The sequence below is a fragment of the Indicator indicator genome, chromosome 11, assembly GCF_027791375.1.
Source record: "Indicator indicator isolate 239-I01 chromosome 11, UM_Iind_1.1, whole genome shotgun sequence".
NCBI classification, from domain to species: Eukaryota; Metazoa; Chordata; class Aves; order Piciformes; family Indicatoridae; genus Indicator; species Indicator indicator.
Genome location: NC_072020.1, coordinates 10,544,587 through 10,832,944, shown reverse-complemented (window position 1 = coordinate 10,832,944; position 288,358 = coordinate 10,544,587). Strand labels below are relative to the sequence as shown.

At 43.4% G+C, this 288,358-nt stretch overlaps 3 protein-coding genes across 4 annotated transcripts; 1 reads left to right on the top strand and 2 right to left on the bottom strand.

Annotated features, from left to right (window-relative positions):
• Nucleotides 1-32,333: 32,333 nt before the first annotated feature.
• LOC128970037 (cytochrome c oxidase assembly factor 1 homolog) lies at nucleotides 32,334-40,818 on the top strand. The gene is made up of 4 exons (XM_054385056.1): nucleotides 32,334-32,427; nucleotides 35,604-35,755; nucleotides 38,252-38,328; nucleotides 40,608-40,818. The coding sequence occupies exons 1-4, from the start codon at nucleotides 32,334-32,336 to the stop codon at nucleotides 40,702-40,704; spliced, it is 420 nt and encodes a 139-aa protein (XP_054241031.1). The 3' UTR covers nucleotides 40,705-40,818.
• An 11,339-nt stretch (nucleotides 40,819-52,157) lies between these two features.
• Nucleotides 52,158-76,614, bottom strand: STK17A (serine/threonine kinase 17a). The gene is made up of 7 exons (XM_054385230.1): nucleotides 76,430-76,614; nucleotides 68,307-68,519; nucleotides 61,768-61,912; nucleotides 54,306-54,432; nucleotides 53,490-53,538; nucleotides 53,195-53,374; nucleotides 52,158-52,611 (listed from the first exon to the last, which is right to left on the bottom strand). The coding sequence occupies exons 1-7, from the start codon at nucleotides 76,612-76,614 to the stop codon at nucleotides 52,278-52,280; spliced, it is 1,233 nt and encodes a 410-aa protein (XP_054241205.1). The 3' UTR covers nucleotides 52,158-52,277.
• Nucleotides 76,615-89,098: 12,484 nt separating this feature from the next.
• Nucleotides 89,099-272,393, bottom strand: HECW1 (HECT, C2 and WW domain containing E3 ubiquitin protein ligase 1). 2 transcript variants are annotated; one of them, XM_054384743.1, is made up of 27 exons: nucleotides 272,072-272,393; nucleotides 250,232-250,339; nucleotides 214,906-215,000; nucleotides 190,431-190,506; nucleotides 181,263-181,432; nucleotides 168,755-168,897; nucleotides 166,661-166,761; nucleotides 164,098-165,453; nucleotides 160,595-160,696; nucleotides 154,806-154,956; nucleotides 149,144-149,274; nucleotides 146,408-146,529; nucleotides 142,895-143,080; nucleotides 142,185-142,319; nucleotides 135,454-135,559; nucleotides 135,140-135,236; nucleotides 132,555-132,638; nucleotides 131,411-131,520; nucleotides 129,136-129,256; nucleotides 127,329-127,442; nucleotides 124,342-124,494; nucleotides 106,410-106,508; nucleotides 104,850-104,979; nucleotides 100,251-100,397; nucleotides 98,784-98,898; nucleotides 97,365-97,563; nucleotides 89,099-89,210 (listed from the first exon to the last, which is right to left on the bottom strand). In XM_054384743.1, the coding sequence occupies exons 1-27, from the start codon at nucleotides 272,358-272,360 to the stop codon at nucleotides 89,099-89,101; spliced, it is 4,752 nt and encodes a 1,583-aa protein (XP_054240718.1). In that variant the 5' UTR covers nucleotides 272,361-272,393. The 2 variants fall into 2 exon arrangements, with proteins under 2 accessions (XP_054240718.1, XP_054240719.1); XM_054384744.1 differs by lacking the exon at nucleotides 160,595-160,696 and having other exon boundaries at nucleotides 272,072-272,390.
• Nucleotides 272,394-288,358: the final 15,965 nt, after the last annotated feature.

The following is a 288,358-nucleotide window of genomic DNA, read 5'->3' as shown; positions in this document are numbered from 1 at the left end:
TACGTAGCACAGGTGAGCAGATGTATTTTGGTAAGGTTTAAGAGAGACATAAAAGAACTGATTTTCCAGATATATCAAACTAGGAAGCATTGCTTAGTTGTTCACAATGCACTGTTTTTTCTTAATGCCATCCAGATACACAGATTTGGGTATGTACTTCTAGTATATGTTGAGCTTTAGAACCCACCTTCACCAATTTAATTCCCATATCAGAACACGTCAAAAATGTTTTCTTCTCTTATCTATGTGTGTTTGTATCCATCCCTGGGTATCCCATTATTAACAGTTAACATTAACTGTAGGCATCAGGGATGAAAAATGGAGTGCAAAATTTCTGTGCCACCCACCCAACCAGCAGACTGGCTTCAAAAAGCATACTCAGATGTTTATGGAAGCTGGACTGGATGATGAGGATGATGCAGTGCCTGAGTAAGGGTGGAAAAGAAATAATTTCTCAATGGCAAACTTCTTGGAAAATCGGAAATTTCTGCTATCTGATATAAAATGCAGGGTTCCAGTTTTCTGCTTCACAAGAACTGTGTTAGAACAGCACATAGACTGAGCAAAACAAAGTTAATAGCATCACAAAAGGTTTTGGTAAGTTGTCCTAACTCAGGAGAGGATTTCTTACCCCTCCATGGAAGCCAGCCCAGTTGCAGCAGCAGCAGCTGTGTCACTGGTTTTGCTCTTCCACAGGGTGACAGCAGCACCAGGATCAGTGTTAGGATGACAAGTCTGTAGATGAAAGAATACAAATTTGATTACAGGATTGGTTATGCTGTTAGTCAAGTTCAGCCAATTGCTTTTATGCTGAACAACACTCAGAGCCTGCTGGAGCCAGTGGGAGTTTTGCCCTCAGCTTCCCTGGGAGGGCAGGATTTTGCTCATTGGCTACATTAGCCCTGTCTTTATGGAAGCATGTGGGAGCAAATGCAAAAGTTTTATGCTGAAGGAGCCAGTAAGCAGCTTTACACATTTACTTTGTTACACAGGTAAAAACTGAGACAGCAAAACCCATCTGCTGGACCTTCAACCCATCTCTGAATACCCCATGTTAGAGCATTCTTTTCTATTTATGGCCCTGGCTGCCTGAATGAGTGCATCTGGAGCTCAGATGCCTTCTGCCCTTTTTGTAAGTTAGTTAAAAAACTGCACATGCTGTCAGATCTTTGCTGTGGAACTGCCAGGCTCTGTAGCAGAGGTGCATTTGAGTCTGTGTATGGTTTTTTACATGAAAAGGCTGTAAAATTTTATGCATAAACATTCTTCTCTGCCTCTTTTTTTTTTTTCCCCTCCTCTCCCTCTTTTGTTACATACTGTGGACTAGCATTGAATATTCAGGGGAAGCTCCCCAGAGAGATTAGGGACATGGACGGATTTTAAACAGGCCCTTAATGCATGGACATGAAAGGACAAACGTTCCAGTGGGAATACTAATGCAAATGCCCTGCTTTTGGGTCAAAATGCATTAAACAGCTGCTTGCATGTTGAAGATGCTTTTTAAATCAATACAGACTGGAAATCATAACAGTTATAAATAGAGAGCTTGCTATTTCCTCAGTGTAGTAGCCAAATAGAATAAAAGTACTTCTCTGACACCCTTTGTTATAAAGCATACAACATCAAGTACTAGTGCTGGAGAGAAGCACATCTACAAAGCCCTTTTTGCAGGGCTCTGAGTCCCCAATCCTGCTGAAACTTCAGACAGGAGTCGTCTGTGCCCTTCCCAGAAAACTATGGGAACTGAGACTTCACAGCAGTAGAAATTAGGTGCTCTGACATAAAGTGCTGTTACCAGTTACTCTGATTACACCATCATGGAAGGTAGCCTCTTATTTTGCCTGTTTATAGCATACTTATTTTTCAATAAATCTACATTGAAACAAATACAGTGAAGCCTTTGCATAAACAAAAAGTACCAGCACATACATTTGGACCAGCTACACAGTAATTGAATTTCAGTGGAATGCAAACTGACAACCTAGATGGGTCAGCATCTGAAACTGGGGTGTGTAACAGTAACATAACAATATCAAAGCTTTACAACACCACATGCTCGGTATTTATTATTAAGATATATGCATGTTAAAGGAGGGCTTGGCAGATTTAAAGTAAATATAATGAAAAGCTGTTTCAAGTACCTTATGTTTCTGAAATAAATATATTACCCTGCCGTTGCTCTGAAAGCATTTATTGCCTCCAACTCTGGAGCCTTCAGAACAGCACCTGCTGCAGTGGGTCCTGTGGAACGGGTCCATGCAAAAATGATGTGAGGGCTGGAGCACCTCTCCTGTAAGGACAGGCTGAGAGAGTTGGGGCTGTTCAACCTGGAGAAGAGAAGGCTCTGGGGGGACCTTGTGGCCATTGAGTACTGAAAGAGGCTGATAAAAAAGATGAGGACAATCTTTTTAGCAGGGCCTGTTGTGACAGGACAAGGGGTGATAATTTTAGAGACAGAGATTTAGACTAGATACAAGGAACAATTTTTTTACAACGTAGGTGGTGAAACACTGGCCCAAGCTGTCCCGAAAGGTGGTAAATGCCTCATCCTTGGAAACATTCCAGCTCAGATTGCATGGGGCTTTGAGGAAATGTCCCTGGTGAGTGCAGGGGTTTGGACTAGATGACTTTTAAAGGTCCTTTCCAGCCTACGATTCTATTATTTTGTTGCTGAAAGTTTGCCCTGTGGTTCCTTCAGCCTGACTATCTCACTGCTGTGCCCCAGTTCATGAACTAGAACCAAGTATCATCTGCAGTACAGAAGTGCAGCAGCTTCCATATAATGCCTAGACTATTTAAGTTTCCATCATGGACCACATTTCATGATCATTGCCTGCATTGTCACCACAGCTCTTCCTTTTGGCTTCTCTTTTCTTTCTACCAATTCAGACATTTCTTTCCAACCACACAGCTTTTCCTAGTCTGTTGCTCCTTGTTGTGCTCTTTAAACCATTCTGTGGAGACATATTCTCTGCACTACATGTTGTTCCCAAATCGATTCTGTGAGCTTGTTTTGGGGCTGCAAGGTGCATGCATCCTGTTAGCTGCTTGGAAGTCAGTGGTGGGGTCCCACTCTGCAGCTGTAAGTAGAATGGCAGCTGCTGTCCAGGGGAGATGTAATTTGGGATTCTTTCAGGGTGAGGTGGCCTCTCTAACTTTAGCCTTGCTCTCAGTAATACTTGTGGTGTAACCACGCTCAACAGTTTGTGGTTTGGATGTTAAAGAGAACAATTCTCTTTGAGAAGGCGACTACCCTCAAAATAAATGGCAAGACTTCAAGATGTCTGCATTCACACATGGCTGTGAAAGCTGATCAGACAGCAAGACCAGACAGACCCCTCTCCATGGGCTGGCCCTTGCTGAAAGGAGTACTCCATGAGCCCCCGAGAAGGTGCCACTAGTGTTAACCAGGTTGCCCTTGCATGCCACTGCTCTTCCTCTCTGACCTAAAACACATGGATGTCTGTTAAAACAAGTGCCACAGCCTTGTCTCTACTTCTTCCACGCTTGGCTGTTTCTCAGAGGTGCATGGAGAAGAGGAAATGCCAGAAGGAGGGAGCATTTTTCCAGGCTTGCAGTACATACTTCTCTCTACAGATGTATTGTGCAGTGTCTTGGGTCATGCTGCTGCCATGCTGCGGCTTCTCCCTGCTGAGTTGTGCTCCGTCGTTGTGGACGCAACAGACAGGGGTGAAGGAAACAAAAAGCAAGGTTAGGGAGTGAAATGAAGACACTTACCAGTGCTGCTTTCATCCCAAGGAAAAAGTGAATAACACTTGCCCATGTGTCCAGAAGATGGCACCGGCAGCCCGAGCCTGCCGGCAGCTCGCCCTGCCCAGCCCTGGCTGGAAACAGCCTCCCTGCTCTAGGGTCTGAGCCTCCTCAGAGGCTCTCAGCAGCTCAGCTTGTGCTTTCCTTCCCTGGCTCCAGGCTGGGCCCAGGGGTGACTGGCACAAGGATGACCAGTAGTCATAGGTGAGACTAGAGTCTTGAATCAGCAGCTGAGCCTCTGGAGGAGGAAAAGCATTAAGCAGCAGGATCTTTACCTCCTAGTTACAAAATCAGTTGTGCTGTTGAGGTGGGGAAGAGGCTGTCCAAAGACACCATTCAGGGTTTAAAGGGTGTGTTGCAGCAGCTGCTGGTGTGGGCACTCTCAGTCTGTCAAGCAGTTGTGTGTGAATTGGTGTGAGCAGGTGAGTTCCCACGTGTGCTGGCCAACGCTTCTGAGTGACACAATTCTAAACACAAAAAGAGGAAACCATGCTTTAGATGCTCCGTTTTAGGGGAATCTCTGTGTCTGTGAAAGGTATAGAATCATAGAATTATTCCAACTGCAAAAGACCTCCAAGATCATTGAGTCCAAGCATCAACCCAACACCGCTATATCCACTAAACCATGCCCCAGAGTGCCATGTCTACACATTTTTTGAACACCTATAGGGACAGTGACTCCACCCTGGGCAGCCTTTGCCAGTGCCAACTACCCTTTGAGTAAAGAAGTTTTTCTTAACAGACGGACCTGGAGCAGGGTTTTGGCTCTGTGGTAGAGGGCTTGATGCTGGAGAGCCCTCAGCTCAGCAACCTTGGGCAGTGAAGCTGTTTTGCTGCACAGGGCAGTGGATAATGTTGTCAAGCACACTTGAGGAGCCAAACAAGTTAGGCTTTTCTGCAAGACTGATTCTGGCTTTTATGTTTCTTGAGATGAGAAGATAGCTTTCTTAGTTTGGGCAATGGTTTCCAGCCTCAGAAGCCACAGGGATCCGTGCTGGGTTTGGGGGATATCCTGCTTTCCACGTTGGCCAGTGGCTCCATTTTCCTTTACTAGCATTTATTGCCTTTGGTTACCAAAAAAATGCCTTTCTTTGCCCCTTTTCCTTACCCCAAAAACTGGCTCCTGTGCCTGCTGCTGTGGTGGGAAAGGGAAGACAGGCACCAGGCCAGCTACTGGCTGCTTCCAGTCCTCATCCTTCAGCCGCTGTGCTCCTTCTGTGGCAGCCGTTGGGTGGTGAACGCTGGCAGGCAGGACGGGATGCTTGGGGGAGAGCAGGGTGCTGTCTGCTGCTCATGTTGATTGCTTTTTGCCAAAACCCAGCCCAACAAAACAGCATCCAAAATAACTCCCAAACCCTGACAGCTCTGTTGTGGGCTGGTTCTTAGGCACTGCTATTTTGCATCTAGTGGCATGAAATTGGAAAGCAGGCTGGAATGAACTCCTGATATCTGGGCACAGTGTGTTTGCTGTGTGCCTTTAGTTTAACATTGTCCTGAAATGACCCTTGTGCTTCATGCACTGAGTGGCTAAATGTAACTGGGTTTAAAATACAGGTAATGGAGTCCATTTAAAACTTTCTAAAAGATTTACCACAAAGGAGGAAATGTGCAGGTTGAAAATAAGGAGTAGAGGGAAAGTTATTCCAAGCTGTGTGGTTGACTTTGAGCTGGAACAGGCTGCTTTTTCCCAGGTGCTTATCTGCTGTTGATGACTCTCTGTTCTATGCATATGCAGGAAGGCAGAACATGCAGCCAGACAAGAGGGCTGCATAGGGAGAGAAAATATCTAACCTTGCAGCAGCTTGAGTTGTTGCTGTTTCTTCTTATTTCTGCCTCAGTCCTTTGTTTCTTTTACAGTTACCTTGCTAGATAATGTTAGGGGCTGGAGCTCTTGGTTTTTCTCTCTTTTTTTTTTTAATAATGTTGTTGGTTTACACCATTTCTGATATATTCTTCATCACCTGCTCCCTGCAATGCAAACTACCATGCTGTTTCCCTTCTGTAGCAGCTGTGCTGGAGAACTGCTGATGAGGAACAAAATGGGAGCTACTGAGCAATCACTTGGAGACTGGCTATTAAGGAAAAAAAAACCAGCTAATTAGAGCTTAGAGGGAGAGGCAATACTTTGTGCAAAAACAACAGAAGGTAGGCCCTCCAAATCCCATACACTCCCTGTAAATAGCTATAATTAACCCCACAGTATTCAATTTATTAATTAAAATTTAATTAATATTTTCTGTCCCTGACAATCATCATAGAAGTGGTCAGGAAAACACAGTGGCAGCTGGTTTTCCATAGAGCAGCAATGACATTCAATGGGACAGAGATACAGGAGGCTTCTCTTGCTCTCCTAGTTGTCCCTGTGATAAAAAAAAAAAAAAAAAAAAAAAAAAAGAAAGAACTGTATCTCTCTGTGAACACCCTGTGCTCAGCACTGGTGAGGGCACACCTTGAGTACTGGGACCCTCACTACAAGAAAGACATTGAGATGCTGGAGCAGGTCCAGAAAAAGGCAACAAAGCTGGGGAGGGGTCTGGAGAACAAGTCTGGTGAGGAGCAGCTGAGGGAATGGTGGTTGTTCAATCTGGAGAAGAAGAGGCTGATGGGAGACCTTCTGGAAAGGAGGTTGGAGTGAGGTGGAGGTTGGTCTCTTCTCCCTAGCAATGAGTGATAGGATGAGAGGAAATGGCTTCAAATTGCACCAGGCCAGGTTTAGGTTGGATATTAGAAGAAACATCTTCACTGAAAGGGTTCTCAAAGACTGGAACAGGCTCCCCAGGGAGGTGGTTGAATTCCCATCCCTGGAGGTGTTGAAGAGGCAGAGATGCAGTGCTGAAGGACATGGTTTAGCACCAGGCTCAGTAGAATTAGAGAATGGTTGGACTCCATGATCATGAAGGTCTTTTCCAAGCAAAATGGTTCTATGATTCTGTGAAACTGACAAAGAAGGGGAGGATATGAAACAGGACAAGCCCCACTCTTCTGCACACTTCCACCTTACAAGTGCAGCCTTCACCTGGGTTATTGGAAAGTGTGCAAGGAGCAATGGTAATAAAATGAATGTCATCATTACTTACTAGACCACACCAACTGAGGGCTGCTGTACAGCACCGTGTTTCACTTGGTTTAGTGTTCTGCTTTGATGCTTGGTCTGAATAGAGTGACCTCAGCAGAGATACCTCTCCTGAACTTCATGAGCCCCATCAAAGTAGAATAGATACTACTTTAGAAAGATGATGTAATCCTAGTAGCTCAGTGCAGTCCTGTTTTGCTCCAGAGATGGGTTTCCTGGTCATTCATGCTACCCATGGTCAGTATGTCAGACCCCTGTCATTGTTTGAGCTCTTTTCTGGAATGAATTCATTGGTCTCCCTCAGGGGAAACGTGAGTATTTTCAACTCTGTAGGATTTGCTCCAGACAGACAGGATAGATGCAGAGGACACCAGCTCTGTTTCCGTCCAGAAGGACACTCTCCAGAAGGACAGTGCTTCAGGACTGTGCCAGGTTAGGTAATAGAATAATTTGTGTTCTTACCCATCCTCTTCCTAGAGCACACAACATTTTTTTCTGGCATTGTAACCTTTTTTTCTGCTGTGCTGGCCTGCAACAGACACCAGTTAGTATTTTACCTACTTCCTACTGAAAAACCAAAACCAAAACAAACCACCAAGCCCATGCATAGAAAATAATGACTGTTAGCTACTTCTAACAGCGTGGTTATGGAGCCATCCTGCAAAAACTGGCCTGTGGGCAAAGGTTGGCAGTACAGACCTGCTGAGAATGGCCGTGAGGGAAAGGTCTTTTATTCCCCATTTAGCAGAAGAGTGCAGGCTGAATTAGTAAAAGAACATACTCAGAGCATCTCCCAGGCCACAGGGAAAAAGCTGTCAGTACAGAACGTTAGCTAGAAGTTCCTCCTCTTTGGGGAGAGGAGATGGGACGCAAGCACCATTATTTTCTCTTCTTTCTGTTCCTTAGGATGAAACGTGATGGGTTAGGCAAGTTTTGGATACACCTGGTGGATCAAGCCCTTCTGGTAGTGAAGTGGCATACCATTTCTCAATCCTAGGGAGGTAGGCACCAGTCTGTTAAAGCTATGAGGTCAGAAGTGTTTCTGAGCACACCCAGCAGCAGAACTGGAGGTTCCTGGAGAATGTCAGCATTAGAAGAGTGTCACAATTTACAGCCTCTTTGGCTTCTGGTTTTTGGTACAGAACACCAAAGGTAAGACCATCACAGACTCTGCCCTAATGGTCTCTCCTGCGGTCACACAAGAAACAAGCCTCAGGCCCACCAGGTTGAGAGTTACATCTCTCTTCAGCTGTGTGCTTCAAGGCATGGCCAATGCTAAGGGGGGGATGGGAGGCAAGAATGAGCAAGTTCTCTGCCCCGGGTGGGAAAAGCAGTGCCTCTGATGCCCTGCAAAGGGCTGTCCCCGTTCTGCCAGCAGCAGGGCCAGAAGGGTGGAGATGAAGATGCTGTTGCAGTTGCAGTGGTTGCACTGGCTTCAGGCTGGGACGCCCAATACAGCAATGTTGAGTCACAGCAGCTTTTAATCTTCTGTTGCCACACGTGATGGAACAGCTCCAAGCCATTGTTACACTGTTGGTAATTCCAGGTAGATGCCAGCAGAACTGAGGGAGATTGAAAAAGATGTTGATAATCACTGCAGTCTTCATCCCCAAATGAGCACAGTAATTGTCCACCAGCTGTTGCGACTAGTGCTTGACTGCTCCCTCAAAGGAGGTTGGAGGAAGGTAGGGGGTCAGTCTCTTTTGATGTACAACAAGTGACAGGACAAAAGGAAAAGGCCTCAAGTTGTGCCAGGGGAGGTTCAGTTTGGCTATTAGGAAAAACAGAAAGGTTTATCAAGCATTGGCACAGGCTGCCCAGGGAGGTGGTAGAGTCACCAACCCTGAAGGTATTTAAAAAACACATGGATGTGGTGCTGAGGGATGTGGTTTAGTGGTAGTGGCAGGATTGTGAGCTCTAGTTGAGTGGTTGGACTTGATGATGTCAAAGGTGTCTTCCAGCCTCAACAATTTTATGATTCTATGACCTTGCATGTATTATTTAGCCTTTTCTTTCTTTCTTCCAACCTAGTAAATGATTTTAACTGAAGTTTTAGAAAGGTACTTCCTGCATCCCTCCAAAATTCACCAGCTTCACTGACTTTCGTAAAAAGAAGAGCAATGGGGGAGGAAAACAAACCCTGTGCAAGTCACTGCTAAATTTTGAATTCAACATTCAGAGCGATTAATACATCCAAATGATTTTTTTGCTTTACTGTTAGTCATTTGTACTAACCTGCAATTAAAAGGCTCAGCATTTGTTCTCATCTCTTTCTGAAACTACATTTTCCACTTCCTAGGCCCTGGCCTCGGGCAGTGGATTTTTGAAGCAATCATGCCTTGGTAATTAATGTTTAAAGATTGAATGTTGCAACTTTTAACACAGTTCGTCACTGAGTAAACATCCAGCAATGCCTCATCCAAAAAAAAAAAGGCACAAAAATACAGGGCTCTTACTGGAAGCTGCAGGTCTTGTGAACATTATCCTCAGAGCTCCCAGCTGCAGTATGTTTGATTGCCCCTTCCTCTGTGGTTGGGGAAGGGGGAGAATGCCATGCTTAAAAAAAAAAAAGGCAGAAAATAAATACCACATCTCATCTGTCAGTTCTTTGTGACTCACCACCCCAGAAAGCTTGCTGGGAACCATTAGCTCATACAGAAAGGGAGGAGACAAATCTCTGACAAATGATCTGTGGTCACAACATGAGCAGTGCCATTTTTGGAGTTTTGCAGAAGAGCAGAAGGACAAGGGATGGAGAGGGAGGAGAGGAAGGGGTGAAAATGGAAGATGAGGGCAAAAAGTATGGTCAGAAGTTTGTGTTCTATTTCATGTCCCTTCATTTGTCCTGAGTTTGCATTTTCTCTGTAGAAGCCACAGTTTCCAGTTGGTTTTAGGAGTGGTAGCAGCCCATCCTACATGAGGTTTATGTGACACCAAGTGCTCCTCAGTAGTGTTATCTGAATTTCTCACTGCAGTGAGTTTTAGTGCTTTAAAAATTAAATTACCATATCATCCCTTTTTAACAGTAATCCCTAGCAGCTGGAAAGACAAGTGGGAAAATCAGCAACTTTGGCATTTCAGGAAGGGGAGTGGGTGGACTGAAACTCCTCCTTACTTTAGGCATCTGACTTGGGCATTGCAATCATGATTCAGACCTTTTTGGAGACACACCTCATGCCTAACATTTCCCAATTGGTTGGCACGAGGCAGCTGCCTCTTCATCTGAGACTCCTAAGACAGCAAAAGTGCCTTGTGAGTGGTTTCTGTCAAAAGGGCTGTGGGGGTCATCACACTGTGCCTTGGGAAGGGTCTGGCCATGCCAGGGACTCCATCCTGCAGCCACTAGTTTGGTATGTCCCTTCCAGAAGCTTTGATCTCAGTTCTGCTCTGAAAGACTGAAGCCTTTCCTGGTCTGGCAGAGGCCAGTGAGAAAATCCTAAACAGACCAACTGGAACAAGAACAGAATACTACTTTGGGCTAGTTTTCCTTTTTTTACTCCACTTGTTTTCTACCTTCCAGAAAAAGAGAAGGAAATACCCAATCCAACACACTATTGGCAGGTGGGCAAACCAAGTTCAGAGCAGGTGCTTTGGGCTTTGTTGCTCTTTGATGTTCTCTCTGCTCAGAAGAAACCGAAACTGAGAGAACTTCTGGAAGAGCTCCATATGTCTGATTCTGCAGTTAAGTGTGGAAACAGAACCTCCCAAATAATCTTGCCTTTCTGGGAGTGAGGTTCAGGCTCTAAGAAAGATTAGTAAGAGAAAGGTGAGTCATACTCATTTAGGCAACAGGCAAGTTTGTGCCTGTGCTCACTTCTAGTATCCATTATGAATGGGTATTAGTGACTTCCTAAGCAGTAATCCCAGCAGAATAGTAAATGAAGTATTGCCTTCTTCTTCCAGAATTTCCTTTTCTTTTAGCATTGTTTATCTACCATCAACAGCACGCAGATACATTAACTGGTGCTTGGTTATTTTATTATCCACTGGCTTCACTTATCTGCCCAGATGATTGAGCCTGAAAAGATTAAGCTGTCTTATTAATGATTTTGCTGTTGAAGCACAGTTGGCTTTAATTCCTTTTGTTGTTGTTGTTGTTTTGGCTTCTTTAAAAGTTTTCCAGCAAAGATCAGGACCTATTTGTACTAAATTTAAGCCAGCTCAAAATAGCTTGCTTGCATTTTTTTTCCTGTTTGATTTTTCACAGAGTGCTTACAAAAAGAGAAGTCCAGAGAGCACTGCTGCAGGGTGCTTCAGTTACATTTCATCTTAAACATGACACAGATCCTTCAGTGTTTCGCTAAACTGAAGCATTACCAAGTCCCATGGAACGGAAAAAGCTTTGGGAGTAAAAGCAATGTGTTTTTCAAGAAATGCTTAATCCTAAACAGATCATTCAATTGGAGTGTAATAAAGACTCTACTGCAGCTAATGAAAAGATTTTGTTCAACTTCACTGGGTTCTCAAACAGGCAGAGATAATATGCTTGCCCTTGCTAACAGCATTCATTTAGCTGTGTTTCCTTTCCTAGACTGGGAATTAGATTTCCTTTCCATTATTTGTGTAGAAAGACTCAAACTGCTCAAGGTCGTGTGGGAGCCACTGTGTTTAGAAGAAGGAGCTGCATGTGAACAGAAGATACCTCCCAACTTCACGTTCAGCCATTTAGCTTCAGTCCAAATAAGCATCCTTGCCCCGCATTTGTGCCGATGCCCTCCAACTGACAGTGCTGGCTTGCTGCACAGGCTGCCGTGCTGCAGTGAGGGAAAGAGCTGGGATGAACACAGAGCAAGCAGCTGTCTCACGTGCCAGCTCTCACACCTGTGTGCATACATGCACACTGTTCAGCATGTGCGTGAGGCCATGCCAGTTTGTGCACCTAAATTTGGAAACCCTAGGCTCCATTCCCAGCTTACTCCCGATCCTGTCCCCAGACTCAACATGTTTTGTTCTTACATTGCCTGAACATTGGCAGGCTCCCAGCACCTCCTTTGTCTCCGGACCAGGTTTCAATTGTTACATTTTATCTAGAGGACATTTTGAAAGACTTATGGCTGTTGACTTCCAAGGCCATTTTATAAGCACTCGTAAAGAAACAAGCAGAGGCACAGAGCAATTTGATCAGGGATACAGTCACCTAAGTACCAGGGATGAGGGTAAAATTTAGGGATTTGGCTTTCCAGTTGCGCCAGAGAATAATTTGCTGACTTTGTTTTGTTTTCTCTTTTGATCTTTCTCCTCCTTACTTCTTCACTGCTAGAATTAAAAAGACCATGGGAATTCATGCTGCTTGTCCTGTTTTGAAACCAGCAATGAATGCTGCAGGTTTTTCTGAAGAAAAACCTTCCTTCAAAGGTGCCACATGCTAAAGTTTTCTCTCTAGGAGCATGGGATAGGGGGAAAGAAGTAAAGCTCTGTTAGTGACCCTTTTGCTATGTAACCTTTCCTTAAAATGCCAGCAACTGAGCTACCACAGAGAGACCAGCAAATATTGAAAGAGGGATGTGAAGGACATTATGAAAGAAGAAAGCAAGAAAAGAGATCTGCTGAGACGAGTTTCTCAGGAGAGGTGATGTAATGTGTACTGTAGAAAATCCTACTGCTTGACATAACTTACTCTCGAAGTAGTTGTGGCTGCCAGCAGGCAGGGAAAAACAAAACTGACAGCTGGGAATACAGCTGAGCAGGCTGTTTCATCCAGAAGAAATATGGTAGGTGTAAAAGTTGTTTTCAAAAGATGTCATTGAAGTTTAATTGAAAAGTGTCTTAATTAATTAAGGCTGAGTGACCAGTGGATGGAAGCCCCATTTCTGTTGGGTCTGTTCATGGTGACACTGCAACGTTTCACTCCTGCAGGCTGGGAGTACTCAAGAGGCTGCTGTTGGGGTGCCATGGGCTGCAGCTCTGTTAGAAGCACACAGTCCTGTTCCTAGGGTTTAGCAGGCTTTTAACAAGCTTTTTAACAGCTGTTTTGAAAATTGCCTGGCTATGTATTGTCTGACTTGCAGATATTTCAGCCTAGTTTCCTACGGAAATGACTGTTCTCAGCATGTGTGTTGTGTGTGTCCCCACATCCGTGTATAGACAGTGTGGGAACCTGTTGTAACAGACCTGACAGGCAGAAGGTACTGAAGATACTACAATTGTGTGGAAGCAGGTGACTGGATGCTGAAGAGTGTCGGGATCTTCTCTGCAGGGAATTGTTAGCCTTGGGGACTCCAAGAGGACCAAATCTGAAGGATCCTAGCTGTTCTTATTCCACTTCTCACAGAGCTCACTAATTTAAAGATCTTGGCTGCAGCCTAAAATGTTTCATCTTTAAAACCCCTGGCTCCTCTACTTTTTTTCCCCCATCCCGGTACCTTTACAGAGAAATATGCTGTGTGTTCAGACACTGTTAAAGTGCTGTTAGAAATGAATGTACCCACACTTAGGTAGGCTAATTCATAAAAACTGGTTAAAGGGGTAAACAAAAAGTCCCAGCACATGAACTATGATGGATTCATTACTACCAAGAGAGGAAGTGCAGGAGAAATCTCTAATATGAAAATTATATTTAGTTGTGCAACTGAAACACATGCTCTGTTACTACCTTTTTACAAATGCTGCTAGCACTGTCCAGGCACCCAGGAGGCATGATTTCAGGCAAGAGAACCTGTGGTTATTTTTGTAAGGTTTTTGTGAATCAGGCTGGACAAAGCAGCAGGAGATCCCTGGTGTTTTTGGTGGGGCTACTGTCATGCCAAAAGTCATGTGCCAGCTTCTTGCTGGTTACAAAGAAAACACAAGCAGCAGGACTACAATACTAGAGGTTGTCTTGGAGTGGGAGGTCGAGGAACCCTGTTGAATTCTTAGGAATGCCTGAACGTTCTGCCTCTGCTACGTACTCCTTTGCATTTTCCCTTTTGTTCTAGGTGGAGCTTGCGTAAGAGCTGTCAGCAGAGCATTTTGACTGGATTGAGGCTACTAAGTGATAGCCATCTTGAACCACTGATTCAGAGGAGTGGCACCAAAAAGCCTGTTGTTATGCTGAGTGCTTTAATAGGACAAATAACTCTCCCTGCTTCCTCAGCTGCGTGAAAGTCAAGCCACAGATTTTTGACTTCAGCTGGAATAGGGTAAGGCACACCGAAGAAGCCTGCATCCATTGCACGACTTAGTTGAAAGTAATTATAGTTATCAGACTATCATGCAACTGTTTTTAGTCAAGCCAGGGGAAAAAAAATCACTAGAGCTGTGTAGCTGACACTGTATTGCCTGATCTCTGTTGTACTAAACCTACAGTAAATGGGGCCTTGTCAGTACATCCTCACGCTGTGCTGATGGGTTCCACAACTTTCTCAGTTACAGCTGTTCTGAGGCTGGAAAACTGCAGTGGATCTCTAGAAAAGCCCCTGTCCACTGCCAAAACTGCAGTGGATCTCTAGAAAAGCCCCTGTCCACTGCCAAAACTGCAGTGGATCTCTAGAAAAGCCCCTGTCCACTGCCAAAACTGCAGTGGATCTCTAGAAAAGCCCCTGTCCACTGCCAAAATCAGACTTGTTACTTGCCATGAGAAAAGCTCAAGTTTTATTTGTGCAGCTTCAGCTTACTTCCTGAACTGGAAAGTGTAGAAAACATCTCCTAAGCTGGCCAGTTACTTCAGCAAATAAAATGACAGGCTTTTTTTTTTTTTTTTTTATTCCACTGGAGTTGAAAACCAAGGATCCAAAAGCATTGTTACCAGTCAAAGTGACAATTCTCTATCCCTCAAGATACAGTATGCCTAGAGGCTACTGTGTCCTTAAAGAGATGGCAATTTGCTGGTGTCTGTTTGAGAGAAAGTTAACCCCAACTAAAACCCTGGAGGCTAGAGAGATGGGGAAGGGCAGTGTAACTGGCTACTCTCCTTTTGAAAGGGATGAAAACCAGCTAAGATGGCCTTGAGAACAATATTTGATAAAACTTCTTTTGTCTGCTATTCCCACTAAGTCCTTTCTGGTTTCAGACTCACTGCATACCATTCCCGTTCCCACATAACCCCTGTGCTTACTCTTGCTTCTTTATAAAGGTGCATTTGTGGCTTGAAAAACTTGTAGCAGAAACAAAGCTAGTTAAAGCTCACCTGATTGCTTATGTTTATTCTTTTGGTGTCTGGGCACAGTAGCTAAAAGTCTGAGAGTGGTTGTTGCCCTCCTTTTTCAATTTCTTCCCATCCCCAACCCTAAAGCAGGTGACATTTTTAGCTTTAAATTGTATGTCAGAGAGCATGTTAAACATGAGGTGTGAGAGAAATGGGAAAGGACACAGTGGGGCTGCAAACAGCTCAGCTCTCCATATTTTTGGGTTTTAAGTGAGGACAATCCATCAAAAAGCTACACAGACTCCATTTTCTGGGTGTTGGAATGTACGCCTGCCTAGGTTGCTTCCTATTAGGTTATTAACACTTATTGCATCTGTAACTGCTGGTTATTGAAGGAAGGACTTAACTTTCCACCAGAACCCTGGGACTAATTAAAACATTGGCATTAACATTTAATGAGAAAATTGTTGCTTTCACCAGTAAATGGGCTTAGACTCTTAGTCCCATAAAGCACAAATGGCACATACTGAATGATACTTAATAAGCCAATTTGGGGAAAAACAGAGTCAGAGGAGTGCCACTTGTTACACAAATCAAAATGATTACTGACTTTCTTCTTCTCACTTTCCCTACCAATACTGGATGTTGTATATGCTAACCAGCATTCATTTCTCAGCAAGGCACCCACACCTTGTAGGGCTAGTTGGTTCTTCCAGTAAGACCTTTGCATCATAAAACTGCCCAAACATCCCCAGAGGAAAATCCCATACTTATAGGAACTTCCAAGCCAGGGTATAGCAACATGTGCTTGCCCTAGATGCTTGGCTTGGGTGGAGGAGAATAGCCTGTAAGAAAGGAACGGCCAGCACAAATGGAGAAGACCAAATAGGTGTGCCTGATGGCTCCAAGTATCACAGGCAGGAAAGGAGGAAGTTTGCTCCTCTTATGTGCCCAGTCTTGGGCAGAGGAACAGATGTGGTAAATGTTACCTCTGTATGTCTGTCAGCCAGTTCTGCTATCCTACTGTCTGTACATACACATAGTAAAGCAGACAATTCTGTCTTCTCTGGTACCAAGTTAAAACTTCATTTAAAGTGGGTAGGTTTATGCTGAGAGTAATGTTTGGAGACTCTGGGTCCCCATTACTGATGTTATAAGGGTTTAAAAAACCGTCGAAGCACAATCCATTTCATAACATACTTCCAGGGAGAATGGTAAGAACAGTGAACAGTGCATTTTGTTCCAGATGTTTCATTTAACAAGCATTAAGTACACATCCCAACACTGCCACTTTGAGGTGCCTTCTTAGTCTGGCTTTAGTCTTCCCCATAGCAGTATAAATCAAGAATTACTCTCCTGATTCAGCAAAGCCATTACCCTGTATTAAACTCAAAAGAGTGAGTCTTGCTTTTTACCTCTACAGCAAATCCCTTTCAATTCAGTGTGAATGCAGCAGGACATTTAAGCCCAGTGCAAGAACAGAGCCAACTGGTAAATCTGTGCCCTAAATTTAGTACAGAGATCTTGAGCTGAATTTCCATTTGAGTCCTTTTGAACACCACAGCACTAAATCTCCTTTTCCTGCAGAGTAATTTGCTTCTTTCCCTAGAAAGAATTACATTTTTCTTTTTGTAAACAGAGGTCACGTGAAATTCATGGCTGCCTTCTGAGCAAAAATCTTAAAGACCATAGCTTATATATATATATGTTAAAAACCCAACAATCCACAAACTGCTGTTTTGAAGCTAAATGCTACTTTTGAGTCCATCAACATTTTGAATTCCATACCAGTTTTCTACATAGTGGAAAATACACACCCTTAGGAGGGTAACAACTATTATAAGTCATTAAAAACCAAATTATCCAGCAAAGTAATTTTTTCCATTATGAAAGTTGCTTGTCACATATTAGTGAAATGAATTAGTCACCTAGCACACCTTTCACAACCTCAAAAGAATTAGATTATGGCCCATACCTTCCCATGTCTAACAGAAGCAGATCTCTTCTTTGTACATACACCACTATCACTCCACAGTTTCTGATTATGTTTTCTTCACATGTAATCATAAATCACTCACAAATCAGTCCAAAGCCTAAAACTAACCAAACCAGTTCATATTTCTGGAGTGAGCTATTCTATTTGCACGTCCTTCCAGATTAAAGCATTTTTTTTTTTGTTGTGATTTGGAAGGATTCCAGGTTATGTGGTCTTCAGCAGCAGAAGGCAGCAACATGACATTTAGGAGATATTTGCATGAGGAAGGGAGGAAAATCAACAGGGAAAGAAAGACATTTACTTCTCATCCACTCAGTAGAAGAAAGTCAACTGAGCAATATCTGCCCAATTCATCCTTTGATTTAGCACTCTGCTTTCTGGGTCTGTTCAGAGTAGAGAAGGTACAAGAAGGATCTCAATGTGTGCAAATACCTGAAGGAAGAGTGTGAACAAGAGGAAGCCAGGCTCTTCCCAGCAGTTCCCAAGTGATGGGACCAGAGGCAGTGAGCACGAACTGAAACACAGGAGGTGCCATCTGAACACAGTGAAACACTTTTTCACAGTGAGGGTGACTAAGTGTTGGCACAGGTTGCTCAGGGAGTCTCCATCCTTGGAGATATTCAAAAGCCATTTGTACATTGTCTTGTCCTGGGCAACTGCCTGTAGGCAACCTTGTTTGAGCAGGGAGAGAACTGAACAACGTGACCTTCAAAGGTCCCTTCTGACCTCAGCCCTTCTGTGATGGTGCTTTGGTCTCCCGTGAGAAAGAGATACCTCATTGTTTTGGTGGTTCCCTTCAATCAGGAACAGCAAATTTTAGAAATGCAAAGGGTACTCCAGCAGCCAAAAGCTCTGAAGGAACCCTAACAAGCATGTAGTTTGCAGTGGGAAGGAATGAAATGCTTGTGGGGTCACAGGATAGGAACCTTACATCTGGCAAAGTAATAGAAACAAAAGCAGGAGTGCAAGAATTACATATTAGTTCTGCTTCAGTCACTCTGAGTAATTTTCCTATCCTATTTGTTTCAGGGAAGGAGAGTTGTGACATAACTAATAAATATACTTCAAAGATCACCTGATGACTACAGCTTTGTGCCAGTGGCATTGGCAGCACAGGAGGGATGCTGAGAACTACTGTGAAAGGACTTGTCATGTGCAAAAGCAAAGCAGAGAAATCTGGCTGCCTGAATTTTATGACACTTAATGTCAGTGCAGACTACTGAGGCCTTGGTATTTTCTGGGGTTGTAAATCCTGCTTTTCAGACTGCTTTACCATGTCATTCTCCTGCACAGGGTGAAGATAAGGACACCAAGGGGTGCTTGGGTCTAGGAGCTTTACAGTGCCAGTTGCTGATACTGCAAAATGCAGCACTTAGCTCTGACCACAAACAAGAATCCCAGACTCTGGGGCTGCACTGGGATCACCCTGCAGGGGAACATAGGAAAAAGGGTCACACACCTTCCCTGTCTCCTGTGACTAGGCTTGTCTTACTGAATGCCAGCTCTTCTACATTGCTCATAGCTGAGCTGGACTTCATGCAGCAGTGAGCAGCACAAAAAGTCAGAAGGCAAGTTCAGTGGCAGGTTCAACACTGCCTTATCTCAGAATGTCCCCTTCCTGGGACAGCTTTCCATCAGCGAGGCAAAACAAGGTGGTAATTTCTTTTTCTTCTTCAAGTGCATTTAGCAAAAGGGCAGGATGGAGAAGACCAATACTTTCACAAACTCTGCAATGCTGAGCTGAGTTTAAGCACAGATGCAGCACTTTCAAACCACATGTGGCACAATAGGGCAACTCTGACAAGCAAGATACAAAGGTGCAAGTGCAGCTTTAATGCAGAAGTAGCAAGTTTCTGTCTGTCATACTGAAAATATACCATCTTGCCAGGTTGCAAAGAAGAATTTTTTTTTTTCCATACACAAGCCTGCTATCAAATAGTAATGCCTTCATCTTTTGATGGTGCCCCAGAAGAAGAGATGGAGCTCTTTCCACATCTTGCTCTGTTCTGCCTCCCCTTCTCATAAAGACAAATGCCTGCAGCTGAAAAGCTAAAATGCTGGTTTCTCTAAGGGAGACTTCAGAGAAGCATTGCTGGGGTTAACATATTGTTTTGCCCAGGCATATACAAGTGTATTGCAGAAGGCACTATGCAAATAGTGTTCACAGAGTTTATAATTTCCTGTTGGAACAGCAAAGAAAAGAAGGTCATTGATTTAAACCAGAGAATACAAATGATTTCCTGCCTACAAAGCTGCCAAATGCTTGGAGTTACTGATTTTTTTTCCTCCCTGCTGCTAACCAAACAATTCTGGTCCTGTCATGGGCATCATCAACTTATTGACTGAGTAAACATAGCCCATCAAGCTGAACATTTAAAAAATAATAGAAATTATAGGGACTATAATGAAAATGGAAAAAAAAAAAAAAAAACCAACCAGAGAGAAAAAAAGGTTCCTGAAGTTAATTAACTTTTATCTAGACTGAAATTTGTGGACTTTAAGTTTGAATTAAAAAAAAAAAAACACACAATAAATTGAAAGAAGACTAAAGAAAGAAAACACAACAACCACCACCAACAAAACAACAAACAAGAGTCTTTCCTAAAGAAGCCAAAAGGGGGAAGGGTAGAGAGAAGCAGGTACTTCACATTTTAAGACCCCAAGGAAAAGATAAAATCATTGCAAAACTGGCATTGAAAGAGTAAAAAGGGGTGGCAGCAGCATGGTAAAGGCATGCTTTTATTTATTTATTTTACTTACTAGCAGGAGGAGGTGTGTGCTCTTGTCTGAATTTTTTTTTTTTTTTTGAAGCCAGAGCTGAGCACAGCTGATGCCTGGCCTTGGAACATGTCAGTTTGAAGCTAGCACGTACAGTATTAATAAATGTAGAACAATACTCCCTGTCAAGTTGGTTACAAGGCAGTAGTTCACTGAAGGGGGCCTGACAATGTCAAAAAGCATTAGACCAGAGCCAGCAAATGCTTTATGCACCACAGCTGAACCCAAAGGATGAATTCATGCCCTGGATCTGACTTTAAGGCATCTGTCTGCTCTGGAGAGCTTGTGTTTGTCAAGGAGCAGGAAAATGAGTTGCCTTTCTCTCCTCCTCCAGCCATCTGCCTGCACAGGGAAGGCAAGGAGCAAGTTGTGAGAGAACAAATCCTAGTGTGCTGTAAACAGACAGGGATGCCTAGCAGACAAAGTAACCTGAATGTCTGCTTCTACTTTTGAAGGAGAGGTGTTTAGAGGCAGCTCTGAACAGCAGGGAGACAGCTCCCAGGCCAGGATACTGCCAAGAAGTCTGCCTTTCCCCTGGGATGGGCTGGGGCAGGTGCAGCTGCTGGCTTCCCTGGCCAGAAGCCGTGTGGCCCTTCGGTGTGAGAGCTGGCGAGTGAGAGAAGAGCCGGTCGGAAGAGACTCCCGCAGGGAAGTAAACAAGGAGATTACAAAGTGGTGAAAAATGAGGGTCTCATCCTTCTAGAGTGATTTAGAAGAAGGTGTGACCATTTCCACCACCCCCTCACCCTCATGCCTGTCGACTGAAGAATACTATTAAGGCAGGTAGTCACATAGTATTAATGACCTGTTAACAGCTTCTTTAATAACTGCCAACTGTGGCTGCTGTAATTGTTCTGCTGGTCCTACAACATGCCCTGTTGTAGGCTGCAAAATACTTTTTTTTTTTTTCCTGGAACACATGTCCCTGCCTCTTAACACACATGTGCTACACATAGGCAATTTCATACCTCAGTTAAATCTGAGGCTGGTCAGAGCATTTTACAGCCATTAAAGGTCACCATCTTCCAGCAAAGTAGGAACTAGGAAGTGTTTTGTAAGTTATTTTTACAGGTGTGAATCGAGCCACCTGAAGTTTATGGTTTTAGCCACAGTGATACAGTGAGTCAGCCCTCAAGCTGCTTGTGGAACCTGGGAGCACTGTCTTTCTGCTTTGCCTGCTCTGCTGAGGTAGGAACTGCAAAAGCCACAGATAAATTGGAAGGAACACTGACTAGGAGATTTTTCTATCTAAGCTGAGGTCCCTGGGAGGGAGGTTCTATAAAAGTGATGGTATTTCCTTATCGCTCTTCCTAATTCCCACAAAAAAAGAGCTGAGAGGCGTGCAATGAGAAAACAAAAACAAACAGGGGAAAAAAAAAATTAAAGTGTGTGTTGTGGTCAAAGGCAAAGTCTTCCCTCTGTGGGCATGCATCCCTGCCCGTGCCATTAACAGCAGCGATTCCTCGCTGGCTGGTCCTGTTTCCTTTTCTAATGGATCACAGCACACCTCTGTGTTTCCTGTATGCCACATTTGTCACATCTCCTTGTGTTTAGCCCTTGGTAATCTAGCATTTGATCAACAAACCCCACAAACAAGCATCTGAAGATGAAAGCAGCATCACGTTTTTAAGGCAATAAGGTATGTGCCCCACGGGGGCAGACCACAAGAGCTGGGGTTGTTCATCCTGGAGGAATGCAAGCTCTGGGGAGACCTTATAGCAGCCTTGCAGTACCTGAAGGTGGCTACAAGAAAGCTAGGGAGGGACTTTTTACAAGGGCTTGTTGTGATAGGATGAGAGGGAATGGCTTGAAGCTTGAGGAGGGGAGATTTAGATTGGATATTAGAAAGAAAGTCTTTACAGTGAGGGTGGTGAAACACTGGAATAGGTTGACCAGGGAGGTTAGGGCTGCCCCCCTTCCTGGAGATGTTCAAGGACAGGTAGGATGAGACCTTGAGCAACCTGGTCTAGTGGAAGGTGTCCCTGCACATGGCAGGGGGATTGGACTAGATGATCTTGAAGGTCTCTTCCAACTCAAACCATTCTATGAATCTATGTTGTTAGCAGCCCTGTTTGGAAGGATCTAGTGAGGGTATGCCTTGAAAATGCCAGAAAGCAGCCTCCTTTGCAAAGCTCCCAGCACTTTTAGGACACAGTGATCCTGTAAAGCTTATCCCCTCTTGAATGCACACAAAGCACACAATGTTTTGAAACATCTCACCTATCAACGGTATGCAAAAGTGTGGTTTGTGCTTTTGTCCCACTCCTGGACCCTCACACGTCCTCACTGGGCACAGCAGTAGCTCCAGAGGATGTAACTATATCCCTAAAGGTAGGTTTCCTGTGGGAAACAGCCCTGAAGTTGTGCTACACCTGCCTAGGCTGGTGTGCTTTAGCCTAAGAAAGGGGATGGTGCATGAGCAGCAACACAGCCCAGGTCTCTGAAGGCCAAATGCCCAACCTGGTACAGGCTTCCTGTGAAGTCAAGTCATTCCATGTTTTTCTGCCACAGCTCTGCAAAATGAGAAAAAAAAAAAAAATCCCTGCCTTCCCTATCAGGAGCTATAGAAGGACCTAACATTTGGTGAATAAAGAGAAACAGCACTTAAAGCATTAAACATAGATACTTTTTCCCCCCCACACGTGTTCTGAGGAGGAAAATATGGATTGTGGTCAGCTATTCTCTCAAATTCCTCTTGCCCTGACTCATTTTTGGAAGAGAAGCTGATTCATGTCCAGCTGTCTTGTGAGCATCCAGCATATCTTTTCCTTTTTTCCAAGGATCAGTAGCTACTCTTCAGTTGAAGTTAAAGGCTTGACTCCAGAAGCTGCATGTGCAAATGGTGTGTCAAGTTCCACCACTGCCTTCACCCTTTTATTCCCTCTATCTCCATCTTGCAGAGCTCTCTGCAAAAGTTAGCAAGCTGGATCTATCTGAACAGAAAGCCTCATGGAATATGGGAATTTATTTTCTTTTTCTTTTTTTTTTTTTATGGTTCTCATTATAACTTTTTTTTCCTCCTTTCATCTGAGAATAGAATGTTTCTAGGTCAGAATCCCTGTTGGTCTTGTGCTGGTTTTGGTGTTCAGTGCTTATTAAAAAGTCACGAGTTTGAGGTTGTGTTCCCCCCCCGATCTTAATTTGTGTTAAGAGATTTAACTGATACTGAACCAGTTCTGCTCATATGGGCAAGGACCAACTTCTGGAAACAATCCAGGTGTCCAAGATGTTCAAAAGTAATTAGTTTTCCTCAAAGCCTTAGGCTTTAAGTGCTGAATTATTTCAAAGGGACTTGACTTTTAGAAGAAAGGGAAGGTCAGCATTTTCTGAAGGAGTGGCCTTTCTTGGGGGGTGGTGGGCACTTGAAATAAACTTACCACATCTGAGAATCTGGGGAGATTTAGGGCAGCATTGTATTTATTTTGGCTTTTCAGTAGGAAGTATGAATAGGAACAAGGTGTTTGTAACATGCCAGAAGTATGTACTGCAACAATATAATAAAAGACATTATATCAGAAAGATGTTTGACTTCAGGGCTGCAAACCTTCCCAGCTCTGCTAATATTTTTAAAGGCTTTGTAAATTGGTCTCCTTGCTGATTACAGCAGAGTAGATCCCATCTTCTACCCCCTCATTTCCATAAGCAGAAGCATTACAAGGGAACAGCATCATGTTCATGCCTTCAATATTTTTTACCCTGTGACAGCCTGCCCTGGCATTCAGGTCACTGTCTAGTGCATGCCTATTTAATGCATGCATGTGGCTACTACTGTAGAAGTTAGTAAGACTACAGACAAGCCTCTAAGCTTTATCAGGATTGGAGTTAGAGACTCTAAACTTCCAGACAGCTTTTCATGTAGCCATGTACAGCTCCTAGCCCAGTAACATCTGCAGTACCTCTGTGAACTTCTGACCACTTTCTTTTCTTGGTAAAATGGGACCTATTTGCCATGAAGGCTATTACAGACTCATTGTGTTTCTCAATCCTTTTTCCCCACCTCAGAATTTAGTAAGTTGGCTTAAAGCTTGATAGGTCATTGGTTTTAGCTTTGAGAACCTGTCAGTGTCTTTAGCATAATTAATGTATTGGACATAGAGGAATAAATAGCCACAGACTGGCATGGAAAGGGAAGTAGTTACCACTGCATAGGAGGCATTGCAAGCTCTCCAATCTTTCCATGAGAAGTGGTTTGGTGCTTCTCACTGGTCACTTACTTTGCAGGTTCAGTGAACCTATTCTAGGAAGCTACCTACAGAACATACACATCAGGCTGTGAAAACCTCCCTGGCTTGACAGTCCACTTCTGCTACGCTCCTGCTAAGCCCTGAGTGCTGTTCCCTCTCATCCTGCCAGCACCAGACAAAGGACTGCATTTGCTATTTCTCTGTGTGATTCTTTTGTTCTAACGTGCCCATGTGGAAGCTGGGCTGTGATGCAGGCTGTGGGGAGACACAGGTACAGCGTGGAGTGATTCTTTTGAACCTTGAATTGCAGCTCTCGTGATCTCATGCACTCCCAGTGGCAGGGAAGCCCAGAAGCTGTCCTGTAGCTTCTTTAGGTAAGCCACTCGTTGCTCAAACCATACATTCTAGGGATCTTTTCTTCATAGATACAACTTTTCCCTTTACCCTACTTAGGAATTCTTATTCTTAAATCCTTTGCACTTCACCTCTAAACCACAAAAGGGTGAATATTCACAGCGCCCTCCCCCCTAACCCCCCAACCCCAGTGTCCAATTACAGAAACATACAATTAGGGATGTTAATGACAGATTATTAACATTAACTTATAACACTGTGCTCTAATAACAACAAAAATGGGTCACACTGTAGGTATAATTACTGTGCTTCTCCAATAACATGCCCTAGTTATGCCTCTTTTTTTTTATGGTACCCCTCATATTTCAGTAGAGAGCATGGGCAGCTCTGGTTGTCCTGGAGGGTGACCTGGAGTGGGTTGTTGGGGGAGCTAGAATGGCACATGAGCCTAGCCTTCAAAAGGACTGAACAAACTAGGATGTAGCATCTATGCAGCTTGGGAGGAAAGCAAAAGAAGGATTTAGGTACCTGCCTTTGTTACCCACAGTTAGAAAACCAGACTCTGTTATGCAGAGGGATGAACCAAGGGATGGCAGGAGAAGGCTCCTGGAATAACAGGAATGGTGGCCCCACTCTTTGTATCTGCCTGGCCCTGGGGTGGTGCAGTGGTCTGCAGGGAAAAGGGACACACAGAGGGGTGAAGGTAGGCAGGCAAGAGGAAAAGAAATACAAAAGCCTGCCTGATGAAAGTGTAGCTTCAGAGCACACAGGGAAGTAGCCTGTGAGAGGGGGGAGTACAGAAGAGGTGTGAGGACAGATACATATACAGAAGTGTGCAAGTGAGAGCAGGCACAAGAAGAGAAAAAGGAAATTGAAATCTCTGTAGGCAGCAGGTCAGGCTTTGTGCAAACTGAGCAAGCCACCTGTGTCATAGCATGTGTCCCAGCTGATGGGATACAACTACAAGAATAAGGTGGCTGTTTAGAGCTCTTAATCACTCTGTTGGCTGCTTTTACTTTCCTTGCTAATTAGCCAGCAGCAAAGGCAGAGAGTAAACTTATCACAGCTTCCTAGCTTGCCAATAATCTTCTTACACACAGAGCTGTGGTTTCAAAGCACTTTAACCAGAGCTGAGTTACACCTTTCTAGAACCTGTCCACAGGGAGACCCTTGCAGTGACTGTTTCAGAGCTGGCTGAATAGGTGCTCTGCCTCCCTACATGCTGAATTATGCCCTGCCAGGGCATCTAGGGAAGAACCACTGAGGAAAAACAGAGCATTACCTCTACTTTTAATCTGTGAACTGAGGAAAGTTCTACAAGTTGATGAAATGTTGGTGAGGGCAAAATAGGCATACAAAGGCCTGGTATTTGGGAATCATAAAAGGGTAGGGGTTGGAAGGGATCTCTGAAGATTATCGAGTCCAAACCGCTGCCAAAGCAGGGTCACCTAGGCCAGGTTACATAGGAACACTTCCAGATGAGTCTTGAAAGTCTTTAGAGAAGGAGACTCCACAACCTCTCTGGGAAGCCTGCTCCAGGGCTCCAGTGCCCTCACAGGAAACAAGTTTTTCCTCATGTTAAGGTGGAACTTTCTGTGTTCCAGCTTGTACCTGTTGTTCCTTCTCCTATCACAGGGCACCACCAAAAAGAGACTGGCACCTCTTCTTGACACCCACCCTTCAGATATTTGTAAACATTCCTTAAATCCCTCTCAGTCTTCTCTTTTTCAGGCTAAACCATCCCAGGTCTCTCAGCCTTTCCTCATCAAACAGGTGTTCCAGCCCATCATCCTCCTAGCCCCCACTGAACACTCCGTAGTATATCCCTGTCCCTCATGACCTGGAGAGCCCAAAGCAGGACACAATACCCTAGATGTGGTCTCACCAGGGCAAAGGGAACATAGATTCATAGAATGGTTTGGGTGGGAAGGAACCTTGAAGATCATCTAGTTACAACACCCCTGCTATGGGCAGGGACATTTTCCACTAGACAGGTCTCTCAAGGCCTCATCCAACCTGGGCTTGAACACATCCAGGGAGAGGGCATCCACAACCTCCTTGAGAACCTGTTCCAGTGTCTCACCACCCTCACTGTAAAGAACATTGTTGTGTTGTCAGAGGGCACAGTTTGTGCTGTTATGTCTCAAAACCATGAGGGGGAATAGTATATAGAGATTGTTTCTGTGAAAAGGGGACTGCCATCTGCTGAAATGATGATCCTTTGGAACACTTCTGCTGTACTGTGCTCTCTTTGGTGACAGTACTGATGGTAAAGGTATTTTATAGACAGCAAGTGTCAAGAAGTTGTCTCCAACATGTTTTCCTGGCATGCTGTTAGTACAGAAGCTGGCTCACATCCAGATGCTTTGTAGATCTTACAAGATCAATGGGTGGGCAAGAGAGCAAGAATGTAAAATACAAGTGTGTTCTTGTGCATTGCATTACCCTCATCTCCAGTGACTTTTGACTACCTGAGGGACTTTGCAGAAAAGCTGGACCTGGAGTCATCTCAAATTCCACCAGCCCAAGGAAGAGTTTCAATGCAGAAGGGTTAGAAAGCAGTTCCAGCCTTGAAGGAGGGCTGAGAGGAAATGCCCTCAAGTTGCACCAGGGATGGTTTAAGTTAGACAGTAGAAGAAACTTCTTCACAAGAAAGAGAGAAAGGGCTCTCAATCATTGCAACAGGCTCTCCAGGGAGGTGGTAGAATCCTCACTCATGGAGGTCTTTCAAAGAGGCAGAGATGTGGTGCTGAGGGACATGGTTTAGCACCAGACTTAGTAGAGTTACAGAATGGTTGGACTCAATGGTCATGGAATCACAATTCACCAGGTTGGAAGGGACCCTCAAAGGCCATCTTGTCCAACCCTCTCTAGTGAGCAGGGACATCTCCAACTAGACCAGGTTGCTCAGAGTCCCATCAAGTTTGACCTTGAATGTCTCCAGGGATGGGGTATCCACTACACCCCTGGCTAACCTGTTCCAGTGTTCCCACCACCCTCATTGTAAAGAGCTGCCTCCTAATGCCCAACCTACATCTACCCTTGCTCCAGCTTCAAACCATTGCCCCTTGTCCTATCACTACAGGCCCTTCTAAGCAGCCCTCTTAAAGCTCTTTTTCAGCCAAGACTGAATTACTATCATTCTGTGAAGTTAGACACTCAGCCATCTTCAGGCTCTGTTGATACAGTTTTAATTTACTAGAAGGCTTTTGCCACAGATATTTGGTGTTTCATGCCAACACCTCAGGACTACAGTGGTTCAAAGTGGTTTAAAGGCTCCTAGCTGCTTGTAGAGGTGGCCTGAGAGTGTTTTGTCTTGGCCAGGTGGGTAAGCAGTGGCCCAGATGAAAATAGCCAGCAGCAATCATACCAAGTTTACATGGATCAAGTTGCTTCTCTCTGATTTTGGAGCTAAGTCATTGTTTACTGTTTGATTTGAGATAGCCCTCAGAAGCTGGAGGTCCTGGTACAGTTTGGAAGTGCCAGGAGGAAGAGAAGGAAAAAAAAGAGGAAATGCCTTCCCTGAAGAACCTGCAGCCCCATCTCCCTTGCTCAGGTCTGAGGCAAATAAAAGGAATGTTTGTGGCTTGATGAAAATGCCCTTCCTTCACCACTACCTGCCATGTGTGGAGGTACCTGAAACAAACCTCTGCCACATGAATGTCAGACACCAAGCCAGAAAAGTCTGAATTTGCTGAAATAAGGGAGAATCTCTTAAGCCCAGCCTATTTTTAGAAGATCCTCTGTGGAGAAAACAAAGTCTAATTAAAACCAGACTTCATTGTTGCAGTACCCCACCATTTCACATGTGACCCTGGGAGTCTTCCATGTCTCTGGGTTGGTTAAATCTTGTTGTTAACTGCCCAAATCCTGTTTAGTTTCAAAGTCATGCCTCAATCCTACCTTCTCTACCACATCTTACTATTTTTCAAGGCAAAAACTGGACATTGCCCTTTTGAGGAAGCTCTGCTTTATAATATTTAATTTTGGAGAACACTACTTATTATAAGATTTAATGTCTTTCTTCTGGTAACTGTAGGCTTGGTGGATTTGTGTGTGCTAATCTCCACTTCATCTTTCTTATTGCTGCAAATAGCACAGGGGAAGGAAGAAAAAAAAAAAAGATGTTTTTGCAGAACAGCATAGCTTGGAAACTGTGCTTTTTTAATTACTGGCTGTGAGGAAATCTGTTTTTCTACCAGTTGACTTGCATACTTTTTAGTGGTTGAACAGGTTCTATGGGCAGATCTCTGTCTCAGATAGCAGCCTGAACTTCCCTCCTTATGCATCTATAATAAGATTCTCCTAAAAGCTTTGTCTTACACTTACTTTGTGGCAAATGAAGTTAAAGGGGTTTGGTTCTTCCCTTTAATAGCCTCTCTACTCTGCAGGCTGTAAGTAATTTTCAGAAAGGCTCAAAACAGGAGGCATGCCTCTGGATATGTCTCTGCTTCCCTTCCCTTCCATAGAACTTTGGCAGAGCAGCAGCTGGGAGAAGCAAACACAGTTGGCCAGAGGGCAGAAATCCTAGCAATGAGTCCTTGAAGACAACAGCTCCTTACTACATTTCAGTCTTCTGCAAATTGAGACTGTTAGTATCTCCAATGTCATCATTCAGAAGTCATCAGCAGCTGTGTGCCAAGGGACACTGAAGAATTTGGATGCAATATCTAGATAGAGGTTCTCAAAGTCTGGAACAGGCTCCCCCAGGGAGGTGGTTGAATCCCAGTCCCTGGAGGTGTTTCAAAGAGGCAGAGATGTGGTGCTGAAGGACATGGTTTAGCACCAGACTTGGCAGAGCTAAAGAGTGGTTGGACTTGATCATCATAAAGGTCATTTCCAATAGAAATTATCCTATGATTCTATAACAACCATGGCACAAGGGACCATGATGGCATGGGAGGGGAGCAGCAGCTTCCCTGTGAAGCATGCACTGGGCTCCAAGGACACCTCTGTCCTTGCCTGTGGAAGCTAACCAGGACTTGTGGGATCAAAGAGAAGGTTTGCAAGGTCTTGAGAGGCTTGCTAAAGCGTGTTGCTCTGAACCTCTTCCCACAATGTGCTTTCATAGGACTGGCTTGGAAAGACGGCTGAGAAACAAGCGGGACGAGAGCACTGAGGACTAGCCTGGGGATGGGGTGGTCCAGCCTGCAGGCTTGCCACTGTGCTGCTGGTTTAGCACCAGACTTGGTAGAGTTAGAGAATAGTTAAATTAAATGATCTTAAAGGTCTTTTCCAACTGAAACAATTGTATGATTCTATGTGACTGAAAGCAAGCAATGGAGATGTTCTCCCTGTTACAGCAACAAACCCATTGCAGACTGATGTGGGCTGTGCAACCCAGGTGTGCCCCAGTCACCATGTCCCTACCTCACCGGGGGCAGCAATGGGCCATGGCTGCAGGCAAGGGCAGCATGTCAAGAGCAGCTGGGAGTGCTACATGGGGCAGCAGCACTTACTGGGCTCACCCTTTCTCAGCTGCCAAGTTCCCTTGCTGGGTGGCACTGTCCTGGCATGGAACCAGCAGGGTGCTCACAGCCACCAACCTGCTCACATGTGACTGATCAGCACAAACCTCCTCATACTTTCCACCCCCTTTGGGTGCAAGCAGACCGTGAGAGCTACCAAACCTCAAACTCACTGACAGCAAGTTGCAGAGCCTCTCATTTCCGCCCTTTGCTAGGCAGGTCCCCTGAGCCTTGGTTAAAACCTCCTTGCTGGTGCAAAAGCTCCACATCCTTCCACTTTTACTCAGTAAACTGCCAGCAGCAGCCCCTACCCCCAGACATTTGTGTTTGATTACCTAAAATTTCAGCACAGAAAGCAAACTTTGGCCACAGTTTTGGAAGGGGCAAAGCCAAAGGCCGCAGGTTACAGCCTGTTCAATCCACAATCCAGCCTTGCCACCTGCACTCCTTTTCTTCACCTGTCAGGTGGTGTTGGTGTCAGATCCTCCTTCTGTGTGTCTGGATCTTGCAGGAGACTCAGGGGTTAACCAGATGATGTGGTTTGAGGAGGGGACAATGTTGTGATGTAAGGAAAGCTGCAGACACAGGTCCTGCCACTGCTTCTGTCAAAACACACTCACGCTTCCTCTGCTTCAGCTTCTCACGCTGCTTGAGTTCCCCAGGGCAAGCAAAGGAGAAAGCTCATCAGAGAAGCAGATCAGGAGGGAGAGGGATGGTGACTGACTACAATTTAGGGGCTTTCGGGACCCAGCATCATAATCACTTTGTTTGGAAAAGACCTCTAAGATCATCCAGTCCAACCATCGACCCAGCACCACCATAGCCTTTAAACCACGTGCCAAAGTCCACATGTTTATTGAACACCTCCATGGATGGTGACTCCACCACCTCCCTGGGCAGCCTGTCGCAATGCCTGATCACTCCTCCAGTAAAGAGATTTTGTTCATAATATCCAACCTAAACCTTCGCTGGTGCAACCTAAGGCTATTTCCTCTCATTCTATCGCTTGATGGTAGGAAGAAGAGACCAAAACCCCACAGCACTCCAGGCTCCTTTCAGGTAGTTATACAGGCTGAGGTGGTCTCCCCTTGATCTCCTTTTCTCCAGACTGAGCAACCCCAGTTCCTTCAGCCACATGTCAGAAGATCTGTTCTGCACACTTAATACCCATGTAGCTTCTCTGGGAAGGCCTTCAACTAAGGGACATTGTTACAACTGAACACTAGTGCTGACAGGGTGGCAGATGAAAGTTGTACCTGGGTTGCATTCATGGTTTCTCCCAGGCTAGAGGATGCAGGAGATGACATACAGGCATGTCAGCACAGCAGGGAGCAAAAGAAAGCTGCCTGTGTCACCCTGACCTGGCCACCATGGGAAACAGTCCTGATGTTTGCCTCTCCACCCTCTCTAAACTGTGGTTGTTGGCTGAGCAGTCCCTGACTAACACATACCTGAGGGATGCTGGAGGTGGCTTTCACAACAGGACTCAGCAGCCTTGCCCAGGTCACAGTTCTCTAACTGGTTTGGGCCCGAGTTTATGAACCATCTCCCGCTGAGCACAACACTTCAGTCACCCCAGGATGGCACAAGGAGCAAGGCAGGAAGCCTTTGGGATTACACAAATCCCATACAGCTTCCCCAGTATTCAGATGCCTGTGTGCTTACATCCAAAGGAGAATTCCTTTTCTTTTTTAATTTGGTGGGGGTTTTTTTTATTTTTTTATTTTTTATTTTTAATTGCTGTCAATGCCATTCCTCCCCACCATCCCAGGTGCAAGAGACACCAGAGCAGAAGCTGGCGCTCAGCTGCTCAGTCAAGTCCTATCCTGCCACAGCCTGAAGCAACTTGCTGCTCACCCACTGACGACTCAGCTCAACTCTGCTAAGCTGTTGTGGGCAAGAGCATTACCTCAGGCTCTTCAGGCCACACGGCTCCCTTCTTACCCAAACGATCCATTGACTTTCTCAGGGGTGCTCCTTATTCTGCTGGGTCATTCATTCAAATGCCAAAACTGTGACTCACTAAAAGGGCAAGCTGGGGCTGAGGGGGTGCAGGAAGGAAGAAAAATAGCTTGCAAGAGCCTTCCTGTTTATCCACAGCTTGGGAAAAAAACCAACACAAGAGAATATGCACGCCCTGGCTCCATTATCTTTGCTGGCACCGCGCTGCCTTGGCTCTGTCGCTTCCCACCCCGGGCCAAATCCAGTGCTGCCGCCAGCGTGTTTACTTTGGAGGAGGTTACTCGAGAAAGAAATCCAGCCCCTGGAGCCTGAATGCTGGCAGCGTGCGAGCGAGCGGGCACCGGGAGCCCCCTGCCACAATGCGCCGTGGCGCTGGCCCCCGGCCACACTGGGGAGGTCATTTTCTTCTCGGCAATTAGCGAAGTGGTGGCATCGCTAAAAGAACTTGAATAAACACATTCAAGCCAGCTGGGTCCCCGGTTTGCTCTGTTCTCACCACCTTTCCTTCTGGGCGCACGGTGGGGCCCCAGCGAGCAGGAGCCTGGTGCCTGTGCACTGCGCTTTCATTCGGGCTTGCTTTGGAAAGGGCTTTGAGGAAAGGCGGGGAGGGGGGCAGGGGGAAACAACCCTTTAGGTTTCTTCTTTTACAGCAAATGTCTTCCCTTTTTCTTTTCAGAGAGGAAAAATGCCAGCTTCTCTAAGGAAACTGCAGCAAATGGCTGTGTTCATGGGGCTGTTCAGCGGCGGGGGATGCATCGTGATGTACAACCTTATGCAAAGTAAGATTTGGTGCTGTCAGCGGCCTCCTTTCTCCTCTGCCCCAGAGCAGCAGGGAAAATAGCAGCCTGCAAGATGTGGAGAGCAGATGAAGTTAAAGGGAAGTATGGCTGAGCCTCTCAGTTATGCCTCCTTGGGCAGAGCTGCTTGACCCCAGGGCTGCTGCTCTCCTAAGCATTGCTGCATGCCTTCCCAGGGGTGGGTGCTGCAGAGGGCGCAGGCTGCTGTGGGCAGGAGAAAGTCTGGTTTTTGGAGGGTTTCCTGAGGGTGAGGGTGAAGTGAAAGCTTGGGCAGTCATGGAGGTTTCATTTCTTACTGAGACTTCAGCACTTGGCAGGAAAAGAGGGCCAGCTGTGAGAAGGTATTAATGTCTAGCAGTTTGAGCTGCAAATCTCTGGTGCTGGCCCTGTCTGTGAAGTGCTAAGACATCATTAGTTTCTCCTGAATGAAGGGCAGATAAGAGTATTCAGCACTGAGAGGACCAGGACAAAGAGAGCGAAAGCTAGACAGGTGCCATTACTACCTGCCTTTTGCCAAGAATCCAAATTATGAGTCCAAATACATATTCCCACTAGATAGATGTTTCTTGTTCCTCAAGATGTTTCTAGATAGTGTAGCATCAGACCAGAATCAAGTTTTGCCTCTCTCTCTGGGGGTGTTACCTGCCTCTTCACAGAATGATAGGGGCTGGAAGGAACCTCTGGAAATAATCTAGTCCAACCCTGCTGCCAGAGCAGGGTCACCTAGAGCAGGTTGCCCAGGATCACAGACAAGTGATGTCCAGGTGAGTTTTGAATGACTTTAGAGAAGAAGACTCCACCACCTCTCTCTGGGCAATTTTCCAGTGCTCCACTACCCTCAAAGTAAAAAAGTTCCTCCTCATGTTTAGATGGAACTTGCTATGTTCAAGCTTGTGCCTGTTCCCTCTTGTCCTGTCAACTGGGCAGCACTGCAAAACAGACTGGCCCCATCCTCCTGACACCCACCCTTTGAGACACACACCTCTTGGCCTCATGCTGGTGCTATCACATGATACTGCTTTTCACCTATCCTTATATCAGAGGATGTTGCCAGAAAAGTGCAGCCAAGCCTGTTCCTCAAGCCCTCAGATGAGCTTGGAACCCTCCCTTTCATTTTCCACATATTAATAGCAAATCAGACAAGGCTGGAAAGCAGCTTTCATTGTAGGCAGCTCATACCCTCAAGCTCCACAGTACGTGACACAATTAATCCTCTTATGCTTTAAAATATGGAATCTGCTTTAACAGAGACATTAACATGTTTTAATTTTCAGCTCCAGCATTGTTACCTAGAAATATCAGGGGGTGGGGAGGAGGGAAAGTCGACCCTATGGTGTACAGAAAGTCAAAAGGCTCATTCCCCACTGAGCTGTGCAATCAAGTGACACAACACAATGGCTGCTTCTTGCTCTGTTGCAACATTGGTGGCCACCAAGCAGCTGTATGATAATGGTGACAAGCCAAGTAGGCTGCTGAAAGGACACTATTTGCTGCAGGGTGTGTTCTTCTCTAGCCTCTAATAGGGGAGCCACACTGGGACTCTTTCTCCTTTGACCCATGCCCAGAGCTATTCCAGTTCCTTCTGCTGTCCTGATGGACAGAACTGTCTTACACTGGGATCTGTGAGCAGCTTCCATAGTAATGGGAGCAGGGTGAGAGGGGTGCTTCCCTTCCTTCAGGCTGAAGGCAAGTTTGCATGCACATGGTGCCTGTGCAAGCTTGTATAAACTCCCAGGGAATCCTATTTCTGCTCACTCTCCTTCATGCTCTCCTCATAAGAGCAGTCTCCCCAGCCAACCCTACCATCCTTTCAGCTCTTCTACTGAAAATACATGGAGAAATGGATTAGTTGGGCACCTTATGTCCAGTACATGAGATGCTAGCAAGGAAGAGCTGAGAAGGACACCAGAAAACTCAAACTTGGTTTCCCCTCCAACGTGCAGGATGAGCATAATGTACTTTTAACATGGTATGGGTGGCTATTTAGCATGATCTGCCATGCTGCAGCCCCTTTTACTAGAGCTCCTTAGGATGGCCCAGGGGGCTGGGGAGGACCAGCACAGGCTGCAGCCTAGAAAAGCTGTTTCTATGCCAACTGGATGCTGCCTGCTCACAGGCATGCCTCTAATTAGGGAGAGGGAGCAACATCCTTCTGCCTCACACTCCAGGAATAAAACTGACAGGAAAGAGGCCAGGAGACAAACATTACACCTTGTTTCAAACTCTTTGGAAGATGAAAGCAAAATTCCCAATTTTTCACATGTGCACACTCTTAGCTTAACTCTGCCCTTCTTGATGTCAAGAGAATGAAGCCAGGCTGGTGTGAGGCACATGCAGAAATCTCAGCAAGCATGCCTCAGCCTCCATAAGGAGGGTTGGCACAGTTCCAGCCTCTGCATTGTGTGGTGGTCACCAGTGGACAGCATTTCTCAGCTATGTATAGTAACCAGACATTGATAAATAGCCACTTCCCACAATTGTCCTCCATATGCCAACACCACAGCATCCAGTGTTGTTGCTGCTGGACCATTAACTCTAATGGTGCTTTGTGCCTCCCTTTTGAAGCATCCATCAGTGGAGCTTCAGCTTTGTGGCTGCCTCTTGAAAAGCTATATCAAGACCACAGCAAGAGTTTTTCACAGCAGAAAGTTCCTGTCTCACAGCAAAGTCTACAAAATGGTTTCCATTCTTAGAGTATTTTCTGTTCCTCCTTTAAAAAGAAAAGGAATTTAAAAATCAATTGAATTACATCCAGAACATTTTTGGAAATGCACCTTTTATTCCCCCTTCCCTCCCTCTTTTGTGTTTTGGTCCCTTTTAGGTTAGGTACAAACAGCTGAAGAGCAGGACACAGCAACATAAGATGAACTGCTTCAGTGTGGAACAGGCTATATTCTGAGCCCTCTTCCCTTAGCTGAGCTGAATAACATTACAATTCAGCACTGCTTCTCTGATGCAGTATTTCCTCCTAGTCACAGATTGGTAGGATTAGAAGGGACCTCTGAAGACCATCTTAGTCCAACCCCCCTGCCATATTTCTCCTAATTAATAGTTTTAGACTGTTTTTTAGGAAGGTAGTCTGGAGGAAACATCCTTTTTTTTTTTTTACTTATATTTGAAGTGGACAGTCTCCTCACTAGTGTGTTCCTCTCACCTAGAAAGTTTTGCCAGGACCCAGTATTACCAGCAGGCTCTGGAGCAACTGCAGAGCAGCCCTGATGCCCTGGAAGCCTTGGGTGCCCCCCCACTCAAGGTTCACAACATCCATCTGACGGATGGGAGCAATCGCGTGGACACAGAGAGAGCACAGGTAATGCTGAGGGTATCACAAGGTGGCTGCCTGAGGCATCCCAAAGGGACAAGAGATCAGCCAGGGGGGGTTCAGCAGGTCATAAGTCACCAGGGAGCACTGGAAGGCAGTAGGATGGGTTGGCAGTTGATTTGAAAGAGGAGCAGACTTCCAGAGCATAATCTACACTCTAAAGTGAGGGACTAGGAAGAGCAAGAGCAGTGTCTGCACGTTGTGCTGTATGAACACATCACAGAATGGCTCCCAAGCTAGTCAGTCCCCCTCCTGCTACTGTAAGCTACAAAATAATTGTCATAGAATCACAGAATCTTGTTTTTCTTTAAAAAAAAAAACAAACCAAACCAAACAAAAAACAACACACACACCGCCCAACCTTTAGGATCGTCCATTATGAGTCCAACTGTTATCTAACTTTACCAAGTCTGGTGCTAAGCTGTGTCCTTGGGCAGCACATCTCTGCCTCTTCTCAACACTACAGAGATGGGGAATCAACAGCCTCCCTGGGGAGCCTATACCAGTCTTTGAGAATCCTTTCAGGGAAGAAGCTTCCTCCAATGTCCAACCTAAACCTCCCCTGGTGCGACTCGAGGCCGTTTCCTCTTGTCCTTTATCGCTTGTTACTAGGGAGAAGAGACCAACCCCACACCTCTTTCCAGATATTTGCAGCAAGATCCAGCTTTTAAACAGCAGCTGCCTTCCCTTTCCCCATGGATACATCCCACAGTAGTTTTGGGCAGAGATGTACAGCCAGGTGCGAGCTGTGCTGTGCCACAGCACAAATGGTGCTGCTCTGAAATGCATCTGGAAGCCTGGGCCATGGAGGGCAGCTGCCTGGCACAGGCCTGGGCACTGGGGTTACACAGTGGCTGGAGAACACCATGCTGTGTGCTGAAGCATTGCTCAAGGCTGCCTTGTGTCAGCCCAGGGCTCACAAACACAAGTCCACTTCCACTCTCAGTTCTCTGACAAGGACCTTGCATCAGCGTCTTCACCCCTTAATCCAGGACTGGCTGCCCTTCCTCTGTTTTGCTGGTGACACAAAATGTTGCTAAGTGACCTCGTCAGGTCCCTCAGTGAGGGATCTTGTCACATATGAATCATTTTGTGCCTCCTAGTGAGTAGTTCTGAGTCCAAGGTCCCAAGCAAGGGCATTAAAGAATGGGACAGATGGCTCACTGAAGGAGAAGGGCTGCCAGGGCAAGCAAAATCAGCCTTTAAGCAACTCACATACAATTCCACTTTCCATCTTGCTCCAGCCAAGCTTCACACACGTGGTATTGCGTGGGCCAAAACATTCCCCAGGTTCCCAGCTTTTAGAGGTTCTACCAGGAAGCATATCTGAGGCCAAAAACGTACAAACCCCTCTCACAATCTCTTTTGCTAATTGAAGAGGAGAGAACCTGTCCCACTGATGTTTGCCTTTGTCACTAGTGAAGAATGATGGTCACTTGGGAGTCGCAGGGTGAAGTCAAACCCTGCCTTCTCCTCACCTCACCCAAGACACAAACCACCAACTTTCTTCTCTGCTTTTTCACACTGAAAGATTGAAGTTCTCATGAACTACACTAGTTAGTTAATCATCATTAGTGATCATATCATACCTGATTTACTGACTCGGCAGCATTCCCAGCTCCTGGGCCTGATGGAGAACCCCTGGCATTTTCTCTTGGCACTTGCATTCCCACCAGCAGATACTTCTATTCAAACAATTAGCTGTGGTCACTGCTGCCACTCCTAGCATTTTTTGTTCAACAACTGAGTGGTAGAATTTGTGACCTCCCCCCCAAAAAAATAATCAGAGTCATGTAGGTTAGGAAAGACCTCTGAGACCATCAAACTGGACACTAGGAATTTTTTTTCAAGGAAAGAGTGGTCAGGCATTGGAACGGGCTGCATGGGGAGATAGTTGAGTCACCAACCCTGGATGTGTTTAAAGGTCATTTGGATGTGGTGCTTGGGGACATGGTTTAGGGGTGAACCTTGTGGAGTAGGGTTATCAGTTGGACTTAGTGATCCTGAGGGTCTTTTCCAACCTGAATGATTCTGTGATCAGTTCCAACCATCAATCCAACACCACCATGCACACTAAACCATTGAATATCTCCACTGCCTTGCTGCATTGAGGGACTGATCTTCAGAGGATCTCAATCTACAGGCTTGCTATGGTTATGAGAAGCTTTAACAGTGCAGGTCACTCCTGCATCACCATGCATTTTGGTAAGGAAAGGTGTTTGCTCATAAATATTTCAGGAAGTGAGGGGTTTTCCCTGGAGGTTGCAGCTGCAGCACAGCACATTCTTTCAGCAGAGAGAGATTAATGTGTGGCAGAGCAGGCACACTCGTATAGCCATGCACACAATAGCTGCTAGAAAAACTTAGGGAAACTCTGAAATACAGTAAAAAACTTAAAACAGAGTTCATAGTCTTTGCAGAAGGAGTAAGTGCCCATTTCACAACATGCTTCATTGAATCCTTAACATACTTGGATGTTTGCAGATAAAACTGCCAGTGTCTGGAGCAAAATCAGCAGGATATCTCTACATTAACTCTGAGATGGATCATTCCCATCAACGGTGAGTACTAGGGGAGGTACCAGGAGAAATGTATACACACAGGGAGAGAAGAGGTAGGAGAAAAAGCTGGAGCAGGATATTTGCTCTAGGCATCTGTGCTGCTGAGCTCACACACACAGAAGCAGCAGAAACAGTTGCTGAAGGTCTTGTGAAAGGCTATTGCCATGATCACAAGAGGAATTAGCTCAGGAATACGTTGAGTTCATCTCTGTGCACACAGACAGAAGAGCCACACAGACCCTTCCTTCGTGTGTAATGTGTCCTGCAAAGTATAGCACAGGATACAACAAATCCCCTGAGCCAAAGTCCTCTCCCAGCCCTCCTCCCTGGGGGGGTGCAGAGTGTGTTGCACAGCAGCCCTAGCTCCAGTCCAGTGTTACCTACTGCAGCAGGGGAATGACATAGCCTGTCAACAGGAGCTAAAAAAAAAAAAAAAAAAAGTCTGAATGTTTTTTTTTCCCAAGCTATTCATTAAATAGAGCCCTCAGTGTACAAAAGTATTAGAACAGAGAGGTTATAGCAAAAGGATGCCCTGATTCCACACCCTCTGGTAGCAACCTTACATTTTTGTCATGAGGAAGCCTGACCCTTGTCAAAAGTAAACGGATTTCTAGACCTGAGCAAAGGATTACTGCATGAATTCAAAGTCCACTTCCCACTGCAAAAGTGGAAAACCTGGGACACAAAGCTCTTCAATATCCTTGTTGCTGGAGTTGTTAAGCACTTCTGTTATCTCTATTTAGAAAACCCAAGCTACAACACTTTTGCTTGGCTGTTGATGGCCATATGGTGATATTTTCTTGTCATAAATAGATGAGCATAGTTTACTGAATTTCTCTTCCAAATAGCTGCAAGAAGTAAGGTGTGAAATGATGGAAGGCACTAGGCTGGGTCTTGAGAGACTCAGCCAGGTCTGGCCTCCTCCCTAGTGAGCAGAAACATGCCAGAGGTCTCCAGCCACCATTTTTGCACACTACACTTCTCTGGGGCCTGTGCTCTCATCTCCTTGCTCCTTCTTATTCCTTCCTCACAGATGGAGGGAAATAACTGTTCCCAGCCATCTGACAGCTACTGTGAGGATAACTGAAGCTTGCAAGATGTTAGGCTATGGCAGTAATTGAAGTGGGTGCATATCTCTCAGTTTTGGTCTAAAATGAGCATTTCATGCATTTCTGAAAGCTTAAGAGGGGGGAGGGAAAAAAAACCCAACCAAAAACATTTTCTGTAAAAGGGTTTGTGGCAGACAAATCTGTCAGACTCCAACACCTCCATCTATGTGCACAGCTCCACTTGGGGCTAGGCAGGACTTGGTGTCACAGAATCATAGAATTATTTTGTTTGGAAAAGACCTCTAAGATTGAGTCCAACTGTCACCTCAACACCACCATGCCCACTAAACCATGTTCCAAAGTGCCATCTCAACACTATTTTTTTTAATACCTCCAGGAATGGTGATTCCCCCACCTCCCTGGGCAGCTTGTTCCAATGCCTGACCACTCTTGCAGGAAAGAATTTTTTCATAATATCCAGCCCCCTGGTGCAAACTTGAGGCCATTTTCTCTTGTTCTATCACTTGATGCTAGGGAGAAGAGACCACCCTCACTTCACCCTAACTCCTTTCAGGGAGTTGTAGAGAGCAATGAGGTCTCCCCTCAGCCTCCTGTTCTGCGGACTGAACAATACCAGTTCCCTCAAGGTCTTTTCCAACCAAAACAATTCTATGATTCCCAGCTGGAAATCAGTGTGAGCAGTCTCACAGAAGTGGGTTTGGAGCAGAAGGAAGGAAAAGGCTCCTCCTTAGTCTTTAACAAATGCAGTTTTCCCTTCTCTGAGTAACCACTGTGGTACCCTGTCAGGGTTTCAGCAGCCACATTGAGCGATCACACAGTGTTCTAAGTCCTCCGAGCCAGGATAATTCCTTAGCAACACGGTCTGGCTCCAAGGCTGGAGAGGAGTGGAGCAAGGAATGCACCCGCAGGATGGAGAGAAAGAAAGGCAGCGGGTCGGGGGAGGAACGTCCTATCTAAAAATAGCTGGCAGGGGTTGATTTGAGATGTAACAAACAGGAACACACAATCCAGAGCTTTAAATCTGGGCTGTGCTGTTAAGGAAAACAGCTTTCAGGAGCTGGCATTCACAAACCAGATTTTAAACCACACAAGAGAATTTAAGAGCAGTGACTGCAGGGAATGGTTTGTTTCTTCCTGCCAGCAGTTTGTGCGCTGGCTTCACTACTCTGTTAAAACCGATTGTTAAAAATCTCTTTTGGTTTGTGCCAGCTGGTGCCTTCAGGATGTCACCTTGAAGTTGCAGGATGGTCAGAGTATTCCCGTTTACCACTGCCCAGCGGAAAGCACTGGTGTGCAAGAAGGCTAAAAACCAAAGGCAGCTGCGCCTCCACCTCCCGCTGAGCCGAGGGAGCCATTAATCGATCGCATCCTGCTGTGTCCCCGAATCCACAAGGCTCTCACAAGTGGCGGTTTCGCTGCAGCGGTGCTCTGGGGACAACGTCCTCGCCGAGACTGCCCTCCCCATTGTCATTTCTTTCTTTTGCTGCTTTAGTCCTGTGCCCGAAATAAACACCTTGCAAAAGACTTGCTGTTTCGGAGAAGTCATGGGGGGCGGTGGGGTGGGGTGGTGTGTATGCGCTGGTACCACGAGTTTGAAATAAACAAACAAACTGCCAGGAAAAACGGAGCTGGTTTACAATTGCAGAGCAAAGGCAGGGCAGTTGGGCTGCTCTGTCGTTACTACACTACTATGTCAGCTTCTCAAAGCTGCTTCAATTCCCCTATTTCTCAACAAGGTGCAACTTACTGCAACTGAAGTGAAGTTCAGCAGCAGCCCCTTCCACTCCTAAGGAATGTCGTGTACCAGGTGGATTTGCACCCTCACAGTTATCATTAAGCAGCTCATGAGATGGCTGAGGCCACTCATCATAACTTAAGAATTCCAGGAAGAGACGACTTGCTACACGTGCTGCAGGTTACCCAGAAGAAGCCACTGCTTCACACCAGCATCACCCAACACGAGATCAGGAGGTCATGTTTACTCAGGGGGGGAAGCACTCAGGAGGTGCAGAACAGGTGAAACACTGCCATGGTTCACTCTGACTGCAGAGGAGATTTTGATTGTGCATTGCTTCTGTCAATCAGGTAGATAATTGCAACAACACCAAAACCAAATTGACAAAAATCAAACCCAATTCCTGCCCCAAACCAAGCATTGCAAAGCCTAAGGCACAGGCTGAGGCACTGAACAGACATGAGTAACTGTCCTGCCTTCATACCTTGGAGCGTTAGTAAGAACGCAAGTCAGTAACTTGTGAAGTAAGAAAGTCCACCACACAATGATTGTGGATTTAACCAGAGCAGTTGAACCAAGCTGCAGCTAGGCAAAGCCCAGAGCTTAGACCACTCCCTTCCCTCCCCACTTTCCTCCCAAGGCATCTTTGACAAACTATTTCAGAAGAAAACAATACACCTCGACTTTAGTTTGGGATTCGTGAAGATGCCAAGATGAACAGCACTTGTAAGGCCTACTCCAACCCATATGAATGCCCAGCATGCCAGGGGAAGGTTTGGGATGAGTCAAGGGGAGACAGCTACCAGTTTCACCAAACAAAACACAGGCCATTAGCCCTGCACTACTGCAGCCCACCTAACAAGAATACCTAACAAGAATACCAGCTGGGAGGTGTGGAGGTCTCCCAGCCACCCAGTGTCTCAGAGATTGGTCAGCTCTGGTCTTTGGTCACTGAAGAAGTTAGGTGGGGAAATAAACAGTTGACAAGGAAAAGTCACATCAACCACTTCACATCCATCAGTTACCACTTCCTGAGCTGCAGTTTTGACTCTTTACTGATCTTCAAAGAAATTGTGGCTGTGGAAAGCAACCCCAGCCTATGCTGCCCCTCTGCGCTAGGAGCCTCTGGCACCTGCTGCCATTCACCTGCCCTTAGTCACAGCTGTCAGCTTAGGAAGCCTGGGACCTGCAGTAGGTGCAAGGTGTACAAGTGCCCAGGAAACTTGGCCACAACTACCCCAACCAACAACAAAACGTTTGCTCACCACCATCCCATCTCTTGAGCAGCACACACAATGTCCTTAGTCTAGCTTCACATCGCAATGCTACCAGCCAGCTCTGCCCCTGCTTATCCCAGGCCTGAGGGAGATATCCCCACACAGACCTCACCAGCAACACTAGAAACTTTGTGTTGCTCAGGGGAAGCAGGGCTTGCAAAGAAATTCTCTTTCTCACTTCCCCCTAAAGATCTAGCAGAGCACCTCTTTAACTCTGAGCACTCCTGGTCATCCTAACCAACCCACAGGCTGAACAAAGCCATGAGAATAGGCTGTATCATCAGATTGTACCAATATTTCTCTAAATCAAATCTTTAAACCTGGAGAAGGAAGAAAGCCATGGGTGAAGGTGGGAGCCAGCAAATCAGTGGACTGGGGCAAGAGTAAAGTCACATTCCAATCCCTGCTTTTGTTTTACTACCTAATAGTCAGCAAACAGAGAGTGCCTTACCTCTTGACCTTGAAGAGCCTCAGAAGCCACTTCCTCTCCATGTTGGAGCTCTTTTAAGATGCACATGTTCAAAAGGAAAAAAATAAAACCAGCAAGCTGGTGTGTTCAGTGCCAAGCTGCTTTGGCCATGTGGCTCCCATTAAATACACCACAGCCCACAGGGCTGATTTCAGAGGGGACACAGGTGCAGCAGAAGCAGCCAAGAGAGCTGCAGCATGTCCGGAAAAGAGGGAGAGCAAAGGTCTCAGAACCGCCAGCAGCTGCTGAAAGCCCAAATAACTACCAGAGGACACCTGGGCACCACTCTTCCCCTTGCAGGGTGTTTTTTTTTCCCCTAAGGAACACTGGAGCAGATCAGGTTGTGTTTAACCTCATCAGGTCATTGAAGCACCAATTCATTATGATTGTGTACCTAAAGAGCAGTCTGGACAATGATTTCATTTTTATTGAGAAAATATTCATCTTTTGCTAAAAGACCCCAGTTAAACTCCTTTAGAAAGCCATTCTTTAGTTCTAATCCCAGAGCAGTTAAGGTCAGGAGGAGCCTCTGGAGATCATCTAGTCCAAGTGCCTCATTCACAGCAGGATCATTCGGAGCAGATTGCCTGGGACTGTGTCTAGTGAGGTTTGGAAGATCACCAAAGATGGGGACTCCACAACCTCTGGACAAGCTGTGTTGGTGTTCAACCATTCTCACAGCAAAAGAAGTGTTTTCTTATGTGTAAAGAACACAAGAATTTCCTGTGTTTCAGTGTGTGCCCATTGCCTCTTGTCCCTCCACTGGGCACCACTCACTGAGAAGAACCTGAATCTGTTGTCTTTACCCTTCTTCCCCAAGTATTTGATCACAATGATAAGATCCTCTCTTCTCCAGGATGACAGTTCCAGGGCTCTCAGCCTTCTGACAAGTGCTGCAATCCTTTAATCATCTTAATAATTTCCAACATGTTAAAGAAGTTCTTTTAAATTGGCTTGAAAATCTGCATAGTTCCAGTTGCTGGCACGGTTGAAGCCACCATAGTCTTTGTGACCTTTGCTGGACTGCATGTTTGTTTCTTACTCTCTAGTTTGATGTTAATAGCTTCTGCCAGGCCAACATCACCCTCAAGGAAACTATCAAGGCAGAAGGCTGTTCAGGGCAAGAACTTAATCTGCAAAACTGAGGAACAACAAATACTGCTTAGCAAACTGCTACAATGCTTGCACCTGCCTGATTTGAACTCAACCAGCAGGCAGAGGCTGTATACAACCAGATGTTTGTAAAGCAATAGCTTCAGAAATGCTAAGTGGGCTGATGAGTTTCCTTCTGAGTTTGTTTCTCCAGGTTGTAACATGGTTTTGTCCAAGTTATGGGCCTGTCAGTTCACTTGCTGGCTTGGGCAGATGTTGTACATTGCACAGGGACCATCAATCGTTTGGATTCACCACCCATGTAGAAATGAGAGTGCACCCAGTTCTTCCCTGCCATTTGCCTGCATCTTGTCTGCACAGTTTCCTCTGTGTGTTGAGCAAAACTTGCTCCAAAGTTCCCTTCAGCAGGACCCATAGCAGTCCTGTAACACCAGTAGCGATGAAGACCTGCCAAATTCTTGATGCTGCTTTGGAAGGCCCATCACAGCTGGCCAAACAGCTTTGGTGGCTTTGTGTAGGACCAAGCATATAAAAGTACTGGAATCCCAATGGTTCTTGACCAGTTTAGTGCAGCTTCTGTGAACTGACTTTCTTAGAAGCTTTAGAATCAGGCACCTTTACTGAGTAACTACTGAGAGACAGCCTTTGCCTCTCCTTGCCTGGGGAGACCCATGACAAGAGCTTCCATCCAGCAACCAGGCCAGCTGGATCTCACAGGATATCACAGGAAAGTGCTACCCCAGCAGCTGTGAGGGTTAGCTAAAAGGTACCTGTGGAACTCTGTCTGCTGGGACTGCATGTCACTTGAAGAGCTGGAGCATGCCGATTTCAACACCTCATCAGCTTTGCTGTGTCTCTGGTAGCACAGCAAGCAAAGACTCAATGCAGTTTAGTTCTCTGTGTTTACAGGAATAAGATAACCCCTTCAAGTAGTTAAGTTCCCCTTCCTCTCCTAATTCTGCAGCAACTGTTGTGAACCCAGCTCTCTGCTTCTGCTTTTCTTAATTGAGAGATTTTTATCCCACCCATATGGACCTGAAGGTTTTTTCTTCCTGTTTTATAAAGCTTCCAGGTTGTATTTTTATGGATTTTACTATTTTTATGTATTTTACTATTACAAAGCTAGACAATTGCCAGCTGTCTTGTGACAGGAGCAATTGGTGCAGTGAAGTGGTGTCAGAGGAGGAAATGCCTTTGCACAGAAGAGGAAATGGTTTTCTCACCCAGCACCTAGCTGGCTTCCCCACAGGAAGTTACATCAGGCAGACAGCACAGTTCTGGACACCTTGGAGTGCACCTTTGTGGGGATCTGTGTGAAAGCTCCACTGTTTAACATCTTTATCAAGTTTGCAGATGACACTAAGTTGGGTGGGAGTGTTGAGCTGGCTGAAGATAGGAAGGCTCTGCAGCGGGATCTGGACAGGTTAGATCAATGGGATGAGGTTTAACAAGACCAAGTGCTGGGTCCTGCACTTGGGTCACAACAACCCCAAGCAATGCTCCAGGCTTGGGGCAGAGTGGTTGGAAAGCAGCCTGGTGGAAAAGGATCTGGTGGTGCCTGCCGAAGATGAGCCAGCATATGCTCAGGTGGCAAAGGCGGCCAAGAGCAGGCTGGCCTGGAATAGCAATAGTGTGGACAACAGGAGTAGGGAAGTGACTGGTGCCACTGTACTCTGCCCTGGTGAGGTCACAGCTTGAGTACTGTGTTCAGTCTGGGTGCCACAGTGTAAGAAAGACATCGAAGTCCTGGAGGGTGTCCAGAGAAGAGCCAGGAGGCTGGTGAGGGGTTTGGAGGACATGTTGTACAAGGAGCAACTGAGGGAGCTGGGGCTGTTTAGTCAGGAGATGGCTAGGGGGAGATCTTACTGCTCTCTACAACTACCGAAAGGAGGCTGGAGCAAGGCTGATGTTGGTCTTTTCTCCCAAGTATCTAACAATAGGACAAGAGGAAATGGCCTCAAGTTGTGCCAGGGGAGTTTTGGGTTGGATATTAGGAAAGGAGGTCAGTCATTGGAACAGGCTGCCTGGGGAGGTGGTGGAGTCACCATCTCTGGGGGTGTTCCAGAAGCGTATAGATTGTGGCACTTCACAATATAGTTTAGAGGTCCTGGTAGCTGAGTTACAGTTGGACTCACCTGTGAAGGCATTAATTTCCCAACATTAATGCTTCTGTGATTTCAGTCTGATGTGTTTCACAGTCTCACAGTGTCACAGTATATCAGAGGTTGGAAGGGACCTCAAGAGATCATCCAACGCCCCTGCCAAAGCAGGATAACCTTAGGACAGTCCGCACAGGAACGCATCCAGGTGGGGTTGGAAAGCCTCCGGAGAAGGAGACTCCACAACCCCCCTGGGCAGCCTGTTCCAGTGCTCTGTCACCCTCACTGTGAAGAAGTTTCTCCTCATGTTGAGGTGAAATCTTCTATGTTCTAGTTTGAACCCATTGTTCCTTGTCTTATCAGTGTGAACCACTGAAAAGAGCCTGGCCCCCTCCACTTGACACCCACCCCTCAGATATTGATAGACATTGATCAGATCCCCTCTCAGTCTTCTCTTCTCCAGACTAAACAGCCCCAGGGCTCCCAGTCTCTCTTCACAGGGGAGATGTTCAGGTCCCCTAATCATCCTCTTGGCTCTCCATTGGATTCTCTCCAGCAGGTCTCTGTCTCTCTTGAACTGGGGAGCCCAAAACTGGACACAGGATTCCAGGTGTGGTCTCAGCAGGGCAGAGTAGCGAGGTAGAAGAACTTCCCTAGCCCTGCTGGACACACCTTTCTTGATACATTCCAGGATCCCATTGGCTCTCTTGGCCACCAGAGCACATTGTTGTTCCATGGAAAACTTGCTGTCCACCAGCACTCCAAGGTCTTTCTCTGTGGAGCTGCTTTCCAGCAGGGCAGCCCCCAGATGTTAAACCTGGACTCATGTTTATATGCATCTGCTCCATCCTGTCCCCTACTTGCAATCCTATTGCACAAATCCTATTCTCCCAACCCCACACCTCCAGGCAAGTCATTTCCCACCTACCAGCCATTTAAACTCACAGTCCTAAGTTTGATGTCAGTATGTTTCTGGGCTTGGTATACACCAAGGGAAAAAAACAAACAATATACCCAACCAAGCCAGGAGGATTTACATAGATGTGACTGTATTAGGTGTGGGTCTGAGGGACATGGCTTAGCAGAGTTAGAGAATGGTTGGATTTGATGAACTTAAGGGTCTTTTCCAATCAAAATGATTCTGCTGGAAAGCAGCCCTGAGGAGAGGGACTTGGGGGTGCTGGTGGACAAGAAGCTCAACATGAGCTGTCAGTGTGCACTTGCAGCCCAGAAAGCCAAACAGAGCCTGGGCTGCATCAGGAGAAGTGTGGCCAGCAGGTCAAGGGAGGTGATTCTCCCCCTCTACTCAGCTCTGCTGAGACCCCACCTGGAGTACTGCATCCAGTTCTGGAGCCTCTATTACAAGAGGGATATGGACATGCTGGAAGGTGTCCAGAGAAGGGCCACCAGGATGATCAGAGGGCTGGAGCCCCTCTCCTATGAGGACAGACTGAAAGAGTTGGGGCTGTTCAGTCTGGAGAAAAGAGGGCTCCGAGGTGACCTTCTTGTGGCCTTCCAGTATCTGAAGGGGGCTACAAGAAAGCTGGGAAGGGACTTTTTAGGATGCCAGGGAGTGACAAGACTAGGGGGAATGGAATAAAGCTGGAAGTGGGAAGATTCAGACTGGACATGAGGAAGAAGTTCTTCCCCATGAGAGTGGTGAGAGCCTGGAATGGGTTGTGCAGGGAGGTGGTTGAGGCCCCACCCCTGGAGGTGTTTAAGGCCAGGCTGGATGAGGCTCTGGCCAGCCTGATGTAGTGTGAGGTGTCCCTGCCCATGGCAGGGGGGTTGGAACTGGATGATCCTTGTGGTCCCTTCCAACCCTGACTGATTCTGTGATTCTATGATTCCATAGTTCTGTTCATCAGTCCAAATGACAGCTTACTGCAACATCTGTAAAGGCTGTGTCATGAAGTACAGTGCAAGAAGACAACTTTGGAGGGGAACAGATTATTGGTGCATTTTGTATTTGCTGCACAAGCTGTGATTCAGAAGGCCAGAACAGCAGTAATCCTGCTAGAGGAGTGTTGAGAAACATAACTTTACAGTTGTGTTTCTTCTGAAGTCTTCTTAGAGACTTCATCTAACATGTTACCACCCAGCTTTGACAGCGTATTTTTAGCCAGTATTCCAAAGCCCAGTGTGAGGGTGTGCAGGCTCCAACCACAGTTTCAGGTGCAGCGGTTTGCAGTGCAGCACTGTGCTTTAGCTTTAGCATTGATCCCAGTCATCACACAGCCATCCTGCACCAGACAAAACAGTGTCACTTTTGGAACTTGGTTTCAAATCAGTAATGCTGCCTTGAAGGAGGCAGCCTATGCTTTCTTTTTGTTAAGCGTTTCCTAATGCACAAAGGACAAAAGACTCAGCAGCAGTTCAGAAAACAAAATGTCTTTTATTGTAAAATTCCTGAAACAGCAAACACCTTGTCAGAAGTACAATGAACTGGCACTATTTCTTTAAAATGTTGAACTGTCTTCCAGGAACGGCAACATCAAATATCTGAGAGAGCTCTTAAACCGTGGAAATCACTTGGTGCAAGGCTCAGCTTCGTCCCTGGCCCCTGCCAGCACCACCAGTGGAGAACAGGGCAGTTAATTTGCATTTCCTACCTAAGAGCTCTCTGGCTTCACCTGGGAGATTGCAAGCTGGAATTCATTCTTTTGTATTTAGGGGCCCTTAGGTAAAAGGTGTAAGAAGTGGAACAAATCAAAATTCAAATTTAGCTTTGGACAAGAAAACCCCAACAAAACAAACAGATTATTTTCTAGAACTTTAATGACTATGAAATTTACAGCCTCCTGCTTAGAGCTGAACATAGCAAGAGGAGGTAAGGCTTTGTTTTCAGCCAGATGTTTGCTGTTTATTCCAACAACTGCAAGAGAGACACAGGCCTGGACCTACCCTGCCTAGCCAGAGCTCATGTCTTGCATCAGAACCATAGCAACAGCAGTTCTGTAGCAAGCTCCAAGCACATCTGCACTCCCATTCTCTTCAGCTTCCTGCACTTGAGCAAACAGCAGTCATGCTCCCAGCCTTTTGAAGGCAGCCAGCAGGAACCCATTCTGGAGCATGGGGACAGAGAGCATTGACCAAAGGTCTGAGGAGTTGACTCAGTCTCTGTAACCACCCCTACCCCAGAAACACTTGAAGGCACAAGCAGCTTTTTTCAGGTAACTGCATGTGTTCCTGCAGCCCCCCATACTCCTGCAGCTGCAGGAACTCAGCTCTTCTTGACAAGGCAAGTGATTTGTTCCCAGTCTTCATGTCCTGCTTCATTAGTAACTGAGCCTCTCAAACCCTCCCCAGCCCCTCTCTGCAGCACAGGGTAAGAATGCCTCATTTACAGCTTCAGCCTCCCTCACAGTGCAAGAGAAACAGCTTCACCTCTGGGGGATTGGCTGACAGTCCTGCAGCCAGGAGTGCCCCTTGTAGGACTAGTCTCAGCTGCTTTGTTTATAATTTATACTTTTAAACTTTCATGACTTTATACAAATTCTTAACAACGTTAAAAAAACAACTGTACAAAACCACCTTAAGGCACAAGAAGTTAAACCCAGAAATGCAGCCCACTGGATATCTCAAAGCAGCCATTCCAAGGGAAGCTGGCCTTGTAGTTAAGTCTGTAATTTCATTTATGCAGGTTAAGCTTCACTGTCATACATTAAAAGCCAGTAACTATAGGACCAGATGCATGCTGCTCAGCATCTGCTCTTTCTCATCAGTACCAAGTCTCCATCTGAGACCTGATCTGTGGTTACAAACAGGAATTCAGTTAGGTCTGTGCCCCTCAAATGATTTGCTGTGAGGACCCATGAGGTATTACACATTTAGGCACATAGATATGGCTGCCTTGTTCTGTAAGGGTGGGATATGAGCTTCGACCTCAGTGCTTTGCTCAAGTTTGTAAAAGCAAGGAAGTGTGGAAGTCAAAAAAAAAAGATCTCAAAATGACAGTGATAGAAGGTGGCAGAAATTGTAATCTTGCACGATGTTTCATAATTTAATGTCCCCTCAGCCAAGCAAATTGTCTTGGGCAAATAACTGAGCAGTAAAAGAAAGATGCCCCTGGAGAGTACTGTCATACCTACAAAGTGCCTGAAGCAGGTAACACAGCTGCTCTGCTGCCTCAGAGATTCTTGTTTAACTTCTGATGGCCAGCCAGAGCTATCCAAGAAAATCCTGCATGGCATCCCTGCATTACAACATAAACCACATCCAAGCTCTGTTGTGAGTACTGGTGGATGTTTTCTTGTATAAAGGTCTTCAGTGGGCAAAATCTGTCCTACCTACATGAGTATCCAAGAAGGAAGAAGCCTAACAGAACAGTTTAATTTAGCTGCAATTCTTCTGATGTGGCTTCAAGCAAAGGCAACCAGACCACTGGCAATGAAGCCTTAGGGAAATGGTCACTGCTCCACTCGGTGTCACACTGCTTTTGGTTCAGTTTTTTTCTCTTCTGGTGCTTTCTCTCCCACCCTTACAGCAGTGCTAATGAGATCACCCCAGCACTGCTTGTGTTACTGACATTTTCCTTGTGTAATACTAGCACAGAGCACTGAACTCCTACTCACTAACAAGAGTAAGAACATCCTTGGTACAGTTGATATTAGAAAGCCTGGAGCAACATGGAAAACCAGAAAAACTAGCTTAAGGAGTTTCTACTCATTGCTTTACAGCAAGAAGAGGTTGTCAGGGTTTATTATAAAGGAACAGCACAAGGAAACCAAATAAATAGTTGAATAGTTAACAGTAGGCAATATAATAGTACTAAACTTCACTTACATAAACTTTGGAACAGCATCAATATGAAAGAGTTCTTAGAAAACCAGGACTGAGTCTGAGATCCTCAGACCTGTACATTGTAAAACCAGTCGATTTTGATGCCCAGTTAGTCCCAGCTTTGTCCTCTGAGGGACTGTGTCCATTCAGAGCTATGACCCACCCACAGAGCTCCCCAGTCCCACTCTGCCCCATCACACACATGCTGTTTTTCCCAAGTGTCTACGGGAGAGTGATTAGGAAGCACGAGGTATGGGTTGTGCTTCATCGTTTCAGAGGAAGCAGTTATCTTCTTCCTCATCTCATAGCTGTATTGAACAAGGTTATGCAATTTAGCCTAAGGTTGCTTCTTTCTTCCTTAAAGCAGCGGTTAGAGGAACAGAAGAGGAAGGCAGAAATGACCTCATGCTCCCAGAAAAACCCCAGCTGGGATCTGGGGGAGGTGGAATCCAGGGCTGATTTATCATTAGTTAGACAAACTGAATAAACATGGTGAAAAGTCAGTGGAGAGAACTTCAATAACTTCAGTAGAGCTACATCAGACCCTGTGTCATTCTTTTTTCCACTCATCAACACTGCACAGTCACACTGAGCTGGATTCTCTTAGCACATCTCACCCAGCATGGGGAGGACAGGAGCAATCTCCTCTGGCTCTCAGGACTGACTCGCTTAAGCAAATTCATCTACCCTCTGGAGAAGGGCTGTGCTCCCCCAGCAGGGCTGAGCTGTGCCCCCACATGAAGAAGCACCACTCCTGTGATCATTCCCCACTACAGATTTTTCTTTACCTGTGGGATGTGTGCATCTTTGGCTAGAGAAGCACAGCTCACTGTTTGGCTGTACACCAGAGGAGCCTGGGTCTTTGACAAGGAAACACAGACACAGTACAACTCTGAAGACTCTATGTCCAACCAGCTGATCAATTTCTCCTCTTGCACACATTTTAGATCAGTAGATAGTTCCACTGAAGTCAGGAGTGCTAAAAGGTGTTCAAGAAGAACCCAGCACTATACATTTGCATTAAATGCCACAAGGTACCCTAAAATTACCCACTTGACACCCATCACTGAAACACTTCCAATGTCAACTTCTCCAAAACACTGGAACCATTAAAGAAAACCAACTCTGCCATCGAGCAACAGCAACAACAAAATAATCCAGAAATAAAAATTACAAACAAAAATAAGCTTTTAAAATCTTTGCTAAAAGTCCTGTCAGCCACTTGAAATATTGCTTATCTGTTCCATGAAATTAAAAACTTGGCACATTTTCCTTGGATGCCATTTCTCAACATTTTCTTTTCTCTAGAAACACTTATTGCAGATCAGAAATTCAGTTGGCTAGGATATTTTTGTTTAGTAGAAAATGCTGCCTTCCAGTACCAGCTATGAAGCTCCACACAGTTCAGTAAATGAATTCTCCTGGTATTTCTTGCAGTAATGGCTCCTCAAATTTAAAGCGCTTGGAAATGGCTTTCTGCTCCGTTACTTTCTCTTTTTCTGACTGCCTACATTGTCCCAGGGTATATGAAGCCACTACAATTAGTTCTTCTGTCACTATTGATTCTTCCTCTTCAGTCTTCTCAGCATCTACTGATTTTTCAGAGGCAGAATCTGCATCCTTCTGAGTGATGTCACTGGTCTCCCCTCCTGGGCTCTTACTGCAGGCCCTGCAAGCAGGATTATCACTTTGTTCTAACCATGGGTGTTGAAGACATTCTTCAGCAGTTGCCCTGTCCCTGGAGAGGAAGGAAAGAGTTAAAAGAACTATCTACAGGCATTTAAAATCTGGTAGCTCGCAGAAGAGAGCCACACAAGGTGTTCTAAGGATATGACTATATTGAAGACAAGCTGATAGACCAGCAGCACAAGGAGATGAACTGTTAACGCTGGAAATAAAGGAGTTCATAGATCCTTAGTTTAGGCTCCCATGCTGCCAACCAACTTCCCAAGTTGAGAGAGAGGAAATTGCTAACACTTGTAGACCATCAGAATCTATAAGTCTGGAGGGAAGTAGAGGAATTATCTTCTCATATACATGAAAAGTCACAGCACAATAAATATGAACAATCAAACACTGGAACAGGCTGCCCAGAGAGGTTATGGAGTCTCTTGCTCTGGAGACATTCAGAACCTGCCTGGACGTGTTCCTGTGTGACCTGCTCTAGGTGGTCCTGCTCTGCCTGGAGAGTGAACTAGATGATCTTTCAAGGTCCCTTCCAAACCCTCACGTTCTGTGAAAGTTCTCCTGTTCTTAACAAATGAAAATGCCAGTACTTGCTGCATGACACATCAGCACACACCACTGGATGCTTGACTTACTCAGGTTTCTTAACCAGCAGAGTTTTGATGAAATCCACAGCAGACTCTGATATGAGGTCAAAGTCTTCTCCAGAGTAACTTATGTTCATTTGAGATATGTTTAAGAATGTTTCTTGTTTGTCATCCCCTAAGAAAGGTGATATCCCTGTTAGCATAACATATGCCAGGACTCCAATGCTCCTGCATTAGAAGACAAAAAAAACCCAAAAGCCAGTTTTTAGGACTTGTTTCTGTCATTAAACTCCCAACTTCTCAGTGAAGTAAGTTACGATGACCACTGATTTGTTCAACTCACCACATGTCGGTTGCTGTACTGATTGGGTCATAACTCAGAATTTCAGGAGCTATTCAGGAAAAAAAATAAACAAACAAACAACAATCAAGATCTATTTTTGTCCCTTACAGACATTATACTTTAGTTATATAGGCATGTGGTAAAAGACAAGCCTATTGACAGTCTATTGAAATCAAGAAACTTCCCTTCAAGTTACTTAAGTGATTGCTATCATTCATTGGCTTTAAGTGAAGAAAATATAATTTCCTTTTTCCTTTTATTGTCATCTTCAGAAGCCAGGCCAGTATCCATCCCAATTAAGGAATCTGTATACATTTCTTATGAAAAAACCCAGAAATATCTGAACATTCCATACTGCAGCACTGAAGCCTATACCCAGGAAGCTATACTATACAGCTTCAAGATGTTTTCAAGGCCTGGAATTATTTTTTTTTCTGGTTTTAAAAATAAGATAGATACATAGCACCACAGGCTAAAAGATGATATTCAGAGACTGAATATTTAACTCAAAACTTCTAATCCGAGCGATCTAGCTGAGGATGTCCCTGCTAACTGCAGAGGAGGTTGGAATAGATGACCTTTGGAGGTCCCTTCCAACTCAGACCATTCTATGATTCAGTTATCACTGCTGATAAGAGTCATCTAGAGCATGCACTCACCTTCAAGATGAGCACACCATGATCACTCACAGTTCAATATTCCACAGCAGTACCACATCCAAGTAATTCAGTGATCTTTGGACACAGTGCAGCCAGACTGGCATTTACCAACCCCCAAAAGCCTGGACTAGGCTTCACTCCTACAGTACCAACTTACCTACATATTCTGGAGTTCCCATAATTTCCCTTAGTTCCTCACTGCTCTTCATTATTCTGGAAAGGCCAAAATCTACTATCTTAATGTCGCCCAGAGGAGACTTACTGGTTAGTAGAATATTTTGGGGCTGAAAAACAAAAGGAGGAGACTTTCAGGATCACCCAAATCTGATGTCTATGATACCATATTACATAATTCTGTGATAATTATTTTAGATGCAGAACAGGAACAATGCCCTGGATCATTTCTTTCTTTCCCCCAAGGTGAACTTGAAGAGACATGTAGGCTAAAAGGAGGGGCAGAATTTTCTGCTTAAAGCTGAGAATTAAACACCTACCTTGATTAGCTTAAATGCACATAAAACACACACCAATAGCCATCATTTAACAACAGCATATAAATACCTCCCATGTGTACCTTTAGTCCTTCACACCACCTTTTTAACTGCCCTTCCTTCCTTGCTTCCTTCCATCAGACAGTGTAAAACAACTCCTGTTGAAGGGTTCCAAAACCACCCAACCATATTAAAAAGCCTGAGCACACAAAACTGTTTGGACTACACCTGTTTAAAGAAAGTCTGTTGCAACCGACCTCAATCTTGTTCAAAGTACAAACAATTGTATTACAGAGCACTAACTGAAGACAGTTTTAAAAAATACAGCAGCCTGCAAAACAGGTTTTTAAGAGCATCACCTTTGGATAAACTTGTTTGTGCTGACGTCACTAGATCTTGGCTTGTCATCCTTCAAAGCAACACTGTGGTCATTAAGAAGTTCCTCACTGTACTTTAAATGGTAGTTCAGTTAAAAAATAATCTGAAAATTAACCTTGGAAAACAGGTCTCAGGATTTTTTTTTTTTTTTTTCAGCTGAAGGATATCCTTGCCAAAAAACCCTAAACAAGGTATGACTCTCCCTGCTCCCAGGCCAATGTCATATTGGGTTCAGTCATTAAACTCTCTGAATGGTACCACTGATAGCTGACATGGGGCTCATGTCTCTGGTGAGCATAAGTTCCATAAAAGTGTATCAGCTTTTATTTATTGGGAATCTGGAGCATCTTGCATCAGTGGTGGCTGAGGCTTGGAGGTATTCAAGCTCAGGCTCAACGGGGCTCTGGGCAACCTGATCTAATAGGCAATATCCCTGCTCACTGCAGGGGGGTCGGATTGGGTGACCTTTGGAGGTCCCTTCCAACCCAAACCACTCTACGATTCTATGATTGATAACCCAACTGGAGTAAGACCAGCATTCATACTTCTTTTCCTAATCCCTGAGCTATTCTCTCCTCATCCCCATGAAGGCATGCTCCCACAGGAACAGTTGCCTTTTGAACATGGAAACAAAACTCTGCAAGAACATTTTAAAAACCTTGGGCCAGTTCTCCTTGCTCCAAGATCTAAATGTAGTCAATTTTTTTCATGCCTGCAAAATTAAACTATGGTATTTCAAACTGACTCCATGATGTTGTCCCAATGCACTTTGTTTGTAAATCTGTGTATTAAGAACAGCTTTTTTTTTGTTGTTGTATTTGCTTACCAACTGGGATCTGGTGGCTGTACAAAGGCTTTTGGAGCTGTACATTACCATCTGCTTTATAGCTCACATTTGTTATTTTGTATTTGTATTAGAAAAGCAAACATCCAAAAAAAGCTGACTATGCCTCCCTCATTAGCCTCTTAGATGTTCTTCCCAGTGGGAAATTCAACTACTTTCTGAAAAGGCAAACAAAAGCCATGAGAACAGCATTTGTTCTCTACATTTAAATGAGGAAAGCTTTATAATGGAAATGTTTTACAAAACCCTGTTTTACAATATTTTAGTAGATAATGTAGTTGTTAGAAGTCTTTCTTCTTTTTAAAAAGCCATCTTATTACTAAAAACACAGCTATTCAGAAACCCCCCCTATCTACAGCAGGAACTGAGCCATGACCCTAAAGCAATGTATCATGCAATACCAGTTGTTTTAATTCTCTTAAGGCATCATGGGGGTCGTTCACCTCACTTGTGAAGTGACAGTCTGAACACCTTTAAGAAGCCACAGCTTTGAACTTAGAGTTTCAGCTCAACACAACTACTCTAAGGAAAGGAAAAATCATTTCCCCACATCTCTAATGCTGTTTCTCTTTTGGTTTTCCTCTGCTATAATACATCCAGAGGTTTGTCTAATGCTGATTAGTCCACAAATGCAAGGGCAACAGAGGCCAGAGGCTCTCCTGGTAGCCATTCTAAAAAGGGCCTTTCACTATTAGCATCAAACAGTAATGAAACGGCTGAAGGAAACAGTCGGATGGCAACATTGAGAAACCTCCCCCTCTACTGCAGGAAGGCTCAAAGGTTCCAGTTTAGAACCCTTTACCTTTTGCATTGAACAAAATCTTCCAAAGGAGAGCTCCTTGGCATAAATGGGTGGGCAGCCTGAATGGCTGTGCCACAAGACTGGCATGTGCACACAAGCCACCTGACATGGCCACAGGTGTCCAGCCCAGTCTCAGAGCTAGCACAGCCAGAGACAGGTACCTTGGGAAAGACTGTAGAATCAGGAAGTTGGAAAACACCTCTAAAACCATCAGGTCCAACTGTTAACACTGACAAGTCCACCACTAAGCCAGGTCCTGAAGCGCTACATCCACACATTTTGTGAACATTTACAGTGCTGTCAATTCCACCACCTCCCTGGGCAGCCTGCTCCAATGCCTGACCACTCTTTCAGTGAAGAAATTTTTCCTAATATCTAACCTAAACCTCCCCTGGAGCAACCTGAGGCCATTTCCTCTTGCCCTGTTACCTGTTACTAGGAAGAAGAGATCAACCCCTACCTCATTACAATCTCTGTTCAGGGAGCTGTAGAGAGCAAGAGGATCTCCCCTCAGCTTCCTCTTCTCCAGACTGAACAAACGCCGTATCCTCAAACAAGACTAAAGACTGTATTTTTCCAGGCATACTCTGAACAACCAGAAACCCAGGATTTAAGTTTTTAACTTAAATTGGGCTAAATTACTGTCCCATGAAGAACATGGCTTTCTGGACACTGTGGATATCAAGGCAAAGGCCAAAGTAAGGCAATGTAGACCAAGATCCAGTCTCATCTGGAAACCTAACTCTGAGTCATACAAATTGTCTGTAGTAAGTGTGCTTAGCAAAAGAGGATACACTTAAGCCCAGCCTTGTCAGCAGAATTTAGAACCATGTAAAGAGACTGTAGAATGGCAAAATCCACACATTGTAAATTTGCCATTATTCCAGAAGTTTCCATGAGCCTCTGGCCTTAATACTTCTTGTTTCTTTAGTCATACTCCTCTTGAAAGCAACTAAGGACACATAATAAAAGTCGTGTTTTAAAACTAAGCAATCTCTCACCTTGACCTGCAACATTATTCAAGTTAGGTATCTGATTTGATAATACTGTAAAAATAAATAAATAATCAGACCATGAGAAGAAAAGGCAGAATTGATCAAAGCAGGGTCTGTAGAACCTGGATACTCTCTACCTGCCTATCAACAAACAGCTTTGCTCTAACTGCTGTAAACTCCAGACTGAACTGTTCTTTTGCCTTGAAAATCTGCTATTTTAATTTTTATCTCTTCTTAGTTTCTTTGGTGTTCCTCTGGACAAGGAATACTACACTTTCACTAATACTACACTTCTATGCAATAAACATTCCAACCTAAATCCACCTGGAAGCTCAGTTAAGAAAATTCATCTGTGACTTTTATCAGGCCACTTCTTTGGCAACTGCATGAGTTTGCTTTTTGACTGCTGGTGTAAAATGACACACAAACCACTTTCAAATGACAGCTTTCCTAGTTGTCCTCACTGAGCACATTGTCTTTAAAACACTATAGAAGAAGGAAGCAAAAAGTTGAGTGCTAGATAACCAGAAAGCTGTAATATACACTACAGAAGGCTGTGGCTCGCAGCCCTGGGGCTTTGTAAGGCTCTTTAGCCATCTCCACTGTAGACAAGAAGCAGCTAGTCCTTCCTCAACCCCCAGTCTCCCATTCCCAGCTACTTTAAGCTTCTACCAAACAGCAATTCAAGTCCAACAGCAAATGAAAACAGAGAGAAAGGAGTCTTCCCTTACTCTGCAGCTTTTATGCACCATTAAGAGGAGATGAAAGACTCCTGACTATGATCTATGCACACCCTGCAAATTAAATAGCATCAAGACAATGCTGTCAAGTGGTATTTCATTTGCACTCAAATAACATTATATTTGCTCTTTCTTCAAGTCAAAACTGGATGGCATGCTTGTATTTAGCTGTTAAAAGCAAGCCATATTTCAAACATTTTTCAGGAGAGAACCATGCTTTTGGAAAGAAGAAATGATCAGGTGACAATCTTGCTAAGCCACATCAAAATATCCCATTTTTTTTAGTCTCAGAGGACAAATCCTGCACCTATTAAGGGGTCAAGCAGAACCTAAAGGAAGCTAGCTGTCACTCTCATAGATCTGGGTGATTAGACTTATAAAACAAAACTACAACCACAAGCTGACAGACAGTGACAACCACTTTGACTTAAATTGTTCTGGGCGTAGAGTCTGAATTTTTGAAGGTGTAACGTGTGATGGAAGATTGGATGGACCTTTCCAAAGGTATTTGTACCAGACAAATGAAAGGGAAACCTTCAGAGACCCAAAGGTGAAACTAACAGCATAAGACAGATGTTTTAGCAAGGATTTGGAAACTTTGCTATTGGCAAGCAACTTGCTGAACAGCAGCTCACTTGGCACGAGTCTTCCAAACATCAGCCCACTGCACAAAACAGAAGATGGGTTTGAAGCCAGTGGGTTAGTGAATATGCAGCCACAATCAGCACCCAACTTAATTCTTGAGTTCCTTGGAAAATGGGCCTTTTAAAAAAAAAAAAAAAAAAAAAAGCCTTGCTAGGCACATGGGTCAGTGAGCCTTCAGAAATTATGGGTTTTAATCCTGCAGTTTCAATACTCTTTATTTGTCATTGTTCTGAAGGCTTCCCTAAACCTTGCTTTGCTAAAGTCCAATAGCCTTATATCTTGTGACAGTAATCACACTGTAATTAGGATTCCTATTAAAAGCCACTTTTTAAAAGTCATCACACTCTGCAATAACATTGGAAACTACTAGCCCCAAACACTAGTCCATTTGCTCTGCTACTTAACTTTTATAAGCCAGCAAGGCAATGCTGAGTCTTTTGGCAAGAACTGGGTCTGTTCAGTTTTGTACCCAAAGTTTCCTGATCAGTTGGAAAGCTTGAGTAAGCTCCTTCTGAGCTTTGAGGAAGGTGCTTGTCTGCAAGCTGCAATCAACAACACTCCAGTCTAAGTACTGTAGCCAAAGTACAATGTATTTCTGATTACAGATACCCAGCTGATAGTGCTCAGGAACATTCCAGCTTGAACTATGAATATATATGAATAGCTATTGCTCACAAAAGGTGTATTTCAATCTTACACGCTTTGCTTCAAGCAAATTCAATAGCCACCCACAGTACTGACATTCAGTATCTTGTATAAGCACACTAGAACTTGAAGGAATTCTAACTGCTCATTTGTAGTCCTTCTGAACATTTCTTCTCACATCCCTCGCTAAAAATTTTCTAGTAATTATTTCAGTTGAATTATTTGTATTTTATGTATATGACAAAAATCAGTGGGCTACAGCAAGCTTTAAAGGATTCCAGAGGTAATTGGAAGAAATGGTTGGAAAACCAGACAGGTGACATATTTGTGTGCAAATATTACTCATCATCTGCTTTAGCTGATGAATGCTTAATGATGTGCTAGGTTATGTATTAAGTATGTGCAGACTGATACTGGAATCTACTGGTAGCTTTGTAATGCTGCCAAAATGCAATTAAGTAAGGATTTCAGCAACAGAACAAACATGGCATCCTACTATATATTTAGCAAATACGGGAATTGGAAATGTGAAAAGAATTTGGAAATCATAATGGAAGGTACTTTTTATACTGCCTCGCTTAGTAACAAAGTAGCTCAACCTCAAAACGAGACAAAATTGCATCTTCCATACAAGTGTAGGGATAGGGTCACAAAAATGATCCAGGCACTGGAGCACCTCTCCTACAAGGACAGGTTGAGAGAACTGGGGTTGTTAGCCTGGAGAACAGAAGGTTCTGAGGAGCCTTCATTGTGGCCTTGCAGTGCATAAAGGAGACCTATAAGAAAGCTGGGGATAGACTTTTTGGCAGGGCCTATTGTGACAGGACAAGGGGTGATAGTTTTAAACTAAAAGTAGGTATATTCAGACTAGACAGAAGGAAGAATTTTTTTACACTGGGGGTAGTGAAACACTGGACAAGGTTTCCCAGAGAGGTGGTAGATGTCCCATCCCTGGCAACATTCCAGGACAGGTTGGACTGGGCTCTGAGCAGCCTGCTCTAGTTGAAGACATCCTAACTGCAGGGGGTTTGGACTAACGACCTTTAAAGGTTCCTTCCAACCCAAACCATCAGATGATTCTATGATAGAAGCTACAGAAAAAAAAACTGCATCTTGCTGCAGGATGGTTTTCTGGATCCCAGGTACAACTTTCTTAAGCATAAGCAATACCCTGGATTTGGTATGATGGTAGCTGTACCTTTTCTCTTGATTTGAGGAGAGTGAAATACACCCCAGGAAAGACAAGTGATACACAAGACTATTCACCACCTGCTGACTGATGCTCAGCCAGTTCCCAAGCAGTGACTGGGTGGCTGGCCAGCTCCACCCAGTTTATACACTGGGCATGACATTATGTAGGATGGAACATCCCTTTGACTAGTTGGAGTCAGCTGCCCTGGCCCTGTCCCCTCCCAGTTTTTTGTGCCTCTCCAAGCCTTCTTGCTGGAGAAGCTGAAAAATCCTTGACACTACTTATCAGCAACTGAAAGATCAGTGTGTTGTCAGCATTACCCTCACTCCAAATCCAAAGCACAGCGCTGTACCACCTCTTAGGAAGAAAATAAACTCTGTCCCAACCAACACCAGGACAGTGTTCTACATGTGTTCAAGACAGTAGTGTACTGTCTGCCAGTCCTGTAGGAACACTTCATTCTGAAACATGACACAATGCTATAGTGTCTCTGCCATCCTTCTGCTTCGTTAAAACTCAAGTCAGTACCAAAAACCCCCAAGCCTGTTTTTCACTGGCCATACAACACCTAGACATTTTTATTGCACTTTAAAAAGTGAGTCAGGTCTTACCCAAGACACTCATTTGCCATTTCAGGTGCAGCACAAATCTACTGTTGAATTCACTGTATTTCACTTGATCCAATTAAGTTTATATTTAACAAAATCACACCAAGCCCACAAAACACTTGCAACCCTGGGGCCTACTGCATCCCAAAGGTTGAATTTTATTGTTTGAGGAATAACTAGATAAAAATTGTATTCGTTACAAGTTAGTGTTACTATGACATATGACTAACAGGAAAGTCAGTGGGTAAGAAAAGGGGAAATATATAGCAACAATCCTACCTTTAAGTCAAGATGAACCACATTGTTTCTGTGCAAGAATGAAACTCCTTCTAAGATCTGCTTCATGAGTCGTTTCACATCTCTTTCTTTGAAGGCCTCCTCCCTTTCAGCCACACACTGGTCAAAGATTTCACCTCCAGCAGCACTACAGAACAATATGAATTTTATTATTTCAAAGACAAAGTCTTAGCACCCATTTTGTTCCACTTGAACTATTTGGTTTGAACCTGGGGCAGGGTAGATTTAAGTTGGTAGATTAGGAAGAAGCTCTTTACAACAAGAGGGGTGAAATACTGGAACAGGTTGCCCAGGGATGTGGTTGAAGCCTCATCCCTCATTCATTCAAGATCAGACTTGATGTGTCCCTGGGCAGCCTGATCTAGTTGGAGGTATTCCTGCTGACTGCAGTGGGGTTGGACAAGATAACCTTTGAGGGTCCCTTCCAACCCAATGTAATCTGTGAATCTGTAAGCAAGATCAGCAGACAGTAGCATCCAGTAGTGATATTTTCAGTTATGAAACATTTCCCAAGCTTTTACAGCCTAGGGAGACTTCTCTACAGTATGGCAGCTTTGGAGAGAAGCAAATACCTTAGTAAATTTAGTTAGAGAACATGAATACTACAGAAACTGTGGGGACTGCTATGGAAACACTACTAACTGTGCAGAAAGAAGAATGCTGCATTTAAGGGCATAAAAGATGTGCCTTTTGCCATTCCTGTGAAGCTACATGGAAATTTGGCCCAAGTAAGCATTTGTAAACAGAAAGCAAAAAGAGCCCCAGTCCCAAATCCTCCTCAAAACACTCAGAGGATTAAATGTAAAGTCCAGAATTGAATTGTTTCTGAAGTCTCTGGCATACTGGGATGCATTAAGTTTCTAAATGGCTTTCATCTAAAAATAGTTTTGAAGGTTTTAGCTCTCAGCTTGCTTCCTTATCTGTTGTTTAGCTGTGTTTAAATAAGAAAGTAACAACAAACATGCAAATAACTAGAGATGAAGGAATGTTTTTAAAGTCCTCTGAAGTCACATGCAGTACCATCTCTGTGTAGCAAGGACTCTAGAGAACTAAAATTGGTTTAGAACACAAGCATGTAGCACCAACAGTCAAATAAGCAGAGCAGAGTCTCCATCTTGAAACAAGAACAAGCATAAGGGCATCAGAATGGGACCATTTTGCATATGGGTCATTGAGCTACTACTATGTCATCAACACATCCATGTTTGTTCTGCATGAAATTCACAGAAAATCATCTCCTGGTGAAAGATGATGCAAGCCCTGAGGACAGCATCTTCTCCAGTTACCCCAAACTGCAACGTGCCAAATGTCAACTCTGCACAGCCATCTATTCCCCTCTGCTTGGGCTGGCCTGATGAATGATATTTCCTAGACAGCCCAGAAGACTGAAGCATATGCAGCAGCAATTCAACAGCAACTGAGAGCTCTAAAAAAAAAAAAAAAAATGGTGCTTTTGGATTATGTGCCCTCATAAATATGCTTCAATATGCTCAAATTTTCATTTTGTCTATACTAACTTTGCCCCTTCAGTCCTGGTGCCTTCAAAAGCCTCATGGCTTGTAATAAGCTTTTTGCCTTCCCAGACATTCTCATTATTGCTATTTAGAATTTCCCCTGCATATTTTCTTAACCAGAAAAAGAAAAAAAGAATTTAGAAGAGGGTTGCATCTTAACTTTCACTAAAGAGTTTTATGTTTCTGTTCTATGCAGGCTAAATGGTACAGCAGTAGAATTTGATTTATGAAACTAAGATTTTCTTAAAAAAAAAACAACTAACCCCAAAGTCCACTTAATAATTATTTTTCTTCACCCTGTATCAAAGATGATAGAGCTGAAGATTCAAATGAAGTATTCAATAGAATATTAATATTTCAGTTCTCTAGAAAAATTGCATATGCCTAACACTATCACATCTTTCTTCAGCACATTATTTACTTCAGGGGAAAAGTTAGTAATATTTCACCTTTGGACAGGATTCAGATCTCAGAGATATTTTTTAAATGGACATGAGCTAATATATTCTATTATCCCAAGATAAATTTCTCTAAAAAAAAAAAGCCTCAACTGGATCTTCAAGATAGGGATAGAAAAAAAATCTCCTGTAATCAATAAATAGGACTTCATACTTTAAGAATGCCATAATATGTTACTTGGAAGTATGATTTCATTCCTTGTAGCAGTGAATAACAACACACAGAGTGATAAGATCTACTACCAGAATTAATAACACAATGAGATTTACAGCAGCAACCCTGGGGTTTTGCTGGTATGGCTCTGCCACTGAAAATAAGCAAAACAATGTCTCTGCTGCTTAATCCTGTGAAACAGAATTTATATCCCCAAACTGCTGTTGGCAGCCAGGAATCACTTCATTTTCAATAGATCCACCTTAAAAATCAGCAATGGGCAGGCCTTATGAAGCCCTGTTTGCTATACATCTATTTTGTAGACATTAAAAGTTCTTACAGATTCACAGAATCATAGGGGTTGGAAGGGACCTCTGGGGATTATGTAGCTCAATGCCCCTGCTAGAGCAGGTTCACCTAGAACAGGTTGCCCAGAATCACAACCAGGTAGGCCTTGAAAGCCTCTAGAAGAGATTCCACAACCTCTCTGGGCAGCCTGCCCCAGCACTCTGGCACCCTCCAAGTTAAGAAGGCTCTCCTTAAGTTCAAGGGAGACCTCCTGTGTTCTAGTTGTGCCCACTGCTCCTTGCCCTATCACTGGGTACCACTGAAAGGAGTCCATCCCCATTCTCTTGCCCCTTGCTTATTAGGTACTGATAAGCAATGACAAGATCCCCTCTCGGGTTGCTCTTCTCCAGACTAAACAGCCTCAGGTCTCTCAGCCTCTCCCTGAGAGATGCTCCAGTCCCCTCAGCACCTTCATGACTCTCCACTGGACTCTCTCCAGTAGTTCCCCATCTCTCTTGAACTGGGGAGCCCAGCATTGGAGACAATACTCCAGATGTGGTCTCACTAGGGTAGAGTAGAGGAGGAACCTCCCTTGATGTGCTGGCCACGCTTCTTAATACCATTGGTGTTCTTGTCCAGAACAGCACATTGTTAGCTCAGAATGAACTTCTTGTCCATGAGGACTCCAGGCTGATAAACAAATTAACATTGAAGGAGCCACCAAGCTAAAACATAAGCTACCTAGATTTTTAAAACCACACTGAAAGAACTTTGAACTATTGCCTTGACTTTTAACACATTTAAAAGTTGAAGCAGACAATGCCCCAACAGTGACATCAAGAGACAGCACCATCACATGAGAGTAGAAACCCCTTGATCCAGAAAGCTCTTAAGAAAAGGTCTTTAAGTAGCTACAAAATCTAGACATTCCCAGTAACCAGGGACAAACATACTTAGCTTTACAAAAGAAGTTTCAGAAGGAAAGGTGGCTTCACATGCAAGGCTTCATTTTCTGATCAGCTTTGCTATTTAGGGTGCAGATAGAATAACTTCCTCCAGATAAATCATTCTACACAAAAATTACCAAAGAAGTACTTACCCACCCTTTACAAGAACACAGGGAAATCCGTTACTGCCACACTGTTCTGGGTATTGTTGCTGGCTGGGCAGTGAACCTAGCCCATTCCCTTGAGCAAAACAGTCAGCTAGCTGTGAGCCAAGCCAGGCACAGCAATGGTTTCAAATCATATCCAAATGAACTCTCTCCCACAGAACTATTGCCAAATTTTGCCAAGCTCAGGGATTCATAGATTGCATCAGGTTGGAAGGGACCCTCAAAGGTCATCTTGTCCAACCCCCCTGCAGTGAGCAGCTTCTTAACAAGGCTTTCAACTCAGTTATTTTGTATTTCATAGCTACAGTTCAAGGGAAAAAAAATAAAACAAACAATGAGGTTATGGACCCCTCCTCTGTGGAGGTGTTCAAGGCAAGGTTGGATGAGGTCTTGGGTAACCAAGTCTAGTTGAGAGGTATCCCTGCCCATGGAAGGGAGGTTGGAATAGATGATCTCTAAGATCCCTTCCAACCTAAGTGGGGTCTCAGCAGAGTGGAGCAGAGGGGCAGAATCTCCCTGTTTGACCTGCTGCCCACACTTCTGGGGATGCAGCCCAGGATTTGGTCGGCTTTCTGGGCTGCCAGTGTGCCTTGCTGAGTCGTGTTGAGCTTCCCATCAATCAGCACCCCCAAGTCATTCTCCTCAGGACTGCTCTGTAGCGATCTTTGCCCAGCCTGTATGCGTGCTTGGGGTGCAGGCCCTTGCACTTGGCTTTGTTGATCTTTATAAGGTTGACACTGTCCTACCTCTCAAGCCTGTCCAGGTCCCCCAGGCTGACATCCCTTCCTGCCAGTGTGTTGACTGCACCACAGAACTTGGTGTTGTCCGAGTACAGACTGGTATCCTCAGACTTACCCATTCCAAGTCCTACTTACATCCTGTTTGAGGTCTTGTGACAACAAACAAAATTCAGAGACTATTGTCAGGATGGATGCAGACAGCCACCAATTTGAGATGCTGCAGCTGAAGCCAACACTGTAATGTCTCATTGCTTCCCTTTGCTCAGCACTTAATATTAACAGTTGGTGGCCAGTTTGGTTTTCTATCAAAGACTGATACTGCCAGAAAGACCACCTTCCATGTAACACTAATATTCCTCTTCATGAAAGCAAAGCACTAGGTGTCCTCCTCAATCTTGAGGACAGATTCAACATGAAGACAAGAAACTTTAGAACCTCAGCAGATAAAGTTAGTAGCCAGCAATTAAGTATTTGTTTTCCTCCTTCCCCAGATAGAAATCTGCTCCACAGACCATCAAGCTTAATAGAAACTGCAATGCCCTAGGGAAGCTTACAGTCTAGGTATGTTCTTTAATCCTCTGCACACAGAATGTCAGAAATTCACTAACATTCATACCTGTGTTGTTGCAACATGTCTCTGGAACATGCTGACTTTAAAGAAGCATCCAGACATATTTGCTGAAGTCAGGGAAAGACTGTTTTGGTAATTTACAACTTTAACACACAGAGATTTACCTGACACAAGGGACGACTGTTTAATGGATATAAACCAAATAATGTTGATGATTACTGAACAATTTAGTGAGTATTGAATGATCTAATTAATACCTTGGATTAAAAGTGTTATGCAATCATAAGAGAACTCAGTTCCAAGAGAAAACTAGTAATTGTGCATTAAAATTATCATAAACCCCATTGCTCTTATCAAACTTTGGACTCTATTGCTCATGTCATGCCTCTACAGGATCCAAAAATTAAACTGTATTCTAGTTAGATGTGTGCTGCTAAGGTTCAAAGCATGTATTTATGAGTCTCCAGTAACAGCAGTTAAAACTCCAGAAGCTCAGTCACACCTCTGCATTAGAACAGAGGCTTGAGTATTTCGTAAATCATTAATTCCATAAGGGCACAATGAAGTTGCAAAAATGTATTCTAGAAAGAAGTTTGCCATAGCAGGCATGGTCTCAGTCATTTCACTGAACTCTAAAGACACCATTTCTTTTGACTTCTAAACAAGATCACATTGGGCCATAGGATTTCTCACTATTTCTTTTAATTGCCAAGCAAGAAGAGAGCTGTACAAACTAGATTTATCTTAGCAGACAGGTTAAATCACTTCTGAACTACCAAGCCTCACTGTTCCTCTTCTAGTTATTTAAAAACCATAGAGCTTGAACAACATCTTCTCAGAGTACAACAGCAACAAGCATTTGGCTGCCTCTTGGAATTCAAATGTCAAATATCTAAGCCACTGGCACGTTAGATGAACAGCTGCAGAAACACCCATCTGGACAAACTCAAGGGGAAGAAAAGAAACCACACAGACAAATGTCACTGAACCATAGAATCATTCTGGTTGGAAAAGACCTTGACACTCATGGAGTCCAACCATTCCCTAACTCTAAACCACATCCATGTTAGCATGGCATCTCTGCCTCTTGGAAGCACCTCTAGGAATGGGGATTCAACCACATCCCTGGGGAACCTGTTCCAGTGTGGGAGAACTCTTTCAGTCAAGGATTTTCTTCTAATATCCAACTCAAAACTCCCCATTTCTTGTCTTCTCCAAATGACAATGATTTATAGAGCTTTTCATTGCAGATCACAGTGAACTTGGAGAGTTTTTAACAATGATGTTGCTTTCAGTATGTTTTTCATATCTAGTGAGAAAAAAAACAAGCAACAACCCACAAAACCCAGATTTCACATCATCTTTGTTGATGAAATAAACTTAAATTCTTGAACAGGTACTCAGTGCCTCTTTCCTCTTTTACAAGTAGGGAGTGTACACATTTCATATTTCACTAAGGATTTTTTAAACTACATAAATTACAGTTCAGCTCTGAAACAGAGTTACAAGACTGCACATAACTCCTTGTAATACTGATATTTCTTCACTTTGAACTCAAGCAAGAGTAACAGGCAAGCAATAAAACCTTTTCGCTTGATTCATATTGCTAGACAATATTTTTACCTTCTTAGTTTTAAGCAAATACTGCAGAAGTTTAGTCAGGAATCATTATCAGTACTTACTATTCCAGGACTAAAATCATCTCTGTTGCAGTCTCATAAACTTCATGCAGGTTAATGACCCAAAGGTTGCATTGTGCGAGCTCAAGGACTGCGATTTCATGGATTATTTCCATCCGACAGTCTTGGCCCTTTCTTCTTTTTCTCATGAATTTTGCTGCAAACTCTCTTTCTGTGTCTTTCTGGATACACTTCTTCACCACTGCAAACTTCCCCCTGAAAGGAAAGAACTTCAAGTTAAAATTAAGTCCCTTATTGACAACTTCTGTATTACACCCTTATAAAGTTCAGGAAACTACATCACTATTAATGGACACATTTAAAATACGTTCTAGATTTAGAAAGGTGCCATGCTGAGTGATAATGCCCACACTTTAAAGTTAGCAACACCACAACCCAGCTTTCTGTGGCTATATCACAATAACCCAGTTATTGTTCTGTAAAGTACCCCACTTGATAATAGTAATAATTTATGATAAGAATACTTTCTGAAGCATTCAAGGTGACAGCAACCAGCACTGTTACTGAAAGACAGCTGGAAATCCTGCTCCACTTCCCAAGCAATACCCAGAACCTGCTTTGCATTTTTAAAGATGGCACTTTGTGTTTTCACCATGATATGTCCCAAATGAGACCCAGAATTCTTTCACTGTTTAGTGCTTCTCAAAATCCCTTGTTCTTAGTCCTGCTGAATAAGTAAGGAACAGGGATGATTTAAAATAAATTAAGCAGCTTCGCCAACATAAAGCTTTCTAACAAAATTTTGGTGGCAATGATAATGTGAATATGAACTCAAATTGAGCAGAACTGATCACAGAGCTTAACCCACATCATTTCTGACAATACACACAGCCAAGGAAAGGAAACAAGCTAAAAACATCCTGTTTGGGTTGGAAGAGACCTTAAAGATCATGTAGTTCCAACCCTTCTGCCATGGGCAAGGACATCTTCCACTAGACCAGGCTACTCAAGGCCCCATCCAACCTGGTCTTGAACACCTCCAGGGAGGGAGCATCCACAACTTCCCTGGGCATCCTGTTCCAGTGTCTCACCACCCTCACTGTAAAGAATGTCTTCCTAATCTTCCTGCCCTCCTATAGCTTCAATCTATTCGCCCTCATCCTATCACTCCAAGTTCTTGTAAAAAGTCCCTGCCCAGCTTTCCTGTAGCTCCCTTCAGGTATAAGGTCTCCCTAGAGCCTTCCCTTCTCCAGGCTGAATAGCCCCAGCTCTTACCACCTGTCCCCATGGGGTAGGTGCTCCAGCCCTCTTGACATTTGGACTAAAAAGGTCAGTTAATTAATACTTGTTATCTAATGCAGTGATGAGTTCTCATACACAGCAATCTTTTGGTAGTTCCTACCCTCCAGATAAAATGATCACCCTAACTTTTTTCATTTATACACAAAAGCTTTCTTAAAAAACTGCAGGAATAGCTCAGAGATCCTTATTTTGGTTCTTTCCTTATCGTAGGGTTGCAGAAACCAGAACAAGACCTCATCTGGTTTTGAATACCTGGGGTTTGCCTCTCCTAGATCCAAGCTGAAGTTCACAAAATTAATTAATTCAGCTCACATCAAAGCTTTCGCTCTCATTGCTCCCACCTATTGGCAGACTGCTATCCATGAAATGTAACTGCTGAAAGAAGTTGTGGTCAGCTTGCTTTTCACAGGCATTTGCTTCCCAATTACCCAGTCTACATGAATCAAGTCAAATCAGCACCCACAAAGCAGGTATTTGCTAGGCAATCTTGCTAGAATAATCGGACTTGCAACCGCTGATACAGCCACAGTTATTCCTCTAGGAATAATATTTAGCATAAGCACACATTAATCTACAGCACAATTTGTATGAAGATTAGATCAGAGCACAGCCCAGATGCCTGTGAAGGCAGACACGCAGCAGGGACAGCTTTTCAGTGTCTTGAATCCAATTTTGGGGGAGAAAGTTCTCAATTACTCACATATATATATATATACACACAGAGGGAATATTATAGCTTTGCAAATGCGTGAAGATAATAGTACAGAATTTTGTAGCTCTATGGAAATGTGGTCAAAGGATGGCTATAAAATGCATTAATGGATGTAGGAATAGACACCTAAAGGTTAACAGCCTGCTAAGTGCCCGGCATACAACTAACAAAAACATGTAGGAAGAACTAACAGATGGGTATACTAGAGGTTGCCCAGAGGGGTTGTGGATGCCCCCTCCCTAGAGGTGTTTAAGGCCAGACTGGATGAGGCTTTGGGCAACCAAGTCTAGTTGAAAGGCATCCCTTCCCATGGCGGGGAGGGGTGGGGAGTAGATGATCCCTGAGGTCCCTTCCAATTTAAGCCATTCTATGAATGAAGTTTCCCTCCAGCTGAATGTTCACCCTAGTGTGGCGTGAAACATTTTTAACTGTAGCACCAGCGAAGGGCCTAGAGAAAGGAGTTTTGGAAAGCCTGAAGTCTCTAGAACTCAGTTTTCAAGAAGCACTGTGGTGTTTTGAACTACAGACAAAAACTGTCTGGGAGCGAGGCAATTAGCCTAATGAGTATCAATGGTGGCGATTCATAGTGCGTTAGTCACTATGGAAATAAAACAGTGCTCAGGGGGCAGCAAGAGACAGCAAGAGCTGCCACCACCACGTGTGGCCATGCATGTCCTGTTCAGCTGAGCTGGCCAGAAGCCTGACAGGTGATATAATTGAAAGGACAGGTTACACAGGAGTTCAGCTGCCTGACAAATACTAACACTTAAGATGTTTTCCAGAATCCTGCCCAGATTCTTTATGGTTATCCCTATGATTAGAGCTAGTGTAACTACTGCCTGTAGAACTCATCTGTTCTCTACACAATTCCCAAAAAGATCAAACTTGACAAACCTGATGTTTATAGCTAATGGAACTAAAGACTGTGCAGCAATCTAGATTCCCACCTCAGATAATTCCAGAGCTAAAAGCCAAAGATACCATCCACTGCATTGCTAAGACAAAAGATAAACTTGTAAATACTTCATTTTACATAGAAATAGAATAGTAGGTAAGACAGCTATGAACTTGCTTTCTCAAAAAGTACATACTGCATATGCCTCATCTTTGCTTGTCTTAAAATCCTGATTTTCAGAATGCCTTATCAAACAATGAAAATGGTATTAGATCAGAGAGTTGCTAGTTTGGCTGTATTAGGAAGAGGTAAGATGAGAGGAAATGGCCTCAAGTTGCACCAGCAGAGGCTTAGGTTGGATATTAGAAGAACTTCTTCCCTGAAAGGGTTCTCAAAGACTGGAACAGGCTCCCCAGGGAGATGGTTGAATTCCCATCCCCAGAGGCATTGCAAAGAGGCAGAGATGTAGTGCTGAGGGACATGGGTTAGCACCAGCCATGGCAGAGTTAGACAATGGTTGGACTTGATGATCTTAAAAGATCTTTTCCAACCAAAACAATTCCATGATTCTAGCAGTGAGGACATTGCATTGAAGAAAGAACAAATTTGGGAGGAAAACCTTGGTGCGGGTTTCCAGAGATGAAAATGGATGACCAGTTGTATCACCACAAACAAAAATGCTTTGAAGAGACATGACTAGAAAGCCAGGAGGAGTCCTCAGTCCTCACAAGAGTCTCATATCTGATTACAAAGAAGCTCAATGTCATATTTGCAGACTGGCACCAGAATTAGCTTTGTTGCATTTGGCATACATTATATGGCTTAAAAGAAAAGCCTCAAATCACAAATCAAAACAGAGAAATAGGAACATTATGCCACACCAGTTCATTTTGGTTGATGTAGGCTCAGGAGAACAGAGAACTAATCTTACTTTAATGATAGCTTTTGAAGTGACTTATAAAACACTGTCACTATAACAAATGCAGGAATAACAGCAATTTCTGTGAAAATATTTACTTTTTATAAAGGTCAGGAAACTCTTCCAAGATCAATAGGAGATGACTCCTATCAAACAGTTTTTTCTCAAGTGTGAGCTTTTTCCCTACAAGTTTTCCTTTCCAAAAAGCAAGGTGGCTCTGATTTCCAAAGCAAGGTGTGGGGATTCCATTTCTGATGTTCATGAATAACTTGCTCACATTAATTTATCCTCAAATGATGGAACTACCTACTTCCAACTCTTCATTTTCACCTCTTTGCCACTCCCCTCAGTTCCACAACTGAGAGCAGCTGAGGACAGAAACGTGATAGCATCTGTGCTCTTACTGACATGCAAAATCTTACAAGAATCATGTCCCCCTAAAGACACTCTGAAAGCTACCTGAGAAACAAGCAGGTTCATGCCAGACTTCATAGAAAAAACAGGAATTCAAGACATGAGTTATCTGCACATGAAACTATAGCCAGGTCACCAGTTAGAAACAAGTATTTCCTTATTCTGTTGGCTCTCCTCAGGCAATTAAAACACTTGTTATTCTTAGATCTGGGTGGGGAATGAGCTTGCCTGCTTTACTTGGAAAAAATCTGGGAACTAGAATAATCAACTGAATTGCACTCAACATACATTTATGTGTATGTGCTGCCTACATTTTGCTAGCAGAAGACTACTTATTTTAGAGCAGTCATTTGAGGTGACTGGTACCTTCCAGTGAGAAGGTTGTTTTGTGTCATTTCTGGCTTCCTCCAACCCAGCTCTAGCATCAGGAGTGCTATTTGCTGTAGACACAGTATCATTTCAGGTAGCTTGTTTTGCATTAAAAAAAAAAGAAACAAATTCAATACTCCACCAACAAGCTGAAGAATAAAAGAATAGCTTAGCAATATTTTATCTGCAATTGGGAGGAGGAAAAAGAGCAGAGCAACTAAATACAGACACACTAGGCCCTTTAAAGAAGCTCTAGGTAATACAAAATACATTCTTTCTCATTTTGCAGTACAGTTATGGCTTAAGCACAGATGTAAAGCGGAAGAAGCATTAAGCAATTGGTGTTTTGTTCTCTGGAAAGGTTACACAATTTGAACCTAACTCACGCTAGCACCGTCAAAACATCTGAGTGAGATGGTGAGACATGGCACCCTTAAAACATCCATCACAGGTAAGTTTCATTCTAAACATCAGGCAGATGAAAATTTGTGTGTGAACATTCTGATTTAGGGACACTAAAATTAATAAGGTTGTGAAGACTAGCCCAAACATTTCATATAATAAAACATTTAATTACAAAACCTTGCCATTTCCACATCAACCTAAACAACTTTATGTAATTTCCTTTCCAAAGTAGCCATTATAACCAAGTATTTGGTATTTCTCCTAACTTAACCTGGCTCTCCTAGCTGCTGTATTTCAATAGACTGCAAATGCCTGTTCAGCTATCAAAGGAGGCAGCACATAAGCTTTTCACTCCCAAAGCAGTCTTTCCCCCCATGAGCAGAACTAATGAACCCTAATTTCCTATGGCTTTGCACCCAACCCCCTCTGGTGACATTGTGACCGGGTTCTTCCCAGGCTCTGTGACTTCCAGCAATACTTCCCCCACGACTTTCACCACCTAACATGCCATCAGGGACCAGCAGTCCCAGTACCTCCCTTCCCTGCTTTGCTAGAACTGTAACTTCACATTTTCCTGTGCTGCCTGCCCCTTCCCACCTCTGGTGAAGGCAGGTGAGCAAGGGAACAAAGGGCAGAGGCCCCAAGTGCTATGGTGAGTTCACCATACATGCATGGACTGACTGGATCTGAGGCCAAAGAGCACACCAACCTGCAGAGCTCATGCAGCAGCCCCGCTCTCAGCAGAGGTGTTGAATCTACTTTCTGTTCTCCCTGCTGTTAGTTTTAAAACACAATTCATATGACTATTGTCAGTCTCAAAACCTCCAAACTTCAGCTTTTCAATTGTTTCCCTCATTCTGAGAAATGGGATAGATGAATCCAGAGTGCAAACATTTTTAGTTAGTAAATTCACTTCCCCAATTAGACTTAAAATAGATGATATTGTGTGCTGAAGGACTGCTTTTCAAATGAGGCAAAAACCTGTTACACCTGGGTGCTAATCTGTCCAAGTCTTTTTGTAAAGGACTTCTGTGATGAATTTTCTACCCGTAAGCAGAGACTTACCTTATGAACAGGCAGAAGTGAAACTATTTCTGCTAAGTATACATTTTCAAAAAGATGACAGTAACAATTACAAGTAGAAGAGGCTTTCCATTTACTACTGTATTTAATAGGAGTATTGAGCCGAAGTATTCACTTTTTAAAGCCAAAATGTAGTAAAAAAAGCATTCAAAATTGTTGAATAAAACCCCAAGCACATGCATACCAATATCTGGATTTCTGTATTCTAAGAGAGAAGGCAGTGAAAAAATTTGTGAAGTCGGGGAGAGAAAAAAGTAGTTTGAACCAAAACGTGCACTTAGTGCACAAAATGCGAGACAAACACTTAGAAACAGTCACCTAACTCATTATAACATAACAACAGGTGTAAAGATCACCTTTAAATGCAGTTCTGGTCAGAAATTACTCCACATCAAAAGCCATGCTGCGATTTACTTGTAATACTTAATTTATGTTTATCACGTGAAGAACAACGTTTCAGTTGGACTTCTGTGTGTCAGAAGGCAGTATCATCCAGTTTATTTTCTGATAAGGCAAATGACTATCACCCAGCTCTAAGAGCAGCTCTCACTCCATGGCACAACTGCAAAAATGTTTTCTGAAAAAAACCATCTGACCTTCAAATAAAAAAAAAAACCAAACCCTTGAGCAGCAGTAGCAGCAGGACATCCTGTGCTACATTGCTTCTATGCCTTCTTGACTGTTGCTAAGAATTAGGCTGTTTTTCAGCCTGCATTTAATTAGCTTCCATTTCAAGGCCCTGAATATTGTGGTCACATCACGCTAAAAAAAGTTTCTTCACTTTATGGGACGTGTCTCCCACCCCTTTCCCATGTGAATGCTCTATGCCACTATGTTTAAAGAGGTATTATTGTATTAGTATAGCAGAGTTACTAAGTGAGCACTAAGCAGACACCTAGGCAACCTAAAAAATTTTCTGGAGGTACTGACAGCAGCTACATTTGGGTTGAAATTCCTCTTTAGCTCCAAAAGTGTTGGTTTTGCTGCTGTATAAACCAAGCTTCACAGACAGCATAACTTGCAAAAGGACATATATTAAGGAGTGTATCTTGCCATAGCTCAGGGTATTTAATCTATTTTTTTTCAGTTTGAACACTCTTTAGATAAAGGAGATGTAATTGTAAGAATGCTGTCATTCTTCTCATAAGTGACAATGTCAGACAAAACCATTGTTTAGTGGTGCTGATGTTATATATGTGTATATCTCCTGAGATGCAGAAACCTTTTAATGACACTTTCTGCCTCAAGCCTTGCTTGCCAGCAGTCAGGTGTTGAAATTCTCCATCAACTAAACCTTCCATGCAGAGCCACTTTAAAGCCCAAGTCTTTTAACCAGCTGTTTAATTCTTTGCAGAGTTCCACCATTAGATTAGCACAGGTTACCACCAACTAGTCTCCTTCTCGACTTGCTTTTATCCCACGTCACAGCTTACGAAGTTCAAGAAAAAACAAACAAACAAACAAACAAAAAAAACCCAAGCAAACAACGGGCAATTTCCCATCTCCACCAGGTATCTCAAGCAACACTCGACTCCACACAGGCTCCCAGGGCAGGGCGCAGTGTCCTCCGAGCCAGCTCCTCAAAGGCTGAGGATGCCTCGGATCATTCCAAGCGCGGACAACCAGCTGCGGCCAGCAGCTGGGCTGACAGCCGCCTCCCAGCCAAACCGAACACCAGCACCACGGGCACGTCCTCGGAGGTGACCCGCAGCGGGGGCAGCCGGCAAAGAAGCCACTACAGGCGGCTGCAGCACCCGTCGGAGCGGTGATCCCCCACCTCCCTCCGCCTCCTGCTGTCACCTTAACTTCGCTCCAACAGGGCAGCGGAGCAAAGGGCAGCAGGTGAAGCGCCCGCTGCCCGTCGGCAGCAGTGAGAGAGGGAATACGGAAGCAAAGGGAAGGCGAGGACTTGTCCCCTCCTAGGCAGCCGAGTAGCAGGCTCGGCCGAGGGCACACACCTCGCTCTCCGCGCTTCGGGCCAGCGGAACACGGCATACGCACAAACGGGCCACCCCCGCGCTCCTGCCACCTCCGCGGCGCCTCCCGCCCCAACGCAAAGCGCTCACCTGCCGAGCTCCCTGCCGGGGCTGAGGCTGTACCGCTCCTGGAAGGGCTCGGTGCGGATCGGCGTGCGGATCTCTGTCAGGAAACCGCCTCGCCGCCGGCCTCGGCCAGGAGCGGGCTCAGGTGGCGGCGGTGGCCGTCGGTCATTGCGGGAGTGGCTGGGTGGCGGCTTCTCCTCGGGGCTCATGGCGAGGGAGCTTCTCCTTCCCCTCTCGGTCGGTCGATTTGTTCGCCCGCCGAGACGAGGCTCCCTCCGGCTGCGCTGAGCAGCCGCGGACAGCGGGAGGCGGAGGGCGGGGGACAGCACGCGCCGGGCGGAGGGGCGGGGAGCGGCGCGAGGCCCCGCCCGTGGCCACCTCACCTTGGCGGGGGGCGGGCGGGCACGTACTGCCACCTGCCGGCTGACTTGGGGAACGGGTAAGGGGCGTCAGGCGGGTGCCGGTAGCAGCTCCTCTCGCAAAGTGACCCGATTTAAAACACTAATAAAAAGACTAACAATGCTGAGGAGAGTGTCAGAGCGAGGTGTAGGTGGCTGACCAGGCGCTTCCGTTCGTTCGGGCTTGTCTTCGTGCCTGCGCGGCTCTGAAACTCGCTCTGTGGGCGCTCAGGTGTGCCCTGAGGGAGTGGTACATCATGAGGGCAAAGCCTGAGGTAAAACTGCAAAATGCAAACCTGTAGGTCGTGCCCCGGGGGACCACCGTCCAGGCCTGCCTTGGAACTGGCGTTGCTCAGTCGGGAGAAGAGGAGGCTGAGGGGAGACCTCACTGACTCAACTACCTGAAAGGAGGTTGTAGTGAGGAGGCTCTTGGTCTCTTCTCCCTAGTACCAAGTGATAGAACAAGAGGAAAGTTGTACTGGGGAGATTTAGGTTGGATATTAGAAGAAAATTCTTGACTGAAAGGGTTCTCAAAGACTCAAACAGGCACTCCAGGGAGGTGGTTGAATCCCCATCCCTGGAGGTGTTTTAAAGAGGCAGAGGTGTGCTGAGGGACATGATTTAGGACCAGACTTGGTTGAGGTAGATAATGGTGACGATGATCTTACAAGTCTTTTCCAACCAAAATAGTTCTATGATTCCTTGATTCTAATGTGAGGACAAAAGGAGAAGTGGCAGCTCCAAAAGGGACAAATACACCCCAGTACACCTAATGGAACCTTGGTCTCTGTGGTGTCTAAGGCACAAACTCCAATTAAGCCTTTCCCACAGCTGGGGCATGCTCACCTCTCCACCATGCATGCCTGAGCTCTGAATGTTGTCATGAGGTGTGCAGGAACTGCCTCCAGTCATCCGTTTGTGCAGGCTGGTGGGAATCATCCTGTGGATTTTGCATGAGTGTAAGCACAAGAAGCTCGAGAAATGGATGTTGCTCTGCTCACTCTGTAAGCCCTTCACCATCCAGCTTACTTAATGTACACGTTTAAGAGACCCTTTCTGTGTGGCAGTCATTATCGAGGCAGTGCTGCACCATTCGTCTCTGTTAAGTGGACAGAATCTCTCTGCCATGCGTGCCAATATCCAGAGCATAGCGGATAAGAGACAAATGAAGAAAGAGACCAACACGCAGGAAAGGATTTGGCACAAACCCTGGTCATTGACGGGAGTACAATTGATGGGCGTATTTTTTTTCTGGAATTCCCTCGTTCACTTAATGCCATATCCAATGCGCAGAAATGAATAGTTTAGGAATAAATTCCACAACCAACATATAAAGACTTCTTGTATTGCTGTGCCTTCTACTCAGAACATTGTTTAAGTTGTAGCAACACCAGACTGTTACTGCTGAACAATAAAATTTGGATTACATAAGGGTTAAGAAATTGTAACTGAAAGCACATATCAAAGGCATTGACTACAAAGAAAAGGTTGTTGCCTGAAAAAAATAGATTGTATCTTAAAAGTATGTTAATTCTGAATGAAGGTTGGAGATACTGAATTCTTATGATATTTTCAGCTTCTTTACTTATTTCCACAATCACATTTTCTTGGGGGTGGGGGGAAACCTGCCAAAAAATTATGGAAATGAGTGGATTTTGGAATATGAGCAGACCTTTCTCAAAATCCTTTGGGATATTTAAGGTTGTCTGGACGTATTTTAAATTCAGTTATAAGTTTTAGACTTTAAATGTCTTTATAAATTAGCAGTAGTTCTGTATGCAACAAAACACAGGCTTATATATATATATTTTTTTTTTTTTTTCCATTTAAGATATATTTGTATCTAACTTATGCAGAGTTTGGAGTATATAGTTTCTTACTATCTGGAAGGACTTTTATTCCATAGAGTATGCAACGTTACCTATTTTTTCTTCCATGGTGTAGAAAAAGGCATCAAAGACATCAGAAATTCAGTGTCTTAATACAATATGAAGATGGATTCTCCAAAAGAATTATCCCCAGAATACAGAGACAATGACAAGGAAGGGGGGGAAGTGCTTTTCTGTCTTTAAAACCAAGGGAATTAGAATGTGTTCCTACTTTCTTATGCACTACCCACAGCACACAATATGATTTTCTTTGTCCAATCAGAATATTACTGAGCTGATATATGCTGTACTAATTTAAATTTCCCTTATAGAAAGAATAAACACAAGCTTTAGGACTCACCTGTGTATTAAACCAGCAGTGATCTTAGTCTTTCATACCACCATACAAGCTTATATGTGCAATCCATGCAGGGAGAAATATAAGTGCTTGATTTATTCAGAGATAACAGACACATCTAGGCTGGTTACTCTCATACATTACCTACTAATAAAATACCTTTTTTTTTTTTTTTATATTTGGCTTCAATCACTGAAATATTATTAGCTGTTGTATGCCCAGCAGCACTCAGATGGTAAAACAAACATTGATTTCTGCTTGTACAGATAACATTCACTGATTTATATTTCAATATGTTTTTTGCTTCTCTGCCAGCTGCATCAAAGGAATTAATTCTCATGAGCTGTGTTTGGCCTGCAAGCTAAGAAGCAGAAGGTGAGGTGGAAGACATCACCAAAGGTACCCTGTTTAAAAGAATGTCCTTTTCTAATTTATGCCTGCATGCACTTGAGTGAAGGACTGATTTCTATTCTGCCCTGAAGGGGTGGATGAAACATGTTGCACAGGGACATGGGCTCTGCTCCAGCTGTATCAGTCTGCCTCCAGCTTCATCTTCACAAGACATTCCTCTTCCCTATATGAATGGATTTGGCAACTTGTACCTGATGGAAAAGTTACTCTAAATCATCATCATGGTTCATTTATAACAGAAACATGACCATCCATAGCACAGGACACATAAGATGTTTTTCAGGTGCTAAAATCATCCTTCAAGCTTCCATGATGATAGGAAGACATGATCTTCCATGGCTGGAATTTCTGGGGGCTGCTTAGATTCCATATGAATCTAGCTTTGTTTCATTGATAAGCCATTTATTTCTGCATGTGATTGTTTTATATGTTGGACAGCACCACTGAAAAAACAGTCCCATTCTACATGTTTGTAAAAACTGAGGTTTCCTGCTTGCAATAACAACAACAAAATCCTCACTTTTCCGACTGAAGGAAGGAAAGTACAGCTCCACTAAGTGGCAGCACTAGGCATCATTAGTGCCAGCTCTGCTGAATTACCTTTATATTTGTGAGAGATTTAATACAAACTGCTGCTCATGTGGCTATAATATGTACACCTCTTTCTTGCTCATAAGGTTTGAATGTAATTTATCATTTCCAGGACAGACAAATAACTTCGTGCTTGGAGAATCCAAAAGTAAGCTTTCCAAATTCTTTTCACAGGTTCATATTTTGCAGAAATTTCCATTTCAACATGAGTTTTACATATATTACAATAACAGAATCACAGAATCACATCCAGGTTGGAAAAGACCCTTGGGATCACCAAGTCCTACCAATAACCCTACTCTACAAGTTTCACTCCTAAACCATATCCCCAAACACCACATCCAAAAGACCTTTAAACACATAACATTAGCCTAAAAGTTGGAAAAGACATCACATGGGTGCCCATGCATTCTTCTGGGTGCTCCTCAGATCACTTTCACAGCAGTGCCAAGGCAGTCCCCGAGATGGATTCATCTTTCACAAATTAGGTAGGCTACATTTTGCAAAATCTAGGGGTGCATATTTCATGTCTGTGTTCAGAGCACAAAGATAAGCTGTTTTGGTGTGTACATCAGCAGGACTGCAATGTGTGGCCAAAGCACAATGATGACCAAAACCTGTGTTGTGTGCTTTGCATACCATAGTAGCAGGGGTTAAACTCCAAAGATCCCAATTCTATTAATCAATGCAGGAATCACTAAAGCTGTTAACTTGCTTGCCAAAAGCAGGGAAGTTTATATTCAGAGGTGCCAGAGCTGTCAGTAAATGTATCCTCACACATTGTAAGTATAATTTTATATAGTAATCTGTATTACTAATTCACTCACTCCTAAAAAGTCATTGGTGGGATTTAACACTAAGACATACCTCAGAGGTACTGAAGTCAAATCGCAGCTTGTAACCAAGTTCCTAAGCAGATTCCAGTGCTGTCCAGCTGCATTCCTCAAAAGCTGTTATCTAAACACTCCATGTGGCATGCTGATTAGGCACCTACACAGCTTTGTCTACAGACTGAAGCGTATTAAATGCTGAAAACAGAAAAAATAGGAGCTTGAGCAATTTATTTGTGTATGTTGTTTTCATTCTGGATAACCAGCTTAGGACATCACACCCAGCAATAGTTCTTCAACTGATGTCTGTGGTCCATTCGAAAACAGAACAGATTTTCAGTGTTACACCACAGACACAGGTATTTGCATCACCTTTTTTTCTTATAATTGATAAATTTTATAACTGGGAAAGAAAATAACCCAACCCAGCCTTTTATTTTCATACTGAAAAATTGAAAAGGGGAAGGCATGTCCCTAGTGTATATCCCTCTTTGCAGAAGGTAAGTGACCTTAGTTTTGTTCCTGTTTGCCACAGACACAGAAAACTTTCTCACGCAGCTTCACTGTCTTCTTACACCACAGGAATTAACTATATGGAACCCCACATGCCCGCAATTCAGGAAAAAAACATCATTAGCTGCAGTCTTCAGCAGCAACTTCTGTTCTATGCAGTTCCAAGGAGCCCCAAGGTAGCACAGCTGGAATAAGCTTCATTTACACTAGAGTTAAAACAATACAAATAAATGTTCTTTACACCAAAGCCTAGTGTAAATAAGAATCAGGGCTTGTGTTTCAGACAGAATAATGTATTTTTATTTTTTCCTTCAAAACTGAATTCCAAGAGGGTAGGAACTAAACAAACAAAGCCACACACTCTACAATTTGATATATTCATGATGGGTATTTTCAGGCAAAATTGATTCTGAAGATTACCAGAGTTAAATTAAAATATACTAAAAGAGTGTGGCTTTGCAGCTCAAGGAGGATTTATGATCAGAGGAGACACAGCAGATCCTTTGTAGCTTTGTTCTCCATAAGTGACAGCTATTGTCCAATCTGGCCTCTTAGACAATGAACATCAGCCCACAGATGGATTTATTGTCCATTGTAGCAAAAACCATGACTTTGCTACCAGAGGGTGGTGAGGGATTATGATTGATCTGTGATGTTTTATAGGATGATGGAGTTGTATTGGCATGCCAAGAAAGACATCTGATTTATGGAGGCTTCAGGCAGCCCGCTGCTATTTTTAGCAGATGGGATCAGAAATCACGTATCATAGAGCAGGCTCTGGTAAAAGATGGCCATCAATTCCCACCACAGAAGGGGATCGCCTCTGCAGAAACTGACACATCTGGTGCACCCTAATGATCAGCAGCTCATCTCACTGCTTTCCAGTAAATACTCATTCTTCCTTCCCTCATATTTCTCTGACAAATTCAGAGCTTAGTGTCACAAATGCCCCCTCTTCCACCTCACGCACATACACGAGCACGTGAGTTTTGAATAACGGCTGCACAGTGAGACCCAGATTTCTTGAGCATGCCCATGGGTAGGTGATGCTGTTGCCACTACCAACCTCTCTGCCACAGGACAGCCAGCGCTGACCTCAGGCTTACAAACCTGTACTGCTGTACACGATGAAATGCAGTGTTGACTGCAGAAGGTCTCTTAGGAGTTGTCACAGTCACACGTGTTTACATTTGCTACTGGTTTGTCTTGCGCCCGCTGTGCTTACCATTCCTCTTGGAGTGTCTTCCATGGGTTTATAGCTTTTCTTATAAAAACTGCTCCTCATATTTAAGCTTTCCTATCCTTCATATCCTACTGTGATCCCTCATGAGCTGCCGTTTATGTAAGACAACAGGTATGGTCAGCAAGGTGTCTGATGACTCTGTATCCGAGGTGTGTTAATCTATCCTGGAATGTGCTAATGAAACATGCCTGAGATGTTACAGTGACGAGCAGCAGAGGAATGGGTGTGACATGCTGAGAATGCCAGAGCATCTTGCTACTTATTTGCTGTCAACACTTAATGCAGACCCAGCATATGCTATTAAGAAATCATCTTTGCACTTGCGTTTCATACCTGTAATGCAGTAATTACACCTGGAAGGGTGGTAGGTATGCATAAGTAGCACATACATCTCTTTTGACTCTTGGTTTGTCCCCACATTTTTTATGGTGAGGAATAAGCTCACCTGCTTTCAAGGCAGGGCTGGTCTTAGGGCAGTCTAGGAAAGCATGGGGGCATTGGTTATAGTACCTTACGTGGAAAACCTCAACTTTTAAACATATACCCTGAGATATTGAACAAAAGCAGTGGAAGGGCCTGAATGCCATGGCCCGAAAGGATAAGAACGGGAAGAGCAATTCTTTACATCAGTGGACTTTCACTACTGCCAGTCTCTACCCACTCTGGTAAAACACATCCTGTACAAAAGAAGTTGTTTGCAATTGACAGTCCACACAATGCCATAACAAAGTGATTTTATTGACATTCCTCTGTAGTGATATGGTCAAATAGAAAGCACAGCCTGAGTATCATGTGACATTTTTCTGTCAATATAAGCAAAACCAGTCCAAGAAGGAGGACCTTTCCTGCCATTGACTTCACATAGTCTTTACCAAAAACCAGAACAGACATTTCTGTTGGATAAATCGGAAGCTGCAGGGAATTTGGCTAACGGTACAATATTTACTATACCTAGTATCTACTAGCTACAGGCATCTGTTTTGCTACTAGAACGAAAGAACTACATGACTCACTAGAGAGAAAGTAACAATCCAATCTGTTGGACTTTGTGATAGCTGGAAAAATCAATTCCAGATTTAGTATATTGCAGTCATTTTTTCTTTTTTTCCTTTTTTTCCCTTTTAATAACAAACGCTGAGGTACAGCAAGAATAATAATAAAAAAGCACCGCATTTGTTGTAGAAAGATCTGTTTGTCTGCTTTTGACTGAAAGTGTTTAATCTTGACTGGGAAGCCCTATTAATATTACTGTGGAGACAGGGCAAATAATCATTATTTCAACAGAAGTTAAACAAATCTCCAGTTGAATTTGTCCTTCTGGAATTCCATAGGCTGTCACAGGATTAATAGTGAAGGACGAGTTGAACTTGTCCTCTGTGTATGTGTATTTTAGTTTATTTCCAATTTGACTTTCATGTCTAATTTCAGTTTCAACTAGAGGTATATCAACTCTTTGTTACAATGAAACTAGAACAAGACAAACTCAACAAACAACCCCTCCCTACAGGCTGTCTCTCAGACCAGACTACAAACTCAAACCTCAGCTAAAGTCCATTTAAAAGTTCGCTGCAAAGTTCACTGGCGCTTGAGCAAACTGGGTGAAAAAAGTCCTGTGTGTCAGACCTGCACAAAACTCATGACTCCTCCATTAGATGTACTTTGGACTGCTCGGTTCCTGCCTTGTGATAATCACACATCTGCCTAGAACATAATAGCCAAGTTCTGAACATGCACAGCCCCATGACTGAAACGGGACACTCATGGAACCTGCTGCAGACTGGAGTGGCAGCAGGTGTGAGGTATAGGCCTGACACAGTTAACAGTAAGGTACAGTTGTTTGTACTGGATCAAATCCTGCATAGCTTATGTGGTTCAACAGTCAGTGAGGCTACTCCAAGATGGAAGAACTACTGATGATTCAAAATACCTATTTTCATTCTCCTGTCTTCAGCTTAATGCTAGCATGGCAACAGAAATGTCCCTTTCCCTCCCTCTACCATTAAAACCATCACAGCAGTCATGTTGAGAAGGACAGGAGCCCTCTGAAGCCAAATGTACTGATTCCCGGTATTCATTGCTGTCGTTGAAAACTGCAGTTCAGAAGAGCTGCCAGGTTGCATTCTTCATTTTTTCACTTGAATCTTAAAATCTAGTAATGCTAATGTCATATCCCAATCTAGCCACCACATTTAGAAGGAACTGAGGCAAAATAGCTGAACAGATTACTGCACTGTAAATCTGCCTTATGGAATATCTTCTGGCCTTTCCTGTGGGAAAACAGTGAAACCAGAAATCCTGTAATTAGCAGTCAGCATTTTGCAGATGAATATGCAGGCCTGAGGAGAGCACAGATGATTACGAGAGTAACAGCATTTGAGTTGAAAGGTATACAAGGAAGGGTATGTGCCTTGTATGCGCACAACAGCAACAGTCAATTAATTGCATAATGGGCAGGTTAAATAACAGGGCAAGGGAGAGGGGTTCCTCCCTCTCTCCTGTTAGCACCATTCACTGCCTTGCTCACTCTAACTACAGTTCCACTTGGATGCATAGCTCCCCTTTGCTCTGGATTGGGGCTGGATTCTGCCCAGGGGATGATGCAATGAATGGAGAAATGCACTGCAAAGCGTCGATCCGGATCAGCCTACTGGGGTAGGGCATTTGGAAGAGAGATGGATACGTCTGGAATGGTAGAATGCAAGAAAAGCAGAGTATGGCATCTTATTTCTGTTTGTTTTATGAATTTAGTCATCTTCCTCTATTAGTGGCTTTAGATTAAAAAAAAAAAAAAAAAAAAAAGGTGAGGGAATCTGCCCAACTTTGTTGTTTTGATGTCACCACAGTCACCTGTGAAAACAATCTTTTAAAAGTGCTAGGCTGTGTGCTTGGACCAAGGACTTTGACAGTGTCCCGGTGTGAGTCAGACCAGCACTAATTCCGCTCAGTGCTGTGCCTTCCCAGCAGCCCAGTCTCTGCTCGGGGCCAGCATTTTCTGCAGCTCAGGGCAGGTTTGCACAGACAGTGGCTGCTGACAGAAGTGACAACACTGATGGGGAGAGTTAGCACCAAGGGTTGGGCTGCAGACCGAGGGCACTGCTACATCTTGTGTGCCACCTTGGGCTGCAGGAAGGAAAAGGCTGCAGCTGCTGGAAGGAGGGGACAAGACAGGTGACCCTGAAGTGACCAACAAGGGATCCATCCCATGAATGGCATATTCTGTGTAAAGCTGAGGGGTCAGCAGGATCAAGCTTCTTCTTCAATGGCTGGTGTCCCAGGAAGACTCTGTCCATTCTGCCTTGATCCTGATCCATGAGTTCCTGAATCCAGTGCCAGAATGCAGCTCCTGAATCTGGTTCCTGTCTGCCATTGAATCCATTCTGGGTCTTCTGCCACAGCATCAGTGCTGACAGTGACTAGTTGCCATCAGGGGGTTGGGTTCCATTCCCATTCTGTGTCTATTTGAATATATTTTATTTTATTATTATTATTATTTTCATTAAAGCTGGTTTAGTTTTCTTTCCCAACTCATTGGTTTCTCTCCCTTATTCCCTTCGGGAACCCCTCTGGGAAGGCAACAGGGTTCATAGAAAGCCTCTGTCACTCCTTTAGTGGCTGGTCCAGCCCTAACCCTTGACAGACAGGAAGCAGCTGGCTCTGCTGTGTGTTTCCCAAAGCAGGAACACACAAGGTGCTTGAGATGGCATCTACCAAACATGGAGATGTGTAAGAACTGATGTAGTGGGTAGTGAGTGCCAGAAGGTGTTGTGAAGAAGAATTTCAGGAGAAGGCCTTGTTGTTTCTATTAGTGGGGTTCGATGCTGTCTCTGAAACACAAACATCTTTTATGCTACCAAAAAAAAAAAAAAAGTTACACCATTTTCTTATTAAAATACAGTTTTTAAATGCTTAAAAAAAAATCACCTATAAACTACTGTAAAGATTGGATTATTAAATTTTTTGGTACTTTTTTTACTACATTAATGAGGCAGCTCTTGACGTACAATTTTCCTTGGCCAAACGTGGACCCACCAATTGGGATTCTTCTCTTTCTTTTCGTCTATTATTGGAAGACATCCAACATTTGACACAGCACAGTAACTTCATAACATCACCAAGAATGAAACCAGAACCATAGAGGAATCAGTGGATTTTGGGGCCCAGTGGTGAAGAGGCAGAAATTCCATGGATTGGAAGATTTGGTGGTTGAGTCTCTCCTGCTGTGACTTGCTCTGATGTAATTCATTTGCACGTGACTGGCGCTCTCAAAACAAAGTTAAGATTTCCACTGTGCTGTGCAGTGGGGCTGGTGATGTGGAAGAGATGCCCAAGAGCTCATTTGTGGAAATAATAAGCATCATTTTCAGCATCTGGTACAACAAAGCTGGCTTGTAGCTGCTGCCTCCACACACAGAGTTGCAATCTGAGTACTCTGAGAATAATAACATCCTGTAAAACAGATTCTCAGTAAATTAGTATCAAAGTGGTGAAATGTCACAGAAATTGAAGGAATGGAGCAATTAAATATCCCAAACTTTTAAGCTGTCATTAACAAAAGCTACTATTTCTGCTCAGAAACATGGGTTTGGGTCTATCATCTTTCAAATACCTCTTGACCTAAGAATCAAAGCAGGAGAATGATCCAAATCTCTCAGAGCTGCCATTTTTCAAGTGCAGTGAGTTTCTGTATAGTCACCATAAAAGTATGTGGGAAATCAAGGCCCAATTCTTTTCTCTGGAAAGAAAACTTCTGGGAATTAGATGTGTCAGACGTTGACCTGAACTCCTGATTTTACAGTTTTCTGAAGCACTGCTAACACAAAGCCACCAGTAACAAGTCCCCATGGGGGTGTGCTATTTTATGTGAGCTGCTCGACACTATGATGTTACCTTCTCACTTTCACTCACCCTTCACAAGTCTCACACCTCATATTTCATGCATCCTTTAACATATTTAGTGTCAGAATATATTTTGTATTTCCTTTTCCCAGTTAAGACAAACACTTTCAATCTGAGATGAATCTTGGAAAACAAGGGCAGCAAAGATTAATAAATAGAACACAATCAGAGCAGTGAGGGTGACTGTAATGGCCTCAGCAAAATCCATCCTAAGCCAAGCCAACTGCTGTTTTCCTTTTGTTCCCTGGCTTCAGAGCTTGAATGCAAAGCACACTGAACTGAAGAGGGTTATGTCTGCAGCAGCAACAGCTAGATCTTTAGTTTAGCGGTACCTAACATGACTAGAGGTCCTTTGGGCTTACTCCAAGAGGAAATGCAACACAATCTTAACCCAAAGAGAGTAAGTCCCCTTCATCCCTGACAAGCACCCTCATTCACTGCAGCTTCTCATTTCATAGACTGTACTAAAACCTTTTGTCTACAGCCACTCTTGAGGTTATGGAGATTTCCACTGGACAAGTAAAGAAAAATGACAGAACCAAAAACCGCCCCCAGCAACCATAGATTAGCTCAGCCTGACATAAAATAAATGGCTTCTGACACAGGGGATGGGATTGTCTAGACCTCTCATTTGGAAAGGAGCATTTTAAACATCAGAAAACAAAGACCTGGTAAACAGAACCCAAGGGTATTCGTAAGAGTAGAACATTCTTCTTATTCCCCTTTCCCTTGTCATATACAACACTAAGGTAAGGGAGCCTTGTCCTTTATGCTACATAATAAAACATCCTTCTTGAGTGTGCACAACCTTGTGCTTCTTGTGTGGTAAACATTACAATGGAGATGCCCCTCCCAATATCTCTGAAGTGCAAGTTCTCTCCAGTACCGGCAAGCAGCAACCATAACAATCGCTGTTATGCTTTGCATTGCGTTACAGGTTGGTTTTTTAGTTTTTGAAGGTCTTATCTGCACCATGTATCTGGGACAGTTCCAGCTGATGCAACTGATGTGGATCTCGAGTTCGTGTATAAAAATTTCAGTTTTGCTCATAGATGTCTCTTGGATGGACAATATGTACAGGGAAAACCAGGATGGATGAAGATCTATTTGACCAGCTCCTAGTACTGGGATTCAATGGTTAAGAAGTAGGATGGGCTGATTTAGAAGGTGTGGGCATATAAAAGCTTGGAATGCTTGATGAGTTTTTTTTTTTATTTTTTAATCAACGTAGGTGGAAGTAAACATTTATTAACATTTGGTCAAGTGTAGTGTAACTTGCATTTGTATTTTCATCATTATTAATGGAGGTATGTAGAGATATACAGAAACCTTGAGACAGTTGTTTTTCTATTGCATACAGACTAGCAGTCCATTGGAAACAGGATGAAAGCATGAAGGTTAGATCTTAGAAGAGGGTGGCAGTTCTTCATGCACAGCTTTTGTTAATCTTGATTATTTTTTTTGTTTGCTTTGTCTTGTTTGTTTTGTTTTCAAAAATAAAAACATGGGAAACCAAGATCAAATGACGGTGGACAGGAAAGGTGACATCATCAGCCAGAAAAACAGCAGAAGTGCCTGAACCCCCTCATTCAAGTCCAAAGGTGCTAGTTTCTTCAACAGCTGTCAGCAGCTTTTCATACAGCATAGAATAGGAGGGGTAAGGTGGAAGATCCAAACGGTTGAAACATGTGTGTGCCCTGCAAAAGGAAAACACACTACAGGTTAATCTCAGTAACCTGAGAAAATAAGAATTGAGAAAACAAGTTCCTACTAATACTCAAGACATTCAAGTTCACTCAAGCAAAACAAAAAGAAATTTCAAGTATCGAACTCTTAAATTCCACTGAAGCCGAGGTACTGGAATGGATGTGCACGCACAGATGAGTATTTCAAAGAGAAGACGCAAGCTCAGTATCAACATAACACCTCATCTTGCAGGGATCTTCAGGGAGAAGAACACTGAGGAGCTGGGGCCTAGGCCCTGATGGAGACAAAACTCCACTACTGTAATTTTGGTTGCTTTGAGTTTTCCCAAAAAACTCCAACTCAACTGTACATCCAATGTGAGTGAGTTTTGCACCAGCAGACAAGCATAATGTGATGAACTCTGCCGACAGAACGGGCTCAGCGTGTGTTTGCAGCGAGGCAGGGCTGCCTGGCAAAAGAGCAGTCAGGGATCTGATAGCTGAAGAATGAAGGTTACTGAAAATGTTCCTGTAAGTCAGCTGTTGGCCATCTGCTGCAAGTCTGGCCTTTAAACGTTATTTGTTCGAGCAGCCAAGGCGAAAGAAAAATATTTTGTGTAGAGCAGGCTGCCAACTTGATGACCCTCCAGTTGTATCACTGTATTCACCCCCAGCTGCCAGCACAGGTTCCATGCATACCTCCAACTTGTTGCAGCTTTTCTGTTAGCAGCAATTAGACCCAGACGCAGCCTGCACTTCACTATGAGAGGTGTTATACAAATGCTGAGCAAAGAAACAGTCCCTGCCCCAACAGCTCATCCATTTTGACTAATTGAAAATCTGTAGAGCTCATTCAACAAATCAGGGGGGATGACACATGGTCATTTTCCCCACTCAGGTTGGAGCTTTACATGATGCTAGAAATATTTGTTTCCTCTTGCTCCCTCTGAGAAATGTGAACTGGCAAAACCTTGCGGAGGGAAGCGTAGCCTCAATGACTAACAATGTCCAAGCTTCTGGCCTCCAGAATTTTTGGAACTGTGAAGTTGTATTTTCCACTCTTAGCTTTTCTATCTCATGCTTTAATTCAATGCTATTGTTTCAAAACTGAGGCAGAAGAACTATCTTGGAGAAACTAAAAGTGGTGCTAGTCATCTCTCAGGCCACCTACAAAGTGAGAAAAATGTGATCCTGGTTAGATGGGCTGGCCTGAGACTTGCAGCTTCAAGGGAGAGTTTTATCAAGCACCAACGGAGAATCATTAAAAGCAATCAGGCAACTGAAATAGCCAGAGGCACATAATCTTCATTGCATCACAGAATCTCAATTAGGAAAGCTTCTACCATCCTTTTTGACCCCTTCTGAATGAAGATTTGTTATCTGGTCACTCTCAGAGAGAGCGCACAGTGCACGCATAATCCGTGGAAATGAACTGGGAACATGGGAGTTAGTGAAAAAGGAGCATTAATGAAGCCATTATTTGAGATATCTCTTGGAATGAAATGTGGCAGCTCATGTATATTATCCATGAGCAGCCCTGTACTGTTTATTGCTTATCTCAGCAATCTTTGGCAGCCCAAGTTGTTTCTACAATCCATTGCCAATCCATATCAACAACTGGGAGTTAACTAACTGAAGGATTCTTCCAGTCTATTCAGAATGTGTTTATCATAGGTAGAACAGCACCATTCAGGCAGAGACAACAGGGCTTGAGGACCTCAGCTGTCTGGCTTTGGAACTGGATGCAGCACAGTCATGGTAGCTCAGGTGTGGATTCTGCTAATAGAACTTTGCTGAACCTAAAGTAATATCTCTGTAGAGTACTTGGCATGGCACTTATGAGACCACAGCATCTCAAACATGCTGTCAGGCATCCTATTGTGTGGTGCAGATGTACCCACAGCCACTGATCCTGGTGTTTACCTTCTTGCAGACATTCATCTTGCCTGATCATTATCCATCTCATTCATGCTGCTTATGAAACAGCCTTACGGTGCTGTTGAGTTTTAGTCATCCTAGACCTAGTCAAACTCAGAAAAAAAGTTCAATTCCTCTTGCTATTATGAGGTTCACAGAAATGGGCTCTTCTATAGAAGAGTATGTATACTCATCCAGTGTCCCCTGTCTCCTCAGTATTGCAGCTCATAGTGTTTTTGCCTCTTGTGAGTGAACGCTGAAAGCTTTAATTTCCAAATCAGACTAAAGACAAATTGCTCAGCCTCCACTCTGTCCCCCTGTACTCTGCACTGGTGATGCCACACCTTGAGTACTGGCTTCAGTTTTCAGCCCCTCACTACAAGAGGGACATTTTGGTGCTGAAGCAGGCCCAGAGAAAGGCAAAAAGATGTTGAAGGGTCTGGAGAGCAGGTCTGGTGAGCAGCAGCTGAGGGAACTGGGGGTTGTTCAGCCTGGAAAAGAGGAGGCTGAGAGGAGACCTTATTGCTCTCTACAACACCCTGAGAGGAGGTGGGGATTGGTCTCTTCTCCCAGTAATAAGTGATGTGATTGGAGGAAATAACCTCAAGCTGCACCAAAGGAGGTTTAAGTTCAATATTAGAAGAAATTTCTTCACTGAAAGTGTTCTCAAAAACTGCCACAGATTCTGCAGGGAGGTGGTTGAATTCCCATCCCTGGAGGCGTTTCAAAGAGATGTGGTGCTGAGGGACATGGTTTAGCATCAGCCTTAGAGTTAGATATGGATTGGACTTGATGATCTTAAAGGTCTTTTCCAACTGATATGATTTAATGGTTCTATGATCATATGCTGTGTGACACTGCCTATGCACAAAAGGCAATGAAGAGCCAAGGGTATTTTCTATAACATCCACTGTTGCCTAACTTTGTGCCTTGTTCTCTGAAGGGGTAAATTCCTCCTCAACAGTGTTGATCTCCTACTACTGATCCCAGTGAGAGTGACTACTAGAATCATAATCCAGGGGATGCTTGCTGCACATATTGGGGTGAAAACATTACATCAGCAGCACAAGAAACAGTCATAATAATGAGAAAAGTCTTTCTTCCCTTGATTAAGCCTCCTACCACATAAGCCTGCTGACATCTGAGAGGGTGTTCACGGAGTGAGAGGTCTGGAATAAGAATTAGATTGGTAAGAGTGTTTATGGAAAGGATTCTGGTTCCTCTGGAAGAAAATGCAAGATAAAGTCATGTAAACCAACTCTGACCTTCATGTGCCCTCATCCTCCAGTAAGTAAAGCAGTAAATGGACCACTTAAAATTTCATTCTCCCTGGCAGACTGTTTTTATTACTCCAAGTAGTTTTGCCGGGTCTGAACCTTTAATCTTGCTCACTGTTCACAGTGTTGTGCTATTTTATTTAAAGAATTATCTCAAAAAATTATGACTTTAAGATTTTTGCATTCTTCTTTTCTTTGTCACTTCCTTTAATTCCCATAATGAGGGGAATCCAAAGGCAGTAAATGAGCGCAGAGCTGTCTCCTACCTTATTTACAGCTCGAACCCATCAACTAAAATAAGACTTGCCTTCTAACCTAATCATGCCTGTCAGGCAGAAACTAGGCATTTCTCCTTTTCACCTTGCTTTCTTTAGATGAATCTATAAAAACTCTTCTTTGATCAACCTCAGAACCCACAGGTATCAACTTCTATTCCTTTTGTTTGTAAGAAGGAACACTTGTGTGATGTCTGGGAACCACAGCTTAAGAAGAATGCAGATTTGAAGATGGCATTTTTGTTGTATGTGAGAAAAGAGAAGAGGGATGGGAGATAAAAGACAGTACACACTCAGATCACTGGGAAAGAAGGAAATAAGAACAAAGTTCTTTGTAATCACACAGAATTATTATTTTTTTAATTACTGAATGGGATTCTGGGGTGGTTAAATACTTGGTTATCTAATAGGGACAGAATTCTCTTAACAACGATGAGATATTTACTAGCCCTGGCAATCTTTATCATACATAACCCATAGACAGTATGGTGGCAGTTGCTAATAGTACCCTGCTGAATGGAAATCTCGTTTGATGAAAGGGTAGTTGCAGCCCAGCACTGCTGGGGAAAGTGACCTTATTGTGTCAAATGTGATTATTTGAATCACTGGGATACAATCTGCGGCTCTTACTTAATTGATATGCCAACAGAAACAACCTTGGAGTTTTGCCCAGGTGAGGAGCACAACTAGAAGGTGGGGCAGTGGCATTTTTAGGCACTGAACAATTTGCCAGCTGAAGATTTAAGAAAAGGGAACTGTTGCCTTCTATAGCTATAGCAGTAAACACTGCTAGTTCTTTGCACAGGCTTGTTTGGGGCCAGGAGTTCTGCTCCCAGGATAACAGAGGAAGCTATGCTATTCCAGCTAGAAAGCCAGTGCCTGTTCAGTAATGTTTGAATAAGTTCTGGTGGAACTACTGCTAAACTGGTTGTGTATTGAATATCTGCACGACCTTGGAAAGGTGAAGAGAGACTTCCTGCTTCTGAAGAGGCTATAGCCATTTATTCCCTACTCAGGCAGCCAGTTTCAGGAAGTAAAATATGCAACTCTTATTCTGGGAGAAAGCTTTGCATATTAGAGTAAAACTCAATTCAACCTCAATGAACAAGTGGTTGAACCTGTTATTTCATATGACAAGTTGCATCAGTTTGGAAGAAACCATGCTGCAGATTTATAGTGAGAGATGGGTAAATCTGGCAGCCTCTTTGGGACCTGCTTTATGGTCATCATCTAGAGATGGGGGAATCAGAGCAACGTCTCTGAGCTCTACAGTACTTTGACTTTCTAAAGCACGTGGTCTCAAAGTAAATGTAGATAGCACACTCCAGAAACAAAGCACTGCTGTAATCTGACTCTTCTTTGTCTTAGGTAAACACACTACCCACCATTACCCAGTTCATAAAGCGAACCGGATGAACGAGCTCACCAGTTCAGAATGAAGTTACTGGATTCTCAGCCTTCCTGAAAAGGCCTTGCTTGTCCTCACTGCTCTCAAGAAGTGTTTTAGGCATTACCTCTTGGTGGTTATTCTCTGAAAATGGTTGCATTTTTGATACTATGCCTTATTGCAGAGCAGAGTGCCATGCTGCTGTGACAGGTACAAAAGCACAGCTGGTTCAGGTACCATCACAGCTTTGCTCACTGTAAGCAAACGGCTGTTGGATGCTCCATCACCAGACTGTAAGGACAAGGTGTGAGGGAGAGTCACCTAACTACTTCAGCCATCTGGGGCAGGAGTGAGAGAATATGGAAGGAGTCCTGGACTCTCTTGACAGAGCTAAAAGTTATCCTGAGACTTTGTAAAGCAACTGAAACCCCAAAGGCCAGGCTAACCCATCCCCAGTGACCAGTGACCCACCATCTACCTGGATGTCAGGAAAGCCATCTGCAAGCTTCCCTAACACCTCTTACAGCATTGCCACTTACTGGGTCAGTAATTAAGAGGGCCAGTAATCAAGAGGTGCAATCTAAGCACATCAATGACTAAATCTGGTGTTTGATAAGACACAAGAAAGCTCTTTTTTTCTTTTTTTTTTCTTACCTAGGACTTTGAAAACACAGAGCAAGGCTAACTCTCACTGTGAAACTGCAGGCATTGTTAGAGGGAGGAGGGAGTTTGTTGTGGCTTATTTTAAACAGCTAAAGTTAGCTACACTTGTATTACATCAGGAGGGCCAAAAGGGCTACAGGATATGACATAGGACTTTTTCTAAGCCTCTAAATCTAAGTAAATATGTGAGTAAATCTAAATAAACATGAGCAAACCACAATCAAACATTAAAAAAATAAAAAGTTTAAAGTAACATTTATTTAGTTGCTTAACTGAAGATTTAGGGAGCCTGCAGGTTGAGTCTGTGTCTTTTATGTATTTCTTGACACTGTGTATACTTGGCAGCACCCCATAATTTTATAAAAATGCAGGTAATAATTCACTGGGATCAAGCTGTGTTTATTCCCCACAAGCAAGTGTTGTTTCTCTTTCCCCTGGCCAAAATGAATGCAGAGCTCTAAGACTTTTAAAAAGTGCTAACAACTTTCACCTGGAAAAAGAGGCCTCTTGCATGGGGAGCCACAAGTTCCCTGATCAACAGGCAAACATCAAGCTGTTAATGTGAATATCTCGGGGCTAACTGAATCTAGGTCAGAAGTGATGCCTGGTTCACAAAGAAAGTTAAGCAGAGCAGAAAGAGGCCAATTACCTTTTCAGAACTTGATGGGTCAGTCCAGGGCATTTTCAGTGCATGCACCGAGGTCCACCCTCCCCTCTTGCCCCTTTCCATCCAGAAAGGAGCGCAATGAGAGCTCTGCAGAAATGCAGCCCAAGACTGTGACTTCCAGTTGCTGCCTGTCTACAGCCCCTTGGTCAGCTCTGAAACCAGACTGTATGTACGCTGCACGAGGAGGATCTGGCCCACACATAGCAAACTGTAGCTTTCTTAGAATCACAGAATCATTTCAGTTGGAAAAGACCTTTGAGATCATCAAGTCCAACTATTCTCTAGTTCTGCCAAGACTGGTGCTAAACCATGTCCCCCAGCACCACATCTCTGCCTCTATGAAACACCTCCATGGATGGGGATTCAACTATCTCCCTGGGGAGCCTGTTCCAGTCTTTGAGAACTCTTTCAGTGAAGAAGTTTCTTCTAACATCCAATATAACCCTTTCAGGTGCAACTTGAGGCCGTTTTCTCTTGTCACTTATTACTAGAGATGTTCTTTCTACATTACTGGCTGAAGCTCAGAGGGGAAAAGGCAACTTATTGACCTAACATGCATTCATCTTTTTGTAGATCTGAGCGCCTACACTTAGCTTTCACACAGACTCTAGCTCTCTATGTAGTCCCTGTAGAGTCTTTATGTCAATAGACATCAATCAGAATGTAAATCAGGTGTGATTTATCTGTGCTGTTTTAAAAGTCTGTGTTCAGGTGAGACGCATTGTACCTTAAAACGTTTACTCCCCTTTTGCTGACATTAGAGGGCACCCATATAAGATGTCATCTCTGATACACTGCCCTGATCCAGCCTGCATCTTCCCACTGCATAAACAAGGGCTTGAACAGGTTTGGACTAAGAAGGTGACCATATCTGATCTCTCTCTTTCCAGAGGTCTCTGGAGGTCTACTCAAGACCTTGTTTTATAGTATGCTTTAGGGTAAACAAAATGGATGACAATTAAGTAGAACACTGGACCAGACCCAATTGTTAATTGATTGTCTGAATATATAGTGCAAGGTCTGCAAAAAGAGATTTTTGCTCTCTGCCATGAAAGTACCTTCCTTTGGACTGCAGCTGAAGACAAATGATAAGAGCAGGAAGAAAATAACCTTTGAAGGGCAGGTGTTATGCAACAAGGTCACGTAGCAAAAACATCTCAGAAGTGCTTAGATGTGGCCCTGTGAAAAGTGCTCTGTAATCACAATGTGGGCAGAGACTCGGACAGCTGTAAGGACATTCAAGAAAAGGTGACACACTTCAGTGAAGAAGGATGAGTGCTGGTCATGGATCAAGTGCTGGAGCACAACTCCAAGCTGAATGTATCACTGGCAGTGCCATGGCTCTCTTGGGTGGCCTTAGGCACGTCAGGCCATCTCTCTGTGCCCCAGGCTCTTTGCTCTGAAAAGGAAGATAACTCCTCCTTTGGGAAGCACTGTGAAGTCTGTTGACTCTGTATGACACTATGGCTCATTTGCTCCTAGCTGGCTGACTGAACTCAACTGGGTATTATTAAACTGGATATTATCACCAGATGGTTTGAAGTCCCTTTACCAAGCTTCTTCGTGATGAGAAAGCAGAACCAGCAGAGCAAATGAAGGGCTTACACTCAGGTCCCTGGACAAAACTCTGAGGCGGATTCTGGCTTTCATGGCTCTGTAAACTCAGAAGGATTTTTACTAGTATTTTGGAAGCAGAGGAAACAAAATCAGCTGACAGGCTCCTGCTGGTCTGGATCTATTCCAGAATCAAAATAAGAGAAGTAGGTTTGGTCCTATGGAAATCTTTATCTTAGCCATTTCCCAGGATTCAAGATAGTTTAAACTGAGCATGCAAATGAAAGAGGCAGCAAAAGAAAACACTTTCCTTTGAATGTAATTACAGAACAAACTGATCACTGTTTCCTTGCTGTCCTGAGATGCTCTTACTGTGTTCATTGCTTTACACTGGCAGAGAGATGCAGAAAGCAGCAGTGGCCATACCTTGGGAGGGAGGTGATTTTCCCCCACTTCTCTATACAGAAGCGCCGCAGCCCGTTGCTCCCCCGGAGGGCAGCGAAGCCCTCGTAGGGCACACTTGATGTGCCAGTGACGAACTGCAGCAGCCGCAGCCGCTGCTCGTTGTTAAACCTCTCCACTGCTGCCCAGAACCACCGGATGACTATGTGTCCATCATGGTAACCTGCAGCAACAAGAGAGAGGAGAAATTAGAATCACCCCTTCTAACACTCAAATACGTTCCCACTAGCATGGGGCAGCAGATCACCTGCTGAAAAGATCCTGACCCAACAATATATCTTGTTGTCAATGAGCAGTAGGTCCCATCCCCATCTTGTCCTGGCTCTGGACACTGTAGTATTGCTAATAATTTGAAACCCTGAAACTCAAATATGTATTTGGGGCACACTGGCCTCTCACAAATCCCTTGGCAAGAACTGGGGTTACCTGCATGAGATACACAAGACTAATTGTGCTGTGCCACACAGCATGAGACAAGGACTCAACAATTTCTAGATCCCAAAGAAATTCTCTTTTGGATTGCAGTAGTGTTTGACATACGGAGAGGAGTTGCTCTGCAAGCTCTTCCCTGGCAAGCTTCCCACCTGAGGGGCTCTGTGCCTTGGTTTGTGCTAGTGAGAGCTAGCATAAACCCAGGCTGAGGCTGTTTCAATAGCTACACAGAAAAAAAGGAGGACAACAACTTTGGGGAGCAGTTGTGCTTGGGGTAAGCCACATTCCAGGGTAACACAAAGGCTGGGCAGTGAGCAGCAAAGGCTTAAACCTTGTATTTCAGGGGAGGGTATGTGAACCTCAGGGACTTTCCTTCTGTAGTGCAGGACTGGTAGATTTCACATTTTTCCAAGACAGCGTGGATAAATCATACTCAGTGTTTAACCCAAAAGCAGGCCAAGCAGTAGAGAAGAAGAGGAAAAAATCCAGCTTGACACAGTTTAGGCTGAGAGTATGGGGAAGCAAGATCTGTGTGTTGTTCAAGTGTAATTGGGAACCCTGAAATTCAGCTCTTGAATTCAGCTCCATGCTGAATCCAAGAGGATCTGTGGTACTACTTTCAGTGAGATCAGGAGTTCATTCACAGTCAGCTAAGTAACTTTTAGGTCTAATACTGCAAACCCTTCTCAGTTCTTTGTAGTCAAAAATTTTGCTAAAGGCAGTAGGAACTGAGTGGGTAAAACCTGGACAGAAGGAGCAGAAGCAATTTCAGTATTATTGCATCTGTTGACCCCAACCCAAGATCTTGCTTAGTTTAGTCCATGAGTTATTCGTCACACAAACTTGCTGAACAAAACAGGACATTTCCCTCAGGAAAGACAGAAGGAAAAAGTACACCAAGTCCTTCATATTTTGGACTGAAAACACTCAAGATATCAGTGCGCAGTTTACCTCCACGATATTCTGTGTTGTTACGCCAGTCATTGAGATCTATTTCTGCAGTACCAGCTATAACCAGCTCCAGTTCTCTGGCATCAAAAACAGAGACAAGTCTGGAGTCTACCACCTAGAACACAAAACACTGGTAAGCATGGTTTTAGAGTAGAAATACAGCAGATGCAACATCTCCTAAACCTACGGCTCTGCTGGCCAGCTCTTTTTTCTAGCAAAGCTTGCATGCTGATAGCTAACTTCCACTCCTCTGCTGATGAGTCTGTGCTCTTCTTTAGGGAGTTTGCTGATGTTCTGAGCTGCAGACAAGAACGACACATGAGATTTGACCAGAATGAAACAATACAAGTGACAGGACATAGTCTGTGCAGATCATTCTTCATTGTGACAACGTCATTTTGACAAGGGACTTTGATAGTCAGACTGGATTTTTAATATGGACAACTTATTTATTATTAGTTCTGCACTGGAATTTGATTACAACTGTGTAGGAGTGCCTCCAGGTCTTTATCCACTGAAGATGCAGCTGAGTTTCATGTTGCCCATTACGTTAACCCAAAAGCTTCAACATCCTGCAGTATCCACAAGGAGGAAAAGCTAGAGAATGCACATGCACACTTCAGTAAACTGTATGGAGCCCCCTCAGCCAACCCCTTTCACCAGCCAAGGGCTGCCCAAGTCCTTTCAGCTACAAAGCCAGCCTTGCTGGCTTCCACCCCAGTAACTGTCAGTGCACAAATGCTTGAAGCTATCTGTTATCAGTATTATTCTGCATGCCCATTATCTGCTGTTTCATTTCCCAGGGTTACCATTTTTCCCATTTATTTCCCTCTGCATGACAGCCCTTGAATTCTACAGCTGCCAGGGCAAGAGCCATGATTGAACGTGATTAGTAAGGGGTGGGAATAGGTGACCACAGGACTTGGTCAGCAATGCCAGAGGTTTTCATCCTGTCTTTGGCAGTCCTTGTAGCAGCTCTGCCAGAAGGAGGTTTTCAGATCCAGGTCTTCAGCAAAGAGAAATTAGCAAAATCCTGGGACAACAATGGAGCAGCAGCCATGAATACCAGCAAGATAATAGCTGACTGTATCCTAGGACCAAGATCATTGCAATGAGCCCTAAAGATAACAGAGTGTTACACCAGCTCCTCACTCAAGTGTACAATTATTGGCAATCTTTTCTGTCCTAGCAGGGTAAAACAACATTTGCAAATGCCTCCTACTATGTGAATGGAGAGCAGCATCCTTCATCCTCATGTTTTATCATATGCATTTCTTCCCTTTCTCCCTTCATGCTAAACCAGCCATACCCACGGTTCCTGTCTCTACAGATCCAGGCTCTCCAGTAGCTTGTCATCTGTGGCTGTCCAGCTAAGTCCTAGGGTACTGATGAAGCATAGTTTAACCACAGGGCCCTCTCATTCAGGTAGGGAACGGAAGGCTGTGGGAGCACAGTTTCCTTACTCACTTCGTAGAAGCCACGGACCAGGGCCTCTGTTTGCTGAACCACTCCTCGTTCCACTCGCCACTTAACCATTCTCTCGATGTACTCCTTTTTGTTCTTTTCTGTCACCGCTGTATTTGCCCCTCCAGATTTCAGCTCTCTCTCTGTCACCTGTGGAACAGAAATAAATAATGGTGTAGGGATGCAGGGATCACACTGTGTTTCAGATATCAGTGGTACTTTGAAAATCTAATTCAATACCAGACATGTTTCTAGTTCTGGCCTCCTGGCCTCTTATCCATTTCCAGAGAAACAAAAAGGATAAAGAGGGACACCCCCTCAGCCCTAGCCTTGGCCTTATCCCTAGCTGAAGCTGGACTGACCTTTAGGTTACACCAAATTGTACCAGTAAGGATTGATTTGGAAAGCATCATCTGTAAGCCATGTACAATGTGCCACTCTGGCCCATCTTTTCATCCTTCTCCTCTCCTTTCCCCTCCTAGGAGCTGCTGAGGGCCTGGCAATCACACCAGCTTGCTACTGGCTGTAGATTACCCAAGCAGCAGTTTATGAAACAACAGGATGGAGAGGCAGTGGCAGTACTGGGGCAGGCAGACTGTTCTTAGGCAAAGTGTTACTCTTCCCCAAGTGGTAATAAAAGTCTTTACTCAGAAATGGCAATAGCCAAAGAAATTAGCCCAAAATGGATACTCCCAATACCCTTCCTAAACAAGACCTGTACAGCACCCTGCACAGATGCCAAACAGAGACACTGTTGGATTCTGCTTTGTATGAGCCATTCAAACCCAAGAAGTGTTTGTACTGTAAATAACTTCTATTTTTTAAGCCAAGATCTACAACATTTCATTGCATTATAATGGCTAATTCAGCTGGCTTGGGCTACTAAGGCTTAAGACTGAGAAGATATTTAAGGAATAAATCCAGATTCTTCCCAGCAAGCACATACTCCTTCTCACATCTGAGAGAAAATAATATTTGCCTTGCAATTATTTTCACATCCAATCTAGTGGATTTAAAAGGAAGAATGTTTTGCTCTCTTCAGTTATCTGCTGCTGTAAAAACGATGCCTAGCACAGATAGTGAACAAGCTGCATGTGTACATGTTAATTATTTGCATTATTTACATATTATTTATATTATTATCTATTTATTAGCCCAACAGACAGCATACAGCATACACAGTATTTAGGTCACTTTGCTTGAGGGACAAGCTGTTGTAACATTATGGATTATTGGAGCAGTGAATGAGTCACCTAATCTTTTGCTTTGTTGAGAAACAGCAAGAACCTGTAAGGTTGGGTGTGACGAGTTAGGAATTCTTAGCTGGTTCAGGATACATTTCCAAGTGTAAATCACTGAACTGCCATTACAACAGCAATACTGGCATCAACCAGAGGGCCAGACTCAGGCCCAGCTGCCATCCTGAGTTCTTCAAGACAGTGCAGCATTAAGATACTCAAAACCAAGGAGTAAACGCTACCTAGCTTTAAGCACGACTGTAAGTCCAGGTGTTCTATATCTCCTGCAAGACTTCCTGCCAACACCTAGAGGTCCTGGTGATTTTTTCAACTCCTCATTATCCATGTAACTATTAGTTATTAGTTGTGATAGAGAGGATCCAGAGGAGGCCACAAAAATGATCAGAGGGCTGGAGCAGCTCTCCCATGAAGACAGGCTAAGAGAGCTGGGGTTGTTCAGCCTGGAGAACAGAAGGCTCCGAGGAGACCTTATAGTGGCCCTCCAGTACCTGAAGGAGTCCTACAAGTCAGCTGAGGGGGGGCTTTTTACAAGGACTTTTAGTGACAGGATGAGGGGGGATGGTTTTAAACTAGAGAGGGGTAGATTTAGGTTGGACATGAGGAAGATGTTCTTTACAGTGAGGGTGGTGGAACCCTGGAACAGGTTGACCAGGGAGGTGGTAGATGCCACATCCCAGGAGACATCCAAGGTCAGGCTTGATGGGGCTCTGAGCAACCTGATCTAATTGGGGATGTCCCTGCTGACTGCAGGGTGTTGGACTGGATGAGCTTTAAAGGTCCCTTCCACAACCCAGTGCATTCTGTGATTCTATCTAGAACTGGGGGCAGGCAATCAATAACAATCCATCCCTGTTTTTAATTTCTTGCCCATAGAGGCACTCACCACAGCTGTCAGCTAGAATTCAGAATATGGTTTTGGAGAAGCAAGGAGACATTGCAATCCACAAAGCCCATTCTCTTTATCTACTGGAGCACTTGCCAGGGCTCAGAGATGGGCTATATCCACATATAGAGCTTGGAGACAGTCCAGGAAGAACACTTTCTACTGGATACAACCATGAGAAAGTATTTAGGGTCACAAGCAACTGACACCTCAGTCTCAGAAGTGAAATTCTCAAATTGGCATCCAGTCCCCACCAGTAAAAATGTGTAATGCTTGGTTCAACATCATTTCTTTGCAACTACAGCAGTGCCCTAGGCTCCAGTGAGCAAGGAGGGTAGAACTCCTCAGTACTGAATTCTTACAAAAAAAGGTACCAGAATGAGGATTTGGCCCAAAAAACTTTGAATCTAAATACATGTCAGAGATCAAACAAGGAAGGAAAAATGAAAGAAGTAGTGACTGGCCCAGAGTAAAGTCCTTGTGGGAGCAGGACAAAGGGGTTGTAACACAGCTTCTCAAAGAGCAACTGTATCTTGTTTCCCTTACCCAACCCCAGAAATCCAGCTTCCCAAATATTAGCAGAGCTCCCACTGTGATTTACACTTGCACATTATCCAGCAAAGCAATGATCAGATGGCATTTAAGTGGTCAGATACTCTTGGCATGCAAGAATTTCCAACTGGGATCCATCTGTGAGCATAAAATGTGAGTGTGATTTCTTCGTTATTTTGTTGTCAGCATGCAGCACATTTCAGAAGGGGGAAAATCTCACTTTCGCTTGGGACTCTGGGATTCTGGCAGCCAGAATTCACAGCAAGAAACACTTTTCCCCCTATCACTAGATCTAGCAAGGCTAGTGTCTAGCATGTATGAAATAAAGTACTAGACAACATGTGAACCAGCATCAAATTCTGGCTTTTATATCACAGCATCTACAACAGATTGTGATTCCTCTTCTCTTCTCTTCGGAGCCATCTCATGTCTTCCACAACAAACTCCTATGTAATTGTCTAGCTCTTCTTTTGGGAGAGTGTAAGGGGTAATTAGCATGTCAGATGTTACTTTCAGAACCACCAGGGCAATTCAGGCTGAGATACTTATTCAACTTTGTGGTTGTCCAACATAAATACAAACTTGGCTCATCTGTCTTTGTGAATATGTCTGTGTGTTTCTGTCTGTCTTTGTGTATTAGGCTTCTACAGTCGTACCTTCCAGGGAAATCACTGCACTGTCAATTGGATGTCATCCAAGCACTCAGCTCCAAGCCCATGAAAACACCCTGCATTTAAGTCTGTGGAATAACAGTGTTACCATTCCGTCTTACTTCAATTCTTCTGCCTCATCCTTTTCATTTCATCCACCCTTGAGTCTGATCATCTTTCATGACCTTGTACTATAGGCAGAGTAAATTCACTTTTGAAAATATCCCCTGAAGTCTTGCTTGCATTCTGTTACTTTCAAACTATAGCTGAGCGGCCCTTTTACTCCCAAGGTCAGAATTTCTCCCCTCAGAAACTAGTTAAATTCTCCCTGAGCTCACAGAGCTACTGTTGCTTTGTGCAAACTTCTGTCAGCTTCATTTACAAGGGCTAAGAGCCACTCTCTGTATATTGCACATTATCTCTTTGCTCCCTTTGACACAAGTTCCTTACACAAGTTAGCTTCCATCCCCTGAGCTTCTGCAGTGTTTGGTGAGCTTGGTTCTTCAAGCCTTTCTAGTTTTCTCAGTATCTCCTTGGAGGTCCTTAATCTTGGTCTGAATATTGCTTTGGATCCCTTCAAGGCTTTTCAGTGACAGTTATAATCTATCATGGGTTACATCAGCAAAGAGCACGAGGTCTTCAGCACAAGCCAAAGAATCCCACAGGAGGCACTTGCTCCAGTTGCCAGTCTGCACTGAAGCCAGGGTTGGGCCCTACATAAGGCTATAATTATCCAGATCGGGTAGGTTAAAGAGAATTGTCTAAGGCAGAGTTGAGTGGTGGAAAGCATAATAAATGCATGTTCAGATTGAGTCGTTAAGTAGGTGCAAGGTAAGAAAGACACAGATCTAACAAGGTGATACCAGACGAAATAATGGTGAGAGCTGCCATATCTTACACCACCTGCCAAATGTTTATCTTCCCTCCTAACCCACCCCAACCTTTCAGTCACATCAGCTTAAAGTTACATTGCTTGCATTCACCAAATGCCACATCTGTGTGAACTACACCCTGGAGAGAAGAGCTGCTCCAGAGAATTCCTCCTGCTCATCAGTGTGTGGCTCAATAGGCCTGTAGGGGAGCTGGTATTTTATATTATACACCTGCATTGAAACAGGTGGCTTGAAAGAAACAGAAAGTAGGAGAAGAAAATGTTATTGAAAGGCTAAAGGATCTGTTCTGACAGAAAGATGTTCATCATGCTCAGCTTTGTCAGCTTCAAATTTGCTTTTCAGATGTTTTGCATAGCTGTGCTCACCTGTCCAAACACCTCCTCGTTCACTGTGAAGGTTAGATCCAGGATATCTGTGATGTTATTATCCTTCATCCACTGCAAGCTCTGATGGAACTCTTCATCCAGGTACTCTAAGTCACTTAAGTCACATGGACTGATGGCAAGGCAAGAAAAGAAATGCAGCTAAATATATGACCCCATGACTATTGGCAGGATAACTTACTACTAAGAACAAGAACAGATTTATGCCAAAGGTCCAACACAAAGTTTGGTTTTGTTAACATCAAAGCCTGTTACACAGACCCTCTTAAAGCAGTTTTGCAACAGTCTGCTTTGCATGGCCAGACTCAAGGCCAAACCTGTTGGCTGCCCACTCTACCGGTTGTCAGAAGGCACTCCTGGGGATTGATTTTATGTGAATCTTCAGGATGCTCTGCATGTCAGAGGACGTGCTTACCTCCAGAAGGGAGAGGCCCCACTATGTTGTGCCTGGCTGCTTCCATGGATCTGTCATCCTGGAGGTGAGCACACAAGACTGACACAAGACAGATCAGGCAGCCTAAATTTCTGCTAATCAGGAGCTGGCCTTGTTTGCTGAAAGGGCAGGTGGGTGTTAGGAACAGTCTGGTTTCAATCCCCTAAGGGGACACTAAGGATGCAGGGAGCACTCTAGGCTACTTGCAGACTAGCTCAGATGCAACCTAGATATGAGCATTTGCATCCCAGCAATACTCATTGTTTGAAAAAATAATTAAATATATGTTATGTTAAAGAACTTGAAGGACTGTTAAGACAAATGTCTTTGCTGATTTAGAATCATCTTAACTGATAAGCTACTCCAGCTAAGCTTTATGCTGCTCTTCTGTCATTTAATTTAAGTCCTGATTTACTAATGGCTTTTTTTTTTTTTTATTGCTGCAAATTTTATGTACCTTGTCTTACTGGTGTTTGTTAATTAAAGAGGGACAGACTGTCAATTAAAGTTAACCTTATAAATTTGAGATTGAAAGTCATATATTACTGGTAGCTTCTGCTTGTTAATAGAAAGCATAGTAGAAAAGAATATGAATTGTTTATTTAGTGGCCAGTCTGGCCCTAACCCTTGGCAAGGACCAGGAAGGAATAGTCACTGCTTATATGTACATTAGCATTCCTCATTAACCTGAGCTGTGTTTTAGAAAGAAAACCTACTCCACCAGTGAAGCATGATAAATGTGTATTATTCTCAACATGGCCTCCCTTCTTCTTTTTGTTAGGGTTTTCTTTGTTCCATCAAAGATGCTTTTCTATCTTCCACACAGCTGAAGTTTGATAACTCTTCATCAGTAGCAAATTCTGGAGTTGTAGGTCTGTACTTTCAAATGTATGCTCCTAAACATCATACTTACTGTGCATTTTTATCATGAAAGACAAGTTGTTGGAGAAAGTAAAGGAAAACTACAATGTGTTTGTTTTCTATCACACACCAACCAACCAATAGCAGAAATAATTTCAAGGTCAGAGAGTAATTAAAGCAACTCCTTGAGTTGGGTCTGGGTCTCTGTAGGGATTGCTGTTTCTGCAGGGTTGCACACTGATACTTACAGCCTTAGTAGTGCTTTGTAGAAGGGCCTTGTGAAGAAAGCATCAAGAAGGTACTGATGAATGAGAGCAAGGCCAAGAATACGACCGCTGAACCTGAACCTGGGATACAAAAACACAGAGCAAATGAAGTGTAAATCAAGACATTCAGCATAGAAACTTACACAGGTAGCAACTAGGGTTTTTTTGTTTGGTTTGGGTTTTGTTTTTTGTTTCTGACTTAGTTTCTTATGCTTATTAATCTACTTCTGTTTTTCCAACCCTTGCAACTCTGGTCAATAATGGATGTCTTCTTGATCCACCTACAGGACTCATACAGGCAGCTGGCATGTTAAGTGCTCCCCCGTGTCAAGGCCAGGTCAGATGAGACCTGGAGCATCTGAGTCTAGTGGAGAGGTGTCCCTGCCCATAGCAGAGAGGTTGGAGTAGATGATCCCTAAGGTCCCTTCTAACCTAAGCCATTCTATGATTCTGTGACTCACCTCTGACCTTTAGTTGAATTCTCTGATAGAGACTGACCATGTCAGACATGTATTTAGCCTGTGAAAATCCCATGAGGCGCTACCTCAGCAGGGAACATACTATCAAAACAGCTGCAAAGGATTAGCTGGTGAATCAGTATTCCCACTTTCATACTGGTCACAACACTTTCCAAGGTGGGGCTTTAAGGTACTCTTCTAAAAGAGTAACAAGCTGACTTTACAAGGGGAAACAGAAGTTCAAGTAAATTAACTGCTGTGATCAAGGACACATTTTATTCCATATCTAAAGCTCAGGTAAACTATTCCCAGACCATTTCCTTAATGCTCAGCAGTCCTTCAGTATTTACTTGTGATTGTTTCAGTTTTGTAAGAATAACAACTCCTAGTATTGCTCCAAGTACAGTCTAATAATGCCCTGCCCACTACAATATGTGGCTTGTGGTGTTCAGCTGTTAAAATTTTCATTCTGTGATTTCCTCTATGACTTATTAGATGTTCTTTCATCAAATCTGGTTTTAAATCAGCAATCTCAGACAGAAAAATACAGACCTGTAAGTCCCAGCTGAGTTTGTCTTTTGTAAAAACAACCCCCAACCCCCATCCAAAACTTATTTGTAAAAAAAGAAAAACAAAAAAAAAATCCAACATCCCAAACGTGAGCACTCCAAGCCTGAGCTGACTGATATCATAGTGAAGTTTTATTGCACAAAAGATGAGAAAGATCAAAAAAGCCAAGAAACTATTCCTCCCACTACAGGGACCAGTGCAAAGACCCTTCCTGCATGAGTGGAACACAAGTCTCATTGTAACAGAGTGGAACAGAATATCTGTTGAGTCAACTTCATCCTCATGGGACAGAACAACAAGTGCTTAGTATGTCAAATGGGGCACAAAATAGCACACTGTGGGCCCAATTAGCATTTACATCACCACAGGAGCTGCCTCTGGGTCCCCTGCACCCCAAAAAGGTGCTTATGCTATGCAGCTGACTGGCAACAGAAGAGTGATTATGTTACCCCCTTACAGCTGTTTCCACTGCAGCAACAAAAGGCAGCTGTTGGGTCTAGTTAGGGCCTGCTTCGCTTCACCTGTGCTCCGGTGCAATGTTTCCAGTGAGAAGCAATGAGAAGAGGGGGAGCTGACACAATGCAAGCACAGTGGAAGCCAGACTGCTCCAGTCCCAGGAATGCTGTGCCTGCGTTTCATCAGTTTTACAGCACCTTCAGGATCAAGTCTGTTTGTCCTAAATAACGCATGCTGGCTTTTCTGGGCTTGTTCTTCACCAACCTCATCCATCCCTATGCATCTTGAAAGTGGACACTGAACAAACATACCACGACCACTGAGTGCTCCTCACCACACTGCTCACCCCGTGGCTATTCAGCTGTGCAGGGCTGGGCAGCAGGAAGCATTTGCAATAAAGCTGAAAGTGAATTGCTAAGAAGAGTCTCATGGATTTGGGAACACTGTTTCTACTAAGAAGTTGCTTAAATGTGTGAACAGTGTTGGTTTTCTTCTTGCTGCTTGTATCACTCCTCTACCTCTACATGGTTTTGAGTGCAGTCATGCAAAGCTGACATGAAAGGGTAGCACCTGGATCATGAGCTCATGTTAGCATAGCTGTTAATGATGAGCTTAATTTGAATCAAAGCCATATGGCAGAAGTGTATCAAATCATCACAAGGCCACAGGCAGCATTTCCATGTGAAAAGACCAAGTCCAGTGGGCCAGCCCAAGCAAGCATGGGCAAAGCACCTCTATGTTCTGTGGTCCATCCATCTGGCCTTGCACTTGCAGCCCTCTAGGACACACCAGGGCTTGCACAAGCTGGGAGCCTGACTGGCTTCACAGTCCCAGCCCTTGCAACAGTACTGTGTAAGAAAACAAGTCCGTTGGATTGGACTAAGGAAATTAAATCATTAACAAGACATTGCCAATCCTGGTGCCTGTCAATACAATGGATAAAAGCTGTGTTGCAGGCTCCATTTCTTGGAAGCTTTGTGTCACCTCAGCAGAAACAGTGCTTTGTGGCCACAGCATTTGAGTTTCCCAGCCTACAAATTCTTCCTCCCCTCCAAGCTGCTTTGCTGTCTCTGCAGAGACTGCCTATACCTGACTCTCTGAACAGTAGTGTAAGAGAAGGTCCTCTGGCCCCTTGTCCATTCTGGACAGGGCCTGGGACTGTAGGCAACATTTCTGTGGTCCAGCAATTCACTGAGAAACATGGATCATGGTAAGTCAATGGATATCTGTCTAAAGGGAAGCATTTGCTACTGCCCTCAGAGGACAACTATATTGTCTATGTCTGTGTCCACACAGTCCATCAAGCTGCCATCATGATCAGCCAAGCATAGCAGTCTCACTTAAAATACATCAAAACTTACCATAAAGCAACAAGAAACAAAATGCCCTCCTTACAAAAGCCAGTTAAAACAAAACCAGACTTCTGTGTTTATTTCTCCCTGAAGCATTTAGAGCAATGGTGAGATTCAGAGGTGGGTGAAACAGTCCCTTCAGAAAAAAAAAAAAATTCTTGACACAATAAGCAGCACAAAGGTGAACCCTGGCTGGAGGGCACATACCTTCCTTAAAACTGAGCTAAGTTTTATCGTTCCAAGGAAGTGTAAAATGCTTGTTTGATTTCTTACTAGAAGGAAAGACAGCTTGGGAGAGTGGGGAATGTGAGATCTTACTCTGTTCCTTTCTTTCAACACCCTTCTCTTTCAGAGACAATGATTGAGTCTAAGTAATGTGCTCTGGCAGAGGGGGGAGCATGGGAGGGAGTTAATGAACAGGAAATAGTGGAAGGAGAGACAGAATTAATGAGCAGGACTGCTGCTCTGTTTTGCCTGCCTATTGACACCACCCATCCACTCAAAAAGGACATTGTGTGCACCTGCTTTCTGGCTTTTAACAACACTCCTCTCTGAAACATTTGCAGGACTTTCCACACTACACAGCTAACTCCCTTTCCTTCTGGAGGCTCCAGGTGCCCCTGAAACAGCCTGTTGCAAAATAACAGGCTCATTCTCCTCAGTGGGACTCTGCACACTTACTGCATGTCTGTGTACATAGGGAGAGACAAATCCATACACGAGAGCAGTGACTAAGCAATCAATTTTCCTCCAATTGCAGGTGAGTCACAGGGGATTTAATTTACTCTGGTCCTTATCACATAACAGCAGTGTTTAGGCAAGACCCATAATGACCCTTTTTTACAAGGCTCTCTCTTAACTAGTTGAACAAACACAACTCTACTTTATCATAGATTCATTGAATGGTTTGATTTGGAAGGGACCTTAAAGATCATCTAGTTCCAACCCTCCCGCTATGGGCAAAGACACCTCCCAGGTTGCTTAAGGCCAAACCCAACCTGGTCTTGAACACCTCTAGGGAGGGGGCATCCACAGCCTCCTGGGGCAACCTGCTCCAGTGTCTCAGCACCCTCACTGTAAAATATTTCTTTCTAATATCCAGTCTAAATCTACTCTCCTCAAGCATACATGCCAGTCTTTTCCTAGAGTCAGATGAAGAATGATGCACCTCAACAAAATTGTAATCAATGTATGCAGGGGGAAAATGGCTTTTATCATTCTACAGGGGATGCTTTGGCAACTGTGCCTTGTGGGCTAAATTGGCTATGGTATGAGGAACTTTAAATCCTAAACAGAGGAAGTACCTGATGGAACTAAAAAAGATTGAAAATCTTGCAAATCTTATCTCTCTCCACCACATCAGCTGGCTTTAAATGTGCCCTTCCTGATGCACTATCTTGTGAAAAAAAAAAATATTCAAAGGAAGGCTTGAGAGATGAAAGGCTTGAGAGATGAATATAAATATGGTTCAGATCACTTTTGAAAGTGTCATTTTCCTTTCATGAAAATACCAAAAACTTGTTTTCATCTGTTAAGACAAATTTACACATAGTGACAGGAATGGTTTTAAACTTGGGGAGGACAGATTTAGATTGAATATTAGGAAGAAATTCTTAACAGTGAGGGTGGTGAGACACTGGAACAGGTTGCCCAGGGAGGTTGTGGATGCCCCCTCCCTGGAGGTGTTCAAGCCCAGGTTGGTTTGGGCCTTAAGCTACATGGTCTAGTGGAAGGTGTCCCTCCATGGCAGGAGGGTTGGAACTAGAGGATCTTGAAGGTCCCTTCCAATGCAAACCCTTCTATGAATCTATGAATTTTGTTGCACCAGTTTTAAAGCTTTTGGCTGTTTAATTATGCAAATGAACTTTTGGCCACCTGAAAGACAAACTGAGCAAATGAGGCTGCATTGGGGTATGGGATTTCTGCCCTTGGCAGCTCTTCTAAGGGAGACCTGAGATTTGGCAGGTGGACACAGCTGGGGAGCCCATTAGACCTTCCACACTGGAAGAGATTGGACATAATCTCAAAAATTGTTAGATACTAGAGAATGTAAAAGCGGAAAGCATTTATAAGGGCCCATGAATGGGAAAGGTTTTACTCCGAACGTGCATCTTATTAGACAAGAAAGAATTCAGACATGAACCCCAGATTTGTAGGAAGCCAGGACAGTTAAAGCCTCTGTTGTTATAAAGACACTCGTGAGCATTCTAAAGGCCAAACCCTACAGATAAAGGAAATAAATCCATTCTTATAGCCTAAAGATTTGCAGTCTTGTGATTTGGGGGCAGGAAACAAGATATAGAGGAAAATGTACTGAGTGATGATTTCTGCACTTTGTTGAAATCACCAGAACTTTTTAAACAAGTTTTGTTTGTTTGTTTGTTTTTTAATGTAAAATAAGATCTAAGATTGTGTATTTTGTGCAAATGCTGACCAGATGGCTACAGCAAGTCTGCCTGGCCTCATACACTGTGAATTTGAAGCAAAACCAGCAGTGTGTCAGGTATAGAGAGTCCTGCACATGGAGAGGAACGACAACCATGCACCAGTACAGATCAGGGGTTGACCTTCTGGAAAGCAGCTCCACAGAGGAGGACCTTGAGTCCTGGTGTACAGTAATTTATCCATGGGACTGCGAGGTGCCTTCATGGCCAAGAAGGCCAATGGCATCCTGGGGTGCATTAAGAAGAGTGTGGCCAGCAGGTCAAGGGAAGTTCTCTTCCTGCTCTGCTTGCAGTGGTGAGACCACTTCTGGAGTATTGTGTCTTGTTCTGGACTCCGCAGTTCAAGGGGGACAGGGATATCCTAGAAGGTGTCCAACAGAGGCTGTGAGGGTGATGAAGGAATGGGAACATCTGTCTGATGAGGAAAGGCTGAGACACCTGGGGCTGTTTAGCCTGGAGCAGAGAAGACTGAGAGGGGATCTTACGAATGTTTATCACTGTCTGAAGGGAGGATGTCAAGAAGGTGCCAGACTCTTTTCAATGGTGTCCTGTGATAGGACAAGGGACAAATGGATACAAACTGGAACACAGGAGGTTCCACCTCAACATGAAGAAAAACTTCCAGCTGGAGCACTGGAACAGGCTACTCTGAGAGGCTGTGAATTCTCCTTCCCTAGTGACTTTGAAGACCTGCCTGGATGCATTCCTCTGTGACCTGCCCTAGGTGATCCTGCTTTGTCAGAGAGGTTGGACATCAATGATCTTCAGAGGCCCCTTCCAACCACTACCATTCTATGATTCTACATGCACCAGAGGTGTGTGTTCATACACTAGCAGCACATACACTGGTGCTGGCTCACTGCAGGGCATGGCCAACATGTCCTACAACGAGCTACATCTACAGAGCTATAATCTAGCAGCATATCCAATCTTTGTCACAAAACCTTGGCAGAGGATCAAATTCACACCTCTCTTAGCCTTCTTTAACAAATGCCTTTCTTTAGTTTGATGTGCAAGCCTTGCTCACAGAAATGACAGAACACATGAATGGACCAATGTGATGACATGAAGTCATCTACTGCCACTAAGGTTAGCTGTGCAAGCTAGGACAGCCAATGCTGTCCTGGTTATCTGCCTTCCATCTGCAAACTCTGCAGGCTGCTTCTTTGTCACTGTGTCATTTGGTGTTGTGGTAAACGTGCTCTGCATATCTGCAGGCCCAGAGGTGGACACTGTGGCATTCCAGCACGATGCCTCTTCACTTCAGGAATCTGATGAGCTCAGGTGTCATTAATGTGAAAGGAATGGCTCTTACAAAGGCCAGAAGACAAAAGTCCACATTGTCTCAGCACATTAAAGAGACAGGCAAAAATAATTCCTAAACTATCCTGGAGGAGAATTCCAATATTCCAAGGAGTAGTAAGATTATTGTTGGACTGTTATCTTTTCTTATAACCATCTCTAATAGGAAGAATTCTCAGAAAGACAGAGTGCTGGGTCAGCTATATATGGTAGCTTCCAACATCATGCTGAGGACTTATCTCCTCTGCTATGTAACCATGCTGCCATTCCACCTGAGAACTTATTCTGGAAGGAACGATAATGATCCATCTGACTAAGTTTTGTTATTGTTTTCTTTTTAACTTCCTTTGAGCTATGTTCTAAATACTGAAACCAATCATCTCACAGATGGCCAGCATTCATTCCAGGTTTTCAGACTATTACTAAGCTTTTTCAAGGGAAATCTCCATACTTCCTTACTATGAAAACACAGATTATTCTGGCAGGTAAGCTTCACCTGCAGTCCATTTTCCAAACTAAAACTGAAAGGAAACATTTAGGGGTGCTGACAGAGAGCAACTGTTTGTGCACATTTCCAGCCTGGAAACTGATGGATGGCAAATAGTTATAGTTCACAGGGTTCATCCCTGCAGCCCTTCCAGATGTTATTTGGGCTCAATAGAGGATGCATTCTGCTCATTCCAAGACATTTTGTTCAGGCATCAAAAGATGAAGGAGCATATTCCATAAGTCTCTCTTTGCTAATACTTTGTCTGCTTACTATTCATGGGTTAGGGAGCACCTGGATAAACTGAAAACACAAATCCATGCACCCCAATGGGGTGCATCCACAAGTGCTAAGGGAGCTGGCTGATGTTGCTGAGCCACTCCATCATTTTTGAAAGATCATGGAGAACAGGAGAGGTGCCTGAGGACTGGAGTAGAGCCAAAGTCACTCCAGCCTTTAAAAAGGGCAAGAAGGAAAACCCAGGCAACTACTAGCAGACAGCAAGTTATCCATGGGACAGAAAAGTGCCCTTGTGGCCAAGAGGGCCAATGGCTTCCTGGGGTATGTCAAGAAAAGTGTGTCCAGTGGGTCCAGGGAGGTTCTGCTCTCCCTCTACCCTGGTGAGACCACACCTGGAATACTGTATCCAGTTTTGGGCTCCCCAGTTCAAGAGAGACAGAGATCTGCTGCAGAGAGTCTAATGGAGAGCTACAAGGATTATTGGGAAACTTGAACATTCTCCTGTGAAGAAAGACTGAGACAACTGGGGCTGTTTAGTCTTGAGAAGAGAAGGCTGAGAAGGGATCCTTATTTAGTGTACAAGTATCTGAGGGGTGGGTGTCAAGATGAAGGGGCCAGTCTATTTTGAGTAGTGTTCTGTGATAGGACAAGTAACAACAGGTTTAAGCTGGAACACAGGAGGTTCCACCTCAATGACGAGAAAATTCTTTAAGGTGAGGGTGATGGAGCCCTGGAGTAGGATGCCTAAAAAGGTTATGTAGTCTGCCTATGGTGGTCTGCCATGACAAGAGATCAGTGCTATGTGTCATTTTACCCATAACATGGAAGTTCCACGAACGTAGTGTTCTGGAGGAGAGGTGGAATGTGGCTGAGTGTTGCAGTGGTTGTCTTTGCTTGCAGAGCTATCAACCTCATGGACCATTAATCACAGAATCAATAAGGTTGGAAAAGACCTCAAGGATCATCAAAGTCCAACCTGTCACTCAAGACCTCATGACTACTAAACCGCTGCACCAAGTGCCACGTCTCCAATCCTCGCTTGAACACCTCCAGGGATGGTGACTCCACCACCTCCCTGGGCAGCACATTAACATACAAGGTTTCTCCTCCTCTGGGAGAACACCTGGGAAAATATGGCAGTACAAAGGCAACACCATCAGAAACCAATCTCCTTGCAAGGTTTACCTTCTCTTGCTGCTACGATGTATAAAACACACTAGGGTCTGCAAAGCTGTTGGCAAACTCTCCTCCAATTCTGCCCAGTGACTACAGAGGAGATGCAGAATGAGGTATGAACTACTGGCTCTCCACATTTGGTGATTCCCAGATCCCAGACTGGCAGACCTCAAAGCAGCTTACAGGGGAAAGCAGTGCCAGTATTTCATTTGACAAATGAGAAAACTCAAGTGCAGAAGTAAAACGACTTAGCTAATGTTATCCAGAAAACAAGTGGTAGAAACAGCAGCAGAATCACAGCCCTCTCAGCCCCAGCTCCATTTCAGTTGTTTAGTCTATTTGACTTTTTTTTCTGTCTTACCTTCTATAAAATGATACAGATTTTTGTGAATCAGCTGTACTTTATGATTTATGGATTAACACAGTGTGAGGCACATGGGTTGTTTTTTTAAGCAGCAAGAGGATTTTTTTTCCCAAGAGATTTTGATTTCTGAGTCAAACCTTTTTGAAAAGCTGGGGTGGAGGAGAGGGGACAGGACTTGGTAAAGCTATGAAATGGTGAAGTTTTATACATTGTATGATTTATGTTTGCTTTCCATAGCTTTGCCATGTGTTGAAACGAGCTAGTCAACAGAGGGAAAATCCACAGATGTAGTCATCAGGCAGACAAGAGGGCCATGAAAGCACCAGCCAAATGACTGCACATTTTCCTTCAATGGCTAACTGCAAACACTGAAACCACAATAACTGACTTATTCTCAGTCAAAGGAGGCACATCCTTTCCAGCCTGTCTGGGGGATTTAAGCACGAGACAGGCTGCTCATCATAAACTCACTGGTAAGCACCCAGGAATGTTTACACCATGTGATGAAGCATGATACAGATATCCTTGAACTGACTGCAACCAGGTCAGCTGCAGTGTAGAGCCACGTGGATTTACTGCTCCAGGTCCAGAAGCTGTACATTTGGGGTTTGCCCTGTGCTGCAATCCAGCTCATGATCCCTGCCTCCCAGGATGAGGTTCCTCAGCTGTGTGCGACAATTCCAACATGCTGCTCATTGTCTGACAGTCTATTTTAGGTCATTATGCAAATCATTGAACACCTTTCAACTTTTCTTAACACAGTTTCTATCCTCTCCTGAGAGCATGCAGAATGAAGCAGATCTGGACCCTTGCGTTGCCGTTCTGAAGTCCAAGAAAATGTTTGACTTTTCCTTTAGGAATCATTCCAATACAATAAAATAATTCCACTTTTTAGTATGTCTTTTCCAAAATACAAGTCCTAAGTCACAACAGAAAAGCTTCCTTCAATCAGACACAAGATACTGACTTTCTGGTTCTGTATTCTTGTTGCTAACTACATTTTTTTCCCCCGTAGAAGCTGGATAGCTCAGACTTTTTCTCATCCTCCATCATTTTACTGAGATTTTGAAATATATTCCTGTCCCAAGTCAGGGCAAACCCATACACTTGACATTGTCCTTCTCCCTTTGAGTACATTCAGATCAGACTTAAATCTGTAATCTTCCCTTTTTCTGCATTTTAATGTAACACTAAGTTAATATACTGAAATGAAGAACTAGTTTTCATGGACAGATGAAACTTGTAACTTTCAAAGTAACCCAAGGAGAGACCTACACAGACAGAAATGCATTTGGACTCAAAAACCCCTAACCAAGTTTGGGTGATTTACTGGAAACAATTCCACTCTGCAAGCAGGCTTTCTTTTGATGTATGAATTGTGTTTACTACTTAAAAAAAAAGTTAGCTTGGGAATTTCTGCACCTGTTCTAACTGACTTTTCTTTACCTTATAACAAAATACAGTGAGAAATAAGGAGTGCAAAGACGACTGAGCAATACTTCATAGTGACAGCTCAGCCTTGCCATTCCAGCGTGGCTGGGACAGGAGATATGAGGACATTCATCACTCCCTGGGAGTTCTTTGCCACTGAAACTAAACACAATCACTGCCCACCCTGATGCTTCCCTGCAGGCCTATGCACTCAGAGACTGTGTAGGCTTTATCTATTTCTCCTCTACCACATGGCAGGTGGAGACGCTATAAAGATTTTCATGTGATGCTTCCCATCTCTGGGCAAATTTAACTCACAGTGCTGCAAAAGACTAAACAGCCTTAAGCAAGGGAAAAACCCCATAAATATGACTTGTGTGAAAACACAACAAAACAGAATGCTTGCCTTTCTCTCAAACAAAACTCTAATGATGGGAGCAGTGCTGGACACTAGGAGATTCAGAGAAGGGAAAAGAGTCTGAGAGAGACATCTTTTCTTTCAACCCAGGTGACATTGTCCCTCAGATCCTCAAAAAAACTTGAAAAAAATCCTCCAGTAAGAGATAGAAAGTCAAGAATAAGGCAAATATAAAGCAAAATATCTTTTTATAAAACGATTGCTGTAGAAGCTCAGTCAGTGGAAATGTTTTTGTTTTGTTTTTTTCTCCTTCACTTTGGTTTAACTCCAGTCTTCCAATTCCTCCTGATCCTTAATAAATAATTAACCAGGTGTTGAGGTAAGCTCTATGTGATACGGTCATACATCAAACTTAACAGGAAAATCAAAGTTTACTTAAGTACAGAGGCATTGAGAGAGATCACAGTACAGCAGCAAGAAGACCTTTCAGTAACATCTATGTTTCACACAGTGAAAAGGTCTCACAAAATTATTTCAGCTGCATATTCCTCATTCTTGTCCAGAAGATTTATAATACTGCTTGAAAATTTCTCATACAAACATAAATTATTTAAAATAAGATACTGCTAGTAATTACAACCTGTAGTGTAATGTAACATAAAATGCTTTGGTTTTCTATGGTGCCTTTCATCTAAGAATTTCAAAGCAGTTCAGAGCATCAAATGGATTTCAAGTTGATTATAATAAATTGGTTTGGGTTGGAAGGGACCTTAAAGGTCATCTAGGATGGAAACTGAAGCAAAGAAGTAATAATCTAATTTAAAAAACAACTGGATTCTGCTGGATGTCCCACTCTGGAGTGCTCTAGATGACCTGATTTTTAAAGAAGATGATTTTTCAGCATTTGCATAGACAAGGCCCTGCAAGATGGCTGCAAAATTAGTCTTCTAAATTAATTCCTCCTCCAAAACACCGACTCATGCAAATGGCCCATCTGAGCCCCAAAACCAAACTCAGTATTTCTGATTCCCTTAATTAAACAGGTATTGGGCCATATATAGGTTGCCTCCCCCAACAGTTGAAGATTAAAGAGATACATGAGTAATTCAGGCCACATATTCCCCAGAGCTACTTTCAGCCAGTGGACAGGAGCAATGGCTGTTTACAGACCTCCTGCTTAGATGCTGTGACTACATTTCTCCACTGCTTCTATAAAGAGCCACAGAACATGCTAAATCCATCCTAAGAGCTGGTCTGTATCTAAATACAACCCATTAGGTCATGAGGTAATTTGTCACTTTCTTTCAAAACCCCTTTAATTGAAATAAGTCATTCTCCATGCAGCAGGATTAATGGAGCTCAGTTTCCTACAGAGCTGTCTCTGATGGCCCTACATTAGCACACTGCAATAGCTCCAGTCCCCCCTACACATCTCTACTAGCACTTCCCACACTTTGGAGCATCTCCAGTTTTTCCCTTCTGCCTCCTCTGAGTTTTCACAGCTCTCCCACACATCCTCAAGCTACTGAGTAAGATGCTATAGCTGGTTTACAGCCTGTGCCTGTGATGGACCTGTCAGCTTGTTCCTGCTGCAAGCCAGACAGAACAGGTAACTGTTGGGCTCACCAGCCCACCCTCGCTGAGGCACTCTTCTGCAGAGCTGTCCTTTAGCCAGCCACAAGTTTCACAAAGCTTTTGGGAAACTCATATCTTTGAGATGTTTACCTTCCTGTCAGAGGTCTCAAGCTGATTAGGAAACTGTCTGGCAGAGAGGCAGGGCAATTGCACAAGGCACAGCTCCTAAGGAAACCACATTAACAAAACCAACCAAGCTCTCTAAGGACAAAGGAGGGCTGAGGTTGCAACATTCTTGGTTCTTCCTGGGTTTGTAAGAACAAAAAATGGGAAAAACAACACCCTGCATTCTTTGGAATGCTCAAGAGATAGTGATGGCCATGTGGTTTCTCATTTATATGAAATAAAGAAAAGGGAAGGTCAGAGCCTAGCTGGGTTATACCCACGCAGCACTGCACAGTGGAAAAGGGATCTTGCTCTACCCATGTGCCAAGCTTGCCAAGGCACATAAAGACAACTGAAGCAGTGCCAAGTGTGAAGTAATCAGCCCTGATGGGAGGCAGCATATATTTTCTCAGCTCAGTGTTGCAGTAACCATGTCAGTTGGCTTGGAGCACAGGGAAAGCAAGATGATGTCCGCAAGGAGAGTGGGTGCAACAGGCTTGCATCTGCCTGCAGAATACCATGTAGGAATACAGGCAAGTTTTCTGTTTGACTCTGTTCAGCAGCACAGACAAGGGGTGCTGGAGGGCAAAAAGAGAGGTTTACTGTGGGAACTGAATGAAGAAACTCTTGCCCCAAAGCAGTTCTCAATGAGCATAAAGTTAAGGGACGTCATTTGGACATTGCAGCCAGGAATCAACCTACAGCTTCTGGGGCCACCAAGTCTTTGTGGTCTTCAGCAGGCTTCTGCACAAAATCATTTTATTCACTAACAAGGTTCTGCTATGTACATGTATTAAATTTCATTTAAAGAAAAACAAACAAACAAACCACAACAGGACTTGACTGATGCTGAGGATGCTAAGTCTGATTAGCAAGCTGGGATAACTGTGACACTAGAGTACTGTTCTCTGCATAAATGTCACAGCAAGGTCTGCAAATGCCTAATTGTTAAAAAGAACATGCTGTCATTAATTTGCTATGAAAACACAGAAAAAGATGTTTCAAGTTAGCATCTCTCAGATCTCCAAATGAATGTCTGTGAAGGATTTTATCTGTCGAGGCCATCTGGTCTTCTATGCAGAGAGTGGGCTTCTTTTCACATTTCTGGCTGTGGTTCTACATTTACAAACATGCAACAAACTGAAAATTCACAAGTAGATGATGAGACAGAGATCAGACAAAAGACCAGGCAAGGGATCTGAGGACAAAAGGTCTGGTGCAGATGACTGTGCTGTGAGTACAGTGCTGTTTCTCGAAGAAGGGTGCATCATGTTACCTTACTGGGTTACTCCTGGGGGCAGAACTGATGTGAAGGAAAACTCTGCCCCACTCAGATGATGCGAAAAAAAGAGACTGGATATCCATCTGACAGCAGATTGCAAACACAACGTTTTGTGAACTGAAAAGACAATGCTCTTTTGTTGTCACTGTTAGATTCAGCCCTCACCGCAGTGGGGGAAGCTGATGAGCAAACACTGAGAATTGCTTTGTTCTAAGAAGGAGAACCTCCATTCGTGATCTGATGATGACAGCCAAATCATAACATCTGAGGTGAGCAGCCATATGAACAATGAAATGCCACAGAGATAATCCACTCTGCACTGGATAGAAAACTGGCTGGATGGTAGGGCCCAAAGAGTGGTGGTGAATGGAGTTAAATCAAGCTGGTACCCAGTCAGTAGTGGTGTCCCCCAGGGTTCAGTGCTGGGGTCTGTCCTCTTTAATATTTTTATCAATGATCTAGATAAGGAGATTGAGTGCACCCTCAGTAAGCTTGGAGATGAGTGGCTGTGTCGATCTGCTGGAGGCTAGGGAAGCTTTACAACGGGATCTGGACAGGTTAGAGCAATGGGCCAAGGCTAAGTGTATGAAGTTCAACAAGGTCAAGTGCCAGGTCCTGCGTTTGGGTCACAACAGCCCCATGGTAAGCTACAGACTTGGGGATGTGTGGTTGGAAAGTTGCAACTTGGGGGTATTGGCTGATAGTTGACTGAACATGAGTCAGCAGTGTGCCCAGGTGGCCAAGAAAGACAATAGCATCCTGGCTTGTATTAGAGACTCTGTGGCCAGCAGGAGCTGGGACACCATCAAGAAGCTGTCTTTGTATGCCCTGTAATATTGAGAATCCAGGACTACAGCCCATCAGGGAACTGAAAGGCCTTAAGCAACCTGTCTGGTGAAAAGTGTGCCTGTCCATGGCAGCAGGGTTGGAGTTTAAAGTCCCTTCCAGCCCAAACCATTCTTTGATTCTGTAACAGTCTAAAACCTTTCACAGCACTGTTAAGCAGGGAGGAAAGTGAGAAGCTGATGTAGCAAGATATGGGGAGCTGTTTATTAGTATTTGAGAACTCAGTATTACAGAATATGCAATCTTGCACGAGGTTGTAATGATCCCCATCGCTCTGGCTCCCAGCATATTGAGCAAAACTTGAAAGGGATCTTTCAGTGGCTCACGCTAATCCAGTTGCCTGACCAAGAGTAAAGACAAGGATATTATTTCTTGGCTAAACTATATTCTTTTCACTGAAATAATATAGAGTAGCTGCCACCACATTTTGCCCACTTATTTGGAGAAGGGCAAACTACCTTAAGTGGGGGTGTAAGCCATATTTTACAAATGATGCTTTCCATTATCCAGGTGAAAAAGCAAGGCACAGTCCCCAGATCAGAGAGAACAGCTCATTACTGGCACGGATTAAAAGCAGCTCTTCTGGCTATGAGCTTCAGGTACATCCTGTAGCATGCAGACAAAAATGTGTATCACCAAACTTCTTAGATCGAGAGAGACATAACTGTGTCCTTTCAGCAACAGGGGGATAAGGCTGAGAACGTGTGCTATCTTATATTCTGTGTGCTCAGCAGGCACATATGTTAACTGAAGGAAAAAGTCTTATTCAATGGAGGCTTGCAGGAAAGGTGTTAAATCTCAGTTTCTCCATAAATGAGAAATATTTTCCAGTCATTATGTCTCTTTCTTAACTTGGCACATGAACAACTTCTCTGTGCTTTGATGTGCTCGTTTTGGACTCAGAATGCTGTTTGTACAAAGAACAAGGCATGAAATAAGCCATTAACAGGGGCAGAACTGTAACTTTTGGGCCAGGGGAAAAAGAGCAGTGTGCTTCTCAATTCTGCCAATATGAACAAAACTTCACCTCTTTGCATTCTGTTGTATTTATCTCAAGCTCACCACTGTTTGCTTAAGAGAAAATGTAAAATAATTTTGAGGCTTTTTTTTTTTTTTTTTGCTAGCCCTGTTTCTTAATATAGCTGTGTCTGTAAAGGTCTTGCAGAATTAACTCTACAGAAAAACATGCCAAGGGTAGATTCCATATAAATGATAAACCCCACAGCACCGAACAGCATGCAGGTAAAGAAATCTGCAAATCTAGACCAGATTTGTGGTTGTGTGGTTTTCATGACTGGTATCAAACTTCAAGCTTTAAAAAGACTATGAATACTAATCATCTGTGACCTTGGGACTCTCAAAATGGGTTCATCCATCTCTGTTAATGGATGTCTCACAATGGCTTTGGGAAAAAAATATTTCTTGCTTGTAGAGGGAAGAGATCTGTTGGAATCACATCAAGTAAATCTGAGACACAGAAGGTTTAAAGCTGACTTTGATCAGCACAAATTTGGAGAAAGGCTGAGAAACTCTCATTCCTCAAGAACAAATAATAACAAACAAGTTAGTTCCCTCAGAGAAGGCAGCCTCTAAAACCCTTATGGGAGAATCATCCTCCTTGAATTTTCAAACACTTGGTCCAAATCTTGTTTTAGCTGGCTGCACAGATTTCTGAGTACAGTACTCTGGGGTTACACAGGAATAACTGAGATCAAACTAGCATAAAAATATTTAGAATGTCTAGATATTTAACAAGCTAATCATGAAACCTATCAGACCAGTTATAAGCTGCTGGTCTTAGCCAGTCAGTTCCATAACAGGTTCAAGAAGTATTACCAAGGACTTACTGAACTGCTTATCTTTCCCTCTTTCCCTTGGGTTCTGCGGTCTTGCCCTATTTGCACTACTTTATGTACAAATCTCTTCCTTGATAACATTCATTTCTTTCTGCAGATCAAGGAGGTTTGTTTCCCTTCCCTCAAAAAAGAGAACCAAAGCAAGCAAGGAGCTGTTTACCAGAACAGAAGGACATGTTGAGGGAGTGGATTCTGTACCTCTGCTCTGGTGAGACCCCATCTGCAGTGTTGTTTCCAGCTCTGGGGTCCTCAGCACATGAAAAACATAGACCTTTTGAAGCAGGTCTAGAGAAGGGTCACAAAAATTATCAGAGGGCTGGAGCACCTCTCCTATGAAGAAAAGCTGAGAGAGTTGGGTTTGTTCAGCTTAGAGAAGGCTCTGGTGAGATGCTGTTGTGGCCTTTCAGTACTTAAAGAGGCTGATAAGAAAGACCAGGACAGACTTTTTAGCAGGTCTGTTGTGACAGGGGTGATAGCTTGAAACTGACAGTGATTTAGGCTAGAATTGAGGGAGAAATTTTTTTGCAATAAAGATAGGCCCAGGTTATCCAGAGAGGTGGTAGATGCCCCATCCCTGGAAGCATTTAAGGTCAGGCTTGAAGGGGCTCTGAGCAGCCTGATCTAGTTGGAATGTCCCTGCTGACTGCAGGAGGGTTGGACTAGATGACCTTTAAAGGTCCCTTCCAACCTAAAGCATACTATGAGTCTGTGATTCTATGTGCTATTTACAATTAAAAGGGGCCTAAACATCCTTCCCTTTTAAGAGAGGATCTTTGAGAGGAGCTAGTGAGGTTGGTTAGACAAAGAAAAACATCACAGGAACAAACGCATGTGGCATTGTTTCTTTGACACAATGAAATCCCACAAGGGATCAAAGGTGCCCAGGGCTGTCAGTCCATGCTTCACTGAACCACATCTGAAACTACCAAAAGGAAAACAACTCCCAAAGACACAGAGATCTGGAGGCAGATAGAAAAATGAGGAGATCCCAATATGCATTCAGAATTTCTGATAAAGAAACAAGATCAGGAATTTGTCTGTAAGGTGAAATGCCTGCTCTCTCTGCTGGCCTTGCCAGCACAAGCAGTCAGGGGAGAAAAGGGAAACTGCTTTCACTGGGTCTTTTTTAAGGTACAGAGCAGCAAAGTGGCTCTTAGAGGACACTGTGTAGCTTCCAAGCACAATGCTGCTTCATATACAGAAAAACCACACTTGCTATTCTTAGAAATGGACCAAGAAGAGGAGGACTGGATTAAGCAGAGCTCTTCTCCCTATCCTTTTCATGTCCACACAGTACACAAACACCAAGTCCCAAGTAATGCATGCAGACATTTTGATAGTAGCACCTCATCACAACTCCATTTTCAGAGCCTGCTGTTTTGCTTATTCTTTACTCCCTCTCTTCCTTCTCCCAACTTACTTTCCAGTTCTTCCCAGCAGAAGCACTGATATTTGTATATAGTCTAGTCTGAACTGGCAGCTTGTGTGGTTTGCATTTCCATTTCTGTATTGCTCTAAAACGATTTTTCCGTTCTGCACAAAATGTTCTTACCATTCCAGGTGATTTTCAACAAAGGCAGACATGGGGCTGATCTGTACAGTGTAAGTGTCATTGGCTGAGTACTCAAACAGCCCATAGTAGGGGTTGAAGAGCTCCTGAGACAGAAGGAAGAAGAATTCCCGGGAAGGGCCACTGTAATCCAACCTGGAAAAGGTGAAAAACAAAGGATAAAATGAGGCTCATTCCCATTTGAGGAGATTTCCTGGGTTTTGCCTACGTTAGCTGCTGTCTAACACCCACCCCTGTGCAGTCAAGTGTTTCTAACATGGTGTACCTCTCCTCTCAAAACTTGATTCTGAGCCCCTGAAGAAGTAACAAGGCTGAAACTTTACCAGCGTCCAAGTTGAGGAGGGGAGGAATCCTAACTCGGATGCATCCCTCGAGTAGTTTCTTTTCCTTGGTTCCAAAGGCTTAGTAAATTGGAGGTACACAGCTCAGCCCTGCCTTAGCTGGCTGGCTAGCAGAGGGATAGATTTTTAGTGAGTGGGTTTGAACTGCCTGTGAACACCTGGGTTCACAGACCAGATACCCAGACCAAAGGAGAAATTGCTTTTACTGTGCTACACTGAGATGTAACCAAAGATACAATCTAGCCTCAAGGATGCTTTCTTAGCTACAAGAATAACCTAAAGGTCAATGCTGAGCAAGTCCTAACAGAACTATATCTCTTAAGACAGAATGGTGATTCTTCAGTTGTCCCATCCAAACTCCTATTTTCCTGATACTTTCATACATGTGGCACACCTTCAGCTGTATTTTGCTGTCACCTGATTTTGCTCCGTAGAGAGTAATTTTTTCCTTGATTTTGTTTTAAAGCCTCAACTCTTACATCAAGTAATTTCAAATTATCTCAACTTGAACAAAAAAACACAAAACAAACAAACAAAAAGCTTCCTGAATACATTAATCCCAGCTGTGATTGATTTATTAAAAACAAGACTATCCTCTCAGAATGGTAGGTAGGTTTTTCAATCTATAAGAAATCTACGTGTAGGAACATGAACAAGTGATTTGTAGCCAGGTATCACATGTGGCAAAAGGTTTTTTTAAGGTGGGCATGGCTCCTGATACTTACCAAATGTAAAGTAATTAGAAAATTCTGCAGCTGGTTGCAGAATGCTCTGTATTCTGTTTGAAGTTATGGAAGCATAACCACAAGAGGCTGAATATTGATTTGTCCAACTAGAAAGATGCTAAAAGGGCAGGCTGGTTCCTTCTCCTCCATCTCATCTCTGGATATTTGGTACTTGTCTCTTTGAGCAGCTTTAGCTCTAGGATCATGAGGTGAGACTAAAACCACACCAGCAAAAGGGGATAGTCATAAGCCCACATGAACACTAGTGCTAACCATCTAACAGATCTGGTTCAATGGACATTAAAATACTGACCTAAGCCTGATGATGGCTGCAGTAAAGAACCACAAGCAACAACCCTCTGTATCCAAAAACCTCCAAGGAGAAACTAGGCATTACAACACATTAACTGATCATAAAGCCTTCATAGTTCATTTTCAATGTAATTTTGGCTTTGTAACACATGGGAAGCTGTGCCCATAGAGTATCACATGCCCATACAGCATCAACTCTTCTTTTCAGTAGGGAATTGTTATCTTTGGAGTCCCTCCAGCAGAACCTACAATGGCATTAACCAGCAGAATCCCTGAGGGAATGTATCTTCAGATGTAAAAATGAAGCAGTGAAGAATAAATGAATTTGCAAATCAAATTGGTTTGTAATTTCTCCTGAGGATACCATGCCACACACAGCAGAAGTTATTAGAGATGTGAGGAAAACAACATGACTCTGGCCAGTGTTAGGATACTAGAACACTATTTCAAAAACACAGCCTGGGGTATGCTGCACATTTATGCTTTACCTGCAAGCCAGAGGCAAACTGAGCAGTGAGACCACCTCTGTAAATAATATTGAGTCCATGGAGCATAAAAAAATAAGAGGTAAGAGAACTCCAGTCACTGAGGTCACTGAGCTCTCTGAGATTGGTGACTTCTGTTTTCCACTGGACCTAACACCTCCCCAGTCGTAGAAGCTCTTCACTTGGCATGCCACCTTAGAGCTGATATTGTCAGTAGTTGCTGGACATGCCAAAAGCTGCCCCAGAGCCTTACTGTGCTGGTACCTTTGGAACTGAAATCCTATCTGTGTGAGTTTGTTTTTTTTCTAATAATGTATCTGGCATGCAAAGCTACTGAAATACAACTTCAAGCCTTTGTTATGTGGAACACTGGAAACACGGACAATGGGTTTTCCATTATAAAAACATGTGGACTAAGCCTCGATTATAACACAGCTCTTGAGGTGAGCCAGAGTGGCTTTGAAAGGTTCTGTTTAGATGGGGAAACAAAAGCTCAGGGCCTGTCTTTAATCATACAAGAACGGCACATGGATTTGGGAGGCTGGGAGAATGTCTCCTGAGAAAAGGCCTTCTCAAGAGACTTCTAAGACTTTCAACTTCTAACTGGGTGAATCGCGCTGTAAGAACTGAACAGCACTCGTGTTTCTCACTTCAGCCAGAAGCAAGAAGTCCACATATGGATAACAAATGATCATTAGAGCAAAAAATGTTGAAGCAAAACCAGATCCATTTTGAAGAGCTAAAGTTAACAAAAGGGATAAAGATCTGGTCTCTAATTACAGCCCTGAGACTGTATTCAGTGGGTAAACATGAGCCTGTAGTTTAGTTTTGCCTTCCAGCGAGTCCAAATACCCATGGCAAGAGGATGACACTAGATTTAACCACTTAAATTGTCACTTTGAGACACATAGACGGAAGGTGCTACAGGAAAATGAAGCATTGTTATTGTTATTCGTAACAAATACCTGAGCTGATTGAGACGAATCACTTTAGAGGTAAAACAAAACCAAAGAAAATGTGACAGAACGAGAGAGACTCAGCCTTAATCTGTGTTTTGCAACGTAACAGCTACTTCCAACCCAAGAGCATTTAGTGGTGTTCCCTACCCTTCCTCGCCAACAAACGTGACGTAGAGCTTGTTCCGCTGGAGCTCCTTGCGTGAATATGCCATCACCTGGTTGAAGGTGCCTTCCAGCAAGTGCTCCCGGCGTATGATTAACCTGCAAGGGGAGGCAGAAATACAGACCTAATGACTGAGTCCTGTGTGAGCCTGAAGGCAAACAAGAACTGGTAACAGACATCCACTCTCAGGGCACTTAATCACAGAATCATTTCGGTTGGAAAAGACCTTTAAGATCATCAAGTGTAACCATTCTCTAACTCTACCAAGGCTGGTGATAAACCATCTCCCTCAGCACCACATCTTTGCCTCTTTGAAACACCACCAGGGCTGAGGATTCAACCACCTCCCTTTGAGAACCCTTTCAGTGAAGAAGTTTCTTCTACTATCCAACCTAAACCTGGTGCAACTTGAGGTGGTTTCCTCTTGTCCTATCACTAGTTACTTGTAGAAGAGATTGGCCTCCACCTCACTCCAACCTCAGGGAATTGTAGAGAGCAAGAAGGTCTCCCCTCAGCCTCCTTTTCTCCAGAATATAATAAAGTTGCATCCACTGGTTCACATGCACTGCTTCACCAGGGTTTTCCACATGCATCAAAGGTGAATTTCTTCACAGTGCTGCTCTACTGCTAGAGACTCTCTGTAACACCCTCTATGGACACATTTGTTTAGTAGAGGAGGCTGTGAGTTTCCTACGTATATGAGATCACAGCTCTCTGAGATTGGCCCCAAACTCTTCCTGGATTTAATCCAGTGGATGTCCATGGAATTACTGCTTCTGTAGCAGGATAAGCAAAGGGAGTATCAGCCTCTGTTTATACAACACACCTCTCACTCCCCTGCCAACCTCCAAAACAACTTAATGAATAGTATATTTAAACACCATCTGTGCAAGGAATCCTTCTTGTTCATATGTTCATGGACATGTTAAGACAAACCTTCCAAAACGTATTTCACATCTGCTTTTGACTCACTTAGCAGGACACCAAAAGGGATTAACCAACGGCCAGGACTCCCCAGCTCTGTAAGAATATTTGATGATGACATTTGCCTGGAATAAATTAACTTTTTTTTTTTTTTTCTTCGCACAACAGATGTGATTTGGTAGGACGCCAATCTGATGCATAAATTCAACCAGATTCCCAAGAAATCCCTGAAAAACATATAGTCCATTTGGCCAAGTTGGATAACTAGATAGAGCACAAGTAGGCACAGAATCAAAAGCCAGCTAACAAGATGTCTGGAAAGAAAACTCCACAAGCAACACAGAATCCCTAAAATACAGGAAGAGAGGCAGAAATCTCTTTAGCTCAAATCCATGAGAGCTACCAAGACAAAGAACTACTGAAAGTTAAATCTGCACGTATAGGCTAACTTCTGTAGGCTCAGTCTCTGGTCCTGAGTTGTACTGATCCGTGGATCCAGAGGCTTTGGAGTCACTTCATCATTACAATGACGCAGCTGTTAATAATCTCTGATGGACATTTGCCTGAACAGATTGTTTTCCTACTAGCAAATTACAGGTAGGAATACCAACATCCCTGTTAGACATGTATGGAATGGGAGACTGAAAGAATATGAATCTATAAGAAATAAATCTTCCACACAAAACCCTCTTGAAGGTCACTCTTTTGCAGGATATACCAAGAACTTATCTTTCCCTGATGGTTCATGTACAAAATGGAATCTCTGATGTGTTTCCCACTCCCTATCAGTGTCTTCATTCATGGATAATGATAAAAGACAAAGCTACACCACGTTAGACCATTTGAGTGACTTGTCATAATACTCACTTAATTTTACCTGGACCTTGCCCATATCCTTTGGCTTCAAGTTTTCGATAGAAGTTGCGCAGCTTGGCTTCGAAGTCCCTCCTGTACGGAGAAGGTGCTCTTGCACTTGCTCGCTGCAGGCCTGGTGGGAAATGAACAGCATCCTGAAGTGTAAGGGGCTTTACTCTCTTCTGATGTTTCCAGTCAGAACTGGCTAACAAATGCACAAGGAACTTTTTACAGATCTACAGTGCACTCAGGATTCATTTTGTTCCACCTGGCATTAATGGACTCGTCAGCTCCTGTAGTCTGTTCAGTGCAGTGACTCTCAGGGACTATGTCTTCTTCACTAAAAGAACCATTAAGGTCACTTTGTGTGTGCCTTTGTGGTGCCTGAGCCTTTAACTGTGGTCTGAATGGAACTTCAAGGATCAGAAAGGCAGGATAAAGACTGGCATGTGTAACTCCCACCCACAGTCACTGGCATTTTGGTTTCCTTTCCCTTTTGCACTTTCAAGAGATCTGTCTCCTCTGCACAGGATAGGAGATCTCCTTGGCAGGATGAAACCTCTGGAGCTCAAAGCAAGGCTTCTCACTGAAGCCTAGCACCCAGCCAAGCCGGGATCAGGTTTCCCTGTGTTAACCTGACTGTATATTAAACACTTCCAGCTATCAACAGAAAACCCCTTTGTGGCATCCAGAAGGATTTCTATCAGGAAGAAATGCTAGATTTTCCTATTATAATTCACACATACAGCAGATTTTTAGCAATTTGGGACCCGCTTTGTTTTGAAGCCTGCATTCTTAAAGCAGCTGATTAGTCCTTTGGTATGAATAAATGCCATGCCATAAGGGGTCAAAGAATGGATCCATGAAATCCCATTTCCTAATCTCATTACAGGAGACAGTAAAAACAAACCCTTATATGAGAAATCTGGCAAAAAAAAAAAAATCCTCCACTGGATACCCAAAAGAAATAACAATAATAGAAATATAATCACATTTAATGGAAACACCAAGTAGCATGTTGCCAGGAGGGAAGGACATTAGTAACTCTCTGCTGGCAAATGGCAAAGGCATATTATATGTACTGCAAAGAGAATTCCTTGAGACACTTTTCTTCTGCTAGACTTCCCCCTCCACCCCAGGACATGAGAGAATGGGCATTCTCATGGGCTAGTCAGTGGCAGAAAGAAGCCAGCAAGCAGTATGTTGCTGGAAATGAGTATTTGCCCTGCTTGTGTTTTCACAAGAACAGGTAGAGAACAGTGGAGTTCTTTTAACATCCCCATCAAGTCATCTTCTTGACAAATTTAAGGATTCTAATCTCACAGGAGATTAGTTTGTAACCTGCCCTGAGGCAGAGGAGGAGAAATGGACTAACAACGGTGTTAAAGCTCATTACTGAAAGCAGGACGTTCTGACAACACACTGCCCTTCTATGGACAGGAATCCAGCATGAAACTTCTTCTCACCAAAAAACTTCCCAATTTTCCAGAGCCACCTCCAAGAGATGAACGTAGTGTCCATTACTTTGTTAGAAACTAGATAATTTAAATGAGTGTTAAAAAAGCTCAGACAAAAATGGATTTCTTCAGCTCACATTTCTGTCGATTCTCTCAAAAAAGCCACTGGACACAGCTGTGCAGTGAGACTGTGGTGGGGGGCTGTGTATCTTGGCAAAAGGGAGACATTAGCTCCTCAGATTTCTATAGCATAAACAATAACTCCAGAGACATACCACAGCTGGAAATAACCTTCTCAGACAGCATGTCTTTCTGGAAAATATGCCTCCTGTCAAACCAAAGTTAATGGGCTCAACACGGGAGGTCAAACTAGATGATCAAGATGATCCCCTCAGGTCTCAAAAACAGATGAGTCCTGGGAAGAAGAGAAGTCTCTGGAACACTGAGTGGAGGAGACTGAACTTTACAGGAGTACTGGAGGTATTGCAATACACCTTTAATTTGGAAGCTGCTCTTTGCTCCTGTCACATGTGCTTCCATGTCAGGAGTTATGTTTGGAGTGCTTCATTCTCTTACTCTAATCCTTTCCAACTATATGAAAAGCAGGAAGATACCTTTTGCAAGTGGACAATTCCTGATCTCTATATTTCAGCTACTGTTAACATTTCAACAGTATGTAGCAGCAATGGCAACTGATCCAGTGAAAAAAGGCAGCTGGGATCAGATATGGGGTGGGCATTGGAATCAGCAGGCTGACAGCTCAGCCTGGCTCTGAGTCTGTCCCTTTGTATTTATTAGGAGAAATACTACAAATGCAAACCTCCCCTTACCTGGAGAATTTTGGGGTGATGAACAGGGTGAGCAGCGAGGAGAGAAACTGTAACCAGGATGGAAGGCAGCCTGCAGTGGTATGTAGGACATAATATCCTCTTCAAAGAGGCTGCATGGAAGAAGTGAGAGGTTTAGTTCACACTCAGCACATAAAGGAATGTAAATATGCAGTATGGTGCAAGTCTGCTGCAGTCCTAACTTTGGGTACATCTCTGAACTCATTGATTCACAAAATCCACAGGCTCCCCAATTCAGGCAAGGTCAGCAGTAACAAAGAAGAACAAAATTAACTTTATTATACCTGTCATGCTAACCCAGGGGCTCAGTCTGCTGATAGAGAGTAAAGTTCTGAGGCTGTGTACTAAAGAGGGATAACTTCAACGCTTTAACAGTGAGAAGCTAAGATACACACATCTGCCTCCCAGGTTGTTTTCCATGGCTCACACTGTCATATAGCTGAGCTCTTCAATCACTGGGATTAAGCTGATAGGAGTAAGTTGTAACATTCTTGTGTTAGGCAGTGCTCTATAGCACACCAAAACCACCTGCTCTGGTAAGACCCAGACAATAAAACAAGCCTTTACCTGTGCTGACTAAAAGTAGGTAGGACCTAAGGAGCAATCCTAAGGTGCTCATAAAACGTGAAGCCTCAGCTATGCTACCCAAATGTGCTCATGGCCCTGCACATTGAGTCATGCCATCTGTGTGACATGGTCCTCTCTGTATGGGCAGCACTGCTACAGGAAAACCAGCAATTTCATGAGCAGCTACATTACCTACTTGTACTGAGAAAGACACATTTGTTCTTCTTTTTTTTTTTTTTAACAACATTTTTTCCATTAAAAGGAAACATTTTGATCTCATTCTGTTTAGTCTGCTCCTTGATGGTAACAGCTGTATTGATTGAGGTGGCTGGAGATGGAGTTTACTGCACTGATGGATGCTGCCTTCCAGGAATTGAAGGTTGGCAGGCATACTCTTGTTGAATTATTTTGGGTCACTATCAGTAACAGTGAGTCCTACTCTAGTTATAAATGACCTGGAAGATTTAACAAAATCTTTTCAATTATGCTGAACAAAAGCCCAGCTGGCTTCTCTGGTACCATAAAGTAATGACATTATCCTTTTGATCAAATTGATTACCTCAGCAGAATGACTAAATCTGCATCACAGGACAACTTTTCAAGCCCATGTGTACCCTCTGTCCGAATGTAATGGATCTTCTCCCTGAAACAGAAATTATATTATTGAGAAGAAGGAAAAAAAACCCAAACAGCCCAAAAAAAAAAAAAAAAAGGAGGACCCTGCCCCCCCCCCAAATAAAAACAACAACAAAACTCAACACCCAAATAACCAAAAAAAAAAAAAAAAGAAAGAAAGAGGAGAAGGTGCCATTATCAAGACATGAACTATGTATAGTGTTGTTATTCCTTGGTGTTTTGCCAGTTTGTGTTTGTTTCCTCATAAAAATGCCAAACACCTTAACTGCCTGATTAATGTTCTAATCTCACCCACAAAATTGTAAAAAAAGAATCTATTTATATCACTCACTTTTCTGATCTAAAAGCAAGAGATTGTATATCACATTTTAGAAAGCAAAAAGATTCTTAGTCCTCCAAGGCCATGGGTACCAACATAGCTAAGGTCACAGACAGTTTTCTGCTTAAGGCTACAACTAACACAGGGCTTTTTCTTACCAGAATGTCACACAATCCCACTTCCTTTACCTCTGCCAGTTCTATCTGACAAATAACACTCCAATATATTCCTGATATTAACTGGTCACACAGAGGTTATACAGTATGTGTACAAAATGCTACATTTTGTTGTTTAAATGAATGCTAATAAGAAGTGTGAAACATAGGGTAGGATCCTACCAGCAGATTAGGACCATGGAAGATAGAGATCTACACCATGATCTGTGAATGTGTTTCTAAAGCATTGCAGAGTCCAAGACTATCTACTCTAGTACCAAGCCAAAGGATTCTACCTCAAGTCAAGGAAGTGCTTTAGTACCCTGTTGGGTGGGGCTGCAACATATTGTACAACCAAGCTCTGTAAAAGATGGATGTTTGTCTCCCAGGAGTTTGCTTAATATCTGCTGTAGGAGTACTACATGGTAGCTTGGGATCACTCTTGACCTAAGGTATAATCAAAGCGATGACCTGGAGGCCAATGGCTCAATATCCTGTTACAAATCTCATTACACACTAGCTAAGCTGTCTAGTCCCTATCACTAGTCAATTTTGTTCCCTGCTCAAAAGGAGATAAAAGCATCATCTGTTCCCTGAGAAATGAGAAATCAAATTACAGCTGAGAAAAGGAAAAATACTCTGGAATAACTTGATGGTGAAGATAACAAATTCTCAGTTACAGAAATGTGCATCTTGAATACTGAGAGCATTTTTCACTCTGCCTCCCTTGTTTTATTTGAACGTATTCATTCCTCCAGGAAGGAAGTCTAATCCTTACATCCAGAGAACTCTTTGTCTGGTCCCCAGAGGTAAACAAATCAGTAAAGCTATCAGCATAAAACTGGAGGTCCTTCCCTTGCTCTTTCTTCCCTCCTTCACCAGTCCTGCAGCAGCGTTTCTTACTGCACAGTGCAAACCAAATTCATGGTCAGACTCCTATCTGGTGAACACTGGCATTGCTGAGACTGACTAATGCCAGATTAGTTTTTTGGCCAAATCAATTAATTTAACCTTTGGAATTAGTTTAAATTGTTTAAATTGTACTGGCTTTGGCATCTGTTGTTGGGTTTTTTTGTTTGTTTGTTTGGATGGTTGTTTGGTTTTGTTGTTGTTGTTCTGTTTTAAACCTAATAGGAAAGGAATAAGCATAAGAAAAAGAAAGATACAATTTAATTATTTTGAAAATAACTACCATTAAGACTTAATAATGACCTTTCAGTACATGAAGGGGGCCTGCAAGAAGGATGGAGAGAGACTGTTTACAAAGGCTGCAGTGACAGGATGTGGGGCAATGGCTTCAAACTAGAGAAGAGCAGATTTAGACTGGATGTTAGGAACAAGTTCTTTTACATGAGGGTGGTGGAATACTGCAAGAGGTTGTCCAGGGAGGTGGTTGGGGCCCCATCCCTGGAGATATTCAAGGTGAGGTTCAACAGGGCTCTGGACAATCTGATCTAGTTGAGGGTGCCCCTGCCTACTGCAGAGGGGTTTGGACAAGATGACTTTTGGAGGTCCCTTCCAACCCAGAACATTCTATTATTCTATAGGTGAGAAAGATTAAGGACAGGACAACAATCTACATCATAATGCTCCTATTTGTTTATCAAATCTAGGCTAACTATTTCCATGACATGGGAGTTAATCCAAACACGCAGTAAAATCCTGGTTCTCCTAAAGTTATTGAGGCTTTTGAAGCTGACTTCCATCCAAACACAATTTTAACCCTACTTTGTGCAAAGGAAAGTGATAACTGTAGATGAAGGCAGAGTTTCTGCTGCTGAGTACTACTGAGAATGGAAACGAGATATGTCATTATTTACCCACAGTTATTTTGGTTTTCCTCACTGCTTGAGTGTGGAAAATAACTAGAGTTAACTACACAGATTCTGGTGGTCCACACCTGCTCTTTAATGATGACAGCTCCATATGGGGTCCAAGTTAATAATTTGTGCTGCAGTTACTAGATCTTAGTTTTCTCCACTACCCAAAATCCTTCCTGGAACTTGGTTTCAGCAATCTGGGAAAAAGCAGTACCTGAGTGCATGGTTTCTGGCCAAGCTGGGCTGACGTTCCTGCAGCATCTCAAAAATGTTGGGTTGGCGTAGAAATGCAACAATCTTGTCATTGTAAGCTGGAAAAGAAAAGCAAACCCAACAAAAACAATTAGGAGGCTGTTTTGACCACTGAGGGGGCCTTGTCATGCCACCACGACTGTGCAGGGACACACTGACTGCACTGCTAGTGAGGTACCAGGCAACAAGAAGCAGTGCATGTGGCTGATGAGAAGTTCTGAAAAGCATCTTAGTGAGCACTGCTTTGAAAAGAAAGAAACAAGAAACTCTGCTTACCCAGAGGTAATGTCTCATGATGGTGCTGGTTTCGGATAGCTGTTACAAGACTATTGCCAGGACGAGCCAACAGAGTAACTCCTCTGTTTCGAGACACTTCGGAGGCCTACGACATCAGAGGAAGGGGAAAGAAGGATCAAGACTGAGCATCGTAGGCACACCAGTCAGTAAAAGAGGTTTCTCATCTTTACTTCTGCGATCTTTAGAGCAATCCACGATGCTGAGTGAAGGACAGAAAGCCTGTGTGAAAATGACAGCTTTACAATTGAGCCAACTTAACAAAGTCAGGCACTCCTGTGTTTCCAAACAGAGGGACACCATTATCCACAGCTATCACACCTCTTGTCTCAGTGAGTCACTGCAACGGTGGGTAACCTCTCCCTGGAAGTGTTCAAGGCTAGGCAGCATAAGGCTTTGAGCAACCTGGTCTAGTGGAAGGTATCGAGTTGGAACTAGATGACCTTTAAGGTCTCTTCCAACCCAAACCATTCCATGAATCTATGATTCTAAGACTCCTTGATGCTGCAGGGAAGGCAGCAGAATCCAGAAGTAAATGCAAATTAAAGGTATTGCAGTGATGGAGTTGTGTGGTTCAATGAAAATAAAATCTCAGTAACATCATACAGTCTCTTGTTCTAGCATAACTGCATTTATTTCAAGATCTTCAATATTAATTTGAAAAAAAGAAAAAAATAAAAGCCCACAACACTGCAAGATGTTCACTCAGCATTGTTGCAGGGAGATCAAGTACTGGAAATAGCATGAAGAAGGCCTATCTATGTAGAGCACAGGACAGAAAAGGGCTACATTGTCACAAATGGGGGTTGCCTAACTTGCCTAACCAGAAAAAGGAGTTGAATTTTATACAATAAGAAAAGAACATAATCTGAAGAGCTGATAAAAGGAGTAGTAAGAAGGAAATTTATCATGACTACTTAACTCAGGCACATAAAGAATGCCACTCTACTACACACAGTATCTAGTGAAGGGAATCACACCAGGAAGGCAAATACATCAAAAGGGGGGAAAAACACTTAGGTATGAGGATACTAAAAGCCACACAAGGAAATCAGTCTTCAGTAACTCTTTCAGGACTTGTGCAAGCCAAGGGGGACCCATGTCTCCTTCACATTGCTCCAAAACATTACCACAGTGAAGCAGTGAAGCCACCAGAGGAGCACTGCTACAAAATCCGTGAGGACACCCTGTACCAGCACAAGATGTGTCAGGAATTCCAACTGCCATTCTGCTGGGCTAATGGCAGCTGCTCCTTTCTCACTGCACAAACTGCAGCACTTGGCAACCACTTCAGGAAGAAATTGCCCTTACTCCAATATTTTAAATCTTTAGCTCTGCATCCAAGTAAATGGTGCCAACCCATTTTCAGTGGTACGGCCAAATGCCAGGTCTTCCAACTGGATATAAATGAAAACTGAGAAGCTAAATGTGACTGGCAAGTTGCCTTTGGAGCACATAAACCATAAAATGTTCATATGGAACAAGATATCAATCAATGCACTTCATGTGTCAATACACTTCACATGTGTCAATGCACAGGTTAAACAACGAAAAATCTTAATGGCTCTAATTAAACATACTGCAGCTTTAAACAAAAATCTGCTGTGAAAGTGCATGGTGAATGTTTTGCTCCATCGTTCAGTTATGATCTCACTTTTACACCACTATGAAATCACAGAATCACAGAGTTAACCAGGTTGGAAAAGACCTTTGAGATCATCAAGTCCAACCTATCACCCATGGGTGTATCTGCTGACAAGGGACTTATCCCAGAGCTCAGGTTCTCCATGTCCAGGCAGATCTAGAGATTGAGTGAGGATGTCTCTTTTCCAGCTCCCTGCTGAAGAGCCTTGCACAGGATTGCAGCTGGTGGGTGAGCTTGTTCTTAAGGGTGGTCTCTGCCTCATCCTTGGCAAAGACAAATCCCATGCTCTTGTTGCTATACACAGATTTACTGAGTAGGAAGGGAGAAAGGGAGGAGGAGGAGTAACAGAGGAGTTAAACACACATCTCTGAGAAATATTAGCACCAGTTGGTATTTGCTCATCACTTGGGAACTGCATGGTACTTCTGTCCAGCCTGGGGCTGGATTCTCCCCTTGCTCATGTCACTTCATTTTATTTATTTTTTTATTTTATTTTGGATAGCTTTCTAGTGCTGCTGAGTTGTGTGCCTGAACGTATTTATCCTAAAGCAAGAATTCTGAACCAAAATGTGTCCAGACACCATGAAAAGAAACCTTTACTCCTCTCTTTTCTGCTTGCAGATTCTGGTTTAACAGCTTTTAACCTTAACATAATAAACTGCTCACTCTATGGTGCTCTACTTCATCACTATCATCAGGCATTGCTAATGCCATGTTTGGATCATGGTCTTTACACATACACCTCTAAACAATTGTTCTCTGGCAACACAACAAGCAAATTTCCAGCCATTTAATTAACTTCCACTTTGCTAATATTCCTCTTTCCAGTCTTTTAGCCAATACAGTACAATTGATTGCTCCAATTCAATGTTTAATCACAATTGCCTCGTCTAGTTTGACTTTCTAATTGAATCATTTAATCTAGATTAGAACACTATTCCCTAATTAAAAGAGTGACCCCTCTAATGATTTAGTGACCTAGTTCATCTAGTGCGGGATAATCTGACAGATTTTATGGCAGGATTTAGCGGCTTTGCAATTGATGCTGCGATGTTGCAACCAGAGTGGGGAGTCCAAACCATCACAGGAGCCTTTCAATGATACAATATCCTTTCCTGGGTTTTATGCCACTGCTGGACTTGGGAGGCTCCTGCCTAGTTGAATCCTGAGACTTGCTTGATGTGATTTGAGTCAGTGAGGAGATTCATACACTGTTAAGTTCCAGTACCTTCTCTGCCTTCTTGCTAACCAGAAACTCTTCCCTTTCCATTTCGGGTGCTGCCTCATTTCTTCTTTTTGTCTTTAAAGTCTGTACCTTGTAATCATACACTGTGATTTCCACTGCAGATGCAAAGTCTCATAGATTGACCTGCTCTGTTCATAGCAGGCGGAAGGACTTGGTGACCTATGTTCTTTTAGTTACTGGTAGCCAGTACAGCTGCCTGAACTTTACTTTCAAAAGTCAAGAGTAGCATCAACCACCTTCTGCAAGTAAAAAAACCCCAAGACACTTAAAGAAGTGCTCACTAAAGAATCTGTAGCATTTCTGTTGAGTTTATCTATAGTACCATTTAATATCAACAACCTACCCAAGGGGATATCAAAAGTTTTTACAGAAGTCCTTTATTTAGAAGAATACTTCAACCAGCAGGACTAGGGATGTGACTGACCCCCTGGATTCAGCACCTTGAGTACTGGGTTCAGTTTTGGAGCCTTCATTACAAGAAACACATTGAAGTGCTGGAGTGGGTCCAGAGAAGGGAAACAAAACTGGTGAAGGGTCTGGTGAGGAGCAGCTGAGGGAATTAGAGTTTTTTAGTTCTGAGAAGAGAAGGCTGAGGGGAAGCCTTCTCAATCTCTACAAATTACTGAAAGGACATTGGAGTGAGGTAGGTGTTGGTTTCTTCTCCCTAGTAACAAGTGATATAGAACAAAAGGAAGTGGCCTCCAGTTGCCAGGGAAGGGTTAGGTTGGATAGTAGAAGAAGCTTCTTCACTGAAAGGCTTCTCAAAGACTGGAACAAGCTGCCCTGGGAAGTGGTTGAATCCCCATCCCAGGAGGTGTTGAAAAGAGGCAGCGGTGTGCTGAGGGACATGGTTTAGCACCAGACTTGGTAGAATTAGAGAATGGTTGAACTTGATGATCTTAAAGGTCTTCCCCAACTGAAACAATTCTGTGATCTTGTGCAGAAAAGCATAAAAGTTACAGATTAATTTATGAAATGGGTGCTCTCTTTCTTGGAAGAGGGAAGTACAGTTCTGTTATATGTGCTGCTATTTTTTATACATGTTTTTAAAAACAGCCCACCAGATAGAGGCTAAGGGGGAAGGGGCAGTTTTAATCTCCACTTGGCCTGTTAGTGTTTGGGGTAGGCCTTGAATAACAGCACTTGGAAACAACAGGCAAGCTTCCAAAGGAGTTGTGTAACTGCTATTGCTATTCTCTGAGTAGCAATATATACTGAGAAGGAATATTAAAGGTCATAAAGCAAAGCAAACTGCCATATTTGAGATGACACATTTTTATGTTCCAGTTCTGCAGGGGAGTTTTAAAAGTACATTTGAAATACTAAAAATCCATTCTTTATTAGTATTGCAAGGTATTCTGTTCAACAAGACAGATTACCAGGCAGGAATCAAGGTCACACTTTGATGACTCAAAATGATGTAGAAGATTCATGGATGTCATGGAAGGGAGGGCAGGAGATCATCAGTTTTACTTCAGCACTGTAGCTTACCTACTGCACTGGCTGTGGCCAGGGAGCTCAGAAACTTCTGTGTGGCTGAGACAAAACTGGCTTTTGCACTATGTATTGGCCTGAAAGTATGAAGAAAAGGAGACCCAATGCCCATGTAATTGTTAGCTCCTCTGGTTAACTGCTCTTGCTGAACTCTATTCTGCCTTAATGTGATCACATCGGTTTGGCTCTTGCAACCAAAACTTAGTTCTGGCAATGCCTGTTCTCTCCTAGATTAAACAGATCTTTCTATTAATTTTCTAAGCATTCCAGACATTACATTTGCTTTTTTGTCTGCTCTTGAGTACTGAGATCACAATTTCTTAGAACCAGAATAATTTCTGATGGCTCAGCTAAGAGCCATCACTGAGTGTGTAAAGCTGGGGTATTTCTTTTTGAGCTCATCTGGTTTTTTTGTCTCTTCTTTCCTTAACTGATCACTCAGTGTCACAAAGTCCCTGGGAAGTCCAGATGACACATTTTGGCACTTGGGCAGGATGCCAGGTGTGTACCAAGGCAGGGGATAGAGTTTTTCCTCTCTTTTCTATACCCTTTCTGAGGGTATAGACCTTTACTGCCTCTTTTCTGTACCCTCTCTGGCACCCACAAGCAATTGTGGCTGAAGCTGCACTGTTCTGCTCTCCTTCAGTCTCATTTGACATCTGTATGTAATGTTCAAAACTGCTGGCTGTCTTTCTTGGTCCTTCATACTGTCCTGGTGAGAGATTCCAGAGGCCACACCACCTGCTCAGCAAAGAAACCAGCTGGACTGCAGACAGCTGATACATGGCCAGGACAAAGCCCCAAGTGTGTCCCTACAGACATGATTTATAGGACAAAAGATCATCCAAATCCACTTGGAAGAAATGGCATGGAACATGCAGCTCTTAATAAATAGGCTGAGTTGTAAATGGTGGGCTTTTAGGCACCAACCCAAAGTCCTTGGAAATCAATAGAAGTCCTTCCAGTGGAGCAGAAGATGCTTCCAGAGGGGAAGCTACTGACTCTAACAAAGGTGCAGAAGCACTGTGGGAACTGGCCACCGAGACTTTGTAAGGTGTCAGCACAGCTTCAGTGGCTCATGGTACCAAATCAGTGGCCTCAGTGAACAGTTAACCATTTCCCCAGAGGATTATTACTCAAAAATGATCAACACTTTTCACTCCCTTCCCTGTACTTGGTATTTTGGGTTTATTGCAAATTGTTCTTTGTCAGCCTTGCCAGCATTTGCAAAACCAAGTGTATTTTCTAGGCTAGGTCTTCTGAGTTGCTCAGCAGTATTTCTGTCCTGGACATGGTGAATTTGTAAGCGAGCTCCAGGCAAACATGGACCCAAATATGAATCATCATGCAGGTGACTTTCACATTCATGTCAAAAATTCAGTCACCACATCAACACTAAACTGAAGCTGTTGGCAGATGCCAGTTGCTGAGTTGGTAGGAAGATATATTTGAAAGAGATTCACTGATACACTTCTATCTTCAGATATATGTTGCCATGTTTGCCCCAGATGGAGAAAACCTACTCAAGCTACTCATGCCTCATCTACCTTTGGTCCTAAAGTACTGACCTCCCTCCCCAGTCAGCTCCTGATCCCAACCCTATTTGGCAGTGGGAGGTGTTCAGACTGGTCCTGCTGCAGTAAATTTTACTGTTAATTTCACAAGCATTTCTCCAGATGTTTTTCTGGAAGAGGAAAATCCTTTGGCCAGAATTTATCTCTACTCCTCTACCACTTCGGTCTCTACAAATCTTCAGCCGTATGGATTTGCTATATGAAGAACCTGATGGCTATTTCTTCTTCCTTAAGTTCACAATACAAACTCAGGACTTAGGTTTTATTCATCCTGCCCATGGCCCTCTCATAAAAATCATTCCATGAAATATGGGAAAGATGATCAGTGTGACTGAAAACTAGGGAAGCAAACCTCAACATACATTACTGCACTACTGCTGGGGAGTTTATCTTGGAGCATGAGACTGCTGAAGTATCAGGCTATAAAAAGAATGAGTGACTTGACTTTACTAAAGCAAAACTAGGATGTCAAAGATGGATTCTTCTTTTAAAATCTGTTTTGTCACAATTTCACTTTGGTTATTTAGTTCTACTAGTTTTCTATTTAATTCTGAAAAATTGTCAAAATATAAAGCTTCATTGCCAGCAAGCTGTGAGATAAGCCCTCCAGAAAGAAAAATAAAAATCTCTTATGTCCTTTGAAAGACAAAAATCCACAAGGCACTTTGTTTCAGTGCATTTCAAAGATAAAAAGTGCTTTTAATTCTACAGAAGATTCTACAGAAAGTCTCTGCATTGATATCAGCCCAGTTACCTCTCCAGCACTGTAGCTACGGAGTCGCTGAAGATGCTGCCTGTGTGTCAGGTGATTGGGGAGACGACCATTCTGCAGTGGGATCCTGGGGTCTATGAAAGTGGTAGCACGGCTGTTGTGGTCCACGAAGAAAGACTGAAACACACAGGAACAGCGTTTCTTTGTAAGAAGACTGCCAGCACTGTGATGGCCTCATTGAGTGAAAACCACTGGGTCGTCTGGCAAGAAATACTCTGCTCAGCAAGCAACAGGACATTCTCAGTCAAAGCCAGAACAGCTCTTGGAAAATACTTGAAGCTATGTAGGTCAAAATCATGTGCAATGACCATGAAGTAAACAAGACAAAAGGAATTAAAATTGCCGGGGAACACTGCTTTAGCCAGTTTAGTGGTTCCAGAAGTCACTCAGCAGAGCTTCGTTGGAGGCAGAGACACTAGGCCAAATTTTGCAGTCATGACAGGCTTAGACTCTGGCTTAAACTTTTTTGTTGGTCCAATGCTGCCTTGGCTATGGTGTGATATTCCACAGAAAGTTAAAGGGTCACCACTACGCTTCAAAACATGGGCTCTTGAAGCTTTTTTCTGCTTCTAAAATAATTCTGCTTGTGCTTTTTAAACCAAGCCTTCACCTAGTTTGAGTGAAGAAGGAAGGAACCTTTAGTAATCACGCAGCCTGATGTGCTGTGATTAGTTTTGTTGGTGCTCCCTTACCTTGCCCTGCTGGTCAGTTTTTATCTCCCAGCCACGAGGAAGCTCCAGCCGTGTATCAGCAAACATGTTGATAAAATTTACCAGGTCTCTGTTGTGCTGATAGCGCTCAAAGTTACGAGCGTCTCTCCGGATCTTCAATATCATATGCTTCAAGCAGGTACTGTTAGTGAAGACTCGATAGGCACTCTGTGAGATGGGAAACAGAAGTGAGGAAAGGCAGTCCTGGTGTCACAACAACACACTCGGTTATTTCACAGGACATGCGACCAAAGAACTGAAACAAACTCTGTTAGGTTCAAGAATTGATTCCAACTCATTGTTTTGATCTGAACAGCTACTTCATGTGAACACCTAGAATTAAGAAATACAATCTGGAAAGTGAAACGCCCCCACACACCATGCACAGCTAGCTTGTGGAGAAGCAGCTGCCTTTCTAACCCAGTCCAAAAAGATGATGAGCTACAACACCTCACACGAGATGCTTGTTTCAGCCTTTTCACTGGTCACCAGAAACACACTGCTTGTGTGACTGGATGACGCTAGAGAGATGCAAAGACATCTGGGAACACGTATTTATGTTGTAATTCCAATCAAGATACATGTGGTAGGATTCACGAACTTAAGAGGACTGCAGTGCAGATGTCTATATCTAAGCTTGGTGACTTATTTATGGTCACTTTAGAGCCACAGGACAGAAACAGACACATTGAGCTGTCTGTTTTTGGAAGATACGAATCGTTTCCTGGAAAGCAGTATTTGTTTCTGCAGTGACTACAAAGCATGTCAGATGGAGATATTTTCATGAGCTAGAGGAACACCATCCCTCAGGCACCAAGCCATATCTCACAAAGGGCATTAAATGCACTGAGGCAGTTGTGAATGACTGTGCTGATCTGGTTGCAGAACAGGGGCCAAAGAGTGTTCAATGACAGAGAGCCACAAAATACACTTAGGCTGACAAGTGTGTTCTTATCCACAGGCTGCTCCTGGGGTCATTTACTGAAGGGAAAAAGCTGCTCAAGACAGGGTAGGAAACGTTAGAATAATCTTCAGACCTTCTGAGCATTTCACTACAGAGGAAATGAGGATGTTGGTTCTGCTGGTCAGCCTGAAGCCTTTAATTACTCACTGGAGTAATAAAGGATCACTGGAGGACTCTTGTCTCCAGCCAGCTGAGCCCCACTGTATGTACCTGTAATCTGTCCAGAGAATCTGACCCCAAAACTCTGAATTCTCTATTTCTGTGTAATTTGCTTTAACCGCTCTAATGCAATAAAACCTTTATCAGTATTATTGGTATTATGCAAGGATTTATTACGGTGGTATTCCTTAGAAATACTGCCTGCAGCACAGGGTCCCTAATTATGGCCAGGGATGGTAAATGTTATGAAATCACAGAGATATGATCTCTGCCCTGAAGATATGACCTGGTTAAAACCCAGGAAAGCTTCACGGTCACAAATTGCTAAGATCCCAGCCTGCTCCAAGACAGATGGTGTATTTTGATCTAATATGTTGCCAATGAGAGAGTACCTCTTAGGTGCACTGGGTGAACAAAAAAAGTAGGTTTCTGATTGAAATAAAATCTCTAAAAAATGAGAGACTTTCCTTTTTCATTCTAACTGCTGGATAATATTTTCCAATCCCGACTTCACTGGCATAATTAGTAGCTTGAAATTTTAATAGAGGCTTGTGGTTAAAATATTAGAAGCATGCTATAGCCAAAAATTATGTGGGCCATTATTTCTGTACAAGTGGAATCTGCAGGATGATTTGACAGATGTTTCAATAGATTATTCTGGCTCTCATAGTAGAGACAACTTTATAAATTCAAACTGAAGGCCTCTCTTTTTTCCCCCCTTCATTTCAGTGAGAAATAAAATAGTTATTCAGTCTCATGTAAGCTTTTCCTCACACCACACTATGCTCACTTTGCAAACAGCTATGCCAAATGAAAATGATATTGCTCCTAGCTGTAAATTACCATATATCATGCTGTCAATGGAGGAGATTACATGCACTCCAAAACCTAGTTCAGGTAATATGAGTTGAATTAATATATCCCCTCCTCTGCAAGGTTTCATGGACAATAATCTCTGGCAGATGTTTGGAGACGGAGAGTTGGCTTCAACCCACAAAGTGCCACAGCCAGAACTTGACCCCCATAGCTATCTAAAGACCTGCACTGAGGCAACTCCTTGAGTGTTTTAACTTCTTTTCCTTTCAAAAAGAAAGGTCATCCTTACCCAGAAATGGATGACTTTCCAAATATTCAGAAGTCATCTGTAGATGCCCAGCTGAACTGCATTTAAGAATGTCAATGGCACTCTGGGGTCACACTGCTCTTAATAGAAGAGTGTGACCAGCAGGTCGAGGGAGGTTCTCCTCCCACTCTACTCTACTCTGCCCTGATGAGGCTACAGCTGGAGTATTGTGTCCAGTTCTGGGCTCCTGAGCTCAAGAGGGACAGGTAACTAATGGAGGGAGTACAATGGAGAGCCACAAAGATACTGAGGGGATTTGAGGATCTCTCTTGAGAAGAGGCTGAGAGACCTGGGGCTCTCTAGTCTGGAGAAAAGAGGGCTGAGAGGGCATCTCACTAATGCTTATCAATATCTAAAGGGTGAAAGTCATGAGGAAGGGGCTGGGCTCATTTTAGTAGTGCTCAGTGAAAGGACAAGGGGTAGTGGGCACAAAATTCAAGACAGGAGATTTCACTTGCACTTAAGGAAAAAAATTCTTTCCTGTGAGGGTACTGGATCAGGAGACTTTTAAAACCTGCCTGGACATGTTCCTCTGCAAACTGCTCTAGTTGAACCTGCATTAGCAGGGGGAGTTGGACTAGATGATCTCTGAAGATCTCTTCCCACCCCCACCATTCTGTGATTCTGTGATATGAAAAACTAGGACTATATCTCCTTGTCAGATTTCCCTATCTGCTTCCTCCTATCATTTAGTTTTTCCTACTCCACACTAGGTTTGAAGGAAAAAATGCAGATCTATTATGTTAATGGGAAAAATTGCATTCTTACTTTTTCATTCTTATTTTTTCACTGACTTAAGTTGGTATTTCTTTCACTGCATTATGCTCACCTGCTTCTCAAGAGTGCAAACTACATGAGTTAGTAATTTTTCCCCTCTATTTCCCCGAGAGATGGTGGTGTCTGAGTAAGATTTCTCAGGAATGTGGCATGAAAGGCAACAACCTCACTACCTGCAGCAACAGACAACAGAATCAACCAAGCTGAAAGCAAGGGTTTCTGCTTATTCTGTAAGGATAAAATTAATGAGCTTTTCTGTACCTGGGAATTCCTTGTGTGAGGCAGAAACCCAGCAAAATTTTCCCAGGAGCAGCCTGCCTGTACTGTCCACTACCTGGTCTGGTGCTCAGAAAGGACAACTGATCCACAAGTCACACCACACCAATTCATGATGCATTCACCTGAGAGACCTGAGACACAGCATTTGGATTCAGAAATCCATAGTGAGAGAGAGCAAATCTTGATTACTCACATAGTTTGCATGTAGCACAGTGAAGAACTCTGGATTGGTGATGAACTTCACAGCTGGAGACTGCAGCAACAAGGTAATTTTTTGAGAATTCACAGGAGAAAGGGAACCTTCCCTCCTAACCTCTGGACAAAAGTGAAAAAGACAGCAAAATTTTATTGATTCTCTGGAAAGCACAGTTTGTCATTTAACTTTTAATGAATGGCTGAAAAAGTGGCAGTATAAAAAAGTCACCACCCTGCCCAGGGCACCTAACCTTCTTTGTGTTTTTAAGACAAGCCTGATGGCAAACTGGTAGATGTACATATGATTAGTGATGCAGGGCTTACTGCAGCAGGGCAGAAGCTGTGTGCTTTTCTGTACTGTTTGTAACACATCTCCTGATGCTTCTCAGTATTATCCAGACACAGCAGGTTTTACTAGCTGATGATTTGGGGTTCTGCCACCCAGGTCCTGAGTGGTTCCCCTCACTGCTCATTTTACAGAGACATGATTCTCCAGTCCATCTTAAGGAGTTCACCAGCAGAAAGCATTTGGTAATAAGACTGGATTCAGGAAGCCCCCTGCTCAGCCACTCACATTCATGTTGGTACTGCAAAGCATTGATCCTTGTATTATTTTTGGCAAGTCCAAGGTTTTGGGAAATTGTATGGTAAAGAAAAGAAACCACAGACACAAAGGGATACTTTCTGATCTGTATAAATTCATGAAACAAAGGAGCAGAACCCAGCATCTGAGAACATAACTCTGCAGAAGTGGGAACTTCTTGACCTTCTATAGGCACCAGAAAAATGCTTCCTACTACAGAATTTTGGCTTAAGTATGCAGTTGTGGTGTTTTCAAAGGCAAGCCAAATTTAATTTGCAGTCCAGGGAAGCTGGATGCAGACGTCATCCACAGAATAAATATAGATATTATTTTTTTTCTTATCACTTATCACTTTTCTTCCTGCTAGAGACATCTTAGTCTATCTACTTAAAACTGCAGACTGGATCCATTGCTGGGGATAAATTGACTTTTACTGCCTTAGAATCTGGATTAATACATCTAAATTGTATTCCTTCTGACATTTTTCTTTTAAATTAAAAGGCAAACAGCAAATACATCTTACAGTGGCCTTTTCTTATTCTAGTGTGGTCTACACCATCCTTGATCTTCTAATTCTTGCATTTCATACAATGATTGACTTTTTACTTCTAAACCCAAAGCAATTATCATTTAAGATGACACATCTCATACTCATTAGTTCTTTGTGGTCAAAACAAAACAGTGAATGTTACATAACAAATTGACCTAAACACTTACTGGTAGCAATTCCTATTAAATTACTCTTTTATTATCTAGGCTATTATAGTACAGGATTATAGATATTACAAGTAATGACTACATTACTTATCATTTCAATATTAATGATAAAATGTGGACCTCATTTCCATTTCAGCTACTAACAGAGAGGACTGGATTCTCTCTCTAAGACACAGAGTAGGTAATAGGCTCCCATAAATGGCAAAAGAAGGGATTGCAAGGAAACTCTGAATATAAAATATTAAACATTCTTAGTCAAAACAGATTTTCAAGCTAAAAACACCTAACGGATCAGGAAAACAAAAAGGCAACATGGACTATTTTCCCAAACTTGTTTAAAAAAAGATTTCCCTCTGTCTCTGTGTTATTTTCCCTTTTCCACATGGAACATTAAGAAAATTCAAGCAGATGTGTGGGTTCTTTCCCTTTGACAATGGTATTTACAGAGGGAGGGCAAAACGATGGCAGGAAGTCATACTTACTTCCAGCAAACACCACAAAACACAAAATTAGGTGAAAACGACCAAAAGGAAGATAACTGCAGTGCAAATTCTCAAACAAGATTTGAAACACTTATTTTTGCATGCCCACAAGTTCCATAGTGGGCACTACTCTGATTGCTGGTGCTTCTTACCTGAAACAAACACTTAGGCTATGGTTTCACAAATGTTTTAAGAAAATATGACTCATATGAAGAGTTCCCTGCCATCTCATCCTACCCTACCTATTCTGCTCTTCTTTTCTGTACTGACAGTCATTTTTGTCTAGTCATCTAGTGAGACAGATGAAAGAACTAACCTGGCTGAAAATAACATTAAGTAAAAGAAACAAGATTATTTTTCAGTCACATAGGTCTATGCTCCTGTATGGGGTCCTGTGCCATATGTTATTGATGAGCAAAATGAGAGCTGTGTCTCCTTCAGTAGCAGCCCTCACTTAGGTCAGCTCATAGCTATCACAGAATCGCAGCTTTAAAAGCCCAAGTATTTCATACCTGATGCCAGGACCCCTGCAGGTGTGACCATATAGACAAGTGTAGCAGTGCAAAAGCCATGTCCAGAGAGAGTAAAATGCAATGCCCCAAGACAAAAATCACATTGCAGCAAAAATAAGACAGTGTCATTTTTGTAACCACTAAGGTGAATAAAGAACAGATGCCTTTTCCATTTTAATTTCAAACAGGCCTTTTCTAAAGTAAAAATGCTTTGCCTGTCTTACTAGATGTTAAAAAAGAACTGAGGTCCATTGTATGTAGCTCTGTACCTCTGGTTTCAGGTCTAAAAATTTCAAGCCTGAAGCTCTTTTCTTTTAATTGGTTTTTGCAACCCAGTATAACAAAGTTCCAGTCTCCAATGGAAATGCAGATTTCCCCAGAACTGAAGGTCATCACTGAACGGCACTGAAGATGCCACTCAGTAGCTTTTCCCCCCATACCTGAGCTTGGCTGGGAAGGTTCAGCCTCAGAGTCACTTCCTCCTCCAGCAGGAACTCTCTCCACCCTGTTGTTTACCACAGCATCGTCTTCAGTCCGCTCTGTGGCAATGGTTCGCTGGATGTTTTGGTATCTACACACGTTCGGAGAAAGGAACAACATGCTTCAGTTAACAGGAGAGCTTTCTGGTGGCTTTCCACCTAAATCAAAGCTGGTTTTGAATTACTCCAACACTTCCATCTTCAGCATACAACAGAGTCAGAGCACACCTGACTCTTCAGCTGATGCAGATACTCACATCTAGGTCAACCATTACTCTGCAAGTATGGCGTTTTGCACTGACTAACAAATAGCTACAAAGGGTGCAAAGCTAGGAATACTCAAAGGTCAAATTTAGATAGGTGTTTAGGCTACAGGTTGCTACTAGGCTTCCCTTTAAAACACCTGGGCACCTGGAACCTCAGTCTACTGGTGGATCATGGTTTCCCTTCTCATTTAGTCATAACCAATGAAGTAAGGATCAATTCTGTGACATGCTGAGTACCCTTCAGTCTTTTTATTACAGTAATGGATGCACACGTGCAAGCCTAGAGGTAAAGACTAATAAGAATTTATGATATTGCATGGCCAGTAGTTGGGAACACTTCCACTGTAGCTGACAATATGGACTGCAGACTAATGGGTAGTGTGACCTCAGAGAGCTACAATCTAATTGATATGACACACAGAGAAAAGAAGAATAAGACATAACATGAGCTGAATGAGCAGCCTAAGGATGCAAGTGTTAAATCCTTTTAGGAAATCAGTGGGATTGGGCACTTGGGTGCAGCCAGCTGGAGAACAAGGAAGAGGAAACAATAAACAGATAAATAAATAACAGCAAGAACGACAGAATAAAAGTCTGAATAAAAACCTGCAAATGCCTCTAAAAATATCTATAACTTCATTTCCATGCTAATCATAGAACTAATTCCCACATTATTTTATGTCCATGGGATGATCATGGTCTTACTGATGAACCCAATCCTAAATACTTCAGTAGATTAGGAATAAAGTATATACTTGGTTGGGGGAATAACCTGGAGTGTTTTGAATTTGCACTACACAAAACAAATTTTACTTAACATATTCACTCACACAGATGAATAAGATTAGAGATCAAGATTTCTTTGGTTCTACTGGCAAGCTGTCAAGATAAGTCTATATATTGAATATGCATTTTATATACAGATACAAAAAGATAAGGAAAAGAAAGTATAAGGAGAAATTAAGAAGCAGAGAGAAAGAAAATAGGTTCTCTTCAATAATTTAATTTTGAATCCTTATTTCTGGATTACATTTCCACATGTATATAAACCAGGATGGTTTTACTGTCTGTTTAATCTCATCCAGAATTGTTTCTCACTTTTCTGACTTACCTTGTTTTTTCTTTCTTCACCTCAAGCTCTGACTTACAAATGTTACTTAATTTCTCTCTCTCTCTCTCTATTTGTTAATGCATACTTTATTCCAAAGGAGAAGTTACTCAGGAGTTAGTTTCCCAAAGTGACACAAGATCATTAAAGACAAGCAGTTAGGATTTGGCTTTTACATCTCTTAAGAGATATCATCTCCAGCAGTTCACTGAAACCCTACCTTGGACAGAAGGGACAGAGATAATTAAGAAAAATAATCAAAAGTTTAATAGATTTATGCTAAACTTTCACAGTACTATGTGTGTCCTCCAGTATTCAAAGTCATTTGAAACTCCATCTAATGTACATTTGGACAGTTTAAGTAAACAGCCATCTTGACAAGGCAATTCTGATAGCAGGTTTCACAACAACCTGAATTTACTGGAGTTTTAAACCCTCTGTTTTAGACCTACATTTTACATTTTTATTCACTTGACTGCAGGCAACTGAATGAACTTTCCATTCCAGTGCTGGAGGAGTTTTACAACACCCACATGTAATGGAAAAGGGGGGGGGAAGAAGTTCATATAATCAAGGAATATAAGCATGTATATAAAAAAAACCCTTGTAGCTTCAATTTAATTAGATGGTAGAAAATCCCTGCTGGCAAACCTTAAAGAGTAACACTAGCCGTATGCCAACAACAGGCTACGCTTTTCTTTTGGGTCTCAATACTATAAAATCTTATATAAATACCAGAAAATGCCAAAGTAATTGCAGAAAACATTGAAAGTGCAAAAGTTATGGGAATGCCTCTGGAAATTCCAGTCTCCTTTCAAAGTGATTTGTCAAAGAAATGAAGGTTTAGAAATACCACACTTGACTATTAGGGTTATAATTTATGGTGCTTACTACCTTTTAAGTTAGTGCAAAGACAAGCCTAGTTATATCTATGCTGCAAAGCACCTTTCCAGCAGAGCTTTAACAACAAGTATAGTTATCTGCTTTGCTAACAAGTATGAAAGTCAGGTAGCAGTGTAGAAAGTGAGCAAGGGTCTTTAAAATAAGAAGCATGGATGTCTCTTTGGAGTTTGCCCAACCCCTGGATCCCAGTTTTGCATTCCCTATAGCCTCAAATGGTTCCTACAGCTAAAGGGAAGCTTGGAGCACAGAAGGAAAGCAGAACTAGGTTCAAGCACAGCTATGGGGCTTTTTCAGGCTGAGTTTCCAAAGCTTTGTGGTTTTGGCTGGGCTGGAAATACCAAGCTTCCCTGTAATATTCTGGTCTTTTCATTCCCTTCCATTCCCTTCCACAAATGAAACCAGGAAGCCAAAAAGTGAGTAGATAGGTTTAAAAAGAAAAGTCACCAGGGTTTTTCAAACTGTTAAGTGATTTTGAATCCAAATTTTGTTTGAGGTTAGAGCAAAAGTTCAGGCTGCTGCGAATTCTATCAGCAAGGTCTATGTTTGCTGTTTCTTCACTTAAAATGATTCTTAGGTGTGCTTGCTGGAGAAAATTTCCAAAAATGAACTTTGAAATACAGCAAAACAGAATTTCTAAAGTGAGTGATTAAAACATAGCCTGATCCTTCAGAGTGCTGATGATAATCATTTATAAAAAGGTGGTTTTCCTCAAAATCCTGAAATCTGTGGACATGAAATATTTGAAATTATGTTTAGGACAGTACTAATTATTAATAGTATAACAGCCATGTTGAAAATACAGAAATGACTTGCCACTGGACTAATACTCAGAGCTTCACTATGAATCTCTTACTAGAATCTTGGCAACGTGTTCCCAAACTTGGGAACAATAGGAGACCTCAGCATTCAGCTTCTCAAAATCAAGGGAGCTCTGGCAGAGAGTAGTGAATCATCAGCTTTTTTCCTCTGCCCTAAGAAGCCATGACAGTTCATGTTTAATAAAGCTGTAAAGTGTTTAGTCTCTAATGGGACTCTGGTAGGGACAAATACTGCACTCTAGAAACCCCTTCGTACTTCTTCTTACTGTGTAATGGGATATAGGAATACTAAAACCAGAGAGATCCAAAGAACGTCAATTCTCAGCCCAAACCAGTGATAATCGAGTCAGAACCAAGAAAGCTAGGCAGCCTACAAGAAAATATGGAACAAAAGTTTGGAGCAAGGAGGTCAGAAGGGCAGTGCCCACCCTTCAGTTTCTGCTGGTTTCATCACTAACCTGCATGGACTAACAGAATGGAAAACTGCTCCGTAGACACTCACATGAACTTTTGCCTTTCCTGGGTATGCTGCAGTTAGAATCACAGAATGGTTTGGGTTGAAAGGGACCTTTAGAGGTCATCTAGCCCAACTCCACCACAGCTGGCAGCAACATCTTTAACTAGAGCAGGTTGCTCAGAGCCCTGTGCAGCCTGACCTTGAATGTTTCCAGGGATGGGGCATCTACTACTTCTCCGGGCAGCCCGTGTCAATGTTTTGGCATCCTCACTGTAAGAAACATCTTCCTTAAACCTCATCTAAGTTTCTCCTTCTTTTAGTTTAAACTTTTAAAACCATTGCCCCTTGGGCCTGTTGGAACTCGCTAACCTCAAACAAATCCTGATGTAGGTCCAGAACAGAGCTTTCTGCTTTCTGTGGCAGGTAACCTGCTTAAGTGGTAGTCTGAGCTTTATCATGGCTCAAATTCCTCTCAAAGACATGTGCCAATGACAGAGAAGTCATGTAAATCCCTGGAAAGAATTGACATTAAACATTTGTTTTCCTTAGTATGTTTTGTTTTTTTTTAACTTTAATGTGGTAGCTTCATACAGTCTGAGGAAAGCTGTAATGAGGGAGCAGGCTCTTTCACTTCTTTATGACATAGTGTGTTATGAAATACTATCAAAAATAATGAATTTTGGTGAAAAATGGAGAAATTCTTCAAGAGTGTATTGATGGTGCTGACTGAAGTTGCAAAACAACCACAAGTTAAATTAGCTTTCTAGTTGTTATCACTCAGGGCCCAGCTCTCCTTAACCACAGTAACTCCTAAATTATTCTGCACTCTGAAATGAGTACTTTGAAATTCTGCATCCTTCTCTCAGCTGCACATCTTTCTCTTAGCATGAAAACAAAGACCAAAAAAACTTTTGTGGCATTTTACCATGCTATAATTAGAACATAATTTCAGCTTTGCTTGCCTTTTTCTAGAGACCATATCATTACAGTAAGTGGGGAATTAAAAAAAAAAAAACACAAAACCTCTCCTGAAATAAAAAAGAGGAAGATTTGTTGACCAACTGTTTATTTTTTCTCTTTCCTCTTAAATTCAGCCTGAAAAGCAAACATGAGAAGGAAATGATAAACAAATCTATGTGTAGAGTAGTCAAAGAGAAAATATGTGCCATGTTAAGAGATATCTCAGCCAGCTCAGAATGAACTGACAGATTTACAGGGCTCAATACAACACTAAGCAGATCTGTCTCCATCTAGAAATGTGTACAGCAGAGCAGTGCTCTGCCCTGGAAAAGGAGACAGACCTTTCAACAGGCCTAATTAGCCTGAGCAGAAATGCTACATGATACAGCAACATTTTCAACAACAGTCAGCTCAGAAACTGCTATAGCCAAGCACTAGATGCTGGCCCATCCATACCACTCTTACAGTTCAATAGCAAAAGTGACTCTGTCTTTTGGGAGTAGTTTCAAATAAAACTTTTGGGAGTCATTTCTCTTCTGAAAGTAATTTCCAAAAAAGTTTTCCGAAAGCCTCTTGCTGTTGGAAACATTTGTTGTCTCACATCCTAGGTAAAGTGGCCAGAAAAATCCAAAACCAAACAACAAAAGGAGGTGGCAGACAGGACACTTCATGGGCCAGCACAGTGGCATATGTCTGTCCCAAAATCCAGATAGGACACATATTTCTGTCATGCCATTATGAGGAAGGACCTCTCTGGACATGTTGAAGGCCAGGTTGGAGGCCTTGAGTAACTTGGTCCAGTGGAAGGTGTCCCATGGCTGGGGGGATGGAACTAGAGGATCTTTAAGGTCCCTTCCAATCCAACTCCTTCTATAATTCTATGATCTGTCACCCAACAGCACTTCTTAAGTGGGCAAGGTTGGGTACCAGATACCCGCAGCACATACACCAGCAGGTTGAAAGAGATCAGTGGTATGGACAGGAACACATACACTGGACTTGAACAAGGAGGAAAGAGAAATCCTTAGGGAGCTGATGAGATGCAGTGGGAAATGCAGGAAGCTGCTGGGGCAGTAGATCATCTCAAAGGCACAGAGGGGGAAACGCTCACCGTCGGTTCAGCTGCTCCATTTGCTGGATGGAGCCAGACCTGTGGATCCCGTCTGGCGTCGCCGCGGCTGTGGGGCGCTGCCACGTGGTGGTTCGGTTGACATGATCCACGTAGAACACCCTTCCGTGGCTGTCTATCCGAGCTTCCCAATCTAGGGTTGGAAAGAAAGGAAGGGGTGACGGTGTCAGTGTGATGCATTCCAGAAAACTTAACTGTGGGAGATAGAGAGAGACAGACATCCGTGGCCACAGACAGGGCATATACACACCAGAGGTCCCATATACAGCTCACATGCGTGCAGTATACATCACGGGTGCGTACTCGAAGTGTGCATTCAATGTGTATACGTACTATGTGCTTATCCAGAGAGATGCATATGCAGTACATGCATATACATAAACATCTCACACACAGCACATAGGCAGCCTATGGAACTGACTACCATAGACTATGAAACACAAGTGACATAGTGGCTACGTGTTTTCGAAGGGCTGGATAATTTTACAATCAGTAACTCTAGCTGGCTGGATCTGTTGCAGGTGGGGGTAGCCATGTCAAACTGACACTGAGTAGAAAAGGAGGACATCTGAACTAATGTGGCAAATCTCATGTTTTCTTTTTTGTTATGGTTCAGAACAAATATGTTTCATCTCTCCCTTTTTCATAAAGTGGCTTCGAAGGATACCCTGCAGCAATTAAAGGTTGCCCTGAAAACAGCCTGGTTGGATGTCACAAATTTCTTACTCTCATGAATGTGAATAAGACTGAAAGTTTGCAGCACAATATTGAGCCTTCCATGATTACTGTTTCCTGCTAATGTTTATGTTGTCCTGTGACTGAAAACTCAAAGTTACCTGGTATATGATGGCTTGTGGAAAATGGTAATGTTGAGAAATAAAAAAGTGTTTGGAAGAGGAGAAATTTAGAAGTGAGTTAGCTAGCAAAGCCACATATCAAATTGGTTGGAATGCATGGAGTAGTGATATAAATTAGGCTTCCTAGCTTCATATTTCTACATGATCCATCAGCTGATGACATATCCATGTAAATATATGTACATACCTTCTGCATGTGTTATATACAAACCTCACTCACATTCACACACAAATGCACATATGGTGATTACCTTTGGGGGCAAACACTTCCTCTAACTCCCATATTCTTACTATGGTATCCTTCTCCCTGATGACTCCACTCCTTCTTCTATAGTTTTCTGTGATCAAATTCAGGATCAGATGGATTTCACACTTTATGCATTTTTATCTCCTGCTCTCTAAGAGTAGGAGAGAAGTTGTACAACCTCCTGCTGTATTTGGAAACATGTCCTTCATGAACAGGTCCCATCCCTGGAATGTTTGCCCTGGCTAAATTCAGTTTCCACACCTGGGCTGGTCCCAGCCAAGAGTAGGTGGTCTGAAGCCTATGGCTGGCTGCCCATGACACATTAACCCCACAAACATTAAAAGATGGGCACTAGGAATCCTTAGAGGAATTTTCTGGAAGAGTCCAAAACAGCAAGAGCCACATGAATTTCTTCTTTCAAAACTAAGTGCCTCAAGTCCTTATAGATGCAAAACCTATAGTTACACCACAAGTATACACACAGTGTCTCTTCTGTGAACACTCTATAATTTTAAGGAGCTGATTCTTCCTTCCTCCCACCATGTAAAGTTTCCCAAGGATTTTGAAGCCTTTTCAAGAACAAGATTGCAGCTTTGTTAAAACAATGTTTAAAGATAAGACAATGGAAAAGCAGCACATCAAGTACAAGAGATGCACAGTGAAGGAAATCAGAGTGACACATTAAGGCAGGCCAAAGGCCAGAACCCTGCTGAGCACACTGTCACTGGTGGCAGGTGTACCACCCTGGGTGGGGAACTCAGGAGCTATGCATTATCTGCAATATCCTCCAGGAATTAATTTTGGACGTATCAAAGGTGACATGCTGAACCTTAACATTACAAAGATCTTAATTTCCCTTGCTGCTGTCTGGCAAAGGATAAACCAGAGCCTTCATCCTACACTATTGTAGTATACATGTAACAAGCTGTGAACAATAAAGGTTGATGGATAATTAAAAGCTTGTGGACAATGCTGTAGGTCCATACTCTAGACAGCCTACAGAAGACACAAACTGGTCATATTGGTCTGAAGCCTACTGATGGGTACTTAATAAGAATAACAGCACCCAATAAACCAAGAGTTCCTCATAATCCAGGTCTGTGCACTACCAGCTCTAGAGGCTGCACTGCAATATTTCCCTAACTAAATCTGAGTTCCTAAGCTCCTAAAGCATAATACTTAGAAATCTAGAAGCAACAAAACTTGTCCAGAGCTTGGAGATCACAGTGATAACATCAGGTCAGGATCATGTGGACTGGATCACAAATTCTCTTGGAATGTATCAGACATGCAACAGCAGTATGTATGTGGTTGTTTAGTCTGCGGGAGGCTGAGGGGAGACCTTCTTGCTTGCTAGAACTACCTAAAAGGAGGTTGGAGTCAGGTGGGTGTTGGTGTCTTCTTCCTAGTAACAAATAATACAGGAGAAGAGAAAATGGCCTCAAGTTGCACCAGGGGAGGTTCAGGTTAGATACCAGAAGAAACTTCTTCACTGAAAGGGTTTTCAAACACTGTGACAGGCTGTCCCAGGAGGTGGTTGAATCTCCATCCCTAGAGGTGTTTAAAAGAGGTGGGGTGCTGAGGGAAATAGTTTAGCACCAGACTTGGTAGAGTTAGATAATGGTCAGACTTGATGATCTTACAGGTCTCTTCCAATCAAAACAATTCTAGGATTCTTTGTAGAGTCATGAACTACACTGAATTAAGCACTGTGAATTAAGCACTGTGCTGCTTAAATTCATTGGGTTTTGGGCATGTAAGCCGGAAACCGGGGGCTGACTCTTGCACTAGCCTGATAAAATATTAGGAACTATGTGTCATATGGCTTTTGAGAAACCTGCAGCAGCACTGCTCCTTGCAGCAGCACTGCTCCTCGCAGCAGCATTTCTCATCAGCTGAATAAGTCTTATTTTAGTCACCCCAGAAGACTGCCAGAGGGTGACAGGTGCTGATACTTTTGCTGTAGACAGAGGGCTGGTGCACTTTCTGCCTTCCCACAAGACAATCTGTAAGTCACACAAGTCACTGAAGCTGGTAGACAAGTCACTGAAGCTGTGTATGATACCAGATTTGTGGACAGATGGATGGATACCTGCACAGAGAGACAAAAGGGCTGACAGGTGAACTGACAGACAGAACTCTGCTTCTGAACTGTGCTCAAGTCCCTTCATGCAACTTCGAGGCATAAGTGATCGACAAAGCAGACAGATCTCACCAGGGTCTTCTGTTAGTTTTTGAGACAAAATACAACTGTGGCTACAACAGAGACTAATCTTCATCTAACCTTCCCAGTAAGAGCCTGCTGGAGCACAAGCTGGGAACAGGACAGTACTGGTTCTGCTCTCCAGCGATCCCACTCCATCAGCCGAGTCATTTTTCACAGCAGCCTCTGGAGCTGCTCTGATTCATCCCAGAAGGCACAAATTTTTCTGGCAGGACCTCAATCCTGCCAGACAAAGTAAATATGATGTCTTTCCATTTCCAAGCTCAGTCACAGCTCTGAACTGGGCACATATCTTTTTCATGGCTTTAGTTCTGTAGGGTTTCCAGCAGCACCAGCAAGCATGCAGGTAATAAAGGGTGACTATTAATGCCATCATGAGGCCATACATACTGTGTACATCTTCTGTCAATCTTGTACAGGCCTTACTATCCAGACTGTCAAAATGGCACTCCTACATAAATAATAGATCTGTTCTACCTCACTTTCCCAAATAAAACTTAATTTTTCTCCCTGTTGTGGAGCTACAGGGAAATAAAGTTATTCAAAAAACTGCTGAGAAGAGAAAGAAGATTGCCCAGAAGAGTGACCCCAGTAAAAGCAGTCAACGCTGAGCTTGCAACACTGGCAAGCTATTTACATTTCTGTTTATGAATGGAAGTTAATGCTGTGCATGAGAAGTTAGCCAGGTCTGATCAGATAACTCAGATTTAAAATACATGGTTTCATGTACATTCATTTCACATGAATGAAGAACTATTTATCTAGGATTAAGAGACATTTAAGGCACTTAGATAGTGACACTGAATGCTAGAAGATGAAACATTTCTAGGTTAAGCCTACAGTTTTCATTTTGAAATTAACTTAAAATTTCATAGAGAGCTTTTTGGAAACATTTTCCCTAGCCAATATTACCCAAATTCAACTTTTTTTTTTTGTCCCCAAAATTAATTCAGCACAGTCTATTCCTCTTAAGATCTGTATAATTTAGGCCACAATAACAGCCTATATTGTAAAAAAAGATGTAAAATAAAATCCTACAAAGGGCTATCACTTCTGTATTGTATCATCACACTTTTTGCAATCCATGTCCTTAAGCCCTGCTGGGAAAGCACTTGTGAAAAACAGTGGTGGAAACACTTGCCTTTTGAGGATAATTCTAGGAAAGAGAAAAGATGCATTAAACTGGTGATGAAGAATGTGGAACGATTCACAGGATGCTTTGCTCACCTGAGCTCGTGTCAGTGTCCTATCATTAAGTCATCTAATGGGGAATGTGCCCAATTCACCAAGTGTTGGGGAGAGAGTGGGAGGAAGAGAAATATTTGCCCGTTGGAGAGGTAATTGTTCCTATTTCATCACTCGCTGGCAAGCCACAGTTGGCCTCTAACAAGACTTCAGTGGGCTGAAGGCGTTTGAATCGTTCCTGTTACTGGTGCAGCTGACGCCAGCACTGGGGCTGTTTTCAGCTTAGGGAATACTGACAGCATGCTTGGTAAGTGATGCATTATTTTTGTCCAGGGCACCACACACCAAATAATTGTGTTCCCTTCTTGAGCTCTGAAGAAAACAGAGCTTTGTGTACCCGCCCGGTTGTTCTCCTGAGGCACTACACATTTTGGGCTGTTTGATCGATCATCTGCTGAAGGTGACCACGTTGCAGGGCATTGAGTGCGCTCTGCTGGGCACTTAACGCCACTGCAAAAAGTGGGGTAATTCTCCAGGAATGCACAAAGGAAAGGCTAGAGACAGTGAAAACATCCCCAGCAGTTGATTCCGTGGTAAAAATTCTGTATTATCAGCCCACATCGGATCACACTACTTAAGACCCTCTCATTTTTATCCTGCAGCCTCAGACACCATTGCAATCCATAACAAACACATAATTTGCTGATTATCAAATCCAAAGACCACTCCACGTGAGCTGCCTGTTCCCAGCTTCTGCTGGTTTTGCTCAGATTTGGACGTGTCTGTCCCAGGAGCATCCTGACTGTTGAAAGGGTTCCTGCTGGACCTGCAAGCAGAACTGACAGAGCACTGGGACTGCCGTCCCAAACCATCTTGAAGTTGGCTATGGAGAACCTGAAGACAAACGTTATAGAAAAATCAGAGTACTTTGCTGGTACACCACGCAGAAAGCTTTACAGTAGGGCTTCCAGAACACCTGACATACACCCACTCACTTGAATCTAAACACACTGACTTCATGGTAGCTGAGGAAGACAACGGACCAAGGCAGAGGGAGGTTACGGAGCTTGTCCGAAATAACATGACAACACTTGAAGTCAGGATCAAATAAGGGAAACAAAAGGGCATATTGTGTGGGTTCTGCAGAATGTATATACTGAACAGATGGGGTTGTTTAGAAAGACATACTGACCTCTACACTGTTTGACTTAACAGGAAAAGCTGAGAAATGCAGTAAATTAAAAAAACTAAAGCTTACTTGGTGGAAGAGGCTCATCGATAGTTGGGTAGTGATGATGGTCAGGCCTCAGAGAAGGAAGCTGGCTGACTGGCTGAGAATTATGGAGTAAAGGACAATCACCTATGGACAAGATATTCAAGACATTGACAGTCATTCACTGTTTTCACAATGTGGTTCAAAAAATGTGCTACTGTAAAACAAGTGATTAATTTTAAATAGGTTAGCCTGGTGCACTAACAGCTCTGGTTACTCCTGTTTTCAGGCACTATTTTAATAACAACTCATTTGCCAAAGAATTATCAAAATAATGCAGTCAAGGCTCCAATCTCAGGTTCGAATCAATGCTAAACTGTTATGGGCCAGATTCTGGACTCATAGACACACAAGTGTAAGCGAGAGAAGAAATCAGGCTTGATCTCTGAGAAACACTGTGCATCTACAACCAAACACAAGCTTCTGCAGAAATTGTCAGGAACATGTAAAATCCTGGTTCCAAATTCTAATTCATCCCATTAGTGGAATACAAGGCTAAAAGTTGCCTTGGATCTTTCTCTGCTTTTCCAAAAGATCAATGACATATAAGAGACTGGAATGGCAGGATTTTGCAGTCCCTACAGAGCAGAAGGTCATCCCCTTCTATAAGTATTTTGCAAAATTCAAAGAGTCCATCTTGGGTGGAAGGAGGAAGAATGAGAGAAAGACCAGAAACAGATAGGAGACAGGTGGTAGAAGAGTAGGACAAAAGATAGTGAGACATAATCAGGATCCAAGATAAAGAAGGAAGACCTGAGGTACAGAAGAGGGAAAGAAGAAGGAGAGAAATACAGCAGACAGTGTAGAAGAAGTGTATAAACACTAACATTGCATGTATGTCTATAAATCCATATATAAAATAAATGAAACCTAAGCAAACATCCAATTCAAGTTGAAAGGGACAAGTAACTTAAGATCCAGTCAATATTTGCAGAATCCTTTAAGAAACTAAGAAGTTATAACAGGGATGGAAAAGCATTCCTCATCTTAGACTTAACTGTGAGAATAAGGAACCTGCACATTAGAACTTCACAGGTTCCAGATTTAAGGTTCTTTCTTGGTCTCTCCTTAAAATCTCAGAAACCAGGACTATTTATGCTATTAATGGACATATTTGTCATACTGTGCAGTAACAGTTTTTCACTATAACCTACAGCTCCAGGTGGGTCTGTTAATAGAAGTACAACCTGATTGAGTAAGTATTACATCTGCATGCATCAGAAAGATGCAGCTTGGGAAAAAAAAAAACAAACCACAAAAAAGCGACCCAGATTTAGTATTTCCAACATCATTAGAAAATTACACAAAGATACTTGAAAATTAAAGCCCAGGCCATTCAGCTAAGCCCAACTCCCCCTGTTAAGCTGTCTTTAATGTCAGAATCTTAATAGTCTAAGAATGAGCATTTTGTAAAAAGCCCAAACATACAGCTATCGAATGTATAAAAAACATTTACCAAAAAAAGGTGTTTTTTCTTTAAACAATCAACAGCTCCAAGGCAGAGGCCAATTTTGTATAAGGCTGAAGAAAAAAAAATAATCTCACACCATCCAGAAGCGAGAAAAATCACTCAGAAAAAACCCACTCCCTCTCCTAGGTGCTCTGAGGGTACCATATGGGCTGCTAAATGTCTTCATGAAACCCCTCAGCATGGGCGTATCTCACAGTTGCATCTGCTGCATGCTTGGAGCAGGCAGCAGAGTTATGTAAGCTATTACTCAGGGCTCAAAGTCCAACTCTCACAGTCTTAAACACAGTGCTGTTACTACAGCTGTTGTAGCACCAACTACCAGATCATCCAACTAGGTTTCTTTACTTACCTCGCCATAATTGACTCTCCCCTAGTCAAGACAGTTAGGCCAAGCCAGCGGGAGCATGGAAGTATCAGTCACCCGGAGTGGATGGAGGGGACCACATCCACTGTACTTGTACCAGCTGCCAAGCCACGAAGCAACGTGCACACTTACTGAGGCACCCCTGCTGACACCAGGAGCACTAAGAGCTGGGCTGCCCTTCACACATACTCTCAGCTAATCAAAGCCAAGCCACCACAAACACTGCAGTGCCCTTTATACAGGCATGAGGCGCACAATCTTGGACCTGAACTGAATCCATCCTCTCCCCCCGCTTCCCCTCTCAAGAGTACACACAGTCCCAAATTACCATCAAATCCGTAAGCATGGTCTCTCTCACACACACACACTCATGTCCCCTTAGGTATATTAACACATGAATGCTGTCCACATGCAAAGAGGAAGGAAATGGGGTATCTACACCTCTGTGTCCCTCACAGAATGTAATTCTTTGGGCTAGATTGTGCTCCACAGGGTAACTGCCTGGGCCCAGCTGTCCACAAAGTCTTTGTAGTCCAGCGTGTAAGGCCACACTTACAACTTTTTGCTGGAGTAGGGTCTGTGGCAATAGAAGGTCAGAGTAAGTAAACTGGGAATGGAGGAAAAGGTAGAAGAATGCTTTAGTTGGCATTTCTTAGTGATTCCCAAATATGTTATTCTTTTGGTGCCATTTTAATTTGGTGCCACTTACAGTGGGAGACAGATGGTTCAGGATTTGGGAGTGCAAAGACTACCTCTTGACCTTGCTACACAGTCCTCAGCTCCTACTGAGGCCTCTACTTCCTCAGCTGGAGAAAAAGATAAACTGGCTAAGATCAGCAATCAAACCCACCCACCCATGTAACTCCACATGATATAAAAGGAGCTACCAGAGGGAGGAACTGATTGTCATGAGTTGGAGTATCTGGGAAAAACACTAGCTAAGTTACAAAGGCAAAAATATACTTTCTTAAGTGTGTTATCCCTAGAAAAACATAAGGAGATGAGGATTTTCTTCAATATAGTTTGATTTAAAAGTATCTAAGAAGAAAAAAAATTAATCTCTGTTGAGTTGCCCTATGGTTTGTGAAATCTGAGGTACTGGGTTTTTTGATACTTGGGGAATTGGGACAAATGGGGCTAGAAAACTGGATTTCTAGAAGACAGCTATTTGCATTTTGCCATGCTGGTGAATTGTGCATCACTACCAATCCTACACAGAAACTGGCCCAAAGCTTTAGCTGGTTTAAATCAGCATATCTGCCCTCTGACAAGCACAAGCTGATCGTCTCACTGACTATCAGAGACATGGCAGCTCATCAGGTATGTGAAATGGAACAATCCCAGGAAATAAGGAATGAGTCGGTGGAGGTGATAATGCTGATCTGCCACATGACTACAGCAGCTAATCTTGCTTTTGTAATGATGCATGTCTATCTACAAGAATCCATAAATACAGATTCCCATCTGAATTACTTGCGCTTGCTGGGATTTTTAAGACTCAATTATCCAACCCTCCCTGATATCTGGTCCAGCTCACAGCCCCCAAATTTGTACAAAATAAAAAATCAGCTATCTGAAACCTCGATTATCTGATGCCACCTGTGACATGCAGATAATCAGGGCAGCTCAACGCATCGATTCTCAGGATCTAACCTTCTCTTCTGCTGCTTGGACCTGCTATTGGGGTGTCTAGACTCTCTGTAGCTCTTTGTGGATTCCCACCATGAGCTACTAGTTCATCTGGCCACTGGGAGGAGCCATCCGCTTGCTCCCTGTCCAGCTCAGGGCTCTGTACTGAATCTGGCACTGACTCAAAAGCACTGTTCTCCTCCTCCTCATCATCCTGTGAGGAAAAGACCGTGCTCTCAGATATCCTTGCACTGTCGACAGAGGAGAAGCGGGTATGGCTGGAGAAGCGATTGTTACTGTCATAACAGGAGGTGCTGTAGCAAGAAGTGCTGTAGCAGGAGGTACTGTAGCAGGAAGTGCTGTAGCAAGAGGGGCTGTAGCAGGAGGTGTCGCACGCCTCACATTCGTCGCCATTGGGCCTGGAGCTCGACTCGCTTTCGCTTCCTGTCCTGGGGTGTTCCTCATCCAGCAGCCCATCATTTAAATCAGACAGTTGCTCATCCAAGGTCCCAGGAGGCACCGTTCTCTGGCTGAAGTTCTCTTCAGCCTCATTTTCGAGAGGAGGCTCTGCTGCCACTGTTTCACTCTCACTGACCATCTCCTTCTCCAGCACCTCCTTGACCGTAGACTCCTCATCGTTCTCCCCACCGTTTCCACCATCTTGCTCTTCCTCCCCATCACTGCTCATCCGTGCTGAGGGCAGGCTGTGGAGCAGGTTGTGGATCCGGATGTAGTGTGTGCGAGGGGTCTCTGGCTCACCACAAGCAGAAGCTATGACTGTCTCAAGTTCAGACACAGGCAGGGAGCACGGCCTGTTTTTCCTCTTTGCTGTAGTCCTCAGTTGCAGCTTGTTGTCTTCCTCCTCCTGGGCTGAAGCCCCTTCTTCTTCCTGACTCTTCTCTAGGTCCTTGACAGCCTGGACATCTGCACTCACCTCATCAATATCTAATGTTTCTATGCTGGTCAAGACTCCACCATCTCCCTGAGTACCAGAATTGACTTTGTTATTTTCCCTAACTTCAGTCTCAGGAGGAGATGTGCAAGCCAGCGAAGCCAGCTGCTCCGTGAGGTCCGTGGCATTCAAAGGTGGAAACGCTTCTCCTGGGATGGATTCCAAGGGCTCAGGAACTGGCACCGCATCAACCTCCCCATCTCCTGCTAGCTCTTCATTTAAGCTGTTCTGGTTGACTTCCCCAGGTGGTTTGACAGCCCCTGGGCTATCCACACTGTATCCATTTAGCTGTTCTGGAGCTGTACTTTCTGAGGTCACTGTGTTGATGCATGGAGGCTCACCGAGGCTTTCCTCTGTAGGGTTGTTCACAGGGCTTTCCTGGAGGTCAGCTGGCTCAGGATCTGCACTAATGGAGACCTCTTCATCATCTGTATAAGACAGGAAAAGAAATCACTTACTCCTTTAACAAGAGTGTTGATTGCACCAGAAGCTTGGCTGTGGGGGCACAGGCATCCACAGCAATCAGAGAAAATTAAAAGCATAAATTACAGTGTGAAATGAGTGGACAACTGAGCAGCTATCACAAAATGCTGATTTTATGTTTTTGCTAGGCAGTCTTTGTGCAGTGGGTTTAACAATCACAGGGCTTACTCAAACTGATAATTTGTATGCAGCACTCTGCCCTCTTGCAACATAATCTGAAAGTAACACCTTCTTGGAACTCCTCTATGAGCCAAACTGGCATTGGAGGCAGTATCATGGAAACGACAAGGAAGTCTTCCCTGAGGTTTCTTGTTATGCTGAACCTTACAAGACTTCACAGGGAAATTAGCAAAGTGTTGTTCATGCAGAAATTTTCCCGAAAATATCCTCTGATGTGGTCCTCATCTGTACCACTTCCTCCCAGATGCCAGATAACCTGGGACCTTTCATGACATCCAAACAGTCAAATGACAGAAGTGAGGGTATTCCAGCAAGGGGAGCTTCACAATTTCCAACTACTACTACTGTTGGGTTAACAAAACTGAGAAGGAACTGCAATAGCGAAGGAAAGAGTCCCTGAGCAACACTACCGAGACTCTCATATGAAAGCCAAGGTTCAAACTTACCACCACCACGCCAGTGACTTCCTAATAGCTACAAAAGAGTGTGAATCAAAACCAAACCAAAAGTGAGGGAAGGAGTGGGACATTGAATTATTTCTTTGCTTTACTTTTTTCATTAAAAATGATCAAAATGGGAAGTTTCTAATAACCTCTGTTATTAGTCTCCATTTTTAGAGTGCTCAATTGCAGATGACTCTACAAGTAACAGCCTGTCTAGCACTTCTCCAGGACAGGTCACAGAGAAGCAGATAAGACTTGCGTTTTCCATCCTCTTCTCTCCCAGTGATGTGGCAGAGTATTTGAAGCAGTCAAGAGCAGAGGGATGAGAGACACCAGTAGCTCTAAGCTAAGGGGAAATGGGGAAGAAGTTGTGACTCATGATGCATCCTGTGACAGGGGACTTTCCTTTGCTCATGGCTGTACGCAAAGTCCCAGAGCAGCCAGGAATGAATTCAAACCTCTAAAGAGAAAGAATGCAAAGCAAGAAAAAAATCATCTAGATAAATGATGGGTCAAGAATGAGAGTTACCTGGATGGATGGAAGAAGTTATCTCAAATCGGAACTGCAGCTGGCCACTGACATGATCTGTAGGAAGCCTGCGACCCAGAGTGTAGCTTACAACCCTGTCCCTGAAAGAAAACAAATATTGTCACAAGTCTATAACCTGCCCAGTTTCTACTAAAGCTGCTGTGTCCTACAAAAATACACCATGGTTTTCCAAGGCTATTCAACCCAGCCATGAGGGCATGTTGACTTGCATACAAGAGAACGAATGGCAGAGAAGGAGAGGACAATGTCTTCAATTACAATGGAAGAGCTGAGTCAGTGAATCAGACAGGCTGCTGGGATACACAAGCACGTATGGAGAGAGAGAGAGAGAGAGAGAGAGAGAACGGTGGGAATGGAGCTTCTGCAGTATGGGGATGAAAATATTGACATGGGAAGCAAACAACTCCCACTTCAGCTACTATAGCAAGGCTTCACTTCCCTGCTGATCTGAGAGTTATCTATGCTTCTGTAGAACCTCACACAATTCTGTTTTTCCTTCCCTTCACCATCTGTGTAAAACTCATCTTCCCTGTCCTGTCTTGAAAAATCCTGTACAGGCCAGTCCCCACTCACCACCTTCTCTTTTCAAACTGGCTGAATGACTGTTCTTCATCTCTTTTCCACCCCTCTTACCTCTATGAAGCTGAAATATCAGGAGAACACCTTCCTGACAAGGTTGATCAATGACTCCATTCTGTCCTTGTGCAGGTCCCTCCCTTTGCCACACTTCATCCACCCCTCAGAACAGAATGAAACTACAGAAGAGATTATCTTCCCAGCTGCCCAAAATGAGGTTGAATCAATGTTTGCAAAGCATTTTTTTTAATGTAAAGGGATCACTAAGAAATAATATGGATACATCTTTTGAAGAGACACAGTTCACTTCAAGTTGGATCCCATATATTTGCTTAGATACTTTCACATGCACCAGAGAGAGATGATCTCAAGATTTGTGTATGATCTTCCTGAACTTCTCACTGAGCTTGGCTTAGATTTTGAAGCCACTATGGTATTGCAACTAAGCCAGATCTAGGTGCAGGCTGGAGGCACTGCTCTTGGCAAAGTATATCCTTAGATAGACAGTGTTTACAATAAGAAAGTAAAATAGGAAGATATAATCAGAAGATGATGAGAAATCTTCTCATACAGAGGGAAGCCAATGGTAGCAGTTATAGGGCTCCACCTTCCCCAAGCTGCTCTTTTCCATCTGGTTTCCAAAAAGCTACTCTGTCTTCCATACTTGAGAAAGATGGAGGCCGCTTAGTCCCTTCTGGTAGATTCAGCTGTCAGTATCACAGCCAGTTTCTGAACCAGCTGTTCAAAACCACTTCCAACAAGCTCAGCTTCCTGCTGTTCTGCTGAATGGAGATTCAATTTTCAGAAATGCCTTCTTGGAAACGGCATTGCATATCCACTCCTCAGGACATGACTCTCTCTCTCCCTGCTCCTCTGAACCTTACAAGTTTAGAGCAAACTTTTTGGCCTTGCCTGAATCCTATCCATCTTCCTCAAATTGGTTTGCATTACTTTGGCAGCATTCACCTTCCCAGGACTTTCATGCAAAGGGGAGGCAGGGCACGGCTTGTGAGCTCAAGTTATTCCTTGACAGCAGGTTAGGGTCAGAAAGATTTAGATACAACATGCCATATGCATTTTTAAAATAATATTTCCACTATCCAGAGATTAAAGGGAGGAGGAACATATCTGGCATGATTTTAGCACATAGGTGACTCCTTGAAACATGAAAACAGCCTGTTGACAACACTAAAAGAATATTCAAATTGAAAATATTGCACTCTCCAGATTCACAGCCATGATACATGAAACAGCCTTCTTCCCTATGTGCCAGCTCTCATGTTTCAAAAGGCAAGGGATAGGGTTATAGAAGGGAATTCTTTCTCTGGCCCATAGCTTAACAAATTCTAGTCAAGATCAACATCATTCATTGCACAACCGTACATTTAATAACTCCCCTTCAACATCATTATATCACTGTAATGATGTATCACCAGGGACTTCAAACCAGCAGGAGGCTTGTTAAGGAAGGGGAAGCAGGACGAGCTGGACACTTACCCTATGGCATGTCTTTCCAAGAGGCGCTGAACCGGCATCGAGAGCTTTCCCAGGAAACGCTTGATGATCGGTCGGCTCTTGGCAAATTTGTCTTTAACTTCTATTTCCAGGACATCCGTGGGCAGGGAGACAAAGCTGAACTGCTGCAATAAAGGAAAAGCAAAGAACATGAAGCTGGTGGCTGGACCAAAACAATATGCAGCTGGTGGTGGCTTATTGGACTGTGTTAAGTCTCTGACTTTTTAACGGGACAGAAACAGTCCTTTGACTCCAAGGTACAAGCCTGCAAAATAACAAGAGCTTGGCTGCAAAGCAGGTGAAAGCACCCAACAGGGACAGTGCAATGCTGCAGAATCAGGATTGGAGGTGCACAAACTTCATTTTACTCATGTCATGGTAGCACCCAAACACTCTAAACAAGGTTTGTCATTGGTACAGACAGTACATCTACAATAATTTAACCATAGAATCATTAAGGTTGGAAAAGACCTCTAACATCATCAAGTCCAAATGTCAAGCCAACACTACCATGCCCACTAAACCATGTCCTGAACTGCCATGTCTACACATTTTTTGAACACCTCCAGGGAGAGTGACTCCACCACCTCAGTGGGCAGCCTGTTCCAATGCCTGACCACTCTTTTCAGTAAGGACATTTTTCCTAACTCCCAACCTAAACCTCCCCTGGTGCAACTTGAGGCCGTTTCCTCTCATCCTATTGTTACATGGGGGAGAGACCAACACCCACCTTGCCACAATTTCCCTTCAGGGAGCTGTAAAGAGCAATGAGGTCTCCCCTCAGCCTCCTCAGACTAAACAACCCCAGTTTCCTCAGCCACTCTTCACTAGACCTGTTCCCCAGACCCTTCCCCAGCTTTGCTGCCATTTTCTGCACACACTCTGGACACTTGACAATCCTTTCTGTGGAGAAATTTTTCCTAATGTCCAACCTAAAGCTCTCAGCACAAGCTGAGGCTTGTCCTATCGCTTATTACTTGGGAGAAGGGAGCAACCCTAACCCCACTACAACCTCCTTTCAGGTAGTTATAGAGAGCCGGAATGTCTCTCTCGGGCCACCTTTTCTCTAGGCTAAACAACCCCAGTTCCCTCAGCTGTTTATCCATAGCACTTGTGCTCTCCACCCATTATCAGCTCGTTGCCCTTCACTGGACCTGCTCCAGAGCCTCAATGTCCTTCTTGTAGTGAGAGGCCCAAAACTGAACCCAGTATTCAAGGTGCAGCCCCAGCAGTGCCAAGCACAGGGGAACAACGAACTCTACCTTAGCCATGACTATTGATCTAAATGCAACTACAGAGATTCTGAGGCTTTTCCTCTCCCCACCCCTCCAAGTTCTAAAAATTTTAAATAGCTGCATGCAAGTACAACTGAGCTGGCAGCCTGAAGGAATCCTTAGTAAGCATTTCCCTCCAAGTGAAATTAGTCCTCTTTACATTTGACTGGCTATATATGGTGCTTTGGCTGGGAGGTGCACCTCAGCAATTGAGAACTGAGGATCTAGTGAAGTGAAAGATGAATGTCCACAGTTTTCAGATAAGTCTTGAACTCTCTCCCTACCTTCCCCATGCCTGCTCCAAAGCATGAAAACAAAAAATTCTGAAAATGTTGTTTTTGTGGATCAGTCTTCTAATCTGGTTCACAGCACAGTCTCGCAAAAATCAAAACCAGAATGTAAGCCACAGCACAGGCTACTGGAACAAACAATACTGAGGAAGACAGAAATGGCACCATCTACAACTGTTGTCACTAAGAGCTTTGAAACATGTGACCACTGCCTCACTGCTGGTTTTAAGAACATCTGTTTTTATTTTTAAGACTGTGCATGCAAACCTAAGGTAGGAGCAAGGAAGGTGATGTGTTAGGTTGTAGGAGCAAGTAAGGCCATGTGTACAGTTTCCAAGCATGGGAGCATTAGGACATGGAGATGTCGGGATGTTCCCACAGGGAATAACTTGGCCTGGTTTGCTTCTAGTCTTGTTAAATTCAGGACAGACTTTGAGCTGGTTACACAGGTCACTGGATCACTTCTCCAAGCAGATCTGCTACTACCAGAAAATCATCACTCACAATAAGCAGATCTCTGCTGTGCTGTCCAGCTGTAAGACTGCTGTTCACCTAACTGAAAGGTCAGTATTGAACTGGAAGACAACTTAAGTAGTGAGTACTGAGATGGATGAAAGGAGTTTCTATCTTTCCAGCTGCCAAAACCAATCTTCACACCAGAATCATGCTCTGGGTTATAGAGGCCTAGAGTTAAGCCCCAAATTGCTTGCTCTGTTGGATCATGATCTAATTTTCAGGAATGCTTAGTTCAAACAGCTTCAAGTGCAACCAATATGAGTAGGATAGTCTGTTAATCAGGCAATGCAAAAATCCAAATAATCAGAGAAAAAATAATTCAAATAACAGCTAACGTATTATTTTCTTCTACATCTTTGTAGCAGTTTCCCAAAGATAAACCCAACAAAGGGTTTCTCCATGTGAATTGAAAGTTGCCTTATAAAAACATGTTGCATTACCATTACTACTAAAAGTGTGGGTACCTGCCACTTCATGACACATACAAGGAAAGCAGAAGAAGAGAATTAACTTTTGGCTGAATGAGGTTATTGTAAGGTACAGCAATTTCATGAATCCCCCATTATCATGCTGTTGACACCTATATTGTACAGAAATCTCTATGAGGTAGAGCATGCACACACACAGGTAAACAACTGTTCATAAGTGGAAAGCAAAATGGAGGTTAGTGAGCTGCACCTTCCTATGTTACTAATTTAGTCTTGTAGTAAAATTCTGAATCAAATCAGCATCTGCGTGGAGATTTGTTTCCATAGTAGCAGGTGGAACCAAGAATGAGAGTTCCCTCCAAGCACACAACAAACAGACATCTTTCAGAGTAATGATCAGCATCTTAGCAGAGAGTGTGGATGGATGCAAGGTGTGTTGGAATCAACCAGAGGAAATATCCTTTTCTCTCTGAATAGATGTGCTTTCAGACATACAATTGCTGGGATCGTCCCTACAATTGGAAAATCAAATCTTGGTCTGATTTCATCATCTGCCAACAATGTTGCCTTTGGGGATACATGAGACTGCCCAGGGACCAGCCCCTGCTTCATGCCCACAGGTCTTGCATGCTCCTTCCAGGGGAAAGTTCTGATGCATAAAACCAGCAGCAGCTACAGTTTCAAGACCAAAGTCCCACCCAAGGAAGACTTTGTGTAATGACAGATTACACAAAGCATCACAGAATCATAGAATCAGTCAGGGTTGGAAGGGACCACAAGGATCATCTAGTTCCAACCCCCTGCCATGGGCAGGGACACCTCACACTAGAGGTGTGTTATTTAGATAACAGTAGAAAACAGGACACCTGGGAAGAAAAATGCACAAAAAATTGTTAGGTGATGTCGAGAACTTGATTTTGTTCTTCCTAGCCAAAATTCAAGTAAAATGCATGATATAAAATGTGTGTGTGTGGGTAAAAGCTCTCATGAGTCATCACTGGACTCAAAATTTAGAGTTGATCTATAGCAGCTGGTGGATGAATGGATAACAAACAAGAAGTTAAATCACTATTCTCTGATTAGCCCTAGTCACTAATTACCTACAACGATGCATTAGTCACAGTGCATTACCCTGCATATCACATCAACTACTGCTTCATACAAAATGACTGTTAGAACTTGAGATGATACATGACACAGCTCACTCCACAGAGGAGATGGCAGACTGCCTCAACAAAACTGCCAAGAAATTATGAGTAGGAACAACCTGTTTCTCACAGGGTACCTGGCTCTAGAAATATTCACAGACCTCATCTTGTCCATGTAGTGTATCAGATATCCCCTGGTCTGATCCTTAACATCTGGGGATTAGAGGGCTCCTTTTTATAGGTTACATGTAGATGAGTGGAGGCACAGTTTTAAAATGCCCCAAACCAAAGGAAAAGCTCAAGCTGAGATCTTCTCAGGCACCAAAGAATCAACAAGCCAATATTAATTATTTCTACAGAAATAAAGAGAAGGGAAGGAGAGGGAAGAGCAAAAGTGACGTGGCAGAGAGAACCAAACCAAGAGTGGGCTAAGCAGTGTTTCATCAGTTATGGCTCCACTGATTAGGATTCTCCTCACTCTTACACAGATTTTACACAGCTCCCTTTTGCAGGTTCACTCTCAGAGACACAAATCAGAAGCAAAACTACTGAGAATCAGATGAAATATTCGTACTCTCACACCATCTCAATGACCTAAATGCAAATCCAATTTTACATTGTTGCTGCCGTCTTCAAAAGCAAGATCTGAACACAGGCTAGTAAATACCACTGAAGGAGTTTCAGACAGTGATCTACTTTTCAGCCACTACTTGCATCAGTTTTACAGACACAGATGATTATCACAGAGTCATAGAACTGTTGGGGTTGGAAGAGCCCTTTGAGATCAAGTCTAACTGCAATCCCTCCACTACTGCTAAACCACTACCACTAAATGCCCAGGGATGTAGTTGAGGCCCTGTCCTTGGGAATGTTCTAGATCAGACTTGATGTGGCCCTGGGCAGCCTGATATAGTTGGAGGTGTCCCTGCTCACTGCAAGGGGGGTTGGACAACAAGACCTTTGAGGGGCCCTTCTAACCTGATGCAATCTGTGAATCTGTAAACCATATCCCCCAGCACCACATCCACACATCTTTTAAACATCACCTGAGATGATGACTTCACCACCTCCCTGTGCCAGTGCTTGCCAGTTCTTTCTGTGAAGAAATTTTTCTTAATATCCTACCTGAACCTTCCCTGGGCACAACTTGAGGCTGTTTCTTCTTGTCTTGTCACTTGTTGCATATGAAAACAGACCAACCCCCATCTCACTCCACCTTCTTTTGAGGGAGTTGTAGAGGGCTGTGACATCTCCCCTCAGCCTCCTTTTCTTCCAGAATAAACAACCCAAATTCTCTTAGCCATTCCTCACAGGATTGGTGTTCAAGGCCCTTCACCAGCTTAGGTGCTCGTCTCTGGACATGCTCCAGTACCTCAATGTCCTTCTTGGAGTGAGGAGCCCAAAACTGAACCATGTACTCAAGGTGTGGCCTCACCAGTGCTGAGTAGAGGGGAACAATCGCATCCCTAGACCTGCTTGCCCTGCTGGCCACACTATTCCTATTACAAGCCAGGATGCTGTTGGCCTTCATGGCCACCTGAGCACACTGCTGGCTCATGTTCAGCCATCTGTCAATCAGCACCCTCCTTCTCTGCTAGGCAGCTTTCCAGCCACTCTACCCCAGCCTTGGAGTGTTCATGGGGTTGTTGTGGACAGACCTCGTGGGTGTTTAATACAGGACTTATGTATGGTAAAGAAGAAAGGTGCATGGTAATGCTGACCAAGCAGAACCCATCTGTATCCATTTATAAGATCACACAACCATTTCCACCCCTTGAGAATCCTTTTCACAGAAAGCCAGCTAATGAGGATGATGATCGATTCCCATGTTTTGTTCTACAGATATTATTTGTATCCCTGAATGTGGATAGATTACAGATATCAGCTCTCCATAATACTATCAAGGAAATGAACAGACTATGCCCATTAGCACTAATTAGACAAGCTAAGTCAAGTTCTTTAAAAACAGTCAATATAACAGCTGGTGAAAGGCAGATCAATTAATACATTGGTGACAGGAAGAATTAGACTCTTGAGCTAGAGTTGAATAAGTAATAGAATTATTTGTGATATCCATCATGCCATAGGGATAATACAAGCAGAAGTAAATCTTAAAAGGTTCTCAAATTGCATTTGATGGATGAAGACAGATTTAGTCTTTCAGATGAATATTAGTGGGGTTTTCTGTTCAAATACTCCAGTTAAACAATTACACTTTTAATGCACTCACCACCCTCCAATCTGTATTATTCTGCTGCCATTCAAACACTTCCTCTACATATCAGCTTCTTAATCTTACTCCAGTTTCCTCAACAGCAGTACAAAGCACTGCAGAGTCAGCAGTGTCAAGCCCAGAGCTCCACTGCTGCTGAAGGCTGGGACATGCCTGCAGATAACCCAGGAGTCCTGGAACTCAGCAGTGACCACAGGGTGCCAGATCTGATACTATACCGTATTCTGGCATGGCACAAGGTTGAGGAATTCTTCCTGCAGTACAAAAGGAGTGCACATAAATGTGTTGCTGCTCTGAAGTCTGATTCAGTCCTTTCTACTGAACTCCTCCAAATCTGGATAGGGCCTTCAGCAAATTGGCTCCTTAAATTTCTTCCTCAGAATCACTACCTCTCTGCATTGGAAACAAGGAATAAAAGAAGTTCTTCCCCTGTATTTCATGTATTCCACAACATTCAGAGTTACTAGTTAATAGGCTCATCGTGAATTCTCTCTGATGGCTTAGATAGTTTTGCAAGATGTCTTTTACTTTATTAAAGGCAAGTTTCATCCCTAAGGCATTAGAAATTTAAAAGAACTTCTGGATAAACCAAGTGCAAATACTGCTTAAAGAGTCAGGGCTTTTCTTCATCTCTCACATTTTCTATGGATTTATCAGCAAAGCACAGACTGAAAACATCTGAGGGCTCTGACAAGCACTAATATGTAAGACTCACAAGACTGCTACTCTTCTAGATGCAGAACTTGCAACTTAAATGTATCTCTAGGAGAATAATGTATTAAAAAAAATTAGTCTAGACAACTGGAGTTTTCTTGGGCTTTCACACTTCAATTGTTCAAAAACTTGCAGCTGTAATCACAGCTTTTCTACCTAGCCAAACAATGTCTTACACTTTACCTGCCCATGTGTGTAGAAATGTTATACAAGGAAGCTACCAACCACAAGGCTTTACTCAGTCCTGGTGACAAATCCATACTGAATTCAGGATCTGGGTTTCACTGCACCTACAGTGGAGTGATGCTTTGGTGTAAAGGCCTCCAAGACTCTGCAGCAGATTCTTTTATATTTGCTAGTAGAGGGTTAGGAAAAAGCTGACCTAACTTAAACAGTAAGTTTAAGGTGACCTAACTTAGTCAGTGTGATGTTCCTGTTGCTTTTTTAGTTTTGGACTCCTGGTGAAATCACAAAACGGTTCTTGTGAGTATGACTGTCAGCATCTAATGCTCCGAATATTACATCAGAATAGATTCTAGTGCTCAATATAACACCAAAATCACATTAAATATAACCTCCTTTAGTTTAAATTCAAATATACTAGATTCAAATATACTAGAGCATCTTTAATGGCTTTACTTTGTTCTGCCAAGATTCACCATTGGTCAAGTATCCCCTGCTGGCATCACTAAGTTTGTGCTACATCAGGTAGGACCCATCACATCATAGAATAGTTTGAGTTGGAAGGGACCTTTAAAGGTCATATTGTCCAACTTCACTGCACAGGCATCTTTAACTAGAGCAGGTTGCTCAGACTCCTACCCAGCCTGACCTTGAACGTTTCCAGCGATGGGGGATCTGCCACCTCTCTGGACAAGCTAGGTCAGTATTTCACCTTCCTCACTGCATAAAATTTGTTCCTTATATCTAAACTAAATCTCCGTCTTTTAGTTTAAAACCATCACCCTTTGTCCTGTCACAACTGGCCATGCTAAAAAGTCTGTCCCCATCTTTCTTACAGGCCCCTTTAAGTACTGTAAGGCCACAATAAAGTCCCTCTGGAGACTCTTCTCCATGCTGAACAACCCCCACTCAGCCTGTCTTCATAGGAGAGGCACTCCAGCCCTCTGATCATGTTTGTGGCCTCCTCTAGACCTGCTCCAACAAGTCCACGTCTTTCCTGTGCTGAGGGCTCCAGAGCTGGACACAGTACTCCAGATGTGGTCTTACCAGAGCAGAATAAACCAGCAGAATTGCCTCCCTTGATGTGCTGGCCAACATAAAGCACCAAGAGAATCCAAGAGATAACATTAACCTGTTATTGCATGATCTGGCTAATTTGGCAAAGCTTCGTTCAGTCCCAGTACTGCCAGGTGGTCCATCATGCACCAGTCCAGCATTCGTGATCACAGAATCAGTGACCAAGCTGTAAATCTGCATCATAAGCAGCTACAAACCAGCACTCAATCAGCTGCATTCCTGTCATCTTAATATTCTTGTAGGCAGTATCCAAACCCAGTGTTTCTATTACTGCTGACAGCTGGCTCTGCAGAAGCCCTTTCTCCCCAGACCACCTTCCCCTCTGGCATTCGAGGCCCCAACTGTTTCCTTTTGATTTTGTTGGTAATCTGAAGAGACAGGGTACGTGGGAATTTACCCAAGTACAGCATTTTTGAAAGGTTGTGGGTTATCTGAGGTGCAGAGTGTACCAGTTCCACACGTGGAAACACTTGTAATTGTGTTTATCGGCTCCGACACATTAACTACTGTTTGTTAAGTGCTCTCGCAACAGAGCGCTGAACACCTCTGCTACTACACATCAATTAACTCACCACTACAACACAGCTATTCCTGAGAGTGATAGGGCAGCCACCCAAAACATTCTTTTGTGCCTCAGCTGTAATTTAACTGCATTTGCAAAGGCTGAGGCAAAGAAACGATCAGCAAAGCTGCAGGGAGTTGTTTTTATCCTAGCACGGGGCTCACACTTTAAGGCAATCTGCTTCTCCAGAGCTAGCATTATCAGAGGTGAAAGTCAGTGGGTCATTTAACAGGTGACACTTCCTACTCCTTAAAGATGCTGGATGGTTGTGACCATCCCTTTATAGTTACCTCACTGGCCATTCCTTGATGTTCTGTATCTGCTCACTAGTAAATGAACAAAAATTGAGGAAGCAGGTAGCTTGGACTGGCAGTTACAGAAGAAATACCCTCAGCACAAGAAGGACATGGGCCTGATGGAGCAGGTCCAGAGGAAGGTCACTAAAATGATCAGAGGGCTGGAGTATCTCTCCTATGAAGACAGGCTGAGAGTTGAAGTTGTTCAGCCTGGATAAGAGAAAGCTCTGGGGATACCTTGCAGCAGCTTTCCAGTACTTGAATGGTCCTACAAGAAAGCTGGAGAGGGACTGTTTCCAAGGTCTTGTAGCACTAGGAGGATGGGCAATGGATATAAACTAGAGAAGAGCAAATTTAGATTGGACATTAGGCAGAAGTTCTTCACTATGAGGTTGGTGGAACACTGGCACAGTTTGACCAGGGACAAATGGGGAGAACTCACCCCTGGAGACATTCACAGTCAGGCTTGATGGGGCTCTGAGCATGGGGATGTCCTTGCTGAGTGCAGGGGGGTTGGACTAGATGACCTCTAAAGGTCCTTTCCAGTGCATTCTATGATTTTATAAATATATTTAAGGTGAAGTCCAGAGACCTGAAGTACTGTCCAGTGGCATGTGGTTTCCAGTGCCATTTAACAGTACAGATACTGCTGAAGAATGGACCAGTTTGAAAGTAGAGCCAGAAGTAAGAAAACAATCAGGATTATTAACTTTGATTTTGCAACAAGTTCCCTGTCTGAAGACACTTGTTCTTCTTGCTTTCTGCAGCTGCCTACTTCTAACCATTGACCCTGCAGGGGTCTGTAGGCACCATCAGTAGCTAGTGTGGATCTCCCTCAAAGTACTTATCATTACACATGGCAACACTCAGCACTTTGGCTTAGCAGAATCTGGGCTCCCCAGTTCGAGAATGACAAGGAACTACTGGAGAGATTCCAATGGATGGCCCCAAAGATGCTGAGGGGACTGGAGCAAAAAGAGGCTGAAAGAGCTGGGGCTGTTTAGCCTAGAGAAGAGGAGATTGAGAGGGGGTCTCATTAATACTGATCAATATCTAAAGAGCAAGTGTCAGGAGGACGGATTCAAACTCTTCTCAGTGGTCTCCAACGACAGGACAAGAGAAAATGAACACAAACTGGAACACAGGAGGTTCCATGTAAACATAAGGAAAAAAGTTTTCACTTTGAGGGAGGCAGAGCACTGGAAGGGGCTGCCCAGAGAGGCTGTAGGGTCTCCATCTCTGGAGGAATTTAAAACTTGCCTGGGTGTATTCCTGGGTGATTTACAATATGTGATCCTGCTCTAGCAGTGGAATTGTACTACATGGTCTTCAGAGGTCTCTTCTGTAATTCTGTGACCCTCAGTCTGTTGGACTTTGCTTTGGTGTCAAGGCCCTAACGGAACTGAGCCAACTCTTCCATTTCTTAATTTGCTCCAGGGTAGTCAAGAATACAAAGAGCCCGGATTGCAGCTATTTCTATGGCTTTATTTCCCTATTCCAGATTTTTTCAAGCTTAGCAGCCAAAACAAAGTAGATGTGTCATTGAACTGAAAATTAAAAAAAAAAAAAGAAAAAAGATAGAAGGAAAAAAGAAAAAGAGCATCTGGTTTCTATTTACATGTAGTGACAGAGAACCTTAGGAAAGAGTCGTCCTTCTGAAATAATTTATTGTCTAAAGTATTTTGGGGGGAAAACAGCTAGTGACTGATCAAGTTAATGAAAAGGCTGATTCCTCACTGCTTTTCACTTCATATATTCACATCCACCAGTGAACCAGTGAAAAGGGTGGACAGAAAAATGGCTACCATTACAATTCAGCAACAGTTTGCAGTCTTCCTTCTCCCCTTGTCTCACAAAAGGGAAGAAGTTGAAGAAAATCAGGCCTAGGGTCTTCTGTGCAAAAGAAACTAATGTTGGTTTTCAGCAACAGACCAAAGTCTGTGGAGGAGCTGCTGTGCATAAAGTGCAACACAAAATCACGCAGTTAAACATCTCAGCATCAGCTGAAGGGAAGGCAGAAGGAGAACATGTTGAATGACAGCTTGGCTGTTTTAGACTCCTTAGCCACTAACAGGCCAACATGAGAAAGGGAGAAGCTGCATGCTTGCACGCAATCAAGAAACCAGGGGGTTGAAAAGAGAAGCTGGAAGACAGCTGTGCTCTTTTGCTTTCTGATGTCCATAATTAGGTCACTTCACTGTTTCTCCTTTTCTTGCTGCCAAATTCTACTGGAAGAGAAACGTCAAGCCACAAACTCAGCCATTCCCCGTGGCCTGAGGAGAAGGCACACTTGACATTTTATCAGAGCCACATTCTTACTCTTTGGTTATTCTATCCTCCAGCAATGCACCTTGAAGTAAGAACAGATTACCTTGGCTGGGGGTTGTCTTTCTCAAGAGAAGACTTCTGACCTATACTGAGTATTCCCCAAAAGTCTGTTTTCAGCTTCCATCAGCACAGTTGCCACATGTCTCTTTGGATAAGGATAGTCTCCTCAGCAGCTAGCTCTGGCTGCAATGGTGGGACCACATCCATACCCTGTGTCCTCATTTGAGTGCCAGCTCCTGGCACCCACACTCGCTGCTAGCTCCTATGATTACACGTACTGAGTGTGACACACATGCAGCAAGTTTCCACTTCGTGCCTGCCCGCCTCTAGGCCTGTGTCTTACGCACTTTACTGAAAGATCTCTGCCTGCTCCCTGATCCTCCATGTCAGTTCCAGCTCCTCAGTTTGACTTGGGATCTTTCAACCAGATACATCTGATGACTGGAGCTACAGAGAAGGTGTAGCTTGGTGGATGTCTCGCAATAGAGCCTTCCACTTAAGTTCTGTTAGAAAGTGTTTTTCTCAGTCTTGTTTCAAGGATGTCCCCCCCTGCATATAACCTCCCCCATGTAGGCTCACCTGTCACATAACCTGATGTGGTACCTAGTTTTTTGACCATCCTCCTCCACATAGGAGTATTCAGTGACATTTCTGCTGCCTCTTTTCCCTACTCACGCTTCCATGACTATACAGTTCGACCTAATTAACCCTAGGCTACTTTATAATTTGCATTCTAATTTGAGTAAATCCATTTGGTCTATTTACTTTTACCCTTTCCAGCAGTGGAGATATTGGCCTGACAAGAGAACACCAGTAAATCACACCCATTATGTCAGGCTCCTTTAATTCCAAAGCGATTCCTTATTCTTTGCCGCCTGTTGTCATTTCATGTGCAATTTAAAAACAGCAGGCAGCAGTTGAACTCTCAGATCTCATTAATACCTACTAAGCCTTCCAACAAGCAGCAGCAGACTAGAAAGTGTTTCTTCAAGGTGATGGGCAAATGTGCCAAAGTTGCCTTTAATTTATATTGCCACCACTGCTTTTCAATCACGTAGATTCTTTCTATTTGCATGCTACTCTTGTTCTGCTGTACACAATGTCTCCTCTCTGTGTAAGAACATTGTGACAACCCAGCAGCAGCCCTTCATGCTATCCAAGTTTATTTTCCAGTTCTATTTCATGCCTGCCTTCAATAATTAACAACTTCATAAATTGCATGCACAGCGTACAACCCATTCAGAAAGTTTTAATGTATCATTCATCTTTGTAGCTAATTAAGCCTTTCGCATTAGAAAGTCATGAAATCCATCAAGCATAGTCAGGTCAACAACTGTTTAGCCAAGAAAGAATTTTTTTTTTTTTTTTTAAAAGAAGAGATACTGCTAGAGTCATTTCCATGCTTTAAGAAAAGTCTCAGCACGACACTCAAACTCCTTACCTCTCCTTGCCAGATTGGGTTAACAGTGTTACACATGATCTTAGATCTCTTCTCCTGTCCATGGTGAGGAAGTGCTGGGAAGATGCTATGTTTTCCAGGCTGGATGGAAATCTTCAGATAAGGATCTGGATTGAAGAACATTCCTTTCTTCAGGCCAAATGCCTGGAAATCTGAAAGAAGGCAAATTAACAGATTATATTTCACATTCCAAGTATCTCTCTGGGATATTAGGAAAAGCATATGGAAAACGGGAAAGGGAATCAAGTAATTATGGCAAGAATATGGAAAAAAAATCACAATGTTTCTTATAAGATAATGTAAAGCCAAAGCACAACCATCTTGTGATTCAGGAATTACAAATTATACATAATGAAGCTGCAAAATTTACAACCTGATTACGCAGAATGATTTGCTTCTAAATCAATATTTATGATCTGCTGATAGTGGCAAGCATTCTCTTGCCATTCATTTGCTTACACATTCATTTGCTCACACAGACAGGCATTCAGCATCCAGTGTGTGACAGTTCTCCTAAGTATCCATTTTATCCTTCTATGAATCTTTACTTTTAGACCACTTTTTTTTCTAGCTGAGAAGTAATTTTCCATTTTTTTTCATGTTAAAATATTTCCTTCCCTGCCTAGGTTAATTTTACCTGTAGTAACTTAGGAAAACTCTTGTATATAACACACAAATTTTAAGCAGGACTTTCTAGCTGCAGAACTCCAGTGTATGAGTTGTGCTGACAAAAAAATCCCCAGGCACTTATTAAAAAATTTACTCATGATGCTCTTTAGTTAGACATCAAGTCCATTATGATTTGTCCCTGCAAAGTCAATGAAATGCAAACCAATCTACTGGTATAGTATTAGTTTTGGTTTAATGGCTACAAACTAAAGCCTCTGGCTTTCCCTTTTTCCAGATGCCTTCTAAGCTTTCTTTGGAAAATAAAAGCACTTCTTTCTATTAGCAAATTCAGTAGCTAATTCATTTCCCACCACTCTGCATGAAGATTCTCCTCCTACATTTAAGGCTTTATTTAAAGCCCTGCAGAAAAGGATTTAAGGGTATGAGTGGAGGAGAAGCTTGAACATGAGCCAGCGACGTGCACTTGCAGCCCAGAAGGCAAATTGCATCATGGGCTGCACCAAATTGCAGCATGGCCAGCAGATTGAGAGAGGTGATTCTGCCACTCTGCTCTGCCCTGGTGATTCCTCACTTGGAGTACTGTGTCCAGCTACGGGACCTGCAACAGAAGAGGGATGTAAAACAGCTGGTGTGGGCCCAGAGGAGGGCCACAAAGATATCAGAGGGCTGGAGCACCTTTCCTATCAAGAAAGTCTGGGAGAGTTGGAGCTGTTCAGCTTGAAGAAGGGAAGACCCTAGGGAGATGTTATAGCTAAATTTCAGTATTTGAAGTAGACCTACAGGAAGGCTGGAGAAGGACTGTTTAGAAGGGGCAATGGTTTGAAACTGGAGCAAGGTAGATTTCCACATTAGGAGGAAGTTCTTCACAATGAGAGTGGTAAAATACTGGAACAGGTTGCCCAGGGATGTGGTTGAAGCCCTGTCTCTGGAGACATTCAAGATCAGACTCAATGTGGCTCTGGGCAGCCTGATCTAATTGGAGGTATCCCTGCTCACTGCAGGAAGGTTGGACAAGATGACCTTTGAGGGTCCCTTACAATCTAATGCAATCTGTGAATTTGTGAGATTCTCCTCCTCCATTTAAAGCATCAACACTGAACTGCATTCTGCCTACTTTCTCTTGCTATATTGAAAAGGTACAAAATATTAGTCACAACAGTTTATAAAGCTGCTTAGATTTATATACCTAAACATTCAATATAAACACAGATTTTTTCATTAGGCAGGTTTTAAAACCATTCATTTTTACAGCCTCTTAATTGTCTTCTGATTAAAAACCTAATTATGCTGGCAGGTTGCAGGAGACCATGTAAAACCCTCCAGGCAGATATTCTGGATGAATCTGAAGATCATACACATTCCACACCATCAGCCTTTTTCCCCAGAAAACTGCTGTATCAAGAGCAGGGATAAGACTCACCCAGTTATATTTTGCTTCTATAACATATGGCAGTAACCAACACAATAAAACGTGCAAGCTAAAAAGAATTGTTTTTGTTCTGGTTGGTTTTAATCATCTCTTCCAGCACACAATGAATGTTGCAAATAGTCCAAAGCTGTTGGACAGATGGTCCTGAAACAGACTGTGTTTTAAGGATCTCAGAACTGTGACAGAATGTCACAAGAAACAAATAAAAAAAAAAAAAATAGAGGCTATCACTACTAATAGCCTATCTGAAAGTTCTTTTGCTGACAGCATGTACTGTCCTGGTCTTTTTCTGAATGTACAAGCTCTATGTAACCAGCACATATCTCACCTATCAGCCTGCTGAAATCCTATCTGGCAAACTCTTCTGCTTTGGAAATGGTGCTGTTAAAAATACATTCCAGAAATAGAAACCAAAACTGCAAAAGCACTATGAATGACAAGCCCCAGCAGCTCAACAGTGTCAGGCTGTGAACGTACGAGAGGAGAGAAAGACCTCCGGGATCTTATTTTCCTTCTCTCTGATGTTTCCTCAAAAGATTCTGAAACTGAAATATTTATTGCTGTGTGCATTTCTGATTTTTTTTTTTCCTTCAAAGAGAGACTGCATAACCTTTGGGTACCACTGTGCAAAGAAATGGTCTAATGATAGAGAAAAAAGAACTAGCACTCGATTATCTATATTATATATTATGTATCATAAAGAACATACATTTTATGATGACCTACCAGTCACTTTCCAATTATGGGACTTCATCACAGCCATGAAGGTGAAGGTACTCCTAGCCTTAGTTAGTCTAATTTTTTTTATATGGATGGGAAAAAGTAATTTAGCTATGAATAAACAGGACATTCTATTTGTGCAATTTTCTTGCTTAAGTTGCATAACGTAACAAATTGTGTAAAAACGTCAGTTAGAAACTTCAATTTTTAATGTCCAAAGCACACAGAGGGAGAGCAGAAATAGCTTTCTCAAGGACAAACATTGCAGTTATACTTGCATATCTCACCACAAATCCTCAGCACTGTGAAAAACAGAGCATCAGAAATGCACAAGCTCTGAATAAAGCTGCATTGGCATCTGCAGATATCCATGAGAAACCCATTTCATTTGAAGTGGAATTTACAGATGCTGTAACTCATTGTAACCAAAGGCTTAGGTACTCTCTTGCCACTGCTGTAGAACACTGCAGTAGAAGAGTTCAAACTATTCTGTTTCCTCAAATGAAAATATTCCTTTCTTATCTGTGTTGTCTAACAAACAAACAAACAAAAAAGGAGGGTTCTGAAGATACTAAATATTCAAGCAATGGTTTGAGAGTGAATTTAAAATGTTGGTGAAACCAGTGAGTTGCAGAAGGCTTAGATGTGCCTTGCTGCACACTGTAGTTTTACAGTGCATTTCTGGAGCATATGAGGAAACGCTACCAAGATAATGCAGCAATGCGTTGCAAAGGTGTGTCCTCATCCAGCCTCTTAAAAAATCTTATCAATACACCATATGTCAACTTTCCACTCCCTCATAAATCACACTTCAGAGTAAAAAAGGTTATGTATGTCTAACAGTTTAATGATGTCAGGACAGCTCTCACGAACGATGACAGAAGGAAGGAATCCAGGTGGAGACACAGAGACCACAGACTGTGACTGCTGCTGACTTTCATTAATAGTTAAGTGCCTGCACCCTAATTCCTCTAGGCTTACTTCACTGCAGAAAAAATGGCTTATACTGACTGCTGTCCCCAAGTGAATTATGAATTTGTTCCAACTTTACAGATTCGCAAATTGCATTGGGTTGGAAGAGACCCTCAAAGGTCATCTTGTCCAACTCCCCCACAGCCAGCAGGGACACCTCCAACTAGATCAGGCTGCCCAGGGCCACACTGAGTCTGATCTTGAATGTCTCCAGAGATGGGGCCTCAACTACAGCTCTGGACAACCTGTTCCAGTATTTTACCACTCTCATTGTAAAGAACTTCTGCCTTATATGCAACATAAATCTACCCTGCTCTAGTTTAAAATCATTCCCCCTCATCCTATCACTACAAGCCCTCCTAAACAGTCTGTCCCCAGCCTTCCTGTAGGTCCCCTTCCGATATTGAAACATAGCTCTAATGTCTCCTTGGACCTTTCTCTTTTCCAGGCTGAACAGCCTCAACTCTCCCAACCTGCCTTCACAGGATAGGTGCTCCAGCACTCTGATCATCTCTGTGCCCCTTCTCTGGATCTGCTCCAACAGGTTCACATCCCTCTTGTGTTGAGGATCCCACAGCTGGACACAGCACTCAAAATGAATTCTCACCAAAGCAGAGTGGCAGAATCCAGTTCCCTGCTCCGTGTAGGAGCATGACAGCAAAGGATGGAGAATCAGAGCAAGAACCAGTCTGGAGCAGTCTGTTCCTAAATTACATTTAGTTTAGTCATCAATCTGTCAGTAGTAAGTTGAAGAAGTCTGAAGCTGTTCTGTCCCAGGGATGGGAAGCTTTTGCCAACATCTGAGGAAGAACTTTGCTAGAAATTCCCAAGGCTATTCTGCACAGTTTATAAATGTGTCTCAAGAAGACTAAGTCCATCCATTCTCTTGATGCTGCATACTTCACTTGAGTAGACAGAGTCTACAAATGAGCAGAATGATCAAAGACTAATGAGTAGCAGAGCTACTAGCTTTGAGAAACTGACACTGATATTCTAATACAGTTAGTAAACTCCTTGCAGCAAAGGACAACCAGAGTGAATGTCCTTTATGTTTCCAAGCACTATTCAACTGAGATGAATAGATGTCTTGCAGTTAGCTACAATGACACTTGTGGGAGAGAACAGTAAGCCCCAGAAATTCTGTGGTCAGCTCACTGAATTCACGTTTTTCTTATTGAGCAGACCAACCTTCTGTTCTCAGAATCAGGAAATTATACATTTTCTTCATAAGCTACCTCATCCTCTGAGAAGATATTGACATCCTGAGTTAGGGCAGGCATGCCCAAAACATATCTAAAAGCATAAGTAATGAAGCACTAGAAAGTTATCAGGACCAAAAGATCAGTGGAAAGACCACAGTCAATTTAGATTGTGATTTAGCTCGATGAATACCAAAATGACATGTATTGTCTCTATGATCTGCTCATTAATGGCAAAGAAAAACTACTGTCATCTTACTGAAATCCTCAGAATTTATGTATCAAGGCACAATAAGTCATCTTCATCATCCATCACCACAAAAGAGTTGCTAATTAGGATGTTGATGGACTTCTCTGACATTTGCCTTCAGTTTTTCTTTGTAAATTCCCAAAGAGCTGTCACCTCAGGTTCTGACACTGAAAAAGAACTGTACTTGGACAGGGCTGGTATCTGGGCTGACTGCTCATGAGATATGGTCACTGCCAGGGTGCTAACCTCTCACTGGTTCTTCTATAGAGTGCACTTTGCAGAGCTTGATCAGAACAAGCAGGATCTATCTTAGAGGGTAGCATTCACATACACTACCTAAGATAAACTGGTGGCTTCACAGAAAGAACAACAAAACTCTGCTTGCTCAAGATTCACCAAGAGGCACAAAAGCGCTGCCTCTCACCTATGGACAAGAGAAATTTTTGTAACTCCTGTTATAAAGTCAGTCACTAGGTTATATATAAAAAAAATGGTTGGAAGATAAAGTGTACTGTGTATCTGCATTCTAACCATTCATTTCATGGCAACTATTATTGTCAAAGTGACCTTTAACAGAGGTAATCCTTTTTTTCAGTTGTGATTTATATTCTGACTTCTGTAAACTAATTGATACTACCTGAATGTCTGGTCTGAAAGCCACCCAAAAATGACTAGGGTTAGGGACATTCCTAGAGCAATGTTTCTCTAGGAACTGTTATGAGGATAAATGCCTGAACATTTGTGAAATATCCAGGTCTTCTAGTCATTTGTTTCACAAGAACACTTATAAACAAGAAGTCTGCAAACACATGTGTGAAATATGAGAATAGCCTGAGAAAAGTTACTTGATGCAGCATATAGCTAGGAGGCATGCCATGAAAACCTCATGATAACACTTCCTAAATATACCAGCCAACAGAATCATTTGAGGGACTTTCAGTGAATGTGTCATCCTGATGCTAAAGCATGAACCTCCAATCATGTTTGGTACATCTTGGGAAGCTTAGCACATTTCTTCTCTCCATACTTCATGCGAGAGCTCTCTGACACTCTCAGCTGCCTTATCAGAGGCGTGACATTCGCTGGTAACAGCAGAAAAGTCACGTTGGAAAGTAAATGCAAAGTGGCTGCATGGCTTTCCTGAAAGACTCTGTTTAATCTAGCTAAATTAGGCTTACAAGTACTTCTCTTGGTATTTGAAATAATGAAAGCTATAATAAAACAGTCACCATATAAACGATTAAGAAGCTTAATCATGGGAAATTACCATATTGGAGATATCAGTGTTGCTAATGAACCTATTAATCTGAACTAACCTTTCACAGGACCAACTTCCAGTCTCCAAAGAAGTATATATGAAGAAAACAAACCTCCTACTGATGTAATGCAAACTCTCAGCTATTTCTGTTCTCAAGAAGCTAGAGATCTCCTTTTGCCTTGAAGCATGAGTTTATACAGTTTGGTTTTCTTGTTCAATCCAGAAATCTTTTCTCAGGCAAAACTTCCAGTGAAACCAGTTGAATTTTGTCCAACCAAATACTCAATAAATTGACAGAAAGAATAAAGCACTTTTGCCAGCAGCATTTAGAAAGAAACTCTTTCTGCACAGTTGATTTTAACATAGGGTCTACTGGGGTATCTAGGCAGTGGAGCAAGCAATACCAGCCAGCTGAAATGGACTGATACTGCTCAGCATTTCTTGGGATTTGGCCTACTTGGAGATTTTTCTCTCCCATTCTATTTTTGTTTTCTTTTAAGAAATTGAGATGGTAATAGGCATAGCTCTTCTTGCATTCTTTAGATGACAAACTGCTTGCAGCAAGATGGCTCTGAGTTGGTGCAGTGTCTACTGCAATGGTCTCCAGACAGGTTAATGTTCTTAGACCTTGTTTTGTTTTTCATCCTTTCTTCCTTCCTCCTTCCTTCCTTCCTTTCCTTCCTTCCTTCCTCCCTTCCTTTCCTTCCTCCCTCTCTTTCTTCCCTTATTCTCTTTTCTCCCTTCCTCTCTTTCCTTCCTTCCTTTTTTCAATAGCAACTAAAATAACCATAATTTAGAAAAACAGCTTTTAAGTAATGACACTGCCAAACCAGAGATATTGAAAAGGAGAAGGCTCTGTGAGCTGAGAGGACTCATGACAATAGAGAGTTTATTGCTGTAATATTAGTGCAAATGGAAAGGAATCTCAGTTCATTTCAGGGCCTCTGGAAGGTCTGGGCTGATTTGCATTTTATTACCCAGCATAACAGGGTTATAGAAATAGCAGTAATTGTACTTTGAGAGACAATTTTTGGTGTTGACTATGTAAGAAGGCAATAAATAAACTCTTATGATGTGTTAATCTTTTAAATTCCGAAATACCGCAATTGACCTATTTCGATGTCAAAGCTTTTTGATAAAATGGCTGTGAGCTCAAAGCTTTTCAAATACCTAACTGTGATGATGGTGTTAACATGGTTTTGATATAAATGCAAATGAATTGCTTGTGAACCTCTAGAATAAGATCTCCCACATGTATTATGGGGGATGGTCTTTGTATTCTTTGAGCCAAGCCATAAATTAGATAATTTAGTTAATAAAAAGGCCCGCTGAGACATCATTATTTAGCAGTCTCACAAATTATTACTCTTGACATCTCTTGGTCTACTAGGCCAAAGAATCCATGAAAATTAAAAAGAGAATAAAAATTACCAATTCTGGGTAACATTTTAAAATGATTTATGGACATGAAAAAAATACTCTACTTATTCATTTTTGTTGAACTAAACCCGTGCTTTTATCAAAACAATGTGACTGATTGGATAGGGCTGGGTGATAGGTTGGACTGGATGATCCTGGAGGTCTCTTCCAACCTGGCTGATTCTATGATTCTATGATTTTATGATTCTATGATTCTATGACTGAGTAGGTTCCCAGTGTCCAACCCAGCAAAAGCAAGTAATGAGTTAAGAGTGCCCCACCTAATGCCAGTCCAACCTGCCACATAGCAAACATCGCCTCTCAAGAACCACACTGGTCACCTAATTTGGAAAAGCACTGACTCTTACTATTACAGAGCTATGGAAGTCATAACTGACATCAACACAGCTTAGAGAGAAGCCTGAAATAAACCACACAGCCAAACCAATCATGTCATGAAATGCTTATCTGTATGCAGGACTTCAGACAGCAAGGCCTATGCTTGTAAAAATTTTGAATTAGGGTAACTTTTTTTTCTCTGTTCTATTTCCTCAAAGAATTTCCAAGTCGAATTCGGCTTCATTTTTGTCTTCCAGGAGATAAAAAAAATGGAAACCAAGGAGCAAGCACAAAACTCCAAAATGAGAACCTTACTCACAACTACTCCCTCTTGACAAAAGGATTTTTTTCTGCAGGAGTGATTTACAGACTGTTTTTAGCAAAGTCAGATCAAATGGTTCGTAGCTGCTTCATGGAACCATATTTAGCCTTTAAAGCCTGCAGTGACATGCCAAGTAATGAGGCTGAACGTTCTGCAGAAAATTTAGAGGAGTGAGAGCAGACTTCTGGCTCAAGAAGTCTGAGAGTTACTGCTGAGCAATACAGACAAGCTTGTGCACCACAGTACATGGATCTCCCTCAGGTCCAGACATACATTCCTTTGGATATTCCATTCCCTATATTCCATGAAACAGAGGGCTACCACAAATCATGTTTTGCTCTGTAAGTAAACTGCATGCCTTTATCTTGCTTCCTATGACTTATATATATAGCATCTAACAAGGCCCCAAAACTCGAACAAAACACTTCAGCACATAACTCTCATTAGGAAGGAAGAGACTGGCAGTAATCATAGACTCTAATTCTCTATTTCTGTGTCATTTCTAGAGTAATAGGCAAGAACTTGTGCATAAATATGTACAAATGTACACAAATATACATACATACATACAGAGGTACTGGGCTTAAAGCCTTTGCATCCACAGTGACTTACCTGACAATGAAAAGCTTATCAGTCTCCGACTTCCTTGTCCCTGGATTGAATCTTCATTGGTGATGCTTTTAAAAATCTGCTGGAAGAAAAATAATATTGAGAGAGAGTAGTATCCAGTAACTCTTGAACAGACAAACTGTTCAGTAACTGTCTTTTTTAGAGAGTCTTAGTTTTATAACTAAGAATCAATGACATGACCATTAATCAAAGCAGTGTTTTTATCTAGGTAATCGTTTAAGCACTAGTGACCTAAGTCACCCCTTCCTGGAGATTTTCCTTAAGAAAACAGAATGGTACAAAAATACTACTGTGATTTTAATAAAGCAATTCTTCACCCAAAAAAGAACTGTTTACTAACCAGGAGATAAAAATAGTGCATAAGAATGAGGATGTGGCCCTCACCTTTAAAACAGCTTCTGGGTTTATAACATCATATTACTAGTGTAGAAAAACTTGTTTCAGAAAGTTTATTACATACATGTAAGAAAGACTTCCAAGAGCTTAGTAATACCCTGTGCAAAACCCAGCTGTGACTTATGATTACAATAAGCATTGAGGAAGATCAGGAAAGAAATAATTTCTAAAGATGACCTTTTGTACTCCACAGTCTAGGTTTTAATGTCAGTCTTTGCTTCACTGAGTTTACTGGTGGCCTTGCTGTTGTGCAACTTAGGACCTAGGCTACTTTGTGGCCATGATCAGAACTGGGAAGCAAGAACATCTTCAAGCCAGTGTCTGGGGTACCGGGAGGAACCTATCATCAACAATTTTTACTGCTGCTTCCGTGACCAGAGCAAAGGAGATGCCATCAGAAGCCAGGCTCCAAGGCCAACAGAGAGGTGGAGCTACTGTTTCTACCTCCCACCAACTCTGGAGTTGCAAACCAAGTGCTGCTCTGCTCCTGGGAAGCTGCAGCTCCTCACCACTTTTGCAGTTCAGCTTCCAGGGAAAAAAACTAAAAAGAGCATTTATGCAGTCAAATTCCAATTTCTGCCAGGAAACAGTAACTGAAGTCCCACTCAGCTGTGACTCATTGCTCAGTATATTAAATATTGTGTATTCAAGCTTAACTTACAAAACAAGCTGCTCTTTGCCCCCAGAGAGTGCAAAACCTGGGCAAGGGAGCACAGCAGCCCAGCCAGTAGGGATTAAGCAACAAAACACAGCTGGCTGGTCGAGACACAGATAAAGCCTAGATCATAAATACACAGGGTGAATTTGGGTGTCATCATTTAAAAAATGTGCTCTGTTGGACGTGATTCTTTGTCACACTCATTTTGTTTCTTACAAGCTATTTAAATTGGGTAGAGCAGGACTGTGAGCAGCTTCCAATAGAAATATCTAATTACTTGCAACTGTACTTTTGGCCTTCTCAGCTAAGCAGGTCTTAATACATTTACTGAAGCCCCCACTGACTTCTGGAGATGTATCTAAATCAGCTTTTCCATGTCTATGAGAATTTCATGACAAGAATTCAGTAACCTTTAGCAGCCAAAGCTGTGATCCTACCAAGAAACAGTGACATTTCCTTGTCAAGATGTATTTTTCATAGTGTCACTGCCTAGCATTTATTTCACATTATTCTTTAATGCTTCCCACTTGTGGTCTTTTCATGGTTTTGTCCAGGACAGTAACTGAGCCAACCAACCTAGATATGCACACATTAGCAAAACGTGCTTTTTTCCAGTCCTTAGACGTTTCTCTGGGGCTTTCAGATCTGCCAGGAAATCAGCATGAAGAGTTTAACAGTCTATGCTTTGAACAGACTGGATGGATATGATGAGGCCTTGAAAAGACCAGCCTGTTCAAAACTTAAATATATTTTGCTATTAGATGGTCCTTTTGGGGCCATATCTACATTAGTGAAACTGTACTGAGAGAGTTATACCAGAGTAGTGTCACGAATCCTGATGTAGGCAAAGAATTTCCAACAAGGCCAAAACTGCATCAGCAAAGCTTGGCATTATACAAAGAAAGTCAAAAAGGTCCAGCTCTATAAATGAAACAACAGAAAAATAAATGTGTTTGCTGCTAAAGGATCCTGTGCAGCAGGTATACCCCACACCATCCCGTTAAGTGCTCGCCCCTCAGACACACAATCATGGGGTTTACAAACCAGCCTAAACACATGATGTAACCCTTAGTTTGTCCCAGTGTACCTCTGTGGGAGGCAATGCTCCATCAGGATGCTAGGCATTTCCGTCACAACTAGCACCTAATCTTAATTATCTGAAACACACCACACCACCTTCCCATCCAGGCAGCTGAGAAAGGAAAAGCACAGCAGAAAGGCTAAGGAAGAGAGGCACTTACTGTTGGGCTGAGACATAGGGTATGTGCCATTAAAGACTTCATACAACTGAGCCCAATGCCTCCTGTACAGCTCTTCTATTCCAAACTTGTTCTCCCCATTCTCTGGTGGCCTGGTGGCACTGGCCTGCCATCCTTCCCACATAAATACTGCACCTTCTCACCCATGACACAGGTCCTCAGGCAGGGCAGGGCACATGTCAGAGGGGGCTCAAGAGCAGACAGATGTCCTCTCTGAAGGGAAGGAGCAATTGATTATGCATGGAGGTACCCAGGGAAGGATATGAGGAAGGCCAGGGAAACAATTACACTTTCATATTGGCTTTTCAAGGAGTCAGAGAGAACAGTGGGGGAGGAAGGGAATCAAATCCCCTGACATTAAGTCTGACTTTCTGAAAATGAAAATAGCTATTTGCCGCAGTTCGGAATTACTGTTTTCTGCTGCAATACCAGACTGTCCCCAGCAGTGAGGACAAAGCTAACAGATCTTGATGCAGGGCATGACGAAAGAGGGCACATGGTCACCACCACTCGCCAGCCACCACACCAAATGGGATTCTTAGTGTCTTGAGATAAGAGATAAGGAAGTGCCTGGGTCATATTCTTCCTGCTCACCATTTATCGTGAAAGAAATTCAGACTGATTTTAGTGGCTACAATATAATTATGTTGGGAGCTTTGTCACTATAAGTAAACCTTGAATGTAGTCATCAGAAGGCAAAAAACCCTCTGTCTTCTGAACTGCCACTTAAAACATGGTTAGCTGACAGGAAGACAACATTCATCTCATCACTTGACATCCTATGGGCTTGAAGTCCTTGGCTTGAAAAGGAACAAACGTGATTTCCCCTAAACAACTTTGTTGCTCTTTTATGCCCTTGAAGTAAGAGCTCAGTCTGAATTAGTTCAATATTTTTAGTTTTCAATATCATGTTTGCACATTGTGCAGCCCAGCCCAATGATTTGACAAGTCCTGCTGATACAAAGCAGGGTGAATACGCTTCTTTTACATGTTTCTGTTACACCTAAACATGAAGAGATGAGAAGTTAGGTACAACTTCAAGCCAAACTGAATCTCCAGGAAAACTGAAGGTTTCCTGAATCAGATTAAAACCTCCTTTTGTTTTCCTTGCCTGTAATCAGGGCCAGTGCATTGCCATTGATGGGAGTGCAGCACTCAGGAGTGAGAGACGTTTTGGTACTTCCGGTACACATACACTGTAAAATTTTCTGGTCTGCTACAGAGATTCCCAACCTCTGAAGCATGGCAAAAGACAAATGCCAGAACCTGTAATGGTTACCTGCAAAATACAGGAAGGTACTTGAGACCAGATCCAGGCCTCTCTGGACCTGCAGAGCTCAGGAAAAGGTCCATGTGTAGTAGCACTTTTCTTTTTTTATTTTTTTCAGTGAAGAGTAAAAAGAAGACAGGAACTGACTGAGAGCTAAAAATAATAGTGTCTTGTCCTAGTATCACTTTTCCTTGTGAGTAGTTCCTGCAAATGCTGGAGAGGAGTTATGTGACCCTGAATGAGAAAGGAGGCAGGCTTCACAGGAGCCCCTGAGACTGATGTGAGATAATTTATATCAGTTATGATCATTAAACATTATCACTCTTTTGCAGCAGAAGCTACTGATACAGAAAATTCTTTGGCTGTCAGCAAAGAGTAAGATTTCGTAAACCAGGTGTTTCTTCTACTTATGAGAAAAAGAAAAATATGCTTAGCTTTGAGTCTTTGTGTACTCACCTGGGCCAAAACCAGAAAAGTGCAGTGATATTTTTAAAAGTGCTGCACTATTTGGTTTTGCATTTGTTGACTTCATACAGTGAACATCATGGACGTGATGTCATGCTCAGACCGATCAAGTTCCAATTTTGAAAGGTGCTAATTAAATCCTAGACTGTTATACACTAACAGCAGAGTGTGCAACTACAGTAATATTTAATGCAGATTAAATTGGTGCTTTAACCTGGCAAAGTTCTTGCCAGGAGCTTCTCTTTCAAACAGCAGACCTAAGAACACATCAAAGTATTCAGAGAAGCTCACGCTTCCAAGTGCTGCTAACCAAATCTGTATTGAAGAAAGAAGTCTACAATGAAAGAAAACAAAACTACAGAAGTAGAGCAGCAAAGTATTTATTTGTATGGAATGGCTCTGAGAATGAAAAATAATAGACAGGAGCATTGCCCAAAGGGAAGGCTGTGACCTGTGCTTGATGCAAATCATAAGTCAAAAATAGCCTCAATTCAGTCCCAAATTGTGCATCAGCAAACAGAAAAACTATTGCTAGATGTGTCAGAGTTAACAACGTGGAGTTGCAGAACTGGGACAAAAGACAATCTGTCCAGTAACCGCCTGCACTGTGCTTCAAGCTCCAGTTCTCTGTTCCCTGCTCTTCCAGAGCACTAAGTTTGCACTCAGATTTAAAGCCAAATAAATAAGGTTAACAGCCTGAATTCAATGGTCAGGAAGAAAAGCAGAAGCTTATGTCTTCTTTCATCTGTTTGCATCCCTTAGTTCATCTGAGGTATAAGAACAGGTCCCAAACTGCCCAGCACGATGCAAGGGCAGAGGACCAGTTTCTGCCCTGCACAGCTTTGCTGCTGTCAGTTTAAATCAGCCCAGAGCAATTGCTTTACAGACCTGTGTGCATATGGTACAGGTGTCACAAAGAGATCTTGAGAAAGCTATTCTCCCTTAACGCTTCTGTTGCCTTTTACGGTTGCCTTCCTGATTTCACTGAACTCTTACCTTTGGGACAACTCTCTAAGCAAGCAGGAAAAGGCTTGTGTTTTCCACAGCTCAGCAGTAAGGCATCTTTCCCCAGTGAAAGAACCCAAGACATGATCCCAAGTTCACACTTCATATCTTATTGTTCTCCTAGAGAGCAAAATCCTCAGCAGGTCTGCAAGTGGGAGAATACTCACATTTCCTCTCAAGTGCTGCACTTCAAAAGAACCAGTGTTTGAAAAAAAATGGACTCGAACACAGACTGAATACATGCTTCCGTTCTATCACTTGACTTCTTCCACATTGTGGGAAGACAGGGCACACTAAAATGCAAGGGACAAACTGTGAAAGGAGGACACATCATGGGCAACAAACAGAAGGAGCTGGAAGCTACCATGCTACAGGAAAGCTATGACATAGTGACAGTTATGGAAACTCAGTGGGATGAATCCTATGACTGGAGCGTGGCTATCAATGGCTACAAGCTGTTCAGAAGGGACAGGAGAGAAAGAAGGGGTGGAGGTGTTGCCTTCTATGTAAAGAGGGGAATAGAGTGTGAAGAGTTGTCACTAAAGAATATCCATGAGCAGGTCTAAAGCTTATGGGTAGGTATTAGGGATCGGGACAACAAATGGAGCCTTGTGGTAGGAGTCTACTACAGGCTGCCTGATCAAGCAAAGCCTATTAATGAAGCCACCTTACTCCAGCTTGAGGAGACATTGTGATCACAGGCTCTCGGCCTGCTGGGCAATTTTAACCACCCCAACATCTGTTGGAAAAGAAGCATGGCTAGATGTAGGCTATCCAGGAGGCTCCTAGAGTGCCCAGATGACAACTTCTTAAGACAAGAAATGAACAGCCCTACATGAAGGGATATGTTATTGGACCTGTTGGTCACAAATGCAAGTGAAGTCATCAGGGATGTCAAAGTCAAAGGCAGCCTGGGCTGCAGTGATCATGCACTAGTGCAGTTCACTGTCCTAAGGGGTATGAAGCCCATGAGAAGCATAGTTAGGACTCTACATTTTAGGAAAGCAAACTAACAGCTCTCCAAGGAGTCAGTAAACAGGACCCTGTGGGAAATGGCCCTCAGGGACAAGGAGGTGGAATGGAGCTGGCAGTTCTTTAAGGATGCTCTCTATAGAGCACAAGAGATCTCAATTCCCAGGTGTAAGAAACTGGGCAAGGAAGGTAAAAGACCACCATGGCTGAGCTGTGACCTGCTGGTCAAACTAAAGGGCTTGGGGACCTGGTGTAGTGACAGACTTTGTGGAGTGGGTGAAACAGACTTGATGATCTCAGGGGTCCTTTCTGCCCTGATTCTATGACTCTGTGATCTCCTGCCCATCCTGTCACCCTGCACAGCCAAGTTTCTCATGGCTTTTACGCACTGACTGCTCCCTCAGTAGAGGAGACTGACTAAATATGTCCTTCTAGCCCATCTTCAAGAGCTGAGGAGCAGCTGGCTGCAGGGGTGGTTCCTGCCACAGCCTGAGAGAAAAGTAACAGCATGAGGCACATCCTTGAAGCCTAGCAGCAGAGAATGTATCAGGGATATCCAGCAGCTGTGCCAAGTGGCCACCAGGGGCAGGGAAAGCTCCCTGGGCACCCTGCACACAAGGACTGCCTCAGGGAAGGCTTCCTCTGAAGGATGCTGGGCAGAGGGGCGCTGGGCAGGGCACTGGAGGGCAGGGCTGGGCACGGGGAGCTGTCACCTGATGTCACAGGGCCTCCGCCTACGTCACAGGGCCACCACCTGGCAACGGCAGGGAGATGCCACCAGACAGTATAAAAGGGAGCGTCCTCCTGTGTCTGCTGACAGACCCGGCCCGCAGGACGTCCAGGAGGAACAGGTGGAACCACTTGGTGAGGTTTGAGGGACAAAGACCAGAGGCTAGACCAGGCTGCAGGAGATGAGAACCACCAACTGCCAGGTTGAGGGAGAAGAGGGCTTGGGCATCTCCTGGGAGGCATGACAAGCCTGTGGCAGGAGGAAGCAGGTCTTGCTCACATGCTCAGGGAGTAGCCGATCGCCAGCACTGGGGTCAGGAAGGAATTTTTCCCCCCGGGGCACATTGGCACTGGTCCCTGGGGGTTTTTTGCCTTCCTCTGTAGCATTGAGCATCACCACTTGCCAGGGCTCCTCCGGTCCCTTCAGGCTGGGTTACTGCCTGTGCTCATGCACCAGGCAGATGGCCTCTCATGCCCTGCAGCTAGGGGAGGAAGGCTTTTTTTCCCTCACAAGGGACTATTAAGTGTCCCCAGGGTTTTTTGCCTTCTCTCCAGCCCCTTGGCCAGGCCAGGGACAGAAAGCTCTCTAGACCACTCTAGCTAGCCAGGTTGCTGTTGCTTGTCCTCCAAAGGTGGCCTTCGGGCCGCCCCTCCAGAGGGAGCAAGATTTCTACACTGGCAGGACAGGGAGGGAACTCTTGTGCTCCACAGGTGGCCTTTGGGCCGCTCCCCAAAGGTGGCCTTTGGGCCACCCCTCCAGAGGGAGCAAGATTTCTGCACTGGCAGGACAGGGAGGGAACTCTTGTGCTCCACAGGTGGCCTTTGGGCCGCTCTCCCCAAAGGTGGCCTTTGGGCCACCCCTCCAGAGGGAGCAGACTTCTACACTGGCAGGACAGGGAGGGAACTCTTGTGCTCCACAGGTGGCCTTTGGGCCGCTCCACAAAGGTGGCCTTTGGGCCACCCCTCCAGAGGGAGCAGACTTCTACACTGGCAGGACAGGGAGGGAACTCTTGTGCTCCACAGGTGGCCTTCGGGCCGCCCATCCAGGAGGAGGCAAGCTTTCTAGACTCAGGGGAGGGAACCTGGCACTCATGCTCCACAGAGGTGGCCTTTGGGCCATCCATCCAGAGGCAGCAAGCTCTCTAGACTCCCGGAAAGCAGAAGCTGTCACTTGTGCTCCACAAAGGTGACCTTTGGGATGCACATCCAGGAGGAGGAAGCTTTCTAGATTCCCAGGATAGTGAAGCTTTCTTGGCTTCCCCAGGAGTTGATTCTTTGCTCTGTAGCATTTAGCACAGTCAGGGCTTCCTGATGCTCTGGCACCTCCAAGCCATCACTCATGCCCTGGCTTTCTTGGGCAGTTTTACTCAGTGCAAGCTTGCAGCAGGTCATTAAAACAGGTTTAAAAAATAACCTAAAATAACATTACAAAAAATAGCATAAAATAGCACAAAACAACATAAAACAAAATAAAATCCTATTTCCAATTGTATCCTTTGTGTTTTGTGTCCTTTAAAGTGTTTTTGGAGCTGGAAACCCCCCAGCATTTCAGGCAAAGCACAGGCTCATGGTTCCTTGACTCATGGTTTGTGCAGGGAACAGAAGAGCACAGTTCTGCTGTGTGATGCTGAGGTCAGCATCACAGGTTCTGACACAGGGCTGAGGGCTCCATCCAGGACGGCAGCTCACTGCAGTGCAGGTATCAGCTCCATCCAGGAGACAGGGGCAGGGACAGACACATAACACGGCTCTGGTAGAGCCTCGAGGCTCCTGGTTGAGCTGAGACATATTCCCTGGGCCCTTGCCATGAGATGGTAGGGGTGGGAGTCCCAGGGGAGGCTGGTCCCAGCAACTGAAACATATGAACACCCCCAGCACCCTGACAGAAGTAGACTTGCACTGCTCAATGGCTTGAAGCCCAGACAGAGAGCAGTGACAAGTGCTGTCCCTCAGGGGTCCATAGTGGGACCTGCGCTGTTTAATATTTTTATCAATGATACAGACAGTGGGATCGAGTGCACCATCAGCAAGTTTGCAGATGACACCAAGCTGAGTGGTGCTGCTGCTACACCAGAGGGACAGGATGTCATCCAGAGCGACCTGGACAAGCTGGAGAGCTGGCCCAGGTGAACCTCATGAGGTTCAATAAGAGCAAGTGCAGGGTCCTGCACCTGAGCCAGACCAATCCTCATTACCAATACGGGCTGGGGGATGAGGTGATAGAAAGTAGCCCTGTAAAAAAACACTTGGGGATGCTGGTGGATGAGAAGCTGGACATGATAAGGCAGTGTGTGCTTGCAAGCCCAGAAAGCCAATCACATTCTGGGATGCATTAAAAGAAGCATGGCCAGCAAGTCGGAGAGAGGTGATTCTGCCACTTTGCTCTGGTGAGACCTCACCCCTGGAGTACTGTGTCCAGGTCTGGAGCCCTCAATACAGGAAGGACATGGACCTGATGGAGCGGGTCCAAAGGAGGGCCACAGGAATGATCAGGGGGTTGGACACCTCTGCTACAATAGAGAAGATTTAGATTGGTTGTCAGGTACAAGTTCTTTACCATGAGGGTAGTGGAACACTGGAACAGTTTGCCCAGGGAGGTGGTTGGGGGCCCATCCCTGAAGACATTCAAAATGAGGATCAACAGGGCTCTGGACAATCTGATCTAGTTGGGGATGTCCCTGCTCACTGCAGAGGGTGTTGGATTAGATGACCTTTGGAGGTCTCTTCTAATCCAGACCATTCTATGATTCTATGATTTTTTGCACTACAAAGCGATGACAGCTATCAAAACATAGGGCATATGTAGTGGAAAGGCTCTAAACCCTGACACATCCACAATGTCTTTAGAAGGTGGGAAACTGTGTTAGACAGCAGTTTGTACTTCCAGGCAGCCTTCATTAGAGCTTCAGAAACTCCTCACTCTCTTAATGCAGTTTGGTTGGGACAAGTAGACAAGTAACACTGGCATGCATGAGAGACAATCACATCTTTCAGCTGAGCTGTGTCTGAAGGAGGGCTCACTGCATTAGTCTAGTTCTCAAAGTGTCTGGACAGGGGAACTGAGTCAATGATCCTTTACATCATAGAAGCAGCAGCAAGGCAGTGAACAATGCCTATTCTTCTAAATGAATACCCCAAATAAAATTCCCTATGAATGCCATTATTTCCAGAAGTGAGTTACCACCCTTTATTTTCAACCTTGGATCCTACTTTTGGCAGAAATGAGGTGACTGCAGAGATTTACAGTCTGATTTTAAAAGTACAGAAGTACCTCTTCTACTTCAAATGTCCCTTTATCTTGCTGAATTGCTAATAAAAGTTTGCTCCACAGAGCATTTGTCTAGTCTTGATGGTATAGAAAGGGTAAAGCTGAGAACAAAAAAAGAATATCTTCTCCTTTTACAGTATCTACAGTCAATTAATGCAGCCTCAGCTCACACTCAGTGTTTCTTTGGGTGGTTGTTTTTTACGTTTTCCTTGTTTTAATTTGCTTTGTATTCCTGTTTTGTTACTGCTGGCTACAGCTCCAGCATTTGCTGTCTTGTTTTTCTTAGGTTGCTGCTTTCTAGAGGAGTAGGTTTTAAAAGTCAACAGCCTTCCTGAGTGAAGTGGGCTGGTGGAATACTAATTGTAATCAAGCTACCATAGAATAATCAACATTGGAAGAGATGTCTTGAAGTCATCTGGTCCTTTGAGTCCAAGTAGGACCAAGTTAGAGCAGGCTACTCACAGCCCTATCTAGTTCAGCCTTGGGTATCTCCAAGAATGAAAATCTCACAAGCTCTCTGGACAACCTGTTCTAATGTTTGACAATTGTCTTGAGACAAAAATAATTCATGGGGTCTAATCAGAATGTCTCTTGTTGCAATTTGTGTCTGTGGCCTGCTGTCATTTCATCATGCACTGCGAAAAGTGTCTGCCTCCTTCTTCTCTACCATCTCCCATGAGGTAAAGGCATGAGTAACATCCCACCTAAGACTTCTCTTAAGACTAAACAAATCCAGCTCTGTCTTTGCTACTCCTCATCTGTAATGTCAATGAGCAGTTTGAAGAAAGAAGAAAGCAGGGTCCAGACTCATACTGAAAATGACTGTGGTGGGGTGTTACAGCAAACTCAAGACTTTGCAGGGGAAGGGGAGGTGGAAGCATTTACAAAATCTGATCTCTAACAATAGCTGAATTCACTACAGTAATTTGGTCATCACAGAAAGCTTCATGAAGGATTTGGCCTTCTGCATATTGGATGCAAAAGATGCCTGAACATGAAGTCATTAAATATGACATGAGGGGAAAGGGATGTCAACTAAATGCAGGAGTACTGTCACTGCAGCAAAATCATTAACTACAGGGTGCATAGTGACATCATTCTTGTAGATCTTAATAAATACGTCACATCTTATCAGCAAAAGGGGTGTTTTCTGTTGCATGTGCCAGTTTTGATGTGAATCAGTGAAGAATTCATCTCAAATGCTTCAGTCAACCCTAGGAAACCATTCTGTGGAACAGAGCAAGACAATGCAGAGGTTCATACCCCATGCTACACACACCACCCACATCATCCTTACCCAGTACTCATGGAAGAGAAGTGGCTCCCACCTCCATGCAAACTTCATGTCCTCTGCTCCCCAGCTGCCAAACATGCTCTTGTGAAAGCAGGCGCCTTCTGCAGAAAACATCTCCCACTCATCCTCACCAGACACATTCCTGTCCTCTGCCAGGCAAACAGCTCACCCCTTGCTTCCTTCCCTGAGCAGGCATGCCCCTGCTCACTTGCCTGCACCTGCGTGAGTGGTGATGGGCAATGCCAGGAGAGCAGAGCTGGGCTGTTGCTGCTGCCATTGCTGAATGTTATGGTAACGGATATTGGGTGCCCTCAAACACTTCACCTAGGAGTCCTAGTACAGTCATAGTCTGCTAGACAAAAGGTCATCAACGTGTTGGTCCCTGAAATAGAGTCCATTACACATTCTGTGAAGTAAATGTTAACAATTGCCCTGGGTTAGTTTGGTAGCGTGAGCAATGCTGGTGGTCCTTTGCTAAGAATATCAACATATGGTTTAATGAATGTGGTTTACACTTGTGCTCACCATAAGGACAAAAAGGGCCTTGGTGCAAATAAAAAACAGACCCACTGAGTTAAAAAGGCAGTTGTGTAAGAGCAACTTAGTTGCTTTCCAGACTTTACAGATGTAAGAACTGAAGCCTGCTTTTAAACTGGAGATATCAAGTGGGGAGGGGCTCATGCTTCCATTATGGATGGAAATGTGCTTGTCTCAGAACTCAACTAGCTAGCTGGGGAAAAAAATCCCCTCAGATATTTAATGGAAGTAGAAAACGTTTCTCCAGAGATTCAAGGATTAAAAATGAACAAAGGGCTCAAAATTCTATTTAAAAATATTCTTATGCACATCTGCTGATATATAACATACTGACCTACATCCATGTACCCACTTCAACCTCTTTTGTTCTTAATCCTTCATACAAGCAATACTTATAGCAAGAATTATTTAGAGAAGGATGCAATATTGTATAACTGTATCCTATCAGCAAAACTATGTTAAGAGAATGCAATTATCCTGTTGAGCTCTCAGAATCCAGGAAATGCAAACCTAAAAGATAACTATGAAGCATGAAGTCTGCCTCTTGATGAATACCAATTGTAATGATTCAGTCTTTCTTTCTTTAGCTGTCTCTGAACCACAACCTTTTCTCAACGTAACATTGTAGATGTATTTTTGGATCACTTTGGTTTTGTGAGATTTTAAGCACAGGCAATCCAAGATATACCTGAGATACAGATGAAACATAATCCTAGAAGCCAAATCATCACAGGAAAAATGGGAAATACACAGGAGAAGAAAAGCTACCAGTTGGAAAAGAAGAGGCTTGTGAAGGGCCTGGAGCACGTGACCTATGAGGAGTGTCTGAGGGAGCTGGGGTTGTTCAGTTTGGAGAAGAAGAGGCTGAGAAGAAACCTCATCACTCTGTACAACTACCTGAAGTGAGGTCGGAGCAAGAAGGGGGCAGCCTCTTCTCCTTGATGACAAATGACAGGACTAGAGGAAAGAGTTTCAAGATGCACCAAGGGAGGGTTAGGCTGGATATTAGGAAAACTTCACAGAGAGGCTTATCAAACATTACAATGATCTGCCAAGGGCTGTGGTGCAGTCATCGTCCCTGGAGGTGTTTAAGCAGCATGCGGTGCTTAAGCAGGGATATGGTTTAGTGTTGACCCTTCAGTGCTGGGTTGAAGGTTGGAGTGGATGACCTTTGAAGCCTCATCCAACTGGACATTTTGTGATTCTGTAAATAAGTAAACTTACTTGTCATCAGGGTAGAGGGCAATTGCTGTACCCCTTAAGCAGTGTACTCCAACATAACCGTCTGTATCTACAAGCTGCATCAAAAATCTAAAATGTGGGAAGAATCAGGGGAAAAAAAAAATATATATATATATATAAAAGATGCTTGGAATTGTTGTGCTTAGTTCACTCTGAGTACTCCAGAGAGAGTAGTGGCTTGCATGCATGTGCAAATGGACAGACAGAGAAGAACATTGCTGCACACTACACTAAAGGGCAGATACTTGCAGGCAGTGAAGCATGCTGGGGCGTTGATAAACCTCTTAGCTTTCCATCACCACGTGCTGCTCCTTCACCTGTTTAGGGTATTTCCACCAAAACAACCTGTGAGCTAAGACACAAACATTCAAAATGATCTACAAGCTATAAATGTGTGTAAGAACAACTCAGTCATCTGCACAGTCCTGTGGGCTGATTTTAGATAGTTTATCTGAAGGTATGGATTATTTCAGGAGAAATTTTAAGTACTGATTACTTTCGTAAAGGGCCATACATTGTGATAGTACAGTAACATTACTTTCTCCAAAATCCTCCTCTCATTCCCCTCTTCTTGCCAGGACTGAGGAAAGCAGATAAGGAAACAAAAGGAAGGTATATTAAGAACACTGGCTGCTGGAAAATCCTTGATCACTGAAAATCCAGTAAGGACTACAGTCAGTGGCAGCAATAGTAAGGAAAGTATTGCAGGATCACATTCAGAGGAGTTCAGTGCAGGTGCCAGTCTGGCTTTAGCAAGTTTTACAAAATTTGTATTAAAAATTATGTGAGAGAAGATGCAGATCAGAATCATGTGTCACCTGATGCCCATGCTTCTGAAGGGCCTCAGAAGAACAACTAAAAGGAAACAAGGTGAAGCTATAAGCAGTGCTAACAGGTACGCAGATGGGAAACCAAGAGCTTCTTCACTAATCCTGGGACATGGTAGAAGACAACAAATTGAACAACAGTAAATTCAAAATTGGGAAAAGCAAGGATTTCCTCCCCTGCCCCCAAGGTCTAATTAAAGGAGGAAAAAAAAATTACCGTGGGAACAGAGAAAGTGTACAACTGATAAACCCCAAATTTTTTCCCTGCTGCAGGGACTTGCAGTCATCAAACACTCCACTTACAAAAGGGACAAATTCTGACAACAGCTGGCTCCTATATCTATGCAGGGCACACAGAGAAAGAGCAGCTGGAAAAAAATGCTGTGGCCAGTAAAGTCCTGATGTGGATAACATAATGGAGCACAGAAAATCAAACCCTAGCCCTCTCCTCTTTATACCTCATCAGGCAGTTGTGTAGGCATACCCAATTTGACCCAGAGGATTTCATGCCCATACACTGCAGGATTCTTGTAGCTTCCATGGTCGTGGGTGTTGGACTAGCTGGATGCTAGAGAGGATTCATCCTGGCAGCATTCCTGTTCCATTTTTTCCTGACTGAAAAGTGTGTTTTTAAAAAATCAAGACTGTATAAGCAATGCTATCCCAAATAATGAACACAACAAATGGCTAGAAGATAACATTCTCATTTTGAATCCACTAACAGACCCCTGGAAGAGACCCAGTGAGACTTAGGTCAATGTTTGCAAGATTGGCAATAATAAATCAAACTGATAAATTCAAGGGGAAAGGGCAGAAATAATTTCTTTTGTAAAGGGACATGAAGGCAAGCATTCTTGCAACTTCTGAACTGACAGACACTGAAAAGGTGTGTTGAGCAGCTTAAACTGCCTCTACTCATTTATCTGATGTTCACCCACAATCAGATTCATGCCCTGTCGGAGCAGGTAACTCCTAAAAGGGAGGAAAGAGGAAGTGCTTCATTCAGAAGTCTACCACCTTTACCTCTGATATGTACTTCAAAGATCTAAATCTTTTCTTCCTTGCTCCTTCAACAAAACAAAAATATCTGCTCCCAGCCCCACTGCATCATGTCAGGAACTGGGCTATTTTTCATTAATCTGACCAAGTGCAGGAGGCAGCATCTAAGAACATACATGACCAAAGCATAGACAATTACACCTGTGCAGTGTGCTGAACCATCACTGATCTTTCCATAATTTACTGAACTCCAGAAGGGAGTAATATGATGTGTAGACTATTAGTATGGCTATTATGTGACCATAACAAGAGACATTCAGAAAGCAAGTGGCTGGGAAATACCAGCCACGTATTGAACCCATTAACAAATAAATGGCTTGTGTAATGATCTTTTCAGTGTTGCTGAAATAAAATCACTCCACTTCCCATCTGTCATGCTTTTTATTTCTTCACTTCAACTCTGTGCTGCACTGCAAGTCTGCTAATTAAGCCACTCAAAATCTACATTTAGAAGTTCAAACAGGATCAGATACCCAGTGAAGTTCAATTTGACTCAAGTGTTTTCTTTGAAACATGTGCAAAGAAACCAGGGCAGCAGGGAGAAGCCCCAGATTGGTGCAACTGCTCTGCAAAGTGAAGAGTAGGCTCTGACCAGTGATACCTAGGGATGGCTTAGCAACTCCACAATTAGCACTGCTTCATTAGAGTCCACGAGAGGGCGAGAAGTAGATGACATTTTAATGGACCTTTTGCAAGTGATAGCATTATCCTACTTCTTGTTCTGTTCTCAGATGTTCCTCTGACTGCACAACCACACGTGCAGGTTAGTGCAGGAGGAAAGAGACTGATGGATGAACTCTTAAATAATCACTTTGAGTAATAATTTAGCAGATGCCAGCTCTTTCTTTTGTCACCTCTCCCCTGTTTAAATCCATTGCATCTATGCCTACAACAGTGCGATATAGAATCATAAAATGTTAGAATTGTTTTGGTTGGAAAAGACCTCTAAGATTATTGAGTCCAACCATCAACCTGAGACCATCATAGCCATTAAACCATGTCCCAGAGTGCCATGTCTACACTTTTCTTGAACATCTCCAAGGTCAGTGACTCCACCACCTCTCTGGATAACCTATTCCAATGCCTGACCACTCTTTTATTTTTATGTGTGAAGCCCAGTGTTTAAGCATGCCTGCACTGGGAACAGGGGACTAAAGACAAGGTCAGGACTTCCTCAACTTCCACTTCAGATCAGTCAGGTTCCACTCTCCAGTGTGATGAACAGGACACATACCTCAACCACACAGCCCTCCTCTGCTGCTCTGCCAGGGATAGGTTTGATATGCAGGACCAGTTCTCTTGTGCTGCAGTGTACCACCCAGATTCACCACAGGATGCAGAAGGGCACTGCCTTTCAGTGCACCAGCAATACGTGTCCAGCTGCTGCTCAACCATGCAGATGGTTTCAAAGCAGCAGGGCCAACATGCTGAGCACACCCTCCTTGGTGACAAGCACCACGTTCAAGAGAAGTGGTTACTCCCTGCCCTGCATCCAAACTTTCACACATTGCTGGCTCTTTTTCCTTCTCTCTTAGATGTAGAGTCCTTGACTATGCCTGTGAAATATGCAGGTCATTTAGTGCTGAAAAAGCACAGAAGAGGACTTTAGGCCTAGTTCTTGTGTTGCAAGCTTTTTCCAATCCGTTCTGATTTTGGCACCAAACAATCTTAGGTGCTTGCATTTAAACTTTCATTATGATCATAGTGTCAGAGAATGCACTGAGCTGGAAGGGACCTCGAAAGGTCATCTAGTCCAACCATTCCTGCTACAAGCAGGAACATCTCCAACTAAATCAGGCTGCTCAGAGCCCCATCAAGTCTGACCTTGAACATCTCCAGGGACAGGGCCTCCACCACCTCTCTAGGCAACCTATTCCAGTGTTCCACCACTCTTACAGTAAGAGCTTCTTCCTAACATCCATGATCAAATAGATGACACCTCTGTCTCTCATACAAATGGATCAAGAAATTACAAAGATGCAAAATTAAATGACATTTAAATGTGCAAACAGCTGTGTGCTGAAGAGCAGAGGCATTCCTCCTGGCTTGGAAGAATAAAAAGAACATAACTATGTTGAGAGTTACGGGCTGCTGCTCAGGAAATCAATGCTGATGTTCACAAAGAAAATTGTTTGTACCTCCCCTGCTCAATTTGTGCTTGTTATATAATAAATTCTGAGTATACTTGCCTCTCATAAGTGGTGTAATGCTATGAATATGTGGTGGTAGGAGTTTGAACCACACTGAGATAAAAAGTCAATAATAAGACATGGAACAGAAATCAAATGGACCATTTGTCACTTTAGCTATTGACATATCTGCAATCTGTCATAATGAACATGCTGCCTGAAGTGACTCTGCTTGCTAGTTCTATACCATGTTGAAAGATGCTGCTAGCTTGGAAGAACATCCTTAAACGTTTCCAGTAATGGCAGTGTGGTTTCAGCATGTACTCTGCACCTTGACTGAAGCAGGACTGTAAGAGCCAGGCCTTGAACACCTCCTGGGAGGGGGGTATCCACAACCACTTTGGGCAACCTATTCCAGAGTCTCACTACCCTTGTACTGAAGAACTTCTTCCTAAGATCCAGTCTAAACCTACTTTCCCTCAGCTTAAAACTATTCCTGTCACCAGACACTCTTATGAAAAGTCCTTCTCCAGCTTTCCTGTAGGCTTGCTTCAGGTATTGAAAGGCAGTTCTAAGGTCCCCCCAGTATCTTCTCTTCTCCAGGCTGAACAACCCCAACTCCCTCAGCCTGTGCTCATAGCAGAGGTGCTCCAGCCTTCAGATCACCCTTGCAGCCCTCCTCTTCTTCTGACTCGCTCCAACAGTTCTATGTTCTTCTTGTGATGGGGACACCAGTGTAAGAGCTTCTTTAAATTCAAAAGCTTATGTTCTCCTGTTCTACCGCTTCATGGTGTTTGCCTACCCCTGTTGCCACACATAAGCACAGAAGGCAGGTAGGATGTGAACAGCATTGCTGCTGTTGTGAAAGAAATACCATGTGAGGTGAAAACCCCAAATGGGCAGACACTTCTGTGCGTACACAGATCACCTTCCTCCCACAGTTTACAGATCAGCTGTTTTTTTCATAATTATTCACCTCTAATGGTTAATCAGTGGAATCCAGTCTCTGTCAGAAATCATTTCTTAGCACATATATTTTCTGTTAGATGCCTTTCTACAAGGGAAAAGGACTGTACTCTGGCAGAGAGCACTCTCTATCTGACTGCTGGAGTCCATGCCTCCTTCCAGCTGAGTGAGTATTTCCAGTCATTTCACCTGCTCATTTTGCCTTGGCTTTTTCACTCCTGAATGACTCCGTCTCCTTTGCAGGCAATCAAAACAGGAGATGTATAACACAGGTAGGTTGAATATAGGACACACTATGATGCTACTTCTTACCTTGCATTCAAAGGCAGCTGCATGGCGGGGGACCTCTGGCAACTTCTCATCTCAAGAGGAGGAGAAGGGATTCTCTTGCTCAGTCCTGACAAATACCCACTCACCTGAGCACACTCACAGCCTCCAGAAAAATGATGCTTCCCTCCCTGGAGATGCTGAGCACTCGGAGGTACACCACTTACACTTGTTAAAGATGTAGCTGGCTTGCATTCTCTGCTGTGATTAATTGCAGCAGTCTGACAGTGCGTTTGTCATAAACATTTTTCTAACCCCAATTGCTGAACAGTGCAGAAGACACTGGAAGTTTCTGCTTCCTCTTTATCCTCCGTTTCTTAGGTGTAATTATTCTTACACTCTCAAAAGCAGACTGCTGGGTTTATTACATAACGATGACCCAGAAACACAAGACAGTTTTAAAACTCACCTATCACAGAATAAGGCATGAAGTGAAACAGAAAATACAGCTGTGAAGCTTAATTCCAGCCTTTGGAAAGAAAGAGAAACAGCTGCCTGCATGTGCACTCAGAATGCTGGCTTGCAGCACATAGATGGAAATGGGGCAGGATGCTTCGTTGTCAAGCCCTCCCCAGCAGCCCAGGCTCTGACGTGACAGCACGTAATGCAAACGTTTACAGCAGGAAGTCCTCAGGAATGATCCGTCACCACCAAATGGCAGCAGCTTATCAAGCACTAATTCCTGCTGTGGGAATCCCAGCTGAGGCAGCATTTCCACACAAACACAGCCCAGAGAAGGTCCCTTTCCATAATTAGCTCCAATTTACATCGCTTCTCCCACGACGCTAAGTGTATTTGATATGTGCCATCGTGATCTATGAGGCAGAGACTGCAGCGTGAAAGCTCCAGAGGTTCGATCAGCCCTGGTTCTTTGCATCTAATACACAGCCACTGAATGCCCTCAATTTAGGGAAGACATTTGTCCTGAGGCTAAAACATTGATTCTCCACTTACTGTCTTTTAATTGTGATGCGTTCAGTTTATCTTTTTAGGCTATAAACTCTCAGGGGAAAAGGCTCTTCTTTTTCTGCATGCTGTTCTCATGTCAGCTTTGCTTTACTGCAAAAAAGCCACATTCAGGTTAAATAATTTTCACACCAGCAAGAAAACACTTTCCTTTTGCTAGAATTGCTGTAACTCAGATTGTTTTTCTGCAATGTCTGATATAAAGATGAATTAGAGGTAACAACATCATTAATAAATGAAGAGTGACAAATAGAGGAATGTTCCAGATGTTGCAAAAAATATTCTTTTCTACAAAGAAAACTGTTTACTCATTCATATTGTGGTGATGCTTATCACAGAATTGCTTCAGTCAGAAGAGACCTCTAAGTTCAAAAAGTCCAACCTTCAACCTAAGATCACCATGGCCATTAAACCATGTTCCAAAGTGCCATGTCCACATGTTTCTTGAACACCTCCAAGAGATGACTCCACCACCACCCTGGGCAGCGTGTTCCAATGCCTGACCAATCTAGCAGGAAAGAAATTCTTTGTAATCTCCAACCTAAACCTGCCCTGGCACAATTTCAGGCCATTTCCTCTCATTCTATCAGCTGATACTAGGGAGAAGAGACCCACCCTCACCTCACTCCAACCTCCTTTTAGGGAGTTGTAGAGAGTGAGAAGGTCTCCCCGCAGCCTTCTTCTCTAGACTCATTAGCTGGTGACTGAAGGACAGATGGACCCCAATGGCTGCTTCCGTGGATGGTGTCCAGCTCCAGCATAGCTGCACTGTTGTTGATGACTCCAAGCTGGCAGCAGGTGGGATGTCACTGCAGGGGCACTGGCCATAGGCTCAGCTTTCCCTCACCAATTTTGATTCCTCTGATGGCTACAAACTGTGCCAAAGGTGGGCATGGCACCGCTGGAGCAGGGATTTTGGTATTAGCAAGGGAAAGAGGGCCTCTCCTGAAGTGAAATGAGAAGAGGAGAGGGAGAGAAAGATGATACCAAGGTACCAAAGCTATTTTAAACGCCAGGAGGAGACAGAGGTCCCCAATACAAACCCATGGGACAGCAAAATGGGAGGGGAAGAGCCGATTAGGAAGCTTATGCAACACTGCTTTCAAGATGTCACCAGCCCAGATAAAAAAGCTACCCAGGATGTTCCATTTCTTCTGGAACTGCAGGTGCTGTGTTTTGCTGCTATTACCCCCAGGCCTATTTGCTGCCCCAAATTCACATTTATGCCCCTGCCACGTATGAATTGGCCAAAGTGCAGAGCCCTTCGTTCCCAGACATTCAAGCTTGATGACTGCCAGGTGATACAATGTGACAGGACTTTTCACCCTCAAATGAACTGCAGGGCGTCTTCATCAGCGGGCGAGGCAGCCCCGATAACTGGGTTACAGAATAAGGAGAGAGACTCAAATGGAGCAGAACATTCACCATACAAGAAATGGGAGGTGCTACTCAGCCTAAAGCACCAAAGACATCCAACTAACACAGCAACTTTTTCCCCCATTGGAAGCAGGATTCCTTTTAATTATTGGTTAAAGATGGTCTCAGCAGCACATCAACAAGAACGCTTCCAGCTCCCAGCATGACTTCTTCCAGCTTCTTTTCCCTTTTCAATTGCAGTGAACCACAGCAGCAGAGACAATAAAGTGTGTGGGGGGGTGGTGTTGTTCTTGTTTGTGGTGTTAGAATGCAAGTGGTGATGGGTGTTTGCAGGTCCCATTGACAGACATGCACTGAGCTAATCCCCCAGCTGTTGCCCCCGCTGCGGGAGTTGCCACACACCCAGAGGCTCAGGCAGAACCTGCTTGGGTGGCTCTGGCATCAGCTGTAGATGAGTCTGTGCTAGCAGTGAAAACACAGTCCCCAGAAGGTCACCTGTTCTCAAATGCTGTCTCTCAAAGGACATCTGCTCTGCATCTTTTTCCCAAGCTGTGCCAAACCAAAAAGGTTTCCTTGTGTCAAATATACAAAGCCTCATTCCCTCTGACCCTCTGGAAAAAAAACCCATTGGTTCAAGGCAACCAGCTTTTCTGAAACCTTCAGTCCCTCCACCCACATCTGCAAAGCTGTTATTTCTAACATTGCTAACACTCCTGACTGCAAAAGAGGGTAAATTTCCAAGCACAGACTGCATGATTCCCTCCTCTAGCAGAAAGGTTGTGCAACAATCTGCCCCAGGATCTGCTGAAGGGTTCCTTTGAGCAGAGCCCCCCTCTGCACTCAAGCCACAGCAGTTGGAGGACCATGGCTTTTGCTGGTACTGTGAGAAATGCTATACCTGGGAGCCTGAGGCATTGCTCCAACTCACTGGAGCAATGAAATCAGCTGAGGAATTTGATGCATCCAATTCAGTCACAGAGGGCCCTCTGTGTCAAGTCTCACTAGGGTAAGAGGTCTCAGGGACCTAAGATGAGCTACAGGCATGGTGCTGGATTGTCACAGCCCTTAAGTGACCATACAGAGGAATGGGGGAAAATAAAATACACTACTGCTTCCCTGCTCAATTATGCTCAGATTATGATTCAAGACACTGGAATAAAAGAGGTGTGGCTGCCCACCCAGAACACTCCTCCGTGGAGAAGGGATCGGGAAGAGATCTGGCAATGTGGACAAGGAAAGCTGAGCATTTACTCTGCCTGCTGATGGAGAAGAATAGCAAAGTACCAACTAGAATACCTGCTGCTTCTTTTCTGATCATCATTCCAAACCATTACATTCCCCACCATCACCCCTGCAAAAAACAAAACAAAACCAAACGAAAAAAAACCCCACAGGAATTTAAAGGAGTTTAACCATCAGTGAAAATAGTGAAACCACAGCCAAAAAGTGAGGGCCTCTGTGTGTTTCTAAGGATAACATCTGTCCTTTGCATGGCATTACTCCTGTCCCAGCAGCAGCCAATGCAGAGGCACACAAGAACCAAGGAAAGGCTGGAGCTGCCCTTCCCCATCTGTGCAGTGAGAGCAGTGAACGGTGCCAATGGCACAAGGTGCAGTGAAACATTCAGATACTTCAGTAGCAAAGGGTGGACAGGTGCTGCAGAGAGCCAGATGGAGAAAGCCAGCTGATGGTCTCAGCTGAGACTGGAGTTTGGAGGTTCTCCCAACTGAAAGTCTTCAGCCCATTTTTTTTCTTCTATTCAACCTCATACAGGAAGGTCCACCCAGGTTCATATTGCATAACCTTTGTTGCCATCCCTTCACTTCTGTTGCCCTCATTTCTTTAGTGTTTGCCTTACAATGCACCAAGTATTTGTTGTCACACAACAAAACAAGGAAGAGGAAACAACAGAGACACTGATGCTGCAGCTACAACTACTGGCTTCTCTGGTCTGCAAAGGAAACTGGCAAAACCACACAGGCTATTTCTATAACCTAGAAAGGCAGGAAAAATTAGAAGGTAAGTGTGAAGGGAATGCGATTTCCAAGGACAATGGTTTGTCCCTCTAACTGAACTCTGTTATCTGGCAGCAATTTTAATCATATTTATATCTTAGTCAAGTACAGTGGACCTGATGTCTACAGAGACCATGAGTATTGCCTCAAGAGGACTTCTAAACAGAAGTCCTGCTGAGCTGAAAGCGAACGGTTGCTTTATTTCCCCTCATATACATATACACACACATAAAGACTCACCTGAAGAAGACATCACATATTGCAAAAGTCCTCAGACATTCCTCTCTTAAAATACATTGCTGATACTTAATAAAGAAAAAGTAACCCTTCCATACTAGGCCTGAAAATTCTGCTTAATTGGTTCGAACTCAGATCTAAGACATGGATGTGGATCCTACGATTCTATGTGAACTATGCAAAAAAATTATTCTAATTTCTCAGCCTACTGTTATTTACTGTCGTGGTTGGTTGGCTCCCCTTTTAGGGAAGACTGGGACTATGTTGATGACATAGACTAAATTCATCATAAAATGAACAGCAAGTCCTGGGTCAACAAGACACCACTGATTACAGGGTAAAAAGAACTTTTCAGCATCCCACACAATGAAGGTATCTAAGGCCATATCATAGTGTTCCTCTGAAGACAGCTGAAGGAAACTCCCCAGGCTCTAAAATTGATGAGAGGCTTCACAGTGAGCATGCCAGAAAGGCACATCAAGACATGAATGCCTTTTATTTCTAAAAGTCATGCCATCAAGTTCCTACCCAGCATCCAGTTTGCAGCTATTGTGTACATCAAAAGAAGGCAAAGAGAAACCTCCCAAAACCTTTACATAGGTCAAGGGTGAAAAAATTAATCCCTCCTGGCCATGGTGCAGACACAGCCAACAGAGCATGGGTGACTTCTGAGCCTTTAAGAAACAGCAACTTGAGACAGCTAAAAAAGCCCTAACAGAACAAAAAAAAACCCACCAAAGTTTAAAAACTTAAACTTTCATCCCATCCACTGAAACCTACATACACCCACAGGCAAGGCAGTTCTAAACAACATCTGAGAGAGTCTTTTTCTCATTTTGGATGGACTAAAACTCCTCCTCAGCTCATGCAGATCTCTGCCAAGAGGAACCTGGCAGGCAGTGAAACACTGTCAGCAAGGGCAGACAAGCTCTGGAGGTCAGCAAGCCTCTCTAAAAGCTTCTAAAAAATATTTCACTCTCAAGGTGATTAAATTTTCCAAAACCAGGGAAGACACACAGCTCTTTAGAACTATTTGCTTGCAACGCTTTGCAAAGCTCCAGCAAATCAAAATCGCTCTCAGTGAATCCTCAGTCTGTCAGGAATGATGTTCAGCCCTTTGATGGACTGGGTCCTGAATGCCCACTTCTTGCCACTGATGGGATCATGTCACAGGGTAGCTGTTCCTGGAACTTAGAGGCACTGCTGTGAGAACACTCACATCCCAATTTGGAAAAAAAGCACCTTAAAACAGGAAAATCTTATTCCTTTTCTGGACAATTATTGTATCTCCTACCCAAGGATCCCAAATACTCTACAAGTATCACCCAAGCACACGCTCTGTTCAGTTTTCATACAAAAGTACACAAAGCAGGCAGGGAAAGCAAGGCACAGCACAGTGAGAGCAGAGAATATACATGGAGGGGAAAAAAAAAGAAATCAAAGGGTAGGCATAACTTACAGGAGCTGCATTGTTCTTCACTGTGACACTCGGAGTTGTGGCTCGTAGTGCCCCGCTCACACCATGGTAGTACTTGAAGCAGATCTTGGTTTCAGCTGAAAAAAGAAAGAAGAAAAAGAGAATTCTGTTAGATTAAAACTGCCAAGGAGAAGCTGCACATCAGTTGTAGCTTGTAGCTCACAGGCACAAGGCTGACAAGCAGTTGAACCGTGGATGGTTTGTGCCAGGCTGGTTGCAATGACAGGATGCTTCCTGCCTCCAATCTTCACCTTGGCCAGAGTGAAGTACAGAGTTTGTTTCCTATGACTAAAAAAAAGTGGAACCCCCAACCCAAGCTACAGGTACAGCAGACAGACCATAGAGTACCTGACTGGCATCCTTCAGCTACATTCACAGATTTGCAGATTGCATGGGGTTGGAAAGTAACCTCAAAGGTCATCTTATTCAAGCCCCCTGTGGTGAGCAAGGACACCTCCAACGAGATCAGGCTGCCCAGGGCCACATCAGGTCTGATCTTGAATACCTTCAGGGACAGGGCCTCTACCACATCCCCAGGCAACCTGTATCAGTGTTTCACCAGTCTTAACGTACCAATTGCATTGCTCTTTTAACACCAGCAACAAAATAAGCTAAATCAGTGCCGTTCTAGCAAAAGATTATGTAATGCTGGGAGCTGAGACCTTGGCCACAGATTACAGTGCTGCAATCTACTGTTTTGCACTCCAAAGAACAACCATGTGGTGTCCCAGGCAGAAGGAGAACCTGTTTAGCCTGGAGGAGACTGAGGAGGGATCTCATTAATGCTGATCAATACTTAAAGGGCAAGTGTCAGGAAAATAGAGCCAGACTCTTCTCAGGTATCCAGCAACAGGACGAGAGACAATGGACACAAACTGGAACACAGGAGGTACCACATAAACATAAGGGAAAAAAAATTCACTTTGAGGGTGTCTAGCACTGGATCAAGCTGCCCAGAAAGGTTGTGGAGTTTCACTCTCCGGAGGCATTCAAAACCGGACACGTTCCTGTGTGATTTACTCCAGGTGATCCTGCTCTAGCAGGGGAGTTGATCAGAGATCCCTTCCAACCCCTGCCATTCTTGGGTTCTGTGAAAAGTGGTGGAGGCTTCAAAAATGTAGCTTTGAACTGCTTACATCTAGTTACACAAGGAAAAATAAATCCTGGTTTGTTTTTTTGAAACACAACAGTTTTAGGAGTTTAAAGCCCTGCACAGCTTTCAAATGTGCTTGGGAAACGAAAACCAAAGAGATTAAATTTCCAAGTAACTCAAGTTCTTCTCATTTCCAGGTGGCTGCTCGGCTCTCCTCCCTGAGGAGGTACCAGGGCCATGCGCTCCATCGATGAGAAGCACAGTGCCAGCACAGTTCATCTGCTGCCATATTTTTCATTCCCACAGCTCATTCTTCACCAGGCAAGCAGGTGCAGATTTCTGCTCACACAGTGGAAACACAACACGCCTCTCCCACCCTATGCACAGACATGGATGTGTGCCCCTTTCACTGCACAGCACTCCACAAGAAGTGGAACAGTCTACAGGCTCCTTCAGCACCTTCACAAGGGGCTTTGTTGCCCATGCTGGGGTTTAATTTGCAGCTATGCCCTAAATAAACTTCTGCAAATTGAAGAGAATTACTGGAGGTTTCGGTGCAGCTGAGCAAGCAGCACTGCTGTTGCACCTGGGAGCAGCAGTTGTTTTCTTTTGGCAGCAAAAACAAGCTGGATGAGCTTGTGGGACTGAAAAACTGCAAGTCCAGACTGACTTTTCACATTGTAATTTTCACAACAGGACTTTTTACAGCTCAGCAGCTAACTTACTGGCTCACTGAGAAGACAGCAAAAGCTGAGGATATCACAATAGCTAAAACATGCAGTTCTCACTAATTATTCAAATCTTAATTTTCCTCTCCCTTGGAGATCTTTAGCTACAGTTTGAATGGAACATTGAGAACTAGAATAAAGAGAAGCTTTTTTGTTTTATTTTTATTAATTCATGTAGTTAATGAAATGTAATGTAATGTTCAGGTACTAGCCTGTGGGACAATCTCCACATCTCACAGTGGGAAATCTCACCACAGGTTGACAAGTATGTGGTAACTGGCTTCCTACATTGGGAAACTATGGTTGAAAATAATCTATTTAATGAAACTAAAAGTATTAGAGAGAACAGGAGGAAAGAATATATCCTCATGAAAATATTCTGGGTATTAGCACTGTTTTCAAGGACAAGGGGTTACTAAGATTGAATATGTATTTGGAAAGAAGCAGGTGGAAGATTCCTTTCAGCTTCACACAGCTATTATTTCTAGTTCTTCAGCCTGGAGAAAAGAAAGTTCCAGGGAGATCGTTATAGTTGTCTTCCAGTACCTTAGGGGACCTACAAGAAATCTGGGGAAGGATTTTTTACATGGGCTTGTTCTGATAGGACAAGAGGGAACAGATTTAAGCTTGAGGAGGATAGATTTAGACTGAATATTAGGAAGAAATTCTTTACAGTGAGGGTGGTCAGACACTGGAACAGGTTGCCCAAGGAGGCTGTGGATGCCACCTCCCTGGAGGTGTTCAAGGCCAGGCTGGATGAGGGCTTGAGCAAGCTGATCTAGTGGAAAGTGATCCTGCCCATGCCAGGGGTATTGGAACCAGATGATCTTTAAGGTCCCTTCCGACACAAACCATTCTATGATTCCAATTTAACTTTCAAACTGCCCTCACAGAGCTGCAAACTGGCAAGAAGGCAGCCTAAGGAGATGCAAATGTCACACTCAGTTCAAAACAGTGGCAGAGGTGGTGCCGTTCATCAGGCAGCATTTGAGGTGGTGATTAAAGAACATCCAAAAGTTTCATACAGAGAGCAGATCTGACAGCAAAAAGTCTTATAGAGGCTTCACAGCTTGAAAAATTGCTCTAGAAACATCAGGGGAAGAACATGTTTGTTATTCTTGATTCCCCCTCCCTCCCTTTGTCACTGATCTTTCTCAGATCAAAAATATTAAGAAAATGGCTGTATATTTATAAATACATATACACATGCAAACTTTAACAAATTTAAAGCTTGCAAAATTACACTGGTATCTTTATGTGCAAAAAAAAGCCACTTAGACCCTAACTGGAGTTGTTTATTTTTTTTGCCTGAGAGTCATTCTTTCTAAATAATATTGTTGGTGCCATGTTTGCCACTTAAACAGAGTCCTAACATTTTAATTTTCTGAAGACTGGTTTTGTATTTCTGAATCACCTTTGAGACAGTTCCAAAACAGATGCAGAAATTTGCTGGCTTAGTACCACTGCCTCTGCAGATGAGCAGAAAGCCATTAAGCACAGGCAAGGCAGCAGTATAAATTAACTTGAATGTTATCCAGCTGGCATTTGGATGTAAAACGTAGTTGCAAGGGGTGTTTGCCTTGTATTCTTGTAGATTAACTTGTTGTGGAATAAAGGAGAGCACTGAACTCTGTCCTGCTGCCCTTGCTCCATGGCACAGTGCACAAGTCAGGAGCAGGTGTTGTCCAGTTAATCTCCAGTTATAAATAAATACATGTTATTTTCTTCCCATTAATTAAAAGTAGGAGCTCACCAGATCAAGTAATGAAGTTATGATGTTAAAGTGAGGGAGTAATGAGGTTAATTTCTCCTTTCAATTAGCATAAATGGCAGTTAAACTGGTAAATCTTCCAGGGGATGAGATGTTCAAAGATGCTCAGAAATAGTCATGCTCATGACAATTACCAAACTACCTGGCTACTTTCACAGACCACGAACAAAAAAAGCACGGTGTTCCCTTTGCATTAGGCATGGTATCTCCACTATACCATGGCTGTGTTAAAGCCTTCCTTCCACTGCACTGATATCAATGAAACAGTTCCCAGTTGTATGCTCAAACCCACTGCTGTAACCATCACAGGTGCAGAAAATACAGCTCCCTGAAAGCAAGGTCCCCAAGGCAGGGTAGGGAGAGTCAGGACACAGGAGAGGACATTCTGTTTTGCTCCTTGCACCACAGTCCACCAACGTCTCTATGAGTCACACAGGAGGGATGTTCACAGGAACAGAGAGGAGCTGGGATGTAGCCCATCCCCAGGCACTACAGAGGCTACTCCTTGTCCAGAGGAAAACCAAGAAGTTCAAGTTTTGCCTGAGAACAATCCTGCTATGGAGCGCCATCCTTCTCACAAGAGAAAAAAATCCAGTCAGCAAAAAACTTCTTTATCAAAGCTCTGAGTTATCTCAATTATCAAACCAGATTTGCAGATTAACTGGATAATTAATTTACCAGCTGAATATTACTCTTCTGAGCAATATTCTATGCTGCCTCCACAATCACCCACCCTTTAAAAACACCCTACACCTCCTTACTAAATGGAAATAAGAGGAGGTCAGACTTGATGTGACCCTGGGCAGTCTGATCTAGTTGGAGGTGTCCCTGCTCACTGCAGTGGGGTTGGACAAGGTGACCTTTGAGGATCCTAACCAATCTGATGCAGTCTGTGAATCTGTGAGATGAAATCTATCAGAGTCTGCTGAGGAACTGTGGCTGGAGATATTGAAGGCTGAAAGCTCTAAGACATCTAAGAAGTATCCTAATTTTCATCATTCCCCATTCTTCTTTCCTGTTGGTGTTATTACTCCTGTTGGTTTATTTGATACCCTTTCCATTAAAAACAGTGCCATTCCTCCTCATCTTCCTCATTCCTTCAGTTGCTGAAACTGCCCTAAATCTCTTCTCAAAAGTTCACTCACTCTTAAAATCCTCTGCTCCTCACTTACTAAGGCCAGTCTGGTCTCAGAGGCTTAGCTTGTACTAAAAGGTGGATTTATTCTCTTAAATATATAAAGCAGCACTGCCAAGAATAGGCAGTTTTCCTTGTTAAAATGACAAAAAATCCCAACTATCCTAATGAGTATTCCAAACAAAGACTAAATTATATTCCTTGGGGGAGGCAGGAGGCATCAGTTGGTGTTTTATAGGAGTGATAAACCTGAGGCAGTTCCACAATCTGGTTGGGATTTACAGCAATGATACTTTTTGTTTCAATTAAATGGCTGAGGTGACTAGGCATTAGCTAAGCATTTCTCATCACTGAACAACCTTCCAGGAAAGCAATGCCAGTGTTAAAAACTGAGTCATTTCTGATCAATTCAGTCTATTACTAAAAGAGCTGTTGTTGCTCTTTTGGGCAAACACTGTGCATAACATGAGAGGTGTCAAAAACCAGTAACGAAAAGGTAGTTTCTTTGGTAAGTGGGTGGGCACCAAATGAACTAATCCAAGCATGAAACAATTAAGTGATGAGTCATGAAGTTTTCCCTAGAGAGGACCCAGAAGTGTAATCAACAACATATGATACTGGGCTACAATCAGATTACTACAGGACTACCTTGAATTCAACCAGTCACAGTGATCTCTGGAAGTGGAGACAGAAGAAGGTGTCAAAGTGGAGGTAGGGGATCAATGGAGGGGATGACTTAATACAGTGGGGAAACTGGGACAGGCCTATGAAAAGAAAAAAAAAAGGACAAGGAATTGTAAGGGGAAACCAATACAAAAGGAGATTAAAGGCAGTTTATATGAGGTGTTGCAGTACTGGAATTGAGTAAGCAACAGCACCAATGTCAAAGCTGAGGGAAGGAGAGGAGTGAGATTAGAAGAGCAGGACAGGAGAGAACGTCTCAAGCTGCCTAAATGAGAAAAAAGCAAGGAAAAAGAAACAAGGAAAGGAGGGAGAGAGTATGAAAGTCAAAGAAGAAAGAGAAAAGTTTCCTCTCACTGAGAGCTTCATGAAGCACATATATGAACTTTATCAGCATCTACCTGTGAAACCTGGTGCAGAGGCATAAATCCTGCCCAGCTCCCATGCCTGACCACCCTTCTCCACCCGCTGCTGCCTCCAGCAGCCATCTCCTGCTTCTGAAGACCCCTGGAAACATAGAGAGCAGGTAAACTGTGCAACCCATAGAGTCCAAACCCAGTGTCCCTGCATCAGCATGAGCCTTTCACTAGGCATCAACAGTTTTTAGACAGAGATAAGTAGTTTCTCCTGCCCTGTCAGCAAAGAATCAAGACATAAAACAGATATGGCAAATCTAATTTGTGCTTCCAGCATCAATACACAGTATTGTTTATTTCAGTCATGCATGCCTGTTGTAGCTCCATGCAAACAGCAGCTCTGATTTCTGAGCTCTGCCAGAAAAACTGTTCCAGAAACTGCCTGGCCAAGATGCTATGGTGACACTACAGCCACCAACCTGGTCTGCTCCTCAGCCACCTCTGGACTCTGTATTTTCTCAAGCTGTACACAGCATCTTCTCACAGTATTTGCTTATTATCACAACTGCTTACAGTTTTCCTCAAGGCGCCTCAGCTTTTAGATAACTAACAGTTTAAAACCAAGCAAACAAGGCCTAAACAGATGTGTTTGTTTAATCCCAGTTGTGGAATTGCTTCCAATTTTCTGGTGACTTTCTTGCTGCCCTGCTCTAAAACATGCATAAATATGTGAACAGACTGTTAAAGAACTTCTTTTGAGAAACCATGAGATACAAGGTTTTACAATCTCAGATTATTATAACGCTTCCAGGTAGGAAAGAAAAATGCACCTGGAGACAGAATTAATGCTCACCAGTACTTATTAAAAACACCAGACATAAACCTTTGCAAGGAAACTGTAACAGCTCAAAGCCAACACCCAGAAATCTTCTAATCAGGATTAAATTCAAGAAGAAAATCCAAACTTGTCAAGATACAGAAACGCACAGTTAGAATGTTCAAATAACATTATTTATTGTTGTGGAATTAAGGTATTTCAGGGTTTGTAGTTGTATCTGATACTGAAGAACAGATTACATGACCACAGTCATTTTGTTTCAGATTCTGGTTCTGTATCAGGAATAGTGTGACCAGCAGAAATAGGGAAGAGATCATGTCTTTGTGTTCAGCACTGTTGAGGTCACACCTCAAATACTGGGTTCAGTTCCCAGCCACTCACTACAGGAAAGACATTGAAGGGCTAAAGTGAGTCCCGAGAAGGGCAATGAAGCTGGTGAAGGGTCTGGAGAACAGGTCTGAGGAAACTGAGAACCTGAAAGGAGGTGGGGGTCAGTCTCTTCTCCCAAGTATCAGGTGACAGAACAAGAGGAAAAGGCATGCAAGTGGTCAGGCATTCCAACAGGCTGCCCAGGGAGGTGGTAGAGCCACCATCTCTGGAAGTGTTCAAGAATCATGTAGACATGGCACTTGGGGACATGGTTTAATGGCCATGGTGGTGTTAGGTCAATGGTTGGAGCTGATCTTAGAGGTCCTTTCCAAACAAAACAATTCTGGATTCTATGATATGCAGACGGTGTGTTTTCAGACTGCTATTGCTTCACAAGGGCTGCACATTCAGGGCTGGACTTACTTCCTTTAGAAGAGGAGAGCTGATGATTATAATGTATTATATCATTGATTCTTTGTTCTGTTGTTGGTTTTGATCTGTGGATACTCTCGGATGTTGATTTTCTTTTTTATTTCCTTTGTTTGATAATTAGATTCAGCAGCTAGCTGCCTCCAACCACCACAAGAGTAGTACAGCAAATTAGTACACTCATCACGAACATGGAACAAATCCTTATAGTCAGTGGGTCCCTCTCCTTTCCTACCCTCCCCTACCCTAGCTTCACTTGTCTGAACCCTAAGTTTTGTAGGCTCCATGCCACCTTGATTTTGGGTCTAGTTTTGTATAATCCACATCTATTACAGAATCACAGGATGCCAGGTTGGAAGGAACCCCAAAAGTCCTCTGGTCCAACCTTTCTAGGTGATAGTGTAGTTGAAATGAGATGGCCCAGCACCCTGTCAAGATGAGTCATAAAATTGTCCAGAGTAGGGGAATCCACTGCTTCCCTTGGGAGATGACTCCAACATCTGGCAGTTCTCCTGGGAAAACATTTTATTTGGAGCCCAATGGGAATCTCCCCAGCAGTACCTTGGTACTTATCACCCCCTGTCTTTTCTGTGGGAGTCCTTACAAAAAGGGAATCTCCATCTGCCTGGTAGCCACCTGTTACGTACTGGTCCATGGTAATAAGGACTCCCCTAAGCCTTCTCTTCTCAAGGCTGAAGAAAGCCAGTTCTCTCAGCCATTACCACACTGTTCACATGAAATGACACACATCTGCTTACCTATGACTGCCCTGGGATTAACTATCATTATTCAGAATTTTTTCCAAGCATAGATTCCTGAAAACAAGGCATATAAAAACCACACCAATTTTTGCCTTATGATAATAAAGGTGTCCAGGAGTTCCTGTTACAGGAGAGACACAAAGTGGCTCTGTCAGATGCCATTCAGGAAGAACATAGAGATCTAATTCCAACTGGCTGTTGCTTATGTGCTATCCTCATAAAAACTGTCCTATTGGCAAGACTCATTACTAAAGAATGTGAGCAGCTGGAATGGATGTGTGCTTATACATTCATTTCCAGCACTTGTCTGTATTTCTCCAGACAGGCAAGACAATCTAGCACTGCTGATTACTAAAGTTGCTTGACGTTTTTCATTATAAACCTTGTTTTCAGTTGCTTATACATTTTCAAAGATACATACATTTGTAGTGACATTTGCATGCTGCATGTCCGCCTCAGATCTACAGAGATACACAGAAAGAAAATTTCCTCCAGAACAGGGAAGCTGTGAGGGTAAGGGAAAAACCTTTTCAAGATTTCTGAAGACCTTTTATCCCCCTCCATGTTAATATTGAGAAATTACTACACTAAGCTTATAAATTTTGCTCTTCCTGTAAAAGGACATGAAAATTCAGCTAACTTATAGACCTCTCCAAAAAACTGTTTGATATGCTCATTTGAGACATCTTTGATGATCTTGGATTTTACCATCTACGTGCCCAGGAAATCCTATCTATGCTGAGCATGTTGCAGACTGGTCCTAAGAAAAGACTTTTTTTCTGCAATAGAGATCTAAGCCCTTCCTGGCCGTGCCACATCTGGGTGCCTCTCCTGGGAGCCTGAGGACTGTATCCCTGAGATCTCTCCACACTGCCAAGTAGCATGGAAAAGAAGAATATGAATCCACTGCCAATTCGCCCCTGTTGAAGGAAGGTATGAAGGCAGCTGGAGGGATTAAGGAACACAGGGATGGAGAAACAGAAGCCAGGACAAAACCAGGTATAATGGTGAAGAAATAAAACTCCTGTGAATTGTGGTGGTCATAGACTTGAGTAAAGAAGAATTGGGGGAGAGCAGGGAGCAGAGCACTGTTTCAGTCTTGCTAGGACAGACAAGCACTGCCAGCTGCCTTCATAGTGGGAAGGTAGTCCACATACTGAGGGACTTGCACTGAAGCTCCCAATTAGGCAAACACAGGGAGATGGCAGTGGGGTTTATGGCCAGCCTGCTGGCTCAAATTCTGTCCAGGTGAGCAGGGGTTGGAACACATTAAAACCTACAGCCATCCAGTGGCCCTTGTGAAAGTCCAGAGTCCAGCTGACAGTGAACAAGAGCCTGCACTGGGCATCAAAGTGTCCATTAAGTCTGGCATTTAGGTTGACAGCCAGAATTGAGGCAGAGTAAAGCAAAGCAAAGCTTCTGCAGGAAAGGTCAGTGGAAGGATGCCACTGGCCAGCCAGTAGCTAAGGATGCTAAATATCTTTAATAAAAAGGTGTTTTATTCTGTTCCTAAAGCTAGGAACAGAATCTGCAGTTTGCTCTGGGGCGTATTCTTCAACTCTTACCCACATCTTAAATTTTCATGTATAATATGAGTGATGAAATTGAAATTGGGTTTGCTGAAACATCTCACATCCTTGAAAAAAATAATTTCTCCCTAAAATTACATTCAGAAATGTGAGATGGGAGACAGGGGAGAAGGAAAAGAAAGGACTCAGGCTTACCATTCCTGGCACTGAGTCATCTCTCATGCCACTGAAATCAAGAGAACTGTTTGCTTCATATTCATAAAGCCAGCAGGACCCAGCCTACAAGAGGCAAGAATTTTATTTGCTTACAGTTACACCCAACAGTGCTATCTGCTCTGCGTTTTTGGACTGCTAAAAAGACAGGCTCCAATCTGAGTGAATGATTTGGGGATGGTGGGGAGGAAATGTGGTTGTAACAACTTACCTGTCTTTCATCAGAAGAAGGAAAAGCTGTCTGAGAGGCACATTTTAGTCATTGCAAACAGCAAATTATAAGGGCTGCATTAAAAATGAGAGTTTAATGAAATTCCGAAGCCTACAGGCATGTGATGTTTTTATGTAAATCAGCTTCACGATGAGTTTTTCACCATGAGCAGTAGCAAGTGTGCAATTTATTTGAGAAAAACTTGAAATCATCAAAGCATTTTTAACTGTGTGGTAGTTGAGTCCATAACAACTGGAAACCATGCCTAAAGTTTGCTCTCTGATCCTAAGCACTCATGCACATTGAATGAAAAACACCATTGCAGGCAAAATCAAACACATTTCGTCTATTTATGAGGGAGATCATCCAAAGCATCTTCTGAAATGCCTCAATAACATCAGATTAAGTATTTTAAACAGCACACTTTTGTTTTAAAACTGGTTACAATGGACTCAACAGTTCTTTAGCAAAACTGGACAGTAGAAAACATCTATGCTTGCAGTAGGCTTGCAATGAGCCTTACCTGCTAAGCTGAAAGCCATCTGTTTCACTGCATGAGTGGCTCCTTAGCTACATTACAGCCACTAACAACATTCAGGGAAAGAATCTGAACTGGAGATGGAGTGCCTGGCTGTGTTCTCAGTGACACCAATACGCACTAAATCACAACAGAAACAGAAATTAAATACACAGAGACATCCCAAGGCTTTGTTCTGGGCCTCAGCAGAAGCGCTGTGAAGGTGACTCAGGAATGACAGAGAAAGCTATAAACTCAAAACTATACAATAGCTCAAGGCTCCATGGAAGAGGAGGGACAGGAAGAGCTGGGGACCCCTTTCCTCTCTTTAAGGGGTTCTCCCAGATGAAGCAAGCTCTTTTTGACTCCCTCTGTCACAATATACCCTTTAAGTGTCCAGATACTATGTCTGTCCCACGTTTATTGTCTCCCAGAGCAGGTGCCTGTGAACCATCAGCTCCTTGCTTGTATCAGGGCAATAGCAGTTAAAGGTCTTAATTAAATACATATGACTATTATGCCTTCAGGCATAGCCATGAGCAAGATAACACATGAACTTCAGAAACCAAGTACCTTAATCACATCCCTCTGCATCACAATGTTTTTATTCCCTTTGATCTCAAAACATAGGTGGACCTGGAATTGCTTTGGGTTTATAGGAGCAGAAAATGACATCAGCCTTATGATCAATCATTAGTACTTAGGAAGGTGTAAATCATAACTTTATCTGGAGCCTGCTTTCTGAAGGGAAAGGACAGCATGAAAAAGAACACTTTGCACTCCAAATCCAGCCAAGTACTGAAATTAGGGAGGATTCCTCTTTTCATTTACATTAGTAGCAGTTTAATTTAAGACACTTGCTACAGCACTTCTTGAGCTGCTCTTTAATTATGTGTTTCATAACCATAACTGAATCTCATATCAGAAAGTGAACATTCACTTGAGTCAATCTTTAAGGTTTTTTTTTTTCCCTCCAAGAAGGTTACCTTTGAAGACATTAATGCCAAAACCAGCCGTAGACTCACAGAATGACAGAATGGTTTGGGTTGGAAGAGACCTTAAAGATCATCTAGTTCCAACCCCCCTGCCATGGGCAGGGACACCTTCCGTTAGACCAGGTTGCTCAAGGCTTCATCCAGCCTGTCCCTGAACACCTCCTTGGAGGGGCCACTCAGATGTTACAACTCACTCAACAATTCTTTACAAGTAGAAGTAGCTAAAGAAGTTGTTTTCCTGTTGGCATCCATCATGGACCTTACCACACCCCCAGCTCCCTTTACACATTGCATCCTTTCTCTTGTTACGCCGCACCTCTCCCGGTCCAAAGCCAAATCTATTCACATTTGCAGTGCTAAGCTCCTTTCCATCACCATCACACTTTACAACAACAGCTTTTGTGTTTAGCAGCCAGACTGTGCAATATCAAACTCAGTGTTCACTCTGACTGGGAGCTGTTACAGCCAGGCAGTACAGAAAGAGTCTTGTGATTAAGTCTTAGGGCAATGAGACATGAATATTATCAAGAAAATATTCTTTGCAACAAAGAAGCCAAGAGCTTAACACTATTACTTACAATACCCCTAGAAGGGCTGCTTTTCTTTCTTTAATACATTTATCACACTTGAGAATCAACATGCACACATTCCTTCTATCTACTGCACATCTAAAGGTATTTTTAGCCTAATATTTCCATGACAACGAAGCAAGAAATGGTCAATTTGAGAAGATGGCTGAATGAAAATTTAGAATGCTTGCAGAAACAGCTTTCTACTGCTTAATTGTTTCAGTTACACACTACATGAAGTGCATTATTGTTTATGCTGCAATTTTTAATCATCAAATAAAAAAAAACTATTTTGAGTGATTAAGACACTTATGCACCATATTATCACAAAATCACAGAAGGGTTGGAGTTGGAAGGGATGTTCATGATCATCTAGTTTCAACTTCCCCTGCCAAGGGCAGGGACACCTTCCACTAGACCAGGTTGCTCAAGGCTTCATCCAGCCTGGCCTTGCATGCCTCCAGGGGGCATCCATGACTTCCCTGGACAACCTGTTCCAGTCTCATCACCTTCACTACAAAGACATACAGTAAAGACTGTTCTCTGCTGTCATAGTATGAAGACCCTAATACAAGTAAAAGGAGGCAGCCAAATGTTGCTTTAGATAGAAGAGCTCACAGAGAAAAGAAAGAAGAGATGTGGTGCTCTTAGGCAACTGGTAATATGTTACACGTCCCAAGAATGCAAGGGGAAGTGTGATGATTCAGTCTTTGCTTTCCTGATTCTACCACAGGGCAGGACTATCTGCAGACTATTTTGGAAGAGAATCATAATAATAGTGCAGCAGAGATTGAGATCTCTGGCACACTGTTTCCTGAGGATAAACATTACCATCCTGCAAACATTTTATTTCTTTCCACTCTTCTTTTTCTTTCTCCGTGGAAAGGAAATTAAGAGCATTGAACAATTTGTAATTCTGTCACTCAGTACCTGCTACATTATTAAATAGGAGAGTGAGATGAACAGCCTTGCACTGCAATTACCCAGTGACCAAAATTCCCCAAAGTTCACTTGTTCTGAGAAACAGCATTCTTAGAGGTTTTTCCTTAGTGCACCAAAGACTTACCTGGGCAGGTCTTGTAAGCATTAATTAAACAGTGGAAGAGAGACTTCTGTGTCTTCACAACACAGAGCTGTTCTCTTGCTTACAGATCCAAAGCATTTATAAATGATTTGGTTCACCCACTCAGAAACATAAGCCTTGAAGAAAGGCTGCATGCCAGCTATGCCACCAAGGCATGGTCTATTTCTTCTCTTAGTTTTACAAATACTTTGCTTTACAAGAGCAGGATCCATCCTCCTTCCATGAGCTGAGAAGCCACAGGCAGAGACTGTGCCCTCACACCTTTTGGTCCTTGCAAAGACATGTGAGCTACGCTGCTGGCTGGTCAAACCCTGTCAGTGTGAAGCCTTTGAGAACACAGTCACAGTCTCTGTCTCCATATAATGGATGAAAACTTGGCATTCTCCTTTTAAAGCAGTGCCACCAGAGCTCCTCTCCTGTGTCCTGCTGCTAAGCACAACAGGGATGGGAATGTGGCATCTGCAGGTTTAACTAGGTTTACTTTTTCCAGAGAGGACTTGTAAAAGACAAACTCAAAGCCCAGAGAGATACAGGAGACTCCTGTATCTCCTCCTCTACCCTGCCCTGGCAAGGCCACATCTGGAATGTAGTGTCCAGTTCTGGACCCTTCAGCTCAGGATCGACAGGGAACTGCTTGAAAGAGTCCAGCACAGAGTCACAAAGATGATGAAGGGAGTGGAACATCTCCCTTCTGAGGAAAGGATGAGGGAGCTGGGGCTCTTTAGCCTGGAGGAGAGGAGACTGAGGAGTGACCTCATTAATGTTTGCAAATATGTGAAGGTGAATGTCAGGAGGACAGCGCCTGGCTCTTCCCAGTGATGTCTAACAATAATAGGACAAGGGGCAACAGGTGCAAGCTGGAGCATAGGAGGTTCCACATGAACATAAGGAAAAACTTTTTCACAGTGAGGGTGACAGAGCACTGGAATAGGCTACCCAGAGAAGCTGTGGAGTATCCTCTGGAAAACCTGCCTGGCTGTGTTCCCGTGTGACCTTGTCTAGGTCTGGTCTGGCAGGGGAGTTGGACTAGATAGTCTTTCGAGGTCCCTTTCAGCCCCTAACATTGTGTGATTCTGCACAAGACCCCAGATTGTCTGCTTGATGCACAGGCCCTTTTTGGGGTCTCTTCTTTCTCTGTAACAATGCAATCTCTGCAGATCAGAGGATCTCAGATGCTGATAGCCACCATAAGATGTACTGTGAAAAGCCCTTCATATACTCCTTCATACACCAATCTCATTACTGAGGTTTCTATTCCAACACCTGCTCATGTGTTGTCTGACTGTGGCCCCAACGACAAGTCTCCAAATCACCACTGCTTTAAAAGATGCTGTGCATATTTGCCACCACCTCCTCCACAAAAAAAAAAAAGGAAAAAGGAACCACAGCTGGCTCCAGGGAGACAGACTCATACATCTGTGCACCTGCAATTCCTTTCAGATGTGGCATTGACCATTCCTCCTCAGAGCTGCTCAGCAAAGGGAAGGCAGCACAACCTGCTCCTTTTCTAGGAACTGGGGCTGTGTATATAGCTTTGCTGCATTTGTCTGAGCCATTCTGCAGTGAAGGATTTCTTACATTTTGGCTTCAGATGGCCCATATGTGGCTGCTCACCCATTCAGGAAACTCCTCCTCACAAGGGCATTTTGATTAGGTGCTACTGCTACAGCATCTATTGTTAATGGCCCTGGGCATTTAGAAGACAAAGCACAAGCTATCAAGAAGGAAAAGATCAAAAGGCTGCTAAGAAAGAGACATCACAGGTGTTACTACTTCTCACTTTAGAGCTCCCTCTGCAATCTCCTATTTCGGCAACTCCTTTTTTCTTTTCTAAAATACCAACTTCTGTTCATTACTTATTTGCAATCTAATAATTGTAGAAAAAAATTGCTATAATCACAAAATGAAGCATGACTTTTTAAAGCCCAGCAATTCCCAAAGTATCCTACTCAACACAGGCAAAAAAGAAGAGGCTACAAATGGGTTACATTAAGTTGAAAGGCAAGATAAAATACCCTGACTGTAAAAGGACCTGAGAATCAAATGCTGAGATCATTGAATGACTGCATTTGTTTCCAAGTGTAACAAAAACATGGAAATGTGAGGAAATAAATTACTATGAAGCAGATGTTGCATTTGTGCAGACTGAAAAAATTATATTCAAAGAACAAGGAATACAAATACCACATTTAATAAACAAGGGGACAAAGAATCACAGGCAGCCTAGAACAAGATACTGCAGGGTGAGGGAGGTTTCTTCTCTAGCAAAATATATCAAGACCTACATTGGGAGATGGTGAAGAATGGTCTTCAAGCCTTTGTTAGTGCCTAGTGATTACAAAACCCATGTACAGGTGCCTGTATGTCCATCACCTGAAGGTGTCTGCCAGGTGAGTTCTCTGGCTTCACACTTCACTGCTGGGACCCACAGTGCAAGCCACAGATGTTTGGGGCTGGGGCTAACATTTGGAAACCCTCAGAGTACTTCCCAGCTTTCTTGAACCCATTCAAGCTGAAATTGCTGCAGTCACACACAGAGGTGACATTCAGGAAACATTATTTTAAAGTTTTTTAATAGCAAAGACTAAGGTCTCCAACCAGAGCAGGCTTAACTCCCATGGGAACTGCTGCACTGTGAAAAGGAAATCCTAATGTAAATCACCAACAGCCTGAGTGAGATCCCACAAGCAGCTGTGTGACAAGACAGAGGGGGGTGCCTGCAGATAACCTGGGCTGTTTTTAAGTCATTTCTTTACAGAAACAAGCTTTCAGAGAACCTAGACAAAATCAAAAGCAGAGGTGAAGGGCATCTGAAACAAAAGGATGTAGCAGTGGAGAAAAGATGCCTGTGGAGTCCTTCCCTTTGAATTAGCTGTGCATTTGTAATGTGCACTAGTGCTAATTTATGCTTAAGTGCATATTAGGTGGCTTTTTCCCCCCCTAATTTTCCAGTTATATACATTTAAATATGACATTTAATCCCAAGCTTAGCACTCATATTCATGCCCCTTACAGTCCCAAGAAAGAGATTTTCAACCTTTAACTCAATACCCTCTATGCAGCAACATTGCAAAAGCAAAATGCTCTGTGTCTTTGTTGTGGTCTGGAAAACAGATGTCAGCTTCCCCTGCCTGGGGTAAGTCTGAAGACTTCAGGAGCCCTGCGCAACCTGGGCCACCACTTTGTCACCTCTGGCAGAAACACGCTTCACAGGATCACAGAGTGATTGGGAGGCTTGGAAGGGACCTCTGGAGATCATCAAGTCCAACCTCCCTGCTAAAACAGGTTTGCCTAGAGCAGCTTGACAGCAGGAAACCTGGCTTTTATTCTAACCTCTGCCACTAACTCACTGCGGTAGTTTCACTCTTTCCTAACTTAATTTCACCCTCTACAAGATGAAGAAAATTATACTTCCAGCAACCCAACCCAAAGGAGAGAAGGAATACGAGTGTTTGTTAGTCCTTCCATAAGCCAGTTTTCATAATAGTGAGGCTGTTCTTCAGTCACAGCAGAAAAGTATTGTCTCCTGCAAAGCAATGCTCATGATGACACTCAGCAGGGACTCTGCAAAGCCTGCTGGCATCTGGGAGCACAGCATCTCAGTGATAGTTAAATACCCAGCAGAGATATGGTGCAGCTGGTCAGACTGCCTCTGCAGAGGTAAGGCACTACATGTATGCTTCTCTACTGCCCTGATGGGATTGGACTGAGCAGGTCATCATAGGATTTAGCTCTACTTATTACTTAAGCTGCAATCAATCAGGTCACATGGAAATTGAAAAGTACATTCCCAATTTCTCTTAAAAGTATTTGTTTGTTCAGATCTATCCTACACCTGTTTTCCCTTAAATCACAGACAGACTTGTACTCTTAAACAGTCCCAAGCTGTAACCCTGTCACTCCCAGTATGACAAATCCCACAGAGAGAGCACAGAATTCAGGCAAGCACTGTTTGGCACCTTGCCCAGCAATCACAAAGGAAGAAGGAAGGAACAGAAAGTGAGACTGAAAGCTACTGAGCAAACTGACTGGCTGTAGGAGCCTACAGCAGGCACACAGAAGGAAGGGACATTCTACTATGGGAGGAGAGCTCTTCTGGGATGCAAACAGACATGTACAACTCACTTGATAATAGCAAGAACAGGCACAATGCTACACAAGCCTAATCTGCCCTTTCTACATACTGCTAATGCACTAACCAAACAGTTCCTTTACATCTTCTAGTGCTGTTTCACCCACATCAGGGGAATTGTCCCATTCATACAGAAGTTATAAGAGCAGCTTGAAACCAATCTCATTTGTTGAGATGCTCAAAAACACATCCAGGCCACCCCCTATTCAGTCTTGCAATTCTGTATCTTACATAACATAAAACACGAATCACAATGCCAAGAAGGTCATACATAAGTATCTGCAGGTAATATGTTTTAATTCACACACCAGAGCAACAAAGAATCTATTAAACAAACAAACAAACAAAAAGTAAACGTAGGGTTTGGGGTTTTTTTGCAAGTATCCTTATTAACTACCAGCAGTCAACACATCTTTTTTTGGCAGTGCTGAGAGCTGAAAAAGCAAGGGTATCTAACAGAGCCACCGTGAAGTTTTAAGAAAAGAAGAGAAACCAGCTGCCCTACAGGTCTGAGTTTTTCAGTTCTAAGAGAAGACCTAATAATCCCAGGATGGGTTTGCAATACTTTGGTTTGTAGAGTTTATTTCCCTCTTCTGCCTCTGGGGATTTCCAGTCTGAAAGCCAAATACCTGAACTCTCACCTGCTGTGAACTGACATCGTCTCACGTACTAATGGATCCATCCTAATTCATGCACACAAAATCCCCAGACTCTTGTCTTTCAAATGGAGATCCTTTACTAGCACACATATTTTCCAGACCTGAAGTCTCAAACAGGCTCTGAGGATATACTAATTTACCTCCTAGCTAAAGGCCAGCATAAGATGTGAATATTTACCATGTCAGATTGGTCTGTCAAAGAAAGTGCCTATGCAGGTACAGTGTCCACCTGTGTAATGCTGCCATGGATATCCAACTGCTGAGTGCCACCCCAAGGCTTCAAAAGAGATAAATGCATTTCCAGTATTGTTGTTGCATCTTTTTGATGGCTCATTTTTCCACCTGCTTGCTGGCTTGGAGAATAGATCTACCATAAAATGGCTGTCATGACCTCAGAGAGGGCTGGCAGACACGGCTGTGAGTCTGCCACCACGCAGGAACCTTTATGTCAGCCTCGACAAGACGTGGCTTCTAAAATGGAAGTGTTTCAGAAAGACAAAGTAACTTTTAGTCCATGTCACAACAAAATCTGCTTGTGGATTTTGTGTTTAATTTATTCCTTAAAATATTTTCCAACACCTAGACTCTATGCCTCTTCCACACTAGCTGTCAAAAGACTGCTTCATCTCCTTAAAGCCAACAGATTTTAGTGGATGGAGACTACACCTACCTCTTTTCATTTTCCTTCCAAAAGAAAAAGTCTCCTCAGTTGTAATCTGCTCCTTTGACATCCACATCACTTAGTCCTGCTGCCCTTCTCCAGGCTATTTCTAAAGCTCCTGCAAATCTTTGTTTGAAAACAGACAGATAATGAAATAATTCCCAGTGGCACCCTGAGCTGTGTCAAAACAAGCGTGGCCAGCAGATCGAGAGAGGTGATTCTGCCACTGCTCTGCTCTAATGAGATCTCACCTGGAGTGCTGTGTCCAGTTCTGGGACCCCCAACACAAGAAAGACATTGACTTGCTGGAGTGGCTCCAGAGGAGGGCCACAGAAATGATCAGGGGGCTGGAGTACCTTTCTTGTGAAGACAGCCTAGAAAAATTTGGGCTGTTCAGCCTGGAAAAGAGAAGGCTCCAGGGAGATCTTATAAGTACATTTCAGTACCTGAAGGGGACCTAAAGGAAGTTTGGAGAAGGACTGTTTAGGAGGGCTTCTAGTGATAGGATGAGGGGCAATGGTTTGAAACTGGAGCAGGGTAGATTTAGGTTGGACACAAGGAGGAACCTCTTCACAATGAGAGTGGTAAAATGCTGAAACAGGCTGCCCAGGGCTGCGGCTGAGGCTCCATCCCTGGAGACATTCAAGATCAGACTCAGTGTGGCCCTGGGCAGCCTGATCTAGTTGGAGGTGTCCCTGCTGACTGCAGGGAGGTTGGACAAGATGACCTTTGAGGGTCCTTCCCGACCCACTGCAATCTGTGAATCTGTGAATTAGATGCACAGGTCAGCTAAGTCATTATGATTCACAGAAGTGTTACTTAGCATTTCACTGCAACTCAAATGCAACAAGTTGATGCACTTCACAAATAGATCTGCTAAAGCAAAGCAGATTCTATTTTCCAAACCACACAAAACCTAAAATGGGCTAGTTCAGAGGCAGAAACTTTATCTTTGCACATAATGTATCTATTTAAAAGGTTTTCACTGAGTCATTTTCTACCAGAAGAAAGCACAACATGAGATGATGAATCCACCATAGAAGGACATAGTAGAGCAGCAATAATTACAGAGGTGCCTACTAGCAGTGCCACTGTTAAGGCTGTGTCAGGAAGTTCATTATTAACCCAGTTCTCATGGTTTCACAGCTTAGTCACACAACACCCATGTACTAGCCTTAACCCACCATAGAAAATTTCATCCCAGAAGCAATTTATTTAGTTATTTTCTCCTCCTGCACAAGTACAAAGAGAAAAAAGGGAATTTTATAAATTTTTCATGATTTTCTGTGAAGATATACCAGGGAGAGAGTTCATAACTTTAAAAGAGTAAATTTTGACACTCTAGAGTGAAATCCATATCCTGTTTAAATTCAGAGCTAGTTCTCTCAGCTACAGCAGGGACAGGATCTTAGACTCTGAGTTTTGGAGTTCAGATCCTGCTGTCCACAGAGCTGCTCTGCAAGAGCAAGTGCCTTCTCCCATTTATTTTTTTGCCTTCTTAAGCTAATTTCATTTGCAACACAACACAAATTAGCTCAAACCCTACTGAAATGTGTTGGTGTAGATCCTTACACTTGCGCACTGTCACTATTTTGAGCACTGCTCAGTGTTTCACAAAAGACAGGAGCTTTTGAAAGAGAAGTGCTGGAGAACATCTGGAAGCCCCCTCTAGATAGCTGCTCACAGCTCTGGAAAGAAACACTTCAAACAAATCAATACTGGCTTGATCTCTGTGCCCTCTTCAGACACAGCCACCACTGACAGTGTGGTAGTACAACACGCACAGTGCAGGCCACTGCTCTTGTAAGAGCTCTGCCCTACCATTGACTGAATGCAAATAGGACTTTACAAACTGTACCAAGACCTTTGTCAACCTTTCACAAGAAGGCTGAGAGCTGGCATGAGTTTCCAGGATAAGACTTTAAACTAAACCTTTAGTTTGAATGGACTCTGCCTTTTTAAGGTAGAAATCATGGGAAACTTGATCTGATGGATAGCCACCTACTCTTCTGTCAGGGAAATCAATGCAGCTGCAGCTGAGATTTTTCCTGGATAAGTTTCAGTTTTTCTCTCACAAGCTGGGGAGAAATTCAAATGGACAAGCAGCATGAACCCACATGAGCATTTTGTCAGCACCAGAACATGGTAACCAAAAAGCCAAGCCAGAGGCTTTCTTTCAAGGTCCCACAATGGAGCCCCACACCCCTGAAGTGTCTAGGCAACATGAGCTGATTCAGCCCCAAAGGCTAGCTTCCATTAGCTAACCTAGTTAGATGTTAAGGCCTTTAGGAAGAGCACCTGGAGATGATCTATACTACCAGGAATGGAGCAAGCAATCCAGTAATTACAGCTGGTTACAAGAGCAGTAATCAAATGGTAATTCCAAAAATGATCGGTGGTGAAAGATGACTTCCAGCAGAAGGTCAACACAGACAATTACAGACAATTACCTCAGGCAGCACTGCCTTAAAGCCACAGATGACTTTGCCATGGGTGCCTCTGAAGTGAGTGCCTATAATCCAAGATATCACTACATGCCTTCTGTCTTGCATTTTCACCTTAAAACAAAATAGGTACATGATGCATTCTCCAAAATCTAAGGAGTCAGGGAAAAGAAGAAAGGATAAAGCCAAAGTATCCTGGTACTGAAATTTAATTCTTGTTTTTGTGACATGTCATGCTTAGACTTCATGAAGGGAAAGGAAAATGGTGACTCTCTTAGCTAAGTAGATTTAATATTCCTCATGGGCAGCTCAGAAAGCTTTCTCTAATATGCTGCAAACAGGAAAACATTTGAAAGACTAAATCCAGAAGCATTACAATGAGGTAGTCAAACACTGAAATGGGTTGCCTAGAAGGAAAATCCATCCTTGAAAGTAGGACTACTCCTTAAGAGCAGCCATGGAGAAAAAGACTTGGGGGTGTTGATTGATAAGAGACTCAACACGAGCTCATGCAGTCTGGAAGGCAACCATGTCCTGGGCTGCATCAAGAGGAGTGTGGCCAGCAGGTCAAGAGAGGTGGTTCTTCCCTTTTACTCTGCCCTGGTGAGACCCCAACTCAAATACTGCATCCAGTTCTGGTGTCTCCATCATTTGAAGGACACAGACCTGTTGGAGCGAGTCCAGAGAAGGGCCACAAGGATAAGCCAAGGGCTGGAGCACCTCTGATAATAGGATAGGCTGAGGGAGCTCAGGTTGTTTAGCCTGGAGAAGACTCTGAAGAAGACCTTAGAGCTGCTTTCCAATACCTGAAGGAGGTCTAGAAGAAAGCTGGAGAGGAACTTTCCATAATGGTGTCTAGCAACAGAACTAGGAGGAATGGTTTTAAGCTGAGGGAGAGTAGGTTTAGACTGGATGGTAGGCAGAAGTTCTTCAGTATAAGGGTGGTGAGACACTAGATCAGGTTGCCCAGAGTGCCTATGGATGCCCCCTTCCTGGAGGTGTTAAAGGCCAGATTAGATGAGACCTTGGGCAATCAAGTCTAGTTGAGGAGCATGCCTGCCCATAGCAGGGAGGTTGGAGTAGATTATCTCTGAGGTCTCTTCCAACCTAAGCCATTCTACAAAGACAGACAAAATTTGATGAGACAGGGCATAGAGAAGCCTGCTTTAACTGGGTCTGTCTTGAGCTGGCAGTTGGAAAAGACAACCCAAGATTACTGAACAATCATTTTCATCTCTTTTACAGTGTCAAGGGGCCACTAAGTGGAAGCAAGATTATCACTGTAAACGTGGAAAGCTGCCTTCAAATGGTCCTGCAGTGAGAGGCAATCAGACCTGTTGCACCTACACTCAGGAATGAGTCTAGAGCTACAAGACAGCTGCTTCCTACCACTTCAGAAGCAAAGAAGTACTTGCCAGGCACAAAGGCTCCTTTTCCTACCGAGAAAAGGAAGGGTGTGGAATCAGTGCTGCTGTCTCCTCAGAGAGGTCTCATCATAGCAGCTGCTTTTGGTAAAGGAGACTTGAAAAAAATCCACAGGCAGGACAACTTTTAAAGAGAATGCATAATGAAATTAGTATAGCTAATTTAATGAAGGGGGAAGGACAGAAAGAAGCATCATTATGGAAATTTAATTAATAAACAATTCCAGCAAAAGCATCTCTTTCAAGGCTGGGAGTTGGGGGTTTGTATTTATAAAACCTATTAGTACTGAGACATGGGAGGAAATTATACCTGCTGCTAATGGGGTAAAGTGAACATCTAAAGTATTGAAATGGTTGGAGTATAGCTTGGAAGTATAAAACACCACTCCTCTGAGGCTCTCAAGATCATTTTATTGATATCAAAGGCCTTGCAGAAAGATGGTTCCACTGTGCAAAAGCATATGAACTCTGCAGGGAGACAGTAATGCAGCCCTGCTGAATTACTCTCTGAGTAAGCCTGTTCCCCATAGAGATTGTGTTCTAGACATCTGGCAGTCCTATAGCAGGAAGTTCTGGACCAGGAGTAAAATGATGACAGGGCTAGACTTCCAGCTAGTTATCAAGAAAAGCCAATTATCAAAAGGCTTTCTGTGTCAGATGTACACTTTTTCAGAAGCAGAATGAGTTACTACAACACTACACCACAGACAGAATTCTGGCATCCTCATGGAAAGTCAAATAAATTTTTCTGTCTCATAAAATTGTCCAAACATCATTGTATGAGTTGGGTAAGTGTTGCCAGAACCACTACAAGGCATGAGAGATGGAGTGGTGGGCTGAATCCAGACAGCAACATAGCAAGGCTACAATAACATTTCTGTATTATGTGAAGGGATTTATCCCCTTTTATACTGAGATTTTCCTGGGCTATGTTGAACATCTAAGAAGAGCATTTTGGCTGCTTCACTTACAGCAGAGTTATAAAAGACCCTTTCTTTTAGATGTGAAGCAAACTCACTGCCTTCATAAACTCAGAATATATGCCCTGAGTTCTGTTTTGATTAATCACTTCCATGGTATCCTTCAATAGGATTATAGAAAAAATCCTTCAAAAAGGATTCCAAATCCTTCAAAAATATTCAAAAAAGAATTCTTCTTCAAAATTAGAAACGACAAATTATTGATATGGATCTGCTTTTTAGGACCTTTACACTAGTGATGGGTCTGGTCAATAAACTGCCTGCTGAGTTTGCTCTCAGACAAGGCCTGGGTGCAACTTGGTCTTTGCTCAGACACCCCTGTCCTTGGGGATCTATCCCCTCCCATCAGCAGAAACGTTCAGGTTTGATGGTGCTGAGATTTGACACCTGCAAGACAGTCTCCTTGTCTCCTGAAAAGTTTTGCATCCAGTGATTGAGCTGAAATCCTTAATTAGAAAAACCTCAATACAGTACTTTTTTCTTCTTCTTGTTTTTCCCTTGTGTATTTAATAAGAACACAACTGACACAAGGCTCAGTACCTTACCACTCTTTTGGAGTGACCTTTTGAGGCAGGTGCTGATACCTTCCCAATCACAGCTTCTTCCCATTTCCACTGTGTTTGTCTTCTGGTTTTCCACAAAGATAAAACCAATTGGGCTGAAGTCTGCAGCTGGGCTCTCTGCACATGGTGGTCCATGGAAGGTGCTGGGCCTGATGGCTTGCAGAGATGCATGCAAGCAATTCTTAATGAATTCAGTGGGGACTATCATGGCTTGCAGCAGCTTCAAAAACATGCCCAATGGAAGCATCCAAGGGGAAAGGATGGGGACCCCTGTGCAATGGAGCAAAGAGAGATCTTCCTGGCCAATCCCACTAAATCCGTAGTCAGTATCATCCAAAACAAACTTTCTAGAGGCATTGAACAGTGGCAAAGACTGATTTGTGAGTCAAAGATAACACTGTAATCTCTTCCTGTCAACAGCAGAAAGATGATCAGTCACAAAACAAGGTTATCTAAGTGATACTGATCCCTTAGGAATAAATTATGTGACTTCAGCACCTGTTGTGCAGAATACTAAGGCTCAAGATTCAAAGCAGCAAAACAGGTATCTGTTTATGTGTTTATCAAATGCTGTTAGATGACAAAAACACAGCTACTGGCCACGCTTTTGGATTTCAGGAATCTCTCCTCATTTTTTCAAGTGCAGTACAGTACCCTGAGTGATTCCAAAGCTAATGCATAAAACACAGTTCACTTGGAGACACGAAACGTCAGGCAAAGATGGGAGTTCACCCTATGGTTTCTGTGTCTAGAACACAGGGTTACCCAGCAGCACTGACACAACAGTGCCCTTTTGCCTCTTGCTAACTGTAGGGGAACAAAAAGCTGGGACCAGTTGTGTCAGTGTTATGTTCAGCCAGTGAAAAGACTCCACAAATCTTTGTCTTTCGTAGGCAGAAAACTGGTCAGACAAGAGTTAGGCTGCTGAACTGCAAGAAAGGTTACTGATGTCATAGAATCATAGAATCAGTCAGGGTTGGAAGGGACCACAAGGATCACCTAGTTCCAACCCCCCTGCCATGGGCAGGGACACCTCACACTACATCAGGCTGGCCAGAGCCTCATCCAGCCTGGCCTTAAACATCTCCAGGGATGGGGCCTCAACTACCTCCCTGGACAACCCATTCCAGGCTCTCACCACTCTCATGGGGAAGAACTTCTTCCTCACATCCAGCCTGAATCTCCCCAGTTCCAGCTTTATTCCATTCCCCCTAGTCCTATCACTACCTGATAGCCTAAAAAGTCCCTCCCCAGCTTTCTTGAAGGTTCCCTTCAGATACTGGAAGGCCACAAGAAGGTCACCTCGGAGTCTTCTCTTCTCCAGACTGAACAGCCCCAACTCTTTCAGTCTGTCCTCATAGGAGAGGAGCTCCAGCCCTCTGATCATCCTGGTGGCCCCTCTCTGGACACCTTCCAGCATGTCCATATCCCTCTTGTAATAGGGGCTCCAGAACTGGATGCAGTACTGCAGGTGGGGTCTCAGCAGAGCTGAGCAGAGGGGGAGAATCACCTCCCTTGACCTGCTGGCCACATTTCTCTTCATGCAGCCCAGGCTCTGGTTAGCTTTCTGTGCTGCAGGTGCACTTTGACAGCTCATGTTGAGCTTGAGTGGCGACGAGGATGGGATACGAACCCACGTGTGCAACCACCTGCATCTCTCAACTTGAAATATCTTGGAAAGAAAACATGCAGATCCAGCATGCCCACAGCTGGGTTAAAAAAAAGGAAATGGAACAGGAGAGTAAAATCCTCATTCTTTCATTACCACCTTTTCCAAAACTCCTCCAACCCTGATAAAGTCATAACAGCCCTACACAAATCTCTTCCCTCTTCCCAGCAGAAGAGCTTTCAGAAACACTGTTCCTCAAAGAACAAAAGGAAGAGGTATGCACCATGCAGCTGGGCACATTCATGTTCAGGGTACAACTTCTAAGTAAGTCCCAACAGCTCAAAGTGCAGACCAGAGATGGCCTCAAATTACCATATGAGACACGAAGCAGGGAGTATGGAAATTGAGGTCTTATCCATGCACTGTCAAGCCACTTCTTCACTCTGTGCCTCTGTCTCCACCTCTCACCTTTTAGTCTATCCTCCCTATCTCAGCTTTAAAGCCTAGCTCTCAAACATCTGCATCAAACTTACACTTCAAAAATCCAGCTCTTTGGGACAGAAACCATCTTAGTACACAGAGAAGACCTACCTGAAGAGTCTCTTCACAAGAGACACTAGGTAGTACTGCAGTAAAAAAAAAACAATTAATAAAACTCTGAAGTTAAGCATGAATAGATCTGTGCAGCCAGATCAGGTTCTGAATGCCTCAAGGTTCAGTCTAATTAGCACTAAAACTTCAGTTAAATGTTACTGCAACTTCTTGACCATTGCTTTGGGAATTAGATGACATGCAGTCTCTAATGCATTAATGCAACGTCTGTGCTTGTTTAAAGTTAAGTAACTGAGAGAAGAGACCACATCAGCTGTGGTCTCTGTGACCAGGAACTATAGCTTAGTGAAAAAAGACTTGCTCTGACTTCAGCATGCCTAAGATCAGGCATTACTTCTCATGCAAAGCTTTCCAGTTCAACTTGAGAGAGCTTTCCAAAACTCTGTTACCAACCCATCAGAGCTCTTGCTTCAATCTCAGCTTTGTACAAGCAGAGATTTTGCAATAGCTTGGAGCACTGCCATGAAAAGCAGAGAGCAGGTAGCGTGGGGACCAGGCAGGTTGTTCCAGCATGAGTGTCATCAGCCATGCATACTGCAATGCAAGCATCTTCTTTCCTGCGTGGGAAGAAATAAACAAACAGCTCTGATCTCCACAGCACAAACAAATATGTCCAAGTGTCAAAACACATTGTGGAAAAGGAGAGAAAGATGGAGAAAAATCTGATTCACAGACAAGTCTCTCAGTTAAGTTACCACAGCACAACCATGCAGGAAGCTGAGACATAGCTGTCTAAGGTCTGGTGTGGATTGACCTATGTTCTTATTTATGAGAGATTGCTGCCTACAGCCCTGGCACCAAAAGATTTTGCAAGAGAAAAACTAACAGGAACTGCAACAATGAAAAGATTAAAGTGCTGATGAAAGGATTCAAATCAAAGGGTTCTTGAGGAAGCTCAGAAGCCCCAAACTGGGATGTATCTTCATCTGGGCTCACACTCTGCTTATCTTCCCACAGCTAAAATGAGCTTAAATACGAATATTAAACCACTACAAGAGTACCAGGCTGGGGAAAAGGAGGAATTTTTAAACTGAATAGGAAGGAAGATAACAAAAAAGCATCATGTGCAAAAAGATGAAAAGAAAGAACCTCAACACTACAGTAAGTCTTCCTTGGGAGAGAGACAAGCAGTAGCTGCACCTTTTGGGACACAAGTTTCTCTTATTGCTTCATATGTTTTTTCTCACACACCTTTAACCATTCTGCTAAACAGTATTTCCACTGCTGAAGATGCTTCTGTGTTGCTCCAGTTTTTACCATCCGTGGACTCCTCAAGGTTAAAGTCATGCAGCATATTCTAATTTGCTCAAAGGTATAGCAGGATGGACTTCAATAGCATGATTTTTATTTTCTCTTTAATAAAGTGAAGCACAAGTGATTTGAGAGACACTGGGGTAATGAAAACAGAGACAGGAAAGTATTTTAGTGGGCTGGTCTTGTCAACAGCCTGTCCAGAAAAAGGAAAACTGCAAATACTCAGCTTTGTTAAAGCTTTTGTTGATATGACTCTGCCTCTTTTATTTGCAACCATTTGAGGCTGTAACATCAACTATTTGTACTTTGAAAGTAGCCCTTATTCTGGCTTCCTAAAGCAACACAAAGATACATTTTCTAGAGAGCCTCCCAGACGAATGTTGATTTTTTTTGTGTGTGTCAGTTTTCAAGACATTTCTGTACATACTACAAAAACATATGCCTTCTTTCTACAGATGTACCAGAATCTCTCAGACCTCTGACTTTAGCTGCATGCTTTTTGGTTTTTTTAACCATTATTTCCTTGCTGGTCACTAGGAATAACTAACTACAGCTTCTGTTCTCTGCAAGGCACATCATCCATCTTTGCTATTAATAAAATTGCAGCAGCAACAATTTGAAACAAACAACTGCTGCATAAGTTCCCACAAGCCCTGAAATAGTGCCAGGGGAGGTTTAGCTTGGATATTAGGAAGAATTTCTTTCCTGCAAGAGTGGTCAGGCATTGAAACAGGCTGCCCAGGGAGGTGGTGGAGTCACTGTCCCTGGAGGTGTTCAAGAAACATGTGGACGTGGCACTCTGGGACATGGCTTAATGGCCATGGTGGTGTTAGATTGATGGCTGGACTTGATGGTCTTAGAGGTCTTTTCCAACCAAAACAATTCAGTGATGCTATAAAAGAGTCAAGCAGATGAGTGGTTACACTTGGAAATGGTTTTCTTAGTTGCCAGGTAGTAAAACAATCTAGAGAAAGGTCAGTAGCTTACCAGGGGTCCCAGGTAGCTTCCTATCTTCAGTGCAATTCTGAACAGTGTTACAACTCTTCTCATCACTTTAAGGATACATTAGTTGGACGCTTGCAGGATGCTGCATCACACCTCACTGCAATGGCCTTTTGCACACTATCTCTGTACTGCTGTGTAAGTCAAAAAAGTCTGCCAGAAGTTGCAGTGAAGCAGAGCATGTTTACTTTCCTGGAAAACCCATTACAGGCTGGTTCTTTGACTGCAGTGCCCTCCAAGCCTCAGCAGAAAGGGTACATCCTTACTGGCACATACCCACTCCTTCCTCCTCCGACCCCAACCATGCCAGGGTTACAGTGGGTGGTTACTCTTCCTCACTGCCTGTCATAAACCCTCAAATTGCCAGATTTCTGTAGAAATGCAAAGCTGGCTGCAGTGCAGCACTGTCTCTGCAGCTGTTAAATCTTTTTGTTTGCTCAGTATTAACAGGAGATGAGTCCTGTTCTGCCAGTGCTCACGCTGTAATTTGGAAGCAATTCCCTCTCTGGCTCACACCAATTACATACCTGTCTGACACCATTATATTGCAAGTTTGTGATATGCAAAAGTGGAAAGGCACACACTTCTCTGGGAAAGGTATTAGTCCTTTTTCAAGGTGAAACAGTAGGATCAACAAAACAAACTTTAACGTTCCACGGTTTCTGAAATGCTGCATGAGGATGTGTTAAGACATTCTCCTTGTTTTGAAATGTGGTAGGGCTCTCTAGATGGTCTTAAACCAGACTATCAGCAAATTCAAAAGCAACATGTATTTTGTGCAAATACCTCCAAAATACAGAGGCATGTTCCAAAAAGAGAAGATTGCTTTGCATTGTTATTGACCTACCACACAAACAGCGTTTTCTTACCCTAGTGAGCTTGTAAATATACCTGCAAAAGTAACCCTTAATGACTCAGACTGGGTAATCCACCAAGAATACTGTGGAAAGCATAGCTTAAACGACAGAGGAACCCCTGGAATTAGTTCTGTAAAAGTACAAGAAGTGCAGTTAACAAAATATTGTTTCAATTTCTTGCCGTGCTTCCTTCTGTGTTCTCCACTCCTGCTGCACTTCTACAACTCTCACAGCACTGCTAATTTCTTCTGCCCATAGCAGCAGAATGGACACCATTCCTGCCTAGTATGGTCTTCCAGGTTGATGAGTTTTGCCAGTAGTCATCAATACCACAGCATCCAATAAAAGATTTCTGTGTGATAATCTGCCACCAGGAAGAAAAATAACTTCCAGTCACTTTTGCTTTTACTCATTCTTATTCCAGGTCCCAAACCACTGCATGCAAATGACTGCCCACAATGATTAGATGTCAGCATTCTGTTAAGTACCTAAAAAGTGGATTTATGCATCACAGGATGACCGAATGGTTGAGGTCAGAAGGGACCTCTTGGAATCACAGTCTCACAGTATATCAAAGGTTGGAAGGGACCTCAAGAGATCATCAGGTCCAATCCCCCTGCCAGAGCAAGATCACTTAGGGTAATCTGCACAGGAATGCATCCAGGTGGGTTTTGAAAGTCTCCAGAGAAGGAGACTCCACAAGCCCCCTGGGCAGCCTGTTCCAGTGCTGTCACCCTCACTGGAAAGAAGTTTCTCCTCATGTTGAGGTGAAATCTTCTATGTTCAGGTTTGAACCCATTGCTCCTTGTTTTATCACTGTGAACCACTGAAAAGAGCCTAGCCCCCTCCACTTGACACCCACCCCTCAGATATTGATAGACATTGATCAGATCCCCTCTCAGTCTTCTCTTCTCCAGACTAATCAGCCCCAGGGCTCTCAGTCTCTCTTCACAGGGGAGATTCTCAAGCCCCCGGAATCATCCAGTCCAACCCCCTGCTAAAGCAGGTCTCCTTAGATCAAGTTGCTCAGGAATACATCCACGTGGGTTTTGAAATTCTCCAGAGAAGGAGTGTCCACAACCTCTCTGGGCAGCCTGTTCCAGGGCTCCAGCACCCTCACAGCAAATAAAGTGTTCCCTAAGTTCAAGTGACCTTGTGTTCCAGTTTGTGCCCCTTGCTCTTTGTCCTATCACTGGGCACCACTGAAAAGAATCTGGCCGCATCCTCTTGAACCCCACTCTTCAGCTATTTCTAAGCATTGATAAGATATGTAATGACTACAGATTACACAGTTAATTTGCTTGTTAATTTTCACAAATGCAGGACAGAAAGGCTAACTAATTGGGGAACATTAAGGCTTTTGAACAAAATACTCCCAAACGCACTTTATACGCCTCCAGATTCAAAATACCTCATTCTTAATGCTGCTTTTCATATTAAAGGAAATTTCACTGTTGCAAATCAGGCAATCTTTAATGCCTTTGATATTTCAAGTTCCCTCATACAGCTCTTGAATAAAAGAAAACTGTTCAAAACTATCTTTTTAGGCTCTTTACGTTAAGTGGTTGGCTGGTCATGGCATAAAGGTAATTTCCTTAAGCATGACACAAAAACACCCCACAGGGAATCCTGAAGTCTAACTGCTGGCAAAAGAAAAACTTTGACTTCTAAGTTTTTGACAGGATGACCCCCATGTTCTCCCAATAAGAAGTCTATTTTACCTCACACAATAGCACCACCAAAATGTTAAACCTGTGTGTATTTCAAGAGCAGGATCCAAAGCAGTCTGTATGGGATGCCTCAACTTCTTAGGAGCTCTAAATTCTCTGTGTAAAGCTGATTCTTTATTTGGCCAGACTGATTTCCCCCTTTATTGCGGCTCCTGGAAACCTATGATGGGCCAAACACTGCAGTGTACACCACAACATTCAGAAGATCTGTGTGTTTGATAAATCACTGATACTGACTCATCTAATGAACAGAAGCCAAGGTACAGACAGTTACAGGGAAAGCAAAAGCAGAAATGAAGGGGTGCCTTTGCAAGTGAGTGACTCTGTTTTATAAAGAATTAATGTTATCATCTGCAAGACTCCAATCAATAGCAACTTAACAAATGCATGGAAAAACAATACAGATACTTTGATGTCTTAGCTGCCTATTGTATGCCTTGACAATCACTAAATAAAAAGACTACCTATCTCCTGAAGTGCCTGAGCTACAGATTAGCAAAAGCTAAGAATATTCCATCTAGAAGCCTCACTAACAGTTGCCTAACTTCATACCCTCCTCTAGTCTACACTGTTGGCCATTTTTTGGAGACAGGACCACAAGGTCAGTTTAACTTTGGGCCAACATGGCAATTTTTACACCATATTACCACTGAACATACTCTTGCCCCGTCCTCTACGTTCTCTCAGTTCTGTAGTGAATACATTTCTTAGAGGAGTTTGATTTTGACAGACAGTATTTTTCTGATTCCTGCAAATGTCACCACATTGTGTGCTGCGCAACATTAAAGGAAATTACATCTCTGTCCCAGAAGTAGAAGTCTGAAGGAAGGGTTGGGTTGGAAAGGTCTGAAGGGTTTGGGTTGGAAGGGAGCTTACAGATCATCTAGTTCCAAACCCCTGTCACAGGCAGGGACACTTTCCACTAGAGCAGGTTGCTCAAGGACTCATCTAACCTGGCCTTGAACTTGACCAGGGAGGGGGCATCCATGACCTCCCTGGACAACCTGTTCCAGTGACTCACCACCCTCACTGTAAAGAGATCTACAAGGTTTTCAGACACTTAAGTTTTTAACATAACATTTAATCAACTGCAAAGCTATCTACTTTCATGTAAGTCTTAACAATGAGCAAGAAGTCTCAAATATGGGTTTAGATAGATAAAAATTCACTCACATCAACATTTTTTGCTGCTTTAACTTTCCACTTCAGTAGTTAAATGGCTCTAAGAGTATCCACATGTGCTGTTATTTAATACTGCCTACTTCATTTTCTCCTGTTTTAATTCAGGACAGGGCAGTGATTTGTCTCTGATGAGTGCACTCATCCATAATCACAGGGCTGAGATTCACAACCTAGTAACATCAGCATAACTAATTACCACAAGGCAGCAACTCATCAAGCAAGAGCTACCCAACTACAGGGTAGTACAACGTAGTTTTAAACATCCGTGAAGGATGATTGTGCTAAGTTGCATTTTCTTACAGCTGGGCAAGTAAAGAATGTACATGCAATCAAGTAGCAACAGATACTATGTCTCAGCTAATGGGGACAACTTATTAAGATGACTTAATTCATTCTCCAGTTCAGCCCTTAATGAAATGTCACCCACCTGAAGAGGCTTTCTTCTAAGCACTTCCACATTGCCCCTTTCTTTTCTTCTGTGGATCGGTCAAGAAAGCTACCAGCAGCCCAGTCCCACATCCACCCTTCCTCAATAAACCAAGACTGCACGGCCAGCAGATCAAGGGAGGCTCTGCTCCCCCTCTATTCTGCCCTGGAAAGACCACATCTGTGTCCAGCTCTGGGCTCCCCAGTTCAAGAGGGACAGGGTTATATATTAGAACATCCAACAAAGGGCTACAAGGATGACAGTCTGGAACATCTGACTGATGTGGAAAGGCTGAGAGACCTGGGGCTGCTTAGCCTGGAGAAGAGAAGACTGAGAGGGGATCTTTTTAATGTTTATAAATACCTGAAGGGTGGGTGTCAAGAAGGTGCCAGCCACTTTTCAGTGGTGTTCTGTGATAGGACAAGGGACAATGGGTACAAACTGGAATATAGGAAATTCCACTTCAACGTGAGGAAAAATGTCTTTCCTGTAAGGGTGCTGGAATCCTGGATCAGGCTGCCCAGAGAGGTTGTGGAGTCTCCTTCTCTGAAGACTTTCAAGACCTGTCTGGATGTGTTCCTGTGTGACTTGCCCTAGGTGACCCTGCTTTTCAGAGGGGTTGGGCTCGATCTTCAGAGATCCCTTCGAATCCCTACCACTCTATGACTCTACTAAGGCCTCATCAAAACCCAGTTCTGGGATTTTTTTTCTCTCCTACCCACACTTCTTTAACAACTAAAAGAAAGCATGATCAGTTTCATGAATTAGTAACCAATGATCAAAGAAGGAACTGCAATTAGTTTGCTTTAAAGGTTAGGTCCTGTACTGTATTTCTGCCCCTAACACAGGATAGCTAATCCCACTGTTCTTAGATACTAAACAATTTCCCATAAATGTATTTTTCAAAACACAGGCATCCTTTAAGTCCTAGTAGGCATTTCAGCAGCTTCCTTAATTCTTTAGAACAACATTCAAAACTTAACTTCACCCTAGGAATTACAGACCATCAGCAATGCTTCTGCAAAAACCTGTTTCAGAGTTACCTTGTAAAATGTCTGGGTGTAGCATCACCAGATATTTAAGATCAAAGCCACAGATTAACCTGATCAAGTACAACTCTCATCCTTTCCAAACCCTTTCAATTTATGTTACATCAAAATTTCCTTGATTACTCTCAAATTCAGACAGTCTTAAACAGATATACCCAACTGGCATGCAATGTATACATACTTTTACAGTAAAACACCTAAGTTTGCTCAGCAGGTAGATCATTAGAAACATTCAACACAATTTAAAATCTGAGATTGTTGCATGCTAGGCTTCTTCACACTTAACTGCTCTTGAAGGATACATGTTGCTATATCACCACAGATGTTCTGCTATAGATCTCAGCCCAACCTATTTTCTGTTCTTCAAAACACGACCATGAATTCCATTCACACTGCCACACAGTAGCTCTTTGAAAAGAGGAAGGACTTGAACAGTCTCAGTTTGGTTCACTTTGGCCAGGGATGTGGGACAGCCAAGCCTGGAAACGTTAACTTGCTGTACAAGGTATATAGTACTTTGCAGAAGCAAATTCAGTGTTTCTGTGGTTTGTTTGCTAAGGGAATGGTAAAGAGTTACACTGCATTGCATCAGATGCCCTGGGTAATACCTGAATATCATGAGTAACAGCAGCAGCATACCTTGCTGCAACTGCATATTGTTATACTTCCATCAGTCTAGGCAATAATCAGAGCCCAATTCTTTTTACCTCTGAATCCACCTTGAATCTGGTGGAAGCTGGATGCACCATGATGTTTTCTGGCTGAAAGTCAGTGTGAATCTTCCCAGAGTGAGATTATGCACCCAAATTCCTCTTTTCCTTGATACCACATTAAAGTTAATGTAGCTCATTATTAATGTTTACAAATATGTTAAGGGGAAGTATCAGCAGGACAGGGCCAGGCTCTTCTCAGTAATGTCCACTGGCAGGACAAGGGGCAATGGGTGCAAGCTGGAGAATAGGAGGTTCCATGAAAACATAAGGAAACACTTTCCCACTGTGAGGGTGATAAAACACTGATGCAGGCTGCCCAGAGAAGTTGTGGAGTCTCCTACTCTGGAGATATTCAAAACCCAGCCAGACACGTTGCTGTGTGACTTAATCTAGGTGATCCTGCTCTGGCAGGGGTGTAGGACTAGATCTTTTGAGGTCTCTTCCAATCTCTAACACTCTGTGAATGGATTGAAAGACTTATTCATAACTGTATAAAAAACTACTATGTATATCAGCCAATATCCACAGAATATATTTTCCTGCAGAAACTGTTTTGCTACTCCATAAAACCTCTCAGTTCCTCTCAATACATGACAAGATTTTTGGTAACACTTTCGGCCTTTCCTAAAGGACATATTGGGCATAAAAACATCTTAAGAACAAGTGAAACGAATCAATTATCATTCTGTGGTGACTGATTGATACAGTAGCAGGATTGGGAGAACACTTACGCTCCACAAAGTAAGAACTGGCATCAATCTTCCAGATAATCTGACCGCGGTGAGAGCCGTTGACGCCACGGTTCTTGTAGTCCAAGAAGTTTTCGGACAAGACCTCATCTGTAAACCAAGAAAATCAAATCCCTGTTATGGCAACATTCAGAGGAGAGAGTCAGGCTAAAAATATCCCTTTGGCTTGACAGAACATACTAGAATTGCTAGACAGCTTGACACCACATGTTGAGAAATGAGCTTTTTTTACTCATACGTTTAAAAAGTGGAGCTATTCCTAAAAATCACAGATTTTCCTGAAATGTAGTTTTAACACCACCACCACCACCCCCCCCCCAAAAAAAAAAAAAAAACAAACCTGGAAACACATCTCTACAAAATTCTCAGAAATTAAAACATCCCTACAAAATTCTCAGAAATGAAAACATCCTACTTAGCATGGATAAACCCCTATTTAATTAAACATAATTATCTAGCTGTAATAGTAGCAAAAAAGAATCTCTGCTCTGCAACAATTCTTCCTTAAAAAAAAAAAAAACAAACAACCAAACAACCAACAACAAAAACCCAACAAAAAAAAATAGTTACATGTAGGCATCTGTACTACACTCATTCACATCACAACAGATGTGGTTGATTCTTGCTGGGTATAGAAAAAGATATTTATTTTTTGAAGAACACCACTCACTGCACGGTGCTCCTCATCACACCCACAACAGATGTGGTTGATGCTTGCTGGGTACAGAAAAAGATATTTATTTCTGAAGAACACTACTCTCTGGATGCCTTCACAGCTCTTGGCCCCCAAACCCAAATGACTGACCACAAAATGTTGTGTTTTAAGGCAATGATCAGCTATGAGATTACCAAGCTGATCTTTAGAGAAGTCAAGTAGTCCATAAATATGAATAATCTCTAAAAAGCTGCTGAAAACCAAGGCTGAGGAAGCACCCTGCACACACAGGGCTGCATGCAAATAAAAGGCAAGCAGGCAGTGAGCCTGAAGAGAAGCCTTCTGGTTGTCCACATGAATAATTTTAAGTCTGCTTCCAAATATCATTGTAGACTGCTTCAACAAGCTCTTTTCCAGACCAATCTGCAAGCCCTACACAGTGTATGTGAGCAAACATCCCAAGGGCCTGGTTCTTGACCTTCTTTTACTCAACAGCTTAAAAACCAGGGGACCATGCTGCAACCTCAGAGCCACACTGGCCAGCTCAGCAGCTGAGGCCAGGCTTTCCAACAAACACAAAGCAGATATTGCCACCATACCGGGCCAGCACTTATGGCTTGGATCATCACCAAGTACAAACAGCACAGCAAAAGTATAATTGACATAAGGAGATGTTTACAGCCCATCAGAGGGCAGCAGGGCTCAGGGGCAGTGGCCAATGGGAGCCTGAAGTGGCTGTGAACTCAAGTGGCTGAAGCAGAGAGCCAGGATGTGCTCGACCATGGGCTCACTGCTCCAGCTTCAGAGCCATGAAATGGATTTCACATCTGTGCCATGCCAAAACAAAAGGCCTTCATCTCTACCCGCAGAGACCAGCCACAAGCCTCCTGGATTTTTCCTCTCAGCAACGAAGGCAGTTTTAATTCTAACAGAGATTTGTACAAATGACTTTAACAAACTCAATCTTGCTGCAGAAACAGTCCTGGGGGGCTGCTGAGACTCACTCCTGAACACAATTACATTAATTACTAGTCACCCTAAAAGCTGAGAAGAAGTATGCACCACTCAATCCAAGACTTAAATACATCAGTTGTTAACACTGAGGCACTCACTTTGTTATCAGGTAAGCCAGGGAGAAAAGAAAGATAATGCCACACAAGGAAACATCAAGCCTGAGGACAGATCAACTGCAGAGCAGAAGAGGCAGCTCGACAAACAAAGCCAAGAAACTCAAAGACTTACATATTACTGAAATACATATTATGAATGTTAAAATAGACTTCTAAACCAAAGGGAACCACGCTTTCACTGCAAGAATAGAGCAGCATACAGATGCTGATGATACCTTGCTGGTTTCACTAAGTTGTGCTCTCAAAGGAGGAAAGCAAGTGGGCTACCAGTGCTGAATGCTTTGGTGCCACTCTCTTGAGGGATTTACAACAGAACTCCTTTTAAAGAGATCATTAATGATTGCAATGGATAATTATAAATGGCAATGCTGCCTACAATACATTTTCCCTTTGTTGACTTGCTAATTGTCAGTAATTATGTCACTAGCTGTGTTTCATGCTTGGTATTGAAGTGGAAATCTTTCAGTACATTCACACAGTACATCTCTGCAGCAACCCTTCAACAGTAAAATGCTCTTGGTATGATTCCTCTTCTTCCTCTGTGCTTTATAGCTGCCTGTATCTTCTTTTCTATAAACATATTCTATATATTAGAAAAAAAAAAAAGGCAGGTAAGTATACACTGTTGCTCTCAGAGCTTTGGCTTAGTAATGACTACCTTCAGTAAAGGCCTATCTTGGATCCAGATTATCCAGAATTACCCACATCATTCTGTGGATGTAGCAACACACACACATGAGGAGATTTAATCCTCTGAGCGGTCCCTTTTGCTTTGGCAGGGGGAACTTCATACTTAAGGGTGAGCAGATACTGAAATTGAGCTGGAGCCTGGGAACCCTGCCTAGCCCCTCATCCTGACAGGGCACAGAGACCATCCCTCAGCTCTGACTTCATCAGTCATGACGTTTATTTGTCATATTTATTCTCTGCAAGCTGCTGGAGATGCTCCAACACCTGCCATGTTATTAAGATATACATCTCAATTGCAGTTCTTCAAGATGCATTGCTTATAGAATACCCTGCTTGCTAAAGGAGGCTTAGCTGAGCTAGACTGGGTGGCCTTGCTTAAGAAATCACAGAGACACTAGACCAGAGTTTAGTGAAACAAAGAGATCCCAAAAGCTTCATAGGCAGTGTCTGCAGGCCAGCTGGCACTTCCATTGCATTGGCTGCTCTCTGCTTCCCAGAGCTGGCACGAAGGCAGCATGAACTCTGCGTCACACAATCTGATTTGACAGAGATGGTGACATATGCCCATGCCCAAACAAAAGCACATCCCTGTTGCAAGATGAGCCAGTGGGGACGACTGCAGAGAGGAAGAATGCTTTTTATTTGAAATGTGTAGGAAAACTGGAAAACCAGGCTGAGAAAAGGATCGTTCTCCATCTGCATGTCCAGTGTAAAAGACCCTCAAATGGAAGGAATAGGCAAGCTGGACCTATGGTTACAGCTGACAGGTGACACCAGAGGAAAACTGGAACAATTTGCTCCCAACCATGCAGCATCTGCACGCTGGCTCCTGCAGCAGAGACGAGCCAGAGGGTGTGTGGGAAGGACAGCTTCCAGAGCAAAAGGTCAGGTCGCAAAGCACATCAGGGAAGGGATGCACACACACGGAGCAAGTCATGCGCACACAATTTATGGATAGCGGCTACTGACGAAATGCAGCGCAGGCAGCAGAAAGGTTATTTCAATATGAGTTTGTGCAGTACGCAGGTCACCTCAAGTAGGAGCAGCAGAGCCTTTATGTATAAAAAGGTTTTTGTAAATAAAGCATATTTACAAATGTCACGATTGAGAAATACAGTGCATACAACCTTCTCACAGCCAGATCTAAGCTCTCTGGAAAAGCTAGGTACTTCCCTCTTGCCAAAGAGACAAAACTTATTTTTAGTTCAGTAGAAACTTGCATTGGTTGGGATTGTAAGTCAGACAAATTTTAGCTCTAGAAAAATACATGAAGGGCCAAAAGGAAAACCTTCCAAAAAAAAAAAAAAAAAAAAGAAAAAAAAGAGAGAGAAAGATGTGTATTTTTGGAAGGTGAAAGATAAGAAATATGCCCATGCAAGTTAAAAATAGCAGTAGCTGGAACTGGTCAGGAGGTTGGAATGTATGAATAGACCTGTTTTAGTTGGCAGGTGGTACTATTCCAGGCATGGTATTCCCTGAACATAGGCTTTATGTATGTAGCACACGGACAAAGAAAATCATGCATGTGAAACACACCGCTGCTTAGTGCATTACAGACACATGTGCATGGTGTCTATTTCCTGCCACATGTAAGAGAAGAGATGACATGGTATGTTCAAGAGTATGTGCAAAGGAAAGCAAATTTCATTTCATGTTTCTACTGAGAACCCCTATAACAAAGGAACTGACCTTAAAACCAAGGAACATCTTAATTCCCGAAGGTAAATGGTGAAATGCTTCGTTTCACCTCCACACAAAACGAAGAGCAGGGTTAATGCTGTTCCCTTTCATATATTTCAGTCAGCAGCTAATGGCTTTTGACATTTTTCCAATGAAACATTGTAATGCATCTCCCTCCCCCTGTTTTTGAAATGAGATTAACCTTTATGCTACCTCTCTGCTCAGCTGGCAACCCCCCTGCATGTAGCTGGGTTTGGGCCTGCTTGGCCACAATGCAAACACTTTGTGCTCGCTCTCAGATCTATGGCTTTGTTCCCCTGGATGGTAGACAGATAACTAATTAAGGAAAGTGTCAAAAGGGGGAGAATTCAGGATGTGATGCCCCTTCAACACCTGCTAGCAAACAGCCTCATGGAGAAGAACCTGGGAGTCCTGGTGGATAACAAGTTATCCATGGGACAGCTATGTGCCCTTGTGGCAAAGAGGGCTAAAGGTATCCTGGGATATGTTAGGAGGAATGCATCCAGCAGATCGAGGGAGGTTCTTCCCCTCTGCCCTGGTGAGACCTCACCTGGAATATTGCATCCAGTTCTGGGCTCCCCAGTTCAAGAGGGACAAGGATCTACTCGAGAGAGTCCAACGGAGGGCTACAAGGATGATTAAGGAACTGGAGTACTGCCCTATGAGGAGAGGCTGAGAGACCTGGGGCTGTTTAGTCTGGAGAGGAGAAGACTGAGTGGAGATTTAATAAATGTTTGTATCTGAGGGCTGGGTGTCAAGAGGAAGGGGACAGCCTCTTCTCAGTTTCATCCTGAGATAGGACAAGGATATAAACTACAGCACAGGAGGTTCCACCTCAACATGAAGAGGAACTTCTTCACTGTGAGGGTACCAGAGCACTGGAACAGGCTCCCCAGAGAGGTTGTGGAGTCTCCTTCTCTGGAGACTTTTGAGACCCATCTGGATGCATTCCTGTTTGACCTGTGCTAGATTCTGTGGCCCTGCTCTGGCAGGGGGGTTTGACTCAATGGTCTCTGGAGGTCCCTTCCAACCCCTAACATCCTGTGATCATTGGCTGGTCCTGGAGATAAGAGATGAGGACGGTGAGAGCATCTAAGTCAGTGAGCCAGTAGACACTGCTCTGGGCCACACAGAAGTGCTGGCTGTTTCTTGTTGGTAAGAGGGAAGGAGGCTGCAGACCTGCAAAGCTGCACTGGGACAGGATGCACAGCAGTCAGACCTCCCACACCTCACACAGTCCCTAGAGGGAATGGAGACGGTGATGCACAACCAGGTGCTAAGCAGCTGGGGCCTGAACGGCAGCCAGAGGGACCAATGCATGCTGAAGGCAAACATTAGAAAGCGCTTTGGGAATCAGCAGCAGTTCTGACAGACTGCTTGTCCTCACCATACCAGATACCTCCAAGCACAGCCTTTCACTGCTAAAAATATTCTGTGCTGTCATTTCCATGCTGAGAGATCCCAATATACTTCATAAGCTCTATATATAGAGAGATAAAGAACCAGGGCCACCAAAGAGCTATCTTTCAGATGAAAGACAGTAACCAATTGACAAAAAGCATGCTGTTCTTCTGAGGAATTAGGGAGAATGTTGATAAAGGCCATCCCTCAAAAAGATCTGTAAAAAAATGTAATGAAGACTTTGAGCACTCTCAGCAGCCTACACTAAGCAGATAGGACCTCAGTATTGGAAAGCTTGCCTGAAATGCCCACAGAGGAGCAAAGAAAGTCAACACATCTGCCTCAGAAAGACAGAGAGACTTCAAATTATAAATAGTTGAGTGACCCTTTTTTACTGAAGAGGCTGAAATAAAACCCCTCTTCTCCTTTCACAAACGGTAGGCTGATATATATGATCAGCCTATCTTTCCACATTCTCCAAGAACAACACCTACAAAATTTAGAATAACCCAGGCTACCTTCAAAATAGACAGGAACACAGTGTCAGACAGGTGCCTGAACTCGGTACATCATTCCAGTCTCTTATCCATCACTGACTTGATTTAGCACTGTGTATTACAACAATTGCTTCTATAAACTTCATGCAATTATGGCATAAAAATAAGCTACACTTCATATGTAGCAGAGCCAAGACCTGCTGGTGAAGCTAAAAGGCAAGAAGGAGCTGCACAGGCAGTGGAAGCAGGGACAGGTATCCTGGGAAGAGTATAGAGATGCTGCCCAATTGTGTAGTGATGAGGTCAGGCAGGCATGCACATTGTTGGAGCTGACCTTGGCAAGGGCTGTGAAGAATAACAAGAACGGCTTCTACAGGTACATCAATGAACAAAGGAAGGTAAAAGAAAACATACTCCCCCTGAAGAGCAAGAATAGTGAGCTAGTAACATCAGATGAAGAGAAGACTGAGGTGCTCAACAATGTTTTTCCTTAGTCTTCACCAACAACCTCTCTTCCAGCACCTCCCAAGTTAAAAAACCACAAGGTGAGGATAAGGGCAGTGAAGTCCCTCCCACTGTATGTGAAGATCAGGTTCATGACCAGCTGAGGAACCTGAACATACATAAGTCTATGGGACCCGACAAGATGCATCCTAGAGTCCTGAGAGGATTGGCTGATGTAGTTGCCAAGCCACTCTCCATAATATATGAAAAGTCCTGGCAGTCAGGTGAAGTCCTCAGTGACTGGAAGAAGGCACACCTTACACCCATTTTAAAAAAGTACCGGTAGAAAGGAGCACCCTGGGAACTACTGATCTATCAGCCTCACATGTGTGCCTGGGAAGATCACGCAGCAGATTCTCCTAGAAGCTCTGATACGGCACATGGAGGCCAGGGAGGTGGTCAAAGATAGGTAAACATGGCTTCACTAAGGACAAATCCTGCCTGACTAAAATAGTGGCCTTCTATGATGGAGTGACTACATCAGTGCACAAGGGACGACCTATGGATGTGATCTATCTGTATTTCTGCCAGGCCTTTGACACGGTCCCCCACAACATCTTGCTCATCAAGTTGGAGACAGATAGATTTGACAGGTGAACTGTTCAGTGGATAAGGAATTGGCTGCATGGTTGCATCCAGAGGATAGTGCTCAATGGCTAAAAGTCCAGATGCAGATCAGTAACAAGTGGGACCTGTACTGCTTCTAGCCCATCTTCAAGAGCTGGGGAGCAGCTGGCTGCAGGGGTGGTTCCTGCCACAGCCTGAGAGAAAAGTAACAGCATGAGGCACATCCTTGAAGCCTAGCAGCAGAGAATGTATCAGGGATGTCCAGCAGCTGTGCCAAGTGGCCACCAGGGGCAGGGAAAGCTCCCTGGGCACCCTGCACACAAGGACTGCCTCAGGGAAGGCTTCCTCTGAAGGATGCTGGGCAGAGGGGCGCTGGGCAGGGCACTGGAGGGCAGGGCACTGGAGGGCAGGGCACTGGAGGGCAGGGCTGGGCACGGGGAGCTGTCACCTGATGTCACAGGGCCTCCGCCTATGTCACAGGGCCACCACCTGGCAACGGCAGGGAGATGCCACCAGACAGTATAAAAGGGAGCGTCCTCCTGTGTCTGCTGACAGACCCGGCCCGCAGGACGTCCAGGAGGAACAGGTGGAACCACTTGGTGAGGTTTGAGGGACAAAGACCAGAGGCTAGACCAGGCTGCAGGAGATGAGAACCACCAACTGCCAGGTTGAGGGAGAAGAGGGCTTGGGCATCTCCTGGGAGGCATGACAAGCCTGTGGCAGGAGGAAGCAGGTCTTGCTCACATGCTCAGGGAGTAGCCGATCGCCAGCACTGGGGTCAGGAAGGAATTTTTCCCCCCGGGGCACATTGGCACTGGTCCCTGGGGGTTTTTTGCCTTCCTCTGTAGCATTGAGCATCACCACTTGCCAGGGCTCCTCCGGTCCCTTCAGGCTGGGTTACTGCCTGTGCTCATGCACCAGGCAGATGGCCTCTCATGCCCTGCAGCTAGGGGAGGAAGGCTTTTTTTTCCCTCACAAGGGACTATTAAGTGTCCCCAGGGTTTTTTGCCTTCTCTCCAGCCCCTTGGCCAGGCCAGGGACAGAAAGCTCTCTAGACCACTCTAGCTAGCCAGGTTGCTGTTGCTTGTCCTCCAAAGGTGGCCTTCGGGCCGCCCCTCCAGAGGGAGCAAGATTTCTACACTGGCAGGACAGGGAGGGAACTCTTGTGCTCCACAGGTGGCCTTTGGGCCGCTCCCCAAAGGTGGCCTTTGGGCCACCCCTCCAGAGGGAGCAAGATTTCTGCACTGGCAGGACAGGGAGGGAACTCTTGTGCTCCACAGGTGGCCTTTGGGCCGCTCTCCCCAAAGGTGGCCTTTGGGCCACCCCTCCAGAGGGAGCAGACTTCTACACTGGCAGGACAGGGAGGGAACTCTTGTGCTCCACAGGTGGCCTTTGGGCCGCTCCACAAAGGTGGCCTTTGGGCCACCCCTCCAGAGGGAGCAGACTTCTACACTGGCAGGACAGGGAGGGAACTCTTGTGCTCCACAGGTGGCCTTCGGGCCGCCCATCCAGGAGGAGGCAAGCTTTCTAGACTCAGGGGAGGGAACCTGGCACTCATGCTCCACAGAGGTGGCCTTTGGGCCATCCATCCAGAGGCAGCAAGCTCTCTAGACTCCCGGAAAGCAGAAGCTGTCACTTGTGCTCCACAAAGGTGACCTTTGGGATGCACATCCAGGAGGAGGAAGCTTTCTAGATTCCCAGGATAGTGAAGCTTTCTTGGCTTCCCCAGGAGTTGATCCTTTGCTCTGTAGCATTGAGCACAGTCAGGGCTTCCTGATGCTCTGGCACCTGCAAGCCATCACTCATGCCCTGGCTTTCTTGGGCACTCTTGCTCAGTGCAAGCTTGCAGCAGGTCATTAAAACAGGTTTAAAAAATAACCTAAAATAACATTACCAAAAAATAGCATAAAATAGCACAAAACAACATAAAACAAAATAAAATCCTATTTCCAATTGTATCCTTTGTGTTTTGTGTCCTTTGAAGTGTTTTTGGAGCTGGAAATCCCCCAGCATTTCAGGCAAAGCACAGGCTCATGGTTCCTTGACTCATGGTTTGTGCAGGGAACAGAAGAGCACAGTTCTGCTGTGTGATGCTGAGGTCAGCATCACAGGTTCTGACACAGGGCTGAGGGCTCCATCCAGGACGGCAGCTCACTGCAGTGCAGGTATCAGCTCCATCCAGGAGACAGGGGCAGGGACAGACACATAACACGGCTCTGGCAGAGCCTCGAGGCTCCTGGTTGAGCTGAGACATATTCCCTGGGCCCTTGCCATAGGATGGTAGGGGTGGGAGTCCCAGGGGAGGCTGGTCCCAGCAACTGAAACATATGAACACCCCCAGCACCCTGACAGAAGTAGACTTGCACTGCTCAATGGCTTGAAGCCCAGACAGAGAGCAGTGACAAGTGCTGTCTCTCAGGGGTCCATAGTGGGACCTGCGCTGTTTAATATTTTTATCAATGATACAGACAGTGGGATCGAGTGCACCATCAGCAAGTTTGCAGATGACACCAAGCTGAGTGGTGCTGCTGCTACACCAGAGGGACAGGATGTCATCCAGAGCGACCTGGACAAGCTGGAGAGCTGGCCCACGTGAACCTCATGAGATTCAATAAGAGCAAGTGCAGGGTTCTGCACCTGAGCCAGACCAATCCTCATTACCAATACAGGCTGGGGGATGAGGTGATAGAAAGCAGCCCTGTGGAAAAGGACTTGGGAGTTGTGGTTGACGAGAAGCTGGACATGATAAGGCAGTGTGTGCTTGCAGCCCAGAAAGCCAATCACATCCTGGGCTGCATTAAAACAAGCGTGGCCAGCAGACGGAGAGAGGTGATTCTGCCACTTTGCTCTGGTGAGACCTCACCTGGACTACTTCATCCAGCTCTGGAGCCCTGAATACAGGAAGGACATGGACTTGATGGAGTGGGTCCAGAGGAGGGCCACAAAGATGATTAAGGGGCTGGAACAGCTTTGGTATGAGGGCAGGCTGTGGGAGCTGGGGTTGTTCAGCTTGGAGAAGACTCTAGAGAGACCTAATAGCAGTCTTCCAGTACCTGAAGGGGACCTACAAGAAGGCTGGAGAGGGCCTTTAGTGATAGGATGAGGGGCAATGGTTTTAAATTAGAGAAGAATACATTTAGATTGGATGTTAGGAACAAGTTCTGCACCATAAAGGTGGTGGAACACAGCAACAGGTTCTACAGGGAGGTAGTTGAGGCCCCATTCCTGGAGATTTTCAAGAATAGGTTCAGCAAGGCTCTGGGCAGCCTGATCTATTTGAGGATGTGCCTGCTGACTGCAGAGAGATTGGACTAGATGACCTTTGGAGGTCCCTTCCAACCCAAACCATTCTATGATGATTTTATGATTCTGCGTCTCGCTCTATTATGAATAAGGCACACTGTACTCCTGAAATTTCAGAAGGACTTAACAGACTTTCAGTGAACAACTTAGCTTCAGCTGGAGATTTTAAATGGCTTTTGGCCAATGTGTTTGTCTGCACTGTAATGAGAGATAAAGATAGCTAGCAAAATGCTTTTAAAAAACCATTTTCTGTACAAAGAGGTTGAGCTCTAGTTGATCTGCTTCGCAATTTGCTTGGAAAACTGCAAGAAAGGGACATTGTAAAGCACAGAATACCAATAAGCTAAAATTGTTTTGCAAGATAATACACCTGTAAGTCATGGATAAGCTTCCTACTTCTGATGTTTCTTCTCTTACCACCCAATTTGTCACTTGAAGAACAACATAAAATGATGACAACAGCCTCTACAATTGAGAAGTCCAGCCTGCATGAGTTCTACCAGGCCATGCCAGTGTTTCCTCAAACACTGCGAAAGCTAGCCCTTGGAAACTGTGCTTCCAAAGAGTTGTACAAGTGGCCACCATTCTGCAGGAGCTATTAATGAGAAGTGTATGCAGAAGATTCAGACACCAATTAGATACTAATTTATTCTTTCTAAAGATATTACAGTAGAAAAAAAACAAATCACAACTAATGGCTACTGTTATAGGAGTCAATAGGAAGCAGCTACAGATTCATCTCTAACATGGATCAAAACTTCACTGCCAATTCATTTGCTGATTTCTGCTGCAGAGGATGAATACACTGCAATTTATGCTTAGCATCAATCCCTCCACGGCTTCTTTGGAAGAAAACAAGGGCCTAATCTTTCATTTATAAGAGCTATGCATGTGCTTTGCTTCGAGAACATGGCTGGTTCCACTTTAATTCCTCAAAAATTAAACTCCTACCCAGGAAAAGTAAACAGGGAGGGGAAAAATGTGAACAATGAATGAAGAAGAGCAGTGAGAAGAAGACATGGCAAGAGAGAGACCAAAGGAAAGTAGGGAGATAATTGAGCATAAACTGCAATGAAACAGGGATAGAGATGGCAAGGTTGCAACAACACTTGGTCACTGAAAGCAGAAGATGCCATCTTAACTAAAACTGGTCCAGGCACATGGAAAGGTGACCATGGTAGGTTTAAAACCTGAACCACCTAATCTGACGCAGGAAGAATTGCACAAAAAAATCCAAAGGATGCTTGTGAGACAACTCTCAGCAAAACACTCACACCTTTGGACATCTACCTTACTGTCAGAGTCATATATGATGTCATCTTTTATCACTTCAGCAGCCTTCAAATGGGAGATACCTGCTGGAGAAAATCCAACAGAGAGCCACAAGGATGATTCAGGGGACTTGAGCATCTCCCCTATGAAGAGAGACTGAAAGCCCTGGGGCTATTTAGTCTGGAGAAGAGAAGACTGAGAGGGGATCTGATCAATGTCTATAAATATCTGAGGGGTGGGTGTTAAGTGGAGGGGGCCAGGCTCTTTTTGGTGGTTCACAGTGATATGACAAGGAACAATGGGTTCAAATGTGAACATAGAAGATTTCACCTCAACACAAGGAGAAACTTCTTTCCAGTGAGGGTGACAGAGCACTGGAACAGGCTGCCCAGGGGGGTTGTGGAGTCTCCTTCTCTGGAGACTTTCCAAGCCCACCTGGATGCATTCCTGTGTAGACTACCCTAAGTGATCCTTGCTCTGGCAGGGGGCTTGGACCTGATGATCTCTTGAGGTCCCTTCCAACCTCTGATATACTGTGATACTATGATACCATTTCAGGACAGTGATGCCAAATTTAAGAAGCAAACAAGACTGCCAATTAGAGAGACCATCAAATCTTGGGGCCAGAAGGCTCTGGATGAACTGTGGATGCAGTCCTTTCTCACCATTCTGCCCTCCTTGCACTTGTACTAACCACACTGAGAGTCTGAGTCATCACTTGAGGGACTTCCCTCTTCTTCCCTGCAGCAGTGGAAGCTCTAACTGAAAGTGCTGATGGCAATGGACCTTGTTTCTTTATGTTATGCTTGATGTCTTTGGGATCTGTGCTCCAGCAGAACTTCTCTCTCATTTATTTCTCTCCAGTAACCACAAATTTTGTCTGCAAAAGCAGACAAAATGAGGAAAGCCAAGAGCTGAGCTGGGGTTCAGCAGTAATAGCAGGTTGGGCTAAAGAACCCATTGCAGATGCTAGGTTTCAGTGGAATGGGCATCTATCTATCAATGCTGTGTCATTTGGTTCTGCAGACTCTCAAAAGTGTGGTAGTATCTATATAGCTCTCACTGCTATATCACCTATGCCTGCCCCAGCTACAGACTTCGTCCTCAAAGCTCCTGCACTTCCAGATTTCTACTCAGCACTGCAGCAGATGGACCACAGCTGGGTATTAGGACAACAGCCTAATGCTAATTGTACTTCAGCTATGCAACTGCACAAATTTCTCCACAATTAATGATATCCAGCTTCCACACAGAACTGAAGATGGGAAGGAGGAATCCAAACAAAGACTGCCTCAGTTCACACTGACAATCTTTAGATAGGCAGTGTGTGGGGAGGAACAACATGGAAGAGTTTGGTTTTCTTTTGTCTTTAATATTACAGTTCCAAAGTTCTCACATTCATTGGAAGTCTCCTCACTGGTAGCAGTGCAATTTGGAAAACGAGGGTTAGGAGAAAGCAGTGCACCCAGGAAATTTGTAAGAAGATATTAAAATAAGAGATGTTGCAGGCCCAAGGCAATATAAAGACATGATATAAATGGACATAGGAATATCTGAAATGTGAAAATAGGTGACATTTCTCCAGGTTAAGAAGGTTCATTAAACAGGGTGAAATAATTTGCAGTATTTGAGAAATGGGCTTATAGCAATGTTGAAAGATGTAAGAGCAGACAGTAAATTAGACAGGCATTTATGATCTGAAAGAGCAGCAAAAAAACCCAAGCACAACTCAGGACTGTGGTGCAAGGAATCTCTCCACAGTCTGGAGTGCTTTAATCTGAAAAACTGTATTAAAAGCTTATTACAAAGTGGAAGACCTGTGGTGAAGACAAAATGTCTTTAGGGCTGGAGAGCTCCTGGATGAAAAGATTACAAATGCTAAATGCATACAGAGCCATTATGGTAGTTGAAGGGCAGCATGAGAATAGTGAAATGTTATGAACAGTGAGTTTAAGTGTTAGAAATACTAAGGAGTGGGAATGATTTAGTTTGGTTTACAAAACTAAGAGAAGAAAAACATGCTGAACCTTCAAAATCCACATGGCTAGCTTGACAACCTCACAGAGCAAATCTTTCTGCTTTAAGCCTTATCTTGCCAAGAACTTTATGATTGTGCTGTCCACTGTTCATGCCGTGATGGATTCTACCCAGTCAGTGGTCTGAATGTGCTGCATGGATCACACTTCTTTTGCTGCACTAAGGCCAAAACCTGGCTTTTGGTGCACCAATATGCCCCACTGACTGATTTCTTCAGAAATGCTTTAGTGGGTGATCACTATTGGCTTCAGTATTAGTTTGCATAGAATATGGACCTTTCCTTGCACAGCAGAGGTGGTTTTATCCCAGGGCATAATGACCCTGAAAATTCACTGAGAAGGCATGAGGCTGCTGTATTCCCTGTCTACATTATTCTCTCTCTCTTTCCATGTAGGATGACAGCTAAGGTAGAAAATTCTTTTCCATCCATTCACCCAGAAAGAGGTTCACAATACCATGGCTGTTATTTTATGGAGAAACACTAAACGAAAATGGGAATCCTTTTGCACACAGTCACAGGCATAAACTTGAACACAGGAAGTTCCATCTAAACATGAGAAGGAACTTCTTTACTTTGAGGATGGCAGAGCACTGGAACAGGCTACCCAGAGAGGTGGTGGAGTCTCCATCGCTGGGGACTTTCAAGGTCTGCCTTGATGTGTTCCTGTATGATCCTGCTCTGGCAGGGGGGGTTGGACTCAATGATCTTCAAGAGGTCCCATCCAACCCCTACCATTCTGAATCTGTGATAGTAAAGATATTTAAGGAAAAGAACCCACAGCCTACAGGCTTCTTTACCATGACTTCCTTAAAGGACCAAAAGCACACCACCACTGCACTAACTCCTCTACAGAAGCTTTTTGGTGCATTGTTACTAACACCATTAACACCACACAAAAGACAGAGGTGAATCTTAGAGGCACTGAAGAGGAGAATAGGTCAGAAGCTATACATGTTGGGAATATTCAGACACCCCTGCATTAACTGTTGACTCTATCTACTTGAAGGGGTGAAACAGAGGCCATGTTTAAAAGATGCAGAGATGTGGTGCTGAGGGACATGGTTTAGCATCAGACTTGGTAGAGTTAGAGACCATTTGGACTCCACAATCTAGGTCTTTTGCAGCCAAAACAACTCTATGATTTTATGTTTACATCACACTTGGTAGGTCTGGAAACAGCATATCCTGGTTTATCTGGCTGAAGTGGTCCACTAGATACAGAACTGGGAAAGGCCAAAAGTCACTCAGACTGATAAAAAGAAGTCACTCACTGGACCCAAGCACAGCCAGGTGTAGGCAAGGGAGGCTGGAACAAAGAACATATTGCTGCACATGATCTATCTGCCAAGGCTTACAATGTATCTTCCCTGTTCAGCATTTGTGTAGGCACTCTGTCGTTGGTTTTCTTACGTCAGGCTTGTTCCTCTGACATTGTGTTCCTGAAATAAATAGTGCTGTGCTTAGTGAAAGCTGTCTAGCCTCTGGGTACCTCTGTTGATGTTTTACAGGGAGAGCAGAACTGCAGGTGTCGAACAAAACAACTTGCTGAGGTGATCCCAGCCAGCCACAGTCACCAACCTCAGCCTGGTGAGGGACCTAACTACAAGAGGACCAGCTGAGAAGAAGCCCTAAGACCAGAGCAAGGTTCTTTTCCAAAGGCCACAAAAGGACTGGGAAGATGGGTAACGCCAGGACACAACAAATCCAAACACCAACAAAGAGAAAAGGAGAAAAGAAGGCTCTGAGGTGACCTTTTGTGGCCTTCCAGTATCTGAAGGGGGCTACAAGAAAGCTGGGGAAGGACTTTTTAGGATATCAGGGAGTGATAGGACTAGGGGGGATGGACTAAAGCTGGAAGTGGGGAGATTCAGACTGGACATGAGGAAGAAGTTCTTCACCATGAGAGTGGTGAGAGCCTGGAAGAGGTTGTCCAGGGAGGTGGTTGAGGCCCCATCCCTGGAGGTGTTTAAGGCCAGGCTGGATGAGGCTCTGGCCAGCCTGGTCCCTTCCAACCCTGACTGATTCTATGATTCTAAATTCACTCTAAGCAGGTACACTGTGAAGAGTTTTGTGGTACAGATGGCTATATCTGAAGCAGAAAGGTGGAACAACCATCCAAACAGAGCCTGAATCAGGGATTACAGCTATAATGCAGGGACCCATGACTCCTACCCTTATAAGCACACCACTGTTTCTAACATTTTCCATCAATGTTGGCAACATGTGATACTTTCTCCCCATGTGCATTGGATGTTTGGTGAAATAGCTGTGCAAACAAGTTCTGATCCAAGTCTGATGGCAGGAAAAATGTGGATGTTTCCACTTGCCTCAGTGGGCAGTGCAGCAACACGAGGCTCTCCAAGCCTAAAATCAACCTGGAAAGTTATTAAACAAATGCTCAAATGTCTATTAAGGAATAGCTCTAAATATCAAATTATGGTGAGTTGCCTTTTTGGGAGAGAAACAACATCAAAGTCTGAAAGAGAGAAGGAAAACATGCCATTTTAAAGTTCAAAAAGGTCAAGATGTTCCTGCTTATACAAATTTGAAATAAACTTCTCTGTCAAAAGCCAAATATGGACAAGAAATCGGATCCTCTAAGATTTGTGTATGAAGAAACTTTTAATAAATAGCCTCTAGTAATGTTTTGCTTTCCTATAAGGAAATGCTGACAGAGAAAACTCTGCTACGAGTGAGGAAGAGAAGTCTGATGTTTGCCCTGATAAATTCCCAGCAGTGTGCACAGATGTTGTAGCAAACCATTCTTTCAAAAGTCTGGTTTAAACATTTCTTATGAGCTACTCTACATCAGATATGGAGATGAGGACAGAAGTGAAATCTAGTGGCAGCTAAAATGCTACTGCAGTAATTATTAGATAGCTCCATCTCCAGTCAGCTGCCAGCAGTCCATATTAATTTATTTAAGAGGCTTCATACTGTAGCAAACTAACAGTACATAAGAGAGAGAAAAACCTCTAGGATAAATAACGGCAAGTATTCCATCTGTCTCATGGAAGCCACCAAATGAGAGTCTTCATTATTCCCAACTTTGTACACTGGGTGAGGGGGAAAAAAAAAAAAAGAAAAGAAAAAGAAAAATTGAAACCATTTTCTTGCCATGTAGCTTTTCTGCAAAGAAAACTCAAATTCCAGAGATTTTGTTACAGCAACAGAGCTGGGTTGTGTTTAAATTTCTCAAAGAATTCTTTTTGAGTGTTTACCTGTGTTTCTGAAAACCTGCTGATGTTCATAATACTATAGTTGTCTTGAGGGAAAGCAAATGCACCCCTCAGGTGAGCTGTTAGGGAATTCAGTTTCCTCTGCATAGCTCAGAGCTGATATATGGTGTATACAAAGGGAAGTTAGAGCATCTCTGGAGTTCAGGCTTAGCAGGAATGAAATGTAACTCCTGCTCCTGAAGGCACAATATGTCTGAAACACCCAGAAAGGTTGTTCTTCAAATCCCCATATTTTTTGTCATCTTACCACAGCTAAGCTTTAAATGCACTGAAGTAATAATGTCTGTATTTTAACAGAGTCAACATTTACTATTCTCCCTTCAACTAAAGAGTTTTTCTGTGGCACTCCACCAAAACCACAGCAGTGTCTGTGCATTTTTCCATGCATGGTGGATATACTCAATACTATTTTTTTGCCATGAGATGCATGGCTGCCATTTCTTACACTGTTTTACATAAAATCATAGAATCACTAAGGTTGGAAAGGCCCTCCAAGATCATCCAGTCCAACTATCAATCCAACACATCATGCCCACTAAAACATGCCCTGAAGTGCCATGTCTACATGATTTTGAACACCTCCCAGGATGGTGACTCCACCACCTCCCTGGGCAGCCTGTTCCAATGTCTGACCACTCTTGCAGGAGAGATGTTTTTCCTAATATCCAACCTAAACCTTTCCTGGCACATCTTAATGAAATTTCCTCTCATCCTATCACTAGTTACTTGGAAGAAATCTCTTCCATCACAGACTCACACCTCACTATAACCTCCTTTCAGGCTGAGGTCTCTCCCCTCAACCTCCTCCAGACTAAACAATTTCCATCCCCTCAGCTGCTCCTCACAGGACCTGTTCTCCAGACCCTTCATCAGCTTTGTTGCCCTTCTCTGGAATGCTCCAGCACCTCAAAGTCTTTCTTGGAGTGCAGGGCTCAAAACTGAATCCAGTATTTGAGATATGGCCTCACCAGTGCTGAGTCCAGGGGGACAATCACTTCCCAGGTCCTGCTGGCCACACTATTATATATCCAGGCAAGGATGCTGTTGGCTTTCTCAGCTGCCTGAGTGCACTGCTAACTCATGTTTAGCCAGCTGTCAACCAGCATCTCCTGGTCCTTTTCTGCTGGGCAGCTTTCCAGCCACCCTGCCCCAAGCCTGTGACTGCTGTGGCAGAAGTGCAGGACAGGAGACTGACTGGCTGCCTACTCCATTTCCTGAGACCATGACCAAAAGCTAACTCTAGTAACCGATTCTAAACCCACCCTTTACTTGCTCCTGCAAAGACTGTTTTCCAGTTGGCCACCCTTAGGAATGTGCACATGAATTGAAGAGGGGAATACCAGATACCTTGTGATAAAAGGAGCTGTGGCTTATGAGGAATAAGCAGCCAGCATGTCCACATAGACAGGACCCCCTTAACACTTTTTTCAGGCTACTTTAACCTCTGAGCAGCAGCCCCAAATGCCCTGTTGTATCAAAGCATATGAGCTGCATAACTTTTGCTCTCATTGTTTTGGAAACCTTTTATGTATCTATGTTTCTTAAGCCTGCAGTTTACTGGGTATCATCAACTTTTCAGTGATGGCAACGATGGTGAGAACAGACTAAGTTTTCTGCATCTCAGAACAAACATTCACATAAAATTATTTGGAGACATTTCCTAGAACATCACAACGGCAGTTATTAAACACTGGCAAAGTGAGAACTGCCTTCTGTTCTGTTTTAGTGTATTCCCTTCATAGGACACCCCAGGAGCTCCCACAAGACAAATAAACACTGACTATGGTGCTCTCAGACTAAGTTCTAAAGAAAATCCACGGCACACAACCTGATACCCCAAGGATGCAAATAATTTCTTATTGTTCTTATGGATCACTACGATATTAAATAGTGCTCCAATTTTTTTTAATATTAATTAAATACTGCTCCATTCAAACTTTTCAGCTCAAATGTTTCCAATCCAAACATCACAAAAAAACCCCAATCAGGCTGTATCCACAAGCTAGCTTCGAGACAAACACTAGAATTGACCATCAGCAATGCAAGAGTTAACAGTGTTGCCATGCAAGTGGTAATAGCAGGCTTCAGCATTAATCCTCTATTGAGCAGACTGGGAAAAGCTCACAGTTTCTTTGGTTCTCTTGTTCCAGTCTGGCTGCTAATTCAAAACATAGTCATATATCAGTTTGCATTGTGAAGGTCATACCCACAAGGTCAGCAACATTCCTTCTCTAAAGAGGAGTGCAGGCTCATAAAATCTGTGCAAATGCAGGCACAAAACGAAGCCGTTAGGGATGTCTGGATCTCCCACCCCTGTGGAGTGGTCAAAAACACTGACTGCAGGAAGCACAAGCATTTTATTTCAGGTCAGAGGTGTGTTTTTTTAATGACTCTTCCAGCTGTCCCCACTTTGCCACCACCAGACTGTGTGGTGACCTTTGGGCACACAAACTGTCCTGATGAAGCTAAAGTGAAAGATGCACTCCAGCAGCTCAAGGACATTCAGTCTGCCAGACAGACTGCTCTAAAGCTAAGTCCCCAAAATGCACTCATCTGATATTTGCTTCTGCAGACACATTCCTAAGGATTCCCCTTCTTTTGTGACTGGATATAGCCACAGCACCGTCCTGGGTTCTGAGTGTTCCCCACATCAAACTAACAACAAAACCAAGAGATCTTCACAGTATCCCGTGTTCATTCTTTATGGGAACCAAAACACCAATGCCCACCTTTTGGAAGTGGGAAGCATGGAAGGAAAGTGAAAAAAGTTATCTAGACTGAGATCCTGAGAGGCTGGAGACAAAACACCTCCAAAGACACTAAGGGTGGAGTGTTGGTTCCTCGAGGGAAAAGCAGTGTTTCTTGGAACAAGCCATTGATTACTGTCATCAACACCAGGCATTCAGCCAGTGGGGCAAGGACACACTTCACAATTTGCACTTCGACTTTTCTGGGGTGTCTGAAGCAACGTCCTGTTTGATATGGTAAATTAAGCAGGAACAGCAGGGGGGATTTTTCTTTTACCCACTTAAACTTCTATTTTTTCACAGAATGGTTTGGGTTCGAAAAGAGCTTCAAGATCACCAAGTTTTAACCTCCCTGACATGGGCAGGAACACCTTCCATTAGACCAGGCTGCTCAAGGCCTTTTCCAACTTGGCCTTGAACACCATCAGGGAGGGGGCATCCACAACCTCCCTGGGCAACCTGTTCCAGTGTCTACCCATCCTTACTGTTAGAACACGTCTTCACAGTCTTTGTTACCATATCTGAGCTATGAGACCTGTCTGAACAAGTTCATTCATCATGAAACAGCAGCTCCAGACCACCAGCAGATACATTTTGCCTCTTTTTACTGAAGCAATGTAGTCTTTCATGAGTTGCCTGCCCTGCTACAGAGCAGGTTTAGAGTGTTTCTTATTGCTGAGCACTGAAGACTGCTGACTCTTCTGATTTGCTCCAGTAAAACACTCAGCTGCAAGCATAACTGTAAACCCAAGTCAGGCAACAAACCAGGCTGCTTTCAGAGCATCTGTTTTAAATCCAAGCTCTGTTTTTTACCTAAATGATTTTAAAATTTCAGAAACCTACCTTAATTTCCAAAGCAGGGTATTTTATGAAGTTCCTTGTGGGAAGTGTACTGCAGCCTGGTTTACTGTAACCCCAACTCCTCTCCATCCATGTCCTAAATAGCCATCCTCATGTTCCCTTTCTCCTAGTGTCTCTAATACCCTGAACTCATTTCTCAGAGCCCAATACTGTGCAGTCAGGGCTTCTCTACATGCTCAGACCTCCCATTCAGTACTTTCTCACATCCCCTATGTTGACAGCATCTGTGTTCCCAACATCCCCAACACATAATGCCAAGCCTCATCTTTTAATCCATTAAAGCACTTACGTAGCTCCCTGTGATGGACCTGATGATTGCTCTAAAAGCCCAGCTCACAATCTTATATGCTTTGCCTGGGTTTGGTTTGCCACCTGTGCAAGATGAAACAGTGCTACTGACAAACCAGTTTAGTGCTAGCCACACTTATCCAAACAGGCAAGAAAACCATTTTACCCACACTTCCCTTTGTTGGGGTACCAGCTGAAGTCTATCTTCTTTACCAAGTATTGCTTTTCAGGAAACATGTAAGAACTCCACATTTTTAAGATTTCTAATCTGTAGAGGAATGTATCTGAAATGGATAAGTTATGTCCAAAACTCAGCAGAGGGCAAAGGGCAAATACAGACTTCACTCTAGGCAGCAGAACTATTTCCATAGGGACCAAACGAGGTTATAAGAAAAGCAAAACAAAAAACCCCAACCAAACAAAAAATAATTAAAGAAAAAATTCCAAAACTAATTTAAAACTGAAACAATGAGGTAAAAGTGGATTATTGTTCACATCAAAATATCCTTTGCCTATAGAGAAAAGCATTCTCTTCCACAAGCTGTTTAAATGATTCATATCCTTGACTTGAAAAACCTCTCATCTGTCATAGATTACTCAAGGACTCATAAGAGGAAATCCTGAAAATATTAGGCTGGAGGTACAGGAGATACAGAAGGTATTTTCCCAAAATCCAAATAGCTTTAAAAAGGAAAATACCCTAAAGTTTCTAAAACACATCAACGGAAAGCCTTTTCAGATCTCTGCTGAAGTAAAAATGAGCACCAGGACTGCAACCAGCAACAGAGGAACAGAAGAAATCTTTTACTGCGTAAATCCACTTGAAGCCTACACTCTGTACCAGCTCATTATTACCATTAGCCCACATTACCCTACTACTTGAAAAAAAGCAGCAAGAAACCCAAGGGAAAGGGCTAATAGGAACTCACCTATGAGATACATGCCAATCCAGTCCCCTGCATCCACCTCCTCCTTTATATCCCAGTATATCACTAGGTCTTGCGAATGCCCGATGGAGTAGTAGGAGCTGCTGACCATCAGGGTAGAGCGGCTGTCTGAAGTGACAAGGTCCGTGTCACTGGTAGACCTAGGGATGGTGACAGTCTCATGGGAATTGTTCCTGATGTCCATGTTATGGAACTGGTCAGGATTATAGCTGTATCTGAGAGGCTCTTTGCACCGGCGTCGACTTTGTGAGTTCCTAGATGGAGACGCCATGGCTGCCAGGCCCAGGAACCTGTTTTGGTACAGATTCTGTGAAGGAAAACAAAAAAGACAGTATTTACAGTACTATTCATTTTTTCAGTGATGTCAAAACTCAGGAAAAGCAGCACATCAGCACGAGAAAGTAGTGGATCTTTGTCCGTTTGGCACGGCAAAAAAGAGGCACGAAAAGGTGTAGCAGGAATCACAGTGCTAACTCAACTCCTACTCTATAACCTTATCACAAAACCAAGCAAAGAGCAAGCCTCACACCACCAAGCTCAGCCACAACTGGCAGTGTGTGCAGAAATTAATAATAGCTGTCTTCCTCCATGTTAATGCACGCATCCACACACACATCATGACTGTCGAAGTGCAAGTGAGCCACTCTCCTATCATCAGGAGATAGTCTTCCCACTTTTGGCACCCAGAATTATGTCTTCTCCCCAGTAATTCTTGTTACATTTGCAGAGGACTCTTTCTTAAAGCACAGTCACCCTATAGATCATAACCCATCTGAAGAGACTAGTTCTCAGTAAGAACTCTTCCTGCTAGACATCTGAAGAGTGAGAGCCATGAAAATGGCATTGTCCCTGTTGCCGTAACAGAGATGTCTTCCGCTGACCTGTAAATACAAACTGGGTCACCCAGTACAGCTGATGGCTTCCAATGCTACTGCTCTGCTTTGGTTTTTGCTGTAGACTCTGAGATACTGTGCATACCTGCTCCTGGAGGAATTTGGGAATGCACTAGGCGACTAATTGCAATTGAGATGGTTACTGAAGTGTAGTCATCATTGTAGAAGCTGAACAAACTACTTAATTCCAACCTACCATCCCCTTTCTCAAGGCAAGGTGAGTGACACAGGCAAAATACGTCACAGTACCTAAGAGCTCGTGAGCTGGCAGATGGGTAATGCTTAAGTTATGACTGGGCTAAAGTTTGATGTGAAGGCATGCTCTGATCCTGATCAAAATACTGGTTATTCCTCACTTCTCTGCTGTTTATTTTTACCATTCTCCTTCCCAGCTTTCCCTCTTCTCTCCCTACAGCTCTGCTATTTCAGTCACTCAGCTTTTCATTATTCATTAGCCTTCCATTATCTGTCTGTTGCCAACCATGCTGTCAAGTTCGTTAGGTACAAAAATCAGACTGCTTTCCAGTGTGGTTTTCACACCATCAGAAGTCAAATCATCATTTTGAACTCAAACAAATTAAGCAGAAGAAAAAAATCACAGCTCCTCTGTCCAGCCGAGCAGTTATTTAACCCTGGCTTTAGTAAAGCTATGCCAGCACACAACACCATGTTTAAAAACAAATAAATAAATAAATGTGGGGTGTTTTTTTTCCAGTACCAATTGTTGTGGAATAATTAGACCCAGCCTTAGGATTCTGTGACACAAAAACTGTACAGAGAATTTAAAAAAAAAAAAAAATCCCTCAACTGGCACATTGAATATGCTGTCAGTTTGCAGATACTGTCCTATAACACTTACAATCCCTTCACCCAAATCTTCACTTACTGCATTAAACAGGGTTTATAAGCAGAAATAGCTCCAGTGGGAATGCCACACCTTATAGGAAGCGCTGCTGAGACTGAAGCCAATAATACAAAAGGCTACACTAGAGATACAGGAATAGACATTGGAATAATCTCCCAAGAGTAGTGGGTACCCCTACCTGGACAGTTTTAAGACTCAGTTTGACATGGTGCTTGGCCATCTCATTTCATCTACACTATCACCTAGAAAGGTTGGACCAGGTGAACCTTGGGGTCCCTTCCAACCTGTCTTTCTGTGATTCTGTGAATAGAAGGAGGAGGGAAGCGTGTAGGGGAATGAAAGAGACAGTGCTGCATCTGTTACACAACTAATGCTTTGCTGCTGCTTTTCTAACAGTTATATGTATTCAGTGTTTGAAAAGAGAGTTAACATGATAAAGACCAATATTCCCTGTAAAGAGAAAGCGTAGCTTCTTTTTAATCAAAAAATACGTGCTGTGAACATCTAATCTGGGAGGCACTTGTGGACATGCACAACTGCCATGCATTAGTCAGTAATTTGGAAGCAATGAGAGTTTCTCTCACTTTGCAAAGAAAGCACCTCCTGTCACAGAAGTGCCTGAGACAGTTACTCTAGAACAGTAGTCTAGCAACAGACAGTTGCTCTAGAATGGTGAGACAACAGCATCAAGAACTTCCAAGTCCACTGTTCTGGGTCAGTCTGTATCATTAGTCTGCATCATCCTCCTCTCAAAAGAAGTGTGACCAGTAGCAGAACAAAGAAGGTGATTCTCCATGTCTAATCTGCTGAGACCCCACCCGGAGCACTGTGTCCAATTCTGGGGCCCTCAGAATAAAAAGGATATGGAACTGTTGGAGCAGGTCCAGAGAAGGCCACGAACATGATGAGAGGACTAGAGCACCTCCCCTATAGGGGAACAGGCTGAGAGAGTTTAGGCTGTTCAGCCTGAAGAAGAGAAGGCTCTGGGGAGACCTCATAGCAGCTTTCCGATACTTGAAATGAGCTACAAAAGAGTGGGCTTGTAGTGACAGGATGAAGGGCAATGACTTTAAGCTTGAGAAGGGTAGATTTACACTGGATATTAGAAAGAAATTCTTTACAATGTGGGTAGTGAGACACTGGAACAAGTTGCTCAGGGAGGTTGTGGATGCCCCCTCCCTGGAGGTGTTCAAGGCCAGGTTAGATGAGGTCCTGAGCAACCTGGTCTAGTGGAAGGTGTCCCTGCCCATGGTAGGGGGATGGAACTAGATGATCTTGAAGATTCCTTTGAACCCAAACAATTCTATGTTTCTATGAATCCTGTGGCTGAAAGGCTTCACACCATTACTGCAAGCTGAATTTCATCAAAGGATTCAGAGCTGCTGTGCAGCAACTTCCCCTGAAGAGCTTAATGTTAGAGATATTATTATTGTTGTTGTTGTTATTTTGTTGTTATTATTATATTTGGGATTATTTTAATTCTTGCCAGGAAGGTACATGATGCTTTAGCTACACAGAGATAGATGTCAGCAAAGCATCTGCAAGGATCCAGACCAATTCTTTGTTCAGACAATTAAGAGCCAGGTTTTTTTAGATGCTTGGACCAACACCAGTTATCTCCCATTGCTGTTTTGTCAGAGATGTATTTGTGCAGGTCAGGATGATGGTACAACAGACTTTTACTGTCTAAACCAAAGATATTTTATGACTGAAATCTAATCCATTACTGGAACATTGGCAGAGGAAGAAATTAACAAGAACAAAGTGACAATGTTAGCCAGCATGACAGTGGGCTGAAAGTAAGAGACAGGTAGTCATTTGACCCAAATTTCAAGGGCAGGTACCAAGCAAGACAGTGAGATAGCTTTGTATGACAAAAAGCTTGGGACACAGCACATTTAGCCATCTGCAAATTTAATAGGCCAGTAGTTGAGTCTGACATCAGAAGCAAATCAGATGTAGAGTTAGTATCTTGATGCTCCCTCAGAGAGGAAGGTTTTGCTGATAAGCTTTTAGGCTTCATTTGCAAGGCTTAAGTGTTTTGTAAAAGCCAAGAGGGACACAAGACAGATTTTAAAAAAAATAAAAATAAAATAGAGTAGGCTGGTGAAAGTGGTAAGTTGTGACACTGTCTTCTAATCAGTTATCAGCGATGTATCAACAAGTATATTGTACCAACAGAAATATTAAGGTAGTAATAGCCTTTGTGAAAAGTTTTAATTGGTGGCTGAAAGAAAACACAAAAATATTCTTAAAACTCAGTTACCACCCAGGTGTGAACGACCCAGTGGAAAAACCCTGAGGGTGGGCCAGAAAGAGGAGCAGGAAGGCAACAGTGCCTGTGACGTGATGGGACTCTGCAAGCCAGAACTTTGAGGCAGGGGAGTCTATTGAAAGTGCTTTCAGTATATAAAACTGTTTTATCAGAGCATAAATTAGAGTCAGGTAAATTCTGAAAACACAGGAAACTCAGCTCTGTTGGGTGGAAGAGTGAAAACAGCTGAATGAAAGCAAAAAATACAGGAGAGTGACTCCCATTGCTGCTCCTTACAAAGCAGGACTTTTCCCTCCTTGAGGGGTTGAGCATGGCTCTCAACCCCTCGAAGTGAAGTCCTTCCTCAGAGGAAACTCTCCTGCTTTCCACAGTCCTAAAGACTTGTTGCAGGACCTGTTCTCTTCCCAGCAACCTTCCCATCTCCACTCTCACCACAGGCCTGCTGCTCTCAATCTTTTCCCCATCTTCTCCCCTCACCCATAGCCCAGAGGGTCTCTTAGCTGCCATCACTTAGCAGCTCTGCGAGTAGATAGAAATTGACAGAAGAAAGAGGGTGAGTCAGGAAAAGATAAATGAAGTCCAGATTTCTTTCTTTTTGCCCAGGAACACTCCTATTAGCATGTGGTACCTGCACAGTAAATAACCAACCAAGAGAACATTTGCAATTTCCATCTCTGCAGGTGCAGCAGTTGACTATAACAAATCCAAGGCAATGCAGAGGTATAAAGAAATACAGTAAGCTATAATCAATCTATCATCATAACTGCTCCTCATCAACCTGCTTCCACCCATCTCCACTATTTGTTTATTATCATCATGCAAGAAAAAAATCCCTTTAGGCATTTGAATTTCGGGAAAACGATCACTGTAACTCTGAGCACAAAAAGGATTTTTAAGGCGAAGCTTACAGTACAGCCAAATCAAATAAATATGACCTTATAGTGCAAGGAGCTATATAAAAGCCTTCTTCAAACAGTTCATCATCTGACTTGCTGGAATCATGAAACCCAAGATGAAAATCATCAAGCTTGGAGTTAGAAAATGCTACAAAGCCAAAGGGTTTAAACAGCATGGACAACTTTGTAGGTCCGAGTCTCTTATTTGAAAGGAACAGGAATGGCTTCTCAGGGCTCCATAGGAATAATTTAATAGCATGAGGGAGTCGCAGACTTCCATGGTCTGCTGACACCTTTTTCCCTCAGAGGATAGAAAGGAAGCTGCTGCTCTTCAGACAACTGAAACAAAGGCTGCAGGCATTTCAAAGCAATGTGTGCCATAATAACACTGAAGAACTTCAAGTGCATCTGTCTCCACATTGCACATCCAGGGCACAATATATATATTTATGCCTATAAGAAACACTAATTGGAAATCAAAGCCATTATACATCAGCAAGGGGCCAAATGGATGTTATTAGGTAGTTCATTTTTCCATTTCCTGACCTTTGTACATTTCCAGTCTGGCTGTACTGCTATGTTAATGTATCCCTCTTACATTAACATTGCTTCAATGATGTGCAAATCGTTGCACAAATTAGAATCAAAATGAAAGAGTTGGCCTCAAGGTCAGCCCCACAAGGCTCAGTGGCAGTAGGTGGGATTGATTCCTGATGCAGACCTATTAGTCTTAAGGCAGCAAAAGCTGGCAGTGCAGGAACCAGCATTTTAGCATCTACCAAAAAGAAGTACAATTAGGAGGAGTCTGTATTTTGTGAGAGCACTTATACAATCTCCTGGGCATAAGCAGATGGAAGCTGCAATATGGGGCAATGACTGAATGGAAATTCTTGGAGTTCAGAAAAAGAAAGATAAAACAACAACAACAAAAAAAGAACAATGGGTTTTTTTGATACTTTCTGGAAGAAGTGCTGTCTGATGAACCCCAGAGAGCATGCTGAAAGGCACACACATCACATTTCCAATTATAAGATTCCAAGAATCTTACATTCTTAGATTTGTGCTCCTCTATACAAATCAAACAATTTTATTTTTAAAAAATGACATTTTACCAGTTTTAGATAAGATCACCCCAAGCTTCTACACTGTAATCTGTTCACATCTAAGAGCAATTACCAAACAATCTCACATTCAACACATTTGTATTGACAGCATGACAATCAACTCACAGTTCACTAAATAAAGCACTTGGAAGTTTCTGTAATAGAACGCAGCTAAGGACAAAAGTAATTTCTGAATTTCTCTTAAATCAGTAGCAACAACACAATCTTGTCCCAGCAGTTGGGCACAGCAAGGGATAAGAAACAGCCAGACTTACCCATTACTGAAAAAAGATCTGAAAACTTTGCCTGTGTTTTTCAAAGGACATGCTCAGGTACAGAAGAATATGGCCTGAACAGAAAAACTCAGACAGAGATATAAGGAAATAATAAATCATCTTAACCCAAGATAGCACTACACAGCTTCACCCTTATTTCCACACTATGGGATTAAAGAAGTAAACTTGGGATTTGCTCACATACTACTATGAAATACTTTGAAGTCCACAACGTTTGCCTTTGCTGGTGCTTTACGATGCACATAACAGAAAATTTGTTTTGGCTTGGTTGTTCTTAATCATCAGAAGTTGACAGAGAAGTGCTATTGCAGCCCCAGATAGAGGTGGAAAGGTGACTACTGCCCAAGAGATGCAAGACAAAGCATTCATTGGCAGGACAACACACCCTCTCTTAGTAAGTGTCCTCGGCGTGGACCACACCAGTTTCACAGATACACAATTCTAGTGGATGTAGTGCCCAAGACTAAAAATCTCCATTCCCCATCTTTACAAACCCAAGGACAATAGTGATGAGCAATAATCACTACAAGAAGAAAAGCAGTCATTCTGTACTGGCACTGCTGCTGCTTTAACCCTCTATTTAAAGTAGAGAAGCATCACTCTCAGCAGAGGGTTGTTACCAAAAGCCTGTGCGCCCCATACTGCTCTACTTAAGAACCATCACGTTTGTCATCATGTCCACTCTACAGCTGGAGTCTGTTGCTCTCCTAAGAATGTTATTTACTCTGAAGGGCTTTTAGGAGGGAGGTGTAACAACAGGTACACTCCTCTCTTCTGCAGGCTGAAAACACTGCTGCTCTTCTGTGACCAGCTGAGACTCCTCTTGTGAAACTCTCACCACGTTGATGCCCTGTCCAGGTGCTGCACAGCACATAACAGACATCTCTTACCCGATGGATTTTTATAACCAGTGGCTTCAGTTCTTCAAGTACTTTGTCCATGCAAAGGACCAGTGTCTTTAATAACACTATAGGTGGCACAGATTACTCCAGCTCAAGCTCTGAATCAACTAATTAAGGTGATTCCCAAAGTCTTGGGAACCTACATTCCTAATGCACTCAGAGGGAAGACACAGACTCCACCTGAAAGACTGAGAACCAAGTAAGACTTTCCCAGAGAGGATTCAGCTCCACCTCTCTTCATCATCTTTCTAAAGAGTCGATGACTGTTGGGATCCTAGGTCAGGTCTGTTAGGATACATAGGAAGAAGCCAGATGCATATGAACCTCTCAAGCTGTAAGATTTTTATATTATATAGGTAAGTGGGGCACTCCTGAGGGTGGCAGAAAATGTGTATTGAAAGTACATTCAGACATGTGAAACAGAAACATAAGGCATACTAAAAAAAGCATACAGAAGTACTATCTGATTAAGAATAAATCTGATTTTCTAGGCAACCGTGAAATTCCAGATGAGATGGTACCTCCAGAGAAACAGGGAAAGTCAACGCAGAGAAAAATCAGATACTCAGTATACTGTAGGCACTTTATGTACAGATCTATTTAAAAGTGTAGTACCAGTAAATGAGGTGGAGGTTTACAGGAAAAGCTGTGAAGGTATCTTGTAAAATTTAAGAGACTACTAACAAAATGATGTAGAGTAAATATGAGTTGCAGAAAGATATCCAGTAATGTAGAACATTTCCCAGAACTGTCAGGTACAATCATTTCTCTGCTCAGCAGCAGTCCCACATTTCCCATATCTCTACCTCAGAGTCCAAAGACTCCTCTACAGACTTTTTGCAGAAAAACTTCTTAATTTCTCTAACATTAAAAAGCATATCATTCCTTCCACCATGCAACTGTTTTGCTAAAAACCAAAGTGTATATGGCTACCAGACAGAAGGTAGGAGTTGTCCAATGTATTAGACAGGTATCAGCTATAACACATTCTGTATAAAACAGAAAGGCAACAAAGCAACCAAGTACAGAAAGCAGAAGTGAAGATTTTAATATTAACCTTTGGAGATGAGTATGATTCTTTGCAAACAAAAGATTCACGTGCAAACGTATCACAGGATTTATTCTGCAGAGCTCAGATCTCCCCTTGTAGCATTCACACCACCCACACCTCCCCCTCTGCCTGGACACTCCTGTGTGCAGCACAAACAGACTTTTACACACCCCCCCATCAGGTGTTCACCATTGCTGTGACCTGTTAAATGCTTGTCAACACCACCAGTGCCATTCCCTGCAGCAGCTGTGTGCAGCTTCCCTCCTTCCTCCCTCTGGCTCCAGGCTGTCAGCATGGCCCCTGTTCCCCTGCGCCGTGTCCCTCACATCACAGCCCATGCCATGTTCTCAGGTGACTATGCACCTTCCTCTCCTCCCCATGCCTTTTTATTCTCAGACCATATCTCCTCTTCCTCGTTCATCGATATTACCACCCTCCCTTCAATTGTAGGTAGGGATAGGGCACAAGGCTTCACTTGCTGTACCAGCCATAGGGCAAGCACTGGATTAACACATGCAGACAAACACAAATTCCAATGGATATGAAAGGAGGTTCATTCCATGTTTGGTTCATTCCAGCTGCCTGCAGTGGCTGAACCCCACTCTACAGCAAAGAGGACAGTTTAAAATTCCTACTTCACTCTTTGTCCCTACACTCTGTTATGCTTCTACCCCATCTGTATTTCTGCGAGAGAAAAGTGATCTGAAGTGTCAGCAGCTGAAGATCCTCAGGCAGTGAGGCAGGGCTGAGGCAGGCAGGTATTACTAGCAAGCTGTCAAGTATTTATGCCTACTTCAACCACTCCTTTGATCCACAAACAATAAACCATCCCAATAAACCAGTCTCTCAACCAGACACCAGCTTCAGAACATGCCCTCAGCTCCATCTTCTACCTTTCAACACATTTCCTGACATTTTAACATTAATTGGGTACAAAGCTCCTGTTATTATAATATTACCTCCAGACAAATACAGAAATGCCATCCAATTGAGTCTGCTTGATCCTGCTTCTGCTACAATTAAAGGCAAAACTCCCTAACTTCAACGTGGAACAAAGTGACTTTGCAAAGCAAAAGAAAATCCACATATATGTCAAAAGCTGCAGTTAACAAGGGCTGATCCAGACCTGGAAAATCAAGATGGTATTTTAACTGAAACACCTCAAACATTTCCATCTATCCTATTCTGTTAGACAACACAAACACGTAGAGCAGCAAACTGCATTTCAGGATGCAGATCACAGCAACTCCTCTTAGAGTGAGAGCTCAACACTAGAAACAAATCTGTCATGGATGGGTTAGGATTCTTTTAAAACAGCATTGTGTTTTTAGACTACATGTCAATGGTTTTTCCTATATAAAAACAATAGAATCATAAAGGTTGGAAAAGACCTTTAAGATCATTGATTCCAACTGTAACCCAACTACCATGACCACTAAACTATATCCTGAAGCACCACCACATACATGCTTCTTGAACACCTCCAGGGATGGTGACTCCACCATCTCCCTGGGCATCCTGTTCCAACACCTGACAGCTCTTTCAGTAAATTTTATTTTCCTGATATCCAACCTAAACCTTAAACCCATGTCCTCTCATCCTATCCTTAGTTATTTGAGAGAAAAGACCAACACCAGCCTCACTTCAATCTCCTTTCAAGGGGCTGTAAAGAGCAATAAGATCTCCCCTTAGCCTTCTCTAGTACCAAACTGACCAACCTTAGTTCCCTCAGCTACTCCTCGTACAACACACCCTCCCCAACCCCTCATCAGTCTTGTTACTCTCATCTGGACACACTCCAGGTCCTCAATGTATTTCTTGTACTGTAGTGCCCAGAAGTGAACCCAGTACTCAAGGTGTGGCCTCACCAGGGCTGAGCCCAGAAACACAACAATCACTTCCCTACTCCTGCTGGACACACTGCTCTTGATCCAGGCCAGGATGCTGATGGCCTTCTTGTGCCCCTGGGCACACACTGGCTTATTCTCAGCCATCCATCCACCAGCATTCCCAGATACTCTTCCACTGGGCTGCTTTCCAGTCACTCTTCCCCAAGCCTGTAGTGTAGCTTGGGGTTGTTGTGACCAAAGTGTGATAGAATCCAAGACTTCCTTTTTTTTTTTTTTTTTTTTCCTTCCCTCATAAGTAAAGAAACCCCTCACAGATTTAAACTGGATCATCAGACACTGCAGCAAATTCATCACTACTACATGGGTTTTGTCAGGGGTCACTGGAGGGCAGAATGAAAGCCACTTGCAAGCATAAAATGTTTGACTACCATGGTTAAGCATGACTTCTGTATATTCTGGGGGACATCATAACATCCTCAATCATATTAAAAAAATACAAAAAATATCTAAAGTTCATCATGTGTTGTTTCTGTTTGGGTTTTTTTGAGAAAAATCTCTTGTAACAAAGGTTTTTAGGACCAGGAGTTTTTATTTTGCACTGAAAAACAGTAAAGAAAAAGTGATTTTTTTTTTCATAGTAATGCCTCAGATCCAATAATTTATTATTGAAAATAATCCTGACACCATTAAAAACTTAATATTGCTGACTGAACCCACAAGGCACAGTTTAAAGGGTGATACATCTCTGTTCCTTGGCAGGTAAAACTAGCCTCAGACACATATCTCTAAACCAGATCACAGAATCATAGATCAACCAGGTTGGAACAGACCTTCAAGATCATCAAATCCAAGCTATCACCCAATACCTTCTCATCAACAAAACTCCACCTCATCCAGTCTTTTTTTAAATAATTCCAGGGATGGTGACTCCACCACCTCCCTGGACAGCCCATTCCAATGGCCAATCACTTTCTGTGAAGAATTTCTTCCTAACATTTTCCCCTGGTGCAGCTTGAGACTGTGTCCTCTTGTTCTGTCACTGGTTGCCTGGGAGGAGAGACCAACCCCCACCTGGCTACAATCTCCCTTCAGGTAGTTATAAAGAGCAATAAGGTCTCCCCTGAGCCTCCTCTTCTCCAGGGTAAACACCCCCAGCTCCCTCAGCCACTCCTCATAGGGCTTCTGCTCCAGCCCCCTCACCAGCCTAGTTGCCCTTCTCTGGACACGTTCAAGCATCTCAACATCTTTCTTAAACTGAGGGATTGCTACTTACTGTTTCATCTTTATTCAAAGTTGGTTATGTTTTGATTGTGTAAGCCATAATAAATTGCTCTTATAATGGTATTCATGAGAAATCAAAGAAAATGGGCAAACCATCCCATGAGGAAATGACTAATTCTGGTATTACAGTCTCTAGCTGAGGAACAAGATTTTGGATCCTACCAAGAGAATGTGTGGTGGCTTTATTGAGTGCACAAAAATAATCTTACATGAGAAAAAAAGATGCCTCCAGGGACCTGTTTTCCTCTGGATCAGTGCAAGACAATTCTGAGCCACATATCAAAGATCTTCTGGGGAACTCCCAGCCAAGCTTAAATGAAAGGTAGTCTGGTAGCCTACCCCCAAAAAGACAAGCACGGGCATAGAGCAGATTTTCAAACAGCAACTGCCCAGAATGGGAGGAGAACTAGATTAAGTGAATGAAGAGCAAACTGGTGCAGGCTCCTCTGCAGCAAATGGTTTATAAGCTTCACCCATACTTACTTCACTAGTAGAGCTAGTACACCTCTAATACCATAATCAGATATTACTCTGCTGTATCACACAATCACACCTACAGGCAATATATGTCTACTCCTATTACTGCATGATGTGCTAACTCACTTATTTCTCTTTTAATTCAGCTCAAAAGGGTTTGTGGTCCTGTGGTTAAAAGCTGTTAGGAGAGTTTTGAAAGGGAAAGAATGGCTGTAAATATGACTGGAAAAGTTTGCATTTCACTCCCCCCACAGCCAAAAACACAAGAATGGTTCTGAATGAAAGGTCAAGTCATAGTTTAAATTAATCTTAATGAGGACCATTAGTTAGACTTGACCCAATGCTTTTTGGCTGCCACTGAATCCTCACAGAAGAGAAGTAGTTACAGTTTTTCACACTGCATTTCAAGTAAGGCCCAAAGGTGAACTTTTTAAACCTATTTATCTGATAACCATCCCCCTGTCAAGAAAATGTCCTAAACCAAACAAGGATTAGGTTTTAGGCCATTGCAATGAAAGTCTAAAGTTTAATTAATTAGTATTTACAGAAGCCTACACAAATTAGCAAGTTGGAAGACTATTTGGTTCTGCAGACAGTAAACCTGAGTTCTGGAAGGAAGACTGAGCCACACACTTCACACAGCAAGGCTGAGGCCATGTAGTGGCCATACTCTTGGCCTGGATGTCTCAGCCAGGGACCTGATTCTGCCCTCCTAAGGACAGTCCAGTTCTGTGCACTAGTCAATGAAGCACATTTGGTCCACAGATGCTGCTTTTAAGTTGATGGAATTACTTGCTGGAAAAAATGCTGAAAACTGGAACATCAGTGAAGGTAAAACTTGACTTTAGAGCAAGTATTTCTATCAGGGGTTCTCAAGCATTGCAAAAATTCATTTGTATGGCAATGTTTTGGAGGAAAAGATGCTGGAAGCTTCCTATGTGTCTGATAGAACCAATGTCAGCTGACTTCAAGATGCTGGACACTTCCTTGACAGAAGGAGAGTTACCACATAGGTTAAAAAAAGTTCACCTTTGGGCCTTACATGAAGTGCAGTATTAAAAACGGCAATTATTTCTCTTCTGTGAGGATTCAATGGTAGCCAAAAACCATCTTGGTCAACACCACTGACCATGGCTGAGCCCATCAGTGACAGTGGGAGCTCCTCTGTGATAGCACATTTAATAAGGGGAAAAATGTGCTGCACAACACAATTACAGCTGGAGAAAGTGAGAATATGCAAGAGAAACAATCCTACAGACACCAGGGCCAGTGAAGGAAGGGTGCTCCAGGCACTGGATTCCCCTGCAGCCTGTAATGAAGACCACAGGAAGGCAGGCTGTCCCTCTACAGCCCATGAAGGTTAATAGTGGAACACATCTCCACCGTGCAGAAACCCACACTAGAGCAAGTGGATGTGCCATAAGGATGCTGTGACCCCACAGGAAGCCTGCCTTGGATCAGGTTTGCTGGCAGGAACTGTGGCCTTAGGCACCTACACTGGAGCAATTAATGAAGAACTGCAGCCTGTGGGAAGAACAAGGAGGACTGTCTCCCATGGGAGGGATCCCACCCTGGAGTAGGGGGAGAGTGGAAGGAGTCCTCCCCCTAATGAGGGAGGAGCAGCAGAAGCAATGTGTGACTAACTGACCACAACCCTCATTCCCCATCCCCCTGCAGCTCTCAGGAGAGGGAGGATGTAGAGAAACCAAGAGTGAAGCTGAGCCTGGGAAGAAAGGAGAGATGGGGATGGAGCTGTTTTCACAATTTTTCTTTGTTTTTCATTATCCTACTCTAATTTCATTGGTAATAAATTAAACTAATTTCCCCTAATCAAGTCTGTTTTGCCCACTACAATAATAGGTGAGTGATCTCCCTGTCTTTATCAAGACCCATGAGCCTGTTATGTTTTCTCTTCCTGTCCAGGTGAGGAGAGGAGTGACAGAGCAGCTTTGGTGGGCACCTGGCATGCAGCCAGGGCCAACCCACCACACTGTAAGACCTGCCAACAGAAAAGGCACTGATCTGACAAATATATCACTTGCAACACATTAGCTTAATAGCCACATATAAAGGTTTCTGGTAATTTTTCCTCTCAGTGTAAACTTCACAAATTAACTTGATTGCTATTTTGCTGATCTTTAACCAGAAGCCAAATGTTTGCACTAAAGACATTCAGGTCTAATTCAGGGAAACAAAACCAAACAGCCCTGTTAGCAGTGGAATTAATGAAGCTGTTTTCCTGCAGAGCTCTATCCTTCATCACCATCAAGCCATTACTAAAGTCCCAATTTTTCCTGTCCATTCCTCTGCAAAAACAACCCCACATGAAACAAAGGTACAGACAATCCCAGCAACTGTCCCAGCTGCCAGAGCAGGTGACAGACAGGCTCTACCTGCCTTTCCCCCAACCCCAGTGTGGGTCTCCCTCCTCTCCCCAGCCCATGAGACCTGTAGAAACTTAATTATCTCAAAGACAACTATTTCTCTCTGCTTCACTTGAAATTAGCCAGTGGCTTCAAAAGTAATTAGGTAAGGGAGTGACAGATAGAAAGTGGAATTAGAGAAGTCTGATCAGATCAGGATGATAGGCTATAAAAAAGATTATCCACAGTCTCACTGATTTAACTGATTCCTCACAGGAGGGAATTTCCTCATGTGCACAGGTCTGCAGAAAGAGGGGGTATGGCTTTTTCAAAAGCCATTATAAAAACATAACAGAAACCTAATCAAAGTGACTTCAGTGGAAATAGGACCTGGTCTAATACATAAACAACACTATTCCATTTCTAGCACCATTCTCCCTAATTCCCTAATTATTTTGTCAGAGGGTCCAAGGAGTTTGCATCCTAGTGGAAAATTTTAGCTACAAATGAAACTGAATAAGTTTATGTTTTCTGAATGGATTTTGTGATTGATTTGCACCTTATCAGTAAATCTGGTGTGATTTCTTTTTCTCCCATGTTACAGGAAGCATCAATATTTTGTATAATTTCACATAATTTTACCTCAAAAGGTGACAAAACTTCAAGAGGTGAAAACTCCTCATCACCAAGAATAACTTACATTGCAAAATACTAAAAAAAACAAACCCTTCTCATTTTATACTTCTCATTTTTCAATTCAGGTAAGAATCAGAGATGAAGTATTTGATAGAACTTGACCAGTGTATTGTAGAATAATTTTGTCAATATGTAACTAGCTCTGTGAACAGTTTAATGTTAATAAAATGAAACACTCATTGCTTGTAATTAGTTTTCTATCACATAGGACTTCACAAAATATATTTTTTTTTCAGCCAGTTTCTCTGCTGGCTTTTAAAGAGATGGGCCACAGTTTGAGAACAGAAATAATTTCCTACTAAAATCAAAATAACACTTTTAACACTTTGTGTTAAAACCAAAGTGTTCCCACACATCACTCCAGGGCATAAAACACTCTGGAAGCAATGCAGATGCCTAGTATGGAAATCCTGAAAGTTAAAAGTAAACTTGTGTTACACCAAAAGAAATAAAACATCTTAGCTCAGGTTTTAAAGGCCCGTGATTCTAGCTGCCAACAGGCAGTAGAGCAACAGGGGATTTTAAAACAGCATCAGCTCTCTAAAGGCACACAGTAGAGATGCTGCTGCCAATATCATCAATGTACTGTTCTCCAGTATGGACAATTGTACACAGGTGTGGATCTGCATACAACTTGTCAGTTCCTTTGAAGTGAATTCAGCCAGGCCTGATCTTAGGTGTGATGGAAAAACTCCTCTTGACTTCAGACTTTGATGTAGAGCCTCTCCCATGGGGTCATTTAGGTTTCTGTTAAATTCCTAAATATAATCATAGAATGGTTTGGGTTGGAAAGAATCATAGAATCAGTCAGGGTTGGAAGGCACCACAAGGATCATCCAGTTCCAACCCCCCTGCCATGGGCAGGGACACCTCACACTAGATCAGGCTGGCCAAAGCCTCATCCAGCCTGGCCTTAAACACCTCCAGGGATGGGGCCTCAACCACCTCCCTGGACAACCCATTCCAGGCTCTCACCACTCTCATGGGGAAGAACTTCTTCCTCACTTCCAGCCTTTTATTCCATTCCCCCTAGTCCCTCCCCAGCTTTCTTGGAGCCCCCTTCAGATACTGGAAGGCCACAAGAAGGTCACCTTGGAGCCTTCTCTTCCTCCAGACTGAACAGCCCCAACTCTTTCAGTCTGTCCTCATAGGAGAGGGGCTCCAGCCCTCTGATCATCCTGGTGGCCCTTCTCTGGACACCTTCCAGCATGTCCATATCCCTCTTGTAATAGGGGCTCCAGAACTGGATGCAGTACTGCAGGTGGGGTCTCACCAGAGCTGAGCAGAGGGGGAGAATCACCTCCCCTGACCTGCTGGCCAC

Coding starts and splice junctions, on each gene's coding strand:
- LOC128970037 (XM_054385056.1), top strand. CDS start 32,334: ATGCCAGCTTCTCTAAGGAAACTGCAGCAAATGGCTGTGTTCATGGGG. Junction 32,428..35,603: donor GATGTACAACCTTATGCAAA/GTAAGATTTGGT, acceptor CCTCTCACCTAG/AAAGTTTTGCCAGGACCCAG. Junction 35,756..38,251: donor TGGACACAGAGAGAGCACAG/GTAATGCTGAGG, acceptor GGATGTTTGCAG/ATAAAACTGCCAGTGTCTGG.
- STK17A (XM_054385230.1), bottom strand. CDS start 76,614: ATGAGCCCCGAGGAGAAGCCGCCACCCAGCCACTCCCGCAATGACCGA. Junction 68,520..76,429: donor CCCGGCAGGGAGCTCGGCAG/GTGAGCGCTTTG, acceptor CTTTCCTTTCAG/GGGGAAGTTTGCAGTGGTGA. Junction 52,612..53,194: donor CTGCTGGTTAAGAAACCTGA/GTAAGTCAAGCA, acceptor CTTCCTCTCCAG/GGACAGGGCAACTGCTGAAG.
- HECW1 (XM_054384743.1), bottom strand. CDS start 272,360: ATGGCGTCTCCATCTAGGAACTCACAAAGTCGACGCCGGTGCAAAGAG. Junction 100,398..104,849: donor ACGAGGAGGTGTTTGGACAG/GTGAGCACAGCT, acceptor TCTGTTCCACAG/GTGACAGAGAGAGAGCTGAA. Junction 97,564..98,783: donor CAACACAGAATATCGTGGAG/GTAAACTGCGCA, acceptor TTGTTGCTGCAG/GTTACCATGATGGACACATA.